Raw genomic sequence first — 288,358 nt, 5'->3', positions numbered from 1 at the left:
ACAGAGCTGTGCATATGTTACAACAGAAGAGCATTCAGCTGCACAATTAGTGACAGAATACGTGTCCATATTTGAGATAAACTGACCTGGATTTTGTAGCTGATTTCTGATCTCTGTTTATTAAAAGTTTTGAATTGCCAATAATGACTTTAGCAGAATAACATATTTCTTTGAGAACTGAAGTATAAGCAGATAAGAAAGAAGCATTCAAATTATTTTAGTAGTTTCCAGCTGAGAGTAATAATTAAACTTTTTTTTTTGGAGCAGAGATAATGTCCCAGTGTTTTGCTAACTCAAAAGAGAGATAAGATTACAGACAGCTAAAATTATTAACTGAATGGGTGTGTGTGTGTGTGTGTGTGTATTCCTTAGAGAATTTAAATCCTCGGCTTTACTCAACATTTTCAAATCCAGCATGTTATCCTCTTGGTTGCAAATTCAAAAGGATACAAAGTAACATTAGTTTATTTAAACCTTCCCCTTAAGTCTTTGTCTTTCTCACTGTCTCAGCCTAACCGAACCACAGACATGTAGAAACTGTTGTTTCCTTTCATACGTTTTGTGGTTCCTCTGACTTAATTCTTGAACACTTTCCTCATACTTAAATTGGCCAACTTTGAGCCTTCCTCCTTCAGTAACAACATCCACTCAGAGGGCCGTTGCTCCTACTGATCACCATTTGTTTCAGCTTCACCATCAAGAGAAGCATCCGTCATGGCTTGGAGTTTTTGATCAAATGTGTGCTCAAACATCAAGGTCAATTAAACTGCATTAGAGGAAAGGGGGTAGGGGGTGATAAAACTAATCGGTTTGGACTAGTTTTGCGAGGTTTTACAAAACAAGATTCTGAAAATTGTCAGCAAAATTCTGATCAGAGTATTTCTAGCTTAAAGATTTGATTTCTAGCAGAAGAATAAATGAAAATGATTATTTAAAGTTTTTAAGCAACAGATCTAACCATGTAGATTCACATGGCTAGATTCAAAACAACTTAATGATTTTGAGAATTTAAACCCACCAAGATGTTAACGTGCTTTTTAGATTCTGAAACATGAATCTGAAAATTATAATCATTTTGTATATCTTTTAGAGTAATTTTTGATGAATTTTTTTACTCATTACTAATAATAGTAATGAGTTACACAAACTGGTAAACTGGTTAGTTTGCTGACTCAATGGGTCCTTGACCAGAAAGACCACCGAGGCAGTTCATACAGGAAGTGAACAGGTCCTGGCATCATTTCCTTTATTACTGCCTGTCCAGGAAGCAGGAACAAAGTTTTTAGCTTCTGTTAAATCCCACTTTACTCTTTCTCAAACACCCAAATCTCCTTGTAAGAACAACGTGTGCATCCATTAATTTACAAAGAGGCAGTAGTCATCTTTATTATGTCTAGCTTTGCTCCATTAATTGTCAAACTTTAAAGTGCCAGCCCATATATTTCTAAAAGTTTCTTTTTAGTGTAGCAAAAAACAACTCCTAAAATCTCCTCTAAAACACTTCTGAGGAGCCGATCTATGCCAAACATAACTGAAATGTCCGAGTACAAATATAGTTGAAATAAAATCAGTTATTTTTTGTTAGTAAAATAAACTGCAGCGCAGTAGCTGCTGGTGAGATGGAAAGGTCAAGAGAGCAAGCTAAAACCATTTCGTAGCCCACAGTTATTGATTTCTCCCACAGAAAAGCACACTGTAGTGTAAAACATCTGGGAACGCGTCTGTGTGTTTAACTGCATTTGTTTTGCACAATATCTGGCCTCTGTGCCCCTCGCACGACACAGAATGCATTTTAAAAGGTTCTTCTTTAGCTCACTGGTGTACTGATCAGATAGAGGAAAAACTCACACACTGTGCTGAAACACACTCCAAAAACACATCTAAAAAAATCAACATGTTAGCTTAGAAACAACTGATGAATGAGAGAACGAAGGAGTGTGTCTCAATCCCTAATACCGATGAGATCATTCTCCCTCCTCATATATAGTTCATCAAGGGCTGTGGACTTTCTATGTGTGTTTGAACTGTAGCTAACATCAGCGTGGGCCCATCTATGCACTATCAATGTTGGCAAAGACAGCCACGCTCCCTTCCCCTACATGTTGTTGCTCACGGCTAATCAGCTGCGCATCAGAGAAAAAAGGAAGCAAATTGCTCCAGCCATTTCCCTTCCTTCAGAAGGTGAAGTAGCCATAGAGAAAAACTGTTGTTTATTCTCTTATTGCACCACGTTCGATAAAGTTCAATCAACCGACCAACATTGACATTAGTATCTAAAGCAATCCACACCAAAATAATGCAAAAAAGACCAACATGCATTTTTTTTTTTCACTTGGCCATAAGTGACATGACCAGAGTGCTTTGGGGGTAGTAAAGTAATGGCAAGCCTTATAGTCATAAAGCAATGTTTCTATGGCGATGTGTGAAATTGGGCTTTTGAGTATGTGGCTTGGCTAAACTTGCAATTCATGAGAATTTGAACGCTGCTATGTTAGCAAGCATTGCCATCTTTTCAGGCAGTGTTTACTATTTTTAAACTCAGAAATTATCTAGTTCTGCTCTACCTCTCATCTTTCATAAATTTAAGGCTAAACTAGTTAAGCTAATAATGGACACTGATTTTTATTCTGAAGAAAATGTACTAGAGCCACCAGTAAATATGGTTAGTTTTTCTGTCATTACTAACAATAAAAAGACAATTGTGTGTGTGTTTTTTTTTGTCATTTATTCTTACTCTGTGATACAAAAACCAAAGTTCTAACAAAACTTTGATTCAGGTGACATTATTTAAATTCCTAGCAACTTTTTTTGCACGTTAAGCCTCAATAATAAATACGTGTGATAATATTTTAGCACCTTTTTACTTTCTTTGCGATGATTATTGACTGCTTTTCATCCCTAAACAGAAATCATAATATAACGTAGTGTAAAATCTAGCAGCAATATACACTCTGGTTTTTGAAAGTCATAGTTAGATAAGAATGTATGATCATTTTCATAAAGGTGACTTTAATTAGACCTATAATTTTCACCATGTCTTACTGACTTTTCTTTTGAGCCTGATTTGACCCATATGACCTCATTTCGCTTGCTCTCCACTTTATAACTTAGTCGTTTACTTTGCTTGGAGACAACTGGCTGCTTCACTGTAACATGATCCTTAGGAGCCTAAACAGTATAGACTCCAACAGCATGGTGGCCATCATGATCCCTTGAGGCTGACGTATCCATCTGACTGTGTTCTCACAAAGCTGAGCTAAATTAACTGTGATGCTAATTATGAGACAGGCCTGGCTCTGTCTTTCTTTCATTACTGGTAATGATTTTCTCAGTGGGCAAACAATAACAGGAATATATATGAATAAACAGTCATGTGGAAAAATTAGGACACCTCATTAAGTACTCTGTCTAATCTATGTATCTTTGGTAAAGAAAGTGATTTTCTTTTTGTGAAAATAATTTTTGAAAAATGCTAGACATCAAAAATGTCCAGACATTTTGCTAGACATCAAAAATGAACAATTATTTACTCATTAAACAAATGTTATGCAACATAATAGGTATTCTAAATGAGGTAAAAAGTTAGGACGCCCTAACCCTTAATAGCTAGTCTCACTCATTTGACTATTCGCTGACTTTAGTGACCCACTTTTCATAGCCATTTATCTGTTTCTGGACTTTCTTTCATGGCTTTTAGCCCAGGACTTTCCATTTGTTTACTTTCAGCCGTTTCTTGGTTGATTTACTAAGTTTTGGGTCACTGCAACAAACCGTCACCAAACCTTGACACTTCCATCTCCGTGCTTCACAGTTGTTATAGGGTTCTTTTGCCAGAATGCTGTACATCAGTGTTCGCAGATTCTTTGTGGAACATAATTCCAAATTATATGCAGAAAATTTGCCAGTTCATGGACTGCTTTTTAATAGCGCATGTCTAAACTATTAAAAAATGTTTCTTGTCAAATGGGCACACTATTTGACATGCTATTAAAATGAGTATTTACAAGCGTTTCAGAGGGAATGTCAAGTATTTGTGGATTTTAGCGATTCGCTGGGCAACTGTGGCCCCTAACCTCTGCAAATACTGGGTATCCACTGTATTTATGTTAAGGGTGTCAAAATGTTACAAGTTTGAACTGATTAAGTTCTTTGGAAAGGAATCTTTGCTTCCTGTTTTTCTTGAGCAGTGGTTTCACCCTAACAAACCTCATGGAGTGCATGTCTACACAGGTATGCAGTTTCACATTATTAGCATAAGCCTGCTGTAGGTCCCATGGTGACATTTTAGCTGATTTAGAGACTTCGTTTAGCATCTAGCAGTCTGCATTTAGGGCGAACTCACTAAGACAGCCAGTCTGGGTACGTTTGGCATAAATGTTCTTCAGTCATAGAATATTTTCCAGACAATGGAATTTCAGCTTCTTTTGTGATGTTTTTAAATCTCTTTAAAAAAAGATATCTTAAAAAACAACAACAACAATATAATAGTCTTTCTGAAGACCTCTGACAGCTCTTTAGATCCCATCATGGTGCTGACTCTCAATTCAATAAAGTGAAGCACACCTAACTAAATTTTTTATACAACCGTATGCAGTGACTTGCTAAAAGTATTAATGCCCTTTCATATATCTCCTTATGTTAAAACGACTATTTTATTAAGATTCCATGTAACATAAACACAAAAAGTACATAATTCAGTGGAAGGATAATGGCACTTAACAAATCTGAAGTGTCACTTGCATTAGTATTTAGGGCTCTGTACTCAGTGGACTTGGAGGGGGTAATTAAACGCATGCATTTTTTCTTCTACTTCACATCACTTTGTGCTAGTTAAAAAAACAAAACAGAAATGTATTATTGTAGCATAAGAAAACATGAAAACGATGAATATTTTGAGCAATCTTCATAAGTCACTTTCTACATTCATGCCCTCGTCTGTCTGATGTCTTAAAACTGAACCGTCTCTGGTACTTTATTCATGGTGTCAGCAATCTGGACCGACAAAACCGTTGCTGTGTCTACAACTCATTTATGGCAGCAAAAGACAAATTAAAGCTTCTTATGAAAACAGCTCGAGGTGTTTTAATTTGAATATCCTGGCATATAGGATGATGTTGATTGGTACAAACGAGTACAGAACAACACCCCGAAGGTTTGAGGGTTAGGGGGCCTCAGTGGGGAGACAGTCTGATATTAAGGGCTCCCATTGGGAGGTCCAGTCAGAGAGCCTCAGGCAAGTGTTGAGACTTATCATTGGCCAAGGACGCTGCATACATCAGCATCCACAGCGTTGTTATTATTCGGAAGTGTGGCCCGCTTAATGTGTGACCATGTAAAAAAAGTAGGCATGTAAATGAGATGTTTTAGTCTGCGAGTTTGAATGATCGGCCTGCTGACCAACTGCGGTGCCTCGATTAGTTATGGGGGTCTCTCTGGTAACAGCAGCTGCCACCACGTGCCCACGATTGTGCTTCTTTTGTGATGTCTTTTTGTAACCACGCCAACAGTGCAGGAGACAATGAAAGAAAACGCAACACAGCTTTTCTCCATCACGTCTTTGCAGCCCTCTCCACTTGGTTTATTTTTCAGTTGCTGAGAAAAACAATAAGACCCACAGAGAACCTCACTTGCAGCTAACCGAAAGCTTGTCTGCACTCCAGCTGCTGCCTTTTGCTCCTTCGCTATTCATGTGAATATGCAAATGATGGTGCATCTCATTCAGTTGTCATCTGAGTCATGTGACCCAAACAGCGGGGTCTTAGGGCACGAGGGTGGGGAGGCTCCAGTGGTGCAAAGGGAGGAGGGGAGTGATCTCCACCTGCACCAGTCTGCTGCGAGACGGAGCCGCTCTTTGCATAATGGACGCTGATTGATGGGATTTTCTTCTTTTCACAAAGAAAAACACAGTAATACCACACTTACACACCTGCCAAGGAGCGAGGTATCACCGTTTAATGTCTTTAAAACCCATCGTCATTCATATATAAATGGCGTGATTAAATTTAAATAGAGTAACAAAAAAATCTATTTAACAAATCCTCTCTGAAGCCAACATATACTGTTGAAACCAAATATTTACATACAATGTATAAACACTACAAACTGTTTTATTTTCCTTAATAAAATAAAGGAGCCAATGGAAAATCTTAATTATTTCCATTGGCTAAACCTCAGGGTAATATGCCTTTTTTAGCCAATGTACATATTTGGTTTCAACTGTATAAACATGACTTAGACGCTCCTTTAAAATCACACAACTCATCTTTCTCATCATCCGGGGTGTGCTTCTACCACACAGGATCTCAATTCTTGATGCAAGACAAAATAATAATAATAATAATAATAATAATAATAATAATGAAGAAAAAAAAAAAAACAACTGCCCACAAATTTAGTGGGAAACTTTAATCTACTGTTGCCATCAGAAATATTCAACCCCTTTAGAGATTTTCAGGATGCATCACAGAGCCAGATTCTGCTTTGAATGATTCTCTATGTAGTGAATGCCACACAGTCAACACAGAAAATGCACAATTTAGCATTTGTGTGCAGCATATTTAGTTGGTATAACTATGTCACAATAATAAGGTTTAAACTGTCTGACGGAGTTACCATAATTAACTCTTTGGGATCTCTATCATGGTTCTTCATTTGCTTCAGCTGTGATGCATCCATCTGGGTATTCAAGGTGACTTTGCACGCATGAAAAAGGCAAAGGAGCTTACGTAAAAGCTGAGCGAAAGCGTATTTCATCCCGTCTAAAGGGCCTTGGATAGAAGGTTTAAAAAAAAGAAGTGAAAAACATGATGAGACACAATTGGGAGCAAACAACTTTCTGGCTGTGAAAGCGAGCCCAACATTTTATCAAAGGTCCTTGGCAACTTGGTTAGAACAACTGGTGCAAACCCTGTGTGACTGTAAGATGAAGAGTTTCAGTCACAATTAGAGGATGAGCACTGAAAAAACAAAAACTTCAAGGCCAGAATCCAAGACAGACTCAACGCTCGAACACACGGATGATCAAATATATACGGTCAGGAGGAATCTGGATATGACTACTGGTAGACAGTTCTTTGGTCTGATTATTCCAGTGGTACTGTCATCAGCCTTCAAGCAAATCATCACTCTGGCATTAGGTGTTGAAAGGGGGTTGTATATTTCTGACTTCAACTGAATGCACGTGTATATGTGCATATTTGCAAAGGACAACTCCCAAGCAGAGTTAGTGTAGAGGGTAATACTTTGCCATCTTTTTCAGTGTAACAGCTCCACTCCAGTATTTTCCTCTATTTCATTATAGTTAAATACCTAACATCCTGTATGCAGATTATACATAAAGCCCGTTTCAACATGATACATGTTTGGCTTGATACAACAATCTTATACTACAAACATTAGCTTGGAACAAAGGTCACAAAGGACAAGATCATTCAAACAATAATATCTTCTCTTATCATCATGGTGACTTTTAAATACACAGGTTAACAGTTACTTGAAAAACCTAAGCAAGGTCCAACAGAGTTCATATGAAACACTGGCAAAATGTCCATTGGAAAGAATGGCTGGAGCCATGCTTTTGTCATTTTCCTCACTTTTTTTTTTCCTTCTGCAAAGAAATGCTTTAGATCAAGTCCAACTAGTCAGCATGCAGTCTGCCACAAACCCAGAAAACAAGAGCGATCCTATTTAAGAAAGGCCACTAGGCAATTAGAATAATCTAAACTCCCTCACTCTGCTCAACCCACCTCTTTAACTACCAAAGTTTAATATTAATCCACAAGAACTGCTTCAAATTGTCCTTTTTTTTCTTCCTTATGCTTCTTTAAAAATTTAAAGCAAATCACATTGAAACAGTGCAAAACAAATCAAAGCTGTGCAATAAAGCCTACTGCTATAAGATCCCATACGCACATCTTAGCATAAAAACCAGACATCAGTGATAAAAACAATACATGATTAAAAATGTATAACAAAAAATCAATGATGCGGTAAATAAAGCATGGACACGAACTGTATAACAGAGCAGAGACATTCCCCTGCAAGACGGAAAAAAAAACAAAGGAATGATCAGACAGCACCGTCTGCTTTAATTTTCTGATTTGCCCCCCACCCTGCCCCCACCACTGCAGAGTCTCCACTGCCTTAATGGTGGAGCGGCGGGTCGGGGTGCCAGTGGGGTGTGTTCGGAGTGCGTCGCCTTGCGGGGGCTCGAGCAGCCATCTGCCACCCTACTTCAGCCAGCCTAAGCATTATCCCCAGCCCAGGAGGCCTGCTGTCTCGTCCCCCTCCAAAAGGGGGCTCCTGCTGTGGGGAGATGTAGCAGAGGGCTGGGGAGCTCCCCCGCGAGACCCTTTGACCCGGTCCCCCGCCCCGGCAGGGCAGACGGCCCAGACAGACAGCACTGTGTCTGCTCCCTGCCGCCTTCCACGTCTCTCTTTTATCAGCCACTGAGACCCCAGGGGCTGATGGAGAGACAGAGGGGATGGAGGAGAAAGAGGCTTGGCGAACGAACACAATGAAGAGACTGACACAGACCACCCTGACCTCCCCACCCCACCCCGATCCATTCATCTTTGGGTGCAGATCTCTCCATTCCCCATGGACAAGCTGCTGCCCTCTCCTCCCCCTTCTCCTTTTAATCTCTGCACCACTCAAAGCCCAGTGAGCTCCCCAGCTCTGTGTGGCCAAGCACGCCCCTACTGGCCACACGACACTTTGTCTGGATGTTAGGAAGCTTTATCGTGGTTTGTCTTCATCTACCTGTGTCATCGAATGTCAAGATCAGCAGCAGCAAATAGCAGTTAATCGTCCAGGCAGGGAGTGATACACAGTAATATTTTAATTAGACTTTGGGCGTCAGCGGGGCTCGTGTCCTCCAACCGGAAAGAAGCTGCCGCTAGGCTGTCGTGGTGAGCTTCTGGATGGTGCGATTGTAGTATTGGGTGGTGATAGCTTCCAGGGGGCTCCAGCGATGTGCGTGCAGCTCGATGACCTCCATGAGCAAGGAGCGGGTCAGCTGAGACTCGGTCGGACACAGCATCTTGTCCCTGACGGCTGCTAGGAGCTCCGTCATCATCTCAGGGAGCTGCTCCTCCAGCAGACGCCCGGTACTCTGCAGCTAGAGGACAAACAGAGGAGGACGGGTTAAAGTCAAGACAAGGAAAAAAAATAAATAAATATATATATATATATATAGAGAGAGAGAGAGAGAGAGGCAAAGAAGATATGGGTCCCGTTATTGGGAGCAAGACAGTGTCTGGCACCTTGTTACTGTGAGCACACAGAGGCAAGAGATTCACACAGCCTGCAGCTATGGATCTGTGTTTCTCAGCATCTGGGAGCTGTTGGTTATTCCCAGCTCACCTACCTTCGCTCTTTCTGCTCTCACACCCCAAGGCCGTTCCTCGACTATTGAAGGATTAATTCAGGAACTTTCAGCTTGAAGGGTTTCAAATCAATGAACCGATTGTGGTTCTGAGGGTGATGGTAACTCCTGCTCCTTATTAAGTTGAGATGTTCATTCATTCTACATTTATTTATGTGAAAACTAAAAAGAAAGGATTCATGAATGTAAGCATGATCAAAATCATGAATAAAACATAAAATCTTTACTGAATGCAAAGTCAGACACAGAAGTATTTCATTTTGAAGCAATCTTTTTTTTTCTGAAATTACATATTGAACTTAAACTGTCTTTTCATAAGAGAATGACAGATTGGGGGAAAAAACAGCTGAATGTTGGATGGTAAAAAAAGTATTCACACATCTTTAACTTTTTCAGGTTTTGCATTGTTAAAATAAACTTCAATGTAGTTACATGGGATATGTGTAACAGACTAGCACAAAGAAAGTCATAAAATGAGACAAAATTATCCAAATGGTTTCAAATAAAAATCTAGCTTCTAGCTTTGAATAACAAGTATTTTAAGGTGAATCTCATACATTATCAATTGTCTACAAACTAAAGTTTCGGCCCATTCCTTTTTTCAAAATAGCTTAAGCTCTATCTGATTGGAGTGTGACTGTGAATTAGCTTTTTTTTTTCCTCAAGTGAAATCATCAACTAGGACTTTGGCCCAGTCCTAAGTCAGGACTGGACAACTTGGTAGATTTTTTTTGTGCTACATGCTGATGAATTAAGCAGTCCTAAATATAAAAAAAATATTTTGTAATGTGACAAAATTATAAAATTCATGGGGTATGAATACATGACACTTTCATTGATAATATTAAAATACAAACAGCTTAATGGTTAAATATTTTCTTATTTTAATTACTTGGAAAATACACTGCTTTATCTAAAAACTTACAAGCTCAGAAATAAGTCAGGTCCTGTTTTTTATTTTTTTAAAAACAACACTGTTTTGTTTAGTTTTCTGTTGTGTGTTATTATGTACATTTTTTTGAGACCAACTGTGAGGACATTCCTCAGATTGTTTTTTGTAAATGTGAGCATGCTTGTGTGTGGTCCATACCTCCAAGGAGCAACAAAGGACGGCATCTTCTTTAACATCTGTTGACTCAAGCAGCTACAAAAAAAAACCAACAACACACATGAGGACTATACTTAGTAGAGCAAAAGTCCACAGAGTAAAATGCAGTGATATGAAGCTGAAAGCCACAAAAAGACACTTAGTCTAAAGCAGAATGATAAAATTTACATTAAATAAAAATGCTAGAGGTTCAACTGTCTGCAAACATCATTCATCTGACAGAAGAGAATGAACAGCTAATGCCACTTGTGAGTATTTTGTGCCGCCACAGACCCTTGAGTCAGACAAAACGGCAAACATCATTCATAAAGGCTTACTTTATCAAAGCTCTACATATGCATACATAAATGAACAGACAGTCTGCAAACACTTTGTGCAGCCAAAGACAAACAGGCGGCTGGCACACACACTAGTTGTGTACAAACTAAGGGAGCTCACCCATTACCCATATTAAGGTGACACCGTTTACAGCTATAAGCGGTGTGTCTGTTAAACAACTAACTGCATGCTGGCTCCCGGAGGCGGAAGGAAGCATATCAAGCTAATCTCAACTTGTTGTGATTGTGTTACTATATAAAGAGCTGAAAGCCAATAAAAAGGATAAACATTCTGCATATTAGCCAGGGTTACTCTAAAACTACTTCTCAATTTAGTGGCTGTTTATTATATTTTTGTCTGAGTCCATGTCTCAGAAAAACTATAAATAATAACATTATTATTATTATAAGTGCAGTAGCAGTAGAAATGATTGCTTCTTTTCTGATTTAAGTAAAAGCAATTGGCTCGTTTTACACACTTCAACACCAAATTATTTGTAGCTCTGGTAGGTTTAGGTTTAAGGTCATCTTTTAACTTTACCAACAGGTTTGTTCTGTCAAAAAGTAAAAAGAACAAAAAAGTTTGCAACGGTATTTTTCCCAGATAATAGTCGGAATAGCTGGGGTATAACCATATTCACTGCACATCCATTTTTTCCTAAATGATGCCACATAAAAACAGTGACATAAAGGTCAGAACCATCATAAGTCTGAAAGAAAACTCTGCTGCTAACTGATGTGTTGATCTACATTTAGTCAAAGCCGGGCTCTTATTTCCACTCTGCAACTTTCCTGGTATTTCACCTATCATTCAGGCCCAGCAGTGGAACAGACGTCAGCTCCTCAGTATGCTAAGACAGGCGTGGTGACAGAGTGGCTGTTTGTAGTGGGAGCTCCAGTCCTGGCGTTTCCACAGTAGGAAAAGTATGTGACAAGCTGGAGGAGCTCATAATGAGTTCTCGGGGGAGAAGAGGTTGAAGTTTTTTTCAATACTGTTAAAATGATCTAATCTATAGTCATTAGTCCTCAGCTCTCCAGCTCTGCTCTGTTCACACAAGCTTTTAACTTTCTGTCATAACAGAGAATATACATCGATGGCCACACAAGAACTTCATCTTCAGCAGAAGATCATCTGTTTCTTTTCAGTCAGTAAAGAAACGGGTAGCACAAAGTCAGAGAACCACAAGCAACTTTTGATCCTCTGATAACACCGATTTAAAATACATACAACCAGAAATATATTCTTAATATGAGAACTTCTGTCTTCATACTGCAGAAAAAAAAAACTGTTGCTTTTCTCTTGACAGAGTAACTTTAAATTCAGCTAAAACCATCTTTCCAGTTGTTGCATAGCAACTGCAAGTCTGTTTTCAGGATTAGCACCACTTGTAGTTACATTTAATTTCATTACTGTATTACTGCTGAATTAATACCATCTCACTATCTGCTAACCAAATAAGCCTACATATAAAACAGAGTCTGTAATGATTTGTCTGTGTGGGCATTTGTAGATATTTTTTTAAAGCTCCCAGGGCAACAGAAAAAGCAAGCTTGTGCCTCATGCAGTGAAACAAATGAAAACCCAAATCTTGCAATGTGATTTAGCAGGGGGGGAATAGGATCTTTAAATAAAACGAGCTGGCTGCCAGGACTGTCCAACCGTTCAAGACTTTTAGACAGGGAAGACCTTATGTTATATTGTAGCATCTCAGACTGATGTTTTATTTTAGACAAGTCTGCAGAAGCAGTAGCAAAAGCAGTAAACAGGCAGATGGTTTCAAGTAAGCTTTAATATTTAAAACTAAATTTAAATTCTTCTACCAAGAAGAATTTAAACTTGCAAAAATTATGCAAGGTTTAGCACTTGCAAAAACTAGCAAATACAACTAGACTTGCTCAGAAATCTGTTGAACTACTCCAATGTAATCAGTGATGTGCAGATCGTTACAATCGATCATTTATGAAACCTTTCATGAGACAAACGTCCATGCAGCTTTTTTTTTATGTCAGTTATTCAATTTGATCTTGCTCTGGTAGGAAAGCAGTGGCTGGGTGCTGGAAAGCTCTTATTCCTAGATTAAAAAAAGCACTCCCACTCACATGAGTGGCGACTTCAAAGCTTGCAACTCTGCAGCTCACATGGTGATAAAAAAAAAAGAACTTTAATAGCCATGTTCTGGTAGATCTGCTTGTAAAAACTGGCCTTTTTTCACTTTGTTTTGATCATTTCTGCGTAATTTGTTAAGTGCAAACAGACATGGGTGAACAGTGTCTCAGTTTATTTAATAGGAAGATTTCACTGTTTATGCCATTAGGGCTGGCTGACTAAAAAGGAGTGACAGTGACTAAGCGGAAAGGTGTTTAATTTGAAGTTTTAACGGCAGCCGCAGACAACGATTCTTCATTTTATTTAGTTCGGAAAGAGTATGTGGAAACTCAACCCAGAACTCCCCAACTCTTACCTAATCCTATTTTCCAGGTATAAACACAAGAAGCAGCGTCTACAGACACACACACGCACACACATTTTGCAAAGTATTCATAACTTTGCAAAATTTGCGTTTAAAAGGAAGTTTGTGTTCAATATTCAAAAGTGTCCATATTATATTTTCAGTTTGTGACGCAACAACAAAAACATTTAAAGGTATTTTTTGCAATTGTGAAAACCCAGAGTAGTGAATATTTGTGATGTGAAAGACAATACATGATTTTAAAAATGTTTAACAAGAAAAAACAAAGGCTGACTAAAAGGTTTGCCCATTCTTTTTTCACATAAGTTAAAGATAATTCAAATTTGATGGTAAAGGATCTAATCAGAAAGTTTAGTTCTGGACTTTGTGCGTTTCTAACAGTGTGTTCAGGGTGATGACGGTGTTGCATATCGTTGCGTTTAGGCCAAAAAGTTTGCTTTTTTTTTTTGTCTCATCTGACCAAAGGAGCTTCGTTCATATCTGCCGTCTCCAAATGCATGAAGGACTTTTTAAACTTTCCTTTACCTTTATTCTTCTTAACATATGAAGCATCATTTCCCTGCTACTTCCTGTAGTTCTATGACATAAAATCACAATATAGAGCAGATTGAAGTTTGTGGTTGCGACATGACGAAATCTGGAAGAGTTTGGGTGGTGCTTTTGCAAGGCTCTGTACGTGTAGGAAGATGTGTGTAAGAAAAACTGGCACTGTGGTTGTAACTGAATTCAAAGATAATAGTTATTGGGAAAAAAAACCTGATATTTAAAAGACAGACACATTAACACCTACAATGGGATGCAGTACACAGGTATTTTCTTACCTGAGTTGTTGAGATGTACCATGTTGTAAACTGTATGCATGTGGGATTCTGACTAGTTACGCCACGCCTACGGTTTAGCTGGAGAGTCTTTTAACAAGCTGAGATAATGCCCTGGGCATACCCACAGACAGGGTGTGGACGGATGGATCGCTGTGTGTCATTGTTGTTCGTTAATGGCACACCGGGTGTGTGTGAAGCGCCAGACTGGTAGAGGTGTGAATGCGAGTGCTAAAACTCACTTATACATGTCTCGGCATTATTCTCTTGTACTTGGATGACGCAATCAAAGCCTATTTTCACCCGGGGATTCTTTGATCTCGTCTCGAACGTCCTTTGTCTTCTACCTGAGAGAGTCTGAGCCAACTTCCTCTCCACCAACTGTCAATCGGACCACAGTCTCCTACGTTTCCTCCTTCCCACCCACTCGCTTCCTCTTTCAATTTCCAATCGGCCGTTGAGCACTTCTGTATCGTAGTGAGTCTGCTGCGGCTTACCCTGCAGGGTTTCTATGGCGACCAACGAAAAAGCATGACCAGCTAATGGGGACGTAACCCGGGGTCACGCATTCTTTTTTTTACTGGAACCGAGTATGTCTTCACCGTTTGTACCTCGAGCCAAACCTCAATGTGGTGTCTGCAGTCTAGACTGCGTCTGGTTGAAAAACAGGAAACCAGATTGCGAAGACGAGACGCGCAAGCGGCTCGACGTTTCCAGCGCATCTGAATACGGACCTCTCGTAAACAGGTGTAGATGGGGCACACCAGCGCCCTGAACGGCTGGCCGGAGCTGCTCCTCATGGTGCAGAACACCTCGCACAGGAAGGTGTTGAACCCCAACCACCGCTCCACGTCGGTCTGCTGCAGCTCCTCACGGCGGGAGAAGTCTCTCTGAAGACGGACAGAAAAATACGAAGCATGCTTTTACCTTCAAACACTGCACAGAAACAGCATAGCAACTCCTGTACTGGCATTACACAACGATTCAGTTAACAGGTGGATATACGTAGTAGAGCATTTATGAAACTGGCACACACATTAACCTTGTGTCACCAGTACTTCAAACCCCCCCAAAAAGGAAAAGAGAAGCATTGAAAATACCTTTTTTCTGCTTGAAGTATTCGTTCAGTTTGAAAGTGAGAACAGTGAAGTGTGTCAGCTCTGTGAAAGTGTTGGAGTTAATACGGGTTAATGCTTAATGTGCTCACATAAAGCTGTTGCCGTGCAGGTTAAACTGAACCTTTATTAACAGGCAGTGCAAAGGCTTCCATCCCCCCTCCTCTCGCTCACAATATTATCTGTCAGGAGCTCGAGAAACACGGGCAGCTTACAGAGCTGGCTGCATTTATTGGCACGCCTGGAAACGATGAGTAAGAGCTTTAAAATAAAGTCATCTTTTATTGCAGCAGAATAATGAGGAGGAAACCTGGAAAACTGGCTTCTTTAATTTGAGTCCATTTATTCTGTGGGGGAAAAAAAACTAACTACAAAGCCATAAAAAATTCGGTTTCAATTTAGAGCCTGCTGAAAAAAAAAAAGGAGTTCATTATGCTAACAAGGTTTCCAGTTGCTTTGGTGAAGAAAAATGCCCTCAGCACCACAGATACTCCACCTTACTTCACTGTGAACATGGGATTGTTGTCACACATATTCAACCTTTGTTTTGCACTAAACCCAGTTGGGGAGTTTGATGAGACCAAGCTCAAAATTGTTCTCAGCTGATTAAAGGACTCAGTTTAGTGGCATTTATTGGAAAAAGGCTTTTTCCAGACGTCCCTTCAAGACAACTGGTGGATACATGGGACACCAAGACGCCTCTCTTTGTTTCAGTTGCCTGACAACGAGATATTTTTTTTTACCCAACTCAAAATAAACTTATTGCAGTTTGAATTTTGTTTTAAATAATTGCATTGATTTTAACTTTTGGTACGTTTAAACAGGCAGGCATTTTCTTGCTGCAATTATGAGGATCAACATAAAGTACCTTACTAAAATGCCATGTTTTCTTGTCCTTCCCAATTTGAAAAGTACAAATTCACTAATTTTTTGTAGTTTAAATGAAAACAAATGGTCCAGTTTTATATATTCTATTATTTCAAGCCTGAATTTATGTACTCAAACTAAATGTTGATGTTTTTCTTACTTCTTCAGAGTGAAATTATGCCACTGTGACTTTCACCGCCAGCACATGAAAATGGCACATAAAGAGTCCATAACATGAGTGAAAAACAAGCCGAGCTTTCTTCAGCTGTGTTTAATAAGAGAGGTCTTTAACAGGTGGAACAGTGGCAGTGTTAAGGCCAACAAAACCTCTCTCTGAATAAACAGAGCAGTCACACTAATTGGCCCCATATTGAGATCCAGGGGTCTAATGGCAACAGCATTAATGAATGCCTTCATGAGCCCACTTATGACATTTAAAATGTTTTATAGCAAAAAAAGCCAAAATGTCAAAGGCAAGCAGGGGGTCTATGCTGGCTGGGAAACTGAGATTAAAGAGAGAGATAAAAGAGGAGAAAAGACCACACAAATGTGAAGGAGGAAGAGTAAATTAGTTGGAAAGGAGGCTGAAGGATGAAGGTAGAAATAAACACATAATTAATTTGGGGTAAATATCAAAACTTTTAAATAGAAAAATCTCAAGGCAGATATATACATGGCATGACAGCTTTCAGATGACAACACGTCTCCTGATTGCTTCTGATTGTGAGATTGGGCATGCAAACAGAGAGGCGCTGGGGCGAAAGGAGGTGAGAAGACGTGGGAACATGGGAATAGAGAGCTCATGAGGGACAAGAAGGAGGAAATGAAAGGAGGGAGCGGCGGCAAAGTATGTAACGCCTCAGAGGATGTTTTCATTCAGGGTACAGGACTGGAACTGTGCAGTAAAGAGAAGGAATGGAAGGTGAAGAGGAAGTAGACTTCCGCTCCCCCTGGGAGTTTAGATTAGCTACTTTGTGCATCGACATGTACAGGTCTGAAACACAATGAGCTGGCCATCAGAAGGAGGGGATTCCTAAAGCTAAGGTGAATAAAGCCACTGAGATCATGGTGAACTTTTTTTTAAAAACACTATGCTAAAAAAAAAAAAAAAAGCAATATTCACTTTATAATTAAGTGCAACAATGTAAAATTCAAAACGGAATCAGCACAAATGATAGAAATGGCATATTAATTGAAGCAATCAATGTGCCACATTCTCATGCTTCATAATGCATTTTGTCTATATTGTTATAGACAAAATGCATTATGAAGCATGAGAATGTGGCACAGATTCAATTATCCAAGAGCTTGATTTTTTTAAAAGGAGCACTGTTTTCTAAATTGAAACCATGACTAACAAGATCCTCCGAGATTCTGAGTACGGAGGCTGCAGAAACAGAAGAAGAGATTTAATTTTGCAATGAGAAGTAGATTCACTGTGAGCTAATCGAACCCGCAGCTCCCTGCAGTGGTAATTACAAAATGAAGCCAAAGGCATTACGGAGAAACAGGGTCTGAAGGCAGACGATTCCAAAAGCTGTTCTTACCTGCAGCGTGTTGAGCAGGAGCGATCTAAACTTAGTTCCCTCCACCATGAACAGCGCCATCTTGTCGCAGAGCTTGGCGGCTGTTGCGGCGAAGCTTCGATCGGACACGGCCTTGGAGTAGATGGCTCCGACCACCTGAGCCAGCGACTCCTCGGACTGTGCCGAGCACTGCGCCTCCTCCATGAAAGAGGCCAGCTGCTTCTCCACGCCACTGCTGTTGCTCCTCATGCTGTTGAGGAGGTCCACCAGTCTGTCCATGTTCTGAGGTCCCAACTGAGACTCCTCCACATTAACCTCGTCCTGCAGATAGGGCAGTGTAAAGGTTTTACCTCATCCAGGGATGCTGGTTATTTTTCATGTCACAATTCCAGACGTCAATAACACAAATTTCCAATGTAGTAACTCCTTTTTGATGTTCTTTGTTCTCAAATCAATCACCTGGCTGTATTGAGAGGAAGCTGAAGTACACAATGGAGTTAGCCAATTCAGTTTAGAACACAGAGTAAAACATAAAAAAAACAGCCTGTTAAATGTTTGTTAGTTTTTTTTCTCCTCCTTAGGGAGAACACAGACACGTTTGCTGAGTGACTGCAGAATAAAAACCTGGACAATTAAATAAAGCCAGGCAAGGAGAGACAAGTGTGTCTGCGTCTCTGTGCGGTAATGAACCATGCTTGTCTTTTTGAAGTTAATTGGGAAACCAAATGTTAGCGTGCGCACACATACAGATCAGGCCTGGCTGCCCTAATAGAGACTGACGAACACTAAGCAGATTGTCAGTACCTTGTCTTTTAGTCTCCTCCTCAGCCTCTCCTTAGACGACTGCAGAAGACTGACTCTTGGCTGCTCTGCGTGGCCATCGCTCACTTTTCTACTTGGCAGCATGCTGAGGGATTCCTTATTAACTGTTGGGTCTGGGTGGGCCGTCGCACTAGGAGTGGGGGCTGAGTTGGGTGATTCATTGGGATTCCTATGGTTGCAGGATTGCGGTGGTCGGATGTGCTCATCACTCACTCTTACAATCTCAGTCTGTTTGTCTTTGGTAGTTTTTGGGGATGCTTCTTTATCACCTGAAGCGTGCGTCTGTTCATGGCCCTGACCCCTCTGATTGTGGTGCCAGCGGCGGTTGTGGCTGTAGCCGTGATGTGGAGGTCCTCCTTGGCGAGGCCCAACATGTCCTCCTTGGTGCTGGCGAGGTGGTCGACCAGCATTGTGGTTTCTGTTATCTCCCTGATCTGTTAAATTCAACTCTTGCTGGTTTGGGGGCTGCTGTTGTGTTTGATCCCAGTGTTGCTGTGGAGACTGTTGCTGTATCTGCTGAGGCTGGTTCTTCCCCCCTCCTCCTCCTCCACTCTGGGGTCGCTGCTGCCTCCTGAAAATAAACCAGGTTCGAGTTAGCACCTTCATGATGTTACAAGGGTCAGTTTGCTCAGGTCTGCCCTTTACATGGTCCAACAAATTACCAAGACATTTACAAACATTCACCTATCGGTACCACTCAACAGAAGTAGTATCTACTGAACTAAAAGCTATAAAATCAAAAGCCCACTTCCTGCTTACATGAGGATGAACAGTCTGAGTGCGTTTTCCTGTCCTGCATTGATATGTTGTTTTTGCTGTACTGGCTCTGGTCAACAAACCACTGACATATGGTCCAGGGGATTAGTCACCTCCACACTGAGGACACCGCCTATTATCTACTTCTGCTTGTGAATCTGCACAAATCTAACCACCAACAGAAGCATTCTCAACCTTTTCAATTGCATAAAACTGAAACATTTTTTGACAAATAAAATATTGCAGATTTAGTATCCAAGGAAATAATTCCAGTTTTAAATCAAAGTTGTTAGGACACTTTTACCAAAAGATGCAATGCATTAGTCCGCATATTCCAACTGAAATATGGGCTTCATTTCAGTTCAAGGACTCCAGATGGAGACATGTCTCGCCTAAAAAGATAATGATCCATAGGCTAAAGAAAGTTAAAGTCCATAGTTTTTAAAGACATAAAGAAACAATTAGAGAAAAGATAAGCAACAAGCTTCAAAATGAATTGATCGTTCACTGCTTAATCTCAAACTGAAAATCTTACACAAGGATTTTAGCAAACAATATTTTCAATCTAAATATTAACACACAAAAAAACCCTGCAAAATGAAGGGGGTTATAATAAGTAATACATGATTTTCCCACTCTTCAAATGGCAAAGATGTAAGAACATCTCATTTAAGTAATGAAGATGTTTGCCAGTCTTATTAAGTCAGCAAAAGGCCACAAGAAAATACCTGTGCACCTAAATTTGAAATATCTACAGTGATAATATAATTAAAAATTAAAAACTATTTGAGCTTGAGGTCACCAAGTCTCCATTACAACCATTATATGCTGTCGATCATGTCAGCCAGTTGTTTAGGATAAACGTCTTTTCTCATTCCTTAAGATCTACAAGTACTAAGTGGATCCATGTGATTTGGTTTCACATGAGATTAAGGTTTTCTGCAACACTCTTGGTGGATCTGACATGAAACAAAAAATAAATATGTTAAAAAGCACCTCTTTTCCACTATTAAGTATGCTGCAAGATGTGTAAATGTCTGAGTATTTCTCTTCCAAGGTGGTGGGAATCTTGTTAAGAGTGCCGACTTGAAATAACCTCAGATTTTAAATACATATCTTGTGGCCTTTGCCAGAATACTGAAATGGGTCATCACTGGGTCTTTCAGAAGAATAATGAGCCCAAACATATGATCAAATGAACACTGAAATGCTTTGCCTTCGCCAATTTCAACTTTCTTCCATGAGCATCTCAGATCGTGTAAACCCTACAAAAAACCTGCGTGGTCAAATGAAGAAAGACGAGCAAATGAAAACGACAGAACTAGAGAAAGCTCTTTTTTAGATGTCAAATTTGCATTGGTGGTTGCAGCTTGTTAACATTCACTGGATAAAAAAGAAAAGGTGATAACATTTTCGAAATGTCTATACATATGCCCGGTCTTTTGTCTCACTAATTAGCTGCCATGATTCAGGTTAGCAATGCAATTATTTTTTATAAGAAGAAACAAAAATGTGATTTTTTTTTTCCAAAATAAATTTTATCCTGTTTATGTTATAATTTGATAAACTTTATAGAAATTACTTATTGTAAAAAAAAAAAAAAAGCAAACAAAAAACAAACATGTCATTCCATACATTCTTAAATCATAGAAGATTACACCCTTAAAACATGTTGCGCTACTTCTAAAACATTGACCAATATGTCACGGTAAACATGCATAAAATTTGCATCACACATTTTGTTAACATATATATAAATAGTCAATAAAATAAAAGTTTTTTGGATCTACACGAACAATGATTTTAACTATTAGTACAGGCATGCAGTTAAACTACAGTGATTTTTAACATGATTTAGAATTACACCAGCGGCGGTAGATTTCTCAACATTCAGATGCAAGCCTGTTTTTTAAATACCAAACAAATTTTTTTTCTATTAATAAAAAGGTGCAAAAGACTAGAAGAGAAAAGTATGCAGAGAAAAGTTGAGCCTGTAACCCTGAGCTGTGTAAGCCTTGTGGGAGGCTGGACGAAGCAAACACAGACGCAATCTTCCAAAATTTTTTAACAGGTCCTCAGTGGGCAGACAGCCGCACTGGTTCTTCACTCTTTACAAAAATCCCTCTTTTACAAAGTTTGAGCTGCCTAAATTTTAGCAATAGCATAAAAAAATGAAAGCACGACCCTGACATTTTGGAGGCTGTAGAACAAAAATCAAAATAAATTGTGAAAGAGACCCTTTGGCACTTACATACTCAAAATCTTAAGAATCAGTGCTCTTTTGTAAGAGTGTTCTTTTCAAATCTGATCAGAGGACGGAAAATCAACCTTGGAGATAGCCTCAAAAGAAGTTAACATCCTTTATGTTCTTACGCACAAGCCAGATTTTGTACAAATGCAATAAGTCGAAGAAGAGAGGTACATGGTGGCGACAGAGGGCTTTGGTAAAACACGTCCATTTTCAAATGTTGAAGATAAACTGGGTTTTAGAGGCATTAAAATGTTTTTAAAAAAGTAATAAACCAGGCAGATGGAGAGACTTAAAGCCTAACTATTTGCGTATCATCTGCATATATTACACAGTGTTTGAACACAATAACAAACAGTGTTATTGGTGCTCCATCTTCTCAAACCTCCCATCTGTTGCTGTAGATAATATGCAGGATCCTGCTGGAAGTTTCCTCCCGTTATAAGAATGTGTTTCTTTCCACTGTCACCAAATGTTTGTCCAGTATGAGGGATTGCTGCCAAGTCAATGACTTGATATAACTGACCAGGCTCCTTTAGATAGAAAATATTTTTTTAGCAACAGGCACTGTAAACTGAATTTTACTGTATGACATTGTAATTTGGAAGAAACTGAAACATGTCAAACTGAATCTGTTTATGATTGGATTGACTTGATTATACATTTCTGTATATAATTTGAATCTGTCTTATATGAAAAGGGTCTTGAAACTAAATTTTTTGACCAACTGGTGTTATATCAATAAAGTGAAATAAATTAAGCCGAATGCTACTCTTTTACCTGAAAAAGACTGAGGTTCTAGTATAATGTGGTATAAGGAAACTAATGTACCGAGTTACCTAATGCTATTCATTATCACCTCCAAATATGCAACATGATGAACTAAAATATTAAAAAACCTAAGATCTAAAGATCTGAATGAGGCTATCAGGGGTAACAATATTTTAATGCTCATATTTAATATTTAATATGTGTTTGATTAATTAATAAATATTGTATTTTATGAATATCAGTTCTGCGTTAGCCATTCACTGACCTGGTTAGAGTTTCCACAGTGAATGAGGGTATTTCACCAACTTGGTGAAAGGTTTAAACTGCAATGTTCAAAAAGAAACATCTGAGCATCTCAGTCAAGTATAATCGCAGTGGGGTGCACACCTGCTGGCTCTTACTTACTGCTTCAGATATTTTGTTAGTGTAATGTGAAAATATGTTTGCTTATATGTAAATCTTATTATCAACAAAAAATGTAAGTGGTTATTCTTATTTTGTTGACCAACAACAATTTCATCTTTCATCTGCCATTTTCCACACATTTTCACATAAAGTTGAAGTAGTGTAATTTGTCACTAGAAGAGAGGTTTTACATAATTTGAAAGACCAATAAAGTCTGACTGTATTAAAGGAGGACATGGCAGAAAAAACTGTCACTTACTTACAAGTCTCAGTTCTTAAAGGCACAATTCTAAGTCCAGTCCAAATTCTCAAACCAATAACCTGCCATTATTGGTTTGATGCAACAAACAGACTTGTTATTCAATTCAAATTTGAATACTTAGAATGCTTTTGTTGTTTTCACAAAAAGATTGAAAATAGTCCTCATTGATAAATGCAGAACTCCTGGATAGAAATTGTGAAATCATTTGATCATCTTATCCTATAATTGGTAAAACTTCTTAATTTTGCCAAGGAGCCATCCAGAACTGCTGAATATGACAACTCTGATGGATTCATAGGCTCGTGCTAGTTGCTGTTAATTTAGGCTCAAATGTAATAAACCACTCTTCTTATCTACTGATAATCTGAGAGGGGTTAGAGAAGGAGTATAATAAAATGTTAATCATGTTTAATGACTGTGACCTCGACAGTGGTTTGAGTGCTCATCATCTATCAGCCATTACTGTCAGAGATTGCTGCCTTTAGGACAAATGATGGAACCACTGATGAAATGTCATTCAACAATAAGTTACTCTTTCATGATTAAACATCTAATAAAATGGAACATGACTTATTATTTTTGGTTTGATCATTTAAATGGTATTACTCAAGTCCATTGCAGTGTTGGATGTTGCCAGACTGAGACATATTGAAGTACATATTCTTCAAATTGATTAAGAAATAAGTCAAATGTCATTTTCAGAGATCTGCCAAAAATGTATCTGGACCTCATTAATAGAAATTAGCAAAACTATTCACACTTCCTAAACTCTTGAAATTTTGGCCCATTACTTCAATGTACTTTATTAGAATGTTAAATAGTTGATCGATGCAAAGTAGAGCATAATTAGGAAGTAGGAAAAAAATTAAGCTAGTTTTCATGGTTTTTGCAAATTTTCAGACTTGTAAGTCAATTGTTTATACAGCCATTTCTCTCTGTAATTTCAGTTGTAAATGCAGTCGCTCATTCTTCTTACCAAGATCACACAAGCCCAGTCAAAAATCCATGAATATCACAGTGAAAGTCTTTGATATAAACCACACATAACAATTGTCATATTTAGCTTTCAATATAAGGTTGTTGTTCTGTTGGATTTATGTAGCCTTTGACAGGTTTTCCCCACCATCACCATGCGTTACACATGGGTATATTGAGTGTGTTCAAAACACTTTCAAGTTTCAGCTGATTCACTATTTAAACGTTAAATAGTGACGTAGTTTGTTTTCTAAGATTCTAAACCTTTGAGGTCTTCACAAAACTGCTGCACAAATTCCAGAGGTTTGGATACTTTCAAAAGTTACTTTACCTTTTGAGATCCTACTTAAGTTGCCACTAACCTGGCTGAGACTCGTCGTTTCTCCCCGGGGCCAGTGGGCAGAAGTATGGTTAACTGCTCTCGGGTGAAGTGATCAAATGTTCTACAAGCAGGAGAGGAGGGTGTGCCAAAATGCAGATGATTGGAAGGATGGAAAGATTAAATCGGGTGAAGAGTGGAGTAAAGTCAAAGTAAATTTTGTAGGAAATCGGAGAATTTTCATGGAATTTTCATGGAAAACAGGAGAAAAACAACAGGTTGAAAGGGGCGAAAAAGCGAAGCAAATAAGGGAAAAAAAACAACAAAAAACTACAGGTTGGTAAGGTCACACAAAACAGGGAGTCTAAAAGAATTCTACATAAAAGATGAAATTAACTTGCAGACATGGTCAGGGGAGGGTGAGCATGATAAAAATGATCAATCATGACTTTTACTGTGTACAGGAGGAGAATTCATAGAACCACTGGTTGACCCAGACAAGAGAATCGATTGACCTGGGGGAAGAGATGTCTGCAGGCCAGACAGTCAATAACTTGGTCGAGGCTCTTCACAGGCCACAAAACACTAACTTAATGCACTGTGGGAAGGATTTCAGCTGCCTGGCTGAGCATTTGCATCATTACATTTTAAGATTAAAATTTTGAAGGGAAAATAAATTTGGGTGCATTCATGCAAGAAGAATTTCAACATAATATCTTTAAAGAATCCCTGTCAGAAATAAAGCACATAAATGCTGTTTTTTGTTTTTTTTTACTGGAAGAGCCTAGAAAACAAAGAAGGAAGTGGATTTTTTTTAATGAACTGAAATGAGAAATATGCCAGTAGATTCAGCTTACACTGTAGAATGATACAGTGTTGAGCAGAACATGTCTTTAAACAAAGCTACAAATGAGTCAATCCCCTTTAAAATACAAAGGAAAAGAAATTTGCGTTTTAAGACAACCACAAACGCAACTTGACAAATGAGATCAGTCGACCCACGGGAGGAGTTGTTTTCTGCCCAAAAGCAGTCTTGATGAAGTTGACATAGAATCATAATTACTTAAAGCATTTGAACGTTAATACAAGACAACCACAGATTTCAGGGCATTTTTTTAGTATTTTATGTGTTAGGCCAACACCAGGTTGTAGAGATCCACAGCTCAGGTGGGAGAATTTTTTGACAGGAGAAATACGAGTTGTGCAGAGGATGCAAAAAAAAATAAAACCTGACACTGGAGCAGTGAACCTCCTTCCGGCCAGACACACAACAGGAAAGCATATTTATGTGTTAGAATCACACAAAGTACTGACCTAAATCTAGTTGAAAATCAAGGACATTATTTGCAAGCTGATGATCGCAGACTCTCCATACAAATGAAAAAGGTGAAAATTTTAAACCCTAAATGTGTGAAACTGGAGGAAACACCCCAAAAATGCCTTGCAGCTGTAAATGCAGCAAAAGTGCAAACCACAGAATATTGATTCAGTGGTCCAGATGCAATGCTAGTTGAAACATATCACATACAAGCTTAGTGCTTGTAACAAAATATGAAAAAGATCAACTGATGCAAAAACCATTTCACAGCATTGTAAGGTTTAAGCTAATTAGACCTTACTTAATTTTTGAAAAAAACAACAGAAGGCAAATGCAGATTTCAACAAACAAATATAGTTGGGCATTGTATACAAATATCCTGCATATTGTCTTAAAATTATTTTTTTTATTTGAGTGTGTAACTTTTGGCAGGCATGCATCATCTGGAAAAAGCAGCAGACGAGGCAGTGTTGCAGGGACTGTGACTGGTGCAGGCAGTTGTGTAAGTACTGTTGCTAAAGTTGGACTCAATCAGTTTCGAGAACACTACAAAAATGTTGTAGACAAAGTGCTCCTCTTGAAACAATGTCCAAAAAAACACCTTAGAAAAGCTACCAACAATTACAAAAGAATGAAAAGAGTGAGGAAGGCTGCTCATTTTCCAAAGCTTTGCTTCTCTTCTGTTCTGAAGCAAAAAAAAAAACAAAAAAAAAACAGTAACCAGCACATTCCTGTAAATCACAACTAATTTCAGCCCTGCCTGACGTGCCTACTAAAGTAGAAACACATGCACTGCCTCCTCTTTCTTTTCCATCCTGCCACAGCCAGCCCACACTTTTTCCTTTACTCAGTCTCCCAGTCTGCTCCCTTTGCTGGTCATTTGTTCGATACACCCCTCATGTTTCAAACATGTAGTCGACGAATCAATACTTTGCTTCCATATTTCATCATGTCTTTCCACCAAGTTTAGCTGAGACCATTTCTCCTCTTTTCCCTGTTGTGTTGATGTATAGCAAGCAACAGAACACAAAATCCAACCCAAGCGCAACATTTTTTTGTGGTTTTTCTTTACTGCCTTCAAGCTACTGTTGTTAAACTTTAAATTATGTCTGCAGCTTCTAGAATAGAAAAGTTAGGCTAGTTGGGCTATTTGGCGAATGAATGTTGAGATGAATACTTTAACCAGGAATTTCAATTTTATGATGCATTTCATAGCAAAATGCACAGTTTGTGCATATTAGAGCTTTATTTCCCTGCAGCTAATGAGAACAACTGAACCAAAATCATGCATTACTCGCACCCAAATGCGCTTTGATTATATCCCCCAATCCTGTTTTTGATTCCAAAGGGCTTTAAAAATATTGACTTTGTTTAGGAATAATGATTTACTGTAAGGCCAAATATTTTATGACTTTTTCCAAGTCCTATTTGTGCACACCTCTGCCTCACCCTTCCTTTCATAACCTCGGACCCTATAATTATCCATTTGTTTTTTGTTTCCCCAACAATTGATTTGCAAAGTCTTATAGGGCCTCTTTTCAGTATGAGAAAACCAATAGTTGTTTCTTTAGACTGGCTACTGTAGTACAGCGTGTTGGCACATCTGAATAAAGAAACATGAGTTTAAGGTTTAGAGAAAGAAAGTGAAAAGACTATCCGGTGATCTAAGGCCATAATCCTCAAAATGTGGTACGAGAACCATCAGTGGTACTTCTTCTACTGTTTCTCAGAGAAAGAATTTGGTAAGTACTATTAAACAATAAGCTGAGCTGTTGAAGCAAATTGATATGTAAATGTGAAGAGAAACTACCTAAATCTACCAATACCCTGATCTTCTAAACAGGTAAAGAAGTCATCTGCGTAAGAGATTATAAAATATAAGTTGGGATGGTGACAACTTGCATCTATTTGCATAAAAAAAGCAAAAAAGACATGAAGCAACAACTTGGTTCTTGACTTGCTTCTTCGTTTCACAGTTGAGGCCTAACTTTTATTGTCTCGCTTTCGTGCAAAACCTTCCTGAGGTATCTGGTGTTGCCTGCCCTAATACCGCCTGGGTCTGTCTTCATGTGATGATGGACTGCCCTCTTTATGCTGATGGCTCTGCCGCTGTCTGAGCCAAACCCTAGTCTTGACCAGGCTATCCTCCCAACATGCCTCTGTGCCGCCATCCCAAAGTGCATTATTGACGTGGCCCGATCTGACTGGCAAATTATAAAACCATAATATCTAGTATGTTGATGAAGTAATGATAAATATTAGGGTAACTGATATCCTGATGTCTTCTTGCTGCTCAGTGAATATTGTGAATATAGGTCACAATATTCACAATGTTATGATACTGAAGTTGTTTCTCATTGGGGCGGATGGATGGAACAGAAACATAATGGTTATATTCATCATAGCCATGTCTGTTTTCTTCTTACACCTGTATGGTGTCTACACATTAGGCATAACATTTATATAACCATTATCATGACATTAACACAGAAAGGTGCAACATAATCTAAATGCTTTTATTTAAAAAAAAATAAGCAAAAAACTGAATAAATTGCTGCTGTGAAAATAATATATTATTTCAGCTCTAATGATGCTTAAACATTTTTTAATTTGTTTTTTATTGTGATGCATAAACACATGGAGAGTGAGAGGACACATTTATGTTGAAATGAGAATAATCTCATATATACATTTACAATTCTTACAATGACATAAGAATAAATTATTCCAGATTAAGATAATATATTCAGTCTTAAGTGACTGAATATCACCACTTAATTTTATATTAAGTGGTGATATAAAATTAAATTCAGTTTCAGCTTAAACATTAGGTAGATTTAGACAATATTTAGAGATGTACACATCGGTACAACACTAAAGCAACATCTGGAAGAACCAACAGCTGAACTTAGGAAAAGCTTTTATGTAAATAAGTCTGTTGTGTCCAATATTAGCACTTCTTGATGCTCTGCTTTGTTTTAGTAAAACTAGAGTCTGATAAGATGATAGGACAAGAGCTGCTAAATTACCCGACCCGTTAGCTTGATCTGCTAGCCTGCATTCTGCAGTTCTTCAGACATAACGCTCTAGTCTCTTATAAAATCAACTATTCCTTTTTTTTTTATGCATTAGCTTAAGAATAGCAATAAACTTTCTGAAAACTGGTAATAACAAGGCAGCACCAAACAACTGCTCTTTACTGGAGGAAACTATTCTGGGTAAGAAGACTATGACAGATCTACTTGTTTTGAATCTGTAACTTTTGTAAATGCTATATAAATTAGGTGGGGAAGCACTGCTTTTCACATCACAGTCCTAAATAATAATCTGATTTTGCAGAATTATGCAAAGAAACACTCTGCGTACTATAGTTTACAGGAATCCTTTTTTAAATGCAATTCTTTATTTCTATGCATCTTTTATTTTTAATGTATTTATTTAATCCACCAACCATATACCATTTTTTGTCATAGTTTTGTATAATATTGATTAAAAAAAGAACACAGCAAGTGATGGTCACTAGCTAGCATAAAGGAAGTAAATAAGGAAGTAAATAATCCCCATAAAACTTCCATTAGCCCTTTTAGTGTTTAACTAGAATTCACTTTAAAATGTTTTGGCAGCAACAGCTAAACTTAAAAACATGAATACAGCAAACAAAGATGCACAATATTATGTAAAACTTGAATGAAGTGTGTTAAGTACAATGAAGTGTGCACAAAGCAGTGAGCAGAAGAAAACAGGATGGTCTCCTGTTACAGCTTCCACTACACAAAACAAATAGAGTGAAACCTAAGCAAGCGGCTATTGGTCTATGTTGATATTTTTGTTCTTTTCCTTCCACCAGGCCGGCGCTGTGCTCATTGTACAGCAAACACAACAGCTTACAGGAGACACGCAATTATTCTCTGGACTTAAAAACAGGAATTAAAGTGTTTTTGTCCATTTGGTTTAGATATAATTTCCTCTTTTAAAGCCACAAATACAACCAAAATATTTTCTCTTTAGCCTGTATCTTAGCAACTAAAGAACGGTTTTCCAGTGACATCAGAGCAGGGAGTGAAAGGGATATTTTTTTCCCCCCTTTCACTAGTTTCAGTGAAGTCAGACTTGACCTGGGAAAATTAGATTTTACAGAAAATACAACCAGTATAAAAAAATCCACTTTGAATCAGGTAAAAGGTTGCAAAGCAGGACTATTAAATCAGACAGAGAAACCGAGCTGGAGTGTGCTTTCTTTTCCAGACATTATTGTGGCTGTGGAGACACACATGCTTAAGCTGTGATTCCAGCATTTCTCTGTCTGAGAAAGGTTTTGGTGCATGTGTATGTGTGTGTGCAGGCATATGCATGGTGGGTAAACATTACCGTCGGTCGTTCCTCCTGCGTCGGAAGAGCTTTTTGGTGTGTGCTATCTCGGCCTCATTAGGAAGGGGTGGAAAGACCTGTGAGAAATAAATCATGGTGTAAGAGAAAGTTGCTGTAAAAACTAGCAATGTTGATGACTGGAAATACATTTAAATGTTAATTGGAACATTCTTGTTTGCTTTTCCTCGGTTTTCCATTGAATATGCTGGCAATAATGCAAGTAAATTATTGCATTTTTTAAATCCAAACCAGAAGATGTCCTTAAAAGAGAGTTTAGATTTGTGGACAGATTTTCATGTCTACAACTTATTACACCTAGTGTTTCTTTTTTTTTTTACATATGAATACGGCATTAGGAGTATGAAGTCTTTCCTGACAACAGGTGAGCTGAACATTGACAGAATTGCCAATTCTTATCACCAGACAGATGTGGATCTGAGATCTAATGTTTGTTGAGAGAACATTATCTGAACAAGTAAGATGCAAGGTCAAATACAATCACACAAGCAAAAACTGGATGCAAAAAGGCACCATTATAACTCATATTGCTCTTTTTCTGTTTCACAGAATGATATTCAGAGACCACAAGAAAGTCCCTCCCCTGCACATTTTTTCATTATTTAAAAAAAAAAGGGGAAAAACGGAAAAATGTTGTAAAATATACTCCTAACAGCTTGATGCTTTGGCACTAGGTGAGAGGAGTTCTCAGGTCTAAGTCACATCAAAATGAGTCATTTTTCATTTGACTAAATTTAATATTTTTTTCCGGCAAGAGGCAGAGCAATTCGTACCACTGATGGAATACAGTGTGATGGATATTTCCTCTCGCTTTTACAGTTCACCTCTTCTGAAAAGGAAATATGAAATCCATCATCCATAAAACATTGGCTCTGTCAGTCAAACAACCCAGTTTTCCTTTGCTCATCACCACTATGTGCTGTTACCATGGTTATGAGTGGCCTAGGACTAGCCCTGTTGAGTAAACATGCAGTGTGAGATGACGAACAGTGTTGTGAAAAGGATGAGTGCATAAATGAACCGGACCATGAACAGCTGTGCACACAATGTAATGTTCAAGACATGCTACATGAGAGGTGAGCACTGAGAGAAAGGTGTCGTCTGGCCCCAGTAACAGATTAAAACTAGACAGATGGTGATTGAGCAAGAAAAAAAAAAAGTATGCAAAGTCCCAAATGTAAGAGGCTGGCCTTGATTTACTTTAACATGCTGGAAACCTTGACAAATAATTTTTCAAAGCTGTTAAGAAAGGATTACAATTTATACTTCTGATTTCAAGTTATAGCTTTCAGCAAAGATAGTCCTACAAGGTGTACTAGCTTATAGGACTGTGTATGCAGTTGCAGGATGGAAATATAGTTGTTTAATTTTAAATGATAAATACATTTTTCCCCCAAAACTGCATTTTTTTTATTCAAAGTGCAATTTGCAAAGTTTATGGACCTATTAGTGCATTTTAAAATATAAACATAAAAGTTCATAGTGAATTGATTGCAAAGATATTTGAAGTGATTAGACTTCCCAGGCTGATTCAACCTGAAAAGATGTATGGTGGCGAACCATAAGTCTAAGCTCAAGACATTTTACAAAAAAAGGTATTTCTAAACAGAAATATCCAAATTGTAAGTAAAAAATTAAATATGATCCTTGTTATAAAACAATTAAGAAAAGTTCAGTTTATTATTGCAATTGTTAAAAAGTTTCTTGTCTAAGGTAACCCAGCCGGTTTCATAGAGCCATCGACTTTGCTGCAATCTCTCCTAAGGCATGTAGCAACAGAGGACAGTCTATTGCATCGATTTCAAGATGGATAAGAGAGAGGAATGAATATCAGATGAATGGACTGAGAAGCAAATATAGCATGGGACAGAAAATATTTTTATTTTCTGAGATCCCCTCAGGTGTTGAAATACTTAACTCAAACCCCTTACTTTCCAAAACTGCATGAAGACTTTCTATAGATAAAGTTTATCTGCTTATAATGTTTTCCAAAATTAATTGAATTTTGTATTTTCACAAAAAACATTATGTGACCAGCGATATCATTTATCACTTAGAGCAAATTGAAAACTTGCAATTTCTTTTAGATTTGATCAAATACACGTGTAAAACAACACAGCAATACAAAATACTAATAATCTATAAACCTGTAAATCTTATATTTTGTATTCTTGTTTTGCAAAAATCAGTGAAGATATAATTATTTTTATTGTCCCTCTTAAATGTCCAGATGAAATAAATTTTACTATCACGCAAAAACCCTTAACTACAAAAAGCAGTTTGCAAATTATGGTGTATTTATTAAAAAACCTTGCCCAATGAGATAAAGTAAGTGCTCCCTAAACATCACAACTCACTGTTCAACACTTGGCAGCACGGCCAAAGAGTGTCTACAACATTTGGCCGCAAATCATTTCATTTATATGAAGGTATTTTGGTTCATTCTTCTCTGCTTGTTTTTGTGGTTTGATGACATGTTCAGAAAAATGTCATCAAATAAAATCTCACCAGTTGAAAATGGCATTTTGTATTTGAGCTGGAGGATTAAAATGTGACCCAAAAAAAAACATAGAAAAGGGAGCGAATACTTTTTCACTCCAGCGTCGGCAAGAAAATTATGTAAAACTGGCTCAAAGAGAACACACTGTGGGTGAGAATAGGTTATCTGCAGGTAGCAGCGAATGCTGTGTAGATCAAAGGAGCCATGAGCTGCCCTGGTCCCCTGCCAGGGAACCTCTACACTCCAAGGAGACAGGATGACCACTGTGGACATGACAAGGACAGGGGTGGGTGGGAGTACAAATTGTGAGTGGGAGAGTGATGGTAGAAAATCGACAAAAGAAAATTTTCTGGCTTTACAAACACCTGTGTTACTTTTTGTTTTTTTTATACAAACAACTTAATAAAAAAAATTCAGAAAGAAATATTTCTGACTGTTTTTTTTTTTAATCATTGAGTGGAAGTTGGCACTCAATGACATACAATTAAGTCAATGGCATACAATTAAGTCAACGGCCAAAAAGAGTTTTCCCAACTTCACAACCCAGGCCATTGTGTGTCTTTGTGTCAAATAGTGTAGCTGGGGTGCGCCTGGAGATGAAGTTGAAATATTGAGTAACATTGCAGGGGAGAGGATTTCAGATAAAAGGTAGAAGGTAACTATAGATATTGTCATCTTGCATCATCTCATTTGGCCAAACATGAACCAATGTGACAGCCCAATGAGATTCAAAGTAAACCCAGATTTAGCTGTTAAAAGGATAATCAGGTGAGATAATCTGAAAATAGTCGAGAGAGGTATGAATTTTTCAAAGAGTTTTTTGTCATGGTTCTGGAAATGACTCAGGTTGCACTATTGAGTCAATCAGTAGTGTGGCAGGGGTATAAGTGGCCAGGAAGGAAAGTTAGGAAATGAGAAAAGCTCCTGGAGATGGAAATGTGAAAAATACAAACAGAAAATAATGATTAGTGAACTTTCACTGCAGTAGCAGTGGAAAGTGGATTGAATGCTTTCCTGTCGCTTCTCATGCGTAACAATTCTGGTATGATCCTCAGTCAGTTAGTCCATTGTTTCTCCAGGCTTATTTATGTTGCCAAGGACATCGGCCAAAAGCAATAAATTTAAAACTACCCCGGGGGTGGCACTGCAGGACAGACCTTTGAGAACTGAGGGGAGAGAAACAGCAAGAATGACTATGAGGGAGGCTGTACATACAAGATAGCAAACACGTAGCGAAGCACATGAAGGGAGTTGTAACGCATACTCTGATACAAGGTCAGAATAATTTCTCCTTCCATTTGTCACAATCGAGTGATCTTTTTTTCTTTATTTAATTGTAGTAAATATAAAACATAAAAAGTGTTTAATCTATTAGAAATGGATTTTAATGAGTTACATTCAAAAGCTGTATCTTCTTTATTCAGCCTCTTTGAAACCTAAAGCAAACCAGATCACACACGCGCACACACCCCATCAGACGAGCAGAGGATGTATGATCGATGTCTTTGTTCATCACTCTGAGGGATGCCAACTGAGCTCTGTGTATTTGAAAGCTGCTGCTTCAGCAGAGATTGCTTTTCTATAGGGCACCACTGGTCTTTTCTTCCTTTTTCACTCTCTGACACTCTGATCCCACGATGGCCTGTCTCCTGTCGCCACCTACTTCTTTCTTTGAAGTACCTGTATATTCCTTTGTGGCTAAGGCCTCAGATTGCATAATAAATAAGACATAGATGTCAGGATCTCACATGCTTCTCTTTCATCACTGATCACCTGCTGAATGTGACTGTAGATCAGGCTGTAAATCTCATCTGTTGAAGAAGTTGCACAAGTTTAAGTAAAGTTTTGAAAAAAGAAAGAAACAGAAAAGTGTGGACTAGAGAGACCTCAAAGCAGGGGTGCTCAGTAAGTCGATCGCGGAAGGTTTTCAGTCGATCTCGGCAGTAGGTGACAAACTGAAAGCCGCCAAGAGGCTGAAACCAGCGCGTCCTCTTCTGACGTGCTTATCAAAATATTCAAAGGTCCAAAAGGTTTGGAACTTTATTAAACAATTTTTAAAAATCTAATTAATGGTCTCAGTAATTATTGTTTCAACAAGGTGTTGCACAATTCTGTGCATTTCGGTTCCATTTACAGTGTTTTTACAGTGTTGAAAAAAAAAACTGTATTGGTCTTTTTTGGCCAGGTAGTGTCATCCGCTTTGCAAACTGATCTGTTGCTACAGTACTGTTTTTCAAATAGTTATCTTAAACTATACTGAAATATTTTTTCCAGATTAATTATATAAAAACAGAGTGTAAGAATGATAATATTTGCCAATCGCTGCAGCAGTTTTTTTCAAGACAGCAGCAACTGTATGTGTCGGCTCAGATAAGCCTTACATACAAGTGGCGAAGCTATGTTTTACTCCGTGTGAGGGTATTCTAGCAATGTTTTATTAGGAAGCTGATGTACTGGTGATAAAAAAAAGATCAATTGCATGCCAATACTATTTCTTAATAACTTTACCAAAGTATCCTAAAGTCATCCTAAAACACCTTTCTTATTTGTGAAACTGACTTAACCAAATCCATACAAAATTATATATTTTAGTTTCGAAAATGTAATCTAACTTTTAATTAGCAACAGCTTTGCCTTTAGTTTGTGTTTCTGTACCCTTATCTTTTCCTTATAAAATCTCAGAAAGCATCAATATTTGTGTGAACCCTTCCATTTTTCCAGTCATGTTTTTCCAGTTACGGAATAGCACCGAGTAAAAATACAGTGGACAATGTTTTCCACACGAATGTTAAATGTTTTCAAGCTGCGGCTAACAGCAAATGTTTATTAGTGTAATTTATTCCAATCGCAGATGCACTTTGCGGATGCCCCGCAGTTCAAAGAAATTTGTAGACATCTTCAAAGGTGCTGAAAATCTTTTACGCAAAGAATCGAAAAAGGGATCCACATCCTCAATCATCTAGAAGACAACGGTTTCGTTGCTGATTACATGTCAGTTGGCCTCACGCATAAAATACATAGTGCGTGCCATTTTAGGTAAAATAATTTATACTGAATTTTTATACAACCCTTACCAAATTATTACTAGCATGGTAAAGGTAACAAAAGCCAACAAACCACAATTTAGTCCTCCATCTGTTACAAGGACATAATAAGAGAGAGCATTGTACTGAACTCACAGCAATCCATCTATTCTTGTTTCTATTTTTAAGTAAAAAGCAAGTCACCAATCAGGAGTTACTGAATATTTCCATGTAACTGGTCACACATGCATTGTTAGGTATCCAGCTTACATGCAGGTACTCAGGTCTGCAGAATTTCCTCATGCTGAGATCCTGGAGACAAACGTGAACGGTGGTGATTAAGTCAGTGTGTGAGCGGTTAATGAAGTGGAGGAGCCAATAAGTAGCAGAAGTAGGAACAATGGTGGGAAGTTACCAAAGGGAGGGGGACACCGGTCACCATGACCCCCTGGACATTGTTCTGCTGCCCACCAACATATGAAGGATGGAGGGGAGAAGTGAAGGACGCCATAAAGGAGAACAGGGAAGAGGGCAGATCTCAAAGCAAATGATGACGGTCAGAAGTGAAGGAAACAATGAATAGGGAGAAACAAAGCCAGGTGAGGTGTTTGATGATAAAAAATAACAATACATAAAGAAATTAAGGAGGAAGATTTAGATAAGCTGAAATCCATTGGGAGCGTAAAATCCATCTATTGGGAGGGTAATAAAGGTGCTAGCCAAACTGGCAGCTGACAGACAGACCCACAGCAAGTCTCCCTGCCCCCAGCATCCCTTCAGAATTGAAGTCCTGCCCTGCAGCACGTACACTTCCAGACTGAGGGGCCGACCAGTCTGCAACATCTCAGCTCCAGACTCCGGCTTTGTTCCCCAGTCACTGCTTTGTTCACACACCGGATGCGTCCTCAGTGGCCAGCCACTTTCCCCTCCTCTCGTCCGACTCCCTCCAGTCCTTGGCTAATTCTGTGGCTCACTCCACATTTAATGACGAGTTGGGTTGCCTTACTGGCCTCAAGTTCAAATAAATGAAGAAGCAATTCTAAATTTGGCTCTTTTTTTTTCTTTCTTTTTTTAAGAGAACGGTTTAGATGTTATTGTGCATGAATGTTCTCGTAACAAAGTGAGTCATCATTCAAGAAGTCAAAGAGTTCAGAACATCAAAAGACAGGTTGTTATTGGACACAACTATAATAAAACTCATATCTTTCAAATTGGTCTTAATTAAAAACTTTTTTTTCTCAAAATGTTTTCTTCCTTTGGAGTAAAGAAATAAGTACTGTGTGTCTGAAAAACCATGTAAATATATTTTGAAGTTTTTGTGAGCAAATCTATGCAGTTAAGTAAGCTTTACTAACTGTGGAAAAATTTCAATTGTTATATAATTTTTATTATTATGACTATATTGTGCTCTCTGTGAAGACTGTATCTCACTGTAGGTATCCGATGGAAACGATCCGGAAATATGTCACTGAATACAGTTTTCACTTCCCTCAAGATGCCTTAAGAACAATATAAATTTTTCTTCAGCAAAGACTCTGTGCCTGTGCATAGGAGGTGCACACACAGCAGACAATCTGTTTTGCTTATTATCCGAGTTCATGTTGACAGGGCTAGAAGACAACTCATCCTGTCACACACTGAAGGAACACTTACTGAGCTGAAGTGACTCCCCTCCACCGGCACAGTTGCCTGAATGACTTTCGATCAAAAAAATAATAATCAAAAAATCAGTAAACAGTGCTGCAAAACTAGCATTGCTGTCAGCTCAAGTTGAGCTTAAGAGCTATCTGTTCCTGACAAAATATTGGCATATCTTTTAGGCAAAGTCATAACACATCAGCGCTCTTAAAGCATAATATATCATAATTTCGTATTCTATGAACAGTAAGAAAAAGTAGTATTTTGAATAAATAGAGCACTTAATTGCATGCTCGCTGGTTTCATGTCTAAATTTTTTAAACCATCATTGTTATACGTGACATGAATGCGCAGATCAACTACTTGCTCCCTGACCTCTGGATGCTTCTGTCATTACGAACTGAGATTGGACATGAAGGCAGGGTTATTGTGCGTGCAGGCTGACATTCCAGAGAGGCCAAACGAGGTCTGGCAGAATCGGAGAGCAAAGGGAGGAAGCGCTTTTTCACAGAGTTGCATGCACACCCACCCACCCACACACAAATGGGATGTTTTCTACTTCCCTGGGCTATTTGTGTGTCCATTCTGTCTCCTGGAAAAGGGAAGTAGATGTTAGCATGAAGTGTGGAATGCAGACACGGATTTTGGATGATGAAGCCCCTCCATTCAGGGACTGGAAGTGATGACTGAAAACATGTTACTGCATTTGGTTGTCTTACATTGTGACTGAGCAAATGCTGGAGGATATTTTAGACATATTTTCATGCCACTTGTACCTACGTTTGTATAATGTCACAAACTGTGCAGAAGATCTGAATGTGCTTCTACTGGGAAACAGAGGAATGTCAACAGTGAATGTTTTTAGAAGGCCCAGTCTAAGTCCGCGATTTGATCCTTACATAAGCTCTCAAAGGTTTATAACTTAGAAACAAACAGGTTTTGTGCTTTAAAGAAAAAATGTCAAAAAAATAAATCAATACTAAAATACTGTTGATTTAATATTGATCAATACTATTTATTATTGACATTGAATTACATAATTTAATGTAATTTGAACCGTAACACAGTGTATTTTATTTAAAATTTAAGGCTTAAATTAAACTTAGAACTTATGATCCATGATTCATGACACTTTCAGACCTTTCAGAGATCCTACTGTAATCTTTAAAAAGAACAGATTAACACAAGACTAAACAATTTCAGGTGATAACTGTGTGGTAAAACAAAGCCACAAGAGTACTAAACAGGGAAACATTTTTTGTTGCTTTTCTTTCAATATTTATTATTTTCTTTATATTTAAATATATTTTTCTCCTTTTGTATGAGTTCAGGTTGCAATGATGGAGAAAACTACATGATATTTTCAAACAGTAAGTAAGAATATTTTAAAAAGAGTTTCTAATATATATATTTTTAACTAACTCTGAAACTGTACTTATAATATAGGGAAATGCTTCAATAGCTCTGTATATTTTTATGTGTTAAATGTACAGTATTGTTATCATTCAAGGTAGATATTTCAAGATTTCTATTTCTAACATTTGGACCACCAGGTGGCACCACAGGACCAAAACTCTAAATAAAACTAGGATACAGAGCACCCATAAAACAAATAAGTACAGCTTTAAAGTAAATTATTTATTAAAGAAAGTTCAAAATGTAAGCTTTGTGAGTTCTGACCAAATGCAGTGAAAGCAACACAAATGCCAATAATAATGATGTCCTGTCCTAATTCTCTCAAAATTGGGCAGCACTTTGATTCTGTTCCAGAAATGATAGGCAGACAATGCAAGGCATAGCATACATAGTGTTGTCCAGATAAATAAAATCTCAAGTTTAAATCTGAAGTCCTATTATACGTAATTCCTACATATTTTCAATTACATTTTATACAAGTCTGGATAAGGCATCGCAATGCTGAATTCTGACTTCTGATTCAGCAGTAAAGATTGTTTGTTATTTGTTTAAAAGATTGAATTGAGTCTAAACTCTTTCACGTCTTCATTCTGTGTGTGATTTGTTTTATGATAGCAAAAAGGCCACAAAATCAGTCTCACTTGACTATATGTGTACTTATCAGAGTAGGTTCCCTTTATTTACATTGCTGTGCCCATATCTGAAGGCTGAAGTGCCCTTTTTTAAAAACATAAAAAAGGATTTAAAGTGTTCCACATGTCTACTTTTTTTTTTTATCTAGGCTGATATAAAAGGCCAAAATGTGAAATATGTGATACCAAAAATGAAACAGTGAGTGAATGAGGAGGATGTAGTTTGGGAACAGATCAGAATGTCCGGGAAAGTACCTCACAGTGTCCCCAAATCAACATAAATCTGATCTCTAGCACAACAGACAAAAGCAGCTTACCCCATCTTACTTCTGGTTCTACTGAATGAACGGAAACCGCAACTTAGATTCAGGAACTACACAGTGAGCAATGCCAACTTGGTAGCTCAACAAGAAAGATCTCTGCTGAAACAGTATGAAAGGCAAAACACAATCTCAACCCAGAGGGCAAAAGGGGAAGGGAAGATGAAGACCCTGGAGCTTGACCACTACGAGAGAGGGAAAACATTTTGACTCAGAAAGCAGGGCAGGAAAGGAGAACGGTGATCGAGGTGACATAAGGTGAACCCTGCCACCTCATTAGATCAAAATTCACTGTGGAAAAACACAGAGCTTCATACCTTGTACTCGGCTAGGGCTTTAACAGCTGCAAAATCAATTTCACTCAGTTCAAGCCAGACACATCATACTCAGAGGTACTGAGTAATGACATCAGGAAGCTGTTATTGTGCGCACCTCTCACACTGCAGGACATACAGTAGGAACTGAAACAACTCATATCCTTATTTGGTCAGCTTTCAATGACCCCAAATATTTCTGACAGCTACAATATAATTTTCCTATGTGTATCAAGCAATATTCTTGATATACATACTGCACACAAACAAATTCCACCCTGTTGACTGTCTTAGAATTCAAATACATAAAATCATAAATATGAGACTAAATGCAGGCATTGGATATTCAGACCAAAATCATATCATAGAATCATAGAAGGTGATTCCATGACCTAAAATACAGTTTACATAATAAACAACAACATATTTGTAATCTCTATAAAAACAGGCATAAGCATGAACAGAAGTAAATTATGATTGTATGCATAAAGTAAAGCTGAGAATATTCCATATTAACATCTCACCACCAGGTGTCACCAAAACTTTATTTATGAACAAAGCGTTAATTCTGAAGATGTCACCTACCACTTTGAACCACAGTTTGTTGGAATTTTGTTTTCATGAAGCTGGAGCTTTTAATAATCTGTTAAGAGCTCTTCATAAACATGTCCTCTGAATGTGTTTTTTAGTTTGTATTGAGCTGCTTCTCACTCATTTTCAGACCACAGCCTGATCATTTTCAGATGGTTCTTTTGTTTAACTATTTAACTCTGCCCAGCCATTCATTCACCAGTAAAAGAGCTAGTAAACTAAAAACATACTATAGCAAACAAATACTTTTGCCCATTCCAGTGCCAGATCTGTTCAGCAAATGCTCAATATTTCCTTAATAGGCCACCAGAGGGCAGCCTATAACAACTAGTAGATTACAAAGGTGCTTCTTGGAGTGGAGCTGCAGCAATAAAACTTGTTTAATTAAATTATTAAACATTATTCTGATAATAGCAAGATTTATTAAGTGTTGGCGCAAAAACAAAAAGTGCACTCAGTTTTACAAAGGAAAAAATGTCTACAACTTACAGAGCGCAGATGAGGTAAGAACCTCTCCAAGTCATTCATATCTATCCCGTCATCCTCTGCAAACTTGTTTTTGTTCATGCTGAAAGGAAAAGACATAAGACATATTATTAGCTTATGAATTATTATTAATTAGCATTTCATATTTCTAATGCCACAAAGTAACCAAAACCACACACTGAGTAGTTGGTCCATTTACCACAGATGCATAAAGACAGAATCTTACCCCTCTCTGTCAATATGAGGCAGTTGCTTTGGCATTCCTCTGAAGGGTTTCCTGTGGAAATGACTAAAATCCAATTTTTCTGGCTGTACGTCCCAGCCCGCACCTCTACAACAGAGAGACACATTTTACACATGAACAAGAGAAATCAGAAAATTGTGATAAGTAAGTTAAAGGCACTAGAAGAAACTGGGCTTAAATTAACTGCCCCATGGAAAAAGTATAAAACACGTTTAACTACATCATGTGGCACCTACCCATGCGAGTCCATTGTGTTTGCAGCCCATATGTCTGTCCCCAAGATGTCAAAGGAGACGTCCCTGTTCCCATTCTAGAAGAACAAAAAACAACTTCTGTCAAATTGCTTTTATGCATTTCATCTTCTTCCTACTGCAGCTCCAGAAATAAGAAGTAGAGCAACCAGTTAAAACAAACAGACCTCCAGATTAAGCACAAAACCTGTTAAGTCATACAGCCTGGTAATTTTATTTAAAGACTTGTCAGTAATTCTGTTTGAAAAATCTACTATAAGACCATTAGCAATAAGTACTGTTTGATCTGTAAGGATTTTTATTGTTTTTGCTGAACATGCGCTTACTAAAGAAACAAACAGGACAAGAAAAATAATGAATATTTCCATACATTGGGAGATCCTTTAAGTTGGTTGTTTCGGCCTCTGCTGCCAGAGCGGGAGCCGGATCCTGGTCGGGAGCCTGAACTGGGTCTGGAGCCGGTACTGCCATTACTGCTGTGTTCCCACTCATCCTGCAGTGCCCAAGGAGTTCACAACAAATGTTGTTAAAACACACTTTACAAAACAAACTGATCCAATTTATACAGAAATAAATAATCAAATCATATCACTCATGCAGTATAGACGGCTTCACATCTAAATAATTAATTACATTCTAGTTGTACGGCGTAGCAACAGTGTATGATTGACTGAATCAATCATACATGCTTTGACTACATGCTCAGCAAGCATGTAGTCAAAGAGGGTTAGAGCTTGATGATATCAAGAGAACAGGAAGCTGTGATGCCATCATTGAAAAGTGCAAAGATATAAATAACTAACCAACATTTTTCTGACTCTGTTTCTTTACCATAACATAATGCCCACAACACTCTCTGAGCTTTAACATCTGACTCACTAAAAATATATACATCAGAATTAGTCCTGAGGCAGATGGAGTCCATAAACCTGGGCAAATAAATTACTGATACGCATAGTCTGAATTTGTTGTACTCAAAATACACACCATCCCATTACATGGCCTCAAAGCCCAAACGACTCCTATTATTTTGTAAAAAAAAAAAAACCACTGTAAAGCTTCACTAATATTTCACAGAAAATTTAGTCACTTGCTGTACCACAATCATATCCCATGATAGTCATTCAGGACATACACTGACTGCTCCTTCCACACAGACTACTGAGCTGTAAATTACTCAAAGCTTGTGCTACCAGTGTCTACATGCAGACACTGGTATCTGCATCTGTCTGCTTTTGCAACAAGCAGACAGAATTGTTGTAAAAAGACTTGAAAACATTCAGACGCTCATAAGTACAGCCTTATCAAAAATAATGTGGATATTTTTGCACGAGCAACTACTAATCAAGATATTGTAGTAAACAAAACCTCTTTATACATGAATACACAATTCAGAGGTTAAATGCATTTAGTCAATAACTGATATCTATATAATATGTAAAATAAATGATTCTGCAGTTTTTGTAGTTATTTCAAACACCTAGGTATTTGTTTCTTAAGGCAGAAATATTGACAGTATAATAAAAACTGTCAATGTAAATATAAAGCTTGCATTGAAGAATGCAAGCTTCTTACATTTTATAGAATGTTATAAAATGCAACATTCTATAAAGTTACATTTTATAGAACTTTCTATAAAAGTTACTGTTGTGACAGTATAACACAGATAATGTAGGGAAAAAAAATCTAGCTCCTCTGCCTCCCCCTGTGTTCTTGCCGTCATCTGAACAAATTCACTGCTCTGTCAGAAACAACCAATCAGAGCCAGGAGGAGGGTCTTAGGGCTGTCAATCACCCTCGGGCGCACTCTGCTCACATCCTCCTGCTACACTACAGCTGAGAGCAAGCGGCTGTAGTGTAGTTAATCCATTGTCACGAATGCTAATGCTAGTTGGCATGGCATGGTAAGTTATTAGTAGTATTACTATTATTAGTACATGTATCAGCACATGCTGACTGGGCTAAGACCAACCTCCAGCTCTGATTGCTTGTTTTTGACAGGGAGCAGTTTGTTTTAGAAGGCAAAAGCAGCACTGGGAGTTGGTAAAAGAACTTGCTCTTATCACAGATCATCTGTCTCATACCATACTGTCACGACATGGTGACACGTTTAACAAATATGTAAGAAACATATTTTTTGTAAAAGTTACATACTGCAGCCTTAAACGTGAGTTGAGTTTAATACTTTTTCAACTGAGACCCTTGACAGGACAAAGACATAAGTAAAGAGAAACTGAAAAGTTTGATTAGTATGTTTAGTTTAAAAAACAAGAGTGAGAGATGAGCAGAATGCTGGTACATGGAGGTAAAACGTACACGTTTAGAGGAGCCTCTCCCTTGAGATGACGTCCAACTACCATCTCTCTGGTTGATGCAGTCATCTGTCCACTGTTGGAGAAAAAGAAAAGGAGATATAGTTACACTGTTTTACTTTTGTTTCTAATTTAGTTTTCTTACCAATTTAAAACATAAGACTATATATAGCAAAAACTTCTACTAAATATATTGCACTGTCTGAACAACTATAATTCCCCTTCCACACGCAGTCAATCGGTGTTATTCTTCACATTCTACATGTCACTATTGCCTTTGGATTTTCCATTTAACTACAATTTCAACTGATGGCACATTCACTGCCACAACAACATGACCAGCTGGTTTAAAGACTTTAGAAAGCTTCTATTAAGTTGGGATATGTACAACTGAGAGAAACAAGCTGGTTATGTATCATGTGTAACAAACAAACATTTCAGAAATCATCATCCAACCTGCGGCTCTTTGCCATCATTGTCCAAGTCCACGTCTCCATCTGGCTTGTCTCCCAGAATGCCCTGCACCTGGTACTCCAGGACGTAGCTGTCGATGAAACGCTCCAGCTCCTCTATTTCCTGCGAGCGGGTGCTTCCTGCCTCAGACGATGCAGACGCCACCGAAGAGTTCTCCATGGCAACCGCCGCAGAGATGGCAGGAGGGAGGAAGGGGGAAGGAAGAAGGAGGGAGAAAGGTGACCTGTACATAACAAAGATAAGGATAAAGATGGATGGAAGTTAGTTAGAAATTCAGTAACAGAAGATGCTTTTGTTATAGATTTCGTGTTTACTTCAGATATTAACAATCCAAATCAATGACTGACCAAAGTCCTGGTAGAGTGGATAAATTAGACAGTTTTTCCTTAACTTCACAGTTAGATAAAATAAATATTAATAAACAATCAAATATATTTATACAGTTAGAAGTCTAAGCTGTCCAAAAAATGTCCAAAAATACAGCAAAACTGAAAATCCCTCTCTCTCTCTTACCTTTGATCCTCCTACTTTCACAACATTCAAAGACGAGTTATAGTTCAAACTGTTAGCAAGCATCCATATTTGTATTGTTTATGTGTCCAACTGCAATACCACCCTGCTGGGTAGTTGCAATATTTTACTCAGGTGTTCAAAAAGAAACATTTTCTCTGCAAATTCCTTTCCCCAGTTAATTTCTGGTGCAACTCTGCATCCATTTTATCCGACTGTGTTGCTACTTCTATGTTGGTGTCCCTCTGTCTCTCTCTTTCTCCACTGTCAGAGTTGTGTGTGTTCACCTGACCCCTGACCAACAGGGAAGCAGCTTCCCGCCTGACTGTCCATTGCTGCTAAGCTCCTTTACATCAAGGTTTGATCACCAGCTCTGCAAAGAGGATTTATGGTTGGAGCACGCAGAATACTACGTGCTGAGGCTGGCGACTTACAGGGGAGCCCCGTGAACTTCCTGCCAACAAGTCAACAGTATGAGCCACAAAAAGCCTGGTGAACGCAACACTAAGACGTTTACATATCAACAAACACTGAAATGTGCCTATCATTGATAGAGTAAAGTAGTAATGCAAACACTTAATGGATCAGACAAGAAGTTGAGCTACTGACTAAACAGAAGAGTGAGTAACAAAACTTCTGCTCACGGGGGTCAGAGTCTTCCCACACATATTGCAATTGCAAATAGTCTCAACATGTATGTAATCTGACCTTCAGTCAGAACTGTAATCCTCCCATGTTGATAGTAGAGTATAATCCATTCATATATTGATTATCCCGCTTCTTTGCATCAACAATAAAAAGTATTTTACTTGAAAGAAAAAGAGTTTCTCTTAAGTGTAGTAACCTGAAGAAGAACTGAGGTTAATGATTTCTTCAGTTTTTGATGTTCATATTTATGAGGCGTTTATGATCTTGTATATTATATCAACATGTTGATATGACGGAGCACAGTGTGTGTGCGCTCCGCTCTTGAACTGCTGCTGTACCAAGCTGCTGCCTGTATTTGACAGGGGACTTGGTTTGAAACCAGTTCCTTTTAAATATGTAGCAAGTCATCATAAAAAGAAAGGACTGATAAAGAAAACTAATTCATTTAAGAATAAAAAAAGGGTTTGGATCACCTGTAATTTCTGTAAAATCAAAGTGAATACAAAGAAACAATGCAAACATCTTCAGATAAGTCATGTTTTATGGCATCGGGCTATCCCAGTTTTAAATAATGACATACTGTGGATGTTTTGACAGCTGTCAAGCTTCAGTCATCTCGTTTCTGATCGTCTCTCAGCCAGTAAAATATTTAGACAATTCAGGAAGATGGAAATATAGAGCACTTTTTACCATTAAAGATTTTTTTACAGTCATCAGTAAAATATTGTGTTTTCTTTCCGCATTCTCTTCCTACTGTTACTTTACAGTCTTTAGACTCAAATACAATAGTTTGTCTCACACTCAAAAAATTGAAACATTTAATTTTACTTTCAAATTTATATTATTCTTCCTCAGGTGTACTCATACTCAAGATTGCAGATTAGAAACTATCTACTACCTATTAATTAACTACTGACGAACATGCACTCAGGCATAATCCTCAGAACATCACTTTACATGAGTTGTGTTTTTTATCTGTGGGAAGAAGACTAAAAGTATGTATTTTTCAGTATCTGAACTGTTTAGAAATGTAGTAAGAGGAAGCAAAGAAATGTAAGAAGTTGTTTGAGGTGTTGAGATATGCAGTTTATTTGAGCTGTCAGAGAGCACAAATCTCAGGAGATAACAGGAAGGCTAAACAGGACGCATTTCTGAACTTTTGACCAAGGGCACTCTGTGTTTCTTAATACAGTATGTGCAGGCTTTTAGCAACGTGAAAGTTAAAGAAAGGATCTAAATGCTGTAGGAAATACACTGGCAAGACTGCTGTTTAGTTATGCTAGCTAGTAATTGCTAATATAATATTCTACAACAGTTAAAATCATTAACTACAAAATCCTTTTCTGTTTGGTTTAAATTTAAATTAAAAAGCAGTTTTATAGAATGATTTACATGTAATACACAGTAGGATTGTGCCTCTGCTACAAAGTTAAACTACTACTAGCATATTATTGCAGGAAAGCTAGAAATAAATATGTAGATTGCTCACATCTTCATATGTTATATTTCTTATAAAGAAAATGAAATCTACTTAAACTGTTATTACTTTTTTTTGTACAGCTTTGTTTAAAGTTGTACATCTTTTTCATTTTAAAGATGTAGAATAAAAAAACACATTCTGAAAATAGGCCACAGAATCATGGTGGATATCTATAAATTTGCTGAATTAAATCAATCACTCAACAGTGATGTTGTTAAGCCCAAGATTTCTGCACTGTGGGAAGATCATATCAGTTAAATGTAACACTGCTAGATGCAAACTGGCCATGGCTGCATACTAATGAAGATGTCCTACCTTTCTCCTTGACACAATGAGTATAAAGTCATTGCCTGTAGTAAACAGCTGCCAATAGTTATTGATCCTTTTTACTGATTGGTGTTATTAATCTTTATATTTCTGTGTGGATATACGTTTCACTAGATGTTGAAATTATGGTGTAATGGTACATCTATCTATCTAACTATGGTAAAGAAGTAAACTAAGTTTAAACTATTTTACCTCAGCTAACAGGGGCTCTGCAATATCAGAAAGCTAGACTCCTGGTGTGAAGCGAGGCTGTTGGCTAAACCCTGCAAGGTTTTCTCATGCATAATTCAAAACCTGAAGTAATCTTGTAATATCTCAAAGTATTTAAAGCTCCTAATTGTGGTTCTGAGATGTCTGGGACCAGCTCAGGTTGCTACTATTGTTAGAATATGAGTATTTCTAATGAAGGCAACATTTTTTTTTTTTGCTTTAAAGAAACAGCAGCTTGCTCTTTGCTCATGAGAAAGCCAAGGTCCCAACACCCCAGCAGGATGCAGGACGATTAAACCGAGGATTTGTCTGACCCAAACATAGAAACGTCTTCATTAAGCATACATGACACAAGTAAACATTAAAACAGGACTAAAGGCTGCGAACACCTTCAATCTCCTGCCAAGCACAGGAATTGACCCTTCAGATTCAGTAGCACAAATAGGACCACAAAATATCTCTGATTTACCAAACGCACACTTTTCCAATTCACTTAGTTAAGGTGACTCATCAATATTGGTCTCAGAAGGAATTAAGTTAGTGAAAATTTATTCCACTCAATCGGAAATGCCATTGCAACTGGTTTGTAGGCATGAAAAGAGCTACATTTAAACCACTGGTTTTGTTCTACCATCCAGAATCCAAAGGGGGCTGGGGATACTTATTCTATTCAAGTATCATCAAGTCCTGCAAATGAAAATAGAATTGTAAAATATTTACAACCGCAAAGCTGGCTTTGATTAGCTGAAAGAGATACTTTTAGATATTTGAGCTCAAAATATTTCAGTTAAAAGGCTAAACAGTTAAAAGGTGCAGCTAGCTGCAGGTTTGCTCCTACTAAAGTAAAGAAATGGAAGAGGGAACAGAGTAAATAATCACATGTTCTTATGAGGGCTGATAGTGTTTACTTTGCTTGTTGACGACTACATAGGTCATAACAGTGACACGGTAGCCCGCTCCCCCTTTCTTCCTGTCTCCACCCGTCCACCCTCATTCCCTCAACTCAACCAGCTGTCCTAACAAAGAGCAGCCTGCCATCCTCCACCAATCACACTTTTAGCCCAACTCCAGTGGTGGCATTATCTGGCACTATATGGCATATTCAAAAACCAAATAACATCAAGTGGCAGTTTGAACTATATTACGGTATATAGATTTTACAGTATCTTTGAAATACTATACACAGACCACACAGCAGCCAAAGCCCTAATAACTGATACAACATTTAGTGAATAATGAAAACTACTTTACAGCCTGGTAGGACTGTATAGACCAGAGAGGCAGATCAGGCCTGCAGAATGCAGAGCCATCTGTGGTTCAATCGAACTCTGCACCCGAGGCTCAGAGCCATTGAGACAGAACAAGTCAGACAGCCACAGCATGGCACCAGACAGCACACTGCCTGCTTCAACCAACGCCATGTATATCCCAGAAGCACGCACAGAACAGAAAACATAAATGCAATAAGTAAAAAGTACATTTACTATCGTATTACTTTTTCTCTAATGAACACATGATTGTGTATAAAACAAAAAACAAGTACAACTCTTTGTAAAAACTGTCTGTACTGTACATATAAAAAATGTAACTCTAAACATTATATATAATAAGTGCAAAATGTAGTCTAAGAAAGATATGATGTTGGGGATGGGAGGGTTTCAGTTTACTCACATGTAGCAACTGCAACAACTGAAGTAAAAATGTTCTGAATCTGAGAGTAAAGTGGGTTCCCAAAGGTGTAATATTCTTGTTTACATGTAAGGGTATGGAAAGACAAAATGAAGAAAATCAAGGAAATATAGTGTTGTTGCACCACATTTATTCATCAAGTGCTGCAAAGCTAAGCATTGTCTATCCATTAGAGGATCTGCATTCTTGTTTGGAAAATATCCGCGCCTTTAACAGGAAAGTTGCCTAAATCATTCAATTTTTAAATCTTTCCAAAACAATTTTACTTGTTGCGGAAACCATCACATGGAATGCAGCCTTTTGCATCAATAGAAATCACAAAAATCTTTAGCTTTCCAAACGACTCCAATACGTTCACAAACTTTACTTTCAAACACAGAAAACAGGTAATTATCCATCTGCACAGTGTATGTTTGAGGTCGGACACTTATTAAGTTTGTCTCACAGTCTTTGCTTTGATTGATCCCGACATACACCAGAAAACCTTGTGAACAGTTGCGAGTTTCTTGCTCCAACTGTTCCCATGAAGAAAGTGTTCAAAATATCAATAATATTTCCTGTCACAACATTAATTAGAATTGCTGCCATCATGTGTGCGTTTAGTTCATTTTCATTATGACTTGCATTTACGACAAAAGACTGACATGTGGTCAGTCAGGACATATTGGGCCAACAAACCATTAACTCCACTAAAATTGTGTTTTGTCAATACAATACACAGCAACATCGTGTATGATAGGGCTTTAGAAGCCTGATCGAACAAGCTGCAGCGTTTGATACGGTTACTAAAAACCAAACAGTAAGAACTATAATCCTTTCAATCCAAATAGAAAAGAACACGAGATCCGGTCTCCTCAGTGGGAGTCCGAGTCAATGTTCTCAGGCTATGCTGGCAGAGCTGATAATTCACCTAATCTGATCTAATTCGTCTAGGAAAACTGCACATGGTTTTCATAGAGTGGCCCATAGGACCTCAAATCTAAGGTTGCCGTATCAATGAACACTTTTTAATGCCACTTTAAATACATTTAAAAAATAAAAGTGAATAAGTGATATTTGAGTCTGTATTCTCCAGTCAACCATTGCTGAATTAGTTGATGATTGCTTCAATAATTGTTTCATCACGATTAATCAGATTAACTGTTTCAGCCCTATTTGTAACACACTTATTTAGGATACCAGTCACATAAAGAAATGTTATTTGTTTCAATAAACTGCAAATATTTTCAAATTTATTGATTGATACTCTCATTGAATAAACAGTGGCAAAAAAATGAAAAAAATGGTAATCTTAACAATAAGGACAGTTTTGTTTTTTTAAAAACATTATTAATTGGAATTTGCTGTGACAATGATAAATTGAAATCTTATTATGATAAGGGATTTATCACAATAAATGATAAACAACATAATAAACACTCCTTCCTACCCTCAGCCTTTCTTTCTGCTATGCTACAGCTGGTTCCCCACGCCGGAGTCTGACTTGCATTCTCAGGCTAGCCAGCATGGACACCGATGATGGCGAATATATAGTTTTCCTGTAACAGAAAGTTGCTTCTCCATCAACAGCACATTGAGCTGTGTGTACATGAGCATGATTGATCGTGCTAAGACCCTCCTCTTGGCTCTAATTGGTTATTTCAGGCGTGGTGCATTTCTGCAGATGGTTGTCGGACCACAGGGAGGAGGCAGAGGAGCTTGATTTCTCGCTGATTATCTGTCTCATGTTATAATGTCACAACATCATGGCAGTTTTTACAAGTATGTAAAAAAAAACATATTGTTTATAAAAGTTACATACGGTAGCTATAAGCATTTAGAAAATACATCTGTAACAAGGGAAATTAATACTTTCACGTCAGAGAAACAGGTCGCAAAACTCTGCATATAATATCTGGCTTACACACTTTTAGTAGTACTGAACTGAACCTCGTTCTTTGTAATTAGATATTGTGAGGAAACACAAGAGAACAAACCAGTAGCAAATAGTCTGCAAATGCCACATGGGGGGTCAGGGGGATGTGTTAGCTTGTGTGTATCATTAAGACAATAACTCCATTGTCTCCCCATGTCCCTGTTGTGACCGACCAGCAGAGGATTGGGCATGTGCAGAACTGTGGAACCGTTCAGACCTCAGCCCCCCAATGCCATTTTGTCCATATCTACGTAAAGAGTTGTGGAATATAAAAGTGAGGGGAGTGTCCATACTGGTTTTCCAACGTCTATAAAGGTGACATATGAAAGCTCAACAGGAACAAAAGGGGAAAGACAGGCAATAAAAGGTTAGCCTCCTATGAGGCAATCAAGATGATGGCAAAACACACAACAGCATGCTAGCAAATACTTAGCCACAGAAAGTGCATCAATAAATGAGTAATTACATCTTTTAATTTTGATATAGCGCAAACACGCTCTCTTCTCTTTAAACAACCACTTCATTTCTCACCTCTATGAGCTGCTTTATGTTTTCCTGAATAATCAGTCATGTAATGACTCCTCATTTCTCTCACTCATCTGTGCAACAGCAGCAACCTAATGAGCAGCAGCTCCCACTGAAATGAGAATGGATCACTGCAACACAGTGTGACTCAGGATGCTTGAGCTTTCTACAGATTACTCCCACTCTCACCACAGCACACAGCTTAGTTCACTCGCCCTCCACATCCCTACAAACATGGCCTCCATACGATCGGAGGTGTTTCTCTGGCCAGTATGCAGCCAATTCGCTGCTCCTTGGAGCGGTGTACCAGAAGCAGCATCAACAGCATTCACACATGTGCAAAGACTGCAGATCAGAGGGGTGATGACGGTGCACTGACTCATGGTGAACAGTTCAGGCTGAGTTTACACATCAGCAATACTGAGCAGTTTAGAAGTCCTTTCCATATGCAACATTTCTGCAGAGGATAGATGCAAATGTTGACTGGACAATATATATATATGGAGACAGATATGTTTCATGGCTGCAGTGAGAAGGGTAGTAGTGTATGTGGCACTAAGGTTTGTTTATACATGGCATAGTTACACGAAGGTTCACGTATGAGCAAAATCTGATTAAACTGGTTATCAACTAAAAACAATTAGTGAGTAAGGCTAAAGTGTTAATTTAGGGTTCTGATTGCATGAAATTCATTGACCATCAACTTGCTGTATCAACTGTCCACAGATTCTACAATTATCAGAATGAGACATTCATAGCAGGTTATAAAAAAAATGATAATTTGGTATCAATAAAAGGTCTCTTTTCAACAAATTCAGGGTAAAGAATGGATGACTTTGATTTGACGTCTATTTTAATTTATTGGTATTTATTGAGCTTAGCTTTTTGTAGAGTTTTGATCTGTTAATATTGATTGTACCTAACTCATCATTAAGAGCTTTCAGCTCTTTCATTTATTTATTTTTTGGCCTTTGAGTCTTGACCAGTTGTCAGCTGTTTATGCAAGTAGCAGAGGCAGTGTTGTGGCACTGTGTTCAGAGAGCAGCTGTTGTAATACAGGCAAAGAGAACCCAAAGTTCATGTTTTCTAAACTTTCTTTAGCGTATTATTCTGTTGATTAGCGCTGTTAGCATGGCTACAAATAAAACACCAGCCCCTTTGTGTACTCCCTAAAGAAAGTAGACATTTATCTAAGCTAATGTTCCACAAGGCTGCTAACATTTTCATGTTCTCTGATAACTAAAAGCTGAAAGAGAATAAAACAGATAAACTTGTGATATACATTCAGTCTTGAACTGATAAAAGTCTTGTTGTTTCTTAGTTCTCAATTAACTGGAGACAAGTTTCAAGATGCCATAGAAAACACAGTTTCCTTTCAACAGCTCCTTCCAATTGTTTCCTCTGATTTCATTTTAAAACAACTCACTGATTATAACAGTTGATACTGAATCTTCACTCAATAACAGCAGCAAATTTCAGAGTTTTGTCATTTGTCAGTGTGACGAGTGATGCGTTAAAAAAAACAGAGGATTTTATAGTGTTCAGGCAGCACAAAGCCAGCTGAAAATCGTTCATTTCGGCCGCCAGTTGATTAATCTAAGTACCTTTTGACAAAATTATCAGATGGGAAAAGATGAAGAAGGTTTATTAACAGATAGGCACAATAGGTTTAAGAGCAAGTCAGAAATATTTATTGAAAGAGACATGTTTCTAGTGAGGTTTTTAATACCTTAAAAATATACTTATCTACACATGAATATTCTACATGGGAACATGCTGTCTTATTTATAATAGAAAGCTCTCTATCTTGTGACAGAAGACCACCATTCCCAAAACCCACTAGAGTGACTCTGATACAATCAATCCCTGAAAAACAGGAATGCCAGGAATGTTAGGAGAAAGATAAAGAGGAAAATCAGCTTACAAGTTACGGTCAGGACCTGTGTTCACACGCTAGTTATTATATAATGACAGAATATTTACTGTAGCACAATTTTCTCATGTGCAAATCTTAGTTAAATGCCAGAGAGCATCGTATGGCATTAAATGGAACATTTTTGAGCAACTTAACTAACTAATCAGGGTTCTTCTCTTTATTTGTTTTGCAAATTTATGTGACAACTCTTATTGATCCACTTGTGCTCTTTGAACAGTTGCAGTTGAGCTGTGGCTCTCTCTTTGTTGTGAGGGTCAACAGCTGAGACAGCGAGCTTATGTGGAGCTAGTTCAGCTGATTTTCAGGGCAGCCTGGCATCTAAAAAAAAAAAGAGCCCTTCTCTCATTCCTGTTGTGAAGCTTTCGTAACACTGCGGGAATGTAACACTTCAACATGAATCCATGTTTACATCGATTCCACGTTTACATGTTTTCAGCACGTAACCACACCCATGTGCCATGCATAGCTGTAATGCACGCAAGCTGAGTGGGGCATGCCGCAAGGACATTAGGCATCAAAAGCCCTGCAACACAAAGGCCATGGCAAAGTAATAGAGCCGCATCTGAAGCCGCCTCCACGCCCCGGTGTGTCTGTCTGCGTTTCACCGGTAACAATGGTGACGCAAGCTTTGCGGCTAACCAGCTGGCTAACATTAGCGATTAAGCCCAACAATAACAACGAGCTGCAACCGCCAGGACACTGGATTCAAACTGCTCCCTGTAAACATGAACACCTCAACAGGTGCGTCGGTGGCTGTAAACGCATAACACAAGACACAACACAGACTATGCGGCTCCCATTGCAAAATTGTTGTCTGGTTTCAACGGTTCCCAAAGCCCAACTGAAAATACGCCTTCGGCTGGTGATAAATCCTTACCCAAAGTGAGATTCTGACCGCCGTAGAACCCCGGATCACACTGTGAGATCAAAACCGCCGTGTCATGAGTGTGTTTGTCCAAAGGAAAAGGAGGGAGGATGAAGATTAGTTGTCCTGTGGCAACTCCGCCGTCTCAGACTAAAGGAAAAGGGAATGCAGGAATGTGACGTTCGGTCCGGTCCGCTGGCAACGTTGACACGTGCACCCAACAGCAAAGCACGCTGGGAAACAGAGTTTTGTTCAACACTCCACTCTAACCGTGTTTTTAACTTCACGTTTAACAGGCAAGGGAAAAACAAATAGAAATCTGTTGCCACGTTTATTCAAATGACAATAATAACAATATATTATTATTATTATTATTATTATTATTATTATTATTATTATTATTATTATTATTATTATTATCTGGGTTCACACCAAACGCGTTACGCGCGTCAAAAACGCGCCCAACGCGTGTGCACTTTGAATGCAGACGCTTGACATTTTGCTCTACACCTAGCATTTCGCGTGTCTGGTTTACATTCCATGCGCCTCCACGTAGACTTGGAATGTAAACCAGACGCGCCTGACGCTCAAAACGCGTTTGGTGTGAACCATAATGGTGCGTTCGCATCAAACGCGTTACGCGCGTCCAAAACGCGTCTGACGCTTCAACTTCGACGCCTGTGCACTTTTGGTGTGTCCACACCAAACGCGTTTTGAGCTGTAATATGCTATAATATGGTGGTGGGGATATAATGTGTAATTTGATACAAAAATAACAGTAATATACATCTTTATCAGTTTTAGTGTAATATTATATTATATTATATTATATGATGTATAACACCACTATCCTATCATAGTATAACATTACCTCATTTAAAAATATTTTTAACAGAAGTAAATTAATATGTATGCATATTTATACAGTTACAAGGCATTTCTGGTGAAATGAGCCTTGAACCTTCTTCTGAGAATCATTCAAGTATTATCCCTCATCTGCCTCCAAATGCAATTTGTGAAACCAATCTTAACAAGATGGAGAGGGAAACAAATCTTGACCCTACCATTTTCTTTGATACAAAATAGCAGGCTACATTTAACTGGAAAAAGGACAAAGAAAATAATGTTTTGTATATGGAAAAAAAAATCACACCTTAAAGCATCTCCTTCAATCTGACTCGCTTTCAAATCAGCTCAACACCCATTGCTGTAAAATCCTGCCCCTATGTGGAGCACCAGGGAAGGGCAGCCTAAGGACCAACTTTCTTGTCCAGGTAATGCACCACGTAGAGTATGAATGAATAATATATTAAGATTAGTAAACTACATAATTGGAAGTGTTAATATAGTGGGCAGGCAGAGTCCAAAAGTACTGTCTGAAAACTGAAACTGCAGATGAACGTACACATGTCTAACACAAGTATGTTAGACTAATGCAGTGACAAAAACAACAGAAAATAGATCTGCTTTGAGCCGCAGTAAAAATTAGATGTAGAAATCGGAAACTGGATAAACATCCATGTGAAAAACATGTTCTTCCAAATTCCATTCAAATATGTAACAACTGCTGGACCTGAAATTTTCCTTCCTCACCCCTTTCTTTTCACCAGCTTGTGTATCTCTTTAGTTCTTCTATAACTCAACTCTCCAACTCCTATGCATCCTATCCTTATGCATACCATAATTACTTTGTTGCCTTGATCACATCACCCACCTCACCACAAGCTATTTTGCGCTCTGTTCTCCTCCCTTGTTGTTGTGCCTTTGCACGTGCAGAGGTCTTTAAAATAGCCTTTCTAACTACACCGCTCTGCAGTTTTTCTTTTCTAATAAGTAGTTTATTTCAGCTAAGAGCAATAGCACGCACTCACTCCTTTTTAAGGAGAAGATGATGTCAGAAAAAATTTAAACCACAATGTTAAGTCATTACAAACCTGCTACATAGATTTGTAGATCAAAGTCTATTTAATATGGGTGTAAGGCTTTTGAAAAGTTAGATTAGAAATGTATTGTTGCTATGGGAACAGCGACATTAACCGTGTCACTGTACTAAAAATGTCCGTAGATATAAGAGATGGTAAGCAAAATCCGTAGAACTGTCTTTTTATTTTTTTATTGCAGACCAGTACTGACACATAGTTACTAAAATTGCCAAAATTATCTATTAGAAAGGTTTTTAAACTAACAGCAACACTGAATTATTTTGATGAAAGATATGTATACATTTATGAGAATACATGACACAATACTATGACTGATACCTTTGGTTTGAAATCCCCGTAAAAACTAATTATTTTTTAAAAATTGAACAAGCAAAATAGTTCTCAAACTTTTTCAAGTATCCTTATCATAACATTGACAGAGACAAAAACAAAACATTTCTTATCTATTGGCAACCCATATTTGGTTGGCAGGTGCAATTTCATTAAATACTCAGAGTGTACAACTTTCACGTTTCAAGTAGTAAACATGTACTCTTAAAATTGTTCCCTTAAGTTGGAACCTCAAGTAGGAAAGTCCGATGTTTATCCCAATATCCTTTAAAACCAATTAGGTAAGACAAGCGATTATGTCATTGAAGCAAGGGGGATGTGTGTTGATCTTCGTAAGTCTAGAAATGGCAACAAGATAATAACAATATAGTCATAGCAATAATTAAAAAGCCTCAATAATTAAAGAGAAGGCTGGATGAAGAGGCAAGTATATCTTTCCTTTGAGCAGGATGGTAAATTAAAGTACAAATTACTCTACAGAAAACTGTAGTTAATAGTTGCATCTTGAAGAGACGAAGTTTCCATAACAACAGTTTATTCAAAGACTTTTGTGTGCGTCCTTATGAGGGAGAATCAGATTTTGAAGGCTCTGTTAAACATACAGCAAATAAAAGTAAAGAGTGTATATTTACTATAGTAACTGATGCAATAATGTCATCGCACCAGTGTCAACACATTAGTGCATGTAAGTTTGTTTTGTCAATTATCCCCACAACATAAATGCTGCCTGTAAAAACTTCGAAGTTGGTTTGATGGAAACATCTGTTTAGCGAGAGAGAGAGACAGAGGCTGCAGCTGGCATCGGGGCGCAGGTCGCACTGCTGAATCCTCCCTGGGAGGGAAGGTACCAACGCTCCAATTAGCAGCGGAGAGGGCCCATGATGATATTTCCATGCGTTTGTGGTCTGGACGCCTCAGTCTGCGTGTGTTATAAAAGGCAAAGCCATAAACATGGAATTAGACAGGACAGGCCCAACATCTCTTATGGTCACAGACTCTCCTTTCCTGTGGCTTCCGAGAGCAACGGTGTAACATAAACAACACCAGCCAACAAACTGTTATTACTGTACACACTGGCTTCATAAAGGGCGACTGATTATTTGCGCTTGTCAGCATGTGGAGTTCATCAGGGTAGCAGCCCTGGCACCACAGCTCTCTGCTGTCCAGCTCTTTTATTCTCGGGCTGAATGGCTGCAGAAGATAGGTGTGGGAGAAACAGGGCCAGTAGCACAGAGAGGGAGAGAGAAACTAAGTGGGAGGAAGTGATTGAACATTGCTTTGTGTAAAATACACATACACACACACGCCCACCCCCACACCAACACACACACACACACACACACACACACACATGCACCGACACACACACAAACTCTCACTGAGATTGGCTGGGATTCAATTTGTTGAGTAATAAAAAAAACAAAACATGATAGCTTTCTAACCAGCAGGTGGGAGCAGTACACAGTTCCTCAGAATGTTACTTTCTGAATGAGGCTGTTAGAAACCTGCAGTAAAATATAGATCTGTGAGAACCAAGCGACAGGGAAGGTGGTAGAAAATTATGGCACTGAAACTAATTTTTGTACATTTATTTATAAAAATGTACAAAAAAAAAAAAATTAGTAGGTGGATGAAAAGGTTTGCAGGGATTTGTAAAACACTAAAATAACCAAAACTTTGGTGCCTAGTCTCAACCAATAATAATAATAATAATAATAATAATAATAATAATAATAATAATAATAATAATAATAATAATAATAATACATTTTTAAGTATCACATTTTTTATAATATATAAAATATATAATGGTTTTGTAGATAAATTTGCATGTTTGTCAGTTGTTATTTTTCACAAGGCTGGAGCTTTAATTTAAGGCTGATAATTCTAATTAAATGCTTTAATATCAAGGTGTAGTCAAATAAATTTAAGGACTCTAATAAATATTATTACAGATTATTACAGATGATTTTTTTTGTCTTTTCCCCCCTTGTTCTGGCCAATGAAAATGGTAAGTAAAACATTTATATTATATTATATTATATTATATTATATTATATTATATTATATTATATTATATTATATTATAACAAAATTAATTCTAATGTTTTTCTTTCTGAGCATTGCTAAGTGTGAACCATTTAACTCACATTAAAATTTATACTATACACATAGTATAGTATAAATGTGTTCGTTACAGTATAATAGAACAATAGAAAAAAACTCAATGTATTAGTAGCCATGATAGAACAAAGCCCAAAAAGGACAAATTTAAAATAAAAACAAATATTATTCAAACAAATTGAGCAATACATAGAAAAATATGTCCTAAATTAAATAAGTGATATAACTTGATCAGGTTGTCATTTAAACTGAACTTTTATATTTGGGCAACAATGCTATGCGGAAGAAAATATGTGCCAGATGTGTTGCATTTAAAATAACCACAAAATCCAAAAACTACTGCAAACATTACAGCATGTAAAATGTTGCACATATAAACGTGATTTCTTTTACAGAATCCTATTCATTAATTTATTTTAGAATTAAGACGAAAACGCTCAAACATCAGCTTATTTTTTTCTAATGAAATATTTTTAAAAATATATGAATTTCTTCCCTTTTTTTGGCCTTCAACCTCCCTTTCAAGAAGCAGAGGCTCCAGGGGGGGACCTCCTCAGCATCCTAACACTCCCTCTGCTGCTGAGCTGTGGTACAGAGTGGATGGGTCCGAGGAGCACGTTGACAGCTCTGGCCCGTGTGTATGAGCCCGCCTGCATACATGGTGAGCACCCGTTGAGTAGGTGGGTCTGCTGGAAGGGAGTGGGAGAGGTGGGAAAGGGGCAGATGGAACACAGAAGGAAGTTCACCAGAGACACTTCAGAGTGTCAGAAAAGTAGAGAAGGACAGAGAGGGAGGGGATCAGAGTGAGCCGCAGGGGCCGTGAAAGGTAGAGGAGTCAAAACAACACAGGGCGAGGGGGACAGACATGCAGAAAGGATGGACAGGGTTTATAGCGGGTGGTGGGAGAAAAGTGGCAGAGCTGGGAGATGGAGAGGCGAGAGATGTGTCAGGTAACAGAGGGAGAGGTGAGAGGGATGTGACAAGCAGCGGGTGCTGGAGGAAGGGTGACAGGTAGGGATGGAGGGTGGAGAAGTCAGGACTTGGGGAGAGATAATGATAGCAGGTGGAAGACAGGAGGAGGGAGGAGGCATATTTTTGACCTTCAAAATAGTTTGATGCTAGGCTCTGGCACAGAGTCACATGTTCATCCAAAAATCCCTGCAAAAATCATCAAATGCAACCTGAGAAAATCAGACCTTATAATACTAAATATATCAATAAGTGGTTTCATGACCCATTTGTAAACTCATTTTTTTTCAGTGAGGAAGAAAACCCATATTGGAGCAAGAAGTCTTCAGTTTCTTTCCCTTGACAGGATAATTTAAAACATATCTTTGTGTATTTTCAGTAAATTTGTTAATATTATTTAAAATGAATTTTTAATTAAAGTTTCACTCTCACTTTATCCCCCATTTTGTGTCCCTATTCTTTATTTTAGTGGTCCACTTATTTGTTTGAATCTGATACATTCATGCCTGCAGCAATTATGCATTTCGCTCTCCCTTGGTAGAGTAAATCTGACCTAACACTGCAGGACAACCAGACCCATCACACTCCATACAGGACACACACACACACCCCCACACACACAAACACGCACACACACACCCCCACACACAAACTATATTTAAAACTACATCTGTGAAGATGGTTCAATTTTAAGATGAAAAACAATCCATAAAGAAATACCAGACATGTACCCTCATTTAACCGCTTCTCTAAAACAGACAACAGTCAACGTGATGTCATGTGTTGGTTAAATCCCCATTAAACAAACTTTTGTGTTTGAACATCTGCGACATAGCGAATGTCATGTTTACTGCATTACTGAATTTAAACCATCACCCCCACGTCAGAGCACTGGCGCTATTCTGGTCTCTCAATTAAGGAAGGAAAAAATTGCATTTCATATTGCTACTGCAAAATAGAGTCGAAATGAAGACGCTGGAACTTCTGAGTTAATATGTGGACAAAGGCAAATAAAATCACTCAAAGCTGTGCTTATAAAGCAGTATGAAAGCAACATTCACAATGTTTTAAAATGGTTAAACTAGAAATAACCTGATGATGAATTCTGTCTCAACAGGATAAAGGGATCTCCCAGGTTCTGTTGATGTGGAAGTTCTGCTACGCTGCATTCTCTCCCAATCAACCAGCACAGTGTTGATTGTTGAGCATCGTCTTGCTTTCCCACGTGTGTTTCCAAGTGTAATAAAGCTACACTGTATTAAACATCCGCCTCTCTACTCATTTGTACAAACGTGTGTTGAATCAGAAATCTCAGCCCACTTAGTGACCTTGTCTGAACCTTACAGTGCATGCAGTGACATCATGAGGTGCCTTCTGGCCAGAGATGGGTTGTAAAAAAAATAAATAAATAAAAAATCTTGCACTTTTGGTGTCTTGTCTGGAAAGAGGGGGGAAAATGAGGGAGGGGTGTCTGGTTATTCCAAATTCATGCCTATTAAAACTTCATCCCACACAAGGCTGAGACACTGTGGTCGTCTTTGAACCTTTTCGTTTTGCTTCCTAATTAAAACATTGCACACTGCTGAATTTGCTCATATGTGTATGAAAATCATTGTTTACTCTCAGTCCTTCGGTTTTCCAAGTCACTGGCATTTTTAATGGTTGTAACAGAGAAACTTAATTTGTTTAAATAACATTTGTAAAGTGAAAGTTACATGCAGTCATCTGAAAAACATGGGGGCACCCTACAGAAGACTGCGAGTTTTTCTAACACATTTAAACAAGTTAACATTTGATAAATGTAAGTAATATGAATAAACACATTAAAGATTGTATAAAATGTTGTTTAAATTGTAATGAACAATGTAGTTTCTGGTAAGAAATACATTTGTTAAAATTGTTAATATTACACAAAGGCATAAAAGATATCTTACACATGATTAAAACATAATTACTTGGCATTTTGAAACAGGTTTTCCCTGCTTAAAACCGAAACATTTAGTCTGGTGTTCTCCTTGCTGTAAAGATGAGAACGAAAGATGAGATTTAAAAAGCAGTCTGAAGTCTTCAGAAAGATGCTTGTAGTAGCTTTTTAGGCTAGTAAGGAAATTGAACATTTCCAAAATGCCTATCCAGAAAATTGTAAAAAAGTGAACAAGATTCAAAACAGCTAACATGCCTATACGGCCTGCGTCCAAACAAGTTCACCTCAAAATGCAGGAACTACGGCAGACTCTTGCAATCATTAAGATGAAAGCGAATCCCACTGCAATTAGAAAAAACTCCACAGTTTTAACATTGGTAGATGGTATTCAAGGAGAAAAAAAAGAAGGGCATACTAAAGATATTTAGTGAAATTTTTGTGAAATAATGTTCTTTGGTGTTTGTGATTTGAACACCTGAGCAAAGTTTAATATAAACTAAATAACATTCCCAGAAAAAGAACCTCATAACAATTGTGAAGCACAGAGGTGGACAGGTTATGGTTTGTGGATGTTTTGTTGGAGTTGGGGTGTCCTAACATTTGCCTCTGTTAGAATACCTATATTGCTTCTTTTTCTGTAATCAGTATCTCGAATTAATTCATCGTTTTACAGGCTACCTCATAAACACACGCATACACACTTATGAGGCCTGGGCTTTGGGCCCCATAAGGAGCAGTCAGTCCCCACAAAAGAGTTGATGTTAGGAAAATGGTCCTTACAATGTTTAACATTTAACATGACAATAGAAGACCATACATAAACACACAAACAGGTGTGTGCCGTTATTTTTGAGTAAATATTTGATGTTCAGTAAAGTTTGACCCTAAACTTTAAAGAAAGTGGTAAACCAGATGGTTTTAGCCACATACTGATGTTGCTTAGGTGAGCTTTTAAAACAGTGTTGCTATGGTATTCATTTGCAGATCTTAAGTTAGTTTGCATGTTAGATGTTATATTTAGAACTACCTCTGAATCATTGTAATCATGCATGCTTACATATCTGTTAAACAAGCTATTAAAACCAAGTATAGTTCAATGAGTTTAAATGGAATAGATTGCTATTTTAGAGACTTAATGACTTCAGTTATCCTTGTATTTCTTTATTGGCTTTGCAGTGTTTCACATTACTGCTGCTGTAATTCACTACAAACTTTGGTTTACAGCAAATTACAGTTTTTTGATTTTTAAAGATTAACATCCCTGTGGTTTTCTGCACCAACTATCCACTGGTTGTAAATTGCCACCATTAAATAAGGTCAAACTCCTAAGGTTCAATATGAAACATTTATGCATGACAACTGTAATTTTCAGCTTTTAAAAATTTGTTGAATTGAGAAGTGCCAGCTCAGGCCTTCACAAACACACCCCAAGAGAAAAGTGAAATCTAAAATGAAGCCTTTCAAATACTTCATAAATCTGTCAGTCCTGTACGAAAGGGGCGGGGGGCAATTTGAATTCAAATTGTATCCCTCTCTTTGTCGGAGTCTTTTGAACTCAAGAATGTGGTTTATTCAATGGGGGACATGTGGGAACATGCTCACCCTGATGGTTGTACTGGTTTACATTAAAAAGAAACAACAAGTTACAACGTTCTGCAACATCGTCATTACACCACTTTGTATTTAAAGACGTGTTGTGCTACTAAATCACTGCTCAGTAGAGAAAATTCTACTTTTATTTTTGGTTTATGGATAAAAATTTTATTTCCTGCTTTACCTGGAAAAGAGAAGAAAAATGCATTTGCACGCCATCAAGTGCAGCTTTTTAGAATACTTCTGCAGTGCAGCAATACATTTTCTTAACCTTTGTGTGCACTGACATTTTTTTTTCCTACTCTGAGTTGTTTCAGCAGATCCAGGCCAACGGCTCTGTTAATGTAAATTTAGCTGGGTGAGAAAAATTTAGGTTTTTGCGCCAGAATCTGACTGAAAAGCTTCCAACGGAGACCGATAGATTTGCACTTACGCCATTCTCAAAACTCAGCTGTCACGGCAAAGCTGCTGTCACTGTTTTTTTGTTTTATTTCATCAGAAAAAAGAACACAAAAATACAATGTCCAAATGAAGTTATTTGGAGATATTTTATTCTTTAAGTGACATCTTCATTGTTCTAGAGGCATCAAAACAGAAAGAACTAGATTCCACTCTATTACTTCAAAATCCAGAATTAATTCAAAATTCATTTGTTAAAATTGATTTAAATACATTGTTTGTTTGGAGGGGGGGGGGAGTTATGATTGATGTAAGATATTCACGATTGGGAAAGCCAGGAGAAATATATGTGAATGTGTTTGCGTACGTGTGGTTGACCTGTGGTAGTAATTGAGAGGGGCGTTTGGGGGGTTTCATTGTAGTGGTGGCTGCAGCTCTGATATGATCAGGAGTGGAGAGACTTAGTGTGTGTCTGTGGGTAGAGATGGCTTCGGTGAACCACCCAAATCACTGAGGTGTGGTGCTCTGAGCCCTGAGCGTGCTGCAGAAGCGGGGTGTGGGTTTCTCGTTATCACAGGCAAAAGGTAAAACAGGACACACGACGTGGAATGAAAACCACAATGCGTGCATCCAAATTTAACATTCATGCTTTGCACGGGGAAGGACCCTCGTATCAACCAACACAACATACAGGCAAGCTGATGGCTGTTTATTGCCAATAATTGCTGAATCCAAATATCCGGACAATCTGTTGATGGGTGTGTGTGGGGGTGGGGGTGTGTGTGTATGTGTATGATGGTGACTCATGCCAGAACATGCCTGTGTTTCATATTTCTAACTTTTCTAGTCAGTCACGTTCTTTGTGCTGGCAGAAGTGACAGTTTCAACATTGTCACGAGCGCACACACACACGCAAATATGCAAACACAGCCTTCAGGTTTAAAGAAGGCAGGATGCAAACCTGCTGCTGTGTTCAATAGACAATAACTACATTAATTAAGTTAAATACATTTCATCAGGCAAGCATCATATGTGATAATAATTTTATCTTGGTATAAATCCAGTTGTTAGGTGAAGGCCTCGGAGGTTTGTTAGAGGATGCCGAGCAAACATCACCAAGAGGACCAAGGAACATAAAAGGAAGGAACATCTTCACAATAAAGTTGTGAAGATGTTCAATCTAAATCAGCAGCAATCCTGAACAAAAACCTGTTAGCGGCTGCTGAAGACTTGAGTCTGGGACGGAGATACATCTTCTGGTGGAAAAATGACCCTGGACGTACAGCCAGAGCTATACTGAAATGATTCAGATCAAAGAATACTATTGAGTCAGAATGGCCCAGTTAAAGTCCAGATCACAATTCAACTGAGGATATATGATAAGACTTAAAAATGTATATTCAAAGAACATAATCTCTATTTGATCCAAATGAACTTAAGATATTTTGCAGAGAAAATAGGGGCATGGTTCAATCCCTAGATGGTTCTACAAAAAACCTGACTCCGAGGGTTGAATATAAATGCAAGACAAAACTTATTAGATTTTTATTTATTGAAAAATTCTGAAAAACATTTATCCTTTTCTTTCCACTTAACAATAATGTGCTACTTAATGTTTGTCTACCACATATAATCCCATAAAACTAAATCAATATGTGTTGTTTAATGGCTTTATGAGTACAAATGCTTTTTGCAGGGCACTATTTTTTTTTTTATAATGTCTGTCAGTTTTCTTCTCTTGAAAGTCTCTTGAGTCTAAACTCAAGGCTCTCCATTAACTAATGAATGAGTTTTCATGAACAGAACCAGCATCAAGCTTGATAGTTGGGGTGGACTGCTTTGGGTCAAGAGTTGTTTATTCGCAAATCTTAAAGTTCACCTGAGCAAATTTTGAACTGTAGATTGTTGGAAAAGTGCAGTCTGGATTTTTTTTAATTTCTATTATTATTTTGAGACCTATTTATTTGAAGGTTGTGGTAGTTTTCTGATCATTGATAAGGAGCAAGGACTGCCTGCATCCTTAAGAGCACTCTTGATTAGAAGAGATAAAATGGGTTTTCATCATGAAGTAAACAAGTTTATTTTTTCCTCAATGTTCAAGAGTTATTTGCTTTTATGAACCTCATTAGTATCTACACTTGCAAGGTCATTTCATATAATATAGGTCTTCTTTCTTCGTTCTGTGCTTGAGTAACATTGAAATCAAACAAAGCTGCCCGAGATGCATTCACTGCTTGCACTTGAACCTTGTTTTACACTCAATGAAATCTGAGTTTCATACACAGTTCATTCATTAGTGACACAATCCCCTAATGGAATAAAGAAAAGTGGACAAAAAATATTTGTGCATAAAATTTATGAAAGTGCTTGTCAGAAACTATAAAATGTCTCGGCATATAATCCACAAATGCAGGCTTTTTGCCACTTACTTTTTAAGTGGCAAAAAGTAATGGAAGTGGATTACTTTATGAAAACATAATTAAGATAAAGCCATGTTGAGTTGTATAAAAGTCCATCAAAGCTACAGGAAAAGGGAGCTGGAGGAAAAACAGATTCTTTCAGAGATCATATTTGTCTTTAATATTTTGTACTGCCCATCACCTAATATTGTCTGCTAGGTGATGTTGAGGAAAATGGGGTTTTTTTTCTATCAGCTGATAATGTATATGATAAGTATCATAAAATCTGAATTGGAAATCACATATTTACTTGCACTGTATGAAGGGACATAACCTTTTTTACAAACCTTCCTGTCTTGGGTTAGTTAGGAATGATTAAAATATTTATTTTTCCTAAATGTCAGAATGAGACATACGTTTCTCTCATAGTTTCCTGGATCTTTGACCCATTCTATCTGACAGAACTGGTGTAACCGAGTCAGTTTGTTGAATCAGATCTGAACACACTTTTTTATGGTAGTGAAATCAAGAATTTGTGATGCTCACTTCAAAACACTGACTTTGTTGACTTGAAGTCAATTTTAAACATTTTGCTTAGTGCCATTAGTCCTTAGAACGTCCCATTTGCACCAAGTTTCAACTTTCTGACTGATGTGTTTAGATTTTGCTTGATGCCATCTATTTTATTTTCACACATATCTGCGGCAAAGGGGGGGGCACGCAAACACCCCCCCCCCCCCCCCCCCCACACACACACACACCCAGACACAACATGCCAATGCAACCCCAATGCTTTGCAGCTAGAAGGGTGTTCTCTGGCATGCAAGCTTCTACTTTTTCTTTCACATGTAATCATGGTTATTATAGCAAGGTACTTTCCTTTTTGATTCATCACCCCCCTCCTCCCCAAGGCCATGTGTTGCCCTCGCTGGCTGGCATTTTAGCCCATGTTAGTACATGGCTCATATCTCATCATCTAGCATCTTTACAAATTCTGATGTTGAAACACACAATTCACACTAAAACATGTTTGTCTCTGGAACACAAAACCCATCTCTGTCCTGAACAGTATGATGCCAGGAACTTCCTACTTGCATATAATCATTTGGAAATAGGATAAGAATTAGGCACCGTCATCTATGTAGAAACTTCACCCAAGGATGAACTCTGGTCTTCCACAACTTGTAAGCAATCTTTCTGATAGCACACCGTATGTAAATGTGATATGTTTCACTAGAATTGTACAGTTGTTGAAAGGTGTGCCATCTCAACATAATAACAATCCTAAACAGTTTTAAAAAATGTTAATTACTTTTAATTATTCAGATTTGTTATAGCATTAAGAAAATCTTAAGAATTATTTTGAGATTTTGAGGGACCAGTTTGTTGTTTTCTCTCTGGCTTTGTGGAAAGTGTTTTTAGTAGCAGCGTCCGGGCGGCTGCAGGCCGAGTGGCTGCTGTGGCCAAAGAGGCAGCCGTCAGGAGTCCTTTTTTCATGACCTGTTTGGATGAGTGACTCTGCTGACAAGGAGCCAACTTTTGTGTGCATGCAAATACACTTCTGCACAGATACGCCCATGTAGCGTGTGTGTCCCCAAACTACATGGAGCGGATACAGACTTGCTGCTGCGTAACATGTGTCCGCATGAGAAAAGGCACATACAGACAATCCAGTGATTAGGCAGATGTATGTGGACATGCAGATGTGGTCGTGCTCGAACGCACACACCCATACACGCGCCCGCACACCCACGCACTCATACAGTATTTATATCTAGGATCATGTCCCTCCCTGATTGTGAGGAGTGCTGTCAGCAGAGCTGACCAATCCAACTCATTCTACTGTTGATTTACTGTCCCACCACCAGTTTACCACTGTGTAATTACCCAGCACACACGTACACACGCACCCCTACACGCCCACACACACACACACGCACCCCCGCGCACCCTCACACACAAATAGGGAGAGTAAAATAGAGAGATGGTCAGACTGTAAAATTGCATCGAGGTTTCTATTTCCATTACAATTGAAAAATAATCACAGATATTGGACAGTCACAGGATCATGATGATCATCAACACTTTATTTTCGCTTCAGTTGTATAAGGTGACATATATTTAAAACTCTCTTTTTTGCTTTTTTGACTCAAGAGCAAAAATAACAGAAAACAAACTGTATTTCATAACATATAAAGTTATAAAAATTTAATTACTTATTGGCGAAATTAAGTTTTATCACTATAACAGCTGTATTCACATAATGTAGCACTTGGCAATTCTGAAATTGATATATATTTAAGCCATATAACATCCATCGTTGCTTAGAAATTTTTATCTACAAACACGGAGCTCTTTTTGAAAGAGGAGAAAATTAAAAACATGATTAAAAAATCTGGAAAAAAAAATCAATCTGTGTATTTCAGATGTGGAAATATTATGCACTGACATATCTTGCTTACAAATATGTTCCAATCTTTTTTATGTGGAGAGGTACAGCTATTAATTAAACATGTGCTCCTTGTTCATATTCATCTTCAGAAAAGTGTTTACCAAGGCTGGTCAGATTCATTTTAAGTTATTTGAAAAACCAAATTCGACTTTAATATTATGATCTAGTGACAAGCTCAGAAAATCACAAGTGTTTCCATGCAAAATTAATCAAAAATATACAAACTTTCTTTAATAAAATAATAAATTAAATATTAAGAATATTTAGTTTGTAACATATTCAAAGGATGAACGTGGAGTCAACGGTAAATGGACTGGACTAATGTTGTGCTTTTCCATTTTGTCATAATAACAATTCAAAGCCCTTTACACAATTTGTGTTTTTTTTCTGCAACAGCAGAACCGTCTGGTGAAGATGAGAACATCCCTCTAAACTGTCGTGCTAAACCACTCGTCCATTTTCTAAACCCTCCCTAAAAGTTAGTAAAAGGCTTGTTTTTGGACTGTGGGAGGAAGCTGCCATGCCTTGTAAACACCCACGAAGAACGACTGCTTTTTTTTTAGAAAGTGTGGTGTTGGCAATAATAATTTTAAATAGCAATGGCGTTATCAGTTGACGTAAATCCACATTTTTCTTGCCATTCTCTTTCTCACAAGGAAGTGGTTTTATCTTTGAAAAGTTATCATAAACGGGTGTAGTTTCACTTTCAAGTCAAGATTGCCAGTAACTTTCTTCGTGCGAACTATCTGAATATTTTTGCAGAGAAACTTAAAGATACATTTGATGAAAGTGGTAATCAACAAGTTCATGATGTTCAGCATCATTTTAGCTCTTTAAATATCAAGAGATGCCGCTTTACACAAAAAATGCATGTAAAACAGTCGATTTTACAACATCTCCGAACTAATCAAAGTGTAAATTAATAACGAGATATTAATGGGTGGTGCATCACATCATCAACCCCAAAAAGGTTATTTGGGTTTACATTATTTATTAATATTTTTTGTTGTTGTTCTTGATTTAGTTTTCTGGCATCTACAAGATTAATTGCAGTGGAAAACATTTGATGAATCCCCAACAACATTCATGTCAACAACAGTTTCATTTACACCTGCTGTGCTTGTACAGTATTATATGAGTGGGATTTAGCCCAGATTTAGTTCAGTTATGGAAACATAATCAGAAAAAGGTCTCTGTATGATGTGCTGCACATCATCTCCACTAGACCTTCTCTGCTGCAGCATTTTCCTCTGGTGCTCATATAACTTTGCCCTCGTTCTCGCCTGAGCCTGCCTTCCCCAGTCCGATTTGTCACTCTCAAACCTGCAATTGTATTCAAGGCCAAATATAGGGGTGGGAATGTTAGGGTGGGCTGTCTATGTGTCACACAACAAAGCTTCACATAAGGGTGTTGCCCTCTGCCTTACATCCTCCCACCTAACCGCCTGGCCTGGCCAAGTTGTTTGTATGGAAACGCATCTGTCTGCGTGTGTATGCGTGCGTGTGCATGTGTGTGTATGTGTGTGTACAGTTGAGTCCAAGCCCTCCCCACCCTCCTCACAACTGGTGAAGCAGACGGATTCCTCCCTCCTCCCTTTTTTTATGCGTTATTTGTGGAGTTTCCCAAAGATTCGTCTCCTGTCACTCCTTCTATATAAACGAGCTGACAGGACAACAGCAGCGACCTGCGGTATGGTTTCTGTCGGTTCCTCTCATCCATTCAGGAGTCACTCTTCCGTCTCACTTGTACCTTCTCATCTTCTTAAAATCAACTAAAGCTCTCATTTTCATAAAAAACAAAAAAATGAAAGGAATTTTGTTTTCAGATTTTATTTTTTTGGATCTATTTGAAACACCAGTTGGGAAACACCATCTTTTTGACGGCCATGTGATTTGTACAAAGTCACAAGCTGTTGTGAGGCAAGAATTGCCATTCCTCTATTATTACACGCTAGAGAAAAAGGGGAGTCTTTAATGTTGAGGCATGGAAAGGAAGATGATTATGGTGTATGTCCGAGGGCATCCCCATTATACGGCCACAGAAACCCCTGCTGAGTCACGTAGGTCAATATAGGATGTGAACGAAAAACACTCACAGAAACACACAGCCAGAGAGTTTATTCATCTCATAAACACCAAACATGAAGCGTCTCACATCATTTATCTAATTTAACTTTCATCCTTCTTTTTTTCACTGCTCGTTCTGTACTGCAAGGTCTTGCTGTAATGTCCCAATTACTTTGGCCCAATTTAGCATGGTGTGATAATACATTTCCCTGATGTTATTGACTGAATGGTTTTGGTTGTGTTTATCAGGTGTATTCAGATTTAACTGAATTCCATGTTTGTAAAATTGTGTTGGTTTAGATCAGGATGAAACGCCTGGAAAATGAATCGTTTAAACCTTACAGAGCTGTTGGTGTTATTTAAATAAAATCCTGCAGTCTGTGTGGCATTTGTAAGCCATATTACTGTCACTTGTCAAGTAATATGGCAATAGTAAATGGCAATATGGTAATAATTTGTCACCGCAGAGCCTCCTAACTGTTAAATTGGACTAGATTCCTGGAATGCAATGCTTTTCACAGTATATAACAGTATTAGAAGAGACAGAGTAAATATTGCCCAGAATGCATGGTATTAAACAATGCGGTACTATTTCAATAAAAAACACTGTTTGATTTTCCCCAGTTTTCTTTTGTACAGCATTTGTTTCAGCGTATTATTTTTCATCTCCATCTGCCGTCTGAGCGTGACAACCACTCATTTCTTTTTTGTGCTCGGCTTCTAACTCATCCAACAGGTCTCTCCTCTTCCAGTCCACACACTCCCATTTCTTCACAATGAGACATCAGTGTAACCTTTCTGTTGAGCAGGAAGCCACATGGCGCACCCCGTGCTCAGGTGCCCCTCCACCCTTGTGATGGTACTCCTCAAATATGCAGCGTGTATGACGGCGGCTACACCTGTGACTCACTTGCAAATTTCCATACCCCTGAGACCCCCTCCGTACCCCCCGCCCCTCAAAAAAAGCATTCTGCACTCACACATATTATACATTTTCAGGTCTGCGACACCGATGAGGGCCAGGGAGGGGGGACTCAGCCAAGGCTGAGGTGCAAGACGCCGCCCGCGTGCTTTAATTTTCACCTCCCCCACCATGATCCTCTGCCACTGGTGACACGAGCGGCCTCCCGCTGTACGTCTGTTTTCTCTTCTCCGGTCTGCCCCTGATGAATCCTGTCTCCTCACTCAGCTCATTCCCATCTCTGACGTGCATGCCTTACTTTTCTTGGATTTATTGGGGTTTCAAACAAAAACCAGTTTTTTTCTTCTGGCCGGTGTGCACACACACGACGAGACATGATAGGTTTGCATTCAAACGTCAAAGAGTGTAACAAATGAACAGTAAACATTTAAAACACAAAGGAGGGATCTCCTTGTCTAACCCACCTCCATGTTGAACTCTGCCCAGCTCATCTGCTGGTAAGTTAATATTGCAAACATACATTTATTTACTTTTTTTTTGTTTAAATCAAATATGTGAAATGATTCAATCACCTTAATAAGCATTTAGAGTGTTTATGATCATTTGAAAGTATTTATATTTATCTTTATGCAGGATTGTGCTCAAGTCCACCCTTTGTTATTGGAGTGTGTGTTTTTATGCATTTTACAAGGATTTTTAACACTGTAGGCGTGTGTGCGCGTGTGTGTGCATGTGTCTCATCAGCTGATGAGGTGTTTACTAGGCTCTGTCTTTAGCCTGGAGGGAGCCCAAGCACACGCCTGGTCCCAGCCACCACACACTGGAGTAATTGGTCTTTTCACACTGCAAAAGCTTCATTACCTGCACCCCTATTTGCATCGCAGAATGTAATATAGTGCAGAGTTTATGCTCTGAATGCATAAATAGTTACGGTTCAATAGACTTTTAATGCATGCGTAAGGTGTGTAGTGCACAATAACCAAAGCTACCATGGGATTTTCTCGCTGGATTTGTCAATAGGTTTAGTTTTGAAGGTTTGGTTTCAAATATACATTTTATGAAAAGAAAGTTACTAAAGCATTTAACAGACAATGTAAAGAGATAATAATAATAATCAGTTATAATACCGACCTTTAAAACTAACTAAAAACAATAACGTCCCAATATTATTTACATATAGCATTATTTTTAATTGCTAATCTGATTATTGTAATAGTGTGAGTTTGGGTACCTTTGGAGCTCTTTTATTTTATTTTTATTTTTGTACTTAAATTAATATTTGTTAGTCTAGCATACGCCACTTTAAGTCTGATTCCACATTTAATTAAATATGTTTTATTGGATATTTTTAAAACTTAACTCTCAAACCAAATTTAAATGTCATATTGCAGAAGTATTCACATTATTCACTAGGTGTTATGTGTTGAATGAAGACTGAGCAATGTATCATTATGAATTGAAACATGTTTTGATTGTTTATTGCTTTAAGGAGATACTCTTTATCTTAATCACATCTAGAAATATTCTAGGCTGTATCATCTGACTTCTGGAGAGTCAAAGTTCCTCCTCACAAAATAGGTGAAACTGAGTCAGATTTGACAAAGGGGATCATTTTCTGTTATCGTCACACACTTTGGGTTGTATTTATGTCTGGACTTTGACTGGGCCATTCTAGCACATTAAAATGCTTTGATCTAAACCATAAAATTTTTGCTCCACTTACCCTGAACACAGATAATCTCCCACCCCAGTTTCAAGTCTATTGCAACTTATCACTGGTTTACTTTCAGAATTGCCCTGTATTTATATTTAACCATCATTGTGTGATGGTCCAAATAACATGCACTGCAGTTTCTGGTTGAAACTTGATAAAGTTCAAGGGATATGAATAGTTCTTTTACTTATGGTTTCTCTAAACATGACTTATGAGATTTTGTCTGCGAATATATGGAGAAATGCAAAAAAAAAAAAAAAATTAAATAAATGGTCAAGGAATAAAATTGAGTAAAACAAGCACACAAAAAAGCAAATTGAGGTGAAATAGCCAGATAAATTATTTTTATTATTATTATTATCACTCTTGAATGAACTTTGGATAATTTATTGGGTTTTGTGTAGAAATGTTAGTGGCATATATTCCATTAACATTAACATTCCAGGGTCAGAATATCTCTGAGAAGAATTTTCTTACTATTTAGAACAAAATTAAAGACACTTTCTATGATCAGAAAACACAGAAATGTATATAAAGAGTCAGTATTTACAGTATTAATAAAGGCTAGCAAATGAGCCGTTGTTTTCTTAATTATTCTAATAATTTTATTGGTTTCCATTTATCTGTCTCTTTTTTAATCTGCTCTCTATTCATGTCTGCATTCTTGGGTAGAATAGCGTTAGAATCCCCAATTTTCCTTGCAGTGCAAACCCTGACCAGAATACAGAAGTTTAAGATCCATTATTCTTTGCAGAACATTTTTACATGTTAAACCATGTTGCATCAGAGTCATAATGGCTGCTATTTTCTTGTTATTTTCTTGCTGTAGCATCTTCATTGCTACAGCAAGAAGACAATGTCTTTTGCTCAAATTAAACTTTTATTGAGTCATTTCAGCTGGACTGACAATATTGCCCTATCCCTTAATGTTAAATTAAGGTAATGCTCAAATGTAGATAGTTGATTGTTTTTCAGTTAAATTATTACTAGTGAATCTGTTCATATTGAATAATCGTGCATCTTCTTAATCAGCTCAGCAATCTATAAAGAATATGATTTGTCACCAAAAAATAAAATCTACAGAGTGTGTCAGTGTGACAACAACACAGCGTTTCGGTTGCTGACAAGCCTTTGAGTTTTTAGTTATGCAAACTTGGTTATAACAAAGGCAATAGTAAGTGAAATCAGAGGGTCTCATTATCCTTCATCATCCTGTCATTTAAAGGAAAGAACAACGTGTTTCTTTTTCAGGACTTCAATTTTGTCACTGATTAGTGATTGAATTTTTATTTCTGCCATTAAAATAAAAATTCTTAATTTTGCAAAGATTGTTATTATTATATTGTTTGCCTATACTGCAATATTATTTGCGTGTCACTTATTAACATTTTTATGTGCCAGTCCCTCCTTGTTCATTTCCCACGTTATTTTCTAACATCCTCCTCCCCTGCACTGACATCAAAACTTACCACAGCAGCAGATCAGTTGACGTCAGAGGTGAGGTAATTGATCTTAAACTGTGTGACACTTCGCACGCACTTCATAATCTGCATAAAATCTGATTTCATTTCAATTTATTGAATATTAAAACGTACTTGCAAGTGTTCAAACTCCCCCGTCTATAAACTAAAGTTCTTACCTGAAGGAAATGTATTAGAAATAAAAAAAACATACAAATAAAATGGAAGCACAGCGAGTATAACTAATGAAACCTGATTAAATTCACTGCAGCTACGTCTTTCCTCTTCCTGTCGGCTTTTAGCGAACACCTATTGTAAATGCCTGGGCCATACCATTAACAACCTACAACAGAGCCTCCTATAAGACAATGGCAGGGACAGCAGTAAGGGCATATGTGAGCGCTAATAGGCAGAGGATGTGAGGGTGAGTGGCCGATGCTATTTCAGTCTGAGGAGGGCTAACAGGCTGGACAGTAAGACAGCTGGAAACAGTAATGGACACGTTCTCCTGGGGTCTGAGGGTGAGGTCAGCGCTCCAAGGCCGAGCCTGTTTCTCAGGCGGGCAGGAAAGGCATTGGGAAGGGAGGGTGGGAGGATGGATGGGTAGAGGGATGAGGACATGGAAATATAAAAAAGTGAAGTTGATGAGCACGTGTGAGAGAACCAGCTGCAGCATGAAGATACACATCCTCATCCTGCAGGACACAAAGGAGGAAGGTTCATCTGCCACGCAGGCGCTAATCTCTTTTGATTGTTAATTAAGGTAAAATCCACAGCTATTGTGTGTGGTCCACTTTTAATTTAGTACATGTGTATAAACTTAATAATTAACAGATATATACAGTAAGTATAATGTACATTATTTAAAGTATGCTATATATACATACATACACATTTTTACTTAATTTTACCTACATCAGTAGGAAATTGAAAAATAAAGGACTGCACTCACGTCTTCGGAGACACAAAATGCACGTCAAGCACTTTCTTTTTTTTATCTAAACAGGTCATCATATGCATATAGTTCTCATCTTCCCATCAGTGTGTGACTGAGACACAAAAAACATGTAAAGGCCCACCTCAGAATGGTGTGATATGGTCTACCCACAACACTGACCCAGAAATTTCCGCCTTTTCACTTCCATCTGCAAAAATGCAAAAGATAGCAAAAGGTGCACTGGCTGTTCTATCAATTTTCTCAGAAAAAAAAAAAACTAAACAGGTTATCTGGTGTGTATCAACGTTCAGTGCACTGTGTTGTAAATTCTCTGTGGAGATTGAAAATATAATGGCTACGAGGCATTTTTTCTATGTATGCTGTGGTTTCATATTACCTTGTTCAGTTTTAAGTGACATAATTTCATCACAGTTGGGAAAAAAAATGACTTGAAGTATTTTTTTTTTTAGAAAAATGTGCCTTCTGTAATGTTTGTGAGGTATTTAACTTGAATTATCAAATGAAATGAAACGAAATGAAATTAGAGTTTTGCAGAGAAGTATGTTTGTCATGCTTTTGCTGCCTACCAGGATAATAAGAAAACCATTTGTCAAAGCCGGCAGCACAACATTGATGCTCAGTTTGCCCCAAGTTCATCTCAGAGGAGTTGAAATGTCAGATGATGAAATAAGGTTTTAAGATATTCAGTCATCAAATTTAATTTAACTTAATTTTATTTTTTTTAAATATTATAAATCTGATCTTTTCAATCAAAATTACATTTTTGGTTAAAGCACAAAATAAAACCATAGAAATAAAATGAAAGACACAAAAAGTGACTATATTCGGAATGTCATGTGAAAGTTGTGTATGTGTATGTTTTTATTGTGTCAAAAAAATATTTGTATGTGTGAGTTTTTGGTGTTTAATGGGGTAGTGAGAGTCCCAGGAAAGAGCCTGGTGGTCCCAGCGAGGCCTTTTGTGCCGTTGGCCACAGACTGATGCCCAAGGTAGTAAGCTGATTAGGGTTTTTTTTCTCCCTCACTAAATAATACAGCACAGAAAACCAGGGGACAGCACTCGGGAGGTGTGTGTGTGTGTGTCTGCAAAGTGTACAGAAAAACCTAAAAGAATACTTACAATACAAATAGATGTTTAGTGCAAATTAATATTCAATCAACATTTTTTTTGCCTTTGGAGGCTGCACAACCAGAACAATACAGTCAAATGTTTATAGCCCCACAGCACATGGCGTCTTATTGTCGTGTTATTTGACTTAAGCTGGATTTATGTTCAGCTGATGAAAACTTTCGCATCTGTCACATGGATACTATCTCCGAAGGCATGAAAAAGCTGTTTAAGAAAAATGGAAGAGTAGAAGCACTGATTTCATGGAATACATAAGTTTTTTTTTTCTTTAGACCACTAGATATTGATCATTTCTGTTGTTTCACATTGAGAATAATTTTAAGAAACTGTGAAATTCTACTAATATTACTACAACTAATCACAACAATAATAATACAAAAAAAATAATAACAATGAATCTAATTATGCTTTCCCTTTTAACTAATTGGTCCATTTTACCCTTGTGCCATTTTGTTCTTTTGCAGTTTTGGTTCCTTCATATTCAAAAATTTTTTTAAGTATGAAAATTTGGTGTTCGAAACCAGATGTTTCATAATGACTAATTTATAATTGCTTTGACAAATGATGACTTAACATGTTTATCCATAATTTAAATGTACACTTGAAATCAGTTACACAAATATGTGTGACTAATTGCAGTAGTTGTCTAGATAATATGACAAAAAATACTGAACACACAAGAAAAATAATACATAGGCACTGGTAGGTCACTTTGACAGAAACACCTTACCCTCTGAATGCTGTTTTTGAGAAAAAAGCAGCTTGTATGTTCATGTGTGACTTGAACATACACACAATTTGACAATCAGTGTGTATTGTCTTTAGTAAAAGTCTGTTTTACAGTAACCTCCTCTCACACACTACAACTTGAAGTTAGAAATAATAAATGCTCACTGTTAGCAGGAAGGCTAACTATTGTTCTTATACTGTATCTCTTCATACTATAGTGGTAAAAAGAAATTACATTCGACTAAAATGGATATCAGCAGACCAAAGCTTTGCAAAAGCTCAAGATTAGAAATTGTCCACAACAATCTAACATACACATTGTTTCTCACATGCCTACATTATGGTTTGTTTTCAGTAGAGGAGTGAAAATAGGCTGGAACATATGGACTCCAAGTGGAGGTACAAATTGGATAAGAGCCTCAGGTAACCATACATGAAATCTTTTCAAATGGTGCTTTTTGCAATTTTTGTACTTTTCGTTAAATGCTAGATAAATTTTAAAGACTTTTACCTAATATTAAAATCCATTCATTGAGCTAATGAGATGAAAAGCAGTTCTGTTAAATCTAGGCTCATTAGAAAACAAAACCTGCTGCATTTTCTGCAGCTTTGTTGACCCACCCGTCTGACTTGGTTCTTTTTATCTTTCTGATAATTCTCACTGCCTTTGAACAATCTGCACAATTTGTCTGCGAATGATCTCATTCTCAGAATATACATTTACACCTGTGAAAATAAAATAACCCTCATATACTGACATCACTGACAACACTATGTGTACAAGTAAAAAAAAAAAAGAAAAAAAAAACACGCCTCTATCCTGTCGTCCAGCTCCCACTCTGGTTAGAGGAAACCATCTATGAAGCCAATCAAAGAACAGAGATCTGTCTCCGTCGCTTCAACTCATGCATTTACGGTATAGCTGACTGCCATGGGGATATTATCAGAGTTGTCCGAAGCCACAGTGAGAACACCCACGGTTCTTTGCTTTTTTTCTCAGGTTGTTACTCAAGATTTTGACCCATGATATGAATGACTTTTAACCTCGGTTTCTGCAGGGGAAGTAACGATTTTATTCTGACAGTGATTCTACGAAGTGGGAAGAGATTTAATCAATGTCCAGTTTGGACTTTTTTTCAATAGTGAACATAGTTTTTGCTCTTTAACTTGCAGCTGTTTATTTTTGCAATTAGAGCTGTGTCTCTAATAAGCATAGTAGATTTAGTCATATTGTTGCTCCTGGCTATTATCTTTAAATCCTTCAAATAGCCAGGACTTATTTTTATCAGTGAACGTACATAACATTCTTGTCAGTTGATAGATTTTTTTCTTTTATTTTTTATATTCGTTTACACACTGAGGTTTTATTCATTGTAGACTGTAAATTTTAAAAAATGTGAATTTCAGGTAGAGCAGATTCAGTATTGGAAGTTTATACAACCCAACGCAAAATAGAAAATTATTGAGAAGTGAGAAGAAAATTGGTTTTCAAAACTTTCAGAGATGTGAAAAATGAAAAAACTTAGATAGTGTTAATCAGCCTCCTTTAGTCTGATTCCCTTAAATAAAATCTTTTGCATCCTACAGTCAGATGAATTAACCTAATCAAGTAATGAAAGCATGCACCAAACCTTTGAAGTTGTTAAAAGGGGGAAAAAATCAGTCAAAAAAAAAAGGATGACACGGAAAAATTTGTTTTTTAAAGTAAAATTGGAAATGAAATCTAACCCTCATAACTTTAATGTGTAACTTAAGGAAAGATCAGGAACTCCAAAAGTGAGGTCATCTGAAAAAACCTGATATATGAGAAATCAACATCTCTAGTGGAGAAAATAAAAATGTTCAAGAATAATCAATGGATTTAATGAGGACATAACATTCTGTCCAAATGTTATGTTTTTGAGAAAATTAATTATAAAAGTGGGTCTAGAATTTTACAGAACAGATGAGCCAGAGTCAGAGAGTCAGAGTTCAATAAATTTGCTGGACTCCAATATGCCTTTCTGGGTGGGGAACAAGAATTCACTTCAAAATAGTGCACTATTGATTGATTGGATAAAATCCTCATAAAATACATTGAAGCTTAAATTGTAATATTTAGGAAGAAACTTCAGTAAGGTTCTAAACATATGACCAATATTGCATCAAACAAAATATCTTTGATCATATCCACCTCAATGTAGATTTCTCTATTTCACTGTATTGTTCAAACTTCATAGAAACCAAGCAACACATTGGTTTACTTTGGAATTAGGGGCAGACTTTCTCTAATACTGTGCTCTCGTTCTCCAGATAGATTGAAAGGTCAAGTCTTACTAACAAATCAACACCAATGAGGCTCCTTGAACACTGTTGCTTTGGCCAAAGGATTTGCTCTGTAAACACTGAGCCACCCTGCTGGGTGTGAGTTTTGTGATTAGCAAGAGTGAACCACCACCACCATCTGTCCAACGGCTGAGCTACCTGACCATCTGAGTGGATGTCTTCGGGCGTCTGAAGTCAACATGTTTGATGGCGGAACGTCTTGTCTGGAAAATTATGGAATCTGATTAAAACACTTTCCAGGTCTGGATAAACTTGAAACAAGAAACCAAGTTTGGAAAATCCATCCTTTCCGTCCGTCCGTCCGTCCGTTCATCCGTTCACCCGTTCATCCGCTGATCGAAATGGATGGATTTCTTTGTATAGGTTTCGTCTTTGATTTGGTTTCCTAGAGCAGAGACTTTACCTTTACCACATGTTTGTGTTACATCAGCATGCTAAGCCAAAGAAATTAAAATGCAAATGTCAAAGACAATTACGTTACAGGATACTCTGACAGGATGGGGCCATGTGAAAGAACATTTAATGTTTCTGTGAAGAGGCGTTGCGATTGTCCAATAAACACACAGGAATTAAACAAGCTCTGATTCCTCTGCGAGGTAGAAAAGGGAGAGTGTGACAATTTAAATGCAGAAATCTGCTCGCAGACAGTGTCAGTCATGTCAACCACAAGGTTAAATATAATATAGTCTAACAAGCCGTAAAAAAATACCACTTAAAGCTGATAACAAGCCCAGGAGGTGAGTAAACTGTTGAGCGCTCAAGAAACACAGCAGCCATCTGCGATGCAGCTTCCTCTCCACCTCCCCCAGTTCGCAGACGTCTTGCAACACAACTGTAAAACAGTCGGTTTTCCTTCTGTACATGTGAAAATGAGGCCGATCGATTGAGCTGTAGCTGTGCGCAGGGAGATGTTGACGTTGTGCGGCTGAGCCCTAAGCGAGCTGCTGGTAGGTCGTCGGGTCACACACCCACCCACTCCTCATTTCCCATACTGCACTGCTGACATGGCAGAGCTCAGAAGTGTGCTGTGTGCTGCTTTTTAAAAAGGGGATCTTTGGGTTTCAGCCGCGCCTTCGTTATCTGCAGCTTTATTTATGCAATATAAATGTATTTATCTGGTACACAGGATGGGCAAAAGATGAATAGAGTGCAGATTTTTCCTGTTGCAGGGTACAAGATGATGTTTAGGGGCAAAGCTTATCTGGTTATGAGTGTGGGCCTAGTAAGTGGGTTACCCTTCAGTATTTTGTCATGCACTTGCACAGTTTTTTGTTTGTTTGTTTTAGTTACCATAAGACTTGTGGTGTGTGGTACACACCAGTTCTGCAATACACTAATTTATGCCGTGTGATACCAGCCACTAAATGTACCAGTATATGTTTGTTGGTATAGATTTTTTTATACAATTCCCTTGTCTTATAAAGGAGACAAATTATGAAGGAAATTATTTCTTTCAGCAAATTCTTGTTTTTGTTCTCCAATAAGCAGAGATACTATCTGTATTCATACCCAAAATAGAAAACAGATTAGAGCTATATCAAAGATGGATAACATACCATCACCTTTAGGACTTGGTTTTAATTTTGGGCTTTTTAAAACTGCACATTTTGAATGCAGCAGCTAACCTGGGATTAAAAATAGACATGAGGTAAAAGATGAATCCGCTGCAACCCAAACTAAAAAACCTACAAACCCATTCCAGGAAGCAATCTATGCACCGTTCTGGAGCAATCCCAGTCCTGTCCCAGTACCATGCTGGAATCCATTTCTTGGACTCAGTGATTTTTTTGTAGGTGAGGGAATACTTTTGGCCACATTTAAACCTAAGCAGAAACTAATTCTTTATTTTGGTTTTATTTTAAGAGAATAACCCTTTATTATTGCTCATGCTCTACATCATGTTCTTCTTTAATATCCTCTCCAAATCTGACATTAACAGGAAGTGTCTGCTATATTGTAAACTAGATTATTTATCTAAACCTTTATCGCAGCAGTATAATTTTACATTGAACAAAAGCAACTGATGAATCTTTTTTAACTTTTATTTTCAGCAACATTTACTAAAAAAGGGTGTGATGGTCAAGAGGTGTTCATTGCACAATGTAAAGATAGTCAAGATTGAACTATTTGAAAGAGAAATGATTTGTGAATTAATGGCTGATGGGCTTAATTTGAATCGGAGCCTCGAATTTTACTTTGTGCTCCCTTCACCGTTGGAAGTAGATGAAGATGCTGATTTTTTTTTCCCGGTACATTTGAAATTAAAAAATAAATATTGTATTAAACACACATTTATTAGAATATACATGTATCTTCCCTGTTTTGTAATTCCAAAATGCCTAAAAGAGTAAAAAAAAAATTGTTCACCTCCATTAATACATTATTTGAGAGATTGAATTGCACATTAAACTGGCGTTTCTGTCTTTTCTGTAGATCACCATTGAACTTGTTCAGTGCTTTCGAAGCTAAAGTTTTCAGCATTCTGTCTCCAACATCACTTCTTCGGTCTGAATGTTTGTATACTTCAGATCTGGCCTTCAGTTTTTCTGTGCACAGTCCATATCTCAATCAATGTTTCACAATGGGAAAAAAGCCAGAGGTGAACTTTTTCTGCAGAGGTTATTAAACCCAAAGCCTTTGTGACTTTGATTTGGCTTTATTTTTAGCTCTTTATGCAGTTACATTTGCAGAATGTTACACAAAAGTTTTATAACAGTACTTCCAAACTCCAATTTTCTTATCAGTTACAAATTGTGTGTGAGGGCAGGCAGGTCGAACAGGAGAAAGACACTTATTTTTAAATAATGAATAATCGCTTTAAGAGCGAACAGCCAAATTGGTGCGAAAAACTGCTCCTGCCATGTCCCAAAAAAAGGTTACCAATTTTGTCAATTTTCTCTAGCTGTTTCCAGAGGACAGCTGCAGCGCTAAATAGACATTTATCAGGAATCTGAGAAAAAAAAAAATGAAAAAAAGAAATCAAAAACGCAGAAGCTAGGATGTCAGATCAAGGTCGCTAAGTTGCAGAAAAGTGGAGGCAATTTAGTAAAGTTGTTTTTGTCAATGAAAGAGCTATCCCTGTTCACCAGCTCCTTGTGAACAGAAGACACTAGACTCATTTTCAGTGTTGTTGTGTGAGTCAGCTCCTCTGTTCTTGTGGATGACTTTTTCTTTTTTGTGGCTGAGTCATCTTTTTATACAAACGACTGATGGATTATTTATATAGTAATTGAATGAACGGGGTGGTGTTGAAACAAGAGTGAACGCTGGACGTGATTTTATTGGGAGTCCTTGTCTTCACTGCTGTATCGCTTCATTTGAATCTGTATGTGAATCTATTTTTGCCGTGATTAAAACAATAAAACCTCCAGGAGCTATTTTGTTTTTCTATAATGAGACCTAAAAAAATGTGCATAAATTATGTAGAAGTCTGAAAGTTTGAAATTGTTTGCGGAAACAATCGCCTTTGGCAGGGAAAAACATGGCGAATGAGGTGGGTAAAAGGTGAAAACTGGGAGTACAAGGAGAATTAGAAATAGAAAATGGAGTATATAAGTAAAGATGGATGGATAGATGGATAAGGGAGGGTGGGAGTGATGGAGAGAAGCTCAGAAAGAAAAAGAGAAGTGTGAGTTTGGCTCAGTGAGAGCAGCTGTATAGAGGACACTGTGGGTGGAAGTGGTAGAGTCGTGGGTGAGCTCAGAGTTTAACTGCCAACCCTCCCTGGTCTCTCAAACTGCCCGTCACACGCTTTTGCACACACACACGCACACGCGCAGTTAACTTACATGCTCCTCTTGCACATGCACACACACACTTTTGTGTGCACAGTTCCAAGTTGACAACCTGGGAAAACTTTCTGTCGTTTAATGCATGTCAGACACGAGAGGAATCTACCCCCCGTAATGAGACGTGTGCTTTCCGTCACCCTGGGTGTTCATATTGTTGGAGACAAGTGCGTTGTGATAACAGTTAAGCCCTGTGCCGGTGCATACAAATGGAGGGGCCAAACGCAGTTGTGTACATGAACCGTTTGACATTTTGGACACCATGCCTCAAATGGAGGAATATGAGGCGTGGGTGAGGCGGGGGTTGTGTGTAGTCAATTGCAGGTTTCCTCTGCTTGCAGAAACTTCTGCTGTGATAAATAATGAGAGCAGCAGCAGATGCAGAAATAGTAGTACCCCCCCCATTCCCTGCCTCCACCTCCTTCCTTCCCTTGTCCCTGTGGTCCGCTCCTACGGAGCTCCAGTCCAGCCGTGACTTTTCCAAATGATCCCCTCCCTTCTGCCTCCTCAGTTATGGTTAGCATGCCGGCTAAATCTGTAGCCGTGCGTCTGTAATTAGGCTTCGTCTGTGCTGGACTGAGTGCTACACACTGGCAGCTGGCAAGCCAGAGGAGTGTAAACACACACACACACACCCACCCCCGCACACACCCCCACACGTGCACATGTGTACACGGTGAGAAGCACAAGCGATTGCACGCGCTTTATCTCATGTAAAATAAGTGCATAGAGGGTAAGCTAGGACAACACTTTCATACCGTCCCTGAAAGAAACTGTGGCCTTCACCAAATTGCTTCTTCATGAATTCTGCAGTGCATCAATTGTGTCCTCTTCTGACATTTTCCTTTTATTTCAACCTTTTACATTGGTCCTCTTCCCCTCAACCTCTCTCAGCTGCTTGCTGCAGATAGCCTCTCCCTCTACTAAGCCCATCTCATCCCAGTGCCGTCGAGTATAGAATGGGCACGTTGACCTGACAACAATAAAAACCAAAGTAGGCATGAGAGCTTTTTACTACCTATACATGTTAGAGCAGAAAAAAAAAAAGAAACAATGGATGTTGCTTCAGCGGTGAGGGGGCTCCAGCTGCAGGCAAAATTCACATGTAAAAGCAGAGGGGCAAACACCTGCGGGTGTGCAAAAAATGTCGAATAAGTAAGATAATACAACATGTTGGTGACAGCTGCACTGCCCTTGAACTTTGTCATTTTGTATATTAATTTTTAAGGGAATTTATATGAAAGATTAACACATAAGGCAAATGTGTGTTGTTGAGGTCAATGTCTGGGTCAAATGAATTATTCAAAAAACGTCTTACTGTCCTAAAGGCCTACACGTACAATAAACAGAAGCACACAGCAATATATTTAGGTAAACACGGTTTGAGTAAAATGAGCTTGAACAAAAACAAGGAATAAAAAGTAAACCTATGAACAATTAATTATGATTAATGTCCTGTACTTTTTCTAAAGTGCAAATTAAGAGCAGCAACAAAAGAAGCTAGATCATCTTTGTTTGTTTTGGGGTTGTTGTTTTTTTTCAATTTTTGAACTGGGCCTTCAGCATCTCAGATGTTTAACTTGGTCTTCTGCTTGCAGCACAAAGGAAAGCAAATGGTAAAGAATTTTCAAATGTTGTTACAAATGCAAACCTGAAAAGTGTGGCATGCATTTTAATTTTGGCAACATTTTGAAGAACAACTATTTACAGAAACACAGCCTAAGGCTTTTTTGGGGCTTGTATTTACCGTCTTGGTACATGTAGAGGAGTCTTTGACTACTCTACTTTACAAAACAGTTAAAAAAAAGGATGGGCACTGTTTACAGGCTCAAATAAATTGGAATATTACTGAAAAGCCCATTTATTTCCAAAAGAATCACATATAGATTAATTACACACTGATGTTTAATGGTCTTTATCTCTGACAATTATAATGATTTTATACTTACAGGTGCTGAAAACATAGCATTTGAAATTAAAATATATCAGACCAATAAAGCATGCTTAATACCTAAAAATGTATGTTTAATACCTTCTTAAAGGCTGTTATTTTTCAAAAGGTACATTTAATCAGACAAACGAGCCTATTTTGAATGCATAATCTAATTTACTGAATATGACTGTATAACCAGCAAGTTTCAAGTCTTGCCACAGATTCCCAATTATATTTGGATCTGGGCTTTGATTGGTCCATTCTACTTTTACTTTGTTGGAAGGTGGACTGATGTTGCACCATGTTTTATAGCAGGGGGGGTGTTTTCTTTTTTTCTTTTTTTTGAGGTGATCTTTAGTGTTTGTTTTTCTATACAAAAAGTATTTTGCATGTAAGCCAGATTTTATTAAATAATTCTATTTCTCCTCCGATCAGAACACATTCTCCCACATGTTTGCTGCACCTCTCACTTGACTTGTGGGAAACAATCAACATAAGGTCAGATTTATGGCGTGAACCGTTAATAATAATTGTAGCAACATATTCCCCCACCTGCATCTCCAGCTCTAGCTCCTGTAAAAGTTACTATGGGCCTCTTGCCTGGCTCGCTGATTAACTCCCCTTGCTCAGCCTGTCAGTTTTGGTGGCCAGGTAGGTTTATAGATATGCCATACTTTGTCTATCTTAAAACGACGGACTGAGAAATACTCCATGATATGATTAAAAACTTGTGATACTGTTTTGTAACAATTTGAATGTGTTCTATTGCTTTTACTTCTCAATTATGTGCTGGTGTGTCTCTTATAAAACCTCTAAAATAAAGTACAATAATGTGCAATGTTATACAGTGAGGTAAATGGTAGACTAAAGCTCTCAGCTTAATGACAGCCTTTAGCCCTCGGAAAGTCAAGTGTCTTCCACAGTCATGTCTAAAAAGTTGTTTAAATAAAATGTTTCCTGTCCTTTCACTGATGCATGTTTCTCTCCTTTTCATTGACACCCGTCACTTGCGCTTTTTGTGGTTTTTAACTGCATGCTTGTTTCTGACAAGAGCCTCCAATTCCCTGATGAGATGAAAGGCATCCAGGCCACTCATTTGTGTCAGCGTGTGGTTTCGTCCGCTGCGCCAGGACACTCTCGAGCTCCGCTCACATCCCCAACCAGCCCGCATATCTTATTTTGGCTGCTCTGAACTGCAAAACCCACAATCCTCCGCTGACCAGAGCCCTCTCCTCTCTGCTGGCCATAATGATAATGTGGATATTGATAGACCAGGGGGATTATTATCATTCACTGAATATAAGTTTTTATTGTCGAGCATTTGACTGACTCTGTCTGGAAAACAGTAAACAAGTTAGTACGAAGGAGCTGAAGCCGATTCCTCCGTAAACTGAGGTTTCCCCCAGAATATTTTACGTGAAAGAAAAAAAAATGGGTTTATTGATATGACTAAAATACAAGCTCTAAAAATATTCAAAGCAAATAAAAAGAAAACATCATAAGGCGCTCTATGAAAATGTTGTAAAAAGCTGAATATGGGGGCAGAAGGAGAAAAACGGAGAATCGCCAGTGAGCACTTTTCCTTTCAGTGATATGTTCATTTCTCAGTATTTTATCTGAACTGATCAGCACTCAATACTATTCTCATTTGTTATCAGAGAAGAAAGAAACGGAGAAAAAAACACTACACTTCTTGTAAAGCACATAAATAAAACATTTTTAATAAAGGCACTTTTGGCTTTATTTCAGGAGCAGTGGCTAATTAGACAGCTGTGAGCTGGAATCTGACCTCTGATGAACCAGATACATAATATAAACAATATAAGAGACTTTAGTTGGTTATTCTTCCATTAGACTTTAATGTAGGAACATCACTGTGTTGCAGAGTTCCAAAAACCTTTATTCTAATATTGCACATAATATATATAGAAATTGTGTAAAGGATTGCCTGTATAAACAGCAAGACAATATATTTTCTGACATTTATTAATTTTCTGAGAGGCACTGGCTGTAAAATAAGATGTACACAGGGGCGCAACTACATGCTTTCTGAGGTGTATGCGAACATGTCATCGGCGCCCCCTCAACCCCATGACATAAACTTATACAACTCATCTTTAATTAAAGTATCAATAAATGTACATATATGTGAATACATTGCTGCCTACAGGGCAATAAAAAAAGAATGAAACAAAAAACACGGCAGGGGAGAGCGGCTGGCAGGAGGGGGAGGGTGCCTAATCAGTGCTGTTCCTATGTCATTGATAATTTCATACACAAACAGCTGTTAAGTACATAAAATGCTGACTAGAAAAAAAATTCCCACAATGTTTTTGCGACCCCTCTAGTGCAGCGGCCCTATGCGTTGCATACAGTGCATACCCACTGTTTGAGCCACTAGATGTATGAGCTGCTCACTCTAAAAAAACAAAGGTATAAAATTGTCAAATGGAAAAAAAACATGTTTTTAATAAATTCCTCGTCGGATTTTATTCTTTTAATCAATGGTTCACCGTTTTCAATTTGAGTTCTTCTAAAAATGATATAGTATTATGAAAAGGTATTTTACACCCTGACAGATTTCTTCTCGTTTTGCTTTTTTGTCACATAAAATGTTTCGGGTCATTAAATGCATTTTATTATCGCTCAGTAACAACCTAAAAAGTAAATCCAAAGAGCAAATTTTAAATGATGAAACAACCTGACTCTAATTACCAGCCCTGTTAACTGGTTGCTGCCATTCTGGGTGGCAACAACTGTAATCAAGCATTTGCAATTTCCAGCAATCACTGGTTCACTGATGTAATATAAAATGAATTAATGTGGGGGAAAAAAATTCATCATGCTTGCATTGCGGGGTTATTTACATGGAAGTAATTATTTGAATGGAAAAAGTAGGTAGGACGGTATGTGCCACCGGTGATCTTCCTGTGTGAAAAACACACTGAGAATGGAACATGCAAAGAGTTTCTGATCAGAGGTACTGTGGAAAACAAAGTGGTGTAAAACTCTAAAACATTATGCTGATTTAACTAAACAATAGCTCTACCAAGTTTTACACTGCCTTACTTACTTGAAAAAAAAAAAATATATATATATACTGTATATTAAGGAATATGGGGGGGCTTGGCAAATGAATCAAGAAGTGGTAGTAAACTGCATTTCCTCTGTGACTTCTTTACCAATTTAAAACTTTTCTTTTTGAAACAACCAGCTGGTAATTAGCACATTAAGCAAGATATCCACAGTCTGAAGACTTATCACTGATTATTAATGATTAGTCCCAGTTATTTGCTCTTATTATTTATTATTCCCCCCCCGTTTCGACTGAAGTCTCTCTGAATCTTTAATTGCTAAAAGCTCCATATGTTGACAGGCAGTCACACATTGACATATTTGGCGCTGAACAGGTACTCTGTTGGTTTCTACAGCTTTTCCTCTTTAACAGATGGACTCCTATGAACCAAAGGTTTCATACACCTCACTTCATCTATATATCAGTTTGCGGGAAGAGAACCGAAAGTTCTTGCTTGGCCTCTCATTCTCAAGCGTCTCTGTCACATCTCCACCAGAGGTAAAGTCTCTGCTGTGACCCGTAGATGGATAGTGTTGCTGTTTAAGGGCCCTGCTGAGAAAACCACAACAGACTTAAGGGAGGTATCGAGACCTGCTGATAACAGACACCCTAACCTTTAAAGACGTCTCTCTCTCTATTTCTCTCTTTCTTTCTGCAGAGGGGAATAAATCCTACACCACATCCTGTCAAACCCCACATCATCACGGCCTCGACGCGACTTCTGCAAAAATCAGCATGAAAGCTGCACCACGAAACATGTGGGCCACCAAAACGATTGAAACCAAAAGAAAACTTTTGCTTTTTGGCCTCATTTGTTATTAGCAGAAGACAAAGAGTTAAAGCTTTTTAGTGGTACAGTCACAATGCCTGTCCCTCAGCGATTGCGTTGTTGCCTAACCAGAGCTCTCCCACCTCCTCTCTCAGTGGGTCAGCTGTGCCCAGGGTGTGTGGGATGGCGTTGTATGTTGAGGGAGAGGGAATCTGTGTGAAAACTGTGTAGGAGAGGCTTAGAAAAACATTACGGCCTGGCAGATGAGGTGTGGGGAGCGCGGGACGAGGAGGAGATCAGAGGGGCGGGCAGTGGAAGGGGGAGTGGAAGGGCTGGGGGTGGTGTGGTGCATAGGTATGACAGAAGGGGAGGTGGGAGGTTTTTTTTTTTTTGTTTGCATGTGTGTGTAAGGGGTGGAGGTGGCTGCTGAGGTAATATCTCTGGGAGAGTGGTTAGATCATGTTCCTCTCCCTGTCTTCTCATGCTGTGGGTGGGGCCTTGTGGCGGGGCTGGCTGGAAAGGAGGGAGGAAACGGAGAGGCAGAGAATGAACAAAATAAAAGAAAGAGGGAGAAGTGGGAAGGGACATGGTGAGAGATGGCAGAGCCGACGGTTCTCACTGACGCAGCACCGTCGGTAGACTACTCATGTGGCAAGGCTGGTGTACATGAATCTTTATCTCTTTTTTTGTGCTCTTCCATTTTTCTCGTGAGATACCTTTTTCATTTAAACATTTAGATTTGCAGAAAACAGAAATTTGTCATCAAAATCATTTGAACATACAAAGAATTACTCCAATGTCTGGCTTACGTCTTCAAAACCAATAATCCAAGCTGGAAATATGACCCATAGGAACATTTTTAGTAAACTATCCTGTTCATAATTATAATTGAAAGATGATTATTTGAACTAGATAGAGTTTCACATTGCTATTTACATGGTTTGACACTTCAGCCATAACATTATGACCATCGGTTTACTATTGAGTAGCCCGCCCCTCCTTTTCCAGGAATCCAGATTTTATTGTTTCTTTTTTCACAGTATTATGATCAGGTAACACATCGAGTCTTATTTACTTTTTTTCTTTGCGTTAATTAACCATCTTTACCTGACCAATGCCTCTGCATTTAGTTTGAAATGATGATTAAAATGATGTGTGAAATTAGTGAGAATTGGCAGGACAGTGTCATATAAATAAAGAGATTTTGTTTAAAACAAGTAGTGATCTGGATATAACACTTTAGTTCTAACACTTTAGAAAATAAAACAATTTGATCTTTTTTGTCTTTTGTTTTCACACTTTTTATTTGATTATATTTACTAGTTTATTAGTCTTGATGAGCAGGTCTTGTTGATATTTGTCAAACTATTCACATGAGCAGGCAACAATATCAATAAAAGTGTTTGTAATTGTAATAATAAGGGATGTTCTTGTCCAATCCCATTTTTTTTTTGTCTCTTTCACTTGATTCATACAATGATTAAAATGAATTACACTGTATTTAGTGTGATTTTATGTCAACCTCACCTCTCGTGAGCAGTGCAGTCACTTTTTGCACAACCACCTTTGTAAAATCATGGCTTACTTTCATGTCCAAGATTTTCGAATCTGCACATTATGTGTTGATGCAATGAATCTGGGTTTTCCCAAACAGTCTTAGCATATTGTTTTTTTGCCATTTACAATGAGATTGAGAGTGAACAACACAGGCTTGGGTGTCGCAGCTTCCCGTCTTTCTGTGTTTCGTCACATGCACTGTGCACTCTGCTCAGACAGCTGTCGGGGCGAAGAAGAGCTGAGCAGAGGGCAGCTCAAAAACAAGTTACCGAACATTTTCTGCAAGTTTTGTCTGCACACAAACAACTAGAAAAAACACTGAATTATGTTGTGAGCCAACATATTATTGAGTCAGATTTAACCTTATTATACATGCCAACATTCTCTTCAGCAAATTGAAGAGCGTAGCAAGGTGTGGGTTTATTGATGGCTGTAGCTGTTTGGGTCTTCAGATATAAGATTGCTTCTGTCCTACAGAAACTTGTCTCTAGAACAATAACCTCTCTGTGTACAAAACAGATTTGTGGGTGAACCAGATAAAAGAGATTTTCACACGTCCACACTCAAAAACTCAGTCGCTCGAAAGCATCCGAGCGACTGAGTTTTTGAGTGTAGACGTGTGAACCTTAGTAAGTTAGAAAAGATATTTCATTAAAGTGGTTGAGTTTAGAAGGTGAAGTTCACGTACACATTCAGTGAACACAAGAGCAACACGTTTCAAGTTTATATTTCTTCAAAATTTGATGTTTAACTTAATGATTACGAAATACCAAAATTAAAATTTTGCACATGAACACTTTTTAAACGAGTTGCTGAGAGAGCGATGTTATCTAATGGTGTTGCTTCACTGTGTTTTATCAAGGTAAAGTCAGCAGAGCCGTCTTCCAGGAAGTTTACAGCACCGACTACTTCCTTCTGCTGAGAAGTTTTATGGAGATGCTTATTTTGTTGTACTTGTCACATACTAACAATGCAGCAGTACCAATATCTATTTAATTGACCGTGGTATAACTTGAGATGTTTTTTTTATTATTATTCATCTTAATGTATGGGGGAAAATGGGTTTTCCTTTAATATAAGTCAAGATAATCAAAGCTAGCCAAAATCTTTAGCATATAAGCTAAATATTTTTAAAATACTGTACCACTGTATGTGTAATAAATGAAATGTTGCTGTTTGACCTGCACTATTGATGTAAAGCAACTTTTCAATTAAATTCTGACTTATTGAGTTACACCTATATTTTAACAAAGTACTGGCTTTTAGAAATATCCTTTATTGTCTGATCTCTCCCTGTTAGTAGTCAAACCTCAAAAGGTGTCCAATACAGTTTCAAGGACTGTATTTTGGTGCGTCATGTCTGTAAAATGAATTCACTAGTGGGATAGCTCTTTTACGCAAACTATCCCACAACGTTGTAGTTCTGTCCGTCCCATCACAATGACACACAAAGAGAACGATTACCAACAGCCCGAAGGGAGTGGTGAATGTGCAGTAGGGGGTGTTTTTTGGACTCAAACCAATGCATAAAACCTGATACAGTGTGAAAACATTGGGTCCATGGCGACAGCCTTCATGTGGATTCCTTCTGACACCACTGCTGTGAACTCTCTGGTAGGTAGTCAATGCTTGCTTCAAGCAGCGTACACCTTCAGCTGAGTGCCACATTGTGACTGAGGGCTGATTCACACATGTTTGCATATCTGGTTGTATTTTTCCGTCATGTAGCACAAATGCTCTGGTGAAGATTTTGTATAATTCTCCACAGTGCCTAACGTTTTAGAGTAAAGTTAGATTGTGAATGTCGTGTAAACAGTTAAGCTCTTAAGCCGTAGCACGTTTACCCTTTCTTAGTTTTCAGCCCTTTTTAGCTCCCTCCCTATTCCTGGTATGGTGAAGCGCGTTAAACTGGTTTTATGGTGGCACATCTGTGAAATTTCTCTTGTCCTGAATGATGGATAGCATGTTAGCTTCTAAACCAGCAGATCCCACCTTGTCATGAACAGCCTCACCTCTGGGCGTATCAGTTTATTGTATCTTTATTGGAGCACTTAAACTAAAATACGGCAGGGTTATAATTAAGACAAACTGAGGTAAATGCTGTAAAATGAAAGTTACCAGAGCTGAAGAGGGTAGTTAGGGTCACATGCTTGACACTGAGTGAGATTATCTACACGTTTCTTTCAGACAACTTAAAATTATTGCATTGAAAATTTTCCTTCTTCAATTATATGATTTTTCATGAGCAGTTTGTTCCTTAATAAATATTTATCAAGCCTTTTAGTGTTAGTATCTTCATATCACTCACATCAAGTTTGACAAGAAGAAAAATAACATGCTTCCAAACATTGGTCCAAATCAAATATAATAACTCGTTTTAAAACTAAATGTTTTAATTAATGTAAATGCTTGACTCAAAATATGCAGCAGAGCTTTAAGCAAAAAAGTTGTTCAAATCTCTGCATAAACATATTTTGTTCCTTTCTTATCAGTTTAAAACTACCAGATGTATAAAGGTTGTCTTTACTGACACTTTACACAGATATAACTAGGTGAGGGAATTGTTTCACTCAAAAGAACGTTACTGAAGGTGTGCATAACACAGTTTTGCCTACAAACAGTGTGGAAGTTTAAAAAAAAAGGTTACAGTTTCAAAACCACACCCCGAGAACGATTCAGGCATCATGTGAATCATCCTGAGACGTCTTAGTTAATGTTTACGCCGTCACCCCAGGGACAGAGATAACCTTGGACAGGTTGCCAGTCCATCATTGCATCACATAAAAACAAAAAAGGACGTACAGTAACGCACACATACATGTATTCTCACTGATAGTTTAGAGCGATCAATTAACAGTAGCATAACACGAAGGCCCTGGCATGGATTTGAACCTAAAACCTTCTTGCTGCAAAGCGGCAAAACTATGAACTGCACAGCCCACAACTGAGTCATGTTTTATGTCTGTGTATGTTTGTGTGTCTGTAAATGTTGTGAAATCATGGTATTTTTAATCGAGGTTATTGCACTGAGCAAATACTGCACCTGTAAATTGTTCTTGAACAGAGCTGTTTCCTAAGCATAATTAAATACAATGTTAAACACAGAGCTGATATTACACTCATCTGCAACTCATAATGTAAGAGTGAGCACAGTTTTGCACAATAATGTTCGGATACTATTTTTTGAAACCGCCTGATACAACTACTCAAGAGACTCAATAGATTACATTTGAAAAATTTTTTAGCAAAACTCACAATGACTCAACATCTTCCTATTCCATTGCCTTAATAAAGCCACTGACTTAGCACTCAAATGACTCATTTTGGATGGTCTAAAACAGGAATTTAAACTTTACTGCAGCACAACCAGATATTTGAGCTTATTTGTCTTCATTCCACTATCTTGTTTAAAACATAACCACTGACAGCTCAGCTTAACATTCAGCTGTTTTATGTTGGTAGCACTGAACTCCTGTAGCCTCTGGGCATACCTGAGAAGCAGACTACTGAGGTGTGGGGTCTAACTCCACTTTCTCAGCTTCGCTTAGTTCTACACTTCAAAATGAAGTGATGTTGATTCAAAGAGAGGTCGACTAAGAGTGAGTTCCATCCAAGGAAGCATTTTTAAAATAAATTAATTAAAAGTTTATTTTAATATTAAGATTTTTATCTTCATTTAAACAGAAACTTTAAAAAGCACATTTTGTCAATTAGTTTGACAAAACCGTTCAAATACAAAATACAGGTGCTCCCTTGCTTCCTGTGCTAATCTTAAACTTAGTGAAAGAGTCAAAAAGCCACACGTTAAACACATGTGAAATTGAGAAGTGTTTGATTTTTTTATATATATAAAATCTTTCCCTATTTCTTTAGCATCATGATTCAAACTTATTTGCAACAGAAGCACAACCAAAATGCGTGCTTGCCCTTCTAACTAGTCTTTACGTTACCACTCAGATACTCTGTAAATCCGTTTTTGCTTTTTTGCTTCAACTCCCAAACCTCGAGCGCTGCGTTTTTCAAAGCCTACAGCTCATACTGATACAGCTGTGGTCTGCCATAGTGCTAATGCCCACTTAGGGGACTCTGAGGGGAAAAGATTCTTAACTTCAAAGGACTCTCAGTCGCAGACGTCTTCCTACTCTCCCTCATTTTATCTCTGGCCCGGACACTTATCAACCACAAGTATTCCTGGATCCTTCCCAACATTTTATTTACTACAAGCAAATTCAGAAAATGTTCAACAAATGAAACAGGCTCAGAGATGTATATAACATTAAACTCGAAATCTGTCCATAACTCAATATACCAATAATAAAGTGACAGGCAAGTACATTGAATGCCTGGTGAAATATTTAATGTATAAAGTGCAATTGGAGGAATTCAAAATAAATCTGAAACCAGGATGTGAACACTGGCAACAGAAGGCAATGGGTGAGTTAGAGGATCTTAAAAACAGCTAATGCCAGTACATAAAGTGAGAAGGGTGATTTTTAGAATAGGAACCAAGTGAGTAATTACACATTACGAAACAGGAGGCAAAAAATAATAATAATATGAGAGAATGTAAGATCAAAGGAAGCACAGAAATGAGTAAGCTGAAAATATGTAACCTACAGTACCACATGAATCCAGTTAAAAAACAAAAATATGCACAAAATCCTCAATATTTCCTTAATTCTGGTCTACCAACAAAAATATACTGAACTGGGTCTCAATCAAGGATTTGTAAAAATGATTTCTATCAGAGTCCCAGGCAGAGTTCTTGGCTCGTGTCACCTTTTGTTGTGTGTCAAATGTAAAGTATACCACACCACCAGCCATTTGTGCACACACAACTTGAGTAACTGTATTTTAGGCACATAATCTTATGATTTGTCATTCAGGAAATGTGTTTTCGTGACTGTGTTAAGTTCCTTGCTTTTCTCTTTTCTCAAACATCTTTCGATCTAAATGAGATCTGTGTAGATGAGAAAGGAGCTGAAGCACAACTCAACATTTTATGACATTCAGAGCAAAGCACAAAGTTTATACAGCAACAGAAAAACTTTATGTTCTCAGACAAATTACTGATGAGTCATATCAAAATAGAGCATACTTCAGAAAACTGCTCCACATAAGACATAAGTGTGACTAAGGCCTGATTTCACTGAAGCCTGTTTTGAGTCAAGTATACCTTGAGACACAATGGATGCCTCATCTTGGACAAAATGAACAGTCACCATAAAGGAAGACATACAAAAACAACAGATAGTGGAGTGTGTTAAACATAATGTATTAGTCAATAATGTGGGATACAGCCATAGTTACAAAGTGTTCAAGCATTAACATGTCACTTACATTAAAAAAGTATCTTGGAATTGGTAGTTTGTGACATCCCTAGCATAAAATCTAATAAACAAAGAACTGTGAAGCAACTTTAAATGCTTCACAGACACTAAAGCGGATTTTATTCTATGCCAGGTGGTTATGTATTTCATTTTCAATTACAATAAATCAAAAGATTGTTAAAGTCAAATGGAGTGTTCAAACTTCGGCCAGGGTAGACTTATGATTATGCAACAAAGTGAAGGCAATCACATTCGTGATTGCTGAAAGTTGAGTACAGGATGATTAAATCACATGTAATGTCTCTGAAGTCAATATTCCAACTTTGGAAGTTGGAAGATTTCCCACCAGCCTTGACCTTTAATTCCAATATTGCTGTACATGTAAAACATGATACCTGATGTATTAAACTGCTTCTTTGGACTTCTGATTAAATTCTTTATGCACATAGTTCAGTGCCACCTCCATGAAGACGTTGAATGTACAAAATCCAGAGGAATACATTGCTATTGACTTGAATTACAAATAGCAGTTAACCTTACCATAAATCCAACATGGCTGCCACGGTTGTAAAACTTTGCTAGCTAGCTGTAGCTATAAAGTCCTTATTTGTACTTCTAATGGTTTGTATCTCGACAGATCAGTCTGTCACATAGTGCAGTGCAACCTTCGAGATGGTGAATGTAAAGATTTAATTGCTGATAATTAGCCTGGTCACTGAGAATGACACTAAGCAACACAATTAAGCTGGGTGTGTTGTTATGACTACATCTGATTAAAGAGGGAAAGTAATCACCCTGCATGGCAGGAGTACATAGTTTCTGTTTGAAATACCCTGCCATGCTGTAGCTGACTCTACCACGAGAACAAGCTTAACACTTGACAGTAACCTCACATTTGAACCCAAACAGAAGAGGAAGAGGCGGCGGAGGTGTAGGAAGAGGAGGTGGAGGAGGAGAAAGAGGATGTAGATGCCTGGATCTTGGTTGTTAGGTCATTTATATATATGTACATTTAAACTTCTGGAAGCAAAGAGCTGCCGAAAAAAGGTTGCTGCAAACTGACATCTCCTACACACGCCCACACACCTCTAACCCAAGTTAGCCTGGTGGACCAAAATTTACTCTTCAGAAGATAAAATGGTATAAAATAGTGACTAAATATATGGCATTCATTTGGGAAACAACACAACATGCACAGTTAAAAATATTTTATACATTATTATAACATTATTTAAGTGGCCTCTGTAGCTTTGATAAGATGTCCTGCAACTATATTTAAACAGCTGAGTTGCCCAAGAAGAATTACTCCTGTTTTTAATGCATACTGAAAACTATTTTTTACTGTTTATTTTAGATATAAGTTATGCCTAACTGGCAACATATTTCTTAAGAAAAAAAAGGAGTTTACAGCTGGATGAAATAACAGACAACTCACAGCTCAACAATGTCAAAAAACAGATTCCACCAGAGAAACCATGAAGCAGAAACAGGTCTATCTGACAGATTTGCTGGATAAGATGGTGACACCCACTCCGCAGGTGGCTGCATGAAAGCAACAGGAGCATGTGGGTGTAACTTTGACTTGTTTTTTTATGTGCTGTAAGCATTTCTCTTTGTTGTATTCAAAGGGAGAAGCTTTGCTCTCTGGACCCCAATCTCATGCTCTCAAATCACAGCAGCTCGACAGAAGCAAGATCCGACCACTTGCGTGACAGATTACATCAATTCAAGCGAGTTTAAAAAAAAAATTCTTCTGTTTCCTGCACAGGTGGTTAAGACCGTCAAGCTCCACTTTGGTTTTGTTCCTCTTTGCTGTTCTTGTTGAGATTTTGGTGTTTGAAAAGGGAAAAGTTTTGGGGACAGACATATTTATTCAGACAGATCCCCAATCTGTAGGTTTTGATTGTTGACCTCTTATCCGTAGCCATAGAAAAGCTTTGTCACCTGTAAAATAGAAAATTAAAAATAAAAGGTTTTTGGATCTATTTAGATAAGGTAGTTCAAAGTCATAAATATCAAGTAACTTGGTTTTAGAATGACATCTCCACACACACAAAAAATATTTTCAATTAAATATCTTTCCTTTTACTCGGTAATAGAATCTAAATTCTCAGCCATGCTGCTCTGCCCTTGATTTGCCACCTCCTTTTTAAGTTAATCAGAAGCGCCAGTAATTATCAGGGTGGTGACCTTGCCAATGGATTTATGCTAAATATTGTGAATCATCCCATCAGGTTTGGTTAGTGCAGCCTTGAGAAGAAGTTTAAAGGACTTCTTTTCTTTTTAAGTATCTTTTTGCACTTCTAAGTATATGTTTAGGAACTAACATTAGCCACATTAGGTGACTGATGTTTAGTAAAAACATTAGCCAACAAATCTCAGACTAAAATCTTTAGTTAAGGTCAATGATGTTTCTCCTTTCTCCCCACAGATTTCTTGTTTTCTCTTATCTATTCATACGTATATACTTCAAATAATCAAACATTTTCTGTATCAGACATAAATAGAATTTGTGTTCAAATGATGTAGGATTTTCTTTTTGTTAAGGGAAAAAAGCTATCTAAGCAAATGATGGCTTTACGAATACAAATATTTGCTCCCTAAAAGTAATATCTGATTGTGCCACAACTGACAGCAAAAACTGCCAATAAGCACTGTTGTAACTGGGTCCTTTACATCCCTGTGGTGGGATTTTGGCCCACTTTGCAAGTCAATCACACAATAAAAAAAATAAATATCCAAGTGGCCAAATACTTTTTTGACAGCACTGTATAAAATTGGAAAACCTGCAGGTTTAAATGCGGTGTCGGTGTTATGTGGATCTGTGACCACCGCCACGAGGACTAAGGCCTCAATACGTGGGTCGTGCTTTGCCCCTGCGCCACTGCAGCACCCAAATTGTAACATTTTTTATTGGTTCTAGTTAATTGTGTGCAGGCAATACTTGAAGAAAACCTAGCACTTTACTATAGCTGTACAACTTAATAGTTAATGTTTCAGCTGCTTTCTGCACAGCTCTCCCCAACACCTACAACATGTCACATGTAACAGATAGGCTCAGCATTTTTTTTCAATCAACACAATAGTGCACACAGTCTGTTGTACAGTTTTTAACTTGTGACATGAAAATAGACAACACTTTTAAAACATTGACCATTCAAATTGTGACCATTTTGCTCATTGAGAGCTTAAGTTGAGAAGGAACAGGGACTCAAACAAAGATTATTTGAAAATGCCAAAAACAGGGATGAGGTCTGGATTTTCCAGGTATTAAATGGTACATAACATTTTTGTGAAAGTCAAACTACAAAGTGAAAAAGTCATGTGGTTTTGCTTGAACATAACCTAGAAACATTGGCTGGTTTCAGACTTGCATATCATGTGTATAAGTGCAGCAGGTAACGACGCTATTTGCTATGAGTTGACTTCGATTGAAATAGACATGTAGCGCCATAGCATTTAACTGAGAACTGTATCGAAACAGAAAACTTCTCCTTTAAAAAATGTCTTAATGTGCCAGCTGGCAAGCAAATAAATCTTAAGCTTTGCAGATTGAAAAGCTTAAGTCTGCTAATGCTAGCAAAACCTCTTTATCATATTCCTTGTGTGTCTGCCCATGCAATATTAATGATAATAAAAATGATAATTTGTCAAAGTCACAAAAGAAGACAAATAAAATACCCTTCCATGGGATACTACACAGGTATGAGTACAAAATGATCAAACCTCCACAGGGTGTGTGCATCTAAGAACAACTGTATTTTGTTGAAAAGCCAAACCCATCCAGCATGGCAGAGGTGTAATCATCTAAAGTATTGTTGCAAAGTGTTAGGAGGTAAATTTAACTGTTTCATTCAAATATACCTTGTTTGTCATTGGCAAAACAAAAAAAGGAAACATTTTCATTTCAACCATAATAAATTTCAAAGGAATCTTAGCCTCGTGAAATCCCCCAAAATGCATCACATTTTAAAAGTATAAGAAAAATGGGATTATTGCAACTGTTTGCATACTGGTGAAAACCTACGTATTATCATTTCAAACAGCGACCTCCTTCCGGGATACCCCAAGCCATTCCCAGGAAATGTGTGATACAGTAAATCCCTCCAGCAAATTCTGTTTTCTAACCCGGGGCCACATGTCAACAGGGTCTCAATCTAAAGCAACAAAGAAACAAAACGCATCAGTAATAAAATGCCTTAGCAAGTTTATCTGGGTGATAAACAAGCATAGCTGACATTTCTTTGCTGTTTGGAATGTACCATGCTTAGCACAGATGATAATTGTATTTTGACCTGGAAAGTCGTGACATGATAGTAGGAATAATGAGGCAGGAATTGGCAAATAGTGATTGATAATAGCAAATCACAAAGGACAGTTCAGTTTCTGACAGATGAAATTTGTTCTTATTAGAAACCTTTAAATACTTTAATAGTTGGAATGCTGACTACAAAGTGGGGGGCTGCTTTGGTAAACTGACAAAGAAATATTTTTGCCAATTTGGCAAATTTGGACTTGTTTAACAACTAATTATCTAATAATATATGTGATGCATAGACTTGCCAGCTGCTTGTGCATTGATTAGTCATGAGGTGTGAACAGCTTTTAAACAGTATTTTTTATTTCCTCTATCACTCACTAAACACATGCTGAATACAGGGAAGAAATTATGCAGATTTGCATTACTCTTTCTGGATCTGTATGGCATAAGTCACTTCATAGGATTTTTAAGCACATTGAACTGAAGGACGCTCATTTTTTACATGAAGAATGTAAAATACCACACTATTAAAAACTTCTAACTCTGAAATAAGTTCTCAGCTCTTAGTTTTGGGATGGATGAAATATTCACACATATTTACTTTTCAGAGGCAAACTTTATATATTTTATACAGAAAGAGCTACAACCTTTTTCTTCCAGGTGAGTGCCGAGTGACTGTTGACTGTCAGAGAAAACTATAAATTTGATCATTTACCAACATCATATAATGTAACAAGCAGCTGTAATATAACATTAAGCCTTAGGCTCAACTAAATATGACAAATAAGAACTGAAGAACAAACCATTCATTTTATTTACAATAATTGATGGAAGAAAAGAAGAATCAATGCAGACTTAGACTTGAGGCTCTTCTAAGTTGTAAAACAAAAACTTGAGACTCGATTTGGACTTGAGATTTGGGGCTCAAGTTTCGAGAACAATCTGTATCTTATAAAATCTAGTGTGGAAGTAAGTTATAAACTGCAGGTTGAACAGCAATGTGCTTGTGAAAGAGTGCATTTGATGTATATGCCAAGGATATTCAAAAACAGTGGGCTAACAATTGCATTGGTTCCCTGGAGAGAAATGTTAATATTCTTTCTTTGCTTCTTCTTTTCTGATAAGTAGTCAAGTGTGTAAACCGGCCCATTATCACGCCCTAATGGGCATAAAGTTGTCTCTGACTAAAATATTAACATTTTATTAAAAATACACCATTTGAAAAAATATTTATAACCTTCCCAATTCCAATGGAAAATTATTAGCATTTTATCAGTCAAGCCTGTATTATCATTGCTTTGTAGTTTTTTCCTTATAGATTCAATGTTGTGACTATTTTGGAAGGAAGGTCTCTTTGCCATCGACCTAATTCTTAGTTCCTTCCACTGATTTCAGATTCAAGTCAGGACTTTAACAATGGTTAGTTACTAATGTTAAATAAAAATATTACTTTAAAAGTAAATCTCCCAGGGTCGTGAACTATTTTTAGGTTTGTAGTAAATATTAATGTATTTAATTAGGACAATAAAAAGTGTTTGTATTTATAACAGCATACTTGTGTACTGATGACTTTAACGACTGGACAAAAAGTAAAGTGGTTTTGAAACAGTAAAAAAAAAACAGTTATTTACGTTTTCACAGTTACTTAAGTTTTCGAAGGATTTGCCTGGACTTGGAAAAAATACAGGAAGAGAACACATGGCAAATTGTTGTTTGCACTGTTGAATATTTTTATTTATTTTGTAAAGCAAGAGTTCAACCAAATCATGCCTTGCAACTATACTGTATGTTTCATTATTAATTTAACAGTTTGAAATCTGGTCGTTTTCATCATTACATCCTCATTATGCAGCATTGTTCTCCCTTTCACCAGAACAATACTTCCTGTAACTCGCCAGGTATACAAGCTGGAACGAAAATGAACACACCCAAAGAATCTTACACACTGTCACTGACTTTTACGACTCTAATTTTCTTTCTCTCCCCTCATTTATCTCTGATATGTCTTTTATTTGAGGCTCAACGTAAACCTTCTGTTAAAATCCATTCAACTGATTTTGTTCTGCTGCCACCTCTTCCGTGTTTTTTTCTGTTTATAAATTGATAAATGTGTGTGCCCTGTTCCTATCTGTGCTGATGTCTTGGGCTTTAGCTTTATTTCTAGCTTCAGATCAGCAGCCCATCCCCCTCTCCTCCCCTGCCCGTTCTCTGGGCATAACCTTAAAATTCAGTCCAAGTTCACAAGCAGGTTTGCAGGTTTTTAGGCTTGGCCCAGGAGTGGTAGAGTGTGTCACTCCCCTCCCCTAAGCACAGGTGGACTTGAAGGGAGCGCTGCCAAATACTTTTGGTTTAGAAGGAGGGAGGGGTGTTGGCTCAGGCTGGGTGGGTGTAGCAGTTTTGTTTTGTTGCGTTTCTTAGATAACTGTGAAAACGGTACCTTTTCACTCCCCTCAAATCACCGACACACCTTCAGAGCAAATTTTTAAGTGTCTACCTCGGCCGCTCTCACTTTCACAAGTCTGCCAGAGTTGAGTTTCCTGACAGGGAGAGAGCGCACCAAAAGAGGAACTGAAATCAAAACTTTCCTTCCTTAAAGGTCAGTGACTTCTTTCTGATTCACTCTTTTCTTTTCTGCATTTGTTTTCACTGTAACACAGCTATTTCCTACATTCTTTAAAAAACATATAATGAGAGGCTTATATTTTCTTTCTGTTTCAAAAAAGAAATCCTCAAGCATGCATCAGAATGAGGGCTGACTTTATCCTGGTTTGTGTTGCTATTTTGTGTTGCAAGTGGCTTCAAGTCTCTCGTTAAGAAAACAAAAAGAAGATATAAAAAAAATGTGTGTCCAGCAGTGTAATCCAGATGTTTTCCAGCAGATATTTTGCAACAGATGTGCGAGAGGTGAAAACCTCTCTGAGAGGAAGCAAGTGAAAGCATGACAAGGCTGGAACCATAACAATTTTTTTTTTTTTTAGTTCTTGCTTCAACTTATCAATTCAGCAGCTTGTAAAACAGCAGAAAGATTTATGATGCTTCGTATTCTTGTCAGCCTTGATTCTGACTTGTGTGTAGATGCGCCACAGCACAAGAGTGTCTCACTGATAAGGTTGTAACAGCCGACAAGACGCACTGAGGGGAACATCTGTCCTTTGCGGACTCTATTTATGCTGTTAGATGAAATGCGCCTACAGTTTACATTAATCTTTGCTTCAGATCAGGCACTCTGTGCAGCAGATGAGGGGGCAGAGGTGTGAAAGTCAAAATTATTTCACTCTTCCTGTGATTCCCCATGAAACAACATGAATAACTGTTAACCTTTAAGGGTGATAGCACTATATGTCACGTCTGCTCGACTGCGGGTTGCAGAGAGGCACCTCCAAGTTTGATTTATTGCAAAATGATCGGAAAGTTTGAACGGAGTTTGATCATTCTGTTGAGAATAAATTAGACTCAAGTGGTTAATTTAACTTTTCAGTCATTTGAAACACACTTCAATCAATGCTTAGAACCTTTTGCAATCAAACTGCAGTTGTTCACAAGCTTAATCAGCTCCCAACACTGATCTAAAAACAGTCAACTGTGGTTTAATGCAGTTTCGCACCATGCAAACCACATTAACATTTGCATCACTTTTTTTTATTTATTTTGAAAACAGACAAAGAGAAAAGGAATAAAGATCTGAGAATAAACTTGATTTTGAATGGGTTGCAATGCAGAACAGAATGACAACATGCAATTCTGATAATTAAAAGCACTTTTATGTAAGTACATTTATACTAAAAAGACACGTATGCTGTCAGCCTTATCAGTGTTCATCATTAATACATTGAAGAAACAAAAAACACGCAGAAATTATAGAACCCTCTTCCTGTTGCAGTGAGGGTGAGATGGAGAAAAAAAAAACAAACAGACTCCACCACACCTCTTCTCTTCACATGCACACACCCTTGACTACAGCCTTCTGTCTGCCTCTTTCTCCCTCCAGGATTATCTGAATTGAACCTGATCCTCTGGAGTCTTTTGTTGCGGGGCCTCTCTTACGTCGGTGTGTTTAGCAAACATCACCAGAGGCAGATTTCATTCGTGTTTGTACAGTCCCGCCTGTGGAACGCGGTGCAGTTTAATGCTGCGCTCTTAATTTACTGACTCTTTGAAGGAAGCGACCGCATGAGTCTGTAAACCTGAGAACCAAAAAAACTCTTAACCGAGAGGTTTAACCCTATAACGCCAAATGTAAAAAAAGAATAACAGAAAATAAACTTCTTAGTTATGCTTTTAAAGCCGTGAATTAACTTTTGCTACTCCTAAAGTTTTGGAAAGCTTAGTTAAACTGCGCTAGCTAATTACCACCAGATGTGTAAAAGCAAGAAGTCCCTTAAATAGAACCTGTCCAACAACATGAAGTAGGTTACAAGAGAGAGAAAAGTAAGACAACATGAACCCCATCTAAAAATGAAATAAAATTTTTAAAAAAAACAAAACAGATGAGAAACAGTTACTGACCTCTCTAAGCAAAGGGCCACAAACTTTTTTCTAATGCTTTAGGACTCTACCCACAGTGTGAGCCATTATCTACAATCAGAGAAAACATGGAATGGTACACTGAGAGTGACCAGCCAACCAAAATCACTCCAGACACGTTGACAACTCATCTACAAGGTCACAAAATAACCTAGAACTACATCTAAAGCCCTGCAGGCCTCATTCACCTCAGTGAAAGTCATTCTTTGTTATTCAACATTAAGAATGAGACGACGGCCGAGCAAAAAGAGCACTAAGGCCCGAATTATGTTTGCCAGAAAACATATAGAAAATCACCAAGAGTTTTGGGATAATATTTTGAGAAATGATGATGCAATAGAAGACCTTTTTGGAACTTATGCATCCTGATACATCTTTATTCAGGACCTGGATGGGCACAACAAAATTGATGGAACCATAAATTCTGCTCACTGACTGATAATCCTAAGGGAGAATGTCTGCTCATTGGTTCGTTACCTTAAACTTAAGCGAACTTGTCTCATGCAGAAGTTCCATAGCACACCAACAACTTTGCCTCTGAATGCTTTAAAATCAAAGAAAGTGAAGGTTTTGATGTTAATCAAATCTCTGACTTAAGTCTGACTGAGATGTAGTAGCTAGACAGGCCTTTTATGTTTGAAAACCCTTGAATGTGGCTAAATTAAAAACAATCCTGCAACTTTGAGATTAAAGGGACAATTAGCTTTTTCTGTTTAAATATCCCTTAATAGATAAATCATCATTTGAAGCTACTCGCGTTATTCTTCTCTGATATTTAAATTTGTTTAATGCATGATATGAAAGAAAAAAAATATATAATAATAATAATAATAATAATGAGACAACAATAGAGAATTGTAAGGGAACAAATGCCTTTTTAAAACCCTTAATTTTGCACACACACAAAAATGGCAATGTTTACGTTTTTGTATGTTTTGCAAACAATAACCAGTTCTTTAAAGGGTTGTGCATGTTTAATGAATGAGGATGTGGCTTCATGACTGCAAAATTTTTCCCAACGCGTTCATTGTGATGCTAAGAGCGTGAATGAGTCCACACGCCTTCTTCCCACCTGACAGCGTGTGGGCACGTCCATGTAACAGCGTTTACACTGGCATGCTCAATCTAATCCTGACCTCCGATGACAGATCTGATCACGGCAGCTGTCAAAAACCAGATACACTTAATACAAATTGAAAGACAAAAAAAAAAAAAAGAAAAAGCTCTTGCATGTTCAGTTTGAAACAAGTGTCTGTGTGTTTGCATGTCTACAATAAAATGGCAGCCATGTCTGTGAGCGTGTGCGCTCGTCCGCCCCCCTCCGTAGGATCGAGGTCCAGGTTTTGTTGTGTGGAGTTGGGCTGGGTGAGTAAGCCGCCCCTCACAGATGAATAGGGGATGGGAGGAGGCTTGAAGAGGCTGCCGTGGGTGTGAGGCCAGAGCCTTGCCAAAAAAGCTCCTTCTGTGGGATTTGTGTACTTTTTTGCGTTCCTCACGAAACACAGCGCTTGGCTCTAACGACAAAGCAGCCACGGGAGGCAGCCGCTCGCAGAGGTCAACACTCCCGCTTTTTCTCCGCCTCTTTTAAATCCTCCACCTTTCTTCCATTTACAGCTTGCATCATTCTTTACACCCGCAGCTCTTTTTTTTCTCCAGTGCCTTGAAAAAGTATTCACACCCCCTGAGACTTCTTATCTCTCTATGTTACACATGCAAATTTCGACATATAAGACCAAGCAAAGTGAAATGAAAATGATGCCAAAATCAGAAATGGACGTCCTCTGATCTTTTAAACTTTGAGCTACAGCTGTGAAAGTATGTTCACGGCTGAGAGTAGTAAATTCACATTCAGTTGAGAGTATGTGGCAAAATCCTGAAAACTTAAAAACTCTCCACAGAGGCTTTGCTTCATACTAAGCCTGAGCTAGTGTACAAAGATGCATGGGTGAACTTTTCTTCTCAAAATTCAAAACTTGCAAAAACATTCAGGAAAAGACATGCAACTGTTTGCAGAAGGGCACCAAAACGTGGCTCTACAAGAATTTTTATTTCACTTTGTAACCCTTCCTGTTGATCCAATACATCCATTAAAATTAGTCATTGTGAAGTAGAAAAATGTAAAGAAGTTTAAGGATATGTTTGCAATGTACCATAAATAAGTATGTTTGTGTTTAGATCTCCTTTCAGCAATTACTAAACCCCATCAAACTTTATGACTTAATGAACCCCATCAAACAAACTCTATTTAATATTTGTTGAATTTCAGTAAACAAAGTTCACAAAAAACAAATCAGGTATACCTCATTAACAACTGACAAGTTTTTCCATTTTCTTTGAATCTATATTATAACATCAGAGTCATAATGCGTCTTACGGTGGTTTTTGTGATCATTAAAGAGGTCAAAGTGATCTCAGAAACGCGCAAGTCTTTGGTTTCTACTTCAGAAATGTCAGTGACAGCCACAATTCATAATGTGGTTGAGAAATGAAGCATTTGTACATACAAATTGTGGGTGTTTCCTGAATGTTACCTAGATAATACAAAATAGGGCCCTGTCACCAGTGGCAACCCACCTAGCTTCAACCTAGAGACAAGTACAAAGAGACATAATTCTCAGCTTGGCAGTCAGATGAAATAATCATCTGGTAAATTAGAAAATTAAAGCTCTGCTGTAGAACGCACAAAGACATGCAGGAAACACGGAGTCGAATGTCATTCAGCATGAGAGAGTTAAGGAGAAACAAACAAGAAAGAAAGAGAGAGAGGGGAAAAAAGACACGATTTCATAATGTGTAAAAGCAAGATCTGGGTTGAATAAGTGGGTCCACCCACCTGCATGTGAGAGGCAGTGAGAGAGAAAACAGGGCTGGATGGCAGTTTTAGAGACATGAGTGTGTGGGTTAGGCTAGCTGGCCTGCTTATGCTATCTAATCACTGGGAGAGAAAAAGGGAGAGCAGCGTGCCTTGATCCACCCACCCACCCCAGACAAACAGCAGTTAGCCTGCTAAGAACTATACGTGGCCGCCTGCAGCTCCGACTCGTACATGTGGGAACGGAGATAAAATGTGACAGAGTATGCAGGTAACAGACATGCAGCACAATTATGTCTCATTCGCTGCTGTGGGAGAGAGACACGGGTGTCAACATGGAAGCCACCACGGGTCATGATGATGGCATACGAGGGATTGTATGAGTGAAAATCCTGCTTGATGCATTGTCATTGGTGAACATGCCTAAAATAATCCAACAGGGTTCAGATGGAAATCAAATAAATGAGAGAATATTGGTATAATTTGTTGATTTAACCTCAAGATGACTGTTGAAATGATTGACCATAAAACATTTCCACACATTATGATTTTCTTTGTCTCAGATGATCAGCAGATTTGTTAATTCGACCACTTCTCTTTTTTTTGCGTCTTTGTCAGAAACAATTTAGTTACCTGTTTTAATACCTGAGTGGGTGGGATGCAAGTGACTTTGCATCCAAAAATAACTGACCTACACATCACAGTTGTGTGTTTGTAAGCCTGCATGTGGTTCAACGAGGTCCGCCACCTCGTGAAAGTGTATGTGTGTGTGAGTGTGTTTTCATGACAGGCATCTGTCTCCCCTGCCCTGCAGCCTGACTGGTTTTAATTAGGAGGTGTCAGAGTGCCCGAGGGCTCTCCTGCTGACACACACACACGTACACAAGCATACACAGACGCACGCACACACACTACCCGAGGGCAGACAGAGGCTGTCCCACCAAGGCTGGCCTCCTTCTCGTTATCACCATAAGGAGTTGTCCTCATTCACCTGACGACCCTCACAGCACACACTTACCCGCGCACACACACAAATGTTGACACCAGGCCAATCAGCTGAACACAACAACTGAAATGCATTGCAAAGTTTAATCTTCCAAGTGGTAGAAAGAAGTTTGACTCCTCTAACATTTTGTTTGCAGTTCGGAGATTTGGATAAATAGTTCAGAATAAATTTCCATATTTGTTAGGATATGGAAATATCCTAACAAATACGGAAAAAAAATCTCTTCAAACTTTATTAATAGTCGTTTTTTTTTTTTGTTTTTTTTTTTTTTACTGTAAGAAAGTTATTCGGCTTCACAACAATGGATTTACAAGAACTCACTCGGCCCCAGCTGTGTAACACTGTAACTTTGCCTGTCTTGGTACTCACAGTTCCCAATGTGCAGGATGCGTAGTTTACCTCCCTTTTGGCAAAGCTTCCAAAGCTGATTAGGGTGTTTGAAAAATGAGACACAACAGGAGAAAGTTAAGCACAAACAGACAGGTCAACAGAAAGGAAACACCCTAACCTCACTCATCCGAATGGCATGCTCCGAGGTTAGTTTTAATGACTTCACTGAGACGACAGTATGTTTACACAAATCCCTTTTTGTTCAAGTTACAATTCACCTGAGAATCAGTCTCTGTCCTTGGACTTCTGAAGGCTGAGTGGGGAGTTGGGGGTTTATATGATGCTATATCTCTCTGCTGACTGCCTCCTTTTCCTGCCTCTCTCCCACACTCGACCACACCTGGCCTCAGAAACACAAGGGTAAAGGTCACAAGTTGGTTTGGTGGTGTTAATCTGCCACTGCTTCTGAAATAACCCATAAAGAACGCATAGATGGTTGGATTTTTTTTTTTTTTTTTTTTTTGCTGTCATGAAAATGCTGTGTAGGGTGTAAAATTAACCATGAATATCACTGAATGCACCATTCTCACCATGAAACAAGGTAGCAGCAGCAACATGCATGCTTGCTTTGACAAGGGAAAGGAAAGCTGATCAGAATCTCTATGTGTGAAGCTATTGGAGACATTTTCTAAAAGATTTGCAGCTGTAGCTGCAGTAAAATTTAGCTCACCAATAATTCAAATAGTACCTAAGAGAAATGAAATGATTTGCAGGGATTAAGTACGTTAGAACATTATTATTTGTTTAGAATTTGGATGTGTGAAGTGGCAAAAGGAAACTTGCCCTGGAGCTTGTTGATACAAGTAGGTTACTCATTAGCAACAGAGAAAAATATTGTTCATTTATGTCTTAAGAAAGGGTAGCATATCCTGCTTTGATGACCCACTTGACTTCCTTTGTAAACCCACTGAATTGTGATGAAAAGAGAAACAGTCTACCAGGTGTGTAGGTGCTCGATTCCATTTAAAGACCAATCAACATCCTGTCTAGGGGGGTTTTAGTAATTGATATCCTCGTTTTAAATAGGTTAGGGTAGAATGCACTCACATTAAGAGTGTGTTTCATAAAGGGCCATGAGAAAACTGAGTGTTCATCAGCGGGAAAAAAAAGTATTTGTCATTGATCTCTTCGTTGACTTCACGTCAACATTTTACTCCCACCACCATGATTTTACCCATCAGCTTCTCTACATGGACTAGTTCAACTAAACCCTTTGCAAAATGTACAGTAATATGTCAGAAATATCTGAGTGTCTGATCTATTCTAAGAAAAAGTAGAATACCTTGTTGGTGAGGATAAGCAAATCCTCCTGCACAAAATTCCAAAAAGACAAAAAAAAAGTAGTTGTGGGTGAAGACTAAATCTTAGTGGGGTTTAAGGTCGAAATGACTAAAGAAATGTCAGGTTAAATTCAAATGACTTTAGTTGAAGTCAGAAGAATAATTATTAATCATCATTCCAGTTACAAAATTAATTGGTTAGAAATCAAGAGTACCAAATGTGTTGTTTTGGTCAGATTGGTGTCTGTGCAGATATCTAAGCATGTAGGTCTACAGAGTACAGACTTCATTATTCACACACATTATGCATACACATACACACATTATAAACTTTGCCATCTCCAGGGCAGAATTCAATTCTTAGCAGCTCGTTAGTCCACTAAAGTAGGGAATCCAAAAATTTAACTTCAAGTGATGCATTAACTGGTTACAACATTAGACAAAAAATCAGCAGTAAAACCATCTCCAGCTGAAGCAACAAACAAAACTGATTTAGAGTTGACATTTTGAACCGTCTTTAACATTTTATTTACACCTAGAACATTAAAAGTTACTGTAGCACAATTTTCCATGTCCATTTTCAGGAGAATTTGGACCTTTATTTTTACCATAAGGTTGTCGCCCGTTTTATATCTTATGCATAAATCTACAGGATTCTGATATAAGAGACCTGTAGACATTGACAATCTACAAGCCTCACAATATTGAGAAATTGTGAATTGTTTTTCAAAATACTCAGCCACATTTTCAGTCGCATTTAGGATACCTTTCTGTTCTAGACGGTTTAATCTTGACGTTTTATAGTAGAGTACAGTAAAGCAAAGAATGGCACCAGAGCCTCCCTGACTTTATGTTAAGCTGCTTCTTTCACACCCCATCCCTTCTCCAAAGCGGCAATCTGGTGGCATGGTACGTGTGTCCTGCTGGGAGCAGCAGGTGGCGGTAAACAGGTACGCTGAGAGGCCACTCAATCAGTCAGACACACAGACAAAACAGATGACTCTTACTCAGCCCTTTGAGTCCTCATGTCTTGTGACTCTAATCACATGAAGACTTATGTATTTATGAGTATTAAGTCGACGCCAGACGAGAACACAAGGAGAAAATCATTCTTTTCAATAACTGTTTCAGATTTCACTCACATTTTAAAAGAAATAATAAAGAAATTAGGAGTCTTGCCTTCTCTGATATTTTTTACTGTAGCTGTGCTCCATTTAGAGCAGATAGTTGCCCTTATAGGATGGCTAACTCTTATTTTTCTGGCTGTCTGGCTGGGCTACGAGCAGTTTGTGGCTAACCCTGTTTATATATACTGGATGCCAATGTGAGCTGCCCTCAACTCTCACCCTGTACAAAACAGTGTAAACCACCATCGGCCCAGGCTGTGGTTTGCTTTGGTCCATGTTTTCCTCGGTAGGGGGAAGTGGGCATGGCAGCCTGATGTACACTCATTCTGATTTCTGCTTGGCTAGTCAAGGTTTATGGCAGAAACTGACAGCTTTTACAGAATGATTGTTGGTTATACTGTATGGATGGTTTGAAGTATTTTAGAAGATTTGTAAATGCAGCAGCCACAAAGAAAACAATGGCTTAGAGTGTGTTCTGCCTCTCTGAGTGGAAATCCTGAGCCAATACTTTGAAATGTTTGTTTTGGGTTTGTTTTTTTTAGCTTATGCTGATGGTTACATTAGCTTGATGTGTTACATATATCTCTAAAATGTAAAAAGAAAAAAAGAGGAGTACTACACAGGGTGCGGTTTAATGATGTCACACAGGAAAGCCCAATGACTGCTTCAGATTGTGTGAATGTGCTTTGTCATAAGATTTGGCTTGGCTATGAAACATTTGCCCTATTTCTTTCTCTGCAGTTCCTCACCATAAGAAACAAACTTTGACACAATGGAAACTCAAACTACAGCAGAACTATGATTTTTTTCTAGTCAAAAAATATATATATTTATGGGGTTAAAACACAAAATAGTGCGTAATTGTGAAGCAAAAGGACAATAAAATATGGTGGTGTATTTAGGCCCTTTTAGTCTGATATTCCTAAATCAAATCTGGTAGAATCAACTGCCTTTAGTAGCCACTGAGGTCCACCTATGTGTAATTTAATCTCAGTATAAACAATTATTCTCTGAAGGTCTCAGAGGTTAGTTGGAGATTACAAAAAACAATATAATGAGGGACAATGAACTAAAATATAAATAGCATTGAACAACTGAGAGACTGTGCAAGGAGAGCAAGTTCGTGGTAACTTTGGAGGAGCTGCAGAGATCCACAGCTAGTTATCAACTTGACAACTCTGGCCTTTAGTGAAATGCTTCAGTTTACGGAAAAGAACTATAGGAGACAGATACAGTTACAGTTTGTAACTTTTATAAAAAAGTTACAAACTTTTTTTTTTATATATATATTTGTTGAAACTGCCACTACGTTGTGACAGTATATGAGACATTATGAGAATGAATGTGGAAAAAAATCTAATTGAGCTACTCTGCTTTCTCCCAAGCTTACTAAAAATCAACAATCAGAGCCTGGAGGCGGGTCTTAGAGCTGTCAATCATGCAAGTACCTTATCACCCAGCTTTCTTTTTGATCAAGCTTTTCCCCATCAGCAAAGCCTGTCGTGAATGCTAAGGTTAGTTAGCATGGCCACCAATGACAACTGATAAATGGCTTTGCTGTAACAGTGACTTGATTCTCCACCATTTGCGCATTTCACAAGGTGGAGCGATATCGTCAAGATGCTTCTCCTGGATTTGATTGGTTGTTTTTGGTCGAGAACGGTGCACTATTTCAGACGGCAATAGCAGCACAGGGAGGAGTAGGAGGACTTGATCTTTTTACAGATTATCAGTCTCATGTTATACTGTCACGCCATGGTGGTAGTTTTAACAAATGCATAGAAAACTAATTTTTTGTAAAAGTTACATACTCCAGCTTTGAGATCAAAATATAAATTCTTGTCATGGTAGCTGTGTGTAGCAGAAAATTAACACTGCATATCACCCGGATCACACCAACCCCATAGTGAAACATGGTGGTGAAAGAATAATGCTCTGGGCATTGTTCTTTTCAACAGGGATGGGAAAGCTGGTCAAAAGCCTGATGAGAAGGATGGAACTAAATGCTGGGGAATCTTGGAAGAAAAACTAGAAGAGACTGGAGGGAATTTACCCACAAGCAGAACAACAATCCAAAAAACCGGCAAGACTTTAAAGGGATGGTTTAGATTAAAGCATATTTATTGATTAGAATGACTCAAAGTTCAATTCCCACTCCAACAGAGAATCAGCGGCAAGAATTGAGAATTTATGTTTACAGATTTTCTCCAGTCAGTCTGACTGAGCTTGATCCATTTTCTAAAAGTTGAATATGTAAAAGTTTCAGTCTTGTAATGTGGAAAGATGCAACTATGTAAAAGTCTTCTTTCCCCTAGCAGTGGTCTATCACATGAAAACCAACTAAAATACATTGAAAAGGTGGAAAAATTCAGGGATTGTTGATACTTCGTCTACAGTATAAGGCATTGTGTAGCTTTGATGTTTAACTAAACCCCACTAAGCTCAATTACTTTCTTTTTCACCTTTATCGCTGTAACTTCCTCCTCTCCTCCTCAAACTGAAGTGATGGCATGATCAGCAACTGCCTGCCTGTTTCTGTGCTTTCTGACTCAAAACAGGAATCCAGCGCTCAGTCGTCTGCGAGCTGGGTTTTGAAACTTTGGGTTTTATTTGACGGTTTAACAATGCACGTCTGCACTCTTGCCTGTGGTATGTTTTTGTGTTTGTGGTCGGATTTAGTCTCAGCTTTTTAAGTAATATTTCCTTTCAAATTAACACAACTCCCTGAACCAGCCAGTTTTATAGAAGTCTCGCTCTCCGTGTGTGTAGGTTGCAGCATGCCAGAGTGGGCTGATTTATTGTGATGTTTTTCAGTAATTAGTCTGTTCCAAGTATTTATGGAGTCTGGTGACCACCTCGCCACCTGTTTTTGAACTAACGCTTGCCCAGAGGGGTTAAATGTTAAATGCTGGATTTATAACAAAAAGCAAAAACTTCCACTTTAAGAGTTTGCAGCAGCTGGAGAGTAAATAAAACAGGTGTTAAAAATGAAAGCAAGCAGCTTCGAGATGCAGTAGTTCCTTCACTCTAGCCAACAGAGGTGCACCGAGACGCTGTCCAACTTTTCTCTCTCATTCTCCGCTGCTTTTTTTAACCCTCCCTCGGTCTCCCCAAACAACCCCTTCGAGTTTCTTTGCCCCGGTCCCTTTACAGCAGAATCCACTCTAACACAACTAAAAATTCATTTTGTCTGACCTAAATCAGAGGGTGTCTGCGCCACGGGCTTATTACACACTGCGCTTAAACTTGTGTTGTGGAGGAGGATGGGGTATTATTATCTTCCAGCTACCCACCCTGCTATAAAAACTAGTGGTGCGACATCTCCACAGCGCAGTGCTGCTGCCCTCCCTCCCTTCCTCTCACTCCCTCGCTCTCGTCCTACATGAGCTGCGCGCACACTGAGCCTGACTCTAAACTCCACACGTTTTCAGACCCCGACGCTCACACTCTGTTCATGCACTGCTCTGTTCCCCTCCACTGGATATTTTTTTTCTTGAGGTGTTTTTTTTTTTCCCCTTCTTCTCTTTCCTCTTCTTATTTTTATTTTTCTGAATGGGCATCAGTGCCCAGAGCGAGGAGCTTTTGAATGGACTGACCTGCTTGACAGCTGGGCAAAAAAAAAAAGAAAGAAAGCGCGGCAGCTGCAATTCAGTTTAAGAGAGGGATGCTGAGAGGTCAAGTGAGGAGCAGCGGAGCCTCTTAGTAGTCTGGAAATACAAAGACACGTGAGGGGAATCGTGAAAGCTGAAAGAAGGTGGGTGATGCTTGCTGATAGCTGTGGAATGTCAGAGAGCGTATCAAGACATGTGTAAATTTATGTGTAAGCAAGACTTGTGCGCCATGCACAGGGGTGTGCGTTTGTGTGCGTGTGTGGAAAAGTCTATACTAATTTGTCAAGGAGTTACAACATGAGCATGATGGTGGACAAGCTTACACTTGTGCATTGTGTTACAGCGTGCACATGTGCCTTACTCACTGTTTATGAGTGCTGGAGCTCTGCTTTACTCTAGAAAGGCATGAAACTGGACAATAAAAATGACCCAATGATTCACAGTTTTTTCACGCTACAGCTTAAATACATGAGCTGTAAAAAGAAACAAAACAAAAAAAAAAAAGAGGGAGTGAAAATAACCAGAGCAGATTTAGCATCATAACACATCTGCAAAGTGGCAAACAGAACAGTTTTCAGTGAAGTTTTAAGTGTGTGTTTGGGTCATTTGGTGTAATTACGTATTTCAGTTTCCATATTCAGGCGATGTTCTCTCGGCGAAATCCAAAATAAATACTCAGGTGATTCGTAAAGTTAAAGGAGGTGTTTGGGAGTGCGGACAAAATAAAAACATGTTATGGATTTAAACTTAAGCTGCAAATTACTGTTTACACGCCCCTTCTCATCGTCTTCTTACGTCATGTCACAAAATGCAGCAATGACAAAAAAAAAGTGTCATGATTAAAGCTTTTTACCCGCTGGCTTTTGCTTCATTCAAGTTTGTTTTTATCATAGCTGAGCAGATAACACTACTGTTAATGACATAAATTGAAAGTATATAAAAAAGAGACACTTACTCAACAGGCTTATTAAGTGTGATAAAAAAATATACAGTAGCAGATCTGTGTCAGAAAAATGCTGTGCTTGCGCAACTACTGTAACTGTACATAAATATATTTTTCATTTTTTCAATAAAACGTTTGCAACTTTGAGGTAGAAATTAATGCTCATGTTTGCTTTACAACTCATATATGCTGTATATAAATATATGGGTTGTAAATGTGCTTATATATGTACACACACACATTGCAGTCTAAGGTTAGAATCCAATGTACGTAATTAAAATACACGAAAAAATAGACTGAAATAAGCTTGAACACAAAATGTATCAAATTCAGTGACATGTTCAGCAAAAATGTGAATACATAGTTGTAAATCAATCAGATTTTATACATATATATATTAAATTAACAAATGGCATAATGACAATTGGCAACATAAGCATTCAAAATATAGACATACATTTATTCTATTAAAATTAATTTTAAGAAAGCAATACAAAGTACTTTCTGTAACTTATATTTTTGTTCAAATTGATCCACTAGTGAACTTTTACACCAGTTTACTACGTCTCGTCTCTGACATGTCTTCATTACAGTGCAGATCCCATTATAAACCTTCCTCTGCTGCTGTAATTGACAGCACTTAAGCATGAAAATTGTCCCCATGTATTTGAAAAAGTTTCAAAAACTGTCCCATTAAAAAATAAAGAAAAAATGCATGGAGCGTGAATTGTGTCCTGCAGCAACAGGTGCACTGTTTATTGGTGATAATGGACTGGGCTTACACAATGGCTTAAATGAGTGTCCTTTCTTTAATGAGGGGGTGAATTGTTTCTGTCAAATTATTGGCTGGCCAATTGTCCGTCTGTGACAGCTGTTTAGCAGGCGTTTGCTATGGCCAGTTGGTGACGGGTGGATTCTGGCTGATGGTGATTTAGCATGTGGGTCAGGTGTACGCGCTGGCCTGACAGGGCTAAAGTGGGCTTTGGCTGTTGTAGCTAACAGGCCAAATGAGTGTCTGCTTGTGACAAGGAGGGTTCGAGATGGACATTAGCTGCTGATTTGTGGCCTGAGTGGTCAGGGCTGGGGACAAGTTAGCAACTCCACTCCGGGCATAATGATGATACAGCTGTAGCATGGACAGAAAGAGGAAGAGGAGGAGGAGGAGGAAGATTAGGAGAAGAAGGTGGTGGTCAGCGCCCGGAAAGCAGATGAAGTTCTTGGAGAAAGACAACAGCGAATAGAGGTGACACATAATTTGAGGTGGGAGTGCTGAGTTGAAAGTGTTGGTGACTAAGTGAGGCATGAGAGGAGACGTGGCCGCTGCAGAGAAAGACACAGAAAAGCCTTTATTAGAAGCAGTTACTTTGAAAAATCTGTTGCTACAAAGCTTTAAAAAGAATTACTGCGAACTAGGCATGCGCATAAAGTTATAACACAAAATTTAGGTTTCAAAACCAACATTTTGCCATACACCACTGCTATGGCTTAAAGTTCTGTTAGAGAGAAGCCAGAGAACGTGCTTGAATGATCTGAGGGTTTTCCGGTCGCATGAAGCATAAAGTACCGACATGTTGACGCTCCCCCATCTATTCCTTTGCATTGCTGGTTTCCTGGCTCAAAAAAACAGCTACTACACCTTTTTCTCCCCAAAACAGTCGACAAATTCAACTAATTTGCAAAATAAAGAAAAAACTATTAACAATCGCAGTGTTCAAGCTAAGGAGTGCCACCCATAAATGTTAGAAAACAACAAAGTTTTACAAGTACAAATAAGAGATGAGTCAGTTAAGCAGCAGACTGCAGGCTAGCTACTCGGGCAGATACCCCAACTAATTACCAGATAATAAAATCTTATTGTACCTGTTATACTTTACAATGAGCAACAGGAAATTGAAAAATACGAATACATTTAGATGTTTAGGTACATATCAAACTCAAAATAAATAAATGTAATTCAAATTTTTTTTAAGTACGATAATACAAATCTTACTGTATTTAGCAGCAGTAGAATTTTGTTGAACTTGTCTGTTTTAATTGACATGTTATGTATTTTGCCTAAAACATCTGTGCAAATACAGTGAAATCATGGTGTTTTTTTATTCGATTTTATCATTCTGGGAAAAGCTCATCCCGACAGAAGTGTTAAAGATGTGACTTCTGTTTTTTTTATTGATTAATTTAAAGTCTCATCTTTAATGACCACTTGTTACAAGCTTACGAGAACCCACTGAGACTTTTTTGTTGACGACCTTAACTTTGCTTTAAGAAATAATGGACTCTGAGTCATAGTAATTACCAGTGCCCTTTCTCAAGGCGTCCCCACCCTGGCTGCTCGGATGGGTGGGTGGGGTGTGTAAGTGCGTGTGTGTAAAGGGTTAAGACTGTTTGGCTTGATGAAATGTCGCTCCAGGACCTTGCGGTGGGAACGCTGTGCCCTCCTCCCCTCCCTGCCTATGTGGCACATCCTCCTCAGATCCTCTCCACACTGTAATTAGGGGGCCGGCCACCGAGAGCCAAACGCTGCATCTAGTGGCAGGCAAACAGTGGGAACGAAGGGGAGTGGCGCTCGCCAGGGCATGGAGAGAGCAAACGGCAACAGCAGCACGTGGCCCCACGGTTCCAGGAGCGAGGTGGGATGGTTCGAGAAAAGAAATGGATGACGGCAAGTCCGCCCGAGCCCTCCCCAGTCCCAGACTCTTTTTCTCTCTCCCTCTTATCCACTCCCGTGTTGTTCTAAGCTTTGCACTATTGTTTGCCTTGGCAGGCTGCTCCAGGGAGGGGCCCCTCGGCTTGTGTTTGTGCAACCTGTTGGGGAACTTTTAGGGCCATCTGATCTCTAACTGGAGATTCTCCCACCTTTTAGCCAAGCTGTTTCGCCTGTGAATGATGTACAGAGGTTGCGAAATCCTCAGATGTTTATAAGCTAAGCCCCCAATCCAAGATCTTATTGGAAAGACATTTCCAACAATTCTGGATGAACAACAAAAATCTAGTGAAAAAGTGAAAGATATCAACATGGGATGTACAGTGATGTATAAATCCAGTTTTAAGGCGGTTAGGGTTGATCACACAGGCTAAAGCCTTCAATATTTTTTTTGCAGACTAAATTCAGATGAATTAAATCAGCTAAAAACGTTAAACTTTTAACTTATCCTTTGGATCCAAATAGTGACAAAGACCACCGTATTTTAAAAATTTCATAGATAATGAGAATGAATACAGAATGTGAACAAGATCAAAATAATATTTAATGTACTATTTTAATTTTACTTGCTTGCCTCCTCTATGTGTCTGGTCACTTTTGTTCTCCCTTGCACTGCAAGGCAGGAGATCTGGTCTGCAGCCCTATACGCTGCACCACCGCCCCCTCCACAGACATTTTAATTATGTCCACACTGTATCAATGGCATGAACTCGGCTTCAGTTACCAAGCAACAAGATCGACAAGAATAAACTACATGTAAGATTGGTATCCAAGTTGCGTACCTGCAGGTGAACTTAGGGATTCTCTGTGTTTTTGTTCCCTTTTATTTTTTTTCTTGTATTTTTCTGTATTGTGATTCTGAGCTGCACCGAGAAGAAAGTGAAGGTACTTTTTTTGGTACATGTGTGTATTTATGTGGCTTCAGCACTAGCCCGTTTAGAGCCAGTCAACAATGCAGCTGTGGTGTTCGGGGCTGCTTCAAAGTGTTTATCTACACATGCCTCTGGTGACCACCAAAGTGTGGATGGCTAAGTTTGAGCTCTATTCATAGATGTGAATGAGCGAGCGCTCTGCCAGAGGAAGTTTTATCACTCTGAGCATAAACAACAGCACAGTGAATCAACAGGTAGGAACTCAGGAACGCCAGGAAAACAAACCGAGGGAGGAGAGGTTTTACGGCTCACAGAGAAAGCTCTATTAGGCGTCCGCCAAAGGAGTGTAGAACTGATTGCAAGTAAGCATTTTTGACAGGATACAGTATCTAGAGAACAATCTGACCTCTTTTGTTGCTCTCCCCCTCTTCTTACCACATCCCAGTCACAAACTGCATTGTTCACATGAAGGTATCGGTTTGCTCCATGCTCAAATCTTCCAGGCACAAGACGAGAAGAATGGACATTATCACAGAAACCTCGCATGCACTTATCACGCCTCTCAGAGCCAAAGTAAAAAAAAAAAAGATTTTGAAAAGTGTGCTTTATGCTTCATGAAGAAGATGGGCTTCCCTAACTCACGGTTGCCACACGAGGATTTGTAATAACACATTTCAAAAATAAATATTACCCAAGAATGTGATGTTTGCTCAAAGTGAGGCGTGCTGTATTTACCACTTGTTGCCTGCACTGCACAGATGGCACACAAACAAGCACTGCAAGAAGGAATAAAGCTTGATTGTGGCTCAGTGCGTGAACATTAGTTTTAATTAGCATTCCTTATTAGGTCCTTTGCAAAAACCCAACACATCAGGTGTTGGTCGAGCATATCCGACCCACAGCACTCTTTAAAAAAATGTTTGACCTTTTTAAAATTTAAAGTACTACTAAAATTTAAACTACAAAATCGTTGAAGCATCTCGCTGAAAATTAAGTTTCACGATGCAGCTCTTTCAGAAGAGAGAAACAGGAAACGAGACTTATCATTAAATGCCAACAGGAAATCAAATGAAGCGTGTTCAAATTAATCACTGTTTAATATGTGACAGTTTGCTACGCAGATGACGTTTAAATTATTCAGTTCAGTTCAGATTATTTATATACCCCCACTTCAAAATGGTTGACTCACTGATTTTGTTTGCAATGCAAATTATTTATAGTGACTGAAAAATAACTTCAGCATTAAATATATTTTTTCTACAGCCATATCAATTTCTTTTGTGATGCCGTTATGTAGCTGAAGTCTGGTTTACAGTGAAGTTGAAAAGAGGCGAGAAAATAAAAAATGATAAATCAAAAATCAAAGCAAATTATTTAAAATGATTTTTACTGAAACAATGGTGGTTCTTGACAAGGGTTATTTGGCTTTTTTTCCCAGCATAGCACCAGCATGGGTGGGCGCAACTTAGCAAAAATAAAAAATAAAAACATGTTTTCATGTCCAGGTAATGGGAATGGGCTCTCCACTGTAGTACGTACAATGTAAGAATATTTTTCTGTACACGCTGTTTTACACATGATTTAGAGCTTATGACATGGCCCCAAAATAAAGGGCTATTCCTGCAGTGTGTTTGGCCTGCAATTGAACATCTGTGGTTCAAAATCCTAAATATTCAGATTGGTCAGCTGCATAGTTCTAGGTTCTTGACACAAAAACAGGCATTTCAATACCGACTTTGGCTCTAGGATCACAATAACATGAGAAAAGAATGAAAATAACTATACATAAACAGGTCAATCCTGGACTGACTTATTCTGCAGTGATGACAGATGCTTTAAAAGGCAGATTTCAACACAGATTTGTAAAATTTTTAAACTTGCAAATTCTCTTTATGGTGTAATGGAAAGGTTTTATCAAAAATATTGTAAATAAAATCTAGTATTCCTCTGTATCAGTTTTATCAACTCAATATGAATACTTCTGATAACTCAGAGTAAATAGTTTTTTTTAGCAGAAAAAGCTTGCTCAGTGGAGTGAGAGTGTATGTAGTCTGTAGGGGCTCACCATTTATGTGAAAACCACCACTGTTTAGTTTTAAATTAGAACAGTTTTGTTTTTTTATAAGGTGCATAAATCATTCAGATGCAATATAATTTAAGCAAAGATGTCTTCTCAGATGTTTCAGTTTGTCTGACTTTGTTGTTTTTTTGGGGTTTTTTTTCAACAGACACAGAGGGAGGAGGATGGTTCATCACAGAGAGGAGGACCTGATTGGGATCCCTTTCCCAAACCACAGCAGCGATGTTCTCTGCAGCCTCAATGAGCAGCGGCGAGACGGGCTGCTCTGTGACGTCGTCCTCATTGTCCGTGACCAGGAGTACCGCACCCACCGCTCCGTTCTAGCTGCCTGTAGCCAGTATTTTAAGAAGCTCTTTACCGTTGCGACCACAGATGGTGGAGACCCCCATCATGCCGCTGCTGTGTATGAAATCGACTTTGTGGCTCCAGAGTCCCTCACAGCCATTCTCGAGTTTGCCTACACGTCTACCCTGACAGTGACCGCCTCCAACGTCAAGGAGATCCTGACCGCGGCACAGATGCTCGAGATCCCCTGCATCATTAACGTATGCCTAGAGATCATGGACAGCGGAGATGGAGGTGGAGGAGGTGGCAGAGATGGAAAGGAGGACGAAGAAGAGGAGGATGAAGAGGACGAGGAGGAAGATGAGGAAGAGGAGGATGAGGAGGAAGACATGGGCTCCAGGAAGGATGAGCAGGAGGAGGAGGAGGACAATGTCAGTGAGAGATCTATGCAGTCGTTGGAGAGCAGAGGCGAGCAGACGCCTCTGGGGACAGAGGACTCTTCTCCTCCCAGCACCTCCACTTATCAAGGACAGTTGGACCAACTGTCCCAGTCACAATCTCCAGACAACAGGGGTAAACAGGTATGTCTATTTTCCAGTAGGGGTGCAATCCTGAATCCCACTCAAAATATGAGACATGTATACAGACAAAACTGTAAAATAATCCCTTTAGTTTAACCCTGATAAGAAGATTCAAAGCACACTTGTTAGCAGCTAATGGTTTGTTAGCTGCAGTATTTATGCCATAATCCCAAACTTTTATGTCATTCTCTTATCAAATCCCAAAATACTGATTTTGTATTGGTAGTAAAAGAAAGAGGAAAGCATTTTGTAACTAGCCTAAAAAGAAGTCCTTATTTGGCAGAACCATCAACACAAGAACTACTTCCTTTCTTATTTCTACATCTGAAAAATAGAAAGCAAAGCATTTATGTTTCTTTTTTATTTTGTGGCCTTAATAATGTGCTACAGTTATATTAATAGACATAGACACCCGCTAAAAGACTCAGTAGGCTTCCTAATGAAGACCTCATCTCTTCGAGACATATTGTGAAGTTTTAATATCCCAAGATCTTGTTACACTCCTGTTTGCTATTTATGTGTTCAAGTTTGTCACGTTACAGAAAAATTTACTGTTGACACTTTTTGTTAAAGGAGAGTATGGAGAGTCGGGCCCTCAAGGATTTCTCCATCGAGTCTCTTCTCCAGGAAGGGCTCTATCCCCGGATGTCGGCACTTGACCGGAGGGCCAACTTCTCTCCTCTCATGCCTGGCTTCTACCCCTCTATGTGGGCTGCAGAGTTCCCATCTTTCCCTCAGCAGCTCCTGAATCCTGCGCATCCCCACACTGCATCCTCGCCACAAACACGGTTGCCTCACACCTTCCCAACCTCCTCGCTTCTCGAGCCCTCGAGGCCCCTCAATCTAGCTGTGAAAAGAGAAATCATCAAGGAGGAAATAAAGGAAGAAGTCCCTCCCAGTCTGCTCCAAGGCGACTTCCTGAAAGAATTCGTCAGCTCGGGTTTGGGAGGCACCATCAATGCCGGCTCAGGGTCGTCAGAGAGTCACATCAAGGACGAGGCAGACATCAGGTCTTACCTGAGCTTCCTGAGCTCAGCATCCCACCTGGGGGCGCTGTTCCCACCCTGGCAGCTGGAGGAGGAGAGAAAGATGAAACCCAAAGCCTCGCAACAGTGTCCCATCTGTAACAAAGTCATCCAAGGAGCCGGGAAACTGCCACGACACATGAGGACGCATACGGGGGAGAAACCTTACATGTGCACAATCTGTGAAGTGCGATTCACAAGGTATGTGAACAACAAACCACATGTTGACAGAGTCATGTTCTGCTTTAAATGCTTTTGTGAAACAGCTGGGTTAACGGAAAAGTACGCCATGTTTTTCTGATTGAGGTTACTCTACATTCATCTCATCTAAATATCAAAGAGTTCAAAGTGGAAAACCCCTCCACTCATTTTTCTTTCTATCAGCGTTATCTCTGTTAACTATGTCCTCCTACTTTTTGTATTTTCCGCTTCTATTCTAGGACACGGGTGTAATTTTGTCACAGTAGAAATTAAGCACTAGAAATGACAAAGGACAACAGCCTCTAATTTTTGTCACTATCTTTCAACCCTCGTTATGAGTGCATCTTGTCTTTTGCAGGCAGGACAAACTGAAGATTCACATGCGGAAGCACACAGGTGAGCGTCCCTACATCTGCCTTCACTGTAACTCCAAGTTTGTCCACAACTACGACCTGAAGAACCACCTGCGCATCCACACTGGTGTCCGTCCCTACCAGTGCGAGCACTGCTACAAGAGCTTCACGCGCTCCGACCACCTCCACCGACACATCAAGAGGCAGAGCTGTCGCATCTCACGTCCCCGACGAGGAAGGAAGCCGTCGGCCTGGAGGTCCGCGCCCACGGCTGGCTTCCTGTGCCCTCCCACAGTGTCGGCCGCTCAGGTGGAGGAGAATGGGCTGAGTCCCGCGTACCAAGGGGTTAAGAACCACGGACTGGGGGAGCTCCTCGGCCTCAGTGGTAGAGGTTTAGGGTTTAAGAGTGTGGACAGCTCGGTCAGGGAGAGCAGGGAGGAACGGCAAGCAGAAGGAAGGCAAGTCGCGGGGGAGCAGAAGGCTGGAGCTTTGAGGCAGAGAGGAGTGTTTGCCTTTGCCCTAGCTGGAGAAGAAATGCTTACCCACTCTCCATTTTACGCTGCAACCGCTGACCCATGGACCATGAGACTGGAGCGTGCTCCACCCATCCCCGAGTCGGCAAAATGAACTCTAATCTGTAGAGTAAAAATAAGCACAAGAAAATCTCTTTAATTTCTGTGTCTATTCTGCTCCAGGAAGCTAAAGCACCTTTTATAAAAAGGAAAAAGTGAACTTTGTGAAGCCTGCTGATGTGGCAGTGGTAAAGCTGTTTGTTTTTTTTTTCTTCATACGGTCCAATTAAGTTATGAAATAGTTGTTCAAACCCATGAATGTTTACATATATCTCCAAAGCATTTGATAATCCTGTAAAATGGTGTTTCCTTATATGCAAAACAGTACACGACACAGATCTGCCACAAAACGAGGAAAAACAAGATTTGACAGATTTGAAGCATTTTTGCTAAAAAAAAAAGGATGTACAGCAGGAAATTTAAGTTTGAATCAATAAAAGTCTTTTTTCATAATAATTGTGTTTACATGGTTGAAATAACCAGAGCTTACATAATTAATTTGTCCATTTTCTTTTCTTATATATATAAAAAAAGGAAAATCACAAATAAAACCACTTGAAGCCTAAATCAGGACACTTAAGGATATTTATGGGTTGTTATCTTCCGCTGCCTTGTTCTGATTTAAGCTCCTCATCTGCACTATTGTACATAAAACCTCTGGCCGTGGTGGTGTTAATTACGGTGATGTGGCTGATGATGTAAAATAATCGTTATTAAAAACACAGAATATATATGTATATTGCTCTTTACAGACTGAGAAATTCATCCAAAGATGAGTACTTTGATATCTGACTTGAATACAACTCTGTTTTAATATTTAGAAATATGTATATCTTTGGATGCCATACAAATCTGCCTAATCTACAGCCGCTTTAGCTACAAGAGTATGCTTGTGTTTTTTTGCTCTGGTACAACTATTCAGCGGGAACTTTGGCCCAAATTTTTTTCATGCAATGTTCATCTCTGATTTGCGCACTGATGAGTGCAAGAATTATTTGAACTGAAATGGGGAAAGTATTTTCTTGCTATTTATGTGTATTTAAATGAATGAGCCTTGGCTATATTTTGCAAATCTGTTTTATAAAGACACTAAATGTTGACCTTCACCGTTGTCTGCTTGTATTATTTTGGATGAATTACTTTAATAGCTGTGGACAAACTTATTCGGTTGCATTAGGATTTGAATAAAGATCGAGGGCAAGAGAATTGATTTCAACTTAAAAAAAAGCAAATACACACGTTTATGTGTGATAGGTTGTATCATCAGTACATAACAATGAAGGCTTCCAAGAACTTTCAAATAATTTGCATACTTTCATTAGCATAGCAAGGCAGTAAAGTTAGTTTATTCTTCGAAGATCAGTGTTTTGTTATCTGCTTTCTGTCTTTTTGAATAACGAAACTACTGTATTCAGTATTTAACGCCCACAGAGAAAGTTCCTTCGTAGGTTGATCGGCAGTGTCATCAGTACTATATACAGTATCAAGATTTAGACTTGATTCAACTCAAAACAAACAGATGTAGAAAATAAACAAATACATGATTAGACGGCGTGTTTGATGGATTCGCTGAAATGTCCAACCGTTTTGCTGATTCAAACATGCATCAGATAATAGTTAGTACCGATGGACACACCGTGGAAAAAATAAAATAAAATCTCTAATTTACGGTAAAATACCGGCAGCTGTGGTTGTCAGAATGTTACCGCAACCACAGATGCCTGTATTTTACTGTAAATTGTTTGCTGGTGTTAACAAGTTCTGCTCAAGCGATGGCAAAATAACGGGTTTATAGCATCAAATGCAGTCCTACCCACCTGTTGCTGCTCAGCTGGTTAAAAGAATCCTGCACTTTTCGCATATCTACAGAAACTCCAACTTGATGCTTGGTAGTATTTCCAGATTAAAAAATAAAACAAATCAGTCATTTAAATGTCATTTTAATTTACTGCTAAACAAGTGACTACTAGAAGGTATGCGTTGGGCTAAATGCTCCAGTATATAAACATTCCCGTATCCAGAGAGATAATTATAGCTTAAAAAAACTGGAACTGTAACAAAAAAGGCTGGACAAGGACCAGAACTTATCTTGCTACAACAGTCAGTGAGGAAGATGGTAAGGGAGATACAACAATTTCTCACTGGGAGAGAACTGAGAATATCAGTTACATTAAGTTAGGTTTTGTTGCAGGGGCACCAGTAATGTGGACAGTATCCTACCGCTAACTACACATTCATTTATTATGATCATTTTTGGTCCATAAAAATGTGCAAAGAATGATTTTTTACATGAGGAAAGTAGTTGAGTTAAGCCAGGAACATAATGAGAAATAAACATTCATAAATCAATACAGATATTTAACAACAGTTTATGCTGAAGTACCCAAATGCTGACTGATCATGTTATCCTTGTGCATAAAACCTCCAAATCAATCACAAGCAACACGCACTGATTTCTTGTAAACCGAGAGCAACTATAGTCCATATATGTTTAGAACATTTCAAATTTACGTTCCCCCAAAAGCTAAGAGCCTGCTTCACACTCACCACACTCTTCTGCTTCTCTGTGCTGACCTCTAGTGGAAAACAAGAGATACTATAAATTGAATTTGCCATGACAAGACAAAAAAAAAAAGAATTTTAAAAAGCAAAATTTTATAAAAGGTTTGTATGAAAATTCCTGATGTGTACAAGGATAAAAATGTGCTCAATCTAAGATAACGATTCTCAGGTCCCTTAAATATAAAGTAAAAGGAGTAATATTTTTGCCACCAGAGGATGCTGAGGGCTCACATTTGATCTGGTAGTACTAAACAGTGACTTCAATATTACTTTGCAGTGATGTCACAGGTACTGTAGCAACACTTCCGTCACACTGACATGAGAAAAATTTGCTTAATGGTGATGCATCGCTGTTGCAGGTTTTATGTTTCATGTTAAGTCTGGGTTTTAGATGTGCCAGCAATTGGGACATTTTTTCATTTTTCTTTTCAGATTTGTCCAACTACTCGAGGTTGAAAGAGATATTTGTTCTTATTATGTAATTCTGAGAGTCAATTGAAATAATGTATGTCTATTTCCCTTACATTATTCATTAGAATTGTACTGTCTGTCATTTCAATTACAACAGACTCTAACTTAAATCTTAACTTCCCTCTTGCTCTACCCTGCCCATATTAAAAAAGCTGCTGAAGAGCGTTTTTAAAATGATTATAGTTCAGTAACTGAGGTGTGAGTAAAGCATAGACAGTGGTGGACATTTTAGGATCCACAAGACAATGTGTAAAATATGCAAGTATGGGTGTGTGCATGTGTGTTCTTGACTTCCTGAGCCCAGCCCTCCTGAGGTGTGATTTCCTGACCCCATCAGCCACAGTCCCACTAGGTTCCTCTCTAGTTGCTAGAATCCACAGTGGCTCTTGGTGTGTCTGCGCATACAAAGCATTCCTAATGGGAAATCCTCTGAGGAAGCGATGTGACAATGCAGCTTCAAGTGAGAACACAGGCACTGCTAAAGGTAATACAGTCTGATGTCCTCTGTGGGGATTCTGAGAGATCAGTGCGGAAACACCTTCATACCAAAGAACCTTGAAAAAGGAACTCTCGGATACATGGAACAGTATGTACGACACGATAAGAAACGAGTTTAGAGACATTCGATTCAAAGACAGGTAGTTAAAAATAAAGTCTGATACTGACTGACTGAATATCCAGTGACACACAACAATGAAGGGGTGAGAATGAACAGCACATTCAGTTTGGTTATTATCTCTCCTCAGTATATGAGAAAATATTACATATGTTGCATATTCTACCATGAGGTTAGTGGTTAAATAAAAATTAGAACACCAGAACCTTTGTGCAATATAACCTTGTAACTGAGCAACAGTGCAAAGTACGTGTGAACAAATAATTTCTCTCAGTCAGGTCATTTGGTGGCATTCAAATGTAGGAGACTGCCTCTATTTTTTAAATAGCAAACATCTGAAAAGACTAAGCAGAAGTGCACAAGCTAACTGTTTCATCCATGGTAAATAATACATAGATTTACAGGCTGCAGGTTGTTGTTCTGCACAACTATATTTGCACTTCTCTGCAAGCATTTGTCAAAACTCCTCTTGTAGAAGAACACTAGTGTAGATTTGTGGCATAGTTTATAAATAAACTTAACTGATTATGCTCCTCTATGCAAGACACTCCATTCCATTCAAATGTCCCTCACTTCATACATCTAATTTACTGCAAGTGAGGCATCTTTCCAAGCCAAAGACAGTTTGTGAGCTGTCCCTGCAGATGGCTTCTTCAGAACAAAGATGTACAATAAGAAAGACGGGCACCAGTAAATTATTTTTTTAGGAATACTATAAAAAGGGTGACTATAGAAACCAAGCTCCCATTTCATGTAACATACAGCACACAATATATTGTATTACGATTAAATGGAGGGCTCAATGGCGGCTGACTGAATTTTTTGTTGATTTCTATCTTTTGAAGTCATACAGCTACCTTCAGTGAAATCATGTTTGATGTGTTATTTGCTAGGGAACTACACCCATGTCTGTAAATTTATTTCAAATGAAGCACAGTTTGGTCCTCATGACCTTTCCTCACACTAGCAAACCACTCAGCTGCAGCTGAAGACCACATAATGACCTCATTGTCAAAAAAAAAAAGACACTTGACAGAGTGCAGCAACCTCAGTAAACACGTATATGGTGCACTGACTTTCCGTAATCAAATCCACTGTCGCGGTTGAATTTTCACAGAACTCTATATTGAGCTTGACAATATAAAGTTGCTAAGCAGATATAAATTAATTTCCCTTCCCTTGAAGCCAAGCTTCAACATTTTTATGAATCCTTGGGCAAAAATTATACAAACAAACTCACATGTTTTTCCAGTATAGACAATCTTTTGCAAGTAAGAGTGTTCACTTTAGTTGTTTTTGCTCTGCCAATAAACAGCCACACATTCAATTGACATATACAGTATGTGTTCGAAAGTGATTTTGTCACAAAAGCATTTCCCTTTCTGTTTAAACACTAGGCCACCGCTCCCTACTACTGTGAATGATATATCACATATGGTAATCTTTTAGTCATTTCTAAAAAAAAAATAATAAATAAAAAATACCAGAAGCATCACTTGTCATTTATTTATATTTCAACTTTCAAGATTTTCAGTGGTTTTTCTCAAATTATAATACAATTTTCAAAGTAGCTAAAACCTGCAAAACTGAACATTTTATAAACGGTTACTTTCCCCTAATGAAGCCAAACTGTGGCCAAAAATTGCCTCAGTTTAGTTCAGTATGCCTGAGTATTAATCTTAATCCATATTTCACCTGACAAACAAAGAAATGATTTAGTTTTATAGCTTTGCAAGTTTTTGGGAGGGCAGACAAGCTACTTTAAGCTGTACTGTCACCTTTGAGTAAAACTTTATCTCTTTCTACTTGATGCCTCCAGCTTTTATAAAGTCTGTCAAGAGAAGTGGAGTTTTGATGACTACACTGAGCCCTCTGTGACAACTGAGGATGAAGAATCTGCATCTTCACATCCCGGACGAACATCTTCTCTTTCCAGGGGATGAGGACAGCGAACTGCAGGAGGGTGATGGACCCCCAGCATGTGAAAGGTCTGACCTCGTGGAGGGGGTGTCAAGAAAATCCGAGCTCATCCCACTTCCCCATGCTGGAGATTTAAGTTTAACAGTAATAATAAATAAAGTTATCTTTAAAATGAATCACTCAAGTGACATCTAGGCCCATCAGTAGACTTAGGTGTCAATAAAATAAATCTGGTTGTGTGTGTTGTTTTTGTCTAAAGCAAACTTTGCTTTAATTCTACTTTTTTCTATCTAATCATAAGAAATCATAGTCAGTCAGAAAGAGTCATTAAACAGGAAAAGCAGGTTTCCTGGAAAAAGAGGAAGTTTCCAGCCTGTAGATTTATAAAAATAGCTGAGACTATTCCTTAGTTTAAAACATGAAAGTTTTACAGAATGAAATCTAAACATTATTAGTAATTGGATAAGATTCAAGGTAAAACACTTATATTAATATTGGTTTACTTGTAATCATACTTACACTTACATTTGTGGGAACACTTATAAGAAAAACAAGTAACTGTAAACGTGGGTATCAAATAATTAGAATCATGGATTATTCTTGGTTTCTTTTCAGAAAACATCTGTAATAACTCACATTAGGATTATAATAAGGATAATTAATAAGTTATGGTTATAAAATCATAAATGAATGATAAATCAGAGAAGCTGAAGAAAATAAATGTGATATAAGTTATGGTTATAAAATTATAAATGAATGCTAGATCAGAGAAGCTAAAGAAAATAAATGTGATATAAATGTGATTTTGACATTGAACTTGAAATGGTGTAAAAGGTGTAACTGCAATTAAACATCACTGATATGTTGGAGGTAGATGGTAGGTGAAAGGTGAAAGGAAGGGAAAAAGGGGAACTAACAGGAGAGCAGAGATGATCAACGCCTTATTTAGGTAAAAGGTTGTGCAGGCAATGGACATAGGAGGTTGAGCAACCCTGAGACATTAGCACAGACATCAGGACATAATGTCTGTAAGACAGTGATGGATATGAGATCATCTGTCTAAGCAGACAGCCAATGAAACAAGCCCAGCAACAGTGCTAGCCAAAGAAACCCTATAAAAGGTGAGTGCAAAAGAGGAACCTTTTGTTGGATCCTCCGGGCAGCTTCGAGCCAAGATCGAGATGGACAAAGAACTCTGCAGCTGAAGAAGAGCCGGGGCCACGGAGCCGAAGACTGTCCTGCCATGAGGACCAACCCGTCTGGCCCACAACTTGTGGCTTCAAATCGCACTTCTCTCATCGGCTGGGTTCAGACCCCAAAGACAAAGATGAAGACAAAGATAAAGGCAAAGACAAAGAAGAAGAACTGGTGCCTTTTTTCCTGCCAGCACCAAGTCCTGTGTGACCTCACCATCCATGCGGAGAAGAAGCTCATCAGACCTGCGGAGATTCCTGCCTTCGCCGATCAACATCTTCCTCCTGCTGCAGCACCTTCTTCATCTTCAATCATCACAGAGATTCCTGCCTTCGCCGATCAACATCTTCCTCCTGCTGCAGCACCTTCTTCATCATCAAGCCAGGTCTGGGGTTCGAAACGCCAAACTCCGTCCGTCTCTCTCAAAGGTTCCCTTTTTTAGTTCTCAGTCAGCAGTAGGGAAAGATAGACTAGATGATTGATTTTACTTATTTGATTATTTCTGCTACTGAATTAAGCTGTACTGACCCTTGCAAAAATGCCTTACTAATAAAATATTTAGCATAAAGAAAATCTAAAAGATGTTATGGACATTCAGTTAATGAGTCACCTTAAAGTTCTTTGATGGTTGTAAAATAGCTGTGATGTTTGATTCTGGAGAGGAAAAAGTTTAAAATGTTTTTAGGTTGCTGGTAGCCCAAATTTAAAACGTCATCCTTGGGACTCGCCCGAGTCACTAAAACCTACCTGGTTCAATAACAAATGCAAGTTGTAAAATAGAGAACGAGCGACCGTTAACAGGTGTGCTCTGTGAAACTAGTTGGCTGTAGGCTGCTCAGTCTGGCTAATTCACAGGGGGAAGAAGGGTGGGACACCTGGATGTAGGCCGTCAGAAAACCAGGCGAATCGTTTCTCGAAACCAGCTTAAACAGAGTTTACTTCAGTCCTGGACAGGGTAAATCCCGGCAGATTTAGGAAACTCAATTAACCCGTTAGGAGAGCTGGTAGCACATCTCCCCTCTCAGAAGAGGAAGCAGAGAGTGAGACAGTAGAGACAGAAAGGAGGGGGGGGGTGTTGCGCAACAACAAGTCAAATAAATCTCTGTGAATACCTAAGATACATGCACCCATCACCTGCTTATAGAACAGCTTTTTGTTGTACACTTCAGGCCTACACAGACATTTAATCATGTTTTAATGGTTTCCTGTGCATTGACAATGCATCTCAGGAAGTTTTATAGCTTACCATGGAGCCTTTTTATTGATTTCATCAACAGGAAGCACACTATTTGAAAATCATCTTAAAAAGAAAAAAATATATACATGTTAATGTTGCACTGAATAGTGTTTTATTTGGAGTCTTTGCTTCACAAATTAGAGACTTAGACAGGTGATAATGTCAATAAAAATATTGCATGATATGGCAAAGAAGTCCTGCTTGGCTTTGCAAATTTAGTTGGCTGGAGGATCCAAGTGGAGATGCAGATTACTGACCCAACAGAGCACTTTTCCTGGATAATCTGATTATGGAAACTTAATCCTGTCTGCCTTGTACAGAAAGCAACATGAAGATGCTGCCTGAGGCTTTTAGTGGAACATTTCAGATTGAAATGATTTTAAATTTGCTATTTGGGTTATAGCACTTGAGTTAGAAGGAATTAATAAGGGAATAAACAGTTCAGATGGTAGAAACATTGACTCAAAAAGCATTTGAGATGCACATACAATTGAAATGTGCTCCTCTGTGCTTTCTTACTTGCAGTGAAAGGATACAAACACTTAATTGTTGGCTAAGAGGTATGGTTACATTTTTAAAAGCTGGGCTAAGTGAAATGAAGAACCATTTCTGTTTTTTTTAAGGTGAATGTATTCTAAGCTAAATTTGGCTAAATTTGGATCAGATTTTAAGATAATTTGGAAGAAGAAGTTCAAGTTCAATTCAGCGGTGGGACAAATGCAATCTCAAGTTCAGACCAAAACATAAGAAACAAGATTGAAACTTTACACATACAGTGGTGTGAAAAAGTGTTTCCCCCCTTCCTCATTTCCTGTTTTTCTGCATGTTTGTCACACTTAAGTGTTTCGGAACATCAAACCAATTTAAAAAATAGTCAAGGACAACACAAGTAAACACAAAATGCAATTTGTAAATGAAGGTGTTTAGTATTAAAGGAGAAAAAAATCCAAACCATCATGGCCCTGTGTGAAAAAGTGATTGCCCCCTACACCTAATAACTGGTTGGGCCACCTTTAGCAGCAACAACTGCAACCAAGCGTTTGCGATAACTTGCAATGAGTCTTTTACAGCGTTCTGGAGGAATTTTGGCCCACTCATCTGTGCAGAATTGTTCTAATTCAGTTACATTACAGGGTTTTCGAGCATGAACAGCCTTTTTAAGGTCATACCACAACATCTCAATAGGATTCAGGTCAGAACTTTGGCTAGGCCACTCCAAAGTCTTCATTTTGTTTTTCTTCAGCCATTCAGTGGTGGACTTGCTGGTGTGTTTAGGATCATTGTCCTGCTGCAGAACCCAAGTTCGTTTCAGCTTGAGTTCACGAACAGATGGTCGGACATTCTCCTTCAGGATCCTTTGGTAGACAGCAGAATTCATAGTTCCATTTATCACAGCAAGTCTTCCAGGTCCTGACGCAGCAAAACAGCCCCAGACCATCACACTACCACCACCATATTTTACTGTTGGTATAATGTTCTTTTTCTGAAATGCAGTGTTCCTTTTACGCCAGACATAATGGGACACACACCTTCCAAAGAGTTCCACTTTTGTCTCATCGGTCCACAGAATATTTTCCCAAAAGACTTGGGGATCATCAAGATGTGTTTTGGAAAAATTGAGACGAGCTCTAATGTTTTTTTTTGCTCAGCAGTGGTTTTCTTCTTGGAACTCTGCCATGCAGGCCATTTTTGCCCAGTCTTTTTCTGATGGTGGAGGCATGGACGCTGACCTTAACTGAGGCAAGTGAGGCCTGCAGTTCTTTGGACGTTGTTGTGGGGTCTTTTGTGACCTCTTGGATGAGTCGTCCCTGCGCTCTTGGGGTGATTTTGGGCGGCCGGCCACTCCTGGGAAGGTTCACCACTGTTCCATGTCTTCGCCATTTGTGGATAATGGCTCTCACTGTGGTTCGCTGGATTCCCAAAGCTTTGGAAATGGCTTTATAACCCTTTCCAGACTGATAGATCTTAATTACTGTCTTTCTCAATTGTTCCTGAATTTCTTTGAATCTCGGCATGATGTGTAGCTTTTAAGGATCTTTTGGTGGACTTTACGGTGTCAGGCAGCTCTTATTTAAGTAATGTCTTGATTGAAAACAGGGGTGGCAACAATCAGGCCTGGGTGTGGCTAGAGAAATTGAACTCGGGTGTTAAAAACCACAGTTATAATCTATTTTAACGAGGGGGCAATCACTTTTTCACACAGGGTCATGATGGTTTGGATTTTTTTTCTCCTTTAATACTAAACACCTTCATTTACAAATTGCATTTTGTGTTTACTTGTGTTGTCCTTGACTATTTTTTAAATTGGTTTGATGTTCCGAAACACTTAAGTGTGACAAACATGCAAAAAAACAGGAAATGAGGAAGGGGGCAAACACTTTTTCACACCACTGTATTACAACATCATTAAATTTTGTTTTGCTAACAACATACCAGCCAGCTATTTGATGGAAAGCCAGCAGCTAAACAATTACTATAGAACATTGACGCAACATGCTTCAAGTACCGCTGACTTAATGGATTGGAGAGAGATGCTCTGTTCAGTTTGTGAAGAATGGTGCCTTGCTGTACCCTCGCATTAACTGTCTGAAAGGCCAGTGCACTCAACACAAAGGACAGGAAGCAGATTCGTTCACTACCTAATGTAGATGAAGCGTTGCAATCACAAAGACAACTTATTAGAAGCAAAACAATTCCTTACGTATACAACAAAGGTTAAGGTAAAATAAATACCATGGGCCACATCAAAACATGGTCTCAGCATATGTGTGACACTGACGCAAGGTGAACAAGCAAGTTCCTGTTGTGAGATATAAATTATCATTGCAATAACTACTGCAAAAGATAAAAAGCAAGAAGCAAAGATGTCTATCTTTATTTAAAGGCAGCATATTGGTATATTTGGGAGCCACAAGAGTAAAAGCTTGATATCCTCTAAGTTTTGGCCTAGCGTTTGCAGCAACTACAAGCAGCTAATCTTAGGGCCCGTGAAGGAAGATAAGGCTGTAGTAACTCAGAGAGTGAAAGAGGAACGACGACGATTTAGATATCAGTAAAAAATAGAACTTTAAAATTAATTCTGCTAGATGGGTTGTTAGCATAAAGATGTTTTTTCATAAGCGGGTGGTTCCTATATATATTCTCATTCATCTGCTAAGGTTTGAAAGGCAACTTCTGGACATAACGTATACCACGTATATCACATTTATATCACTCATGAGAGGAAAGATGATTTGCAGCTTCACACTAAACAGTGCACTTATCAAATAAATCTTAAGAGCTAAAAAATAAGAAACCAATCAGTGATGGACAGACTGAGACACACAGTGTAAAAGTTCCATTTTGACCAGACTGAACAAGTACATTTTGTTTAGAGGTTGCCTGGAGAATGAAACTTCTCGCTTTACATAAGCATTACGCTTAAGATTTACTTAACCACCATGCAGGCACCATATACACTTCCCTCCATTAAATATACCTGATCCATGCTGCAAAACTTCCACTATGACTATATTTTGGGTGGCATTGCATTGGGTCATATTACATTACACAGTGTTTCTGTTATTTTTTTTCCTCTTCATGTATTTCCATGGAAGTTGGCAAAATATTACAAGGACTCAACCAGATGAGCATGCAGAGACCTTGGCTCGGAAACATATAATTTTTATAGCAGCTTTCACAATGAGTGTGCTCCAGAAAATAGTGGCTTCAGTTTTCTCCATGTTCAGCATCATCAAACCTCAGTCCATTAAATATATTATTGTAAGATAATACTGGCTAGTTTGACACTGGCTTTTCTGTTGAAAAGTATCCAGCAAAGGAGTATTACCACAGTCAGAGAGACAGTTAGAGAAAGTAACCTTGGGTTAATCTCTCAGATAGAAAAAAAAAAGTAAAAAAATTCACTGCAACGTAGTTTATAGGGCTAAAGGTAAAAACAGTCACGGATTTGAAAGGAGACAGCAAGCCTATTTCTGTTTGTGTGGCCCTCTGTAGTTGGCCAGTCTCAGACTAAACTGTGCCACAGCTGAATTTATACCCCATGCAGAAACATCTCTGAGGCTTTGTTCTGCTCAGCTGCATGCAAGAGACCAAAGGCTGTGCCTGGAAATACTGCCGCCACAAAGCCGCAGGCTAGGAGGGGGACGGTCCGCTTTGGGTTCGAAGCCCAGACTCACAAGGGTGTGTTTTAGCCCCAAAATGGCAAGCATGAAATTAGAGGCAGCATTTACATGTAATTGCACATGGATGTGCCCACTGCCCACGGACCTGACCCAAGCTCTTGTGCACTAATGGAGGGTTGAAAGCACATCCTGGGAAAAAAAGAGGTAACTACAAATACACCTTTAGTACTCCAGCTCTGCACTCTTAACATTTATTCTAACATTCATGTTCTCATTTAGCCATTGGATTTGCAGTTTAAATCAAAGAGTACAGTGCCAGCTGTCACACTGACTTCCTTATAATCAATTATGAATGCTAGTAAAATACTTAAAGGTGCTTTGCCTTCATGAAGCATTAAGATTAATAATGCATATCTTGATCTCAAAGTCATGAGTCAACAGTAGTTGGTTAAATGCTTAACATTTACTGTACATCTAAGCAGCATATTCATGCATGCTAATACTAATGCTAAAGTGACTTGACTGCTGTAGATGTATTTTTGATTGATTATTATAATGCATGATTATATGGTAATATCATAGAAAAAACTTGTAAAGAATCAGAGCATCATAGCTTCCTTTACTCTGACACACATTTTATACATCTCATGAAGCACTGTTATTGTCAAGAACACAATGACTGAGATAGACGAAGGAGGAGTTCGAACTGGCAACCCACTGCGAAGAGAACCTGGTCAGAGTAGAAGAATAGCTAGTTGGAGCTTAATATAGGGCAATAATGGAAGAAAGCTGGGAAATGCTGAAATAATCTAGACTGAGGGTGGATGTTCACCTTCCAGAAAGAGCATAATCCCAGCATATAGCCACAGGGACAATGGAATGGTTTAGATCAAAGCATATTCGTGTAGTAGCATTGCCCAGTCAACACTCACACCTAAATCCATTTGAAAATGTGTCAATACTTGAAATATGATGTACAGAGACACTCTCCACCTAATCTGACTGAGCCTTAGCACTTTTGCGGAGAAGAAGAGTGTACCATTTCTGTGTTTAGGCCTACAACTGCAATTGCCGGCTTAATCTGCGAAGTAATGCATTTGGGGCAGGTGAATACAAATTCATGATACACTTTTCTGATATTTATTTCTCAAAATTGACTATGCATCCTTTTTATTCTATTTCAAATTTATATTGTGTTGTTCTATAAAACAAAATCCCAATAAAATACATTGTAGAGCAATGTACATGAAAATATTGAATAGCTGAGGAGATGCAACATTTAACTCGTTTAAAGTCCATGTACAACCATGAACATGGAGTGTCTCCTGGTGGTTCATGCCAATAAAATATGCAAATATTTTGAGGAATATGTCCAAACAGAATCACATAAAACTATCAAATTTCAAAGACTGGTTGTGTCGTAGCCAGGAACACTTTCTCTCTGTGGTAGGTTTGCCATCCATGAGGCACAGTCACTCAAAGGTAGGGAAGGTTATATACCAGCGTATGTGAAAATGAGGGGCTTCAGCTTGTAGGCCATGCTTTAATAATATAGCAACGTGATGGCAGGAAGTCACACATATGGTGCACTCATCATTTGAGGATGTTTTAGAAAAACTCATTCTAAAAAATGGCAGCAACAAGAATTACACTAGTCTCCTGAAGACAAAGACCAAGAAAAGACAGAATTATACTGGAAAAGAAAGGTTTTAGCAAGGGTGGTCCTGCCAAAGTGAAAACCCTCCACCCCATTCTCTTCTCCAGCACTCTATGAATACACATAAGACTCACTCTGACCACATATTATGGGTTAGTACTTGCTGATGGTTTCAGATTTGGCTGAAAGTTTATGTAAATGCAGATGTGAGCCCCACATCACTGCAGTTTGCTGGGGAAAAAAAACAAAAAAAAACATAAAAACCAAGGATTTTCCAACCATGTTCCCAGTCTGTTAATCCAGCAGCCTTTACGTGGACCCACTCCGTGATTGGTCCCAGATTCGCTGTGGGTCCGGAAATGCTGTTTGGCTTTTTTCACTGAAATTTTCCCATTGATTCTGGCACAGTGTGACCAGCAGGAAATGACTGAGAATTGTGACTATAACAATGCAAAATGGACTGTTGCCAGACTGCAGCTGTTTGTTCAACCACACTAAACATTCCTGTGGGTTAATAACCACAGACACTGGAAGGTATCCACTATTTAGAGATTTGGTCTGTGAGACAGTACAGCATGTGCTTAGTATGGAGAAAATTATCTCACAGTGCAGCCCTATACAAGGAAAAAGCAGGGGTTTTTTCTTTCCTTTTTATTTTTACTTTGGATGTAAATTGTTTTAGCTTGACTCGGACTGTTTAATGCTGACTAGTTAGAAAAGCCTTAATACTTCTACAGATTGTAGATTCCACTCTATCACATTTGGTTTAAAGGATCATCATCTTGTTACTGCCAGCCCTGCCCATCCTTCCTGGAGATGAGGTCACAAAAGAAGAGTCAGAACAAAGGACTGTTTCAGCCATCTTGACCTACAATAACCTGCATGCAATCTTTTGCATTGTTGCCTCAGCAAATACAAACACAGGTATGAAAATGTGAAAATCATGATAAAAAAAAAATCAGAGTGCTTCTGCTAGCAAGTCGTGCAGATGAAATCTATACACTCAAAATATGGGACCCCCACTTTGGGAAAAACAGAGATCAGAAACTTGAATAAAGTTTTTAGAATGAATTCACTTTTCTATAGGTACATTTGTTATCCATTTTACAGTACTAATAATAAAATGTTAGCACTATATGCTATATAGCACTCCAAGCTATAATGAGATCTTAAAAACATAGTCTGCATCAATAGGATTTAAGTTTTTTCATGCATCTTTGCATGATGGACCTTAGTCAAAGGCAGTTTTTTTATATTTCTAATCTAAATTTGAAACAAGAAAGAACTCCAGATTGTGACTTCTTGCCACCACCCCCCAAAAACAATTTAATCAACATTAAATTATTTTGGTTACACTAGTTTAGTCTGATTTGTAATTTTCTTATTTTTTTATTACCCTTCCCTGACCAGCAATCCTACATCACTGATGGGTGTCAACATGTACATCTCCTTCAACACCTTTTATAAAAGTTTCTTAATTTCACTCTGAAAACTTCATATACATCTATTCTTTAATTTATGCAAATTTATCAAGTTAGGTTAAAAAAAACAAAACATCTCAATTAATCTAAACTACCTCATTCAATGATTATCCAGGGACTGAGGCAACAATGGAAGGCCACTAATTTTGTGTCTGATAAATGATTCCTGTGTCAATTCGATCAAATGTTTTGAATAATTTTCGACCATTAAGAACCAGTGACACATTACCAGAACCAGTTATTTTTTAAATATGGTAAATAACCTGTAGCCTACAGAATTGGAAACAAATGTACTCATCAGTGTATAATGTACTTATCTAGTTCTTGAGGGTCTAGAACTGCTCATCTCTGCCCAACGTCTGCAGAGACTGATCGTTTAGTTTGAACTTTTACTAATCTAAATATAAATATAATTTTCAAGGAAAACTGATTCCAGGAATCATCCATTTATTTTCAATACACATTTATTCATGCAGAGTCACGGAGGTGTTGGGAGGGTGACTCTGCATGGATAAGTGTGTATTGAAGCCTATACACCCAGGATAAGTTGCCACTCAGTCACAGGCTATGACGAACACAATTCATACACACACACGCACAGACCCTTTTTGGACAATAGAAGGAAGTGGGAGTACCCAGAGAGAGCCTATGAATGGAGAGAACCTGCAAATTCCATGCAAAAAGACCCCATGACAGAATTCAAACTCCTGACCCTTATGCTGCATGGCAATTGTCCAACAATAACATTTTTCTATGCATCTATCTAAAATTATATATGAGTATGCACACATAACTGATCCCTCCTTAGTAATATCTTGTAGCAGCCATGTTTGCTGGTTTCTGCATGTGGTTATCATTGCCAATCAAAAAGGTGACGCACGTACAATATTTTTTCATATTTTAAACTATATATTGTTTCAAGTATAGGCAAATATTGTTAGTATCTGCGGTAGTAGAAAGGCAGAATGATTAATTGATTTGTTAGACATGACTCCTCTTTCATCTTAATTTGCTTAAACTGCAAAAATATGTTGAAGATAAAAACAATGATGAAGGAGTTATAACAACAGCCTCACAATATCAAAGTCTCTTTGACATACTGAGCTTAATTAAAACAAGTTTATAAAGAAACGTATATTATTAAGTCGGAAGAAACAGAGCCTCCATGCAGTTATAACATGAAGCTGAATGATTGTTATAGTAATAATCATAAAAGTCACAATAAAATTGATAAAATAATATTTATGCACTGTTTATAATTAAACGAAGATAATTAGCATTTTGAAGCAAACTTACCACCAGCTAGCAACACGGCCTTCGGGCTCCTTTCGTGACCCACATTTCATTTCCATCCAGTTCTTGTCCAGTTGTGTCGTCTAACTCGGACTAGGACGTCACCAGCTTGAATTTACCAAGACTACTTACTATTATCAAGGCCCTCTCTACTTTCAATTCAATATTATGGCAGTAAAAATTGCGAATCTGAAGAGCGTCCGTTAGCTTCACCGTTTTGGCTGTTTTTCATTTTATGGCGCTTTTCTGTGTAAAGTGTGCAATACCGCCACCATCTGGTCTGGAGTGTGAACTGGAGCTAATGCCGGTCACCAACAGATCTTCAATCATCTGAAAATGGATTGGGTAAAGACAGCTTCCGTGTTTTAGTTAAAAAACTGAAAACAACAGATCATATTCGGGGAGATGTAAAACTGAAGACTAAAGTGTCCGTGTTTAATATTTTGAGGCATGAACACATTATTTACTTTGTTAAACAACATTACATCAAGTTCCACTATAAGGATTTTTTTTTTAATTCTTTGCAATTTTAATAAAAATAGTAAAAGATTATTAAGGCACCTAAAAAGGCAGACTTTATTAGCCTAAAATATACACAGAGATGTAATTTAAAACATACTGAAATTGAAAAATTTAAAGTAAGCGTTAAGTGAATTTTAAGTGAATTTAAAAAAATTCTATTTTGAGCATATATTTTAAAGTATACACAAATTATCTTTTAAATATTGAGCAAGTGTATATTTACACTTGGGCAAATAAATATTTTGTTCACTATACTTTTATTTAACATATTTCTTAAAAATGTACTTTGGTGCAATTATATTTAAGTGTGTTTAAAGTCATAATGTCAAGCATATTTTTAGCATACTTCGTATATATTTAGAGGTAGTACACTTAATACTTATACTTAAAATTTACTTACACATATCTGAAATATACTAAAGTATTTTATTTTTTTCACTAGGGTGGGGATTTTCTCAAGCTGTTAAACGTTCACCTGTTGGTGTTTGGGCGCTTTGCACGAGAGGTAAAAGTTGGAGCAGGAAAACGCTGCGAATTACAACACGTTAAAGTTAACGTACCTCCTGGTGCTCATAAGCCTGGAGAAGTGTGCAGCTACTCCACAGAAAGGCTTTCTGTGTCTGAGTTGATGGAGAGAGGCAGGGAGGGAGGGCTGAAAGGGACTTCCAGCCCACCGCCGACTTCTCGGGAGTTTTCAGAGCTCGGTGGGAGAGATGAGGAGCTGCTCTCTCCTTCATGACGGAGTGAAGACGAGAAAAAAAATCAACGGAGAATGGAGGAAAGACGCAGCCTCTCCGTTTTCACAGCCATGAAATGTTCGTCCTTCGATGCTCGTTTTACTTTCAACTAATTACGAGGTCCGGGCGTCCAACGGTGAGTTGCCTCCAGGCTGCCATGAACGAGAAGTGCGACTGAAAAGATTTAAAAGTGCGTTGCATGGGAAGTCAGGTATGTCAGATTTAAAGAATTTTGGAGCTTTATCTCAAGTTTATGTTGAAGGATTGAAAAAGTAGCTGAATTCCTATTAACTTTCTTTTACTATTGTTGTTGTTGTAAACTCCCTCATTACCAGGACAACTGTTTGTCCTGGTAATGAGTCACAGAGCAAAATCCAGCTCAACTTTATTACTGTGAAAACGAACGTTTATGGCTGATGTGATTTCTGAAATAACATTATTTTTTCTGCTGCAGCTGAAGACACCAGACTCTTCTCTGCAATGACCTTCAGTGACAGCAACCGTGGTGATTTGAAGATGAATGTCATACTCCTTCACTACAACCACACTGGAAAGCTGGACCACCGGCTGCTGAGCTCTGACACAAACTCTGGAACTTTGGATATCAAAATCATTGTCTTCCTCATCATTTGCAGCTTCATCGTTGTGGAGAACCTCACCGTCCTGGTGGCCATATGGAGGAACCACAGGTTCCACAACCGGATGTACTTCTTCATTGGGAACCTGGCACTGTGTGACCTGCTGGCTGGAGTCTCCTACATGGTCAACTTGCTCCTCTCTGGGGATAAGACGTTTGATCTCTCACCGACTCTGTGGTTTATTAGAGAGGGCAGCACATTTGTAGCACTCAGTGCCTCCATCTTCAGTCTTTTGGCCATCGCCATAGAGAGACACCTGACTATGATCAAAATGAGACCTTATGATGCCAACAAGAACTACAGAGTGTTTCTGCTTATAGGGACCTGCTGGCTGATTGCTGTGATCCTGGGAGCTTTACCCATCTTGGGTTGGAACTGCATTGGCAAACTCCAAGACTGTTCCATAGTCCTGTCTCTTTACAGCAAGAAATATGTAGCTTTCTGCATCACAGTTTTCATAACCCTGCTTTTAGCCATGTCAGTCCTTTATGCTCGCATCTACATCCTGGTAAAATCCAGCAGCCGAAAGGTGAGTAAGCACAGCAACTCTGAGCACGCTATGTCCCTTCTGCGCACCGTCATTATTGTAGTCGGAGTCTTCATCGCCTGCTGGACACCCCTCTTCATCCTGCTCCTGGTGGATGTGGCGTCTGAGCAGCACTTTCCAATCCTCTACGAGGCTGACTGGTTTATAGCACTGGCTGTGCTCAACTCGGCCATGAACCCAGTCATCTACACTCTGGCCAGTCGCGAGATGAGACGGGCCTTCCTGGCTCTGGTTTGTGGCGTTTGCTACAAGATGAAGGTGTCGGTGAGTGGCAGTGGGAACAGACAGTCCCTTGAGCCCAGCCGGAGCAGGAGCAAATCATGGAGCAGTCAGAACAACCAGAACCAGCAGATGGGCCAGGAGACGGACACTGGAACGAATAGAGAGGATGCTCAGGAGGGTGTTTAGAGTGGTGGGGAAAACTGAGAGAAGAGTTCCAGAAATCAATCAAAATGTGGAAAGATGCTTGAGAAATGAAGTCAGTTTAACATGAAGCAAATCCAATATGAAGATTGGACTATACAGTTGCTCCTGCACAGAAGTTTCAGTTTGGTGACTAATGTTTACATATCTTAAGCATCTGTAATTGAGACCAGCACAGTTACTGAATGGAATAACATTCAGTAACTGTGCTGGTCTCAATAATTGAATGCTGTTACATTCACTAACTGTGCTGGCAAGTTTTACCTCCTTGTCAAGTCCTGAAAGAAACCGAATGTGTTCAAATGGGATCATTAAAATTACAGGCAACTGTTTAAAATATAAAGAAAGACCAATATTATTAACAGTGCATTTCCAGAGAACAGGGCAGCTCATTACTAGATAAGATTTTAGTGATCAGTATTGTAACATCTGAATAAATTGTGCCTCCATTTTGCAACATATCTTAGAAAGTGCAATTAGAGTTCCACAACAAACTGAAGCATGATTGTAGGAATAAAACAGCTAACTGTATTTATGGATGTATGTGTTATGCATTTATATATATATACATATATATATATATATATATTTACCAGTACCTTGATTGTAGATTCCTGATTGATAAAGAACACAAGAAACTGCATCTGTTTCACCTATTCTGCATAATGACGAATGAGGACGCTATTATAATGATACCAGGGCTCCCTCTGCTGATCAGGTGTAGTACTGCTGCAAATGCAGTTCTTGATTGTTCTCATGGTGGAAGTTAGAGCTTGTGTAAAAATGTAAAGCTGGCAAATCAAGTATTTAAGAAAAATGTGGATGCTGCATGCAAAAAAAAGGAGTATGCAAAAATATTTTAGCCTATTTATGTGGTTCAATATATCATCTTCCAAACTCAAAATAAAATCTAAAAAAAAAATTAAATCTGGAGTCACTGATGGCAGACCAGTGACAAGTGCATATATTTTCTGAGAGCGTTAATTTTCCCTGTTCTCTGTTTTCTCTGTGCAGTTCTCAGATCAAAGTTGAAGTGATTGTGTGGAAATGAAACGTTATCAATTCTCCATTTCAAAGAATTGAAAAATAAGGAGTTTTGACATTTGCACTTGAAATTATTAGATTTCCACAACAAATTAGTTGTTGGTAAACAAAGCAAACAAAATCAATTAAAATAGCTCAACAGAACACATTTTATAAATGTTACCTCCAAATAACACCTTAAATGGCAGCAAGTCTCTAAGTCTTTTCTTTCCGTCAGGTCTCTTTAATAAATAGTAGGGACTTGACTGAATCCATCTTTACTTCCTTTCCGGTGCCAAAGGAAGCAAAGGACGTCTAAAGCCTCAACAGAGCCACCAGCATGCTTCTTTCCGGCAGGCGTGGAGTTTTTTTAGTCAATACTTCATTTTTCCTTCCTCTTATAAACCACTGTTCCATAGTCTAGGTTTGATTCATTGCTCCTTAGAACTAGATGACAAAACCTCTTTGGCCTAGTTACACAGTTGTGAGCAAGTTGGATCGAACTTTTCTTGTACTTTTGTGTCAGTAATGGGATATGTCTTGAAGTTGAGACATGAAGCCCTTACTGTGGAAACTAGTAAGGGCTAGTAACCTCAGCTGCTGCTGCCAACATGTTTTGCTGGAGGTCTTGTACAGTCAGTTGAGGGCTTTTGTGGGCCAACTGCCTCAAGAATCTCAGCCATTGTTCATTTAACATTGAAATCACAAAATAGCCTTCTAATCTTATCACTTTGAACATTCAGAACATTTGCTATGTGTTGTGTCACTTTCTTGCTTGGACAAGACAATGATTGCTTCATTGAACTTTGGTGACAATTGTTTTAAATGATCCACATCTTTAACATAAAATCAAACATTCCTGTCCACAGTCCAGGTATCTGAGGTACTCCATGCCAAGCACACCTGATGCTACTAATGCAGCCATTGGGTTCCATGCCGGAGACCATACCTGATTTGTAAATATATGCCCTACTGAAAACCTCTACCTAAAGGTTTGAGAAGTTTTGAGGCAGCAATAGTTCTTAAAAGTAGCACTAAGTGTTTAATCAGAATTGGTTGTCATCGAGCGTGACACAAACAAATTGAGTCTTCCATCCATCCAACCATTTTCTTACACGCTTGTCCCTAGTGGGGTCAGGAAGAGTGCTGGTGCCTATCTCCAGCGAACGTTTGGGCGAGAGGCGTGGTACACCCTGGACAGGTCGCCAGTCTGTCGCAAAATGAAGTCTTTTTAATATTAATTTTATTTAGCTGCCTTAACTGTTTTTGAGTCATTTGTTTATTGCAAACATGTGAAAAATGTACACCTAACTGTGGGTTGAATAATTTTCAGTGCAAATACATCAGTGCAACTCTTTCTGTATCTAATGTCAAACGTTTTTATTCTGATCTGTCAACAATCTTAAATGCAAAAGCTCAAACTATAAAAATCATTCCTGTCTTTTTTTTTTTTTCAATGAATGTTTTACCTCAACTTGTAACTTGTCAAGAGACGAGAAAATGTGCATTGCTGTTTATTTTCACTACTCATGTTCAAGACGTTACACCGGAAATGAAGTTTATTATGTTGAAATAGCGCTCAGTGTTTAGAGTGAGTGGAGAAATCTACCAAAGTGACTGTTTCGTATGCATGTTACACTTAGAAGAAATGACCAGGTTCTTTTCGCAATACCAAATCCTGCCAGTCATCTATTAATCTACTTAATCAAAAAGAATAAAAGTTATTTTGGGGTAACTGTGGATCAGTGAGTAGAATAGTCATTTTGCCGTTTGAAAGTTGTGGGTTTGATTCCAGTGTCTTTCTGCTGCATGCTGATGTGCTTTTAGGCAAGGTACTTCATTCTGCTGGATGCCTCACAATCTACTTATCGGTGTTTGAACGTGTGCGCCTAGTGAGTACTACTAGTTGAATTTGGCTCTAGTGTAATATCTTTTGAGCAGTCATTATGCTTAGAAAAGGGCTAAATAAATTCAGTTTAGTGAAAGTAACCAATTTTTCAAATATCTACAGGGGTCAGCATTGATAATTTTGAACATGTAAACAGGTAAAATGTGAACGCAAAACGTAGACCAACCAATGTAGGTAATCTGACACCTTTCCGTCTTGCAAACCTTTCAACCTAAACGGCAGCACTGTTCTACCGAAACAGAAACAAATAATATTGTGACTAGGTATTAATTTTCAAATATTATTTTTACATTTTTTTGACACCTGAATTTTGTACATTGTTTTCAAATTCACTGTCACCTTGAAGAAATAATTGAAAAAAGGACAGACTTAAACAAGACATTAGTGTACAGACATGACTTTTTTGCTATAGAGCTGAAAAAGGATAATTGTGAAGATTTAGCTCTTTGGTTTTTCTTACAGCATGTTTATTTGTATTTACTGTATTGTTTACTCAAATTAAAAAATATATTTATTACACTGTGTTATTCACCTGTGCCGATTGTGCTTCTGTTCATTTTTATAGGTCTTTGAGAGAACAAGATATGTTAAGTTTTAAATTTAACAGGGATGAGAAAGCTGCAATCAGAGGAGGCAGCACTGAATAAAAAATTACACACATTCACTGTTTTACTGCCAAAAGCCATTTCGAATAACGATGACAGAACCATACAAACCGATATATTTAAAATGTGCAAACATTATTGAAAATGTCTATATATTCTGCAAATCCAAATTAAAGCAAACTAAAAAAATTCAAAAACATTTTTATCATCACCTTATGTGCAAAGTTCCACTTACTTTGACTAAACTGAAGCTCACACATATTTTAAATTATGTTCTTTTTTGTTGTTTCTATGTACAAAAGGATAAAAAGAGGCACTGAGAGTTGTGGTCATTGTGTTCCTTTTATAAGAAAATCATGATGTGTAAGAAACCACACTAAGTGAGCCAACCACACTTGATACAGCCTGAAGTATGCAGCACATCAAGTTCGGGTGAAATTACTTTAGATTTTTATCAAAGATGTATTCTCATATTTACAAAAATTGCATATCATCTGTCTTTAGGGTTTTTAAAACATATTTGTAAAAAAAAAAAGTCTTTCTTTAGACATTTTTGCTGATTGATTTCGAGTGGAAACCAGGGTACACAGAAGGGGGGCCCACAGATGGATGGAGAGAAGATCCAAACTCCATGCAGAAAAAACCCAGGTCAGGTTTCAATCCCAGGACTTTCTTGCTGCAAGGCAACAGTGGTACCAACTAGTCTATCGTGCAGTTTGCATCAGAGCATGATATACTGTATGTTCAGCATACTGTTAGTCAAGCAAAAGATGGGGTTTTAAAGTTATTCCCCTACATTAACATTATTCCATTTCACTTGGCAGACATTTACAATTATAAAGGCTTGTGAATTTAAAGAAGCTAAAATTGGAAAACCGCTGTAATTAGGAACTCAGATTTAAAGTGTTGAAGTGAAGCACAAAATAGATACTGTAGTTTTCCTTCGACTGCTTTAGACTAGGTTTCATGTTTTCTTCCTGGCTTCTAACAAAAAGTCGAACACGTTGAATAAACAGCATCTTCCACATTTGCTGGGACCTTTGTTGAGGAAAAAAAAAGTTTTAAAAAGGCAAAAGATAAAGGCATCTTTTATTGCACTAGCGTCATTTCACACAGACATTTTTTTGAGAAATCTAATCTTTCATTCATTTTCATTTCATTCATTTATTGATTTGTAAATGGCTTTAAAACTTTACTTGTGTTATATAACTACAATTTTAGAACTTTACTGCTACAAATTTGCATTGAATATTCATATGTCCAATTATGTTAGAAAACACACATGGTGTTGTATACAAATGTTATAATGTTGAAAAAGCAAGACATTTCCTGAAATACATTAAAGGACTTTTATACCGTTATTAAAAATCCCCTGCTCATTCATAAGACTCTTCAAATTTATTTACACAATCTGTGAAATAAGTATGCAGTAGCGTATCATGCGGTAGCGCATACTGCACAATAATGACTTTAATCAATTCTTAAAAGAAAGTAGAAATAGAAATGTTTTTAAAATAAGATTTTACATTTTTCTGTGCAAGATCTACTACAAAATTTTTTCAAAACTTTTTACATTTTATTAACTGGAGTGGCATTAACATTTGATAGCAATGTGCTGCATGTTACCTGATGACTGAAAGCTGAATCTAAATCTTTTTGACTAATCAATTGTGATACCTAAACACTTGAGGTGTGTTTGTTTTACCATCTGCTTGAAATGCATGGAAAGCTGTCTTCTTTCTAAAGTGCTGCTAAATAATTTTGGCTTATTGTTCAGCAAAAACTTCACACACATTTAAAATATACGAGGAATGACATCTTGTCACTTGATCAGAAAGAAGAGACAGTTCATTTCGAATAAACCATGTGATATTTTGAGGTAACATTTTTTTTGCTGTTGTTTTTATGCATTGGTTTTCATGGAACAAAAATAAACTGTGGTTTGTTTTTTTCATTCCGGTAAAGATGACTTCTCAAGACTTTAAGGGGAAATTACAACAGATTGATTGCACTACATCTTAAAAAAGACCAGCCCACCAGCATACAGAGGAAGTTGGTTTGTTGCATGTGTGTTACTACAGGTTGCAGTGGTTTAAAACAGTTTTGTGCAAATGAGAATTAGGTCCATGTAACATTGTTACCAAAAATACATAATGACAGTTGAAAAATGAGTTTAGGAAACTTCTCTGTTCCTCTCTAAACTTGCATTTCCTATATCTGTAAACCTGCACTTCCTCCCATTTTATGAAAACGTTGTTTTTCATAAAATGTTCTGTCAAATACAATTTTACATTAAGTTATCATGCCTGATTTGAAGTAACCTAACAGTTTGTAGACCTTTTCGTACACAGAGTTGCTGGAGACTTGGCTCTGTGTTTGAACTACAGGCTTTTGTTTTCATCAGATTCTAGCCATGATAATACAGAGGTAGGCAGCAACTCTTGAGATAGAGGGAGGGAAGATGTGGGTGACTTTAGTGGTTATAAATAATTTATAAATGATTTCCTTTATGAGTGTGTAAGCAAACGATTAAGAAGATTACTTCATGGAGCATACAAGACACGAGAAACACATTTCCGTAAGTACCTCCTCATTAGTTAAGACTAAAAAATCCACTAGTCATTCAAATCTATGTTTAATATCTTTTTTTAAAGAAAATGCCTATATTTTTCTAGTGTACTGTAATTTAAGGAGAAAATTTATTTATTGCATAATTTAGTTGAGGATTGTATTTATTTAGTTTTGTCCCTCTTTAAAAGGAGAACAACTTTTTATTAACTTTTGACTTTTGACTGTGCTGCATGTGAGCTGAAGCCTGAAAGTTGAATCTGAATCTTTTTGACTGATCAGTTATAATACCTAAAAGCTTGAGTATCGGTGTGTTTGTTTTATTGTTTCATCATGAAGTGAGTGTTGTGAGTGAGCAGTGCAATGTTAGAGATGGCTTATTTTATCCGGTAAAAATTACTTCTCAAGAATTTAATGGGAAATTGCAACACTATGATCAGTCTTGTCTCAGGTTGACTGGCTCGCCAGCATTTAGAAGAAGTTTGAATTACTGGCTTTCATTTTCATCAGATTCCAACCATCACTTTGAGGAAGACATCAACTCTTGACACAGAGGGAGGGAACAATGGTAAGCTGTATAGTCAGCATACAGGCACCATCTTCAAGAACTCTGAAGAATCTGAATTAATGAGCTACAACAACATTTCAATTTAATTTGGGATTGATAAGGTATTTTTGAATTTGAATTGAATTAAAACAATATCATTTTCAATTTGTAAATATGCAAAATTTGAAAATTGGTTACATGTCTATTCTGATATGTCAGTTGTAGAAGGCATTAGTTGGCTTAAATGTATTTTTCTCCATGACCTAGCTCAGAGGTAAGATTATTTACTGAGTTTATCAGTCAAATTCAATGCAGTCGGCTCATTGCAGTCTTCCGCTTCACTTGATTACTATCAAAGCACTTCTAATAGCAACCTCAGTATGAGACTGACATTTTTAACAATTAAACTTTTATTTGGCTGTATTCTTAGTAAAAGAGGTTATGAAGCTAATTAGCTTCACTAAGGGGCTATTATTTTCAAAAGATATGCTTCCTCTGACAAACTAGCCTCGTTAGAGTTCCCACTATGATTTATTGAATATGACTGCCTACTTATAAATTCTCGTAGTAATATTTTCCTCTGTTGCAGGTGTTGGTGGACTTTTGGAATACTGCTGAACTCTGACCTCTACAGTCAGCAACCGGTAGTCTGAAGATGAATGTCGTACTCCTTCACTACAATTACACTGGGAAGCTGGGAAACCAGCAGATGACTCCCACTAATAATGTGGACTTTCAAAGAATCGTCTCCCTCATCGTTTCCCTCATCGTTGTGGAGAACCTCACCGTCCTGGTGGCCATATGGAGGAACCACAGGTTCCACAACCGGATGTACTTCTTCATTGGGAACCTGGCACTGTGTGATCTGCTGGCTGGAGTCTTCTACATGGTCAACTTGCTCCTCTCTGGGGATAAGACGTTTGATCTCTCACCGACTCTGTGGTTTATTAGAGAGGGCAGCACATTTGTAGCACTCAGTGCCTCCATCTTCAGTCTTTTGGCCATTGCCATAGAGAGACACCTGACTATGATCAAAATGAGACCTTATGATGCCAACAAGAACTACAGAGTGTTTCTGCTTATAGGGACCTCCTGGCTGATTGCTGTGATCCTGGGAGCTTTACCCATCTTGGGTTGGAACTGCATTGACAACCTCCCAGACTGTTCCACAGTCCTGTCTCTTTACAGCAAGAAATATGTAGCTTTCTACATCACAGTTTTCATAATCCTGCTTTTAGCCATGTCAGTCCTTTATGCTCGCATCTACATCCTGGTAAAATCCAGCAGCCGAAAGGTGAGTAAGCACAGCAACTCTGAGCACGCTATGTCCCTTCTGCGCACCGTCATTATTGTAGTTGGAGTCTTCATCGCCTGCTGGACACCCCTCTTCATCCTGCTCCTGGTGGATGTGGCGTCTGAGCAGCACTTTCCAGTCCTCTACCAGGCTGACTGGTTTATAGCACTGGCTGTGCTCAACTCGGCCATGAACCCAGTCATCTACACTCTGGTCAGTCGCGAGATGAGACGGGCCTTCCTGGCTCTGGTTTGTGGCGTTTGCTACAAGATGAAGACTTTTTGTGGACGGCGGTGGGAACAGGCAGTTCCGGGAGCCCAGGCAAATCTGGAAGAAATCATGGAGTAGCCAAAACAACCAAAACCAGAATGAACAGAGGGGTTTGGAGACAGACACACATCCCAGTGAGGTCTCACAGATGTCTGGAATTAGAGTACCCTCAGAAGGGGAATCGGGACCATGGAAAAGACTGAAAAAAAGGTGCAAGTTATCTAGAATTAGGAACAAGCTTTTTTTCCTTCTCTTGGTGGATGTGTCAGCACTGCCTAGACCTCTCCAAGCCCGACTGGTTTGCTGGACTTGCTGTGGTCAACCCTACACTTTGGTCAGGAAATTCAGATGGGAATTTTCTGGCACTTTTTTGTGGCATTTGCTGCAATTCTTTGGTTACTAACAAATGCTTCAACAGCATGAGCTTATCTAAAGTAGCCATATATGGTTTTTATATGAAAGCACATCTGCTACTTAGGGAAAATGTGTTTAAAAAATGCCAAAAGCTGCATCTGACACCAAAGGAAAAGAATCCTAGTCGTAGTAAACACAAGAGAGATTATACACATTCACAATTTTATTGCCAAACAGTCATACAGAATAATGACAAACCCATACAACTAAAAGATTAAACATCTGTAAACATCATTTGGACTCGTTTTTATTTCATACTTTTAAATATAGCTGTCCCGAAATAGTGTTTTTCTGTGACACCCTCTGTCATTAATGTATAACCCAGAAATAATGACACTTATAATACATATTAATAGTGAGGGAAAGAGACCAAGATAAAGTGAGAACACTAGTCTCAAGCAGCAACACGCAGCAGGGCAAAAACAACCTCCAGTGAACAGGCATGCCCCATTGAAGATCAGCTATTGCACACTGAAGGGAGAGAATGGGAGAGAAAAACACACCATTTGTACAAATTAAAGGCACATTTCAGTCAAGAGAAATCTGGAAAGACGCCATCAGTGTCCAAGCATTTTTAGTCGAGTAGTTTCTTTACATTGCAGAGCTAATAAGGTCTGTTACATTCAAGTATGAAGCTGTTTTCACCTTCAAAATTTTGTCCAATTTGCTTGTTTCTTTGTTGTTGTTTATTTTTATAGAAAATTTTGTACTGTTCCCTTTTGCAAGTCCTCAGGTTTGCTCAAATTTAGTCACAAACATTGCAGAAGTAAAAGATGTAAAGAAGTAAAAGTGTTTTATAGTATGCCAAAGGTCCATGACCAAACAGGTTGCTGTGTAGTTCCTGTACTATACACACCTTCTTGCAGCAAAACACAGGCACATTATATTACATTGCATCTGTCTTGTCAAACTCATTGAACACGTACTTGTTTTGGTACAACTCAAGTGGTCGAGTGCATTTCAAATACAATGCCCCATTCATTTGGTATCCATCAGAGTCCTGACAACAGTAAGAATGAAGCCATTTGAAAAAAAAGAGAGAGAAGAAATGAAAAACAGGCAGTTTCCAGAGCAGCTGCAGATCATTTCTACTAACCCTATCAAAATTTGGGTTTCTTTCTTCATGAAATAGTAAGATCTAACACTGAACTGTTTATAGGAGCAATTCTTTACAGATGGCATTAACTTTGATCTAAAATGAACAAATACTCAAACAAAAGCTACTCTTATGGCACCTAGTGGCTGAAGTATATATATGATTAGGCATAGGCTGGCTAGCATTACCAGAGAAAGTGAAGGCATAACTTCAGTTTCTGAAGCAGTTTTCAGAAACAACAATTGGGAAGCAACAAGCAACATATCTGACTGAAAGCTGGCTACCTTTACAACGTATGATTAATTGAATCCATTGTTATGGCAAAATAAAACATGGCAAAATTATTCTAGGCAATAATCACCTGAACAACTACTACTGAAGTTAGTGATGTTTTCTCTACTTTTTAAATCATACATATGGAAAAATGTTGTAGATGACATTATTAAAGCTTATTTTAGCAACTGACTGAATAATTCTTGCTTTCAGTTTAAAATAAAATAAATTGAAACATAGTATTTTCCTATATGTTGACAACACACCTTACCATTTTTCCCTATATATTTTTATGTTTACTAGAAGTCTGAATATAGTCCTGTTTTACTAAGACTAAAAATAGCAGTGGAATGAACTTATTAGATTTGGGGAATCTAGATTACTAACTATATCTTTACTAAATGAGCTATGAGTCAACAAGATTTTTCTGGTTTACCAGCTGTGGTTTTCATTTCTAAGTAATTACTGATTTTCTTTCCTCAAAACAAAACAAATTGAATTCATCAAATGCCTCAGATATTCTGCCAACACAGCATAATCTCTGTTTAATCAGCCTCTGTGGGAGAGTGAAGCAGTTCTGGTTGGAAATTAGGATCCTAGCTCTTCTTTCTTCATTAGAAGGGAGCCTAACTTTATTTCCGGTGATATAAACAATAAAAGGTTTTGTTGTGAATGTACTCCCTCTACTGCTTGAAAGTAAAAACACATCGCAATTTAAGTACAAGTATGTACATGGTTTTTACCACTCCTCTTTATCTAAAAAACAGAATATTTGGGAAGACATTTTTACCATAATATTTCATTTGATAAAAAAGATAAAATTCATTCATACTAAAACAAAACCAAGCTGTCTTTAAATTTGCTTCTGTCATTTTAGCACAATCTACAGACTTTTTGTGGAGTTTTTAAAACAATTGTAAGCTTAAATCACTTTTAGACCTAGCTGGCAGTTTTGAGTGAGCTAAACCTAAATATATAGGTCCAAATGAGGGCTATTTATAGATTTAACACTGACCAGCCCATGCCTAGTCATGATTAAAGATAAACACATTGAATCTATGCAACTGTATTTTCAAGTGCAAGTGAATAATCTGTTCTAACCTTAGTGGATGTAAAAACAACATTTCCATTAATGACACCTTGAAACAGTGATCACTCCTCTAGTACGACTGAAACAGAGCTCTGATTGTGCTATTCATTTGTGATCATTCAAGAAACAGAAACCCTTTTTAAAAAGTTCACCCAAAGAGCAAAGCGTGTTCATTTAAAATGGGAGGATATTAAACTGTATGAATCAAGCACCAAAAACTAATCACCGACGAAACACCTAAAAGAAGTCAGAGAAAACCAATTCAAAACAAACCACTGGTTGAAACAGCAGAAATATATATATATATATTTTTTAGTGTCAGCATACACAAGCACCTCCTTTCAAATAAAGGGGAATCAAGGTCTACGAACACGGCCACGAGAACAATTGATTTGAAGTCATGCGGCTGCAGTGACACAAGGAAATGCTTTATAATTATAAAAAAGGCTGATCTCTAAAGCCATTGACAGCAGTATGAAAAGATGTCCGTTGGCTCCCCGACACTGTGACAACACATTCGGCTTCAATCTCCAACAAAAGTAGCTTTCATATGGAGACTAATAAATCAAGCTGTCACACTAATGGTCAGTTTCAGGGCATTTTTTTTCCTATTAGAATTTATTTAAAAGAGCCTTTTCTGATTCTTCAACCACTGAGTCAACACTTTCAGTAGAAATATGGTTGTGCTTGACAGACAAAACTTAGTTTAGAGTTTTATTTTAAAATATTCTTCTCGCCTCTTTGAGGTTTTATTTGCACTTCATCTAAACTACAAGAACAATTTGTCGCTTTATTGTTTCTTTAAACACCAAATCAAAGTATTAAGTCCAAATGCACCAATTTTTCTTCTCAAAAATATAGCATTTCAGTCATCACAACAAAATAATAGCAATTCTATAAATAGTTTTCCTTAATCCTTAACAAATGTTGAGTACTCCAGTGACTCCAGTAAAGCAGGTCAGTGTTGAGCACATTGAGCCTTTTGTAGGTATCTTCCAGTTCCAGGAGAGGGCATTTAAAGGCCCTCTGCTTCCCATCAGGCATTTCAAGCATCACAATTTCCTTTCAACAGGTTGATGGAGACAGAGTTCACTCCCAGCTGAGACAATTGGCAAATTGTTGTCACGGTGATGGCCAATGAGGTGGCTAATGCTGTCAAATATATGATCTTTTGTCCGTACCTGTGAAACAAGAGAAAACAGATGTTAAGAATCAGTTTTGGTTTCACACTCTAAAACCAGCTTTTTATCCTGTTCTTACCGTCCCTTCAGGGTCCACAAGCAGTAAATGCTTGGCAAGTCCATTGTGCATACCAGTCAGAACGTAGGACCCTGGGTTGGTAGTGCTTGTGCGGACAAGAAAGTCCCCATCGCTCTTAAGCAGTTTCTCAGCATCACGGCGGCTCATTTTGCCATGGTACCACGTCTGACCTTCCAGCTCCTCTTGCGCGCGGGAAGCCAAAGATCGCACAAGGAGAGGGCTCGAGTTGTCAACAGAAGCTGCCTTCTGAAGGTTGGACACTTGAGTCTGGGACTGCCCTGGGGCCAGTGGCTGGGACTGGGACTGAATGGCTTCCTCAAAGGGCTCTAGTGCATGAGAGGAAAGGAAGAGTCACGACAGAGAAATGTAGTTCATAAGATTGTAAAAATATTTCCGTATTTGATTGGGTTGCATCATTTACGGGAAGTAGGCTGGCCAATCTGGGAAGGTTCACCACTGTTCCATGTATATCCATTAGTAGATAATAGCTCTCAGTGCAGTTTACTGGAGTCCCAAAGTCTGAGAAATGGCTTGGTAACCATTTGTCGTCAGAGAGAAGTTTGCGGTTTCCAGTGTGTTGACTGAGATTTAACTTAACTTCCCAAAAATTGTGTTGAAACAAAGTTCATTCATAATTTTACAAGGAGGGCGATTATATTTTTCACATAAGGTCACAGTGGTTAGGAGAGGGTTTTAATTAGTTTTTACAATTTGCTCAGACTATCTTGGCTTTTTGTTGAAATCTGATTAATGATGAAAGAGCAGAAACAGAAGAAATCAGGATGGGAACAAATACTTTCTCATATGACGATATGAAATCAGTAGTCAAGTCAAATTGGGGGTTAAAAGAAGGAAAGAATAAAGCCATACACCAACATCAATACTGTTATCTTCTTATCTTTTTGCTGACATGATGTAATTAAATAAGACATGCATAAAGAGGAAAAGCTGTGAACCGCTGTAATTATTTTAATTACAGCAACCTCTGCATTTAATTGCACCTCTGGTAAAGATGTTTAAAGAGCCTTAAAATAAATGTACCTTTTATTAGAGATACATAACAATTAATAATGACCCATCTTTTTATTCAAGTATATTCACTGAGGTAGTCAAGTCTCACATTAAGAAACAAAAATTTTTTTAATCTAACTTTTTTACAAAATCCTGCTGAAAAGGCTGAATTTTCATTTTACTAGTAGATTAAAACAAGATTTTATTTAAATGCTCTGATGTCTCGGACTGTCCATGTACTATATGAAAGTTTCCAGGGCCTTTATAAGAGAAACAGGCCTACAGAAACAGTAGTACCAATACCTGTGTAATAGCACAGTTTTATAAAGCAAAAAACTTTATACATAATTAGATGATTTTGGCTTTAATTAGGTTTGAAAGTTACTGATAACAGTTCTCATATCATACATAGATCTAAATCCATCAGCAAAACTGTAGAAGCAATATAAAACACTGTTAAGTATTTGTTGTGGTCTCCAAACCACAACAAATTCAGTAACTTGGACCTATAAGTTACTAAATTATATGTAGGGCTCAGTTTTTGACTGCATTCACACAACTGCAAGGAAAATAGCTCAAACTACAGAACTTTGATGAGAGCTTTTAAGTTGTAAGGTCTTTGTATTTTTAATCAACAATTAAACTAATCTCTTCCAAAAATATTTGGTCTAAAAGTTTTGTCTTTTCACAGTATTCCAAGTTAAAATCTTCTAATTCTATTATGCAAAGCAACTATCTACAGTAACTAAACATTAAATAGAAATTAATCAAGTCTTACTCATGTCAAACAGGTCCTTCTGGGGGCTCTCTTTGCCTGCCTCTACTATGCCCTTTGTGGCATTTTCTGCTTCTGCCTGGAGAGCTGCAAGCACCTGGGCATCAATCTGCTGGGTGTTCACATACATGGGCATCTCCGCTGCTTTTGGCATCTGACCTTTATTCTCTGGCAGACTGCCGATATCAAAAGATCCTGAATATTGAAAGAAACAAAGCCAAAGTCAGCCTGCTGAATTGACAACATGGTCCAGGAGTAAATATGTGCCTACTGTACTGGAGTGTTTGGTGGTTCCTACCCTGCTGCAGGAAGATGGCTTTCCTTTCATCAGCCCAGTTTTCACAATGCCGTCCCTGGTAGTACGTCTGATCCACCGAGCCCGGACCAGTCTGATCAAACGCACAAGCAGTGAATTTATTTCTCAACAAATTATGCTGAATCTAGGATTGAACAGCTTTAGAAGCATGCGGTTTTAACTATCATTCGGCTAACATCCAGATAAAGGATAAAGTTATCGCAAGTAATCAAATCATTTAGAGTATACAGTTGTTTGGAGAGTAAACATCGTCACACCTAAATGTTTCAGATCATAGAATACATTTTAATATCAATCAATAATAACCTGAATAAATACAGAAAAACTCATTTAAAATGATGATATCTTTAATAAGAGGAAGTATGTATATTTGCCCTTGTTAAATTATGCATTAAATGTGAATAGCCCTTTATTATTGAAAGCTGAGAACTGACTAGGACAAAATGTCACACATGGAAACGTTCCAAGACAAAATGTTGAAATGTTTTAGAAAGTGTGTGTCCCCTTATGTCACATAGAACACAACAATGTTTTTGGGGGAAAGATTGTACTGACAGTCAAACATTTTGACTGAGACGTTTTTCAGCATCAAGAACTGTCATTGTAACTGTAATTTGTGCTTTCCAACAAAATGCTAAAGAAGAATATCCTGCCATCAGTTTGTGACCTTAAGCTTGAGGACAGTTGGGTTAAGCAGTACTTTAATGATATAATATCGACACATCTGCATTTCTACCTCTGAATGAAACATTATCAAATGGCCTAGTCAAAGTCTTTACTTGAGTGCGATTGAGATGCACTGGTGTGAACATAAACATTCCGTTTAGTCTTGAAAACCTTCAAACATGACTAATTTAAAACAAAAATTCCAAATAAATTTTTATAGCAATGTGAAAGACATTGCTGGCAGCTGTTGCCCCCAACAACAACACAATAATCAGATACTAGGTTTAGAGGGCAAATACAATAAACCTTAGTTTCACATAAAATAAGGTTGGTTTGGATAGCTTTTTCTCCCAGATAAATTAAATCTTAATATGACAACTGCATTTTGTGTTGATTAAAGTTATCCTTGTCTGATATGACATTCTGTAACAGTCTGAAACATTTAAGTCAACTAAAAACACACAGACAGAATATTTTTAATGGCATTGTAGTCTCAAGTCAATGACATATAAAGACAAAAAGGATGCTATAATCTTAGCAATTTTTTTAAATGAGGTGCTGATTTATTTTTTTAAGACACATGATTGTTTAATGGTGCTTTTGAATATACCAGGTTATTAAACTTCTACCTGGCCTCCTTCAGATGCAGCATTCTGATTCGTCAGTCGAGTATCAATAAAGCCTCCTTGGGGTGGCATTTTGCCGGGGATGTTGTTATAATAAGGATGTTCTGTTGACTCCTCTTCTTCCTCTGTCCATGCCAACTCCTCCATGTTTAATACTCTGAAAAAAAGCAATAAACATGGAAAACCATTAAATATATATGTAAAGCATAACCTTTAAAAACTCTTCAACAGCTGAAATTGAACAATCAACAGAGCTGTTTCTTCTTAAAAATTATGGTTTCTCCTCTGTATGTTCTTAAGAAATTCTTAAGAAAAGTTTATTCACCATAATGTTAACATTGAATTCATATGAAGCTTACAATTTCTAATTCAATCTTATTTAAATATTTTCAGTGTTTTGTTATTTTTGAAGACACCAATTTCACCTTTCAAATCACAAAACAATGCTTGTTTGGCTCACCTACAGAAGCTCTTGTTCAAAATTTGTACTTATGCTGAATCTAGGATTGAACAGCTTGCATTTACCAAACAACTGAAGAATCCTACAATAAATGTGGGCTTTTCAGAACATCTTTTTGCTTTAAAGACTATGTTTATTTTATTTATAAAAATGCTAAAAAATAAAAGTATGTTTAGTAAGTTGCTTGCCTTTTTAACTTTTATTATTATAGGATCAGCGTAAGTTTTATTTGAAACAGTCTAACATCTAGAAAGTAGTGAAATAGCTCTGTCCATTTATTCCATCTATTTGACAATGGAAATTTTAAAATCAAAACAAAGACAAAGCAGGTCAATTAAATCTAAATCAGTGTACAAGCATTTATAAAATAATGGAAGATTAAAAAAGGCTAGGAAAAAAAAACATCTTTCAAATATCCATTTACTTTATTCTAAATATATCCATATTTTTTTCAGACTTTTTGAGACCTGTATAAGAACAATTCAAATATTGATATTGGACTTCTTACCTGTCATGGACTGAGGACATCTTGCTTGAGGGACACTGCAGGTACTGCTGGAAGCGAAGGTCAAACGCCTGGCCGATGGTGCTGATAACATCCTGAGCGAGCCCGTCAGAGCATTCAAGGATGTGACATGCTGAGAAGGGTCAGATTACAGCAGTAAAGAACATGCTGCACATTAGACCATTTTATGAATGTCAGAGAAATGCATCCTCACCTCTTCTGTTGACCGGGTCCTTTGCTACATAGGCAACATAATCCGTTGTATCCTACAAGAATAAAATATAACTTGGTAAATTTAACTGATATTATACTGCTAATACATTGAAATAGGTAAATCTCATGTAGTAAGTTGTATTTGACAGAGTGAGGTAATTTGCATTAAATCACAGATATTGACTCTCTTTAAAACATCTATGTTGGTAAACTGAAAATTAATGCTGGCAGTACTTACAGGGTCTCCACCTGATGCAAAAGAGATAGACTGCATGTGATGGTTGGCAATGATCTGACAAAAAAAAATACATTCGTAAACTGAATATTTTGTACACACACAAATCGTCGTGAAATAAAGTTTAAAAGTCCAAAATTAACTCACCCATAATGAGTTAATTTTGGACATAATTGGGGAATGTTGGAGACTGACCTGTTTGCAGTCGGGGGTCATTAGGTTGAGGCTACTAGTGGAGATATTCAGGTTGATGGACATGCCAGCAAACTGGAGATTACTCTTGCCCAAAATGTTGGACAGAGCTTTGGATGGTGGCTAAAAGGAGCAGGGGAAGAAATAGAGTAACAAGAAAAAAAAAATAGTTTCATGCAAACTAGAAAAAAAAAATCCAAACTTAAATCAACTTACAGATTTCTGACCCCAATCTTAAACTTTTAAGAAACTAAAAACAACACCAGGGAAAATCTCCAGTCTGAATCTGATACCAAATATAACTTTCATCCTGTTTAAAAGAAGGTTTTTAAAGGGGAGTGGGCAGATAAAAAAGGCCAAAGTTATTTAAGATTCTCTGTATTAAGCCGATGTCACCATCATCTGTTTGTCACACATCCACAGGAACATCATCTAATATCAGAACCTCCATTCAGAGAAATTAGATGGTACTCATTCTGTTTTTGTTATATCCTCTTTTCTGACATTTGAGGAAGCTTTAGAGAGCAGAATAATGCTTCACATTAAGGCCCACAAACAGAATCCACTCACACACACTGCAGCTCAGCCTCCTGATCACAGATATTGTGAACTACATGAGTCACTAAGCACTGTGCAGTGTGCAATACATCGTGGGCTGAAGCTACGCCCACGCAGACATAGCGCCATTCGTCTTCATCTCCCTTCTCTGCCTCATTTCACATACAGGAAGGTAAAAGGGAGTGGGGGGGCAAAACATACAGAGGGGTTCTATAAATAGACCACAGAAGGGTAAATGAATATCTAATGTCCTTTACTCTTCAAACTACTGAGCAGTTCGCATATATTCTTCTGGGATCTGGACGGTGTTTGCGGTTGTCGGCATACCTTTCTTTTCCGCAGCGCTCCTTTGGTCCCAGGAACTGCTTCACACACCAGGCTGATAGCTTCCCTACAGGGAGGGTAAGAGGACAACCATGTTCAGAGTCATCAGCAATAACATGGATTGTATTCCCATTGTTACTTCAGTTTAATACTTACTGAAAATCAGTTACTATAATTGTGCTTGTCATCTAAAACAGATGGTTTTTCTTTTTGGTTTTTTAGATTATTAGTCTAAATCTGCTTTAAAAACATTCAATATTTCTAACATTAATATACAGCTACAATAGTGAATGAATAAATCATTAAGTAATAGAGTAGCTTTTTTAGTTTGTGAAGACAGATATTCCAACACTGTATAAAAAAATAATTTAAAAAACAAAAGTCATTATGAAAGAGGTGATGCAACAATACATTTCCTGTAAGTTTTTAGCAAAGATATTTTTTCCTCCAATGTAGTGCTGCCTACATTAAAAGGACCATGTTTTAATGTGTCATTTGAATGGATAGTTATTTTTCCCATTAAGTTTGAAGATAGTTAACTTTTTGCATATGACTGTTTTATTATGCAGATTAAAATGTGTTTGCGTTAATACTTGTTCATCTTCTAAATACCTATGCTTCAGACAAGTATTACATTGTGCTTCTCCACTAGGAAAAAAAAATTGTTCACTTTGCTAGAAATGATAAAGAAATGGAATTATGTTTCAGACTTTCGCACACTTTTGAGCGAGTAAGGATTCATGCACAGAAGACAAGCACACAAATTAAAAAGTGATTAACAAAAGGACTAATTTAATTTAAAATGTGCACAATTCAAAAATAAGAGACTTATCTTTCTGATAAATCTAATAATAGATATGTACTTTATTCTTCTGTAACTTATGTTTTTGTTTTTTTTTGCCTGACATTCTGAACAAAAGAAAGGTTAATCATGTGACACAGTGGGGCTACAGCGACATAGCTTTCCAAGCTTATAATGCCAAGCTCAGGAAGTCATGCAGAAAAGTGGACAAGACATAAATTAATTCCCATCAGGCTTTGTTTCACTGCACATCGGTTACAAACTTCAAACATACTCATGGAGTCACAGAAACCTCCAAGTGAACAAATAATTAAAAGAGTTTACATCAATAAAAATTATTGCTTTACCTGTTTAATGGACAATGATTTGAATGTTTTCTTGCTTAGATACACTAGAAAGAAGCCATCTTCATCAAAAACATGGCATCACGCAGGAATTTTGCAGCGTTTTATTACACACACCTTTGATGAATCAATAATTTTTAATGTTTTACAATGACACATATAATTAGATTTTCTAACTTGTGCAACTCTTATTAAAATGGGTTTAATTGTCTCTGTATTGTATTTTGCTTGCTACTTTTTTTGGAGGGAGGAGCGCTCATTTGGACTCTGACACAATAGAGCCACTGAGTCATTGTCAGGGTCTGAGTCACTTTAATCAGTGTGTCATTGCTGCAATATACACACACAGACTGAAAAATGGGCTTACAGAAGAAGAGGAGCTTCCGTCATTTGTTAATCAACTAACCAAGTAATTGATCTTTTCTTTTTTAAGGTTAAACAGTGAAATATTCCATGATTTTATCTTTTGTATACAGCAATATTTAAATCTAACTTTATGCACATTTGCATTTTCCATTCACTCACAACAGAATCAACCCCTACATCATTATACTTTAGTTCATTTTAGCTTTGTAGCAAAATGTTAAACATGTCTGTCTATTGCCAATTTGTTATGTTAATGTTTTGTATGAAGACATAGATGAACATTTGAATTGTAAACATTTTGTTTGTGTTTTTTTTTTCCACAATACAAGTTTTATATTCCAACTTTGCATTAAGGGATCTCTACTCAGTGTAGGAACTTTTACTGTTCCTACAATGAGGAGAGCATGCTAGATTGTGAGAACGTTATCATTAAATGTAATTGAAATGCTTTAAAAACAACTTTAAAGATTGTGGAATCAGAAGCTGTGAATCAGCATATTCAGCAAGCTCTGGCACATGGTTCAATTTTTTATTTTTTTTTAACAAACTGGACATGCAGAGACGTAATTCAGCAAAAAATGTTTGTGAAACAAAAATTCTGTTTTGTCTTTAAACTGTTGAGCTGTGACTGTGACCTGGGCAGTGAGCCATATTGTCTATATCAAAAACAATCAGTAGTCCCAAATATATTTACATTTATTTTATTTATTTGAGATACTGACACCAGGAAATATTACGAGACAGCCATATGTTTTAATAATAATTAAAGAAAGCAACCTTATATCCAAATGAAAAAAACTGTGTAATATTAAAAGCAACAAGCAATAAAATCCAAGAATTTGAATGAAGAAAACCACACCATGTTTGAACATACCTTGTTATTTGTGACCTTGTAGTGAAATCCAAGGATCTCATCGATCGTAGGACTTCTATGCAGCCCAGATACTGCAAAGAATCAAGAATGAAATCTTTGAGACAAACTATACATGACATGTGTTATATATAACACATGTATATTGTACATGTGTTTTATGTACAATATACAACATATTTGGTCAGGGAACAAAGATCAAAGTCACCACAGTCCTGTTGTGGATTCATAATTATTGTATTAAAAATTTTAGTATTAGGTATTATGGGGCTTGAAAAGTAGACAAAACTGGACAGGTGTTAAATGTGAAGTAGTTGCATCCTTCTGAGCTTGTGTATCAGTGTTGTATGAGATGCATGCAGGCAGCTCAAAGTTAAATGTATCAGTTTTATTCCTTGCTGGTGTCTTAGGGTGTATAGCTGTGTTTTCATAAACATGTTCATGCCATACTTTCCAGCTCTTCGGGTTACTTTAAGATAAAAAATCCAGAATTCTCCAAACTCAGTTTTCCAGAGTCCTACGTCCCTTACTTTTGATTTAAATATGAAAACATGAAAGTTCATTAAGAAGCTATTGCAGATATTTCTACAAGCAGATTTTAAATATGGAAGCTTAAAAAGCAAAAAGAAAGAACACGGGGAGTGAAAAAACACATGCAGGACATGTGGAGGGAAGGAAGGAGTAAAGAAAGGAAGGACAGAAGGAACGAAGGAAGGAAAGATAACAAAAAGTAATGTCAGTGCTTTATCTCTTCATAAATATCAGTGTGTCTTGCAATGAAGTCAAGTCACAGTACACGAGAGCTACTCGTATTACAGACATCTCACGCTTGAATAATACTGCACCAACCAGGACCATTTTGTGCTGACAAATTCTTATCATTTAGCAGAATCATATTCTTAATTTGGCATCCAAGAACCTTAATGTTGCCCCTACTGTTTCATAACTATAAACATATTAAAACCATAAATTGCAGACGACTTCTCCATTCTCCAGGGTGCATTTAGCAACTTTTGGCAACCAAACACGTTCTATGTCACAGTGACATTTGCAGACTGACAGCGTTATCTATTTTCAGTACAACGGATATGAAGAGCTCACTTCCACAAGCCCAAAAATATATCAAACTGTTCTAAAATTGGAAGAGAAGACTTATTCTGAGCACAGCATTGAAACATTTCTTCTCTGCTGTTTCCCGTAGGGTATAAATGTTTCATAAAAACGATTCCTCTTCACCACAAAATGGGAAAGACTGGTGAACATGCTGTTCAGATGAGGCAGATGTGTATTAATCTTCATACATCTAGAATTGGAAACAAAAACTTGGTTCTTCCCAAATTGTGCCCATATTTATAGAGCAATAACTAAAAAGCTTAAAACAATTAGAACTGCAACATGCAGAAATACACAAGGACTTGCAATCTCCAAGTCTCCATAAAAACTATTAGAAATTATCAATAAACAAACTGGTTGCTTTACTATGAGTCATCCCTCTGGTTTTGAATGCTGTGCAGCTGGAAAGACAATTCTTATGATGCGCAACTGTGGCAACCAGTTTTTACAACCAGGAGCTGCTGATTAGCATCTCAAAAGCTCAGATTATACTTGAACTGTATGAGTTTAAAAAGAGGCTTCAAGGATGCAGAGCAGGACCAAAGAACAGAGAAAGAAGGAGGAAGTTCAAATCTTTTCTTCAATCAATCATAAAAGTCAAGAATAATATCCAAGACTCCACCGTCCCCAAGATCGGCCTTCAAAACATACGATCAGAGAGAGACTTAAAAAGTGGCAGCAAAAAGAAAATGAGGTGGATTAGCAGTTCTTGCCAACAAGTGATGGTGTCATCTAGGACATGTTACTGTGGAATATTGTCTCTCCTGCCAGGATATTGAGCTTGTTAGTACGTCCTGCAGGACTCATTACTACTAGAGACCCTCCCTGTCCACTTCATCGCCATCTGCAATAACTCTTTAATTTCCCTTTGGGATACATAAAGTATTTTTGAACTAAAAAAAAAAATGTATCTCATCCCACTGCCATCTCAGTCCCCTTACCCAAACCCAAAATAAATCCAGTGGAATGAGCTAAAGAGAAGAATGTAACAGAGAGGATCAAGGATTGTGGATGATCTATAAAAAATGTGCAACATTACAAAATGTTTTATGAGAAGACTACTGCTGTCCTGTTGGCAAAGAGCGATTGTAAATATTAAAACCAAGGGTGCCAATAATTGTGGAGAAAACAAATCTAATCTAATGGATTCCAGATGCATCAGCAGACAATCCACCACCAGGACCCAAAGAAGAAGTAAATGTGGAACCTTTTTACATCTTCTTCATGACATTCACGACTTAAATGTGGAACCTATGCATGTGGTAGTATGTTTACTTTGGGGAATATGTGTTGGTCTCTGAACGCTGTCCAGAGACCGGAGGGACTTCTCTATGATCGGGCCAAGATTTTGTCATGATTCGGTTGTGCTGACTAGGCTGCAGTTTGTCATAAAATCTTCACTGTTCAACCGAAGTCCGGCCTGCAGAACTTTATTCCCAAAGCATTACCACACCACCATCTTGAAGACAGTGACAGAATATACCACCCAGGGATTAACAGGATTAATAGACATGCCAAGCATCAAAACACCGAGCATGACAATGTGTGAAAATGAGCAGTATGAGATTAGCTGCTTAATATTTTTAAAAATATGATTCCACAAGGTTGAATAATAGGGCTTCTTAGTCAGTCTAATAAATTCAACCGGAAGTTAACTTAGGACACGTCTAGAGCTTATCCAGCCCATCGCCAAATGACCGCAAACCTTCAAGGTTGGGTGGAAGGTAGGGGTTGACATTTATTGCAGTGCTTACCGTTTTCATAATTTGTTTTATTCTCATAATAAGAATTTGGACATATTATGACAATGATTAATTCCAAAAGTTGATGTATGAAAACTGCCAAAAATTGACTGTATTGTCAGAGTTGTCTTTAGTATTTTTTCCACTGTGTGTCCCATGAGAGCATCAATGAACAGTAAACCAAAAAACATGATTAAATGCATTTTCTGCATGCATGTTGGTGATAAAAATTATACTTCTTTATAGTGTTCAGAACTGGTGTTCTCTGTAGGTCTATTTCAAATGGTATGGTGTTAAAGAGAAGTATTTGTGTTTGTGGGGCTGTGATTGCTATGTCATGCTGTCAAAAATAAACAGTTATCTAAAAAGACATAGTTTTATCATCACATATATCATTATCACAATAGTACCACAAATGATAACAGAATTTTACTTCCAATAAGAAAAAAAAAAACTAGTACCATTTCATGTTGACTTTCTCTTTTATTATTATTATTATTATTATTATTATTATTATTATTATTTATTTTTATTAACAAACAGCAACAAAAGGAGAAGGAAAGTGAGGGTAAACAATGTCACAGTGAGTCAATGCCCTCTCTAGTGTAATGGTGCATGATGTATGAGGGTTGACCACATGACGCTAATTAAAAGTGCTGTGAGCAGAAACACCACGCTGAACTCGATAGATGCAGGACATAAACTGACAGGAAGAGCTGGGGGTTGGGGGAGTCAGACCCATTTCCCCTGTCACAGCAGCATTGACTGGACCAAAATAAGTGCTGTCTGCCTTGAAGCAGTTAATGGAAAGCCAAGCTGGTCAAACAGACTGCAGGCTTTATTCAGAAAAGTTGTAGTAGGTGTCATATGATGTTAGTCATCTTGTATAACTTGATTTGGTATATAGCATGTCTCACTGGGTGTGTTTATCCCTTCCTAAGAGCTAAAGAAGTGCTTTGTTAAATCTACTGCATGAATAAAAGATCATTTTATTCAATTAAACTATAAAACTTAATGGTTTCAGTGAAAATGGTTTCTATCCCATTACCCCATATCTGTCTTTCCTTGAAGAGTCGGGTCTCGGCATCATCACTGTGTGTTAGTGACTCATTGCTAGTATGATGACATTTGCAGCTCTTCTACTTGTGCACCAACTTAAATGATGCATGATGGCTGAATAACATTAGGGAGAGATAACAGCTGCAATGAGACAAACACACCATGAGTCTCTTCCCGTTCAGCCGTTTTCAGGGAGCTAACACAGCCATGGAGCTCGGAGAGGTGCACGATGTACAGAAATAACACATCACCATGGTTACAAAAGCATAACGCTGTAGCTTCACATACATCAGACAGGAGAATACCAGATAAACCATGGTTTAAAGCCTGTTTTTTCATGTTGCCATCGTGAGCTTTGTCTCTACTTTTCCACCAGTGTTGACCTTCTGCATTTCCTGAATTATTCAATGTCTGTTTTCTGATTGCTCAACCTTCAGCAGTAGCCAGCTCACACACACCCACTCAAGGGCATGTTGTGATGCACAACTGCATTCTCACTCTCTAATCCCCATCGGAGGTAGCTAATCTCTTCCCATTGAAAAAAAAAGAGAAAGAAAGAGAATGAGAGGGAAAGTCCACCAACCTTCACAACGTATGTGACTCCTGGGCCAGATATCTTCTCATTCGAGTGCAGCCATCCTCTGGAGGGCTTGCTCACCAGTCCACCACCCCCACCTGGATTCCAATCGTCTCCTCTAGGCTGGAGATCGTCCAGTTTGCTCTTCTTGCTCATGTTGACAGCTGTCTCCAACTGTGTGCAGGGGGTTGAATGGGAGCTGCACTGAGACCCTCCCACACCAGAGACGGCTGTTGCTGCTGCTGCCGCCGCCACGCTGCTGGGGCTGGAGCCCGCACCCCCACCCCCTTGCAGCTTGGACACGGCCAGGTCCTTGACGGCCGAGGGTAGACCCTTGATGCCAAGCAGGCTGCCCGAGTTGCTGAATTTCAGGCCGGAGACCTTGTTGATGAGGGTGCAGAGGGTGGTGCCTCCATCCTCCAGATGCTCTGAGCCGTGGCTGGTTGTGTTGCTGGAAGGGATGGCAGCGGTGGATGAGGGCTGGACCTCACTTGGGGGTGCGAAGGATGTCTCGGCAGCAGACTGGGAGGAGGCCGAGACCTTGGGGTTCATGGACAGGCCGTGGAGAAGCTCATCGACAGATGTTACTGACTCATTCCTGAAGCGGTTATACTTGGTACGGTGAAGCATACCCTTCCCTCTATAGCTCGCTCCTCTTCTCTCCACCAACCAACCAACACACACAGCCTGCCTCCTTCACAGGCGTGCAGGCAGACGTGGCCGAACCGCGCTGATAACCCTCTCCTGTAACATAGCAGCAGTAGCACAGGCAGCGAACGCCTCTCAGCAATCACAGGCCACCTGACTGTAATTTTTTTTTTCCTCTCTGTTGAGTTTACAGTGGCGGTTCAATGTGCAGAGCTGTTGCTGTCACCAAAGTCCAATCGTTTCTCAATAAAATCCAGAGCAGAAATACAATCCGTTAGAGACCAAATCTGTGGACACACAACACTGTAGCACAAGAAGTCGAGGATAAAAAAAAAAAACAACCCTGCCAGTTTTTGGGGTGCAGTTTTTCAAGCTGCGACGCTTCTGCTTTTTCTTCTTAGAGCTGCTTCTCAAAAAGAAAAAAAAAATAAATCCCCAAAACTGGAACAGAAAAGAGATGAATGTCGCTGATGATCACGGACACTGCAAGGAAAGAGCAAATACTCTCTGCTGGCTGCTGCCTGCCGGCTCAGAGCTGAAGCATGACTCACTGATCTGAGAAAACCTTCTCAACAAAAGGCTTGCTGAACACCGCAAATCACTTCCTGTTGGAGGGAGAGGAAAAAAACTCCCACTAACAGCACACTAGAACCAATCAGTTTTTAAATTCCCTAGACTCATATTTATTCCCTGCAACACCTTGCGTTCTCATTTGCTTCTCAGAGGACAGTAAATGAAGATTGGAGGGGAACGGGGGGTGTAATGATCATACTTGGCAAAAAATGAATAAAAAAAAAATCTGCATTAAATCAGATCTTGAAACAGCAGGAAATTCATAGAGAAAAAATATGCAAGGATATTACCTCACAAATTAATCAGAAATATGAGCAACTTTTAATAAAAATTCCAAAATAAAAACTTATTTTAAATAAAAAAAAATAAGTAACTAAAAAGAAAAATGCAGTAATAAGCTGGCATGGCTGGAAATATATTTAAATATATTGCCCATGTTATTTTATAAGAGCAGCGAAACATAAAGCAGACACCAAGCCCGGAGAGAAGCTTCGCACAAACTAAAATCTATCAAATAATCTGTATTAACCGTCTCTCAAACATATTTAAATTTAAACTGAGTAAAGAGAAAAAAAATGATTTAGCTTAAATTTTCCAAAATAAAATATTTATAATTTTAACTTAAATGTGGCCAAAAAATCCACAAAGAAAACCAAACATGAATTACAAAATAATTTGTTTTGACTTCTAGAAAGATGGCAAAAAATCAGGAAAATGCCCAGCAACTGGTTCTGTCTGAATGAAATTAATGAAATGATTAAAAGAAGCAAATAAAATAAATAAATAAAGCAGAGACTGACATTTTTCTCAGGTGAATACGACAAAACGATCAAACAAAAAGCTCAAGAAAGCCAGTAAGAAACGCAGCAGTACAGCATCATTGTCTCCCCCAGTCAGCAGAAAGCACACATCTGTATAAAATGTCCTCAGCAGCATTTAGCAAAGCTGAAATACTGACACTCATTCATAAGCAGCTTCCGCTCTCACTGTACTGCAGATTTCGCACTGCAGTCCTTCCCAATATCTCTGTTTCCTGCCTGGCAAGAGAGAAGAAAAAAAAAAAGAGCACGTCTGCCTTTTCTCCTTAGAAACAAAGGCAAACATAAAGGCAGGGATGATGAGGCAGGTCCTCGTATATCGCAAGAAGAGGAAAGAGAGAAAGAGAAAAAGGAAGCCACGGGCTAAAAAACCCCACATGCAATATTTAGTCTTTTATGTGAATGAAATAACGGGCAGGCATACCAGTGTTTCTGTGAATGGAAGCAAGGCCTTTCTGCCTCTGCAAGGCAATCCCTTGGGATGGCATGGTCTTATCCAATGAGGAGCCAGCTGGATGACTCATTCAGGGGAGGCTTGCAGAATAGTGGAAGAAACCATTCCAGACAGCCGTTTGTGTTCTGCCTCTTCTCAGCAACCTCTTAGAAATGTGGTAAACAATAATGAGGGTGAAATGTTTGCAAAGCATTATTCCTCTGCGGTCTCATAAAAGAACAAAGTACAAGAAATGAGTTCAAAATATTAAACAGAAGAAACACTGCCACCCCTATGTGTTGAACTGCCTTCATTATCACCTTTTTTCCTTCACATTCATGTCAACAGTTACCACCTACACATTTAATTACTAATTTACTGTTTATATGCTAAAGGAGATACATACACTATACTGCAAATGTATTTTGAGCTGAAAAACAACTGTAGACTGAATTTATTTAAACTGAAGTAGACACTATGTAATTGGATATGAATTATATATATGTCCTGTCTTTATTGTGAATGGGTGCTATGTAATTCATAAATGGAACATTGTATTCCAACTGTAAGGTATGCTTAGAAATTTTTGACAGCAAACATATAAAAATATCCCAGTGGAAAATAAATATAAAAAAAAACAAAGTGGCACCAAAAAGTGCCAAAATGAATATGATGAATAAAGCAAAAAAAAAAAATGTAGTGAATATCCCTTCATTTTGCATCGCTATTTCAGGAAAATCAATTTGGAATAATGCAAGGACATTTTCAGTGGTGGTTCACATGTATGTATTCTGTGTGGACCTAATCTGAATGGCTCAAAAAAAGAAAAGTAGCAAAGTAATAATTTTGTAGTGGCTTATTTAAAGTCACTAGGCCACCAAACAAGCCATTTGTGATTTTTAAAAACCACAATTCTGACAAGAAGGAGGCCAAATTCTTCTACATATATAAAGAAATTCAGCAAATCAATTATTATTTTTTCACACAGAACCACATAATTCTGTGGTTCTTTCTTTTTCCATACAAAGAAATTTAAAATCATTTGATCCTTTTTGTATTTACTCTGGTTATCTCTGTATGATATCAAAACTTTTTTGATGATCTGAAAACTTTAAGTGTTGCACAAAAGCAAAAACTGCAAAAATCTATTATGAGGGGAAAAACTAATCACAGCAATGAAAGAACAACAATCCCCATCTTGGGAAGATACAGTTCTGTAAGTTTGATCATGCCCGATTATAATGTTCTGCTTTTGACTTCAGGTTTAGCATTTGTTCTCCTATTTGTCATGCTTAAAGTTTCAGACCAAACAAAATATGAAAAAAGTGATTCAGAGCCCAACTTAACTCTTTAGCACAGCCCAATTCTCCTCTTTCTTTGTCTTGTTTTTAGTGTCAAAAAGAAGTGTGTTTCAAAACATTTGCCACTAGATGTCGCCTTTTCCTGCTCAGCAGATCTTCAAAGTGAAGACCTTTTTCATAGAATAGTTTCACATTCTGTGAAAAGTGCCTTTAAGACAGCAGCTTTCTGTCATACTTTTGTCAATCCATAGATTAGATAAAACTTGTAATAGTAAAACACTTAAGTTAAAGAAATAAATCTATTAAAGGTCTTAGATTCAATCAATGCCTTTCCTACGTCCTGAATCCCAGCAGCAGTGCTTAGTGCAGCACAGCAACATGGACCACAATTAAAGACACTGTGTTTAAAGCATTACAATTGTGAACAATGCTATAGATAGCAGGAAAAAGGGGAGAATTATGTTTCTCTAATGTTTTTTTTTCTTTTAAAACAAACATTTGTCTATTTGCAGGTTCCAGAAGACAATATTATGCACATTTATTATTTGGTGCAACTAGGGTTTCTCAAGTTACTTCTGAAATGTTGAATTTTTTTTGGAAAGTGCCTTGAAATGACAGTGATTGTTGTGAAATGGAGTTATATAAATAAACTGAATGGAGTTGTTAAGAGGTGGGGTAGGAAAAAAGGAAAGACAAAGCAAGGAATCCGACAAATATTTCACTTGACTGCTGTTGCCTAGTTACCAAAGCCATGTTAAAAAAAATGTTCCAGGCAAGCTAGAGGGAAAACGGTTAATAATATAAAAAAACAGAAGCATTTAATTGGTAAAATCGGATATTTTTAGTGAGCTCTTAACAATAAAGCAAGAACACATCGATAGTGTGACAACAGGATTCTGGTAAATAAAGGGTGAACTACTTTATTGTTAATGAAGATACAAGTCTGCACTACTAGGAAAATATACATATTGAAGAATTGCTGCCACAAAAGCCAACTTTAGCACCACTTTCAGAGATTACACCACCGCTACCACAACATTGTGTAACACTTCAGGTCAAATATTTGGTAAATTTATTTTGACATCGTCTTTCTCATAAACCAGCATGGGTTTTAAGGATTTTCAGATGCATTTAGTGCTTGACCCAATATTGTCTTCATCTGCAGACAACACTTTGCTCAATCTATCTTTAGGTCTATATTAATGCTATCAGAACTTTTCTGAATAAACTAAAAAGAACGGTCACAATTTTAGTGCAAAAATAAATAAATAAAAAAGAAAAAGAAAATAAATCACATACACGACATGCTGTTGGGTGTATTGTACTGAAAATTCTTTAAGTTGCGCAGGACTCACTATGGAGTGTCTGTGAGCATAAATGTTCAAGTCTCGTCACGATTTAGTGTGGACTTTGATTGGGTCATTTTTGTCGCATGTAATGTAATATGTTAAACAAATACGTTAAAACTGCTGAAGTTTCATTGACAACAGCTTATATGTCTAGTCACGATACTCAAAGCACACTTACACAACGCATCTCTTTCACCCAGCCAAACTCACTGCACTTATATATTCATGCATTATTTTCACAGAGTCACAGCCAAGTGGTTTAATTGCCCAATGGCACATCAACATGTGGTGCTAGACTTGTGCTCACAACACTCATTCCTCCAGATGTGTTTTAGATGTTTTCTACTAGGACTTAACTATAAGAATCACCATTAATTTTTCCCTCTGCTCTGACCAGTTTGCCTGTCCCTGCTAAAAGATAACATTACCACAGCATGATGCTGCCATCATCATCATCATCTTGTATCAGTAGATGGTGTCTTCTTTTCTTCTACTGTATTTTTGACCTCTCTGGTGTGGTTCCGGATTTATACTGGGATGAAATTAACACACAGGTGGACTAAGCTACCTAATGGATAACTAGCTACCCATTAGGTAGCAGCCTAACTGTCAATGATGGCACCAGAATATGGGTATCAGACTCAGTAGTATTTGCAAGTTACTGTATCCGCTTTAAACATAAGAGTCTCACTACAGGACAAAATCCATCCTCTTACACCAGCGCCGCAGAAAAGCTGTTTTTGTCTCTGCTTGTGAAGCCAAAATGTCTGCGATATATTGCAACACAGTGAAGATAAAATGTTAAACAGCAAAGGAAAAAACTCGTATTTAAGACTAAGCACACCAAACAGTATTTGATATTATAATACAACCCCCCCAACTGTCATTATCAGCATAAAATTCCACATTTGTAAAAACACCCTCACCTGCGCCCGGTTGATTGATGGAAACAAAGTTCTTGGTCACGTGACATGCACCGTCCAAACACCGCGTCGATGCAATTTACGCGAGAGACCAAAACCTCAACTGAAGTGTTGTTCTGTAACGAGCGTTTGATTACAAACTTTTCTTGTTTATCCTCACTGGAAATATGTCTCGAAGCCAGATTTATTACTCGAACAGGTACAGTGACGACCAGTACGAATACAGGTGAGCAGCCATCTCTCTCAGCCTGTTTACTGTCAGTAAAGAAAACAACCAAGTGATATTCTATTAAGAAACACGTTTAACTGTTCAAAATGTCTATTTTTTTTTTAACTCACCTGTACCGCTTCTAAAACGGTGACCGGTGTGCCACATTAATGGGGCAATTGTGTGTTTTGGGGCGTTTACAACTTGACTTAATGTACACCTTATATAATTTTCATACAATGAAAATTAGATTTCAGGAGTCCTTGGGGTTCCTGAAATCATCGTCGTGCACAGCTGCATCTCATTAATCTTTTAGTCGTACTCATTGGAGACCTGTGGAAAAGCTGCAGAGTTTTTTCAGGTCTTATCTATTCTGGATATATGGGCACAAGTTTCTCTGTAGTCTTTACAGGACAGTCCTAAAGATACCTACGTATTTATGTTTCTGAGGTAGCAGTAATGACTATTTCATCTTGATACAGCTGGTTTGTAGTCTGGAAAATTCCAGAAAAGTCTGGAGTTTAAATATTTTCCAGGGGTTGTGTTGACTGGAAAGAATGTGCAACTTTGCCAAATAGACATGGAGGAGAATGTGCATATATATAAATGCACATTCTGCTCAATGTATACATTGTATACACACACACATATATATATATGTCTGTGTATATGTATTTCTTTTCTAATTCAACCCCAAGTCTTATTGGGGTTGAAAAAATTGTCTTAAAATATAATATATCCAAGTTCTCAGACTGGAGAGATTTGTATAAAATAATTTTTTGTTACTTGTCATGACATTAAGGAAATTAGTTGTTTTATTAAAAGTAATAGTCTTTTTTTTTCTCTTGCTGAGGCATGTCGTTCTACCTCGGGAAATGGCTAAGTATGTCCCAAAATCCCACTTGATGTCTGAAGATGAGTGGAGACAGCTGGGAGTGCAGCAGTCCAAAAGTTGGATCCACTACATGATACACGAACCAGGTACGTGAACAAAACAGTTTAAGGTTGGCCTACCTTGGAACTGGAAAAAGCTTTTTTTTGTAAAATAACGGTAGAAATTAATTGTACTGTTACCTAGTTATGTGAAGTTTTCATCAAATTCTCTTTCAGAGCCTCATATCCTACTATTTAGAAGACCTCTACCAAAACACTGACCCAATCCTACCACTTCTCATTGGGAAGTCGTACTGTGAGTGATAGTTACCATGTCGCTGCTTAAACAGTTAAAGATAAATATTCTTTGTAATTTTCCTCGTGTTTCAGGGACTTGCAATTAGCAACAATTGCCTCATTCAGCCAGAAGGAAAAAAGCTGACTTAGAATGTTTATCAAGAAGCAATTTGGACGTAAATAAATATTGGAATGGAACACGTGACAGCCCACATGACCAGTGGAAAGGTTGCTGTGTAGCTAAATACTTGTATGTGAACTCTCTAGATGACTGCTTAAAGAATTGTGCTGCTGTCATACAGTTTCAGTTTTTCCATGTTTTCTTTGCTTACAGCATTTTCCCCCTTTTTTGGGCACAAGAGGGTGCTATTATCTTGTTTAAAATTCAAATGGAAACATCTTAAACAGCAACTTGTGCAGAAGTATTGTCCAGGTCAACTGCATTTCTTTTGCCCAGATGCACTTTAGCTCAATGCAAAGTTTCTAATGTGAAAAACAACAATAAAGCCTCACCACAAAGTATTTTCCCCTTACGGAATAGTCATCATTCTTTAAATCTATAATCCATTTCTTTAATAATCAGCATCTGTTTTGACAATTAGATTCTGGGAAACAGTTGTCCTGTTCCAATGCTGTAATAGATCTACAAGAAGAAGTCCTTGGGTAATAAATTATTCAGGTGGAAGAAAATGCTTTTTGTGGAAAATGCTGATGTGGTACGCTGTGATTCAGCAGAGTTGGAACTTGCCGAGCTGCAGGATTCATTCAAATAAGTGCCACTGTTGCAATATTTCAGTGCATAATTACAAGTAAAAGTTTCTCTTTTTAAAAAAAACCCTACTTTGATAGATTATATTATAAAATCATGACTACTAAAGAAGCATTAGTGTTAATTACATAACATAAATCTGCTCAGTGAGGTAAAAAAAAAATCCAGACCCCCTCAGGACTTATCCAAAACATGCCTAAGAAAACTATTAAAGTACTGTATAATAAAGTTTAGATAGCCTTGTGCCTAAGGTGCCTTGCAATAGTATGTATACCCCATTCAGTGTTTTGTTCTAAGGTAAAAACTAACTTCGTTGGGTTTTTACAGAAATACTGGTTTTCAGTATTTCTGAAAACCAGAAACATGATCTATTCAATACAAATCAGACAGGAATAAAACAATTTATTTCAAGACTAAAACCATACGTTTCTTTTAAAAATCAATAAGTGGTAAACTTTTCAGTGTGTGCCAAAATACACTGAACTTTGGCAGTTGAATGTTTACCTTTGTGTTGGTATTGTGAATATTATAATAAAGTATTGTTTGATTCAAGTAAATAATTAAGCTAGCTTAAGCATAAGACATACTGGCAATAAAAGTATGACCATAGATAGCAAATTTCTTATCTCAGTTTGATCCTAGTTGAGGCTTGAATAACTTAGTATATTTTAAGTAAAAATTCTGTAAGATAGCCTTAAGGAGTGAAACTGGTTCTTTAAGGAAGTTAAGAGGCAAAACTTTGAATATCATCACACTATAACTGGGTTTAACAGAGACACTGACCCACAGAATCTGATAAACTTCACAAAGACATTTGCCGTTTCCCCACAAGCACTACTTCAAAATGGCAGTCTTATACTGTGAATACAGCAACAAATCCAGTACAAGCTTTCTTAGACTGAAGGAGTCAGTGGGCTGACTCCAATCCTTCCAGTTTGGAGGGAGTCCAAAAACCATCACAGCAGCCATGTGAGAGCTGTGAATTCTTCATGTCATGGTCCATCAAACTCTCATGTAAGTGGTGACACTGAAACATTTTACTTGTGTTTGTGAAATGTTCAGTGTCAGAGGAGTGGTCCAGCTGGACTGAGAGGCCAGTCCACAACCAGAATGAACACGTGCTCACCCAGTTGTGTGGCCATCACAACTTTCCTGTAGAGGAAAGAGCAGAGATTATAAAGAAGCAAAGAAGTGAAAAAATAAATAACTAAAAAATGCAAGGCAAGGATTTCTGTGGATTCTGTGCTTAATGGCCATAAAAGGATACAATCTATAAAAAAAAAAGTAGATGGTTCTCCTCTAAAATCTAAGCTATGAATTGGTCATCACATTTTATTTTTAAAAACCTCAAAAGACAATCATGGTAGACTTGCATTTAATCCAATTAGAAGTATTGATGTGGTTAAAACAATTTGAAATAAAATTGATAAGGATATTTTGTAATGTGGTTCTTCATAGTCTGATTTATTGAGACTGTTGCTTTCTTACATTTGTACTTATTTTATTTATTTTTTTACCATTAGAGACAAACAACTATCATATTTTTCATCAAAGTATTGCCCTATCAGTGACAATACTCATAACGTTGTTTGAATCTCCACCATAAGTAAAAGACAACAGCTATTATTGAGACTTGGTCACACTGAGATGTCAACTTAAAAAAACTTATCGGTTAAATTTACTTTAAAGATGTATTTTTCAATTGTACCAGCAATTGTGCCAATGGTGAGAAGTGAAAGCCAAATATTTTTCTTGGGTTTATTTTTTCCACCAGAAGAAAAATCCTCAAATCATGATACTGGAATAAAAAAGATTTTCATCTCGATATACTGGTTCTAATGAAGTGAAACATTTAGACAAAGAGGCTTTTGAAGAATATGAGATGAAAACGACCCCACTGTGTGACCTACCCAGGCTTTTTCCCATCTTTTCAGCAGCTGCTCATGCTCTGTAAGCGCACCTCTCCATTGGTTCAGATCCCTGGATGGAATGTTTTCATCTGTCAAACAACAACATCCTTCATAGATTTAAACATCACCCGTCGCCCCATCAGTGGCAATACTCACAACCAACCAGGGCAAATCCCTTATACACGACCACTTCACAGCAGTTTAACGTTTTTACTCAAATCTACACAACCATAATACCTCCGGTAGTGAGATGGAGGTCAATGTCAGATGTGTCACTTCCTGTGCTGGCTTCAGCAACACAGCGATAACGGGCTTCCTTGATCAGCGGCCCCCCTCTAAGCCAGCTGCTCACCAGCACCTCCCTCTGGCCCAGTGGCCTTCGGTACTCCATTACTGGGGTGTCCACACTGTACCCATTTATTAGCCAATGAATATGGATGTCGCTTGGACCTGCGGAACAGAACGGGACTTCTTGTTGACTCCTGATTGTTGAGACCCTGGCGTGCAGAACATGGTGCTTTCCTTTGGTACATTCACACGAGGAAATCGGTTTGCAGAGGTGCAAGCAGTCATGCAGCAGTAACAGATTCCATCACATCTGATTTTGTTTTGTATCAACAGTGATCATGGAAACAGTTCAGCATGCCAGAAAAAGTTTCATTTACGACATTAAGAAAAAGCTTTCCTTAAACCTTATCTGTTCATTGCCATCTTGTAAAGTTGTACATTGAGAGTCTGAAAGAAAACATTGGACATTCAGAAAATAGTTTTTGATGCCTGATAAACTATCACCAACCAGGATGACTGTTTAAAACATTTTCTCGATTGTAGAATGATGTGTCCGTATCAGATCTACGTGTAACCCAGCCTCTGAGGATTACACGCAAGTAAAAAATTACAATATAATTTTGAAGTTTGGCATACATTTGATTTAACCCCCTCTTAGCACCTCAGTGCTGCCATAGATCTGACTTAAGAGCTGGAATACAAAAACTAGCTGAATTGAAGTTGCTCAGTTTGTTTAGTTTAGCACCAGCTATGTAGAAGATACAAACATAAGAAGGAAGGAGCTCTGATCAAATAAGACCAAATTTGAGCCTTTTGACCAACATGCAAAATGCCAAGTTGGGCAGAAAGCTAACATCACACCAAACCCACCATTCCACCTGTAAAACATGGTAATGGCAACACCATGCTGTGGGGTTAACCTTCAGTAGCAGGGACAAGGAAGCTGGACAGAGTTAATGGCAAGATGGATCAAGCTAAATACAAGATGAATCTGGAAACCTTTTAGAGTTGAGACTGGGATGGAGACCAATTTATAGCAGGATGAGCATAAAAATACAAATAAAGGGAGTTTAGATCAAAAGCACACATTTGAGTGGTCCAGTCAAAGTCCTGGGTTGAAAACAAAATTGATGTTCAGGTTTTCTTTGTTATTAAATTGACAAGTTCAGTAAAAATTAACAAAAAATGAAACAAAAATATCAATTATTGATATGCAAAGTTCATAGATACCCCAAAAGATACAACTAAGTGCAGCAGGAGGTGATTCCACAATAAATCAACTCGGGATCGCTTTAGTTTGTATCCTCATTATGCCTACTGTTGTCCCTATCACTGTAATTATTGTAATGTATATATCTATGGATGTTGATGAATATAAGTGTCTCTTAAAGGGTCCAATGTCTATCTAAAGGAAATGTATCTCTGTTGGACTGTTTCCTCCATCAACATTCCCTGGAAGACTTTTGGCAGAGCTGGAATTGTACGACCAGTTTGCTTGGTGTAGGTTAAATGTCTGGAATGGTCTGCGTAAATAAGATGTGAATTGTGAGTTGTGACAGGGGTGGACATGTGTATGTGTCGATATAAAACAGTTATTGAAAATAAAACGTTAAAAAAAAAATCAACTCGGGATCAAATATAATCGCATGCCACAGCCTTCAGATCATTATTCATAAATATTTGCCTTCCACTTGACATTAATGCCGTCTTTTGTTTTTGGTCAACCATAAAAATCTCAAAATACATTGAAGTTTGTGGCTCAAACATGACAAAATGTGAAAAAGTGTAGTGGGACTGGATTACCTTTCAACAATAATGTACCATGATATTTTGTGTAATTTCTTTATTCTGATTCAGTTTTAAAAAAAAGTTTTGAAATCATCTGACAAGGTTTATTTCACCCCTCTACAGGGAGCCCAACATCCCATGGATTTATGTACATAATCAACAACCATTTCCAATATATACAAATATTGACAAATGTTTACAGGCACAAAAAAAAATCAACAGTTTTACCAACAATTCTTTTGCAAACTTCTGCATGTTCCATGGAGACATCGTTAACAGTGCTCATCTTTAAATTTTACAAATTAAGACTGCCATTACACAGCAACTTATTAAAATATATATATTTGTGCAAGTCGGTTGTAAAGAAGCTGACATTTTTGCAATGAATCCCTATTTTGTATTTTCAGAAATTGATCCATCTTTGTGGTAATCCAGCAAATAAATCCAGAAACCCAAGCACACAGCTCTGTTAGTTCAGGTTCGAGTATTGCCAACACACAGTAGAACGGGGAGAAAAAGAATGTAAAACAAATGGTTAAATACACAAAGCATGGGTTTCAAAACCAAGCATGTGTCCCTGAGGGAGGAGAAGGGTTTTGGAGGGGTATGAGATAGGTCGGAGTCACAGGCAGCACTCACCCAGAGCGAGGCAGAAGAGCAGGAAGGCCTCCTGGGCGTGAACTCCCCAGGCCTGGTCCTTCAGCAGAGGAGGCAACAGTTTTACCTCTGCCTCCCGAGCCTCCACGCAGTGGGGCTTGGCGGGAGAAGAGGAGGAAGGGAGGGAAGAGCAAGAGCTACTTCCAGAGGATGACAGAGAAGATGAGGAGTCGATAGAGGAGGCTGTGAGAGGGAGTGGCGGAAAAGAAGAGAGCTTTGAGGAAAGTCTGAACACGGGATGGCATGCAGAGAATAAAAAAGGGAGAGTGGGAGGTATAAAACTAGAAGTTTTGCAATAAATAAAATAAAAATGAAGGATTGAATTGCTGTGTTATTACCACAGATGTGTCATTTTAAATAATCTAAAATAGAATGTTTAATAAAATCATAATAAATATTAAACTTCAGATTGTTTCCAGGGCTCTAATGTCCTCTGCTCACACTGTACATTTTTTTTCAGTAACACACCACATAAGGGAGACGGACTGATGAGGGTTAATACACAGGACAATCAGGAATGTCGACTTCACAGGTAAAGAGAAAAAGAAAATGTTTTTTTTTTTTTTTATCTCAGCAGTGCCACTCATCAATAGTCCATGGTTCGATACATTCCAGCATTTCTCCACCAACCAAGATGTCCGACTGTTTTTCTATCTTCTGACGAATCGACTCTGTGATACGTCACAAACCAGGTGGGCATGGCTGACAACACAGAGCAACACACAAAGGCAAATCACACAGAACCTCCCTGAGAAATTACTATGACGATGAAGCATCAGTTATACAAATGGATGCAAATGCTCCAAGGGATATTTTTATCCACTCAGGCTGAATAGAAATAGGATTCCAACTTGGAAAACATCACAATAACTTACCAATTTGGTAAATAATGTTTCCAATTTGGAATATAAGAAATAGCTTTTCTTGCTGGACTCAGCTGAAAGGATAGAAGCTCTAAATATGACCACAAAAGGGCAGAATATCTGGTTTAAGGCTTCAGATATTTGCTACATGCTGGACTTACGCTCACTTTCATGACATTTAGCTGCTTAGCATGGGCCAGTGACCGGCAGCCATTATGAAGGCATGGAAAGAGTTCACAAAGTTAGCCTTTTAAAATGAATCAAATTGTCAACATGACCAGATTTTTTTCCAGATGCATAGAGCATTAAGTAATGGCAACAATCCTCCTCCTCCAAGGAAAGGAGGAGGAGCATTTCCCTCTCTTAGAATACAAATTCAGCTGTTTGGAAACATTTCTAGTTGTGAAAAACACCACCCATTCCTCCATAACGGGGTTAAAGACACTAGTTTAAAGCAACTTTGGGTTAGTGCCTTCATATCATACTGTTAAAACTGTGCTACTCTCCAGGAGCATAACGACCAAAAGGTTCAATATTCTCCACAATAAATTTAGCATTTATTCTATATTTTTGCTTAAGTCTCATGATAGATGTTGTTTTAAATAAAATTAACTGGATCATGTCAGACATTTGGGGGGAGGAGGGGTTATGTTAAATACGTCAATCTGTTTATTTTACTCAAGGTCATCATACTGGCCCAAGCCTACTGCAGAAATAAGGAACATAGCCCTGGCGCACTTTCTACTCTAAACACACCACTGATATTCATCAGTAAGCGTCATCTGCATCCGCAAACTGGATGGACTGGGAGTCGCAGTCCACATCGAAAGGTTTTTCCTGGGAGGAGCTGTCGCCTCCAAAGTTGTGAGAAGGGAGGCGTCCGTTGCCACACTCGGGTTCCGTCTCGTAGCCAGTGTCGCGCAGTGCCTGAAGGTTTTTGGTGGTTTGGCTGCCGTTCTGCGCGGGTTGTTCCGTCATGTTAATTTTGTCGGCAGCAGACGCTTCCATTAAACCAGCTTCACAGGCCCTGTACTCTGGCTGATGGGTACACTTGTTGCTCCCTAGCAGAGTGGCTCGCAGCCTGAGGCATGGGGCGGGGAGATACTGCATGTAGCAATTGTACACCATCGCGGCTAAAAACAGGAGGAAGAACAGGAGAAAAAGAAAGAGGAGGGCCACGCTGTTGTTGTGTTGCAAATACTCCGCAGCAGGGTCCTGGCTGTCTGGACGAGGAATGACGGCGTTTGGGGGATGGTTCCTGCTTGGCTGTAACCTGACTGTGCCACTGGATGGCGGGGTTAGTGATGGGTCAGTTTGGGGCGGGGTGGTGAGGAGGACTGTGGATGTGAAGCTGGCCGAAGTTAGTGGCTGTCTCTCTGTTTTACCATTACCTTCAGCTGGAAGCACGCTACTCGTCTCCTGGTTGTGGACTGTGGTGGCCACACGGTTTGTCCGGGCAGCGGGTCCGGGAGGAAGATCCAGCTTCAATGTGTATCCAGCAAGAAGGCGGCTAAAGTTCTTCCCAGCAGCAGGAGCCCATTCCACAGACCAGCACTGGTATTCACCCTGATCCTCGGGGGCCACGCTGTAAATGAGGAGCCCGTTTTCACCGATGAAGTGGAAACGAGAGGCCTCGTCGAGAAGAGTGTCGTTTGATTTCCACATCACATGAGCCAGGTTGGACTTCACCACACAGGGAAGCTCAGCAGAGCTGCCCGGTTTCACTAATACTTTCTGATAGTCCTTGAAAGACACCGAAGACACTGAAAAGCAGAAAAAAAAAGAAGTCACATTTGAATCTTCTGTTCTAGTGATCCTTCAAGTGGAAAATAGTTTTCTCATATTTATGGCCTCTAAACAATATACTGTGTAGTAACCCTCTGTGTGCAGTCTGACTCTTTGGGTGGAATGTGTGCACATCTTACCTGGAGGACACTTGTTTGCATCACCGCTCAGACTCTGGACAAGTCTCCTGCAACACAAACAACCTACGAGTTCAAACCATCACCAAACACTGAGAAGCAGGTAAAACAGGTCTGTCTCTTGGAAGACAAACCTGACAGATCTGGAAGTTTCCTTTTCACTGATGAGTGCAGTACAGCTATGCAGAAAGATAGCAGTGATAAAGAGTGAATGTAGCCCATCAAGTTACCTGAGCTGCTCCTTTGGAGCATCAAGGATGCAGACACAGGCGGCTGTGTTGGGGTCCCAGGCGCAGTAGGGGTCTCGAGCCAGGACACAGTCGTCACACGTAGAATACTTTCCACAGAAAGCTGTGGGGGACTGAATGACGCCAGAGTCCGACCCAGCATACACTGACTGTGTCTGGAAGCGAATATGTTTGTTCGTATGATATGCAAAGAAATGTATTCATAAACAAGGTCTTATAATTCCCATTTTTCTGTGGGATTTAAAACTACAGAACTTGTAAACTTTCAAAGAACTTGTAAACTTTTTTATGTGTCTGTACAAATAATGGTTTTATGACTTTCACAGTCACCAAATGTTTCCAGCAAACATTTTTTCCCTCAGACAAGACATAGGATCTTATCTGAAAATCACCTGAAATGTTTAACTTATATTTTTGGAGAACTGAAGAAGAAACTGACCTCTGAAGACAGCAGCAAGTTTTTTATGGGTTCAGAGTTCTTCAGGAGCTGGATCTCCTCCACAATATGGACATCTTCCTCGAACACCACAGACTTGTGTAGGACACCTTTATCTAACAATCACAGCAGAAGAAAAAAAACATTTAATTATCCAACAAGGCACACATGGAGAAAGTATTCTTCATTAGTTTAACATTTTAGCATAACAGAATTCAAACATGTTATTGCAAACTGCATGCAAAGATCAAGCCATTTGCATGCAGTATTACAGCAGATAAGTTCTCACCTGTTCCGGTGAAGATTACATCATAAATGTTCCCATCAAGAGCATGGACCCTCTCTACTACAATCTGAGTGTAGTTGACGTCCTTGGTGATGAGTCGAGGTCCGTTGCCGATGGGCAGGACAGGGTCCTCCAGCAGCGGGTGGTCCCGGACAAACTGAAGGGTTTTGTCCGGAAGGTGGAGTGAGCTGCTGATGTTTTTTTGACGCAGTTGGTTGCTAATACACTGGTGGTGTTGTGGGGAGGAAAGGAGAAATTAAAGTCAGACAGATACAGAATCTGTATCAAATATTTGATACAGAATCTTGAAGTATTCATAGCACTTATTCATTGCGCTCTCTCACATTTCAGACCACAAACTTTAATGGGATTTTTACACTCTAGACCAACATAAACTAGAGCTTAATTATTCTGCTCTGGAGTTTTATTTAGGGGAATTAAAAGCCCGCTACACTTTTCCGATTTCTTTTGTAAATACTTGACGTTTATCATTTTCTGTCCCCTTCACAATTCTGTGATGCGTTGTGTTGGCATGTCACATAAAACACACTGAGCTTTGTGGTTGTAATGAGCTATGAGTTGCGCAAAACATGTGAGTTGATAGTTGACAGGCACTCACTGCACCAGGACGGGGAGAAGGAGGGATGCCGTTATACCGCACCCACTTTGTGTGGGACTGCTCCACTGTGGCCTTCTGCATATACTTCCCCTTAGAGAAGACTTCCTCCACAGCTGCCATGTTGTAGGCACACACCGCTGACAAACCCACATTTCCCCTACGGCAGTAAAACACACAGGTGTGATAAATCGGTTAGACAACAAGGAGAAGAAAGAAACAGAAGGATAAAATTTAAATAAAACAGACATATTTATGGATTGTTAACATAGCTGAAGGTTAGAGAAATCACTGACCACTGAGAAGTGAAGACACCATAGAAGACTGTGTCTCTCCAGTCTCTCCCCTTCAGGATGAAAACATCATGGACCACATTGAAAACAAAGTTGAGCTCTGGCATGGAGCACACCAGCTTGGCTTTCAGAAAGGAGGTCCATTTCTTCTGCAGAGTACGCTCTCCTCCAAGGTCACCCTGGAAACGGATATTAAAGAGGCCATATGTAAAAACAAAGAGGGAGAAGTCATATTGAAAATCTTAAGGTAGGTTCATGTGCAAAAGTGACATCAAAATCCACTCATTTTCCTTTTATTAGCTTATGATATGGATTAGTCTTCTGACCTTTCTAATAAACTAATTATCAAAAGACTATATAGCACCACCATAGTGTAGCTTATAAATACTGTTAACATGTTTGAATTAGAAACCACACATTTGGCAGAAACTAAGAAAAAATCTAAGACTGACTACTTTATCTTTAAAAAGTTCTTCAGTTATGTTCCACAAAAATACTAGATATTTTTCTATAAAACTCCACTGAAGAACTCATTTCCATCTTTGCCATGGAATCCATCTTTGTCACCTTAAAAAATGACAAAGGCGGTAAACCAAAACCTCTCTCATATTCTGCGAGAAACAAACTGCTAGTTATAATCTTCAAACAATACATCTTCATCATTTTAGAGCTTTGTGGGAAGAGTAAGAATTTTACTCGAATTGACAGATTTTGGTGGATTGTGTTCGAGTCTTTAAAAAAGTTATATTCGAATTCTTACACATAAGTCATAATAAGCTAATGTCTGCTGGTAGTTTGTTGTCTAACAAATGTTGCACAACTATAATAATCACTCTTATTCACTAAAAGTCAATACAAAAGAAATTACTTAAGATTTGAATAAAATATCAGAAAACATACAGAAGATTGGAGTCTGAGAACGATCCATAAACAACAACAACATGGAAACGGGGATAAAAGGAGCATGCTGCAGGTAGGAGCAGATGGTGCACAGCGTCTGCTGACCTTACAGACGCGAGCCACCCTGGGAATGAGCAGCTTGCCAAAGAACTCGTACTCCACTGACACTTCGGTGAAGAAGTAGTAGACTTTGTCGTCCTCGCCGTCTCCTCTGTGCTTCTCGGCCCTGATCACATCTGCAAAGACGAAGCTGGGCTCTGAAATGAGCACACATGGAGAGGATAGATAAATACGCTGGTGATACAAGAGGTTCAGACCAATATAAAAATCGTTTTTACAGCCCATTTATCTACAGAACAATTCTACACATCAATCCTGAATAGATGTGTAGAATTGAGCTGTTTAATTCATAGTATGCACAGTTTATTTTAGATTACAGTTCAGAGATAATGAGACCAAGATAGATTCTCCATTGCTAACCCCCACCTAAATATTGAGCACATATGCTATACAGTTACTGTATTAAAATACTTTTATTCGTTGTATGTTATATTCAAATTCTCAGAAGTCAATTCTAAGTCATAACACCAAAATTAACAGGAATAAAGGCATGAAACTATCACTGTGCGTACACGCATGGTTCACTTTTTGAAGCGAGTTCCTGAAAATTTAATGATATTTTAATTTACTGAGATGTAGGTGTGTACATGTCCGCCATACATTTGGTCTTAGAAGTAAGCTGCAACACAGAAACCAGACTTTGCCAGAAATGTGTAATTTGGGGAAACTAAACTTGAGCTTTCAGATCAAAATTCCAAAAGGTGCAAAAATGGTCATCAAAGAAAAACATATTTACAACAAAACATGGTGAAGGCAGCATCATCCTCAGGAATTAATTTTTTTTTTCTGCATCATTAGTGGCCCATCATAAATTCTAATCTACAAGAGGATGACTTTCCCAGAACACATTTAAGTTCTAGATAGGCCCAGTCACACAGTGACATTTTAACAGACTAGTGTCTGAGTAAAAACGAGAAGTTGCGGGTTGCATGTTCTGTACACAGAAAAACTAAAATCAGTCACAATCTGAATGTGTGGGATGTTGTAACAGTCAAGATGGCAAAAAATGCCAAACTTATATTTGTCTCTGTCAGGCAGCATGTTGAAGTATCTTTCAGCTGGATAAACCACCTGTGAAATATGGTCCAAACTCACCATTGAGCCATGATGTAGAGTACTCTGTCCTCAGCAGGGAATGGGATGGGGAATATCTGGAAATAATCGGTTCACTGCCTAAGAAGTTATAAGCTGTCCCAGAATAGAGGTCTCCATCTGATGGGAGAATGAAGCCAAGTCAGTTTTCCCTCGCCATGAGAAGAGATTACTACAGATTATTATCCATTTTAATGCAGGGCCTTCAACCAAAAGAGCTCTTTGTGAAATGAGCCGAAGCTGGCCTCAACTTACCGACCATGACGGTGGTAAAGCTCTGCGAAGGGTCAAACGAACACTTTCCTCTGCCATCTTCAGGTCGACCCTCTAAAGAAAAGTCTGCAAGATTCTGAAACAAACAAGCTCATATAAGTCAGTCATGCTAATGATAAGTGGGTGCATGTAGTGTGTCATTTCCAGTTAAAAGTGTAATGGACCATTAGCCTACCAAGTAATCACACTGAGGCTGGAAAGCATGTGTGCCACAGATGTAAAGCCGCTTGTCATCCACTATCTGGAGCACTCGAATGTAGTTGGGGCAGTCCCTCTGAATTGGAACAGGACAGTTTTATTTACAATCTTGAATTGTACATCATAGATTCAGACAGAAAAAGCTTGTGTGAAACAAGCGGAAAATGTATTTATCTAGCAAACCTCTCTTGATTTTCCTTTACGTGTGCACATCTCCATGGGATGTTCTGCAACTTTCCACTGAACCTATAAATCAAACATGACAACTTAGATTTTTAAAAATATTCTCTATTCTGTGATAGCACCATTATTCCCACTCTTTCACCTTTTGGTTCCTGACCGTCACATTCCTCTTGTTGAGCTCAAAAATGGCGTCCCTTGCTCCCACATACAGAGCACCTCTTTCCTCACTCAGCAGTAGCGTCGAATAGTTAAAGATGCCAGGCTCTGAAAACTCCATGAGGTCCAAATCTGAGGAGAATAATGTTTGGTGATGAGACCACATTTACAGCTAAGGAAACCACCAATCGATCTACATTAAACCGTATAGAGTTTAAATTAAGCTGCTCATTATACATTTAGATCAGCATTTTTGAAGCTGTCAGTACAATACAGGAAATTCAATTCATGATGTTTGATTTGAGGACTGATTTTAAATTGAATGAAATAACATGCTGGTCTTAATTCTCATCTAAGCAGCTCATGCAGGTTAGATGAATAGAAAGTTCCTGTTAAAAGTATTCAAACTCTTTGTGGTTGTAACGTGACAAACGTTGTATTGAGATTTTATGTGATGGACCAAGACAAAGTATTGTTTGTTAGATTTTGTTAATGGGAAGGAAAAGAATGCAACATTTTTTTAAAAAAAACCTCTAATTAAAATCTGAAAACTGTAACATGCATTACAAAATCAACCCCTTTTAATAAGATGCCTCTAAATAAAATCATCTAAACTGGTCGATACATAAACAAGAATCCTTGAAGCTTTAAGTGTAGCAAAATGTGTTTTTAAAAGTATTGACTAGAAAGGGCTGAATAAATATGCACAATGAACTTTTCAGGGGTTTTTTTAAATTGTGAAATATTGTGAAAGCCTTTTGAAAAGTTCAAGGGTCATGAATACTTTTTTCTTTTGAAAGGCAATGTAACTGGAACTCATGTCTTCTCACTCCTAAGACATTTCATCTCTTCTATTGAAGTCTTTTTAAAACGCAATGCAATGAATCAGGAGTGTCTTCTCACTCCTAAGACACATCATCTCTTCTACTGAAGTCTTTTTAAAACAGTAATGGAAATTATACTTCCTGCTGCGTGTGGAACTGGTTTGAAGCAACATGACAGCAAATGTAATCACCTTTTCTTCTATTCCAAAGACTGCAACCTGAAGTCTCTTACTACTGGAGGTTTTAATTTCAAATGCAGGTCACAAACAAAATAAATAGCCTCAACAGGCGACTAAATGCGGCTGGGTGACAGAAGAGTTTAAAGAGGAATCACTCTTGCTGTTCTCACTCGGAGACCGAGTTACCTCAACTATTTCTGTAGCCAGCAATGAGAACTTTTTCTTCATAGAACCATTCACCTAATTTGAGACTGGAGCTACTTTCTCCTGATAGAATTAGGCAACAGGTGAAACTAAATGTACTATTGTGAACATGAGACGCTGAGTTGAAAGAGTTTGACATATAAAGACCGTGTGAACGCTCTGTTCCTCCTGCTCTGCCAGCAGAGCCAGTGAACTTTATATCCGTTACTCGTGTTTCTTGTTTTGAGATTGAGTAAAGATATCGACTCATAGTGAGAAACACTACTTCTCACTGAGATGGCTTTTATAGAGAAGTGAGATTTAATTTTTTTGCCAAAAATTAAGAAATCAGATGCTTGACATATTTCTAAATCTAGAAGTAAAAGATGAAAATGTGTACACAACTTTTAGTTCAGCATCCCTTCCGTATCAGTATTATCTTTTCTACTCCTTTAGGTTATCTGCAGCTTTCTCTCTTAATGCAGCAGGTAGATTTACTGCTTTTAATCAAGTCAGAATATTTACTGCGAGCAGCTTTACCTTGGCGTTTCCAGGAAGTTCGAGGAACACTGTGTGGTCCGTGGGTTGAAACCTCCAGGAGGAGCCCCAGAAAAACTCCTAGCACTCCAAATCCCATATTGGACTCTGAAAGCTTTGGAACTGTGAAGTTTCCCCTGCAAGAGCACAAAAAGAACAACTCAAAGTCAATGAACTGAAACCTTCATCTGCTTTCCCCGTCACAGAAATCTAAAGTTTGTTAAATGGAGTGACATCATGCAGTGGAAACTAACAAATGGGGGAACCAACTTTAAGTTCTCGAAAGCAGACTCATCCTGTTTCAGTAAAAGGTTTGTGTACTGAATGTTACGTACATTAGAATAAAATCTGCAATGAATCAAAAACAAAGACATGAAGCCCAGCAGAAGCACTGCAGCAGCCAATCAATAAGTTCCTTCTAAAACACAGATGGCAATCATCTACTTCTCTAGTTTCTGTATTCAGTTTATGGGCTCATGAGTCATACAGATCTAAGGACAATTCAGACAGGCATAAAATTATAAAGTAACAGAAATGCTCCAGCCATGGTTTAAGAGGATCTGCTGCTTTTCTAAATACCAATATAAACAAAATATGTATTTTTGGGCTGTTTGTCAGAGAAAATGAGCTAATTTATGAGGTCCTGGAAATTTTGGCTTTCCTACATTTTGAACCTTAGTCATTTAGATAATTTACCATCTGTCGAGCAAGACATGTCATCATCACTTTACAAACCAATAATTTAAAGAAATGTTCTGCTAATTGTTTAGCACTCATTCTGCTCTACAGAAATGTGGTTATGGGACTCTGCCAGCAAGGGGTAATTTCAAATCAATGTGTGTTATGTATGATGTGCATTTATCCCCATAACTCAAAAAAAAGAAAAATACAAACAAGCTGTTAAAGCATAAAACTATTGTTTATAAATAGAAACTATTACAGTACGGTTTAAATACAATGTTATAAAATTGGTTGTTTACAAGTGCAAAACAGATGGATGAAACAAAATGGCAATATTTAGGTATGAAATGGAGGAGCTACAAATTAGTAAAGGGGCAAAATTACTTGGAGCCAGACATTTGGATAAAGATTTTGTGCCATTTCTGAATAATTAAACTTAATCTTGGAGGAAGCGCAGATATAAAGGCAGGGGTCCTGAAACCTTTAGGGACGCCGTTCCAACTTGGATATGGGTTGCTGGAGAGACGAAGAAACATATATGGCAGATTAACATTTTCAAACCTTTTGTAATATTAAATTACACAGCTTCAGGTGCAGAAAACACCAGAAATTCGTTTTGTTTTATGTCTGGTTCCCTCCACCTTTTTCCTTCTTTTCATCCACCAGACCGAAAATGATCACACCCGATCAGCAATAAACTTATAATATAAATTTGTTGTGTATGTTTCATTTCTGTCTACAACATGGATATTAACCTTTCACCTCACAGAAAGGAAATTACACCTGTTACCGCTCTGAGGATGGAAAAAAAAAGGAAAAAAAACTTGATCTGCTTGCCTCTGGTGATGACGACAATAACCAAAGCCTTCATGACAAAGCTGCTGGTATCTATCCATTATCAGACACTGGTGTCTTTTTCCATTTGTCAATATGATGAATCACTATGACTTTTTTTTGTCCTCTGTCTTTCCTAGAGAAGTGCATGATAAAGACTTGATGAAGCTGATTTGTCCCATTTATGCAGGTATCCTTTTTATCTAGACTGTCCTCACGTGGCTGATGTTCTGATAGTTTATAAAACCAGTTCTAATGCTTATAACAGCTTACAAAATTTGACAAAAGTGCTCTTATTGATTAAATGGCTAAATACAGCAGAATAAATAATTAACAATATTACATTGGCTTGGTCTTTATCTTGATTGTTTTATTTTTGGAAACTCAGAAAAATCACAATGTTCCTAGTAGGGGTGTCACTCACACATTGCGGATGACAAAAGCTAAAAATGGGATAAGTTACACTGCTTACTTTAATGGTGGTCTAACAACAACAAACAAAAAAAGCAGTAAAAGCTGAATTAAAATAATATGTTGGGTTTATTTCGGGATCGCGCCTTTAACAAATGTTACTTAGTGGGATAGGATCTGGGCCAGGCTAGGTTGGACTTTGTAGGCCTGATCTAAACTCAATTTTCCCCCCTCCTCTCGACAACTCGGCTGAGCACAGAGAGCAGTCTGCTTGTTTAGTATCCTCTGTGTTTACCTTGAAATTTCTCCAGACTTTTTTTTTTTTTAGGAGGATCAACAAATAACGTATTGGTGTGTTACCACCACCTCCTAGTATGAAGTGTGGTTTATCTTCGAGTTGCACCGCAACCCAGCCCTCAAGAAAAATCCAGCAGAAAAGTGGTATCGGTTTGTAGTATCGGCTTGCTTTTACAAGTACAAGTACTTGACACTGGTATCGGGACACCACTAGTTTCTAAGTTTCAAATAAAATCTTTGGAGAAAAAAAAGCAGCTTTAAAACATTAGTAAAATATTGCAATAAATCTCTAAATCTGCTCTAAGTCCTGTCTCTAAATCTGGCCAGATTTATCGCAGCTTGAGAAAAGCAAGACAGAGAACCCAAAATTATCTCAAAGGTCAGTTTTCAGTACACTCAGCTCAATTCATTGTGACTCACGCAGAAGACCAATTACCTCCTTTTACTCAATTATTGTTGACACTGAAAAGGCTTCAGCTTCGGAGGGTGATTAAATGACATAATTCAATTGTAAAGCTTATGTGCTTCCTTTCTGCTGATCCAGTCATGTGAGAGCTGCTGTGTTAAAGCCTCGTACCCTGGTTTGTGTCTCATTTAAACACAGGATGTTGGCCTTTAGGGAGCCATGTGCATCCGGTGTCTTATGAAAGAAGGTTTTAGTGGCAGCAATGAGCAAAAGGCAAGTTCCAAGATCTGTGCACACTTCACCACTGAGTAAGCAATGCGATCCTGCACTAAGCAGGTTATTCTGGTTTTATATCACTACACAATTGAAAGTATGTAAAGTACCAGCAAGAAAACTGCAAAATGGTTGGACCAATCGCAAAACAAATGTGCTTAACCAAGAAGCACAAATGAACCCATAAAAAAAATAAACTAGAGATGTAGCAAGAAACTGACTGATTACCCATGACTACTGGCTGCCCAATAGTTAGACTCTCTAGGTACTCCAGTTTCCTTCCACATTAAAAAAACGTGACATTGACTGGCAACATGCCCAGAGTGTACCCATCTCATACCAGAGGACCACTTCAGATAGGCACCCAACAAAACTGCAAGAATAACGGACAAAGGCTGAATGTTCAGATGCGTCTCCAATTCTTTCAGGCTGTGAGAGTGTAAGGCTTTCAGCGGATGACAGGAAGGAGAACTACAAAGTTGCTTCCTTGAAGTCGTTCATGGATCATGCTGGATTTAGAGAAGTTTAACATTTAGGAAACGGGATATGTATTTTTTCATCAAGCCGTATGTTCTTGTAATACTAGCTACATTAATCAGACATAAGATAGTAATCAATTTTGTTCCCAATATAGTATTAAATATCAGTGCAGAAAAAACCCCCGTCACCACCAGTTTGCACCTTTGTTCCTATTTCTGTTTTAAAAGCTACTTTCAATCGATAGTGCCCAAATAAAGCCTTATTGCTGCTTTTAAAAGCTCATTTTAAAATAAACATTCAAATTATGTTCTTATATTTTATTTTATTATAGTTCTAAAAGAAAAATTAAATCAGCTATAATTGGTACTGGCAGGTGAAGGGTTAGAAAATAACCAGGGATTAGAATATTATCAACTAAATTCTAACGTCTACAAATACCACAAACACTGTATGGCATTAAGCTGACGTACAGTTATTTGTACTAAAATATTTTCTCATTCAGATTTACTGAATAAATTAAAGAACACAACAAATAAATCATTGTTGATTGCTTTTTAATGACCTGGTGCCCATATTGTGGCTCATTAAGCTCAAATTTAGGTTAGTAGTCCGTCCCACAGCAGTTTGGGGGGAGAGATGTATGGCATGGCAGTACGTAAAATCAGTCAGGCTCAATCCAATATGAGACAAAGAAGGGAAATTATAATTGATTATTGATCCATTTCTAAATGAGAACAACAAGGTCTTTAGGCCATGACCTTTACCAACACTGAACCTTCCACCCTTCAGAAATTTCACAAACAAAATCTGCTAGAGCTGGAATGCCATCCCAGCTTCAGGCTCAACCATGGACTCCATTCTGCTAAACGGGGGGAGCCAAACACACAAGCATCCATTGTTTGCAGAAGATGAGGGGAGCCTCCACTCGACTCCATTCCACCCTGTCTCACATCCGCGTAATCACTGAGGAGTAGTCGACAATGAATAGAGAGAAAGGTTTTACCTCCCCCTCGAACCCCTTTCAGTTCTTTTGCTGCCTTGCCAGCCTAAATGCCAGGACAGCTTAGCCATAAGCAAGGGCCCCCCAAGGCAAGCTGGACATTTTAAATATCACACAAGTCCATGAGATCTGAGTACAGGGTGAAAATCTCAGATGATCACAGCACTGAAGACATGTCAGAGAGCTCAGGCGGACAATATTTTCTGTGTTTATGCTTGGAGATAAAAAAATAAAAAATAAAAATCCCCTTTGGGCAAATTCCATAAGGAACAGTTTCCCACTAGACTCAACCATCTATTTGTACTCATGATGGCCTCCATCATTCCTGCTACTCTCACCCCCATTTAGGCAAAACCCCGGGCTTCAGAACCGTTTGAGACTCAGTGTTACAGTAGCAGAAAGAGCCCACACTCATGAGTCAATGCTGCTGAGAAATGTAGGAGTGTCCATAGTGGCCTGGGGATATTTAAGACTGTAACCATGCTGGCTGGTCTCTTTGAGCCCTTTGTGTTCCCAGCTCAGCTCTGCTGACTGGGCAGAGAGCGGACACCTGTTTGGGGCCTTGACGTTCTCAGCACTGTGCTGTTAACTGGTTGCAGACACTGGCAGGTCGTCCAACAAGTTCAAGTTCAGGAAAGAAGAAACAAGAAGTGAGAGCTTATCTGAGCGCTTGAGTCTTGGCCATTTTTTCTTACATTGGTGCCATTGCTCCATGACTAAAGTAGCTGGCTCCTCCAAGTTATTCTGCTCTCTTTTTCCATTTGTTTTAAGACTAAAATGTACCAAGTGCTGATTTTTGGCTTGGATCTAAATCTACCTGGACTGTAAATAAGTCTTTTAAGAAGTAGCCAAAATAATTTCAGAGGTTGGATACTTTAAGGTAAGCAGTTTCTTAAGAAAAAAAAACTTCAGCAAAATATTATAGAGCATTCAGTGCCTCCTGAAAGTATTCATACTCCTTGAACCTTTCCACTTTGTTTCACATTTTACCAGCAAACTACTTATATTTTATTGGTATTGTAAATGATAGACCAACACAAAGCAGATCAGAATATTTCTAAATAAAATTCAGGTCAAACGTCTTCAGGTTGAGAGAGAGAAAATTTGGGTTAGAAAAAGAGAACATGAGCAAAACGCCAACCCTGCATGTCACCCTGAAATCTTCACCCCCTGTCAGTGAAACATGGTGGCAGCAACAAGATGTGGGGCTCATTTATTTAGCAGAGATGTGGAACAAGACCAGAATGGATGAAAAGATAAGCAAAGCTGAAATAGCAGTGAAAGCGGTGGTATAGCGGTGAAAGGACAATGATTGTACACATGCAGCCAGTGTGACTGAGGGTAAGTGGTTCTCCACAGAACAATGGTGAAATATTCCAGTTGCTAGATGTGCAAAGCTGGCAACCTTTCCCAATGTACTATAGACATGAATTGAAGATGATGAGCGAAATGGTAAATAGTCTGCATGGTAAAGGCAGGTAAAGTGGTTAAGTGGTCAAGAACACAATGACTTAGAAGGATGGAGCAAGGGTTCAAACCAGCAAATCACCTGTCAACCTGCTTCCAAACATGAAATTAACACAATGTTAAATGTTTTAAATGCCAGTGAAGAAGGATGACTGCTAGCTTTACAAATTAAAATTCTGTCATATATGAACTATACATTTCTATGCAAAAATACCATAGTTGTCTCATCATCCAATCTTTTCTGTAAAGTAGAAAATGATTGAAATGAGGCACCAGATTCCACTGTGAAAATGTTTTTTGCCAAGAATGTAACAAATCATCTGAGGGGAAAACCCTGAAAAAAAGGCTCAGACGAAGATAACCTCAATCCAGACTTCTGCAGGGGAGTGAAAACTGTAGCAAACAGTAAAGAAAAAAAAAGTTGAGTAAAAAAAGTTATAGTTTCCTGTTCTATTTAATAGTTGTGAAGCAAATTTCATCTACACCCTATCTTGTAATCAACTTAGATCAACTGACTCCCATCTAGTTCCCTCGCAAAACACCAGACCCACTTGTCATTAAGTGGGTTCACCACTTTCCACCTCATTTTAATGCAGAGTGCAACAAGAAGCTCAGCATCCTGTCAGCAGAGAGAGAGTTGAGGATCCAAAGCAGAATGGAGGCTGGACTTAAGGAAGTCAGACATTCAGCGCCTGCCAACATCTCCGACCTCGCGGGAGCTCCTCTTTTCCAGCTCTTCCCCCTGTCATCAGCATCAATACAGAGATGCTCTTCTCCCTTTAGCTGATGTAAGCCAAGAATCTTTTTTGGCTTCCTCTCTTGATATAATACCACACACAGACAATGGAACAGGAAATCTGCTAGAAGTAGTTTGTATTTACTGGAAAGAATGTCTCACTTGGCACAAGTGTTTATATGCTAGACTGCTTTTTTTAATTTTTCCTTTAAGCTCTTCATACCTGGTGTATTAAGTTGAAGTATTACCGAAAATCCCTCAACAGCAAGATACCAGACTTTGTTTTTAATAATGACTGGCCGGCGTAGGCAGACATCTGTACAGTTCTCACCCAGCTGTGGAAATGATGCAGGCCGACAATCCGAAGTGCTTAAGTACAAGGCAACTGAACTACTCTTGTTACCTCTCAGCCAAAGTGCTTCTTTAATTCTGAACATGGTTGGAAGTTTTTATGGGGGAAGAACTCCAAATTAAAACAAATCCCTGGTGCTGCTGACTTTCCATTTCTTCAATATTGGAAAGGTTGTGTGGTGTTTGCTTTTACATCACGCTGTGATTACTATATCAATTGTGATAAACACAATTCCCTTACTTTTCTTTCTTTACATTAAGTATTGGGATGAAAGAGACTGGATGTTCATATAACTCCGATATATTATAATGCTGCATTTTTACATGTGTTCTTTGAAGTTTTTTCCAAACTAGAGTAATGTTGGAGGCAAGCCTTGTACTACAGAATGAGTGAGTAAGGGATCCTTCACTTGAAATGAAATACAGGGATCAAAAAGGATGAAATCTGATGGGGACAGATGTCTGTTCCAGTGCCATTTACAGATTAATGGAGTTTGGCTACAGATGTGGCAGAGAGCCGAGCTTGCTTATATGTGCATGTGATGATGCCAACTGTGGGCATCAGATTCCTCTTATGAGATTTGACTGGGGCAGAGATCCCGTTCTAAAATACTGCCAGGTGCTAAGGAGGTTTTGGGTTCCATTTCTCATCAAGCTGAATCCTTTTGGCATACACAGCCAGGAATGTACAACTTGTCACAGTTTCAAAACTGCAGCTAACAAACCTTCAGCTCACTTTTACACCTCCATTTGGTAGTTGTGACTATAATCTGACTCGGATCTCTGTTTCATTCTACTTGGTAGAACTCTCTTTCTGCAGCAGTTATAGTTTCACCAGTTTGCTACAAATAGAAACTATGTTTTTTTTCTATTCAACTTATGCAAAATTGCTCAAGTAACTGGAAACAAAGTCTCTATGAACAATTTATATATCTTGCCCTAAATCTTCAGCTAGCTTTAGGTCTGGACTTTGACTGGGCCATTTTAACAAGTTAACATGCATTGATCTAAACCATCCATTGTAGCGGCGGCTAAATATTTAACATCCTACCAACTCATCAGTTCTTTGAAACTTCTCAGTGGGTTTTGTCCAGAATAGTCTTGTATTTAGCTCCACCTATCTTCCCATTAACTTCAAAACACATCCTCACCACATGGTGCTTTAACCACCAACACCAGTGGATTACTGAGTTCACCCCGATGTGCAGTGTTAATTTCTGCCACTCACTGGCCAGTGGAACAAAATGTTCAATTGTGGTCTCATCTTACCAAAGCACCTTCCTCCATAAGTTTGTTGTGTCATCTAAATGTGTTTAGTAAACCTTAAAAAGGAAACCTGTATGATCTGGTATAGTGTTTTCAAAACTAAACTTGCTTTTAACTTCTCCCCAAAATTATCCTTGACCTGCTTGCTGTGTTCTTTGATCTTCATGATGCCATTCGCTTGTCAACAAACCTCTGATGTCTTCATAAAGCAACTCTCTTTGACTGCATATAGGGATTAAGTTATGAACAGATGACAGTAATTTTTACTAATCCCAGAACAACATTCATTAGTAAACATGCCATTTGTTAAAGGATTTTTAAAAAAAATACACTGGAGCTTTTAGTTGTGATGCATTAAATAAAAAGAAAAAGAAAAACTTTTTTTTTTCAGCATTTGACTTGCCAATCACTAGGCAAGTCAAAAGGAGAAAGTAAAGATTTTAGAGTGATTAATCAGTTAATTAGTACCATCTTCATCAGTAATGGTGCTTTCAGTGACTTGCAATTAAATTCTGGTACACAATACATTTTATTAAATTACACAAATTATTCAACTATGGTTTGTAATCCTGCAGACAAATATGTGCTTTCAGGTGAGATATGCAGATAAAGCCGCACCAAGTTCACTCAGCTGTGCAAAGTGCACAAAACAGCTGGGCAGTGGTCAGAATAACCACAGCATATGATCCAGAAAATCATTGCACTTTATCCATGGTCATTTTGCAGGATGACAGATGAGATGAAAAGTTCAACTCTAACATTTACTAATGCAATGAATCGTACTTATAGGATTCATATACAATGCAAAACAGTTTGGAAACAACGTTTTGCGTTTAGAAGGAGAAACAGTAGGTAAAACCTAAACTCTAGGTAACGCATCAATGACAGTCCAGATGGCTAAACTGAGGAAAAAGGATGTGTACAGGGTATAGAAAATGGAAACCCTCCTATATAATTACTAGTCATAAGGCCCCTGCTGAGCAAGCATGTCGACCCTAAGTGGCCACAGCAAAGGCAAATAAAGGGTCAGCTCCAGTAAAGGGTATATTTAGTCTGCCGATGGTGAGCTTTTTAAAAACAACACACCCTTGCACTGAGTCACATGGCTCTGGAGGATCTGAAAAACTTCCCTATAAACATGAAGGCAAGTGAAGTTAGCTAACTAGAAGATTACTGTGTGGTGTTCCCCGTCAAAGCACTGAATGCGGCTCTGTAGTCCAGTATAAAAACATAATCACCAGGCTCCCTCTCTTTTAATTAAAGGAGGAAAAAAGTGGGGAAATTTTACTACAAACATCTGCAGAGACAGGTTTAGGAAATACCCTAGAAGAAGAAACTTCTGAAATATGAAAATTGTTTTTCTGTAATTTGATACCACACACAAAGACATGAGGGTAAGCATTCCCTGAAGACATCTGGCTGTATTTTTTTTTGTTTTGGCATTATGCATGTATTAATATGCATATTGGTGTATAAAGGTTGTAGATTTTAGTTACAAAGTTGCAGAAAAATGCATTTTTGATATAGTGAAGCTCAAATGCAACACATTTGGGTTTTTGCAACCCAAAATTAAAATCAGGGGATGCATGGTAGTCACCACTCTAAAAAAATAATGGCCCTTTTAATTTACGCCTTTTCTTTAAGGCTACTGCAATGCTGGACTGGAAGCATGTAATGTCAGACTATTTTCAGAAGCTGTGAGAGTCCAGCTGAAGGTCTTGTGGTCCCAAACCAGGAAACAGTAGACACAATAAATAGCAGCGGCCATCTGCAGGTGACTTCATCTTCCACAAAGCAGCATACAGCACCTTGCATCTCTCTTGTACTTTTTCCACATTTGCTAACACAGACGTTATCTATGAGAATCAAAATCTAGATTGATATTCCTGCCCAGTCTTCATTGCAAAATTACTCAAATTGATGTACAGATGCTTTTTTTGTTTTTTTAGGTCTTGCAACAAATTTTGATCTTTACGCTATTCTAACAAATATTCTATTCTGATAGTAGCTCTGGATGTATTTAATGGGTTTATGTGCTGCAGGACGGTGAACCACTGACCCGGTCTCAGGACAATCCTAGAAGAAAAGCTGTTAAACTGTGAAACCCTTGGCCAGTGTTCCTTTGAGCTTCTGAAGAAGCTACAGCATGACACTGCTGTTCAGAAGCTGTGAATACTTTTTGAAACTGCTTTATATCTGGATTTGAAATTGAATATCACATGTTGGACATCTTTGTTAATTTTTTAAGCAATCCTTTTGTTTTTGCTTTTGGCTTAGTGGTAAATAAATACAATTGGTCTTCGTATGACAGTCACAAGGTTTTCCCACCAGTCTAGGAGCCTTTAATGAATCCGTAGCAATTCCTTCAAGCCTGCTATATTTTTCCAGACCCTTTCTGCTTTTCAACAGGACTCCTTTCTCTCCTCTAGGCGCTGATTTCATGGTGGTAATTTTGGCCGGCAGAGACACAAACCTCCTTTAGTTGGCTGTGTGAAAACTCACCCATCACCCACAGGCTGCTTCAACTCTAACAGCGTGTCCTCCTGAACTTGGCAATCAAGCACACAACACACTAATTTCCCCGTTCCTTTTCTTCACACCACAAAGGGATAAACAATACAAAGCCTAAAACTTTGAACACCTATCATGGTGGTTTCTCGTGATCTGGCCAACAGATTTGGGTCAAGCATTCTTTTTCTGCACAACACAGTGAGTACAGTTTACTGTTACAAAGAGAGATTAACAATTCATTCCTTAAAAGCTGGGTCATTCACTTCCTAGGGAAGTAGGTGAAGTCTCAACTTTTAGCTAGCTAATGTAGCCATACCTATTTTCATAGATCAAGCAATATTAAGCAAAAAAAAAAAATGATAAGGGGCAATTTGTGAACATTTCACCTGTACTAACCAGTCTTTTGTTAACTTCAGGAAATAGACAAGAAAAAACATTCCTTATCAGGGTAATTTGTAAAAGGTCATTAATAACCTGTTCTGGATGGATAAGAAATAGGCACAGTGAAGTTTTCACAAATAATTTTCTTCTATGCCCTTAAGGAAGGGGAATACATGTCAGATTTTCTTTCAAGAGTTCTTTTGTTGCGTTTCCATTTTTTAGGGGTAAAATCTCCAATTTGTTCTCCTGCTTCATAAACTTAACTCTGTTCTGATTGGAATACTTTAATTGCTACTGTGGTGTGCTGTCTTCTCTGCTTTTGACACGTCTCTCCAACATAGATAGCTATTTGCTGCCAAGAGCAAAACCAGAACTGTGGCTAAGCACAGATGCAGGCAGGGCAGAGGCCAGCCGCCCACAGGAACGCACCTTCACAGCTCTTTTACTTTGATCATTTTAAGACTTGGCAAACAAGCTGAGGACAAATCTCCGGCTCATTTAATCCACCAAATAATATGTGCAACCTAAAATACAATTTTTAAAGGTGTGCAGTCAAAAATAGGCAGCAATTTTTGATAATTAGTCAAGCAAAATTAGCTGGTTGGTCAACATTAAGCATCAATTCTTTTGCAGGTTATGCGAAAAGCGCAGTAGATTTATAAACATGCTGGATGCGAGTCACATGAAGTCTCCAACATCAGATCTACACTTGCCTAATGAGAGAAGCCACTGCTTCAATCAACCTCATTTTAAGTCCCAAGTACACAGTTGTTAGAAAAAAATGAAATTCTTCATGTCAAGTTTAAGAAACCCTGAAAAATAAAAAACTATAAAGAATTTCCAGTGAGCTGCCACATTTAAGAAAAAGCTGTATTTGCAATAAAAAAACCTGAAGTCTATGCAACTTTGTTTCATTTACCAGAAAACTGGGTTAAGCTTAAACGTATGCAGGGAAAAGTGGGTTGCACAAGGAAAAAAAAAAGCACCTTAAGCAGACACCACAAGGAAATGCCGAGGGAAACACCAGAGAAAAAAAAGTTGTGGAGGAAAAAAAATTCATTCTCAGAATATTTCCACAGTTATATAACTGCATGTATTCTCGGAGAGTTAGTCAAGCTTCACTTTGTAACTTTTATAGACAGGTTTATTTTTTGTCATCAAAATATTTTTTCTCAAGGCTATACATTATTTATTTAGTAGTAGCAGCATTATTTATAAACTGTATTTTTATGAAATGAATCAAAGTTTTATGTTTTTAAAAAAACAAGATTGTCTGGGGTTTTTTTTTTGCATTTTATGCTCTCCAGAAGCTCCGTTGCATCATAAAAAGGTTTCTCGTCTTCACAAAAACCTTTTAAGGCTCTTAAATGATTGATTGTTTTACATTTCAGTGTGCAGTTTAAAAGCCAACAGAAGTGCAGACTGATGCCTTTGGATGAAACGTGCATCCTGTTACACCTTCAATTGTTCCACAACAGAAAAACATCCAACATGTGTTTAAAGTCTCCTCTCATGATCAAATGGAGCTGAGCAACATCCTGTATTGATTGTTTAACACAATGAAATGACAACTGTCTTTAACCTCCTGCTGACTTGTTTCTTTGAAAGCGTAAAACCACACCCATGGCATGTTGTTTTTCATGTTTTCAATTTATATCTATATTGTGTCCAATAATCGGGTTACTTAATGTAAAGTTACCTTAAGGGTGAAGAAAGTACATGCAGTAATTTTATAAATATGCTCTTAAGCCTATATAATAAAATATATTAACTATTTTTTCTTACTGCAGCCATATCCTTAGCACTTTGGCATTTAGAGAAAAGCTTTAGAGCTCTAGAGTTACAGTTGCTAAACTATGAGTAATTGCTGTGTAGAGCAGTCACTCAGGAAAATAAAAGCAGAGCCAAAGAACAATGTTTGCAGTCCAAAACACCAGTGCAAGGCAGCCAAGAAAGCCTTTCATTAAAAACACCATCAGGTACACAGAAAGAAAAAAATATTTGAGCAAATAAAGGAATCATCAAGTTAAAGTGGAGAAAATATCAAAAGCAAGAACGAGTAGCTTCAGGAATTATTGGTGGAAAAGCACAAAGGTTACAAAAAAAATAAAAAAAATAAAATCCCAGCTAAGTTGCCCAGGTGTGGTCATGCAGAAAAAAGTTAAGAATAAAAGAAAACAAGCAAAACGTCAAGACAGGTACAAGTGGGGGTTGGCTGAGCAGGCAACACTCGTTTTAAAGCTTGCGGGCTTCAAAGCAAATCAGTATCGGTCTGCACAGCAAACATGGAGTGAGCGAGGAAGAGAGGAGGTAGAGGAGTAGAGTTTCTGACCTGTGGCTCCTAAAAGATGCGTCGCTCTTCCTCTGGGGTAATTATAATATCCTCAGGCTAGGGAGGGCGAGAAGACACACAGATCAGACAAGACAGATATGTGATGTGTCACTGTGCGCATGCCTAAAAGGGGAAGAAGGTTAGAGGTGTGAGGTTAGTCTGTCAGGACATAGTTAACAGTTAGTTAACCCAACACCATGTGATGCTTCATTAAGATGTTGACATATTTACCCCTTAAAAACTAGTCAGGTTTACTTAAGTTCACACAAGTGCTTTAGATAATGGAAAAGGGACATTTCCTGTTGATGAAAGTTTACATTTTCACACTATAAAATTTTCTTAAAAAACAAACATACAAGGAAATTTGATCTAATTCATTATTGGCTTTAGATTCAAAACATTTTTTCAAAAATAAGTTGTGCTGGAGATTTTAGTTTAACAGTAACAATAAATAAAGTTACCTTTAAAATTAATCACAGTGACATCTAGACCCAACAGTAGACTTAAACTTCAATAAAATCAATCTGGTTGTGTGTGCTGTTTTTGTCTCCTGCAAACTTTGCTTTAATTCTACTTCTTTTTTCTATCTAATCATAAGAAATCATAGTGAGACAGAGAACATCATGAAACAGGAAGAGCAGGTTTCCTGGAAAAAAAAGAGGAAGTAAGTTTCCAGCTTGCAGATTTATAAAAATAGTTGAAACTATTCCTTATTTCAAAGCATGAACGTTTTAAAGAATGAAATCTAAACATTTTGAGTAATTGGATAAGACCCAAAGTAAAATACTTATATTAATATTGGTGTACTTATAATAATACTTACACTTGTGGGAACACTTACAAGTAAAACAAGTAACTGTAACTTTGGTATCAAATAATTAGAATCATGGATTATTCTTGGTTTCTTTTCAGAAAACATCTGCAATAACTCACATTAAGATTATAATAAGAGTAACTAATAAGTTATGATTATCATAAAATTATAAATGAATGCTAAATCAGAGAAGCTAAAGAAGTTATAAATGTGATTTTGACATTGAACTTGTTGTGTTGGAGGTAGATGGTAGGTGAAAGGTTAGGGGAAAAAGGGGAACCAACAGGAGAGCAGAGATGACCAATGCCTTACTTGGAAACAGATTGTTGAACAACTTAGACTTTTCAAACAAAAGGTTGTGCAGGCAACGGACGTAGGAGGACCATTGAGCAACCCTGAGACATTAGCACAGACATCAAGACATAATGTCTCTAAGACAAAGATGGATATAAGATCATCTATCCAAGAACTCAACCAATGAAACAAGCACAGCAACAGTGCTAGCCAATGCAAACTCACCAAAAGGGTGAATAAACCCGCCGCAAGACAAGAAACTGAGGAACGCTGCACACATGAGGAAGTCACCCCAAGACCCGAGACCTGCCGCTCTCACCTCAAAGTTCTTTGATGGTTGTAAAATAGCTATGATGTTTGATTCTGGGGAGGAAAAGGTGGAAAATATTTTATAGGTCGCTTTTAGCCCAAAACTATATGTAAAACAACATCCTTGGGACTCGCCCGAGTCATTAAAACCAACCTGGTTCAGTAACAAGTGCAAGTTGTAATATAGAGAAAGAGCGACCGTTAACAGGTGTGCTCTGTGAAACTAGTTGGCTGCAGGCTGCTCAGTCTGGCTAATTCACAGGAGGAAGAAGGGTGGGGCATCTGGATGGAGGCCGTCAGAAACCAGGCGAGTCTTTCTCGACACCAGCTTAAACAGAGTTTACTTCAGTTCTGGACAGGGTAAATCCCAGCAGATTTAGGAAACTCAATTCACCCATTAGACGGAGAGCTGGTAGCACATCTCCCCTCTCAGAAGAGGAAGTAGAGAATGAGAAGTAGCGAGAGAAGGGGGGGAGGTGCAGCAACAACAAAGTGAAAAGCGGCTGCAATGTCCTCTCAAAGGGACATCTCACCTCAATTTTGAGGCTGTTATTCCAGTCAAATTTGTATTTATTTCACTTTTTGATTTGGACAATACTTTTAAGTAATATCAAATAATTATTTCCAAAAAATCTTGCAGATCCAGTCATAAAAGTTCTCAGAAGATGCTGATCTAACATGGAAACAAGTGACCAATCTGAAGCCAATGAAGCAATAACTGATTGCAAGGGTTTTTCAAAGTGTTGTGCATCACTAGTGACATTTAAAGGACTGAATGCTTCCAGAGAAATTTGCAGTCAGCTAGACGGTACTAACACTTGTGTGCATGGAAACAAGATTTTTTTTGCCCTCAGAAATCCTCTTGCTATTGTGACAGATGGCTGGGTCTCTATTCAGAACAGTTTCCAGTCTGTTCATTTAGACTGCTTCCCTGAGCAAAATGAAAACCGCTACACCAAAGCCGAAAACATTCTTCCAGCAGGTCAGCTTTTATTCCCCACAGTCCTCCATGAAAAAATAATGCCTGGACTTTTTCCACCAAAACTATGTACAGAATCAATTCATTATCAACCTGCAGTGAGACCTTGTATTATGATTACCAAGACAATTCAAACCCAACCAAAACGTGTCACAAGAGCCGACAGGCTCACAACTGAAATCAGGTCAGCTAAATCAACCCAAATATGCAGAATCATCTGTATTAGCCAGTTTCCCTACTTTGGTGCATAAAAGAATAATCAGATTATGTTAAGCAGGGATAAATCACAAAAAACAGCTACCAACACTGGCATTTTTACTGACCCCATCTATAAATACTTGGATGTGCTCCCAGGTTTACAGTTCAAAACTGTTTACTAAGAGTAATTTCCTATGTTTAATGAAGCAGGAAACATTGGTTAGAACTGATTGCAGTTCAATATAGAGTTCAAACAAAAATGATAACATATTTTGCACTGCATTTCCAGTGGATGGTTGAACTTAAAGCTGGGAATGACACCGGTTTGTATGGAAGATAAACAATGAACAGACAATGAGAATAACCTGTGCCAGTGGGTCATTTAGAAGTATGTCAATCTATAAAATTAATAAAAACACTGCAGAACATAGTATTTGAAAGAAAGAAAGACACACTCAAATAAAAATGTATTATTGCAGCTGCTAAAACTTTCAGCAATGCTGCCAAATCTGATTTCAGACTCGGAGTTGGTGAGTTTTCAGTCAACTTTTAAAAAGTCAGATTTGACAATCCAGTTGGAAACTTCAATTGGACACATGGAACGGGAAAAAATAAAACTTTCTCCTTTTAGAATAATTTTATTTCCAATCATTTTTATAAGAATCTTATCAATATAGGAACTTCAACACTATCTCAGTGGAGTCCAGTATCAATATGACTTTACCAGTTATCTATGTCAACTCACCCTACATTCACATAATCATGGAAGAACCAATAGAAACATGTTTATGACAAGCACAAATATACAATATACGCAATCATCACACAACATCTCCGAACAGCATCTACAGAGCAGTAGGAGAAGCTGACAGATGCATAAGATTGATGTGCCTCAGGTCAAAGAGTGCATCCCCCTCGACATCTTCAGGAAGCACTTTGAACTAGATTTCCCTGGCTCCCACAAAACTGTGTGACAGCTGATGTAAAGTTTTTACAATGCAGCCACGAATCCTAATGACACCACGCCTTCATATGTCTCAATTCAGGATGTCCTATGGAGGGGAAGTGCGGGTGCGAGACGAGTAGCGCCCTGCAAACACCGCCCTTAGTGACACGGCGGTCCACAGGGGTGAGACAGAGGAAATGGAGATGTCACAAGTCTATAGTTTTTAATTGATGAGTGGAGATGAATGACAGCCGGGAAAAGAAGGTCTTTTGAAAACTTCTCAAACCAGAACAACGACGGCTACAGTTGCACTTCAGGACCCTAACAGATTGGAAGTGCAAACTAAACACTTCAATGCAATAGATTTAAAACTATGTGTTCCCAAGAAAAACAGAGCTTTTTAGAGGTTTGCGCTTCTAAAAAGCTCTAAATGGGTTACGTTGTTCTGAGACCGATGTGAACTCACACACAGAGAACCTTGGCTGATACAAAAAAGGCAAAGCAGACATTAAAACAGAGTAGGCAGCTGGGAAGTGCTCCCATATCTCTATGACAGTTTGTTATTTTAGCCCTCTCAGAGAAATACACACCCTGAGCAGCCTTCCTTGCTGTGGAACTATAAACATCCCAAGTCTCTGACAAGGCCGTCAGTAAACACCAGCACAGGTGGACGAGGGAAGTGAGACTCAAAGAGCAGAAGACACAAAACAAACAAGCTTTGATACAAAAGTCTCTCAGCACACAAAGAAAAGAAATATATAAACAGACAAGCAAACAAAGAATTCTCCTTTGTGAAAAAGTTTTAAAGATATATAACAACAAACATGATAGCATAGTTTTTAGATTTACGTAGCACTGAATTTTATTCATTATAATTTTAATTCTATGATTGCTCTCTTGAGATAAATTGGAAATAACATTAACAATGCAGTTTTACGCTTTATTATAAAGAGCCTGGTTTAGTAATTAATCTTGTAAAATTAAATACTTCTATAATCCTACGTGTAAATCTTGTTTAAAACCAACAACAACAAAAGGACAAATAAGTTAATTACAGTTAATAAAAATTTAGGATGAGTGGACACACAAGGCTGTGTCTTTAACAAGATTATCTAGGGCTTGAGATTAAACATCAGGAATGCTCATCTGCAGGCTCTGTGGAGTACATCTGGCTTTAGAAACCTGCCTCCTCATCGCATCCAGGAACAGCAGGAGCCCAGACTTTAATGTGGATTTCCAGTTTAATCACAATGTAAAATAGCAAATCTGTCATGCTTATAAAGGTACTCAGTTTTAAACTACACTCCATTACAGTAATTGTGTTCTTTTAGCAGAACTTCACAATTCTATAAACTTTGGAAAGTTTCAAAAGGAATTTCTGGGATAAACAAAATGTGGAATATAATAATAATAACCAGAAATAATGCAAAGAAATGACTGAAAATAGATCTGTGTTGTTCCTTAAACGTCTCATAATTAAAGAAAATTAAGACCACGGCCCCTACATGCACTATACATTTTTTCAAAAGTTTTGGGCATCTATATTTGACTTATTCTATTGTAGTTTAATTGCAAATGTGTGATGGATACTGTCATATGGCAAAACAAAATATTTGTTTGGATTGGATACAGCTAATTTAAATTAACCCCAGTTTCGATGTAATTGCATATTTTCTACATTTTCCCGCTTTTTCCTCCCATGGAAAGTCTTTAGGAGTCAAATGAGATAAAAAATCATTAGAGACGCACTATTCCACTTGTTAGACATGTCCACATGTTAGCTTGTATCTGGGAATACCAAGTGGAATTTACATTTCTCATGGAACGTCCACTGATATCCCACAAAGTGTAAATGTTTGCTAATGACTGAGGCAGAGGGAGAAAGAAAGGCTGAGGGTCATGCGAGTCTGTGTGTTGAAGAGAAAATAAGTAGCAATCTTCTTCTGCCTTTGTACAAATCCTGAGTAGTCCCACGTTGAGGGGGGCTTTGTTCTCGGTCGCTGTTGGGGGGCAGCGTCCTCCAACTTTTCCCCTGGCTTCCTTTTAGCACAACATTTATCATTCTACTCACTCAAACAATCCTTCTAGCACACAATAACAACACCCCCTCCACAAGAGGCACCATCTTTTGGTTGCTTGGATACTTTTGATCCAGCAAAGAAAGTTGTCAACATTGTCATCTCTTACTTAAAAAGCATCACAGATCCCATAATTGCATCAGTTTTATGCATCTGGTTTTAAAATTACACTCTCTGCAAAGATCATTTTCTTTGTTGTGCTGCGTTTTTTTTTTTTTTTTCAGGATTAATCCCCTTCTGGGGAGATGTTGCATTCTTCTGCTCAAAGAGATGTGGTGTATCTTATGCTGACATAATTGGATGCAGAGAAGGCACCCTGAGGCTTGTTTCATAGAAAAGCCGACTAACCAACCCACCGCCCTTTTTATCCTTCCCCTCTCAAAGGGGTGAACAGGTGCATTAGCAATAAGTGGGTAGATGATGGACGGTGTGTAAGTGCACTCAAATACTGTCTTCTTACCTATTTTCACATGAAACAATATGTACTAATGACATAAACCTTCTGCGAACACTAAAACTGTTATTTCGCTTAACTGGGAAAAGCAAAGTCTTTGTTTTGCTTGGATTCACCCCTTTCAGCTGACCGGCCTGCACCACTTATTCCGCTTATTATGAATGCTGACGTCAGATTATTTTGCTTACTGCACTCCAATTCTTCTTGGTCTACAGGCCAAAGTCAGGAACACTGGTCTGAGATACAAAGAGGCAGAGCTTACAAAAGAAACAAAAAAAAAAGGAGACAGAGAGCAGAAAGAGATTTGATCCAAAAGAACATAGATAAAGAGGTGAGCCACAAAAAGAGAGAATGCAGAGAAGTTTTAGGAGGAAGAGTTGGGATGAAAAAGCCTCAAAACCCAGTAGCTGTGTTATTTTGTCAGGAAAATAAAGAGCAGCTAAACGCAGCAGCAACATACCAACACAGTGAACAGGAATGCAAATCAGCCCTGATGCAAATGTCATATGTCTTCAGGGGCAACACAAGACTGTCTTTATACCAGCCCCCCGACCACAACAACACACTTCTCTCTGTGCAAAGTGCACCCTGCTTCACATTCAACATGGGGAAACAATGAGAAGAGCAACCACAGACTGCATCCTCCTCGTCCTTTATATTCAAACAAGCATTCAGTTAAAAAAAAAAAAGGTATGAAACTCAAAAACTTCACAGAAGAGACAAACTTACTTGTCGGTCATAGCGTCGGCTAGCGAATACTGATTCATTAAATCTTCTTTGCACTTTTCTTCACACAGTTGGAAACAGGTGAGTGAGGCTCAGCTCCAACGCAGCAACCTAGATCTGTAAAACAGACAAACGTTTAGATTACACTATGAAATATTACATACAAATAAGATTAAATTGTTATAAATGTCTATAGCATCAAAAACCCAATAACTGTTAAATATGCCTCATAATTCATAATTCACAAAATTTGATCCTGGGTTATGAGTAAGGATGCTCTAATCAAGATTTTTCCTCCTTCAGTTTTCTTTTTTAGCTATCTAAAAGAAAAATAATTCACAAAATTTGATTTTTCAAAAGAAAACATTTTTCCTGTTCCAGAAATGTATTTAAAACAAGAAAATACAGATGCAGATTGATTGCCTTTGAGCTTATAGACAATAACTGTTACAGCTTAAAAAATATTTATTATAGCATTCAATTACTAGATTAGTAATCTACATGTTTGCCCTCTGCAGTAAGATTAATAACTGGTGATGCAACAAGACAAAATGGCTAATGATCAGAATTCACACATTTTTCATTTATTTTTTTAGCCTGATTGGTTAGTTGGCACCTAAACATGCAGATTTCTTTTCTTAAAAGCATAATAGCTGAGTGATTAGTTTGTACTTTTAAAACACTCTTTACTGTGGAAGTCTGTACTGAGTGATAAAGACTTGGCTCCTTTTAGAGGCATTTAAAAAACTGAATTTTGAAGAAGATCAAAGTAGTTAAAAAAAATATATATATATATATATAAAAATAAATATATATATATATATAAAATTTTCTGCATAATTTTTGCAGAAAATTTTGCAGACATTTTCTGCAAAATAAAGTGGGATTTTATCCTTCTGAACTTTCAACCCATCTGACACAGAACTTGCTGGATACAGAAATGTTTATTTTAGCTGTGCTAATCAGAAAACAAGATGAAGACGAATCAAAACATTGCCTTTGGAATCCTTATGCCTTTGCTTCAATGCAGAACTGTGTCACTCTCTCCAATTGTATGGCATCATATCTTGTATTTAATTGTTCACATGTGGGAATCTCCTCAAAGCTATAGTAAATTACTGACTTGTTTAACAACATAACAATAGGAGATTATTTTTATCTCTGCTCAATAATAAGAAGGATTTCGCAGTTGTTAGGGCTGCAACATACTGAATCACAGTTGCAATCGCAGTATTAATGATGCGATATTTGGTAGGGTATCATACTTCAAGTTCAATATTGTGCATCACAATAATATATAGCCAGCTGGATGGTCTCCAATTGCCCTTAGTTCCCATACTACGCTTATATTTTTGTCATATGATGGAAAAGAATGAAAAGGATCTGGAAAATGGTTAATTTAATCACAGTATTCAGTGACAGATTCACTGAATGTTCTTAAAGGAATCTGCTAATACACTGACTCCCCTCCCAAACTTAGGTTATTTTACTTTCAGTAGCTGGAGGGTTGTTTAACTATGTGTGTATTTGTGCGTGGGTGTGCATGTGAGGGGGGCGGAGTGTGGAGACGACAGTATGAGAAAGAAAACAGAAGGAAAAGGTCACTGTCCGAGTCTCTACTTTGCAGACATGCATCACTTCTTTCACAAATCAGACGTGCAAAGCTGGGGGTTGCTCCGAGGCTTACTGGGGACACCGTCACCATAGTTACTGGAGCAGCCCACCAGCCAGCTAGCTTCCACAAATAGAGCACACCAAGAAATCCACCAGCTAGCAAGAAGACTTTGTATAGCCTATAGTTACAGATGTGGACTGCTTTACAGGATTCTGAGAGTTTAATCATGGTCTGGCATCAATTACCACTAGTCAATAACCTCTATTTTACTGAATGGAAATTCCCTTATATGAAGGAATTTATATTGCTTTGTATTATATTTAACTGACTGATCTTACCCTGCTTAACTGGAATATGTACAAACTCCAAACCTGCTATTAGCTCCTTATTTTATCTGCCTTTAAAAGCTTACAGCAGTAGCATATAGATTTAATAGATTAGACAATACAATGTGTTGACAGACTGACCAACCAGTGCAGGATTTAGGGACTTAAGCTGATAAATTTTAAATAGCAATTCACAACAAGCCCAGATAAGACGAGGTGACCAGACAAGTGAAAGCAGGGTCTCGACCCCACCCAAAGCCAGACGGGTCAAGCAGCAGCAGCAGCCAGTATTTGTCTTCAGGGTATGCATTTCACTCTCACAATTCCTACCCACTTGACTAAAACGCACAGATTAAAAGCATTTGTCAACGATTCTTCTCTTTTTTTGCTCATTAGCACATCCGTCTTCCGGACTGTCAAGCATTAGCTGTGCATTTCCAAGTAATTACAGCAATCAATTTAGAGGTAATTTCCTCTGGCAATTCAGCACCAACGGAAATGTAATTAATAAGGAAAGATGCAGGAATCAGAAGTCTCTCAAAGCACAAAAGAATAAACTAATACAACAAATCTAGATTAACAAGATGTAGATTTTTTTAACTGACAATTGCCACAGCAATTTTATTATTGCTGTAGCAATAATAAAAGCATGTCTCGTTTTTATGCTGGAAAAATTAAATGCTGCATGCAAGAAAAACTTTGAATACTGAATGCAGCACATGTGAAGCTGCAAAAAACTTAATGTGGTTAAAAGAATAAACTAGCTCTTGTGAACACTGTAGAAAAAGTGGTTTCCCCTATGCGTGAGCTGAAACAGTGAGATGCTTACAGCTTGCTCTTTGAGGTAAAGAAATGGGACACTTGCACCCAGCGCTCACAAACAAGTCTCTCAGTATTCAGGTTGACCTCGGCAACTTGTGGAACGGAAGATGATGGTTGGACTTCACCCTCTAGAATAAGGCATGTTAAAAAAAATTAGGTATACAAAGAGAAAAATTACCAGGGCTTTGACTTTCTGTACCTTTCCTCTGAAAAACACCACGGTGCACTTCCCATCGCCACCTTCCAAAAACCTGCAACCTAACACTAAATTATTCACTTGTCATATGAAATTTGGATAAAAATAGCATGCACCATGCTGCGCAGATCCCACACTGCACAAAGCAAATCTAAAAGCCACGGCATCCATCCATATTCTGCAGAGAAAAATAAGGTGTCAACACTGCCGTCAGTCATAACGTTCAACCGTGTCGACAAGGAATGTGCTTGGGCTGAATCTTACCATTTGGTCAATGAAAACATCTTGCAAAATGAGGAAAACCAGCTCTTGGCTTGCACAAAAAAATAACATAATCAAAACATATGAGCACCTTCTCCCTTTAGTCGCCAGTAAATCTTCTCTCAGGTTCTCCCTCTAACACTTCCTCATCTCAATCTGCCTTCAGCGTCATAAATCCACGATGCTACACATGGCTGAGAGATAGAATATGCCTTCCAGATGCATTTTATTTAAGCGCGTGCCATCTGAGAGTGTGACCAAAGCAAGGAAAGCTTTCCGATCCCCATGTCACGGCTCGGCATCGGAGAGCGACGGCACACGGATCACGCCTCTGGAAAGGCGCACAATTGACGAGGAGGAGGGGGAGGGGGAAATTGGGGTACCGGGGCAAGAAGGAGGAGGGGGAGGGGGCTGAGGTTAGGGTCTCGTGTCTGTGGGAGTGTGGCCATTGTTGAGGGGACATATTGGTCTCTCCTACGACAGAGTGAAAAGGGACAGCAGGTTGAGGCTGTGCTTTCGCTTGATAAACCTTTGCAACCCTTTACTACACATGAAAATGGTAACTGCAAAGACTCTTCGCATCCCCAGTTTTGTGATGCGCACACCATCTTCCTTATGTGCAAATTCAACTAGCAGCATCAACAGGAAAATAAAGAAGAGAACTGGAAATGTGTTTCCCCAACATTCCCCTTATGCAAATTATCTTCAAACATTTAACAGAAAAGTCCAACAGAAAAACACCTCCACTGGTTAGCTGTGATAACGACGTGCTCCAATAACAACAGAATGTACTGTATGTAGACTGTGCTCCCCACCTCCCCATCCATTCCCTTCCAGCTCTCTGCTCTCAGCAACACAACACTGGGAACCTTTTCAAAACATCCAAGTATGCTGTCAGCGGCCCTGCAGCAACAGATCGGGGAGCTTACTGCACTCTCAGCAGTATCACTCTAAAGCTGTGCAGTCTAACATCTTGGGAATGTTCACAGGTTTCCTGGAGTTTTTAGTAATCTGATTACTGCATGCATCTTCTAGCAATTTGCACACTGGTTTGGGTCTATGAAAGATAAGGAATGCTCTTCACTTTTACTGGGGCATGACGCACATCTTGGATGATAAATAGAGATGAAACCAATGTTGTTTTAAGACCATTGTCAAGTATTACTATGCCAATTGCATACAGTACAGACCAAACGTTTGGACACACCTTTCTAATTCAATGGGTTTTCTTTATTTTCATGACTATTTATAAGGCAAGAAATCCCACTTATTAACCTGACAGGGCACACCTATGAAGTGAAAACCATTTCAGGTGACTACCTCTTGCTCGTCAAGAAAATGCAGAGTGTGTGCAAAGCAGTAATCACAGCAAAAGGTTGCTACTTTGAAGAAACTAGAATATAAAGGGTATTTTCAGTTGTTTTACACTTTTTTGTTCAGTGCATATTTCCACATGTATTATTCATAGTTTTGATGCCTTCAGTGTGAATCTACAATGTCAATAGTCACGAAAATAAAGGAAACTCATTTAATTAAAAGGTGTGTCCAAACCTTTGGTCTGTACTGTATATATATATATATATATAAATAACAGAAACAGCAAATAAAAGGAATTGTAGTGTCTCTGTAAACCAAATTATCCTTCAAAACAAAAAAAAGAGGAGGTGCGAGGGGCTAGATGAGACCAATGCACCAGTAAGATTAATAACTGGACATTAATAAATGCACCTAGACGCACATTTTACTGTACACGCCCTTTCCAAGGCAAAATATAGTAGTAACAGCTTCAGCAGGGACAAGAAAGTTGATCAGGACAAGAAGTTTTAAAATCCATGAATCATTTAACTTCCTCTTAATAATCACAAGCAAGTAATGTTCTTTCATTTAGTACCAAACGACCAAAAAAGCTAAACATCCAGCATTTACCTTCTTTTTAAAACCCACACTAAATTGTGAAGCAGTTTTGCTGAGATATCTTTGGAATGCGCTATGTATTGCCAGTTAACTCAAAGTGCCTTCACATGCCACATGTCTGCAGCTGATATGCAGCCAGATGTTGCTGTCTTTGCCAGTGTGAGATTACTCCAGCCTGAGGGTGCTGGGGTACAGTGAATGGGTGTGGCAGGGGAGGTCTGTGGCTTTGAAATGGAGGTGGGGGTTTGCCCAAAAAGTCTCAAATCTAGCACACTTTTCACATCAAAGCAGCACTGGCTGACATTGTCTTGATCCTGGATGCCTCCAGGATCAAGATAATCAAACTCTCCCCATTTGTTCCTTAACCTGACATCTAAAAGAAAAACATCACTGTGTATATGAGCTCTTTCATCCTATATGAAACCTATATGAGAAGAAAGAAAATCTGCTATTAACTATTCTATGCATCTCCGTCACAGATGGCACCTTCTAAACTGATGGCTACAATAGCAGATCAAGATCAGGTGAATTACAGGCAATTCACCCAGTCCTGCGACTGGAAAACAACTAAAAGGAATGCTTGTGGCATGCATGAATAGCGTTCACCATCAAACCCATTAGGGGTCCAAAAATCTCTCAGAGCTGGCATGCAAAGAGCCGTGACATCTCTACACCAAAGGCCTTTTTAGATTGGCAAATTGCATTTGGAACCTGAACGTGGTATGTGCTCTCAACTTGAGCTGGATCTTCTCCAGTCAGGGCAGATTTTAATGCACCCAGTTTGTAAAGAGTGAAAATCTGACAAACAGCCAGAGCTTGGCCTGAGACTTAAAGCAGGCATCCAAGCAAATAAATGCTCACATAAAAAAAACGAAAAAACAAAGAAGTCATTTGTGCACAAAGTTCAGATCTAAAAGAAGGCTTTCAGTGAGACAGCCTGCAATCTGTATTCATTTCAAATTGATTACTGATTAAATGAGAGCTATGGAGATACAGTAGGTCACTCTGTGTGTGATTTCATGCAGACTGTTCTGAGTTAATTCCATACACTTGAATTTTATGGGTTTAATATACTTCTATGTATACGAAGTTTTTCTCCAACAGTACTCAAACAAATCTAGAAGAAATGCATTAAAATTAAACTTTTCATATGTAACGAATCCACCCATTGAAAAAAACAGGTCAAGTGACAGTTCAGCTAAAACCATGCCAAATTCAGTTACACTGAGCACTTTCTGTACATGTGAAAGCAACGGTCTGAGAAAAAAAAAGAGCTGTTTACAATTCTAAATGATTAAAATCTGCTTAACCAACAAAATCCATACACAACTGGCTATCATCAGAACAGAAAATCTGAAACCTGCCAAAACAGCAAGAAGCTTACAACATAAACTCTAGCCTGAGGGGGAAGTTTAAGTGACAGATAGAAACGCCTGAACCGCTCATCGGCATGCAGCCCAGGGTTTAATGATTTGTCTGCTGCTGGTGAATGATCACACAGCAATATCCTGTTCTGGCTGGCTCTTCGAACCCCCCCGCCCGCCGCTCCCCGCCTTAGGGTCCGCCTGACACAACTCTGGCTCGCTCAACTGCCAGCCAGCCCGTCAGATTGACAAGATCCAGGTTTCTGCCCCTACGTCTGACGTGACCCAGCTGAGGACCTGTGGAATCAGGGCCAATGAGGCAGAAGAATTAGTTATTGAGCTCAAAAGGGAGGGGCATGTCAGCGCCGATGGATTCTGGTGAAACCATGAGTGAAGATGACAGCGAGGCGGGGCAGTAAATGGCACCAACAACAAACATGGGGGAACAAAGATTTAGAAGAAACAACCGCTGTATTTAAGGGAGAAATCATCATATCTGTCATGTTCAAATGTTCATAATCAGTCATGAGATGTAAAATAAACCAGTATTGTACTATACAGGAGGTGCTTTAAAGCTCTAGAGAGGAGCTTTTAACCGTTTGAGACATTTTACTAGCTTTTGAGAGAGTATGAAAGCAAAAGTAATGTAAAATCTGCAAATTACAAAATCATAAAATAGTCCAAGTGCCTGGTAAAAGTTTTTGACACTCCAGATTGCATTTTTGTCACACACAATGTTTCTGACAAAGATCATTTGACTGGTATAAAACTGTTTTCCAAATATTCCACTTATTACGGGCAAATAAATTATTCATACCAAGGTAGCCCAATGTGAGAAAGTTATTGTCCTCATCATGAAATCATGACTTGTGACAAACTCATTTCCTAAAATTAAATTTTAAAAGCTGTACCCATGTCTGATGAAGATTGGTAAGGTTGGCATTTTGCAGAAAAATACAAAGGCATAAAAAAGTTAAACTAAATTAAAGACTAGCATTATAATAAAAACAATACTTGAATCTAAATAAATGAATCATTGCATTTAAATGCATCTAGCCCTAATGACGTTCACCATTTTGGCATATAAAACAAAGAAAACAAATATCGAGTGCACATTTTCTGAGGATAATCAGAATTTCTACTGGATTTACACCTACTGCCTTTAACCACGATAATATGTAGAAAATTCTCTCTTACTGGTTATCATCCTGATGAAGGAATAAAACTGAATCAGACATAATTTGAATCAGGACATCAGATGGCAAAGAAAGCCAGAAATTTGGCAAAAAATCCTGGTCAAGACAAATCAATCAACATAGTTTCTGTAATAATATGCTTCATTTTACAATCAAAACAGAACTATTATGACAGCTTGTGTTTCACTGTAAAAATGCCAAAAGGAAGCAGAAGAATAAGTACAATGTTACACACCAACCAAAACAAAGAGCAAGTGATGAGACTGAAAGCAGCTCAATAAACTATTACTACTCAGACTAGATAAGCGTCCAGGTGAGACGTTTACAGTTATACCCACAAATATGCTCCAGTCTTACTGAGATACAATTTAAAAGTTGGAAATAAACAGACTGAGACACAACAGTGTGCTTTTCATGCATTTCTTTACGTGATGGTATCTGAGACGCCATCCTAGCCCTTCAAATAAACTATGGTTATGTTGCTGGGCTTCAGCGCTGTCAGTAAATGGGCTTTTGTTATTGCAATGAAAGAGCACCCTTGATTTATGCATGCCAAGGGTACGAACCCCTGAATGACCTCTGGGTGGCAGAGTGGCATTTTAAAGGTGGAGGAGAAGTTTAATCTTTAAATGGGTGTTTTATTCTGACGTTATTTGCGTTTCAAGGGGAGTGACCACAAAAAGCGCTCTTTTAACATATTATTTTCGTTACAAATTATTGTATTGTTGTTGTTGTTTTAACCACGGGAAATTAGTGGTAAAAGTTTACGCAAAACAAGAAACATAATATAAATAAAGTGCTATTTTTTTTCTCTCTCTTTGAGCCTCTGTTGGAAGTTTGGGCGAGACCGCAACAAGTGCAGCTGAGAACTCCGCGGCAGCACGATGCAGTGCGATAAATGGGCAATTTCTGAAAGAAAACTGCGCTACTTTCCCAAACTACACCTTCATAGACGTAAGCGTCTTCGGTACGGCACAAGAAACTGGCACTTACTGTGTGGAAGGCGTCCCTTTTTTTTATTGGTGAAGACAAAATGCGGCAGCAGCTTGGCAAAAATAAAACTTTGGTTCGTCGCTGTCTCTCAACTCAGCAGCATGGCGGCGGCAGCGTCTGGGGCCACAGACTGAATTCAAAACTCTCCGGGCTGTGATATGAACAGGCCGGCGGGGGGGGAGGGCGCAGGAGGAGACGGTGTGACGCTGCTGCTGGGAAACAAACAAAAATGTACTTCACTTAAACATTACCCTGGATTGTGCATACAAAATACCGACATTGTTTAACTTGAACTGAAAACGCTGCATTTAACTGCGAAAACTATCTCTAAAAACAAACCAAAACAACTCCCGAGTGACCTGCTGCTGATAAATGTCATTTACTGGAATAAAAATCTTACCTTAAATGAATCAACAATTCACTTAATATGAGCAATTAGTACCTGGTGAGTACAAATTGACCTGCACCCAAGAGAAGCAGGTCACACCAGAACATCCTGTCAATCAAGCAGCAGCTGCCAAACCTCAAAAGGACTGTCAATAGGACACAAGTCCCTAGACCAGCTCTATGGTGAAGTTTCCAGTCTTCCAGGACATCATTGTTTTAAATGTTTGAAAGAATAAACAAAAAGAAAATGGTTTGATAGATGCCATTTTTGTAAAACTAAACAAAAAAAAAAAGAAAAGAAAACAAACAAATATGTGTCCTCTGGTTATTTGAATTATCTTGACTGCAACTTCTATTCTTCTCCTCAGGTGGTTTCACAACCATTCACACCTTGAAATATGAAACTGAAACACGTAAGTCTCATTAGCAAACATCTCACAAGTAATGACGCAAACACCTAAAAGGATGGAGAGAGGTGAACAGGGGTCAAATTGTGTGATTACCCAATGATTGCTCAATGATATATGAGGCCAGGATTCCTTACACAAGATCTGAAGTGAAGAAACTTTTTGAATGTCACTAGAAACATCTCAGACGAAAAAGAAGTCCAGCTGCCTCTTGCTTAAACACTTAAAATCGCTGGATTAGAAGTAAATCTTCAGTCAACTGAACTGTACAAGCTGCAAGTTCTAACCAGCATTATTGCCCATACTGCAGAATTTATCTCACACTTCACTAGCTACATTAAATGTAGAGCAGATCTGAGAATGGGATGGAACTACCTGAAATTTCTACGCCATCGGCTCTCTGGTACTACAGAGTAAGTACAAAGTAAGAGGCATGCTACCTCTGCCTGCTCAGTTCAGCTGAGTAGCATGTAGTTAGTTTAAAAATGCCAAATAAATAAATAAATGAACTCACCAGTTACAGACCAAGCTACCTTAATTATCAACATTATTGGCAATATTGACATCAGCGTTGACTTTAGAATAAAAACATGATGGCAGTCTTCTTTCATTCAGATAAAATGCAGTACTGTAATAAGAGCAATATGTGCTAAATGTGTCTATGTGTAGAGCAGTTTACTCATGAGAGCAGATAAAGGAGAGTAAACATTAGCAACATTATTGTGGAATTTTTGTATTCCCCTAAAAATGTTTCTTTTTTGCATACAAGCCTAAAATGTTTGATATCTTCTCACTTGAGTGAAGCTGATCTCTGCGGCTCCTCCAGGTAGCACTCTGGTTGATTTATTATGGCTCTCATGGTCCAGCCTGTCACTACAGGTGGACAGCTGTGCCTTGGTAGGTTTGCGATTGTGTCATACTCTCACTACAGGATGATTGGCTGAGCATGTCTGGTGTTGCCCTTGGTTTAAACATTGTTGACTGGTTTTATTAGATTTTATTTAAGGGTGACAGCGTAAAGGGGGATGAATGCAAATGCATATTACACTTTTTATTATTTCCCTTGTGAAAGCATCTTCGACAACATGCAACATTTTCCTTCTGCTTCACCAACACGATCACATGAAGTAGAATAAATAAAGTTTGTGGCTTTAACGTAAACGAGTGAAAAAGATCAAGGAGTACAAATACATTTTTATTAGAGAAGCGGGAAATTTAGATCTGTGGGGCTTTCTAAAGTTGTCTATTCACTTCCTCATAATTTGCATTTTATCTGCTATTCTACATGGGCGCCACAGCTGCAGACCTGATGTATAATTACTTACTGTCTACAACTGTCTACAACTGTCTACAAAGCACTCTGTAGGTAGCGCGATTGAGTTTAAAAGGTCACGGTGCAGGGTCAAAGGTTACAAAACGTTTTCCTAAAGGACAAGTGAGGCAAAACATAGAGGAAAAAAAAAAAAAAACAGACGGACTCTTGTTTCGTTCTGGAGGCCAAAAGAGGAGGGGGGAGAGAGGTTATCCACAGCACTGAGTGCAATACAATACCATCTTTGAGTAAAAGTCAGATTACTGCTGGTAGAGGACACAACAGTATCATAGTCTACCTCTGGGGCTGCTTTGTGGGTTCGCGGGACAACCTGTCCAGTCTTAGCTGAGTTAACTTTTTTCTGGTCTTAGACAGAGCAAATAAATAGGCCGTACTCTTAAATGTGCTAATGTTGCCAGACATCAACAGCTGCAGTTTTTAAACTGTTTAGTTTCAGAAAAGCCCTTGATGATTTGAGAACTGAGACTTAAAGGCCAGCTGCGGTTAAAAAGGGGATGGCAAGTGCTGCCTGAAATGAATACGAAAAGCAGCTGGGTTTTACCTTCACTCACCCTGTGACATGTGCTGGGAAGAGAAAACAGGAAACTTGGGAATTTATTCTGAAACCTTAGCGAAACACTGGTAATCCAATGATTTGTTGCTTAAACAGCTTTTAAAAGATATCAACATGACAGTTTGTTGCCCTTTGCAATTCTTTGTTGTCACTTTTCACTTCAGTTTCTGTTGCTCTTTCTCTAAATTGTTACAGGTTGCAAACAGCAGAAGACACAATGACTTAAACGATAACACAGTGTTAAACCTCATTTAAATGCTGGTTTAGATAAGAACGTTGTATGAGTTCACCTTTGGAAGAGCATTTAGGGAGTGTCAGCAACATTCAAGCGCACAATGGATTTGGAAAGTAATGCAGTAAGGTGTGGATTTCTAGTGAAGGTATATCATCTACATGCCTGAGCTCTTCAGAGACATCTAGTTGGATATATTTAGATTCCCCAGTGGGTGTATCCATGCTGCAAGGCAGACCACAATTATTCACAACACTGAAAGAGAACCAGTGCTGGTCTGGGATCGTGCATGTTTGTCAACTAGTATGGACCAGGATTAACACAACAAGGGTCAAAGGTATACTGTTATGGACTACTTACAGAAATTTGTAAACTAGAACTGGAGTTTTAAGTAAAAAAAAAAAATCCTTGATATTGAACTTAAAATAGCAACAACAGGCTTAAATTATCTAAATTTTTATATGTAATACAAACTACCAGCAATGTTCAGAATGTACAACTTTAAACAGATGAAAAACATGTTTGTCACAGAACTGAATGGGCAGCGATTTTGGTTTGAGAGAAATTAAACTCATAATTTAAAGTTTTAGATGTAAAATTTTGAAATATTATAATATTTAATACTATATTTTAGTGACTTACTTTTACATAACTTTACATAGCTTCAATTCAACACTTGAATATGGGATTTTCTGGATAGATAGATGTTTTTCTTTTTCACTTAGCCTCATAAACTGAATTTGACTGCACTGTAGTAACTAGGACTGAATTGGGATGACTGGGTTTTTAATTTGCTTACATTTGGATTCTATGTTGACTTATGTTGACTTATGAATTTAACATGTTTGTCTTGTCTAATAAACTATGCATTATAAATTGGTAATATCTGAAAATGAAATTAAATGGTACCATCCCAGAATCTTCTCTTCTAATAACACTTACTATTATCAACATGTAACAAACAAAATTAAAATAATAACAGATAAAATTATACCTCCCAATAAAATAATTATTTTTGCCCATTTAAAATCTAATAATCCCTTGCCAATTTTAGCACTTTTTAATAGGTGATCTAAATACCAAATACAATTTACAATAATTCATCAAACATTTGTTCATACATGGAATAAAAAACACACATAAATATCCCCAAAAACGTCTAAATACAATTCTTGAACAGATAATTCTCATAATGATACTTACAAGCATAATTCATAGAGATAGATGCACAGTACATATCCTTGAAGAAGGCATGTGAGGATTGCGTCATCTATAACACCTATTTTTATGACAAAATTAACAAAACCTGTAAAAAAAAAGATTTCTAGGAAATAGTTTCCTAACAAAGAGTGACAAAACACCACCATCCAGCGGTAAGAAAGAGTAAATGCAATTCATTGAAGACCAAACGGCGTGCAGAAATTATGCTAATTTGTACAGTTACTTATATATATATATAGATATATATATAGATATATATATATATATATATATATATATATATATATATATATATATATATATATATATATATATATATATATATATATATATATATATATATATCTATATATATATCTATATATATATACTGAGTCTACAGCGTAGCAGGAGTATTTTAACAAGAACCCAAAAAGAAAAAATAAAACAATAACAGAGACAATTGCACTTCTTTTCGACATAGTCACAGTGAACAACATTTGAAGCCAGTGGACATCTTTAAATTTTTTTATCCAACAATAGAAGGGAATTCAATGCTTGAAGAAGAAAAAACGAACAGAATATGTTGGATTCCTGGACATGGAAGGAAATAATTTGTTTTTTTAGATTATCCAGTTTCTCTGTAGAATTGTGGGGGACAAAAGCACAACAGTATAATAAACTAAATAGCAAACAAACGTCTTCATTAAACCTTATACCTAAAAATAGACAATGCAAGTGCAATTGCACAGTAATCTATATTTAATTACAATAAGGAATTTGATGATATGAGGTATTGTCAGTGGGTTGGGTAAATATCCTTTGCTTTCAAAATACATTCATTGTAGTATGTACTAAAAATTCAATTTCATCAAAATCCTAGTTCTTCATTATTCTGTTTTGTCACTCTAGACAAATATTATGTTGCACCAAGATTGTTGTTGTATGTTATTATGGAAATATAAGGAGAAAGAGTCCATAATGCACGATGCATTTCAGAGGCAGGCTCATAGTTTACGCTCCAATCACTAAAACTGGCAACGTCACGTGGTTTAAACTGACCAATAGAGAGCCAGGGATTAGTGCATGCCGCACCCTAGTGGCATGAAGGTTCATGGGCGGGGGAGGACGGACGGGAGCGGAGATAAACCCACTCTGAAAGCACTAGGGGAGGGGAGAAAAACAAGGAGAACCCTCGGTCAGTCTTTGCTCGGCTTTTGTTTTAATTTCGCCAGCGTATTAAATAGAGGGTAAGTAAATATGGGGCATGCTTGGCTTGTTACGTGCAATTTTTTCCGTGTTTTTTTTTTTTTTTGTCTCTGCAGAAATCTGGCAGTATGTATTTGCAGTGGTGATCTATGTTTGGCTAATGTGTTGCGGGGGAGTCTAAACAGAGCCATTTCTGCAAATTATCCGATACCAAACGACGACCTTTGCGTTTTTTTTCTTTCGATTTAAATGATTCACCTTCTCTGAGTCGCCTTAGTGTCTGGAAAGCAGCCAGGGAGGACACTTTGGGCCCGAGGTCTTTCGCTTTAAGCGTCGTTAGCTCTTGCTACCAGAGCAGGCCTTCAGTGTAGTTGCATTATTTTTGCATTTCTCGTGGTCTCGCTGCTGTAGGTGTGTTTTTGTATAAATGTTCCTCTGGGGAGTATTTCCCTCCTCCCCAACGATGGGTGTGCAAATCCCGTTTTGTTCAGCTGTGTTGCGAGTAATATTAGAGGAACGTCCATATGGGGAGCTGATAGTTGTACTTTTTATTTTTTTTTTAAATAAATGCATACAAGGTAAAAAAAAGAACAACAGCTTAATCAAATCCAATTAGACTGATTAAATTTGGACAACACTAGATTTGTAAAGAACGGGTTGTGCAAAAATGACCAATGTCAGTACATTGATTTTCATGGCAAAAGGTATAAACACAAATGTAGCATGTTTAACAGGCACTTTAATAAGAAGTTATTTGTATTATTAAATTATGATTATTTTTGTTGGAACATTAAGGCTGTTATTACTCCACTGGTAAAATAATAAGTTTATGAAGTTTTCTGAACAAATGCAGCTTGTGTAATCCAATGAATTTGACAATTTTAGTGTGTTTTGTAGCCTGACCATGAGGCTTACATATTGACATTATGAATGAGACTGAATGATCACTGGATCCATCAGTGATCATGAACATAGATTTATTACATTTTGTGGATTTCACTGAGAGGTGGAATTGCCCAATTTATTCAGCATACCAGCACATAGAAATCACAATTGGAAATGACTTACTTGGGTCCAATATCTGTTGGATTGTTTAATTGTAATTTAGTGCCACATATTCAGACTTTTTTCCTTTCTTTCATTGATATATTTGTCTATTTGGGTTGCCTTTTCTCAGCCATGCACTCTCAGACTGGATATATTTTAGTGATCAAGAAGGCACATTTTGTAATATTTTATGGGGAAGAAACCAGAACATGGTGAAATATGGCAAATCACATTATTTAACAACGATATTGCAGCTTTACGGTTTCCCAATATTGTGTAGCCCTTTTTAGAAGTATGTTCGCCATTCTGCTGTGAGAGATGTTGCAAAGCCAAACTGTACAGACCGAAGTAAATACTTTCTGGTTCTGGTAATTCTGTTAGAACAACCAAACCTCCCAAAGGACAGGGCTCGGTTCTGTGACTCTGGTTCTGTGCTACCACCCTCAACACAAACTCAATTAGTACATGTACACACTGGTTGTAGTTGCAGGCGCTATGTTTGTTTAACTCGCACTTTCCACACCCTCAACTGCAGTGCAGCTGAAAATGTGTTCCTCATTTTTCTGCCCTGTTTTTACTATATTACTCTCTCCTTCCTTCCTGTCCAAATACTCATTTAACTGTGTCTGCCTGAAGCAGTTCTTATGGTAAGGAAGCTGTCATGCCACAGCACCCACTCACTGAAGCTTCTTTTAACAATCAATATACTATTCTATTTTTGTTAAAAGCTACAAAACAGAATGACACAGTAATAGCAGTCTGAAACTGCTAGTGGATTTAGGGAGACTGTACCAGGGATGATGTGTTTTATTAGAGAACCATGTGTCCGAGATGGCTCCAGTCGCTGTCATAGAATCATATGAGTATTTACTGTTTCTCTGTCTGTGGCTGGACTGAAGAACAGATGATGCATTTCCCATGCAGTTTTTTTTTCCTTTAGCGTATAGGAAACATTTTTATTCTCTCTTAATTTCAACAACGGAATGAGATGTGTCGTCACAAAAACTTGAGCAAAAAAGGTGTTTTAAGTTTGAAAAAAAAATGGAGATTGTGTTTTATGAAAATATAATTGTTACTTGGTGCATAAAAAAAAAAATCCATTCCGTATTTCATTTTTCATTTGTCAGATGAGCCGTTGATGCTCATAACTACTGCAAAACTCTTCTGATACATAATTTATAAATTGCTTTTTTGCGAGATGTAATTCCCATCATCCACTACCCCTCCCTCACCAGGCATGTCTTGTTAATTCATTCATTTTTTCATTATTATTACATTGAAGCAGGTGGTTTGTTTTGCCTCAAATCATGAATGAAAATAATTTCAGTGGCTTTTTATAGGGATATTCTGTCTTATTTGCTAAATGTAGCAAGGATGACTTCTGATTTTTTTTTTTTTTATTATTAATTTGATGGCAACTAGGAATGAGTATCATTTGGTCTTTAAGGGGATTCTTGTACGTTGCAGTTTCATTATTTCTCTTTGCAGTTGAAATGTTCTCAGTCATGCAACCTTTGTCTTTTTACTTCAGTTTTAGTTTCATCAGACACCAGGACATTTCGTCAAAAATCAAAATCTTTACTCCCTGAGTGCAATGGAATCTTCTTCACTGAGTGGCCTTTGACCCTGTCTTGATATAGAACTAATTTACCAGTAGATAATCACATTTACCAGCTTTAGCTAGAGTCTTCACAAAGTATTTGCTTTTGGTTGTGGGGTTGATGTGCATCATGTTTAGCAGCAAACACATTCATATATGGCATACTGAATTTCTCAGTTATTTGCAAATAAAAAAACATCATTCAGTCTTTAATTATAGAGCAGTTTTCATACATGAAGGCCACATTCTATTTTACTCAACCCGAGGAAAAGAAATTGCTACTTACCAGTGTTTGGATCAGTGATGGCAGTAATAAGCACATGTTGTTGCCTCACTCTCTTAAATCTAGTTCAAGTTTGCCTGTTGTCTCGGCATGTCAACAATAGACTTATCTGTGTACACTAATTACAGTTTAGAGCACGTAATGAGACCCTGCTTGACATGGTGTTAAATTCACACCAATTTTTGTTTGTGGTGGTTATAGCACATGGAGAATCTGTTGTCATAGAATCACATGAGTGTCTGCTGTTCTTCTGTTCCTCTAATGAAAGGCATCCAGCACAGAGATCTTTAGATGCGTCTTGTTTGTGGCCTTTAGTTGGATATTAAAAACAGCTTATAAGACCAGTATGCATTGAAACTCTAACAACACTTTTAGCTCGGTTCTTAAACGTGTGTTATGATGATCTCTTCACTTAGTCACTCCAATGGCATGTTTTTGGAGAGGATTTGATGGATCTTTTGGACATTCAGTGGAGAATTTGTTTTCACTGCAGACGTCTGTTTGTCAAAGTTGTGGGAAAACAGACTTCTCTGCAAATGTTCTCTGCATAATTAATTGGAACTGCATGAACAGAGTCCTGTTACTTCTGCAGCTTGTACAATAAAATATAATTCACTAACAAGAAATATCACCAAGTTTTGAAGTTGATATCCAGTCTGTGATTTAAACTTTCACGCTGACGTTTACAGTGAAATTAAGCCTATTGACTTCTGATGTGATGTGCCCAGTTGACTGGGCAGAGACCTGAACTCAACTCAGCAAGCTGCTAAAACATTAGACTTTAGTATTTAGGCAAATAAAGCAACACCTTTTGAAGTTATGAAGTAGATAAAATTTTCTGTAACTTTTGCCCATGTGATTAACTGGAACCACCAGAAAAGCCAGCTTATGAGCCAAATTATCAGCGAGTCCTATCACTGCTTCACTATGTAAAGCTGTTCAGGAGAAGTGAGTCCATGCAGAAGAGAGCTATGTGGACAAAATACCGGTCACTACCAAAAGACTTCCTGAACATACTTTTTTTTTATCAGTGTCTGAACTAGAACATGACCACAACACTGTAATAAATGAGTTAATAAGACTAACAAAAGCTAGTGTGAATCTTTATTAATTGGAATCAAGGCAAAACTTTGGGTATATTCAATTAGGATTTTTATCTGATCCGTTGAAGAAACGTGTACATAATATGCATAGTTGTCTGGGACAAAGAAATTAGTTCCCTCTTCTATTGCTATAAAAATAAATAGTCATTCTGTCTTGTAGCCCTGTTTAGGGAGTTCTTCCTCACTGATGAGTGGTTGGGTAAATTAAAGTTTTGACAGTCTGCACTATCCATTCATCCTCAGATGCTTTCAGTTTTCTCTCAATGAGTCCGTGACATGATTTTAATATGAAATGACTAACAGACTTGTTGAAAGGTTGTCATCCTGGGGAATCTGGTTTGCTTGCCGTGTGATGTTAGCCTGCTGCTTTTCTTGCGTAACAGTAATCTTTAAAAGGGATGTCTTGTGTTTCTATGGTAATAATTTTGGTTTCCATGGCGACTGCACTCTCAACAGGAGCAGAGGCTCATCGAGTACAAAGGGCCTACATTTCTGTGGAGAAAAGGGGGATTCTGTTGAAACGACAGCCTTTGACATAGTTGGAGAACACTTCCTGTCTCTGTGGCTCTTTTACTGCTAAGCTGTCGACAAAAAATAATCAACCTTGAAATCGTGTTTGTGTCAGCCATTGTTAACATTGGCTGGAAACATTCATGTTGTCTCTTGCATCAGAGCCAGATGTAATCAGTTGGTGTCAGTGAGTGCAGCAGGAATTTAATGTGAACAGATTGATTGGAAGATGCTTATGGAATGACCTAATTATGTTTCAGTGTGTGTGTTTGGCTTATAAATTGATCCCTCAAAGTTGTTTCTTCGAGGACCACACGATTCCTGTTGTTCTTTTTACCAGTTTAACTGGTGGTAATGTATTTCTGTGTTCTAGTTTCTTATTGAGTGCTTTTGGTGCATTGCTAAACTGTAAAAAATGCATGATGTTGATGTTTAACTTTTTGTTTACATACTTCGAGGAAACATAATGAACAAACTGACTGAAGTAAAGCACTTCTAAGCAACATCTATCATTGATTATGAAAGTTCCTATTCTTTGGCATTAGCCTTGAGTGGATTCTGTTAGCATCTAAAATCTGACTATCATTAGTTATTAATAAAGGAAGTTGGTGTATTTTTTTTTTCTTGGCACAAAGTAATTGACAAAGTAATTTTTATTATACTCTATGAAATGTAAACAAAGGTTTCTTTAGCTTTGTTTGGTTGATTTTTTTTTTTTAAGAGTGTAGATCATTGAATCTGTTCAAATTTTATCTTTTCCAACTGTCTAAATAAATCCACTGTAGTTTACACACACAAAGCGTTTAATAGAATATCTTGATTATTGTATCTGTTTGGGTTGTGTTGCTTCTTTAGTTTGGATTTTTCTCTGGACTCAGATGTTTCGTCTTTCTGCTGCTATAGAAACACAAACATGAACGACCAACAGCAAGCTCAGCATGTGGTTTTAAGGCAATCTACAACAAAGTGAATTAGATCTGACAGAGAGTCCGGAAGCATTAGGACCCTACAGTAGGAATCAGGCTGACACGAACTGCAGACACCGCAGGGTTGTTGAGTCGCTTTGGCTGTTGGATTCAACTTCAAGGCTGTCAGACATTGTTAAATCTGATTTTTAAACTACATTTGAGTGTTTATGTGAAAGCATTGGTACTTGTGGATTTACGTATATAATTGGATTATAACTAGAACCACTAGTAAAATAGTATCACAGGGATACATCACCTCAAGTGTCTCTACTAATATTAATTTTGCTGTATTCTGAACCAAGATGCAAAGAGACAGTTGATTTTTATTGGTTTTGTTGAACATTGATGGAAACGGACAGAAACACTGAGCGGTTCTGTCGGCTCCCACAGTGATGCTGCATGCTTCGAGTCGGGCCAGCAGTTGCACTGGGAGTTGTGGCTGAACATTTGTATTGATGCAGACTAATGGGCTGCCTCGGCCTCTGTGAATACTCGCTTGCGTTTTTTCTCTTGCAAAGTCTGCCTGTGTCCAGCTGGAGTCGAAACTTGAGTTGGCTGTACTGTGATAGACGGGTGGAGACCACTGATCTACTCCAACACTCGGCAGTTATCAGGAAATGGACCAGATCTCCACCTTTAATTTGTCTTTTATCTGCCCTTCGCTTGCTCGCTGTTTTCTTTGGGGGATCGTTTTTCAGCAGTGAACAAATGGAGTAGATAATGTTTATAAATTATTCATTCCTTTGCTTACAGTAGATTAGTAAAGTCAACGCCATGACATAAAAAAACAGCCAACTGGTAAAGAACTACTGCGCTGCAGTGATTAAATCTTGCTTTGTGATTTTTGTGCAGTTTCTTTGCCAATCATTGACCAGCTATGCTAAACTAGCTTGTCTAGTTCATAGAGGAATCAATCAGAACCTCTGTGAACTAGAAAAAGCAAATGCATGAGTATGGCAGGAAGTAGGAGAGGGAGTGGGTTCATTGACTTTGTGAAAGACTGGCATCCTGTCAGTGGTATACCCCGCCTCTCTACCAATGACAGCTGGAGATGTGCACCAGCTCCCCTGGGACACTGCAAGGATAAGCAGATGTCTCAAATATAATTTTTTTTGTTTCAATTTACTAGGAAAATCTTACCTATCAGTGTAAGATTTGCTATGAAATGAGAAATTTGCTATGAAATTGGTGAAAATAGTGAAGGAACTGATCGACTGCTGCCAGGATGGATTTTCTTTTATTGCACAATCCTTTTTTATGCAGTGTTTAGAACCAAAGAATCTAGTCCAACCCTACGTTGTTAATTCCTTTTATGTGCACACAAACATAAGAAAATATACCCAGCGTGTGTGTAGAAATAAAAGCATTAATCTTTGAAAGGTTGCTAAGAATGGTTTAGTTTAGTGTTCAGCTGTGTGCTTACTCAAAAATCGGAAAAATATTGTCTCATCCCTAAAGAGACTCTGGTTAATCTCTCATGTTTTATTATGTGATGACACGCAACAATGTTTATGACGCAGCAATAGAAAATGTTAAGCCTTGTCTTCTCCGTTCTTGCTGCAGGAGGCCAACTCAGGATGAACGGCGAGTCAGGTGCCGGGGTGGTGACGGCCCCCCCTCCCACCACCGTCCCACACAAGGAGCGGTACTTCGACCGGGTGGATGAGAGCAGCCCCGAGTACCAGAGGGAGAGAAACATGGCGCCGGACCTGCGGCAGGACTTCAATATGATGGAGCAGAGAAAGAGGGTCTCCATGATCCTTCAGAGCCCCGTCAGTCTAGTTACACTCCCTGCCAATCAGATCAATCGGGGAATATTAAAATTTACTGTAATGCACAAGCTGGCAACTTTAAAACCATCTTCTTTGTACTCAACTGACAGGCTTTTTGTGAAGAGTTGGAGACGATGATCCAGGATCAGCTGAAGAAGGGGAAGACGCCCACCAGCCTGTTGGCCTTGCAGCAGATCGCAGACTTCATGACCACCAGCATGCCTTCCATGTACCCAGCTGCACCACAAGGAGGCATGGCAGCGCTCAACATGAGTAAGCAGGAACGAGTGATTGTAGAGGACTTTCTGACCTCAGCACTGCTATGTCTGCACTCACAATGAGTAATGCGGAGTATGCCATAGTTAACTGCAGGACAATGACACCAGCTGTGTTTCACTAAGCATAATAAGTTGTTTTCCTCGTTTCTTTTAGTGTTGTACATGGCAGAGCCTCCTAACATCAATTTGCATAAAAATGGAGCTTGACTGCAGAGTTTTTTATTACAGTGTGTATAATTGACTTATGTTATGTAAAGTACCTTGAGAGCTGAAACTGCACTGAATTAAATAAAGTAGTTTTGTAACTGATTGCAATCTTTGCATGTTGCCTATTTCTCTCCGTAGGTTTGGGAATGGTGACGCCAGTCAATGATCTGCGAGGCTCAGACTCCATTTCCTACGACAAGGGCGAGAAGCTTCTCCGCTGCAAACTGGCTGCTTTCTACCGGCTCGCTGACTTGTTCGGATGGTCTGAGCTCATCTATAACCACCTGACAGTAAGATTCCTCTCACATGGAATAAAACGGTGCTCCTTGAACAATTTTATTAACCCAGCAGTTTACTAAATAAATGTAGATTGGAATTAATTTGCATATATGTAAAGTTTTAGTCGTGGTAACTTTGATTTGCTTGGGCTTTAAGAAAAACAAATGGATTCCATCTCAAATTATCTTGATACTAGGATTACACAAAGTAGGAATTTCACATAAAAGCCTCATTAATTCCCATGTGTTGGTTTTCAAAATAGTAAAATATAGAGTTAAGTAGGTAAGTTGTAGGCAAGTAAATATTCTCTAGAAGTTTATTTAAATAATGACTTCCATATTATTTGAAGAGTAGTTTTTATCCATTTCAGAAAGCTACAAGTGATGTTTATATTTAAACACAAAATAAAACAGTAACTAAAATGTTACAGTTTTCATTAACCATTTTAGTCAAGACTTTGCAAAGAGCTATTGCAGCACCTTCCTGGGATTGTTGGGATTGGATCGAGAATAATAAATTATTATTAACTTGCACATATTTTGTTCTGTAGGTCAGAGTGAACTCAGACCAGGAACGCTTCCTCATTGTTCCCTTTGGGCTCCTTTACAGTGAAGTCACCGCCTCTAGTTTGGTAAGATTCACTGTAGACATTTATTAGAATTTCAATATTTTTAAACAACTTCACACATGTTGTTTTCCTCACATTTTGAGGTACTGAGTGAAAGAAGTCCACAAGATAACTTTGAGCAATCCTTCATGTTGAATCACTTTCAGGTAAAGATAGATCTTCAAGGTGAGATTGTAGACCGAGGAAGCACCAACCTGGGGGTCAATCAGGCTGGCTTCATGCTCCACTCCGCCATCTATGCTGCACGGCCTGATGTCAAGTGTATTGTACATATACACACAGCGGCAGGTGCAGCGGTAAGCGCACACGATGTCTTTAACGAGCAACGTACTGCCTATAGCTATCGAGATGTTTCATGACACTCTGTGCTTCTTCTGCAGGTGTCAGCCATGAAATGTGGGCTGTTGCCTATCTCACCTGAAGCTCTGTCCCTCGGGGAAGTGAGCTATCATGATTACCACGGCATATTGGTGGATGATGAAGAAAGAGGTCTCATACAGAAGTCTCTTGGGCCGAAGAGCAAGGTACCTCCAGGACGTGAAAGCGAAAATAAGTCGAGTAAAGCTTGGGCTATGTGACTTAGATGTTTTTGTCTTTCTTTCAGGTTCTCATCCTCAGGAATCATGGCTTGGTGTCAGTTGGAGAAACAGTGGAGGAGGCTTTCTATTACATCCACAACCTGGTGACCGCCTGTGAAATCCAGGTAGGTCTAACCTGAGGCCTGTAAAGTTACTTTATCTGATAGATTACACTTTAACAAATGAGACATCAAATTCATTTAGGTTTTTATTTGTCCTCATCTTCCATAACAACTACCATTATCTATTGTCTTCCCATAACCCCTCCTTTCTTCTTGTTGCTGTTTGCTGCACATCCTTGCTGTTTATGTCCTACTTTCCACCTTTTTTTTCGTTCATTTTTCTCTCTGCTCTGGATCTGTCTGTGGTTTGTCTCCTTGAATTCCTCAATGTTTTTCAGGTGCGAACACTGGCCAGCGCTGGAGGGCCCGACAATCTGGTAATGCTGGACCCTGCTAAGTATAAATCAAGGCCACGTGTCCCTGAGCCAGCAGGCGACGGGTCGTCAACACACCCCAAGTGGCAAATCGGGGAGCAGGAGTTTGAGGCTCTCATGAGAATGCTCGACAATTTGGTAAGAACAATGTGCGCATACTGCTACGAGGTTTACTGCTCAAAACTGGTGTTTATATTATTATATACCTGAATGGTACAAATTTGTTGTGCTAGCACAGGCAGCTCATGCTAATGGATACTGGAAAAAATGGTTGAGTTTTGTTGTGTAAAATATGGGGGGAAAAATCAACACTTCTAGATAATAAAGCACTTCATACTTTTTCTTTCTTTCTTTTTTTTTTTTTTACATCCTTTTATATTTGAAGTATCACATTTTACTCTGATTTCTCAAAAATTCTGCATTCATATTCAATAAATTGGAACATATGTCCCAATGAGCCTCTTTTGTCAGATTAAAAGTACCTTTTGAATATAACTTTTAAGCAAGTATTAAACACATGCATATACAGTATGTTTAATACTTGCTCATATGTTTTTGAAAACATATTTTTAGTTGGTGTGATGTAATATTAAAATTTTAATATTTTTTCATTAACTGCTAACTGTTAGCAGAACAAATACATTCGCTAAGACATCGGTCTCTCTAATCTATTTAAAGTGTTTTATGTGGTGATGGAGTTACTGAAATAAATGTACTTTTCTATAGTATTCTAACTTATTGAATGGGTCTGTGTATATATATATTTTTATAAATGTTCACAGGATCAACTTCTAACTCCTGCTGTTTTCTCCATGTCTCCAGGGCTACAGGACGGGCTATCCTTACCGCTGCCCGGCTCTGCGAGACAAAGGTAAAAAGTACAGTGACGCGGAGCTCGCTTCCTCCGCCCACGGCGGTTACTCCTATGGGGAGGACAGCGACTCAGGCGCTCGCTCCCCGCTGAAACACAGCTTCCAGCGCGGCCAGCGCGACAAGACCCGCTGGGTCAATGCCGGCAGCCGGCCCGACGAGCCCTACGAGGACGGGCCCGACGGCACCAGCCCCAAGTCGAAGCCTAAGGTGTGGACGAACATAACACACGATCACGTCAAACCCTTGCTGCAGTCTCTCTCGTCCGGTGTCTGCGTGCCAAGCTGTATAACCAACTGCTTGGTCTGTGCCTACCTTATTGTTCATAGTATAGAATTTACAGCTACCTTCTTGGTAGCATTGGGTAGCTGTTCGGCATCCTGAGGGAGTGGGGAGACTAAAATGGAAAAGTAAAGCTTGAATATCAATTGATGGTTAATTATGTCATAAACTTTCATTAAAAAACCTGGTGACCCACAATCTACCTCTGTAAAAACCAGTGTCTAATTACTGTTGGACTTTTGTGTTTCTTTTCTGCTGCAAGTGAAGTACACCTACCAAACCACCTTTCTAAGACTGCACTCTTGACTCTTTGTTTACTTCTGGTCTCCGAAAGCTTCACGATGCCGGGCCAGCTGCCCAGAGCATGCCCCACAGCATGTGTTGTTGTGAAATGCATTGTACATGTTGATGTTTTTCCCAGAGGAGCGAGCAGCAGGGGTGTGGCATGAGTCCTCAGGTAGGCAGGTGAATGCAGCAAGACAGGGATGTTGCTGCTCACCACACAATCGCTCATCCTGAGGGCAACAATTTTTTTTTTTCTTTGCATCTTGACGCTGACTTTTTTTGTTTCTTAAAAATGAATCCAACTATTATTTAAAATCAGGAGAATCTAGATTTGCTGAAGACGCACGTCGCTTTGCTGTAAAGATGAGTCTTTAATCTATTTTTCAAGGAACCAATGGAACGGGGCATGCCTCTGAGAATATTTATTTTTTTCTGGAATAGTGACAAAAATATGAATTGAAACTGAAAGTTGTAGCTTTATCACCTTACAAAGCTTTTGGCACCTCTGGTAAAGATGTATGAAGAGCCTTCAAATAAAATAATCTGTTCTCACACAGAAGTATTTATTTTTAATTTACCCATAAATGTTTATTTATTTTGGATACTAGAGAGACAGGGGGGGACAATCTTTTAGGAAATCTCTAGATTGCCCAAAGCTGCTGCTGTTCCTTTTTCGTGCACTACTTAGTTTAGTTCACAGGGTTTCTACAGGTTTATGGTCTCTAGACCTATATAGTCATAGAAAAAGATTGACTTGTGTGGCAGCCTATATCTGTGTTGCTTTGGCAAAATGTTCTGGAGCATTGTTCTGAGCCTATTTCAAATTTTTCCATGATCTCTATTCAAAATATTCAAGAATGTCAACAAGTTCATGATTGAATACACTATAAAACAGTCTTAGGGCCTTCACAAGATAAAAACTTCCCACAGCATCACAGATCTTCCACCATACTTGGCACTTAATACTTGCCATGAGTCATTTTCTCCCCCATTTGTCTTTTGTTTCAACCAAGACGTACCTGGAGTGTTTGTTGCAAAGAAACTCACAGTTCTAGTTTAATTCTCACTACTTTTAGTTGTTAAAAAATCTTAAGATTGGCATCAATTTTCCAGTTGATCAAGTTAGTCACAGGTTGGTTTTTCAGTGTAAATTGTACTTCTACAATAAGAGGAAGGTGTTTTTACACATCTATAGCGGGGGTTCCAGTGTTTGTTGGGGTGCTATATAAGAAAAAGCTTCCGTGCAACCTGCTTATTCATTTTTTCTTGCTACTCCTAGTTTATTTTGCCTCTAATTTTTTTTTTGTCTAATTTTTGGTTTTAGTTTTATTCTGAAAAGCAGCTTCTATAAAATCTTCAGTGCCTGCATGATTAAATTTGTTTTAAGAAAAAAAGAACAACAAAAAAAACATATTAAAATCTGACTTGACTTTTTGAATCAACTATCTCCTGTTGGGAAAGTAGGAAATGTTATGTTGTGAGACTCTTTCTCAGTGAGTATATCATCTTTACATGTTCATCTCATACTCAACCAACCCAACCCTGCTGTACCCATCCAGCACCTTTTCCTCATCTAGCTCCCCCCCTCCTCTTCTGGTTTGGCAACCATGCAACCAAACTTGGAGTAAACACAGGAATGAAGTCATGAGATTTTGCTCCCCACTGCAAGTTACATGCTTACGTTAAAATAGTTCACTAGGTGGCATGAAAGTTGGTGTTATATCTTCATTTGCTGCTCATTCCGTTTAATGCTAGAAATGGATGAATAATTTCCCTTTTAATCACTCTGAGCATTACCAAGTTTACACAAATTTGATAAACTCAGCACAGGGTTGTGAAAGATTTCATCCTGTGCAAAGAGGATGTTCTTTGTTTTTAGCTTTGTGATGGTAGCTCCCATTTGTCCCAAAATATCCGAGTGTTCTCGGGTGTGTTTCTTTCTTATCTCTGTTGTCCTTGTTGTGTATCAGCCTGGAAAATGACTTTGGTGATGCCAGCTCACCCCTCACTGCCACTCTCGCTTCGTAAGCCAGCCTCATCGTCTCAGTCAGCCACCCAGCCACCTCTCACCTCTCCACCACTCACAGCCACTCAGCCCTCACATCTCCCCACACTGCCCCAGCCCTTTTTTTTTTCTTCTTGTTGACCCATGCTGTTATTTGTCTTCAGTTGATTTTCAGTGTAATTCTGTTTGATTTTAGTTTAAATGGTAGATCAATGATGATGACAAATGACTTCCATTGTTACAAAACAACAGTGATAAATCGTATTATAATTTTTTCATAAAGTGGATTCAGGAGCAGAAATTTTCTTAGTCGAAAATTGTCTAAGAAAATATAAGCCGATAAATCTGGTGGCTTGAAACAAGCATCACTTGTATACCACGGCCCCATTATTATTATCATAAATTATTATTTTCAGAGGTTCTTACTTTCATAAATTAATGAACAAGACTTATTTGCTCAGATATGAGATTAAAACTCAGATTTCAGGATTTGTAGGTTCTGGTCTGATGCCTGTATTTAAACATCTTTACATATTTTTCAGTCTGGAGCATTTCAAAACATTTGGTGCTAATTTTCTTCCCGTTTTGTATAAGTTAATATGAATACACTACCACAAATATTATTGTGGCCATAAAAAGTACAAAAACAATTTTAGTACAATTTCAGAATTCAAAAAGTAGTAATATTGCTAGTTTTTGTGATTAGAATTAAGCCTACCCTTGAGTTAGAAAAACTTAAGAAATAACTAAGCATTTTAACTCCATGTGTATTGTCATTATCTGCATTCCATTATATGTGACCTCTACTATTTTCATTAGTAAATATTTCATAAAGTGTTGTGAAACCTATTTACCCAATGGGTGAAAAAAACAACACAAATTTGAATGAAAAGTTGCATGTCCTGCTGTCTCTCCTTAGAGTTTTCAGTAGCCAAGATACTTTTCAATTAATAATACGTGAAGATATTAAAATAAGGAAAGAAAAAGATAAGATATCCAAATACTCTCCTGAATCAAAAATCATGTATTTAATGCTTTGCCTCGTGCTGCCTAAAGAACAAAAATTCTTACAATGTCATTAAGATGATATTTCAGAACAGCTGATGTGATGGGTAGGTAACTGATTCCCACATGTGCCTAATTATTTACATGCAGTAATCCTCAAAAAATATCCTAGATTTTCTAGGATCATAAAAATAAAACATGCTAAAACCTACCTAAACCTTCATCATCATTGACTCACTTTAAAAAATAAGTCATCAAACTTTGTGGATTTTTTATTTTATTTTGCATGATTTGTAAAGCCTGCATTGAGTTATGTCTACATATATTTTTGTGCTAGTTTTATTTTATTTTTTCTTGCCATTCGGTGTCCCTGTTTTAACTGTTTAACACTTTACATCGTGTTTACAGTGGACTAAAGAAGAAAGCCTTCGCCAGGCTGGAGTAGCCAATCAGTTTATCCCACTGAACACCGACCCAAAGGAAGTCCTGGAAATGAGGAATAAGGTATTGTAGTGTTTTTGTGTAGTTAAATGTCGCCTCATTTGAATATTTGAAACTCTACAACAAGATATGTTTCACTCTAACCATATAAAAAATGTATTTTTGTTTGATTGTTAGATCCGGGAGCAGAACCTGCAGGACATAAAGACTGCAGGACCACAGTCTCAGGTTCTGTGTGCTGGCACTGTGGTGGAACGGACCTTTAACCAGGTCAGTGTATGATGTTAACGCCTCCATGCTTCGCTGCTGTAACTTTCCTGACCTGGACTTGATGCTAATGAATATGGTTTGAATCACTTGTCCTTTAAGACAACTTAAAAGCAAATTTTCCAATACTCTCAATCCAGGTCAGGAGGCATGTCTGAATCAAAACAATATCAGAACAATGCGCATGAAGTTGTTCTGGACACTGAGCTGCATTGAAAAAAACTTTAAAATCAGTTTAATTCCAATATTTTAATCTTAATTACTAAAATTATTTCCTAATTAGACAACAAAAAGTCCTCTGTGTTGTTGTTAGGATGTGGGGGACTTCATAATTATGACATTATTCTTTGATCACAGAGATTGTCGTTCTTGCAGGTGAGTAATGTGTTTGAAAGGTAAACATAATTTGGTTTCCATATTTCTGCCAGCTCAGAATTCGTCCATTTTCATACCCAATTTTATTTATTTAGCAACATTGTTCTGTCTTTTGAGCATCACAGCTACATTTACTACCTTTAGAGTTTCTAGTTTTGATATACTAAACAAAAGGTCCTGTTGTAACTAAGCAACAGTTCTCTTTATTTTTCTTATGCATGTGCAAGGTTTTCCCCTCATGGTTTGGAAAGAATTCATAACATGAAGACTTGACTCATTGGTTCTGTTTGCATGGCTCGGGTTCAAGATGCTGTGAATGTTTTTGCTATTTCCTTTTCATTTTCCTGGAGGGGAATTGGACTTTATCCTCTTTATGTCTTTAGATTTTTAGGCTCAAGTCAGTGCAATAGTAGTGACATCTTATGAGGCATGACCAATAGTCTCCTATACCCCAACCAGCATTGACCATCATCTTGTGTTGACAGTTTGAAAAGCATGATAATAATGGCTACCACTTTCTCTGCTGCCATGCTTTTCATAACTTGACTCCATTTTTCTACTATGGTTCCTGTGTGCATGTACTTCCCTCAAGTGGTTTTAGTATGCTTGGGTGTGCAGGTGCTTCGAAAAGGTATTCGTAGCTCTTCAAATTTGCACATTTTTTAATGTTACAGCCACAAGTCTTGGTGTATTTTATTGGGAATTTATCTGACAGACAACAAAGTGAACAATGGTGAAGTGGAAGGGAAGTGATTCATAAAAGGTAGCATCTGAGTTTGATATTAATTCTTCTTTGTAAAATCGCTCAAATTCCATTAGATTGGATGGAGAGCATCTGCGGAGAAACCCCCCCCCCCAAAAAAACAGTCCTGCCTGCTGCAGTCTATTGTTTGTAGGTTTGGACTAGGCCATTGTAACGCCATACACTTTGACATAAGCCATGCAGTTTAGTGCTGCTGTCCTAACTTGAGATGACCCTCTGCCCCAGTCTCGAGTGTTTTCCAGCATCTAGCAGGTTTTCCACAACTTTATCCATGACCTTTTGTTGTGTTCTGTGGTCTTTGATAGTTTTGTTCACTAATGTTCTGTAGTGAACCTATAGGCCTTCACAAAACAAATTTATTTCTAAAGGGATTAACTTGCACTCCAGTGGACTCTCTTTATAATTTAGGATGCTTTCAAAGGCAACAGGTTGCATAAGATTTTATTTTTGTCTATTGGCCTAAGTGGGTTTAAAAGACTACCCACTACACAGTTCAGATTTTTACTTTGAGAAAAATGAAAACATTGTATCTATTTTTCCTTTCACTTCAGTTCAATTATCAGCTACTTTATGTTGGTTTATCCCACACACTCCCGATAAAATACATAAAAAATTGGGGCGTGCCGTGGTGGCGTAGCGGTTAGCGCGACCCATATTTGGAGGCCTTGAGTCCTCGACGCGGCCGTCGCGGGTTCGACTCCCGGACCCGACGACATTTGCCGCATGTCTTCCCCCCTCTCCTTCCCCATTTCCTGTCAGTCTACTGTCACATAAGGGACACTAGAGCCCACAAAAAGACCCCATGGAGGGGTAAAAAAAAAAAATACATAAAAAATTAACATAAGAACATGTGAAATGGCTCAAGCGGTTTGGATACTTCTGCAAGGCACTATATCTATAAACGCAACAGTGAAAAGTCAGTTTACATATTGTTAGCTAAAATGAGGACCCCCTAGAAATTGAGCAACGTTTTGACTTGCTAAAGAAAAATCCTGCAGAACTGCTTAATCTTCAAGATTAAAATGTTTTCTTTGTTCTGCTTAAGAATATGTTCTGTGGGATGTTGCTGTACTCTTTCCCCCTGTTGTGTGAGTGTGACTGCTTGACAGACTGCTTATTTGGATGTACTCGATTGTGCTCCCCCCCCTTTACATGGTTTGCTATTGCAGGATGCCCCTCTGTCTGACTGTACAGACACTATTGATGGCCTTGATGTGTCCGAGGGGTCCTATAGTCCTGCTAAAACAATTAGAAAGGTACTTACTGCTCCAATCACAAATCTATTTGACCCTGTAGTGGGATACACAAGTCCGGGCAACTTTGGTCCAAATTTGGTACTGGAGTAAAGTTACACTGGGGGGCAAAAATTTGTTGGATGCCTTAAGAATTGCTTAAGTATTCTGGCTTAAAAATAACAACGAAAGACAATATTAAAATGTGTAAAGTTAAGTTTTTGCTTGCAAATCTTGTTAATGTTTGGGTTGAAAACACAGGAAGCGATTTTCTATAACGACTCTTCTGAGAAATAATTATCAAGAGAATTGACACTAAATTGGTGCATGGATCTGGAATCTGCCGAATCAGAGCAAAAAGCTATTTTATTTTTGTATTTTTTGCAGTTGTAAGTTATTCTCAAACTTTTCAATTTCATATACAAATTTCCTTGACTATCACCACTCCTTTTTCCCCCCTTTTGATTATGACAACTTACTTAGAGAAGCTCAAGGTATCTTGACTGAGTGAAGCTTAAATGTTTGGACTGTTTACTAATCCACTTTAAACTTTATGCAAAAAAAGGTTTTTAGTTTGATACTGATTTCAGCATAAATTTGGTCCAGGGGATGCCCACATCTAAAGCATTTTGATTAGTTGTTCAGTCTCAACGGGTGACTCCTTTCCTAACACCCTTCTTAAAAACATTCTTCTTATTGAAGCTGTCTCTGTGATTTTTCTTTCTTTTTTTTTTTCTGGTGAGAAATTGAATATCTGTATTGAAGTCTGAAATGTTTTGGACTCTGGACAAGTAATCAAAATGGTTGTATGGGAAATATGCTATCTCATTGTCTACATCTGTTGCTTAGTGCTTGTTGCTGCCACTAGGGACGCTTAGACTTGTAGTACTCAGAATCAAGTTCTTTTGTCCTAAAAATCCTCATCATTATAAACCAAAAGTTACATTTCAGTCGATGTAGCTCATGATTTTTGCACAAGAACCGATATGTACGATTGTCTCTTTATATTGGAAACTAGCTTTAGGCTAACTTTAGCCACAGAAGCTGCTGATTGTTACTGACTGCCACTTCTCAAACTCTGTTTCCAGCCTTCTGGTTCTGCAGACAGTTTTCTTCACATAGCTGTACTCAGAACGACCCCACCCTCTGATGCCGAATTCTTTTTCTCACTTGTGTGTCTTGAAGGGTGAGCTGGTGACCGCATCCAAGGCCATTATTGAGAAGGAGTACCAACCCAAGGTTATTGTGAGCAAGACTGGTCCGAACCCCTTCAATAAGCTAACCGACCAGGAGCTGGAAGAATACCGCCGGGAAGTGGAGCAGAAACAGAAAGGAGGTGAAGGTAAATGTGCCATGGGAGGCAGACCACACTAACATCTTTTGAATGGTAATCTCCAAGTGAAACAAAAAAAAAAAGAAAATTTGTAACCATAGTTAACATTTTTTTTTAACTGTGAAAAATTATTTTCTGATATAAATGAAAGCTTATCTACAACTTTTATGTTTTAGATAATGAGTTCCTTACAAATCAGTGACTTCTGCAATCACTCGTGATTTATGCTCTTTAATTAAATCCTTTAAAACTGCAGGCCATTCATCTTATCATTTACAGCTCATCATTTATTGCTAGTCCAGTCACAATAACAAATTTTGTTGGACTATAAGTTGTACCAGAAGTCATTGCGATAAACGGTAATATTGTTACTGTGTGACCATTTTCAAATAAAATAGTGGTAATAACATAATAATGCAAGAACATTTTCTCAAAACTCAATAAACTTTAAATTCTAATGACCATTTGACACTGGAACTGGAAGACATTTTAAACATTCAAAATAAATTAACATTGCAACAGAAACGACAAATAAAATGAATTATGAACTTTCTGTAGACAAAATTGTCCTTTGAAAATAAGGGCTCATTGAGACAAATGTACCAGACTGAAGACTTTTATCATCCAGTTTTTGGTAGAAAGAGAAACTATAAATTATGCAAATACAAATTTTAGCTTGTTTTAATCCATCATGTGATTGATTTATTGCTTATAGCGACAGGACTATTTATCCTGATAAATTTTGTATCATGAAAGAATTCAGATTTATCATTGTCACTATAAACTCCACTTAGTGATGTTTGACACCCCCCAAAACTGTATATGTTGTTGGGATTGTGAGTTTCACTATTTTCTCAAATGAGTGTTCAATGAGTGTGAATAAATTTGAAAATATAATTAAAGGAACTTACTGTGTGCCGTTTAGTGACACAAATTACACTTCTTTATGTGACTGGTGTCCTAAAGAAGCATATTACAAATGGGTACGTTTTTTTTTTTGTTCAACTAGAGTTTTAACCTTTGCTTAATAAAATATAATTACTTTGTTCAACCTCATTGTTCAGAATGGCCAAACTATGTCATCTCTCCACACCAACATGCAAAAACATGGATTTACAGTGCAACAACAGAAGAACAGTATTAAAGGATCAATCTCCAACGCACCCAGACCAGAGCCAGAAGCCGTAGCATCGGGTCAAACCACATTGTCCACTACTCTTCATCCAACTGATTCGTCCAGCTTGGAGGAAACCCAGCCTCCAGCTTCTTCTGATGGGTCTCCTGCCCCCCAGCCTGATTGCAGCGGCGCCGATTCTGCAGCGACGGTAGCAGATGATGAGCTTTCAGCAGGAGATGAGATGTTGTCGACTCCTGATTCCCCACACAAGGAGTTCCACAGCGCTGTGGTGCGAGCCCTCATCAAGAACCCGCCGGATGTGAAAGCGGCAGAGGGAGGTTGGGCCGCAGGTACACCAGATGAAACGGAGACATCCCAAAAAAGCTCTGGCCTTCCTCTCTCCCTTCCCTGCTCATCCCGGGCTTGTCTTACTACTTACCACCTCACTGGGAATCTGGGAATTCCTGCCTGCTGTTTCCTATCCTCTCTCTGAGGGATTGGAGCCTGCTGCTGCTATTGTTTCATCGTGTGCAAGCTCTCTCCTTTCCCGCATTTCATCTCCGAAGGCTCTGCTTGGTTGTTTTGGGTCCCTTTTACTCCCCTGAATGCCCATCTCTGATGTCTTGACAAAAGGCATCAAAGCTTTGGCACATTTGATCCTTCTTTGCAGTTTGATTGGACGAAGCCGAGGAGAGCGGATGCTTGGAGTTCCTCTCTCCTGGTGTAATAAAAGTCCTTCTGTAGTGAAATGTGAAGAAGCTGTTCCTGAGTTTGGTCATCCAATCAGATTATTAGACATCAGAGAAAACTTGTTAAACCCACCTACTCTGAAAATAAATGGACTCCTTTTCTTCCTGCCAACGTCTTTTTTTTTTATGTTGTCATATGTCCCTTCTTATTTCCATAACATAATCTTTTGAAACTGGTTTTGGAGTTTTAGTTCTGCTTTTGTAGGAAATGTTTGAAATATTTTGCTGTTATTTGTTTGTTTTTGGTTTTTGTCTTTCTCCTGGTTTTTGAGTCCTTATGTTGTCCTCCCTCTTTTGTATTGAAACAAGCTGATTGACAATGTTTTTTTGGCATTTATAAATTAAAAGAATTGAATTCTCTTTAAAGTTTTGTTCTTACAGTTCAAGCCACATTTAATGGCAGCAAGTGGTAAGGATGTGTGAAATGGCTTAAGATTGTGTTGTAGTAAAATAATGTCACAATGAAAGTTTAAGAAAAATGTAACGGTACATTTCTTCAGTGAGGTGAAAAAATAAGCCATCGTTTTTATTATTTTTACCCCAATGATACGATCTTGCTATTTTAAGTTCAACCGCATTTCTGTGAACTTAATTATTTTCAGATAAACTAGAGTATAACATTATGTTTGCTCAGAATATGAAAGACAATACAACATTCAATCCAAATGATAGATCGTCTTAAGTCAGGAAATGGATGCAAGACGATTAGACTTCTTAAAACAAATGGAGCTGTAGTATACTAAATACTTTAAAATCTCCAAAGCTCATTGTTGGGGAGCTGTAGCAAAAAAAAAATGATATCTAGGTGTTACAATTTCTCCATAACAACCATTTGACATAATCTACAGCTGCTTTGTTTTTGTTGTACCATTACAAATGTAAACATGGAAAGTTTGCTGAAGTCTTCTGGGACTTTAACTGTGGGTATAGGTGAGATGAGGCCTTGAAGAACCTTGTTGGAGTTCTCTGTAGTAGAAACCCAAAAATGGGCTGCTTGTATGATCTTTCAGTAAGCATATGATCAACAGAAAGACCCAAAGCCACTCTCTCTGTTGCAATAAAAGATGAGCTTATTTTACACACCTTTGTCAGGGCTGTCAACAAATGTGACTAGAACTGTAAATGCTCTGAGTGGCTTCTTATTGGGGATGTTTCTTTCAGATCCAGAGCAACAAGTAGAGGCTGAGGAGGATGACAAAGACCCAAAACCCACAACCACACCACCAAGTACTCCTGTCAGAGCAGAAGAAGGTATGTTAGCCTGACGGCGTTAACAAAGTTGCTTGGTTTGGCATGGGGTTTGTTTCTCTCAGCTCTGGTGTTCAGGACTTACAAATGGATTGTAGAGGCTCCTGTCTCTGCACCTGCCCCTTCTCTCTGTGGGTCTGTTGTGCTCTTTAATACTACTACTACTACAAGGTTTGTGTTTCTTTAATAAAAGCCCAAGAGGAGTTGATTTTTCTCAAAATTTTTATGCAAATGTGCATAAAAATTTGCACATTTGTAAATTATTCTCAGCAATATTCCCTGCTGAGAAAAGCAGCAGGGAATATTTCAAACAGGAATTTTACTGCTTGATTATTGTTATCCCTCTTGGTCTTTATTACTGTTGGATTACACCTTTATCAGCATCATCAGTGATGATACTGGAACTGGCTGTAGAAATAAAACTTAATTTGTCTCTTTATTATACAGCTTCTGATTACTGGTGTAATCTGATACAGAAATGTTTTAACGTCTCTGTACAGTCTCTCCTCTCACTGCCATTCTCCATCTGTTTTGGGGTCTTCCAAAAATGGTCCCCCCTTTTCTTTTGTTCTTTTCGATCTTCAGTTATTTTCTCCAATTTTTTTCGTTTTTTTTTTTCAATTTTATTTACCATGTTGCTTGTGGTTTGATCTGCATAGACATTTGTTTCTACTTGTGCTTTTTCTTCTTTGTGGCTGCGTTTACAATCAGGAGATGGAAATACAAAAGAGTACCTGTTGCCATAGTAAGTATGTACTGTTCCACCTCCTCGCCACCCTCCTAGTTATTGTTCACCTCTCCACGTTTATGTTTGCTCATTTACCCTGTTTCTCTTTGCATGGCTTCAGTAGCAGACTTGGTTCTTTGTCCAAACTAACCTGTTTGTTGGGGTTTGTGACTATTCTTTCTCCTCTGAATTTCTAATTTGGGCTTGGTGGGGGTTATTTCAGAGCTCCTCTCTCTTCCTATGTCTCCCTGTTTATTTTTTATTATTATTATTTAGAAAAAGTATGTCACCACGGCAAAAAAAAAAAAAAAAAGTATTTTTTCCTTACATCTTTTAAATTGGTATTGTGGAGCGACACTCATGAAGTAAACCTCACAGCCAGCTCACTCTTTTGTGTTAGATAACCTCTTTTCCTCCTGACAACTACTCACTGTGAAATTAACCAACCTTTCTTGCACATAAGCACATTCTTTAAATGTATATTTCTGTCTCATTAAAAACAATCTTTCAGTGGTTTAAAATGTGTTGAAATGTTGTCTGTCCTGCAGGCGTGTCCTTTACCAGGTACAGCAGTGCTTTGAGTGAAGCTTTCCAACCAAACTGGCTGCTGTCGGTTTAGCTTGAAACCTGGTTGTTGAAGGCTGGCTGTTTGCTCATTGGTCTCCAGTGTCTGTCTGTCTGTGGTGTTTGATCTTATCGCTGTTCTGACTGACTCGAGTTGTTGAATGAAGACGCTGCTAAAAGCTCTCTATGGTCCTGTTTCATACTGGTCTCTCTCTTTCGCATGGGCTATACTAAAAAAGAATAATGTCGTTGTTGTCTGGCAGCTTTTGGGACTGTTGTGGATGCTGTTTGTTGTTTTCAAGCTGACCATCTGTATGCAACAGATGTCTGTCTTTGAAGTATTTTTTGAATGGGGTTATGGATGGATTGACAGAAAAATTGCTTTACATGGTTTAGACTCCACTTCTTCAAAAATAGAGCTTTATAGACCTTTTATTTATATACAAGTTCTTGCATACAGACAATCTCATCTACAAATTGGGCTGCTCAGTATGGAAAAAAATATTTTAGTCAGTAGTGACATCAGCTATTTAAAATTAGGTCTCATTGAATTTGATTTTTTTTAAAAAGTATATTGCACTTGAACAGTGAAATGCCTTAAAATATGACGTTTCCCTGATTCCCTCTTGTCAAATCTCCTCTTAAATGTTTATTCAAATATAGAAAATTGTTTAAAAAAATGTAATTCAAATTGTACTTCATCAAACTCGGCATAACATTACGCATTAAGTTCAGACAAAATGGAACTAATTACACAAACAAACTAAATTACGAAATAAAGAAATGTTTATGCAGTGTAGAAAATAAAGTCTGTTAGTCAGGCCAGATCAAAACTAAGTTCATGTTAATTATAATGCTTGTAATATAATTACAAATATTACATTGCTTTTTTGGCATGAGAGCCAACTTGGATTAAAGCAATCATAAAAACTACCAATATTCTACGCTACTTAAAGTTTGTGATTCATGAAGCTTTCATTGGAGACAAAAGACAGATATTCTTTATTCCTCCCCACCCTCAGGAAAACGGTGCTAAAATCTCATGTCATCGTATTTTTGTCAGACTGTTGCACAAACTAGATACTTGTAAAGTTTTACACCTATCGGCTGCAGAAGTACATCTTTAAATATATATAAAAAATATCACTTGGTGCTAGTTTATCATGTATATTTTCCTGAGAACTTCTGCACTCCAACAGATTGGTTGAGTTTCAAAAACAGACGACAAAAAAAAAAAATGGTGAACTCAAATTCTTAACTCCTGGCGCTTTTAATGCGTAACCTACATGCAGTCTTTTGTGATTTTATAATTCATGACTACTTGAATGACTAATGAGCCATTAATGAGAATGGCTCCAGAGTTGACATGTGCGTGTTGTTGTTTTTATTTTATTTTTTAAATATTGAAACATTGTTGAATCTTTGGACTTTCACCAGTGCTTGTTTTGTTCTTTTTCCACTTTATTCTGTTTGTACACAGGGTACAAATGAACAAGAGAACTGCAGTCATTAAGATTTCCCTGTTTAAGTGAAGGTAAAACAAACAAGAAATATGTGCGCAAGCTTTAACGTCAGAAAGAAGAAATACTGGCGATTGTTTAGTCTGTTATGTTGCTTATTGGCACTTCTGAAGGAGAGCTTTGTAATATATTTATGATTTTAATGGAGCGTTCTTGACTTTGTTTTGAGGTAGACTGACTGTGAAGTGAGTTATTATAGTGTGTGTTTATCCTACACTCTTATGGTTTTCGATAGAATGTCACCTGTGGGAGTGAGCGACTTTTATTTAGACTCAAACCGCTAGTTTCTTTATGGAGTTGGTCCTTTTCATGTAGCAAATTGTATGGATTTCACCGTTTAACCAGGAAGTGACTTGCTGATACTTTACTGTCGCATAACCATCAGTTTGTCTTTAGCGTTCTGTAACTCTCTCCCTTTCCCCCCCATCAGAGTCATTGCCTGAACAAACCTTTAAGGATGAGAGTGATGCAGCCACCCTGAGACAGACCCTTCCAGATTTAACCCCTGACGACCCCTCCGAGGCTCCGGCTCTGCCCGTCGAAGACTCCACCCCAGCAGCTGCCACCACAGAGGCAGCTGACGGGGAGGAGGCCGCTGACGCTGGGGACCAGGAAGGAGAGGAGTCTCCCAGCAAATCCCCCTCCAAAAAGAAAAAGAAGTTCCGCACACCTTCCTTCCTAAAGAAAAACAAAAAATAGACAGTCCTGAATCGGAGAACGTTGGATAAGTCTGGCCTCGGCTTCATTTTGGTTCTTGTTTTTTTTTTTTTTCTGTCAATATACTCTTCAAGTGAGCCACACTTCCACAATTATACTTTGGTTCTTTTTGTATCTTTTGTAACAAGCTTATTAACCTGCTTTTGCTTATTAGTGTGTGCCAATTTTGTATACAATGTAAAAAATAATCGCATTAAGGTTTTTAATTATTAAAGGCTTTTAGTTGTGAGTGCAATCTGTCTCATACACTCCACCTGGTGTTTATGCATGTCTATAACTACAGGTTCACATGCTTAGTGACGTTGGAGAGTTTTATTGTTGTTTTTTTTTAATTAACCAATGTAACCACTAGAATGTATAGGGATTGTATCTGAATATGTCTGTCGCTGTAAGGCGAGGAGGTTCTAGCCTCTCACTGAGCTGATGGAGATTTATGACAAGTGCTGACTACAAATTTCATACATGCATCCCTGAAGCTCTGCACTCATTTAATTACGTCAGCAGACGGGAGAGCTACAGCCGAGCTACTTTGGAATAGTTATATGCTCTTGTCCAAAATGCAATAATTCCAATGAAATTGTTCAATCTTAGCAAACATGTAATGCTTATTCTTCTCTCTCTCTCTTTTTTTTAAACATTGCATTGCTTACTGACATGGTTCTTTATTTAATGCTGGTCAAATACCTTACAGGCCATATTAAGTAAGAACACTGCTCTGTTATGCAAGGTTAGTCCTGCCTTGTTTGTAACTAACATTGTGCTTGCTGATCAGTCTGAGGCGTCATGCAATGTATCTGCCACTGGCTGCAAGCCTTTTATTGTGAAGGAATGTGTACATTTGTATTTTTTCTTTTATTCTAATGGTTTCATCATGACTTTTGTATTTGCTCTCTTGTTTCACTTTACAAGCTCTATACAAGCAGCTATATTACATCTAGGTTTTAGTTTTGTCTCAGATTAGATTAATCCATTATTGCTCTTTGTGAGAGGGAACTGTGGCCCCTTTTCTGTCCTAAATCCACAGCTTTTGCCAGATACTGCTTTTATCCAGTTCCATTTATTCATGGAGAACGTCTTACAAAGCTGCATTTTCAATCATGTCTTATAACCATAGATCTGGACATTTACTTGGTAAAATAAATTGCGAAACCTGGGCTGTGAATACCTGTTGACCGTAAAGACAATGTACACTGGAGAAAAAAAAACAACTTTTGTTGTGATTGCGATCGATAGATGGGGAAAGGAAACAGTTTGATGTTCACATTCAGGCCACTTTTCTTAGGTTTTTTAGGCTTAGGTTGTTTTTATTCATCCTGCTTTAACAAAGAGTCCTGAAGTGCTTTAAGAAATTGGCTACTGATGGCAAATATGATTGACTTGCATTGCAATGAAGGGCTTCAATCTGAATTTGGGTTATATTTCAACTTTTTTGTGCTGATACCACTACTAATATCCCCATATTCATTTAAATCAGCCTTATTTTATTTTATTTTGTTTAATCTTACATTATGCTGATTTTTGTTTGTCTGAATTATTCCCAATTTAAATATTTGGTTACTACTCAATTTACAAAGTTATTAAACCACTTTTTTTTTCTGTCGTCATGGATCCACCTCTATTCTACAATGACAAATAAAAAGAAACACTACCATGAAAAGCAGAATTGTGTGATTGGTTCTTACAATTCTGTATAATTCTCTACAATGAGCATCTCCGAATATCAATTAACAGGTCGTTCCTCAGATTTTAATTGGTTTTAGGTCTAGTGTTTGACTAGATCATTTTGACATGTCTATGATTGGATTTAACTCATCCCATTTCAGCTCTCAGAATGGCAGTGCTTTTAACTACACTATAAGCTTCAGTCCCTGCATCACATAAACTTGAAGCTACAACCAACAAGATTGACATGGGAAAGGTATTTGGGGGAATCAGAGAAAATGGTTATGAATGTAGTACATGCCACACTTTTTACAATTTTGTGTATAAACAACCCCACTGAAATGTATAGTTTCCTTTCTGCTGTAAAGGTAAAGTACTACTACTACTACTAGGTCTATCACATAAAATCCCAAGGAAATATATACAGGTTGGTGATTGCATTCTGACAAAATGTGAGCAAAAACAGAGGCATGTGAGCACTTTGCCAAGCTACTGTAGTAGAGTGATAACACCCAATCAAAGCCCATATCATCCAACCAAAACATGCTAGGTTTATTAAATTTGAAGTCCTTACAAGGTTGACTGAGAGTTTGTTTACATTATTATGCCTGTAAGTATCTGCTGTGTGTTAGCACATATTTATTCATTTAATTAAAAGCAAAACAATTATATACAATAGCAAAAATATACAAGTCAATAAAATGAAAGGCAGCAGAAAGAAGAAAAAAATCTTATATCTGCCCCTTTCATCCCAAAAATATATTTAAACAATATCTATTTACAAAAAATAAAACTACCCAAAAACAACATCAAGCACTGTTGCAACTTTCAGCAAAGTATTTGCTTAATTTAGTTTTTTTTTTAGTCCCAAAAGAAAATACAACATAGTAAAGATTAGTATGTATATTTAAACAACTAAAAATGTAAACAATACAAATTTAGTTGCCTTACTAGTACAGCAATATACTTGGCAAGTGCTCTAAATAAACCTAAAAAGTGAATTATAAGAAAAAAAGGAAGCCTCCAAATGTTTACCAGAGTGTGAAAATGTCGATGTTCATTACAAAGTTTTACTGTTGTAAAAAGTAAGACAGACGCAGAGACATGTTTTTGACGCTAGGGGCGCTGTTGGAAACATGCCACAGGAAGTACTTTCGGCATTGTGACCCCTCTGCACGCTGGAAAATGGAAACCTGGTGAAAAAACGTGGATACAAACAATTATATATGAAATTGTCCGCACTCATTGTTTGATTTCTTTATCCACTTGAGTTTAATAACTCGACTCCTTGCTGTGACCTTAAGGTAAACATGTCTGTCTGTCTGAGATTTTGTTTGTTTACAAGTTGTTGAAGTCCGTAGCTGAAAATAACACTTGTTTTCTCTCTTGTTTATTAACTTCTTTATACACATCATTAGTTTCCCCTAAGGGGTATTTTAGTTTAGCAAATCAAGTCATTTAATGTTTAATCTCGTCAATAACCTGCCACATTGACATTATGGACTGAAGTTGATAATTGTGTTGTTAACTTTATATAAAGGGAATGAAGAAAAGAAAGGTAAAGTTCTTTTCACTTAAGGTTTATTTAAAAACTAACACATTAACTGTGAAAGGAAGCACAAATACAGAGTTCATTTTTGCTGGTCAAGTCAGAAAAGGCTTATATGATGTAAGTTTCCCAGATCCGGATAAGTATGTCAAAATATGTAAAAAATATTAGTTTTTCCTGTATATCTGTCGCATTCTGTTAAAGTTTTATCCGTCCATCCTTTTTATTTCCTTCATACTTTGTGTTCTTTTCTGCAGAATCCAGGATTAGTCTGACTGTTGTAAGAATATCTGCCTTTAACTGGTGTACTTATATTTGAAAACCGGGCAAAAAAGAAAAGACATGGAACTTAGAAAATATAGGGAATTGCAGAGTTTACTGATGAAAAAGTTTATGAACTCTGTTATATGAAAAGTCAATGATTGATGCGTGATTATCTGTTTGTTCACCACGACAGATGGGGAAGGCTCCTAAAAAGAAGAACCTTGCCGACAAGGTCCGTAAAGCCAAAGCAGCCAGTGAGATAAAAAACAACCCTTTTGAGGTGAAAATTAACAGAAAGAAGTTTGATGTTCTGGGGAGGAAAAGCAAACATGATGTGGGTCTGCCAGGAGTATCCCGCTCCAAAGCTATCAATAAGGTGAGAAACAGCTCAACTATCTGACTTGTTTAATTTTTACAGCCTGTTTAATATTTATATTTCATTTATGATTTGCTCTTTTATGTTGTGTAGTAATTTAAATAAAATTATTTCTTTATTTTGATAAGAGGAATTTTGTTAACATGCTTTTATATAAAAGATATAGTTGTTTATTTTGCTAGAAACATATTTGAAAAGAAAAAATTGATGCCACAAACCTTTTATTTACAACATTTACCATCATCTGTTTGTTGCTGCTTAGTCTTTCACTTGTCTTAACAAACTTGACAGATTATCCATTAATTCTGGAAAGTACAAGTTTTTTTAAAAAAAAAAAATCAGTTTTATACATGATGCAACATTTAGAGAAAACCAAAAAATATTTTTAGAATGCTAATGGTTTTATAATTTTCTGTTTTTTTAAAGAAATAAAAAATTTACAAAGAGGGATGTGGATTTACATACACACCATCAATTTAACACTGTGCCATGTTGAGAGAGGATTGTTGAAGCAAATTGAATAACAAACCAATTTTAAGTAGATAGTAGATTGAAATTTTCAACAATAAGGATATTATTTCGTTTTTTTTAACATTTTTTTAAAAATCTACAGCGAAAAGAAACGCTCCTGAAGGAATACAAACAGAAAAACAAGTCTAGCAAATTCATTGATCGACGCCTTGGAGAATATGATGCCAAGATGACTCCAGAAGACAAAATCCTTCAACGGTTTGCCATTGAAAGACAGGTTGGTGACTTCTTGGTGACAGGTTGGATTTGATTCCTTTTTATTGACTTAGCACAGAAAGTAAGAACATTTGTGTTTGGAAAATTATCTCTTTCCTGCATAAATGCTTATTGTATATTGGCACTAAATCTTTTCATTTTGTCTGGTCTTTGTTGTCTGGATGATTGAAGATTTAAGAAATAAGACATATTTAACAATGTTTTCATTGAATAAGTAGTAGTGCTTGATAGAACCGTATACAGCCACAACAACCTGACACTTTCTCCAATGCTACTGTCACCTACTCTTGACATATTTCTTTACTTTGGTGTTTGGGTTTTAGCGTTCCCATGGAAAGAGAGACGTCTACAACCTGAATGAGGAGGAAGAACTGACTCATTACGGCCAGTCATTGGCTGAAATTGAGAAATTTAATGACACTGTTGGTAGTGATGATGAATCAGAGGAGAAAGGCCTTTTATCAGGTGAGTCCGAACCACAAACACATTTAGAAAAATGTTATGTAGCTCATGGATTATTCAGGAAAGGAAAGTTTATTTGGATGCCACATGTTCAGCAACAAATCAATTCAAACTGCTTTGCATAATGGAAACATTATACTTTATAAGCATGCAGGTCTTTTTTTTCTCTTGTTTGTTTTCTATTTACTGATGTAAATTCGCCTCATTTGAAAATTCCCATCATCTAATTATTGCGTGTGAGTTATGTCGATTTGTTACTAAAGGTGTTTTATTTTGACAACCAGCTGAGCTGACCGCCTCCCATTTTGGAGGCGGAGGGGGTCTGCTGAGGAAGAAAACATCTGGGGGGGAGCAGGAGGATGAGCAGGGGGGTCAGAAGGCCAAATCCAGACAGGAACTGATTGAGGAGCTCATCCAGAAGTCCAAACAGGAGAAGGTGAGCCAACTCCACAGTCATGCTGATAGAACGGCACATGATTAATTGTTAGGCAAAATAACAATTATGTTTTTTCCAACTAATGATTGCAGTGATTTCTTTTCCCTGGTGTTTATGTTCTACACAGCATTCCTTCACAGAGGTTAAAAGTTATTTGACCATGCCTTCCTTTCTTTCATTTACTTACCTTGTATCCCTTTTAAATGTATGTTTTAAACATTGCTGAAATGTGAGATTGGAGAGGCCTGGAAAATGATGCAGACATCTGTTCACAGAGGGAGCGTCAGGTGCAGAAGGAGGAGGCCCAGGAGCTGACGGAGAAGCTGGATCAGGACTGGAAAAGCATTCAGGCTCTGATGGTGAAGAAAACTCCCAAAGCCGAACACGTCGACAAACCGGAGGAGAAAGCAAAGGTATGGTTAAAAAAAATAAACCCTGAAAGTTTTCTGTCTCACACCTAGTCCTCCTCTGATTTCTGCTTCTTGTTCGGGTTTACCAGCCGGAGGAGTACGACATGATGGTCCGAGAGCTCGGCTTCGAGATGAAGGCCCAACCCTCAGAGAAGATGAAGACCCCAGAGGAGCTGGCCAAGGAGGAGAAGGAGAAACTGCAGAAACTGGAGGTGAATGCAGCAATAGCTCTAGCTGTCATTACTGCTTTTATTTTTGCACCTTTTTATGCGACGGGTTCGATCTGCTTTATGTTTCTTCAGGCTGACCGTCTGAGGAGGATGATGGGAGATGAAGACGGGGCCAGTGTGCAGAGTCAAGTCCACATGTCTGCCGACGACCTGAACGACGGCTTTGTCTTGGACAAGAACGACAAGAAAACTCTCGCTTATCAGGTATCTCAGTTCAAAACAAAGGGGTGGGCTTTAAAAGATTTTTTTTTAATTATTTGTAAATAAATGTTATTTTCTGTCTGAAAAGGATGGAAAATGGAACATTGAGGAAGAGACTGAAGATGACAAGGAAGTGGAGGGAGAGACTGGAGAGGAAGAGGGTTCAGAGGCAGAGGGCGAAAATGAAGAGGATGATGATGATGTGGAAGAAGAGGAAGAAGAGGGCAGCGGAGAGGATGAAGACGGTCACTCTGACCTTGAGTCTGAACAGGAAAGTGAGAACGAGGAGAACGATGAGGAAGAGGAAGCGAGCATTTCCAGGCAGCAGCAGACTCTGAGCAGAGAGGAGCTGAAGGCCCAGCAGGAGGCAGCCAAAGCAGAGCTCCCGTACACATTCACCGGTGACTGCTCTCACTCTACTAGAGATTATTTTCAATTACAAATGTACATGGGCAAGTCGAGGCCTTCATCAAGATTTCTTCTTCTCCAAAAGAGTTTAAAAATTTCTTACTTCTTTTAGCTCCTGAAAGCTACGAAGACTTGAAAGATTTGCTTCACGGTCACACACCCGACAACCAGCGCCTCATCATGGCCAGGACTCAGAAGTGCAACCATCCTAGTTTGGCTGCAGGCAATAAGCTCAAGCTGCAGGTATGCAATCGAAACGTACAATTTCTCTTAGTGAAGTTTGCGTGAACTTAAGTTGTTTGTTTCGTTTTTCTCAGAAACTTGTGGGCTTTCTAATGGAGTACATGGGAGAGTTGGCTACAAGGAGTCCACCAGAGCTCTGCATCATAGATAAACTCATTCCGTGAGTTCAGAAAGTGACTTTCTTTCCTTACTTTACATCTTAGGCTTAAAATGTAGAAAAAATTGATTTGTTCACATTTTCTTCTTTATTTTCTGAAGGGAGCTGTACGCTTTGTGTCAGATGTTTCCTGAAGCAGCCGGCAAGTCCATGCAGAGCATCCTCGGAGATGCTGCTCACAGCATGGAGGAGGCAGTTGAGGTCAAAGGTCATGCTGCTTTTCCCACATTAGACATGGTATGAATTATTAACTAGAAAACTGACTTCCTCCCTTATGCTTTTTCTTCAGTTTCTGACAGGTTTTTACAAGATTTTGGTCTTTGGGTCATAACTTTTCTCCATACTTATCAGGTCAAACCACATAGTGCAATACGATATCACTGGTCAATCGATCCGCCAAATTCTTAAATTTTTTTTGTGTTGTATTTATATTTACTTATATTCTATATTCTTATTCCTTGTTTCTTGAATAATTTAAGGTTTTTCTTGCATAATTTAAGGTTTTGGTTAGTCACATTTGGTGTGTACCTTAGTATTTAATTTGTATTTTGTATTCTTTTGCACTTTTGCTTACTGTGTGTTATCTTTGTTTTTTGCCTGGGAGCTGCTGGTAACTTCAATTTCCTGAGGGAGTCTTCCCAAAGGATCAATAAAGTACAAGTCTAAGTCTAACATCCACAAAAGCTGCTTTACTTGGCAACATGTTTTAGATCGTAATCGTCTTGAAAAACCCAATGCTAACTTCTTTTCAATGGACTGTATTGCAGTGTTTATGGTGCCATAAGTTTCCATGCTATGGGGAAACAAAGGCCCATAGCATCACAGATCCTCCACTATACTGGAGTTAAAACATGAGCTGCTTTTCTACATATTTATACTTTGTATTTCATAGAAACCAGGTGAATTGTTTGTTGATGAAAAGCTCCTTTTCAGCAGACAGAAGCAAACAACTTTTGAAATCTTATTAGAGACTATCAAACTCCATGTGTTTATGTCTGTGATGGTTGGAAAAAAGATGCCTTTTTCGTAAGATCACTTCCATACAGGTGGTTTAAATGTAAACTGTGACTAATGAGATTTTGCTGGCTGTTAAACATGTTTGTAGTATTTTAAAGGTTTAAATATAATGGTTTTAGTTTTCTAAAAGCCACATTTAATGGGTGAAAATAAAAACTTGAGTATCAGAATGAATGTTTCAGAAACTAAAAAGATGAAACAGAATTTATTTCTTTGGTTCAGAGTCTCCTGGTGGTGTGTATGTTCTTACGGCTTCAAGAAAAGTTATTTTTTTAACAAAACTTTGAATCCAAACCTTCTTTAAAAGTTATGCAAAACCAGAGTTACAAAGCAGTAATAATAAACTGATCTCCAGTGCTTCTACCAGACTATGTCAAAGCTCGTTTGTGTTTTGTATTTTTAGCTTGTTTACCTCAAAGTGACAGCATTGCTGTTCCCAACCTCAGACTTCAGGCATCCTGTCACAACTCCTGCCCTGCTTTTTATCAGCCAGACCCTTACTAAGGTAAGACAATTGCATCTTGATTATTGGCTGGATTTTTTTCATTTTTTGTTTGTTTGTTATCATATGTAAAATTGTAAGTAAAACTTCAGCTTCATATTTTTTAGACCAGAAGAAATTCTCCATGTATAGAGCTGAAACATATTTTACATTTTCTAAACTAATAGTTCTACTGGATCTATTCAAACTCCCACCAAAATGCTTATTGTCTGCAACAAATATCTGTGTGTATTTTGTGCTTTTAAGTGTCCGGTGAGATCATTACAAGACCTAACATCAGGTTTAGTGCTGTGCTGTCTGGCTGTGGAGTACGTCTCATTTTCTAAGCGCTTCCTGCCGGAGCTCATCAACTTCCTGAGTGGAACTTTACATCTGGCTGTGCAGGACAAGGCCTCTACAGGTATGTTCACATTATTAAAGCTTCTATTGGTTCACCTTGCAAGTTTTGTTTTGAGGTGAAGCAGATCTGACCTATTTTGCCTATTTGTTTCAGGTTGCATGGTGGTGCCCCCCTTCAGGCTGTCAGGGAAGTACAGTGATCTGCTTGTGTTATCTAACTCAGAGTCCTGCAGCAGCTGGAGCAAGAAAAACCTCCCGCTGTCCGCTACCCAGCAGCTGGAACTCAAAAGTGATCTGAACAAAGATCACTACAGGTAAGACTTAAAGCACCTTGTGTGTCAAGTTGTTTTAAGGTTGACAGCTTATATCTAATAATTTGACATCTCCTTTAATAAATCAGTCAAATGAAATTCTAAAGAAAGATGGTAGCTGACGTTAACGAAAGGTCGCATTTCCTTGGTATTTATGCTTAGCTACTGCCACCTATTTGACTTTTTTCCCCGATGCAATCCCTTTGAACATTTTATGACTTCTGTTAGCAATAAGACAACCAGAAAAATGTTGGTAAGAATTTAAATATTCAGATAAGGATAAGTATGTAAAAAAAAAAAGAGTTGATGTTCAGATATAGGTTGTATCGAGGACAGAGTTGCCTTTAAGAAAACATTCATTCAGAACAAACAAATTCAACAAATACGCATTTATAGATAAAATGCATACAATAAAATTAGGTTTAGCACATTTGGTGAATGTAAAGATTGGGAATAAGCCAATCAAAAAGGTGAGTTTCTAATGAAGGGAAAGAAACTATGGTTCAAATAGAAAGAGGGATTGAATTACAGAGCCAGGGAGCAAAGTGTTTGAAAGATTTTACATGGTGTGATCAAGAGGAAAAATAAAAGGAAAGTTCAGAATGGAGTGCTATGTTTGAGGACTTCAGATAAATGTGAAGGAGCAAGCTTATAAAAGATTTCAGCTAAAAATGATCATTCAAATGATTGCTGTTTTTCTCCCCATCTTTGGAAAAAAATGTACAGGGGCTGTAACAGCTATGTCAAGACACTAGGTGGCAGTAACAACCACAATAATGACATCATATTTAAAAGTCGATCCAGAGCATGGCTAAAGCAGTGCTAGCTAGATTGCAGCTAGCACTGCTATTTTGACACTGCTTTCCCTTTTTTCTAATTCATTAGACTATTTAGTTTACATTTTAGTTTAATAGCAACAAAGTCAGTCAGGACATGCATGATGTGTCCTGATAGATGGTGGGCATTTTGAGAAATCTGTTTTTATCACCAAATATTCTGTTTGTATTTTGATCAAAGAAGGTTCAGGCAGGTTTTGGTGCCTCTGCAGGCTACAGACCTAATGTTAATCTTAGTGAATGGAGCTGCAAGAACCAAAATGAGAAATCTAAGAGCTTTTAGAGTTGTTGCTCTGTTTGGAGGGAGATATTGATGAAGACAGATGATGGGGCTTAAATATAGACAAGCAGAATGAGTCAGAATATTGCAAAAGAAAATGTGTTAATACTTACATGTACATTACTGTTATGATGTGATGAATGAGCCAATGATCTATTAACTGCAATCAAGATTTGGGGTAATTTTAAAAAAAATAGTCTGTTTTCTCTGAACAATCAAATAAAGCAGAGAGAGGCAAGGTCAAATCAGAACCACGGGGACGAGATTACATATGGGGAAAAAAGGAAGCCGAGGACAGGCCTGTGTGGAACACCACTGGTAACAGGTCAGGGTTACTGTTAGAGATTTTTTGGTATTATCATTTTATTCTTACTTTAGTTCACATTAAGTCTATAGATCTTTGTGATTTTCTTTTTAAAGTGTTCTCTTCTTTAAATGACCTGGAGGTCACTACTGTCTGTTCAACTTTACGAGAAATAGATAACACTAAGTTTCTCAGACCTTAAACCCTTTTGCAAGAACACCTCCTAATTTAGTAACTACCTGTGAACAGTCGTATTTTGTTTTCTTGACAGTATTGACCGAGATTTGAACCGGGCTCAGACCTTTGATCAGATATCACATCTGGACCTGGGTTGTTAGATGTTTGGGTTAGAAGCTTTACGACCTCTGTTGTTTTTCCTGACTGCCCCCTTGCCTGTCCTTCTTGACAATAAAAACAGAAGCTGTTGTGAGGGCAGACCAGAACGCTCTGTAGAACTGATCGGAGGAGAGGTTTTGATAGAGCGTTCTCCTTTTGCAAAAGCTCTACATAAAATTCATATACGTTGTCTGTGGTTCTTTCTTTTATTTAGGTTCGAAAGGAAAATACCTATCAGTTACCATTGGTCATTTTGTAATCTGTGCAAGTTATTGATTAAAGTATGCAAATAATGAAAAAGTCTAAACAGAGCAGTCAGACATATCTGTGTCAGAGTTTCACACCATCAGGAGAACAAAAATGAAATGATGTAATGGAAGATAAAAACTGAGACTGAAACAAGACTGTAATTATAGTCCAAAATACATATTTGTTCCTTTTCTGTCAGGACAAACATTCACCCACCTTCCTTCAACCAGCTGTTGATTGAGTCTGCGCGTTTCTCTGTATTGATCCAGTTAGCGACTTTCATTGACACAGTGTGGATGTGAAAGCCTAAGATACACCACCATGCTGTGTTTACCAGCACACACTTTGTGGCTCAGAGCGTCCCCTCGTGCAAGTCTGAGTCACAGGCGTGCTTTCACACAGCAGCTGGTGTGTGGGCACAAAGCAAAGCTTGCAAACAGGCTTCAGTGGAGTACGTTCAAGCACCCTTTGAGAGAGTGGGCATTTTTATTTGTACCCAACAATAAATATTAGTCAGAAACATTAAATTATAAAAATGCTCAAAATGATTCAGGCATTGAAATAATAGAAAAAAAACATATTTCTGTAACTGTTTATTTGTTTACATCGAATGAGGATGAAAACTGTGAGCTAGATAAAAAGAAATCTTTTAATCATTTAAAATAAGACCGTTCTGTCTTTAAGCATTTCTGTGCATGTCAAAATATGTAAATTTAATCAAAAAACATGTTTCCAGTATTTTCTTGTAAAAATGATTCACACGTTCTGTCGAAGACAGAGAAAGCATCGATCTCCTTCACACCGTGTGAATACATTTCTGCACGTCCTCACACCTCAGCGCCCAGTTATTTTCTAATTTCTGCATTCCTTTTGGCTATTCAGACACATGCTCACCAGCTGCTGCGTTTGCAAAGGACAGCGACTGTAGTCGTTTTTGCAGGAGTGATTAAATAACGAGTCAGTGAGTGTACTCTGCATGAAGGTTAAATTGTCTCTAAACGAATAATGATGAAGATGCACGCACGCACACCCCGACGCACTTACGCACATACAGTATTGAAATTATACAGAAATATTTATACAGTTAATGCATGAATATGCTTGTCCTGTTCATTATGGAAAACTACATACATGCATACCTTTAATATATTCTGACCAGAACCAGATCCCATAGGGACTGCAAAAGACTCCACTCTTGGAACACAATAAGACTTATTTTTTTTATTTGTGGCACTATGCCATTTTAAATCATGATGTTTTTTTACTATACCACTAAGTAGTGACACTTGATTAACCAAAGTCTCCTAATCATTGATGATGTCATGTTCGACAGATTCTACACATTTTCAAATGAATGAGTAATATGAGTTCAGGAACACATTTTATTAAACGTACATGTACTGTGCTCTTCTGCCACACAATTACAGCTATTTTGAAATAATTTTCTTCTGAACCTCTAAAAACCTGTCAAATGTTGTGAAAAGCAATTTACATTTTAACAACCTGCCCAAACTGGTTGTTTTCCAGTCTAAAGTGTTGAAACTACGGTAATTGAAATAGTGCCCAATTGAACAGAAACCTGGCAACACAGCTGTTCTGGTTTTTTTTTGTGTGTGTTTTTGCAGTTCTATGGCAATGTTATAGCATCACCTATTGGCCCGGCATACCTAGTGCACAATTTTCTGTTGTCCTGCAGCTTGCTGTTGTGGACACAAACACTGTTTTACTTGTTTACAAGAATATACTGCGCTCATCTCCATGTGTACAGAACCTAATAGGCTGCCGTCAATGTCTTTGTTTAAACCTTGGTAGTTGCAATTCCCAAAATTATCTAAGTTTTAAGTTTTTTTTTTTAAATGTTAAATTGATCCAAAAGATTGAGTAACTTCTAAATTTGCCATACATAGTTATTTTGTACTGGGTTTGACTTGTCAGAAGGATGTAAGAGTGGTGGATAAAACATTTTCATGTCAGATGAAAACACACATGCACTTCCTATTAATAGACATATAAAAACAGGAAGTGTATGCAATTATTATTTTTTTGCCCTTGGCAAAAAGGAAGAAACACTTGGTAATCGTCCTGTGGAGATGTTGAATATGTAAAGAGAGGATGTAGGTGGATAGGTCATACTTGTCTGATACCTAACTGCATAGCTTTTTTTTTTTGTTAGGTTGAATTGCTTGTCTACTTGCCTGGACCTGGTGAAGAGATGTTGCCTGCTCTACAAAGATCTCACCTCCTTCACGCACATCTTCCAGCCAATCAGAACACTTCTTTCCAAGCATCTTTGCTCACAAATGTTACCCAGTCCTTTACAGGTTAGAAGCACGTTGGTTCAATGAAGCAAAGTTTCCCTTCAGTTTTTTCTCTCTGTGTCCTTATCTTTTGTGTACATGTATTTTCAGTTAATTATAGTGTTTGTTGTTTTGCTGCAGGAGCATCACAGCGAGATCTTGGACGCTATCAGCAGCGCCTCTGTGACTCACACTCGGCTAGTTTTCGAGAAGAAGAAGCCGATTCCCCTGAAATTGTTTACACCAAAGATTGTGGAAGTGTAAGCGTCAAGAGAGACTTCTTCCTTCCAGATCCTGTTGTTTAACAATAAAAAAAATGGTAAATACATATTCATCTGCTTTTCTTTTGATTTAATGTATATTTTTTAACAGCTTGGACTATGGAAAGAAGCGTGGCAGCACCAGAGAGGAGAGAGAGAAGGAGCGACTAAAGCACAAGTATAAAAAGGAGTTCAAGGGAGCTCTGAGGGAGATCAGGAAGGACTCTCGCTTCCTGGCCAGAGAAAAGCTCAACGAGGTCATGAACAGGTACGGATGAAACTCGTCGTTCGTGTGCATGAATGTGAGCCAAAGCACTGCAACACCTTTAACACGTTCAAATATGTTGTGTTTCAGGGATGCAGAAAGAAAGAGGAAGGTCAAGGAGCTCCTTGGCAGTTTAGCCACTCAGGAGGGAGAATGGAAAGCTCTGAAAAGGAAGAAGAGAACGTGAAATCCAGAATTATAGTATTAATCTTGTGCTTTTCATATTTGTGGAATAAACATTTTGTTGAATTTTAAGGAATTTTTAAATTTTCCTTCTTCATGAAAACATTTTGTGCTGATTGAAAGTCATGATTTCGCATTAGAGTTACCAGACTTTTTCATGCGGGTCATTTGGTAAGAAGTATTGTTGGTGCTTTTCTGTCAACAAACATAATACATTAGAATAAGCTCAAATTCATAAAATAATTGACACCGCTGTTTTACTGCATTTCTATTCAAATGTTCTGGATGAACAGGGGCAGTATAAATTGATAAAACTCCATAATTTGTCATGAATGTGTGTCGACCATCATGTTTCAGAAAGGTAATGATTGTGAATCTATGATATTCAATTTCCCACTGCAGAGAAATTCAAGTAATCTTGTAAATAATAATCTAAATAATGTAATCAAATAATCTAATTAGGTTTACTCAAAACTAAATCCGTCTCACAGAAGCCCAAAATTTTTAAATATGAGTTGTGTACGACCCTGCAAGTAATTTTGCACTTTTGGGTCACATACCTAATTTATACTAGGTATATGACCTAATGTACCTAATATATTAGGTATATCTGGTGTCTTTCTACAGCTGAAGAATTTTATTAAATATCAATGAAAGTTCAAAATTTCCTCCAACTTTGAAGTAATTGTTATTCAGTGTAAAGGCTGTAAAATGATCACAAGATAATTTTACCAGAACTGTTTTCTCCCTACAGCAGTTTTAGATCTGGGAGTGCAGGAAAGTCTGCATCAGTTAAATTCCTTTAAAAAATTCGCCACAGTTGCATCTTTTCATTGGCTTTCTAGTTTCCAGCAGAAGCTTAATTTGGGTTGATTTCTTCTAGGTGGTCCATCTCCGGAGATGCCAAGCAATTGACAGATTGAGAAGAGCAAATGCATAGTGATTTGATAGTTCTGCGTGTTCTTTGACTGCTGGTTCAATATGTTGTTAGCAAAGCCGTGACTCAACTGGTGAACAACAACAATCACAGAGAGTCATCCTTTGGATGGCATGAACGTACCAGCACACAGCAGATGACATGTATGTAAATAACATGGAACAAGGTTTAGCATGTTATGGTGGCTATTTTCTCTGTGAAAATGTACAAGTGGGACAGTCATGCTCAAGGCCAGACTGATTGACTGGTTTGGCACAAAACAGAGGTCTGTTGGTATCATTAATTAAACAGCTTTTTAGTTTTGCATTACACTTTAACGCATGTTGCTGCTGTCAAGGGGATAGTCTGACTCACTGGTTTTGTGCTGCTTTCTCACAAGATGATGAGTGTGAAGCTGCACTAACATCTATTTGACCTTGTTAAAATTTTATTTGTTTAATTTTCTGGTTACAATAGCTTATTTAGTAAAGCACAACCCGTGTGTTCTCAGTGCAGCCGTCACAGGTTCAAGTCACATGTTTACCCTTGCCACATGTTTACACCCCTTTCTCACAACTTTATTTTCTGTCTGATAACTGTCAAATAAAAAGCCAGTTGATCCAGTTGGATGATTTAAGTTCAGACTGATACAAGCTGAAAAGCTTCCTTGTCCAGGTGGTACATCCTTGTTTCTAGTTTGCATTGAGTGGTTCATCAATGTGAATATAAAATTAGTTTTATATACAACTGTTTATTTTATTTCTGTCTCTTTAGAGACATGCTTCTCTTGGCATGATGCTGTATGTGTTCTCCATTTTTTAACCTTAACTGAAGAAAACCCAAAAGCTACTTTACTGTGATGAATACCAATCTGGATCCTGCATCTGCCTCTTTTGCTTTTACTCTGTCCCCCAAACACAGACCAGCATGCAGGTGTTTACCTGTCAGCTGGAGAGACAGCAGTGTCCTCCTCAACGACACTGCAGCATGTGGAGAAGTGGAGGTCAGAGGTCACCACCTTTAGCTGCACAGGAAATTCTGCTCAGAGAAACACCCTTTCTTGTCTCCTTGATGTCATGTGCATTGTTTTTATTTAAGTCATATTTGCTGTGAGTCCTAATTTGTTTTTTTATTGCAAAAATATCAGGATTTGACCAGAGTCTAGATCAAAGATAGATTTAGTGTATGAATAATTAAATATTTTTTCTCTGACATACAAAATAATAGAAAGGATTTATGTTCCTAGATGTCTATAACAGATGTAAACAAAGATTGCTAATAAGCCAGTTTGACAAAAAACACAAAGCAACAACTATTTTCATAGTTTTTACTTCACAAGTTTTTGACAGTAATTTTCATCTTCTGCAGAGATTGTAGTGGAATTATTCTATTCTAAATTATTGTTAAATTGAATGATATTTCTGATAAACATCCTCCACTTAGTTTCTGATCGCCCAATCTGGGGCATCTCCAGCTTATTCAAACATATTGTACAGTTTGATTAGTTTTGAAACAGTTCTGATTGCAATTTGACAAAATAAGTTATGAATGTTAAAAACAAATCATACACAAAGTGACACAAAGTCATTGGGATTACACATAGCCATCTGTTGTTGTTATAGTGTCTTAAACCATTACCCTTAATATGTGTAAACTCTCTCAAAATGAGTTCATTTTTTGTTGAAGTAGAATAGACTCAAAATTAGAAATGGTGAGCTTGGAGGGTTTGTTCCTCTTAACCTCCTTATCCTCACTGTGCTTGTTTACGAGATAATTTTACTTCCCTGTTCAGTCTTATTTGTTTCCGTTCAAGTTTATTTACCCTTTAAAATATTACTCTGGAGATTTAGGTGAATTTAAACACATATAATGTGAATATATTACACATATATTAATCTACATTAAATAAAATTTTTACCTCAAACTTAATGTAAAAAAAACAAAAAAAACTAATGAGTTTTATGTAAGAACCTGTTGTTGTTTGACAACAAATTGAAATCAAATTGTGACTAAGTCTGTTTTCATTTAGGAAATCAGGAGTTGAAACAGAAATGTGATTCACAAACACACATTTGTTTTGTAAATACTTAATTCGCCACACTGACTTGCTCACACGGGACTTCCAAGAGCATAATCCCACACTTTACATATTTTATTCAACGTTTGAATCCAAATAAATTCATGATACAGCAGTGAAGCTGAATATTACTTTTACATGCTATAAAATACAACATGAATGCACAAACAGCCCAGTACTTTATAGTACTCATTGCAAAAAAACAATGACAAAATACACAACAAAATAGAGAATATCATTATGCATCCATCTCAAACAGATCTGTGTGAATTGTTCCTTTATATAGAGACACTTAGGTGTTTGTAGATTGTGGTATACTTCCATGTTTGTGTTACGGACGCAGCCAACCAGCTGACAGTGGACAGACACACACGCGCGCACACCCACACTCTGGGATCAGGTGGCCTTCTCAGTGGGAGGGAGTCACTGTAAACGACAGCTGGTCACAGAACACACACACCTGAGCCGCCGCCCGGGACGCAGGACGCGCCAGCACACTCGCACAACATCACTCTGTCTCCCTACAAGACATTCACTGCAAAGACATACAGAACGGCACGCACAGAAACGCACAGACGCCAAGCACAGACTCCAAGACGGACCAGAGACGAGGCACGACGGGACTTGGCAGAGCGACATGGAATGTTTGGGTCATTTTGCTTCGACTGTGGAGCCGTCGAGCCGCTCAGTCGTCGGAGTCCTCCTGGGGCGAGAGAAAAGAACAGGTTTTGCTGTGGCTCTGCTGCGGCACAGGCAAATGTGATATGATCCCCCTACTCCATTATGATGTTGCATCTCAGACACTGGAGCTGGTCTATAAACACCCCACCCAGTCATATGATTTATTAATGACCTCTGACTGCTGTCACACAGGGCTGAAAGTCAGTCTGTGGCCTTGATAGGAAAACGTCTCAGACATATTTGTTTTCTTTATCTGTCTGATCTTAAACACCTTTCTGAGACAGTCCTGATTAGCAGTATGAAATATAATTAGCTTCCACCAGTAGCTGTAAGGTAAAACCTTTGATTAATTAAAATAATTGTCATCACCTTTATATTCTTGCAAGCTCTCAACCAAAAGTGAGATGAACCCTCATACAGGTATTCACCAGTTTCTTTGTATTGTGCAAAGCAGTTTAAAAATGTTACCTCTGTAGGTTCAGTGGAGTCAGTATCGATCGGTGATTCCACTGCATCTGGTACTGCTGAGACATCCTCACCCTGCAGAAAAAAATAGAAATATATTTCACTTCCAAATTTTATACCTCGTCTCTGCATCTTTCAGACATCTCGTGAAGATAACGTTGTACGGGACATTAATAGTGTTACTGTACGCGGGTAGCCCACATGTTTAGCCTCAAGCCCTTCTTTAGCTTAACTAACTCATGTATCGTGTTGTGTAGTTGGAGAGTAGTCTATTATTTTTAAGTCAATTCGAGACACTTGACTATACAGTTCCTTGCAAGTGTATTTAATTGTGGTAAACCAGTCTGAAGTCACACATAACTGTGAATTACAAGGAAAACAATGCAATTTTTTGTATAGCAAACAATCTGACTGGAAATGTTAATTTGCAGTCAGATCTTCTGAATCAGTACCAGAACAACCTTTCTTCATGGAATTTGCACATCACAGACATTTTGCACATTCTTCTTTGCAAAACAGTTCAAGCTCAGTTAAATTGAATAAGGAGCATCTGTGAACATTAATTTTGAACTGTAGACATACATTTGATTAGATGTATGTCTTTGACTGGGATGTTCTAGCAAAAATAATTTGCTTTGATCTAAATCAGGGGTGTCAAACTCCAGTCCTCAAGGGCCGGTGTCCTGCAACTTTTAGATGAGCCTCTGCTGCACCACACCTGAACAGAATAATTAGGTCATTAGCAAGGCTCTGGAGAACTGATCTACACAAGGAGGAATTAATTAAGCCATTTCATTCCAGTGTTTTGTACCTGTGGCACATCTAAAAACTGCAGGACACCGGCTCTTGAGGACTGGAGTTTGACAACCCTGATCTAAACCATATGATTGTTGCTCTCTATCTTTCAGGTCATTTTGCTGTTAGGAGGAGAAACTTTTTCTCAGTCCGAAGTCTTTTTCAGCCTTTATTCCCAGCTCTTCCTATCAACTCAGACCAGCTTCCTATTCCTAGAGCAGGAAACGTATCCCCACAGCATCATGCTGCTACTGCTATGTTTAAAGGTGAGGACTGCGTGCGTAGGTTGTAGAGTCAGTTTACAATCAGGTGCGGTTAGGTGGGTGGCAGCTATGTCTCGGCATTAGTTTTGTTGAATCTACTGTAGTTGTGCCATACACCTTCATTTTTATTTTCAAATGATAAATTGAGATCTGTGAGATGTTCAAACTATGGGGAATTGTTTCATAAAGACTAAACCCGCTTTACACTCCTTGACCAATCTGCTGTGTTCCTTGGTTTTCATGATGCTGTTTGTTCACAGCATGTTCTCTACCAAACGTCTGAGGTTTTCAAGTAGAAGAGCTGTATTCATGCTAATATTAACTTGTACACAAACTGAATCTTTTCCACTGAATGTCATTCTACATTCTGCTATCACGTCGCTCTCAAAATACCGGTTTACTTTGGAAATGCTCCAAAAGTCGACATCTAAATCTAGAGAAGAAAAACTCTGTTTAATCTTAAGTACAAGAAATAAATTCCACTGAGCTCTTTGTTTGTTTCAGGATAAATGTACATCACAGCAGTCATTATGGCTGGAGGCTGCTAAAAAATAACGAGGTTTAAAACGCTGAAGAAAAATGGAGGTCTCTCCCGTCTTGATTACACCGTGTGACTGAGCTGACCTTGATTAGGGGTGATCACTGTGTGTTGATGAGTGCTTGTGGACGTGTGAGGCTACCAGATGGGGAATATAACCTTTAGGACGTCTTTGCACTTTCTACTCCTCCTGTTGCATTTCAAACAAGCCATCAAGCCTGTGTTTTTCAGGAATAGCACCCTCCTATTGACTAAAGTAAACATTCAGGCAAATGTAGCCTTAATTATCTCTGCAACGCTAATTTACCAAAGCAAACAACTGAGAATGATATATGTTAAGACATCTAAATCAAAGTGAAACCATTTTCTGATTTCTACTTTTTCTGTTGTTTCACACCCACTTTTGTCCTATATAAATGCATTTCTGGGTCCTTCTACCTTTCCAGTCACGCTGTATCAGGGTGAGTCACCAACAGATGATGAATTGGTGAAACAATCGGATGAGAAGATTAATCTGGACAAAGCATCACGGTGTCGACTGTTTGCTCTTCTGAGGGCGAGTCTTTATCTGTCTGAGTGTCTCAGGAGAGTGGTGGAGGGACTTTTTCCACCTGGCATTAATTTTTAAATAGAATCAATATTAATGATGTTTAATGACTCCGCGTCGCTCAGGGAGCTCTTGTTAAATGAGGACAATCTGCTGCCATCTGCATGCCAGTCTTTTGTTTAAAAGAATGTAGATTTTAACTTTTCCAATCTGCAGGTTTCTTCTTGTCAGATCGTTCAGTCAGTTGCGTTTACATCCCTCTGTTGGTCTGTCCTCTCTTCTTAAGATTCCACTTAATTATGTTACACTTTCTTTTCATTTTGTTTAAACTAATACAACTAATTTCTTGTAAAATGGATGCAAAAGGAGATATTGAATTAGTTAAAGATGAGTTGAAAAAAACACTATTGTTTTTCCAAATCTTCATGGGGCACAGGTTTGCTTACTGCAACCTGTGAAGGCACAATTAAGGAAATGTAAGTGCATGGCGTTCAGAAGTGACACGATTTGCTTTCATGAATTCCCCCGTGCCTCGGTGCTCATTAAGGAACGGAAGATATAGCATCACAACAAACACTGAAAAATGTGTTTGTGTTCCCTGGGAAGCTTAGTGTTCCCTGCTACTCAAAAGCAGGTGGCTAATTACAGCTGAATTCAGTTTGTATATTCATTTTAACATCTCATTAATAGGAGTGGGATATAGAAATGCAATAGCTATAAATTAAATATTACAAACTCCTCTCTTTGCTGTCAGTATCTGCATTTTGGAATGTAGCACCTGATTTTGTTGTTTGTGTTTCATTCAAACTAAATAAAACACAATGTTTTGCAAGGTCTGACGAAGCTTCAAGCTCATTTATCCGCAACTACAAAAGGGTAAAGACATCGTCACTTTGTGCAAAAAGACACAAACAATAGTTGCACAGATCAGCAGTACTGTAAATAAACTAGATGGCTTTAAGGATGCTGTCATCGATGACATCATATTATTAAAATATGAAATCTTAAATAATCTTTGTAACAGCAAAACAAATACCCGAAAACAACACTCTTTGGTGGGATACAAAGAAAGAAAAGAGTCATGATTTTATATTGGAAATATTTTGCTGCACCCTTCAGTTAGCCTTACTGAAAATGAAACATTAATGGATAAGCTACAGAAGCATTGCTTCTCTGAGCCTGAGCTAATTAAGACTGGACTGGACTGAAGTTGAAAGCTATTCTGTGGTTGCATGAATTCACAAGAAAGACCACAGGAGTCGGTCTGTGCAAGGCCAGTTTCCACATTTGATATGTGAGAAGATGGTAACATGAGTAACAAACAGCTGAAACACACAAAATTTCTACATAAAAATTAACATTTTGTTAAGGAATTATATATAAAATTGCTACATAAATATAAATTGAGCTCAAGAGATCAGATACAAAAAATTTATAAAATAAAAATATATAAATTTTTAAAAAATGTAACAACAATCTCAAAACGAAAACATACCATTTTTTAAAATCTGGTTTATATTTCTTCCTGATAATTGGTAGAAAAACAACAAAACATATTTATTGCAATGAGTTTATTATTATAATCATTATTCATTTATTAACTTGGGTCTTTAGAAACTCATGGGGAAAAGATCTGGAGTTTTTCTCTACATCCAGCGGCGCGCTGCAGTGGATGTAGCTAGAATTTACCTAACTGGTTAGCTAAATTCTTAGTACATATAATTAAATAGCTATGAAGTCTTAACATTTTGATAATATATCTATTCTTTTTGTAATTTGTCAGAAAAGTTTAATTCTATAAAATACATAATGTTGTGTATTTAGTGGTCTTACGAAGAATTTCAAACAAACAATACAAATAAAAGGGCCTTTTGAAGACATGACAGGAGCATCATTTTTCATGTTTGACTTCTGTCTGAACAGCAAATTGTTTGCTCCGATAAACAGCTCTAGCCTCCTCCTCCCGCTTTGACAGACGAAGGCCAGACTGACTGATGGAGAATGCCAGGTTGCTACCAGCATGTAACAGCTTTCATTTCAGGTGAGAAAGACATGCAGCCGATATGAAAAATGATGAGAAATGACTCAAGGTCGGTACGCCATTTTTAACACAGTGAAGACTTAGTTTGGAGCTTCCACATGAAATGGAGGAATACACTGTGCTGCTGCCTCTGGGTGTGTGTAAATAAACAGCTTTATCTGCACACAGAGCTCAGTAATGGAAGCTTCTCATATTTTGGTATCTACAGATGACAAAACATCTTCACTTTTTTCAAAAAACAATTGGTCTCTCTCAGGGGCCTCTTTTAATTGCAACTACCAATATAGAATGCTTCTTGTGCAATCAGCTTTTTATGATAGTTCCTTGCTACTAAATATTCCACAGTGCCAAAACAGAAACTTGGCAAACTGGTAGGCCATGTAAAGTCATACAGCAGAGGTGAAGGTTCAATAACTTCATACCTCCAAACAACAATTAGCTCAAAATTAGTGCATAGAGAGCTTCATCAAATGGATTTCCATGGGCCAGCAGCTACATCCAAGGCTTTCATCACCAAGCCCAATGCAAAGTGTTGGATGCAGTCGTGTCAAGCATGTTGCCACTGAACTCCAGAGCCATGGAGATCAAATCATCCTTCTCTGTCTTGAAATCCCATATAAGCGTCTCCGTCTGGTAGTTGCCAGGAGAACTGCCCTTTCCTTACTGCATTGTGTCAAGTGTACTATTTGACACAGAGGGGCCTGTTTTTCAGGAGTTTGGAAGGGGCCCTTGGTTCTACTGAAAGGAACTCTTAATGCTTTTGCATACTAAGTAAGGCCCAGTGCTCTGTGAGAACATTTTAGAGAAGGCCCTTTTCGGGTTCAATGTGAGTGTGCTCACAGCAATGTGCAACATGGACATCAAGTATGACTCCTTAAAATATAACACTTCCTACACATACCCCAACAAAAACTAATCACAGCTTCCAACAACTTATCTGCTTTCAGCCTACCATGTATAAAGTTCCAGGTGGATAAAGTAATGAAGCGTCTGATGCAAAATGCTTGTCCACTTGCTGAGCACCTGTGTCCATCATAGATATTTGTACATGCAGAAATTTGGAATCCAAATAGACATGCAAAGCCTTTACTTGACTACCAGCTCTGGGAAGTTAATGCAGATATACAGTATATATCAGATATATATATATATTATTTTTGAAAGACAGACATGACAATTGGACAGAGATAAGCTAAGATCTTAGCTCTTATTTATCACCATCACATTACTAAATGATCTACTTATGGACCAGATTTAATAAGTAAGCACTTTAGTTTTGTCTATTGAATTATGAGCTGTATTTCAAAGTAAAAGATCCTTACTGTCCTGTTACTTTATTTTTTAAACCTTGACAATTAAAAAACAAAATTCTGCATTAAGTGTAGGTTTAAGTAATAAAAACACACCTTGACTAATTGCCACAACAAAATATGCAACAGATGATGAGAACAGAAGAGCTTAAGATGTTCATATCTTGGAAGAGATTTGCTTCTGCAAACCTCTGACATTTTCACAGATCAGCCAGTCAGCCAGCTAAATTAACATGTAACCAAAAACAGCCATCACTTCAATCTCGCTTACTACGTAATTGATATGTTGCTTTCCATAAATGTAATTTGTCCCAATGATGTTTACTTTTTAAGGTATTTTTCATCTAAAATACTTTAAGACAGTAAGAATAAATTTGCTGAATGAAAATTTTGGTTATAAAAAAGCCTTTTAATTTAATTTCCCCAGTGTTCATCTGTCCTACGTTTGTGTACAAAGACATACTTTTAGTAAATAAACCTACAGACCTGGTACTGTACCATAATGTAATGTTCAGGTAAGCAAGCTGCGTAAGAATTTTTTGACACATCGGAAACAGCTGACATATTGTTCCTATTGCACATATGCATACCAATGGCATTTAACCTCATGCTAAGCTATACCAGCACTCTGTCTGTATTCATGAAGATTCACTCACCTCTGAATGCCAAATGCTTGAAGTGATTCCAACTGTAGACAGTCCAACTTTTCTGATTATTTTAGCTAATAATTATTTCAATACTTGGGAGAACTTATAGACTATGTGTTGAACATTGAACTATCAGCTCAAGATGGTCAGACAATCATATATATAATGGAAAAGTAAAAAAATTTTTTTAAAAAGATAAGTAGCGCTGTAGATTTTACAACCCAATCACAATAAACGTCCCTTCACACAACATACATCCTTTAGAAATGTGACGAGCTGATGGGTCCCAAAATTCCCATTAATTTCTTTTCAATTTGACTCAAGTAAAATGTGCCAATGCACAATGCAAGATTAAGAAACAGTGTAACAGCAGATGTAATTTCCCTCTGGGATCATAAATCTGGGAGGCATGTGGCACAAAATCTGTTATTATGTGACAAGAGTTAGAAAATGCAGGTAACGATCAAATTAGAGATGCAGCCCAAACCTCTGATAACTAAAAAAAAATCAGTCATGTACATTATCTGACTTTTAAGCAAGAACAAAGTCATGTCCATCTGTAAAAACTGTAATTTTGACAAGACTTTATTTTTTTATTATTTCTGTCTTCTTTTTTCCAGAAAAGGTTAAGAGATTAAAACCTCTTTATGAAAAGATAAATACATAGATGAATAGGTGTTACCATACATTGTGATTTTTTTTTTTGTATAGTTTTAACCAACAGAGTTTCATAATAAAAGCTGAAGGCAAAAATCTCATAAAATGGAACCAAACTCAGGGTCTGCTGTTTTGTAAAATATATAAAAAAAATGTTTCACCAAAAATTGTCACTTACTATTCGACACAAGATTAAAAGCCTCTTTCTTACTTGTTTGGCTGGATCCTTCTTGACCAATCCAGTGGCAGCGGCGATGTTGCCCGCTCCTTCCACAGTTTTCTGGGCCACAGCCGTAACCCCGGTAACCACAGCTCCGCCCACATGAGACACTCCAGACACAGTTTTTTCAGCGACTGCAGGGACAAAAGGAAGGAGAAAGGAAAAGAAGAACAGAGGGAAGGATGTATTATTCCAGTCTTAACACAGAATAGGATTAGGAACAGAAGTTTTTTAAGTAATCTGAGAAGCAGTTATACTAATAGAAAGAACTGTAATTATCACCGTTAGCTTGTCTTCTAAAAATTATGTTTCAAGCCAAGTAATTTATTAATGATTTTTGCTGTGTTGCAAACAGATAAAAAAAAAAAGTGTGTGTGTAATTCAATCAGCTAACTTAATTTGAGGAAGAGCCTCGGGTGAGTTCTGTTCAAAGAGACAGGGAAGGCAAACAAATTTATCCCCATGGTGGACTAATCATCTTTGATGGACGGTTGCAATCGAAGTGGAGGCAACAGGTGAACTCATAAGGCTTTCACTGATCAACCCGTACAGCATCATTAATCAAGACCAGAAGGCTCACAGGGCGTAAACACGGCCTGCACGAACCTCTCCAAAGCAGATTATCAGATCATCTAATGCAGATCGCTGACAAGACATTATGTCATAGTGGATTTACTTCACCTGCTTAGTGTAAGAACCAAAGAGACAAACCATCTGCCAGGGTTTCTACAGAACAATCAGTTAAGGTAGGCCTGGCTCTGCTTGTTCTTCACTTATTCTGAATGAGAAATAGCAAAGCAAGGCCTGCAGGGAGTCATTCAGGTGTAGGGTGAATAAAGCAGTGGAAATGTGACACTTATTCACCCACAGAGATGCTATATATCTGTCCTGTTAACCGCCTGAGGATTCGGTGAGGTAATCTCATTTTGCTTTTCAATCATGTAAAAGATTTGCTGAGTTAAAACTAGTCCTTTGTTTATGAAATTAGGTCTGGATTGATATGAAATTCTCAAACTGTGGTAATCTTGTGTAAAAAAACAAAAATCAGTACGGTGTCGTGGCATCACAGGAAATACTCGAAAACATAAAACAAAAAAGTGCTATATGGTGCTATAACTGGCATAATTTCAAACAGATAAAGCACAATTACTCCTTTTGCTATTAAAATTATATTACATATTAATTACTGTAGTCAGGACTTGAGTCAGCAGGATGTGGGGCCCAACTTTAAAACATAAGGTCCAAACACTCATCTTTAATAACTTTTAAAAATAAACAAAAAATAAACATTAGTTTTATCCTGTTGTTGAATTTATTTTAATAATTATGTAAAAAAAAACAACAACCTGTCAAAACTATCGTTTGCCTTTCATAGTTAAAAACTTATACAATGAGGTTTGCATGTCAGCTTAAAAGTACCTTCTCAAAATAAAAACCTTTAAACATCAAGCCCAAATTTCTGTATCGAATATGTTTTTTTTAATTTGTCTGATGTTTTATTCTGAACCCAGATGTCGTGTTTTCATTATGTATAAGCGAGAAACCATCATAACTAACGGAAATAACGGCTTCAAAACATCAGTCTTGTTGGTTCTTTGGATACCAGGTTTCACCAACTCTTTTCCAATAATTACATATTGTTAACTATGTAAAAAATCCAACAGCTTAAAACGTCTCACACAGATATGGAATTACATTTTTTCTCTGAATGGTTGTCAAATACAGTGTGCATTAAAATTCAACAACACAACACAAACAAACAAAAAGAAACAACTCCTAATAACCTCTAAATAACATCTAATAACATCTAAAACGTCCTTTGACTATAATACTATTTTTGGCATTAATTTGTTGAATTAGTTTGAATATTTTTATACAACCATTTTTTTTTCCTTTCCTGTGGGGGCAGGAAATACTTAAAAGCATTCTTTTTTAGTAAGCTGACTGGCAGTGTGCAGCAACAGGTGAGGAAAGGCCAAAACTGAATCACTTTATGTTTCAAAAAAGACAGAGAAAAATCTGGACACCTTGTCACCTTTCATGATGTCAATAAAGAACATTTTACTTATAATGAATGACTGGCAATAAGTTACAGCAATTTTTACGCCATAAACTTTTAAAATCTTTTTATACCTTCATACTTGTCAGGTCAGCAAGTGCTTACCATAGCAGAATGCTTGTGGCCTTGCAGTTTTAGGTGCCCAAAAAACACAAGTGTTTAAATTTGTTAGATTTCCCCACAGATAACCAATAGGCAACTGTTTTAAAACCATAGTGCTATAACCCTGCATCCTACCTAACACTTGACCCTTGTCAGACAAAATAGGAACAAGTTTAAACTCATGCTTTGCACATGCTTGTACGCTTTTGCTGTGTTTTGGTGGTAAGGTTACATTGCCACAAGCAGGCCTGGTATAGTTACTGTTAATGTTATGGATCATTTTTTGAGTTGATGATCAGATTTCTAGAAATAATGTTGTTTTTGTGAAAAACTTTTCAGAAAGAAAAGCACAAAGATCGTGTTATTCAATTTTAAGGCTGACAAGGCCTGAATATGTATAACTATTAATCTATTATATTTATGTGGGGGGAAAAAAAGGATAGAATCCAAGGATAGAATCATCCTTGGTCATAAACATAAATAGTAAAATTTAAACAAGAACATAGGGAAGAAGTCATTGGTATTAATAGAAAGTTGTTACCTGTGGAGACTCCATCCTTTGTTTTAGTACCTGAAAGAAATATGAGTGCCAAATATTTACAAGTATAACAATAAAAAGGATAATACAATGTGGATTTATTTTTCTTTTTTAAAACTGTGGTGACTACAGTCACTTCCTGAGCATAAATGAGATGAATTCCCGGAACCCACCAACATACATAACCCCATCCTTCGTCATCTCAGCCGCTCCAGTCACTCCCTGCTTGGTTTTCTCCGCCGCTGCCACGACCCCATCCTTGGCTTTGGAGAAACCCTTCATCAGCGCGTCCATGGCGGCTCGGTTCGGCTCCCAGATTACACGCACCCAGCTGCAAAGCAGGTCCAGTCAGACGGATGAATTGAATTAGTCGCTGTTAAAACACAGAAATGATGCCACCGCCCCGCGTTTTTGCTTTTCTGTTCTTTTCTTCTTCTTTTTTTTCCCCTTCTTTTTCTTCCTCTGACTGGTTTATTGTAGGCTGGAATATCTGTGCTGCCCAATGCGAGCAGCTTTGGAGCAAATCCCACCTGTAGGAATTGCAGCCTGTGAATGGCAGCAATGAAGGGCTTTACTATTAATACAACGGATAGTAAAGGAGAAAATGGGACTGATACGCGCACATACGATCATATTACTGCCACGACAAAGGTTCTTTTTTGTACGATAAAAAAATAAAATAAAATAAAAATAAGAGAAGTGCTTTACGCACCTGTTTGCTTCAACTTCCTTTCAGCACACAATGTGATGGGTCTTCCCGGATGGCAGCGGAGTATCCCCCCCGAAGAGCAACACCGACTTTACAGGCTCCAAACTTCAGCTGCTCTGAACTGGCGACGGTGTGTAGTGTCCTCCACTCGGACGGACAGAGAGGACTCTCCACGGGTCCGTTTGACAGACGCCTCCCACGCCGCAGAGACGGAGAAGGAGCGATTGATCACTCTGCCTCACGCACACACAACACGCTCCCTCACATGGATTACGTAGCCGTTTCTATACGTGGGTTGTCCACAGCGAGTAGGAGCAGCAGCAGCCTCTTTAATGTCATCTGTGGCCCAACTACCAATTAGGCTGGTGGCAGTGTAATTACTCAAAACAACCGGGCTCAGCTATTCTCTCTTCCCACATGTGACTAAGGATGTTAACAGCAGCTGCATGTAGCAGGTTGTTGGCGATTTCCATCAGTTTGTCAACAAATTTGCTTACAATGTAACCAGAAACTTCTGCAGGACATTAGAAAGGCAAATAACATCAATTTTACGAGTTTTGTGTGAATCATTTAACAACAAATGCAACAAAGTAGCTTATAATCGATGCAATGAGTTAAGACACACATCAGCAAACAACAAATCTATTTACATGTATTTTATTAGTGGAATTTAAAATAGCTCATCATTCCAATTTCACGTGTCACCTTTATGAGAACTTAATACCTCAAGAGAAAAATACTTTTGAATATTTACTCGCCTCTAAAATTGCTTGCAGGCAATTCAGAAACGAGTTTCAAAATATACACAAAAACCCTTTGCATGTCAGTTTTGGACAGACAGATGTCAATTGAACATTTAACCTCCTTCCAGTCCTAATCAAAACCTCCTCCCAACTCTCCTTCCAACCCTAATTCAAGTCCTCCTTCAAAGCCTTATTTGAACCCTCCTACCAACTCTCTTTCTAACCCTAATCTCAAACTAAATTCCAACCCTAAATAAATCCTCCCTCTAACTCTCCTTCCCAAAGTGACTAATTTCACTATGCTCTAAAGAACAGTTTACTGGATTTCTTATAGATCGTATGACCACCAGCTTGCATGTGTGAACTAATTTTCTTCATCATCCTCTCCTCACAAAGACCAGAAACTAGCACACTCTGGCAACCTACAGCACAGCCATTTTCTTTATAGTTGCCCCTAATTATAACTCAAATGAGCTGACTTGAAAGCTGTTTTGCAGTGTTTAGGAGAATTAAAAGATGGTGATAAAGGCAGTACAAAGAGGCTTGCTCTTTGTTTTATTCTTTGTGAATGACCATCGTTAGTGAGCCACTGCAAATACCACGAGTCATAGTTCTAATATCTTCTTTTTTTTTCAAAAAAGCTCTTTTATTGAGAGCAGCTTCAAAAAAGGCACTGCCCTACTTTGTTCGTCTTTAATGTAGTTTGAAGTATTGACCTGAATGAGAAAATTTTCTGCTTCCTTTATAACAGGAGACCTGCACTCTGAGGAGAACAAAGACGCATGAAGACTTTCATGACTTCACCACTTTTCCTGAAGTATACTTGTGTTTCTAATCATACCTTGTTCCCTTTCTTTCTTTGTTGTATGCTCAGAGGGAGGGTGTGTGTGGGTGTGTGTGTGTGTGTGTGTGTGTGTTAACTTCATGATTGCCTCATTAAAGATACACTGGCTGAGATCTGAAGTTACAGAAAAACCAAGGTCTGAAAGTGAGAAAAAGGATTCAGAAACAGAGGTACTCATCCACCTACTTCTACTGCCACCTACTGACCTTAAACCCGATTACTCTAACCATCACAAGTTCAAACACAACACCAAGGGACAATAACGTGTGCACAAAAAAACCCCTGCTTGCATATGGCATAGAAAAAAAATCACGTTCTCGAGATTGGTTTATTTCACGTCAAACAGCGCCACCTGCTGCAGCATTTTTGCTACAGCGTTTTGAACCCCCTGACCTGAACAGAACAATCCAGGAATAATAAAAACCTTTGCTCGCTCAGATAAGACAGAGGTGTGACTTGAATGCATGTAAATACGGACTTCCAGGTACCTTCCAAAAGTATTCTCTCCTTTTGACTGTTTCCAAATTGTGTTATGTTCCAACTACAAACTTCAGCCTTTTTTATTGGGATGCATCTTTTATTTTTTCAAATGAAAATCTGCAATATAGAGTGTACATTTGAATTTGGACCCCCGAGTCAATAGCTACTTTGTAGAAGCATAATTTAATTGAGTTACAGGTGTACAGTGCCTAAAAAATATTCACACTCTGGGATGTTTTACCATTTTTATTCCGTTTATACATAAATCATAGTAAACAACCTTTTGCTTTTTTGACAAAAAAACCCAGAAAAAACTTTTAACATAAAAATGAGAAATATCTTTTACGAAATAATGAGAATTAAATAAAGATGCTAAACATAAAATAAGTTCACATAATTAGTCACTCTTCTTAAAGTGAATGATCTAATTCAAGAGAGGTCCAGCCTGAGAACTAGGGCTTCAGAGAACATTTTATTTTTCAACAAGAAAATGACAAAATCCACCCAGCTAAAGCCACACAAAAATGGTTTGAAGACAAAAGGGGAGATGTTCCGTTGTGGTCAAGTCAAAACCCTGACTTCAATCCCATAGAGAATTTGTGAATTTTTTTCCCCACACAGAGACTGAACAGGTCTGCAAGGAAGAATGACATAAAATTGCAGTGTCCAGATGTGTGAAGCCTGATAGAGACGCGTCCACACAGGCTCTGTGCTGCGATTGCAGCTAGAGGTGTACCTACTAGATACTGACTTGAAGGGGTGAATATTTCTTCTGTCACTCATTCTACGTTATATGTTTTTATTTAATCGTCATTAGTTTGAAGAAATCAAATTTCACCAGAATATTAAAGATTTTTTTTTTTGGGTGAAATTTTGTTCATCTTGGTTGATTTATAAACGCAACAGGGGTGAATACTTTTTATAGGCAATGTAAGTCTTTTGGAGTATGTCCCTTACAGCTTTACTAAACTAGAGGCTGAATGTTTTCACCCATTCCTCTTTTGTTTAACAGCTCAAGCTCAGTCAGATTGGATGGTGAGGGTGAACATAAATCTTCCAATCTTGACACAGATTCTCAACTGGATTTAGGTCTGGACTTTGACAGGGCCATTCTAGCACACAATGATCCTTTGATCTAGCCCTTTCAATTAGCTCTGGCTGTATGCTCATGTCCTGCTTGAAGATTAGCCTCAAGTCTTTTGTAGCTTCTAGTGGGTTTTCTTTCAGGATTTCCCTGCACTTATCTTCATTCACTTCCCCATATGTGGTCAGCTTCCCAGTCCTTGTTAAAGAAATGCATCCCTCCAGCTGATGATGCTGTTACTATGTTTCACCATGTTCAGTAAGATATGCAGTGTTAGCTCTCTGTCACACATACAATTTATGTCAGCTAAAAAGCATATTTCTGGTCTAACGTGACCAGACCAACTTATTTTTTTATGTTCACCATGTCCCCTAAATGACTTATGGAAAACTTTAAATGGAACTTTTTATGGTTTTGTTTCACTCTACCAACCATTTGTTCCCATCACGGCTAATTATTCTGTTGACGGAATAATTAGCCGTAATAATAATTATTATTCTGATTATTCTGTCTTATGAGTCTCCTCAGCTCTGTGGGTCTCTTGGCTGCTTCCCTGATTGATGTTCCCCTTACTCAGCCTATCACTTTAGGTGTTCATGTTAAGGTTTGCACCATATCCTTGCCACTGTCAGATTTTAAACTGAAAACCTGATATTTTCTTTTTCTAAATCTGATTTTGCTTTATATTTTTTCACCACTATTTTCTTGACTATTTCTGCTGTGCCCCTTCGTCTTCCATTTACCTTTATCTTACTATCTGGTAATTCCCAATGGAATCGGTAACATCAATCGAGTAATATAATAAAATATTTATTTTTCTCCAATGAAAACCCACTGGATTTGTTTTGATGACACATCCATCCCCATAACTGCTCCCTCTAACTGCTTTTACCAGAACCTTGTCCATGAATTGAATCATCAGAAACTTAGCCAACTGTGGAGGAGTGATGACTGATAGTGAGTTAGTCACTCGTTTGGGTGTTGGTGGATACTTAGTCTGATTGTTTGGTCCAGCCACAACAAGTAAAAGGGTGTCTAAGTCTTCACTTGTGTTGATATAGTCCGCAAATTTGCTAGGATGACTTAATTTCTTAACACAAATCCAGCTGTTAGACTGTGTAAACATTTAAAAATGCACTGCTTGCAATTTGACACTTTTTCACTGGTGGCATTTATTGTTATTATTACAATTCTTATTTTTACATTACGGTGAAGCTTGATTTAGTTCATCCCACTTATCATCCACTAGCTGCATTTTAAGGGAATATTGACGCAAAATTCACCATAACAGCTGGTTACTATAAGCTTGGATATATGCCATTTTGACCTTTGACTTTAAAAGGATTGCGTGAGTTATATTTCCCATGCCATTAGTGACTCACCTTAGATTTTGATTTGCTTGATCAATGTCACTCATTGCTAATTTACCTACTCTGTTTTCAGGGAGTAACCCCACTGTCACTATGACTAAGTTTATATTTCGGGTGGGGTGATACTGAGCAGATGAACTCTTACCTTGCGCAACACCTCTTTAAAGTAGGCCATCTTTATTTTTCCTTCACTACTTTCACCCCACAATCTTAGAATGGTTTCAGTCATTCCGGTTTTACTAGTAAAATTCACACATCACCATTTGTTTAGGTAATTTAAAGAAATTGCGATTGTGCAACGAGTAATATTTGGTTTCAATTTTGTCAGGCAGAACTTAATAGCTCTCACACCTGTAGGTTTCTACATATCCAAGCAACATTTATTAGATTTTTTGTAAATACTTTTCACATTTTGTGAGAAATTAATTATAAACCTGATCTTTTATTATGCAGCATTTGCCTGGGAGCAGGGTTTTTGTGCACAAAACCGCCACTAGATGGCACTGCATGTAAGTGCAATGTACCACACGGAAGCTCATTCATGTGCGAGCTTCTAACTTGTTCTTGTTGCCTCGTTGCATTCATCCAGGTAACAGCAGATCAGTTACAAATACAGATTTCTCAATCTTTAATAGTTGGTAAATATATATTGCAAAAAGGTAATAAACGGTAATCAGGAAAACACAAAAGTTTCTGAAGCATAATGGTCCGTATTAAACATGTACCTTTTATTCCAGAAATCCTATGAGAAATAAATGCATTCCATAGCTATACCCACAGTGACTGTTGTGAAAAATTACTAATATGTTTATCAGACGGTTGAGTATGCAACATCATTCTCTTCTATTCAGATTGACAAATGACTGAGTCCTGAAGCAGAACAATATAATTTAGATGGTGTTAGGTGTTGAGTGTAAAGAAAATGAAATAGAATGCAAAACATATCTAAAATTATGCACCACTGCTGTTGGTCTGATCAACCATCATATTTCTTCAAGTTATGATGATATAGTATGTAGAAAATGTACAGTGATGAGTCATTCATGAACGTATCCTAAGTGAAACCTTAAAAATATCATCACAGCAATCTTGGCTTTGGTTTAAACGCAGAGTTATGCCAAATCCTTTTAAACCCTTCGTTCTGCGTTCTTATCAGATCTGTAACACACATTGGCTTCTCTGTTGAAACTCCTGTGGAAATCTTCAAGAATCTCCAGAACCTCTTGGTGACTCATCCGAAAACCCACCTGTAAAAACAGGGAGTGCTTGCTGTCAGATTGTGTGATAAATCAACATAACATGGTTGAGTTTTAATCTGATTGTTCTGACACTCTAAACATCAAGTCTGTGGACTCACTGGCCTTGTTACAGCTTGAATGAGATGTTAACCTGTGAAAAAACAAAAACTGCTATTTATGTTAACAAAAGCTTTAATAAGATCATGTAACCAAGTCTTAAATGAAGCATGTTGACTAATGTATTAGAAGCTTTTATTTCTTTGACAAATATTAAAAAACGTAGTTTCACGTGTGTGTGCATGCGTTTTAAGATGGATAACCATGTTGAGGCACCATTTGCTGTAATGTAGACTGCAATAGGAGAGAAAGCGCATGACAAAAGTATTGTTATTAGTCTGATCAGGATCTCTCTTTGGTGTCTCCCTGTGAAGGTATTTTCGGCATGTCCCACTGGAATGAAACCCCAGGGCAGACCAAGAACTGACTGAATAGACTATATATATATTTTTTTTCTGGCCTGGAAAACTTTAGGATCCCTCAAAAAATCCTGGAATGTGTCTCTGGCTAGAGCTCCATGGCGCAGTCTTGGGTAAGGGCAAGACAATGAGTGAATATATGTAACAACCGCAGATCCTAGATGTAGAAAAAAGACAGATAAAAATATCAAGATTCCATTTACTTTGATATTTGCTGTCACTTTTTTCTTGTTTTGTGTTTATTGTTAGTCCTTAGTCATGTCCTGTTTTGCTATTTCTTTGTGTTCCCTGTAGCATTTTATAGCTAAAGTGTTATTAGTGATTTCCCCGGCTTTCCATTCATGCTTGTCCCGTTAAAATTCTGTTAATCTGACCCACTAGTTTCTCACTCCAGCAATCAATGTGCATTTGAGGTCTATGTTTTCAGTAGCTCCATGCTAGATTCCTCTTCTATGCAGCATCCTGGTGCTGTTCATCCTGCTTCTCCAGAGTCTCTTGTCTGTAATGTTTAGTTTTGGTATTAAGGCTTAGACTCTACATGATTTGCCTACCTGTGTTTTGCCATTTTGGACAAATAAGTATCAAAGTACATTTTTTAAAATTGGTATTTAGTTTTATTAATTCAGAAGTCCATAACAAACCAATGTAAAGAAAAATGAAGACATTCTTGTTCGCGATAGAATGTAGTCCTTTTCCCAGACTCTCCCTTTCAGACATGGCAAACATTGTTTGAACACACATGATAGAAACAGGAACTTTTTTGCCAAGATTAACAGGCTTCAGCAACATCACAAACCATCCTACAGACCATTGACTGTATGTCGACCATTTCCACTGCCAAACTCCTATTTTGTCCGCAAGTTGTCCTTGAGGACTTTCATAAATGTTTTGGCGCTTTTGCCGAGCAGGAAGGAATGACTGAATGACTCCGGCATGTCTGCAGCTGTGGGATGTTTCACCAACCTACCTTAGGAAAGGTCAAAGAGTTCTTTTTGCATTGGAAATAGTAGAGCGTTAAAATGTGGTGAGAAAAAAAATGCTTTGCATGTTTTCTGCACCAGAGTATACTTTTTCAATTCTATTTTATTTCCAAATGAAGTCGTTTTTCTCATTGAGAAACTCTTCAGAATTAGAGGTTTGTTTTACTGTATGCTTTTGCGTTAACTTCTACCACAATTAGATATGAAGAGATTTCTGTTTCAAATATGCCTTTTATAAACAATGTATGTCTTTTCATCAAGAGGACCCAGCATGATCTGGTCACACAGTGATTAATAATCCATATATATTTGCTCTTTGAATGGCTGATAAGAGAACACAGCAAAGTGACTTAAGAATTTACTCACTCATGGTGACTATTAAATATGTTTTTCTTTTTCAGTCGGAGATAATGATGAGTTCAAAGGGAAGCTGCAGAGTTTCAGGGGAACCGGGACCAGAATGATAGATAGTTAGCTGTACAGTATATACAGCTGGAAACCCACAGCTGTTCTTTGTTGCATCTCAGCAACACGGATCAGGAGGATAACCTCAAAGACTAAATTGGTTAGGGATGTCTTCTTCAAAAACATTGCCATTGGAGATGAGAAGGCAAAACTGAAGTCTGAGTTCATGTATAGCAGTGCATTCATCAAATGGCCATAAGGCACTTGTTTGTTGATTCTTCTCTGTAAAATCAACAGGACAAATGGTTGCAGTTATAATCAAAGTACAACTGAAACCAAATGAAACTATTTGTAGCAGTCCCACAGTGAATCGCAGACATTTCCCTGAGATGTGCAAGAGGAAAGGCCCATGTGGTTCTGTGCCACGGATCTGTGGTTTCCAATGCAAATCTCTGGAAGGGGAAAAGGCATTTTCACTTTGGCCTGCTGCTGCCTCACGGCATCAGTCTGTTTCATAACACATTTCGCTTGTTTTCTCCACATTACTTAACAAACGCGAGAGCTCCGATCTGAGACTTGTCTAAGTCGAAATATGTGTGATGCATTAGAAACATTGCAAGAAAGTTATTTGACTGATATCATAATGATCCAATTTACCATATTATGTGCTTTACTGTTTTAAGTGTTGAAAAAGAACTGTTGCACCAAAAACCCCGTTAGGTTGTCACACAACATCTGCCTCGGCTGTTATACCTCAAACATGAGGTGCACAACCATTGACACCCAGCTCATGATATCATGTAAAGTATGTGTGGGATACGCTCGAGCGTGTGTATGCTCCAGTGTTGCTGTTGGATGGGATCCAGGCTTGCAGATGGCCCTGGTTTGTGTTTGCACTGAACGGCTGCAAGACTCTCGCATCCCTAGTGACCATTACAAACCATGTGCGCACACAGAATCTCTTACAATAGCTTCTTTAAGAGATTTGATGAGAATTCTCATCTAAAGCATTTTTACTGAATCTGGGCAACTCTGCTTTGACGACAAAGAGATCCTCAAGATAATTT

The 288,358-nt window shown here is 38.1% G+C and overlaps 10 protein-coding genes across 40 annotated transcripts; 6 read left to right on the top strand and 4 right to left on the bottom strand.

Moving 5' to 3' along the window:
• Positions 1-5,540: 5,540 nt before the first annotated feature.
• Positions 5,541-54,372, bottom strand: ctif (CBP80/20-dependent translation initiation factor). 3 transcript variants are annotated; one of them, XM_032569988.1, is made up of 14 exons: positions 54,188-54,372; positions 44,053-44,293; positions 43,601-43,672; positions 41,655-41,777; positions 41,270-41,343; positions 41,016-41,120; positions 40,793-40,871; positions 29,852-29,928; positions 24,209-24,289; positions 18,412-19,000; positions 17,629-17,928; positions 14,834-14,989; positions 10,476-10,529; positions 5,541-9,118 (listed from the first exon to the last, which is right to left on the bottom strand). In XM_032569988.1, the coding sequence occupies exons 2-14, from the start codon at positions 44,227-44,229 to the stop codon at positions 8,897-8,899; spliced, it is 2,109 nt and encodes a 702-aa protein (XP_032425879.1). In that variant the 5' UTR covers positions 44,230-44,293; positions 54,188-54,372; the 3' UTR covers positions 5,541-8,896. The 3 variants fall into 3 exon arrangements, with proteins under 3 accessions (XP_032425879.1, XP_032425880.1, XP_032425882.1); XM_032569989.1 differs by lacking the exon at positions 24,209-24,289; XM_032569991.1 differs by lacking the exon at positions 24,209-24,289 and having other exon boundaries at positions 18,412-18,997.
• A 48,360-nt stretch (positions 54,373-102,732) lies between these two features.
• On the top strand, positions 102,733-125,797 carry zbtb7c (zinc finger and BTB domain containing 7C). 2 transcript variants are annotated; one of them, XM_032570029.1, is made up of 4 exons: positions 102,733-102,921; positions 121,823-122,540; positions 123,114-123,766; positions 124,125-125,797. In XM_032570029.1, the coding sequence occupies exons 2-4, from the start codon at positions 121,839-121,841 to the stop codon at positions 124,744-124,746; spliced, it is 1,977 nt and encodes a 658-aa protein (XP_032425920.1). In that variant the 5' UTR covers positions 102,733-102,921; positions 121,823-121,838; the 3' UTR covers positions 124,747-125,797. The 2 variants fall into 2 exon arrangements, with proteins under 2 accessions (XP_032425920.1, XP_032425921.1); XM_032570030.1 differs by lacking the exon at positions 102,733-102,921 and adding an exon at positions 114,789-115,218.
• A 16,576-nt stretch (positions 125,798-142,373) lies between these two features.
• On the top strand, positions 142,374-147,705 carry LOC116725083 (sphingosine 1-phosphate receptor 3-like). 2 transcript variants are annotated; one of them, XM_032570981.1, is made up of 2 exons: positions 142,374-142,641; positions 142,960-147,705. In XM_032570981.1, exons 1-2 carry the CDS (start codon positions 142,596-142,598, stop codon positions 144,096-144,098), a joined length of 1,185 nt encoding a protein of 394 aa, XP_032426872.1. In that variant the 5' UTR covers positions 142,374-142,595; the 3' UTR covers positions 144,099-147,705. The 2 variants fall into 2 exon arrangements, with proteins under 2 accessions (XP_032426872.1, XP_032426871.1); XM_032570980.1 differs by having other exon boundaries at positions 142,375-142,716.
• Positions 147,706-149,818: 2,113 nt separating this feature from the next.
• On the top strand, positions 149,819-152,977 carry s1pr3b (sphingosine-1-phosphate receptor 3b). The gene is made up of 3 exons (XM_032569282.1): positions 149,819-150,228; positions 150,729-150,786; positions 151,355-152,977. Exon 3 carries the CDS (start codon positions 151,421-151,423, stop codon positions 152,405-152,407), a length of 987 nt encoding a protein of 328 aa, XP_032425173.1. The 5' UTR covers positions 149,819-150,228; positions 150,729-150,786; positions 151,355-151,420; the 3' UTR covers positions 152,408-152,977.
• Positions 152,894-170,767, bottom strand: shc3 (SHC (Src homology 2 domain containing) transforming protein 3). Its single transcript, XM_032569281.1, has 12 exons — positions 169,224-170,767; positions 164,730-164,800; positions 162,347-162,410; positions 161,465-161,584; positions 161,273-161,326; positions 161,036-161,087; positions 160,825-160,954; positions 159,860-160,013; positions 158,547-158,637; positions 158,252-158,443; positions 156,463-156,788; positions 152,894-156,383 (listed from the first exon to the last, which is right to left on the bottom strand). The coding sequence occupies exons 1-12, from the start codon at positions 169,845-169,847 to the stop codon at positions 156,255-156,257; spliced, it is 2,007 nt and encodes a 668-aa protein (XP_032425172.1). The 5' UTR covers positions 169,848-170,767; the 3' UTR covers positions 152,894-156,254.
• A 3,117-nt stretch (positions 170,768-173,884) lies between these two features.
• sema4d (sema domain, immunoglobulin domain (Ig), transmembrane domain (TM) and short cytoplasmic domain, (semaphorin) 4D) lies at positions 173,885-220,423 on the bottom strand. 4 transcript variants are annotated; one of them, XM_032569280.1, is made up of 20 exons: positions 220,273-220,423; positions 211,589-211,702; positions 191,365-191,498; positions 189,625-189,770; positions 189,483-189,545; positions 189,277-189,375; positions 189,084-189,177; positions 188,832-188,948; positions 187,722-187,873; positions 186,720-186,895; positions 186,427-186,583; positions 185,811-186,033; positions 185,525-185,637; positions 185,068-185,240; positions 184,841-184,887; positions 184,307-184,678; positions 182,035-182,235; positions 179,557-179,769; positions 179,320-179,408; positions 173,885-178,561 (listed from the first exon to the last, which is right to left on the bottom strand). In XM_032569280.1, exons 2-20 carry the CDS (start codon positions 211,624-211,626, stop codon positions 178,532-178,534), a joined length of 2,637 nt encoding a protein of 878 aa, XP_032425171.1. In that variant the 5' UTR covers positions 211,627-211,702; positions 220,273-220,423; the 3' UTR covers positions 173,885-178,531. The 4 variants fall into 4 exon arrangements, with proteins under 4 accessions (XP_032425171.1, XP_032425170.1, XP_032425168.1 ...); XM_032569279.1 differs by lacking the exons at positions 173,885-178,561; positions 179,320-179,408; positions 179,557-179,769; positions 182,035-182,235 and adding an exon at positions 204,788-204,844 and having other exon boundaries at positions 182,570-184,678; positions 220,273-220,422; XM_032569277.1 differs by lacking the exons at positions 173,885-178,561; positions 179,320-179,408; positions 179,557-179,769; positions 182,035-182,235 and having other exon boundaries at positions 182,570-184,678; positions 220,273-220,422.
• On the top strand, positions 175,430-176,747 carry LOC116724918 (cyclin-dependent kinases regulatory subunit 2). Its single transcript, XM_032570711.1, has 3 exons — positions 175,430-175,488; positions 176,324-176,451; positions 176,734-176,747. Exons 1-3 carry the CDS (start codon positions 175,430-175,432, stop codon positions 176,745-176,747), a joined length of 201 nt encoding a protein of 66 aa, XP_032426602.1.
• Positions 220,424-225,495: 5,072 nt separating the features above from the next.
• Positions 225,496-252,442, top strand: add1 (adducin 1 (alpha)). 24 transcript variants are annotated; one of them, XR_004340132.1, is made up of 20 exons: positions 225,496-225,634; positions 232,668-232,876; positions 232,987-233,149; positions 233,500-233,651; positions 234,191-234,271; positions 234,415-234,564; positions 234,649-234,792; positions 234,873-234,971; positions 235,247-235,420; positions 236,105-236,455; positions 240,138-240,233; positions 240,348-240,440; positions 240,795-240,812; positions 242,745-242,831; positions 243,993-244,149; positions 245,260-245,607; positions 247,168-247,257; positions 247,966-247,999; positions 250,026-250,079; positions 250,496-250,595. XR_004340132.1 is itself a non-coding variant. In XM_032569887.1 (20 exons), exons 2-19 carry the CDS (start codon positions 232,682-232,684, stop codon positions 250,075-250,077), a joined length of 2,466 nt encoding a protein of 821 aa, XP_032425778.1. In that variant the 5' UTR covers positions 225,496-225,634; positions 232,668-232,681; the 3' UTR covers positions 250,078-250,079; positions 250,496-250,628. The 24 variants fall into 24 exon arrangements, 17 of the variants coding, with proteins under 17 accessions (XP_032425778.1, XP_032425780.1, XP_032425781.1 ...); XR_004340133.1 differs by having other exon boundaries at positions 247,966-248,003; positions 250,496-250,546; XM_032569887.1 differs by lacking the exon at positions 247,966-247,999 and adding an exon at positions 248,530-248,545 and having other exon boundaries at positions 250,496-250,628.
• Positions 252,443-253,593: 1,151 nt separating this feature from the next.
• nop14 (NOP14 nucleolar protein homolog (yeast)) lies at positions 253,594-265,178 on the top strand. Its single transcript, XM_032569898.1, has 19 exons — positions 253,594-253,748; positions 254,451-254,633; positions 255,247-255,381; positions 255,704-255,845; positions 256,127-256,278; positions 256,554-256,691; positions 256,778-256,900; positions 256,991-257,122; positions 257,208-257,520; positions 257,640-257,770; positions 257,845-257,930; positions 258,029-258,164; positions 259,348-259,449; positions 259,693-259,846; positions 259,940-260,099; positions 264,275-264,422; positions 264,540-264,658; positions 264,771-264,926; positions 265,014-265,178. Exons 2-19 carry the CDS (start codon positions 254,451-254,453, stop codon positions 265,108-265,110), a joined length of 2,607 nt encoding a protein of 868 aa, XP_032425789.1. The 5' UTR covers positions 253,594-253,748; the 3' UTR covers positions 265,111-265,178.
• Positions 265,179-267,335: 2,157 nt separating this feature from the next.
• LOC116724302 (alpha-synuclein-like) lies at positions 267,336-279,942 on the bottom strand. Its single transcript, XM_032569899.1, has 6 exons — positions 279,675-279,942; positions 279,136-279,293; positions 278,966-278,995; positions 276,255-276,397; positions 269,249-269,320; positions 267,336-268,802 (listed from the first exon to the last, which is right to left on the bottom strand). Exons 2-6 carry the CDS (start codon positions 279,254-279,256, stop codon positions 268,785-268,787), a joined length of 384 nt encoding a protein of 127 aa, XP_032425790.1. The 5' UTR covers positions 279,257-279,293; positions 279,675-279,942; the 3' UTR covers positions 267,336-268,784.
• Positions 279,943-288,358: the final 8,416 nt, after the last annotated feature.

This window comes from Xiphophorus hellerii, chromosome 8, assembly GCF_003331165.1.
Source record: "Xiphophorus hellerii strain 12219 chromosome 8, Xiphophorus_hellerii-4.1, whole genome shotgun sequence".
Classification (NCBI taxonomy): domain Eukaryota; kingdom Metazoa; phylum Chordata; class Actinopteri; order Cyprinodontiformes; family Poeciliidae; genus Xiphophorus; species Xiphophorus hellerii.
Note: the sequence above shows the minus strand (reverse complement) of the source record. Positions and strands in the feature narration are given on the sequence as shown.

Excerpts from the sequence above, each read along its gene's own strand:
- ctif (XM_032569988.1), bottom strand. The coding sequence starts at position 44,229 with ATGGAGAACTCTTCGGTGGCGTCTGCATCGTCTGAGGCAGGAAGCACC. Across the intron at positions 40,872-41,015 it reads CCTCATATTGACAGAGAGGG|CATGAACAAAAACAAGTTTG; the intron begins GTAAGATTCTGT and ends TTTTCCTTTCAG. Across the intron at positions 10,530-14,833 it reads TCTACACCTGTTTACGAGAG|CTGCTTGAGTCAACAGATGT; the intron begins GTCCGTATTCAG and ends TTTTTTTTGTAG.
- zbtb7c (XM_032570029.1), top strand. The coding sequence starts at position 121,839 with ATGGTTCATCACAGAGAGGAGGACCTGATTGGGATCCCTTTCCCAAAC. Across the intron at positions 122,541-123,113 it reads CAGACAACAGGGGTAAACAG|GAGAGTATGGAGAGTCGGGC; the intron begins GTATGTCTATTT and ends TTTTTGTTAAAG. Across the intron at positions 123,767-124,124 it reads TGTGAAGTGCGATTCACAAG|GCAGGACAAACTGAAGATTC; the intron begins GTATGTGAACAA and ends TGTCTTTTGCAG.
- LOC116725083 (XM_032570980.1), top strand. The coding sequence starts at position 142,596 with ATGCTCGTTTTACTTTCAACTAATTACGAGGTCCGGGCGTCCAACGGT. Across the intron at positions 142,717-142,959 it reads TGCGTTGCATGGGAAGTCAG|CTGAAGACACCAGACTCTTC; the intron begins GTATGTCAGATT and ends TTTCTGCTGCAG.
- s1pr3b (XM_032569282.1), top strand. The coding sequence starts at position 151,421 with ATGAATGTCGTACTCCTTCACTACAATTACACTGGGAAGCTGGGAAAC.
- shc3 (XM_032569281.1), bottom strand. The coding sequence starts at position 169,847 with ATGCTTCACCGTACCAAGTATAACCGCTTCAGGAATGAGTCAGTAACA. Across the intron at positions 164,801-169,223 it reads GAGTCACATACGTTGTGAAG|TATCTGGGCTGCATAGAAGT; the intron begins GTTGGTGGACTT and ends GATTCTTTGCAG. Across the intron at positions 161,088-161,272 it reads TTGCATCAGGTGGAGACCCT|GATACAACGGATTATGTTGC; the intron begins GTAAGTACTGCC and ends TTATTCTTGTAG.
- LOC116724918 (XM_032570711.1), top strand. The coding sequence starts at position 175,430 with ATGTCTCGAAGCCAGATTTATTACTCGAACAGGTACAGTGACGACCAG. Across the intron at positions 175,489-176,323 it reads GACGACCAGTACGAATACAG|GCATGTCGTTCTACCTCGGG; the intron begins GTGAGCAGCCAT and ends TCTCTTGCTGAG.
- sema4d (XM_032569277.1), bottom strand. The coding sequence starts at position 211,626 with ATGAATCAGTATTCGCTAGCCGACGCTATGACCGACAA. Across the intron at positions 189,178-189,276 it reads AGCCTCAGTGTGATTACTTG|AATCTTGCAGACTTTTCTTT; the intron begins GTAGGCTAATGG and ends TGTTTGTTTCAG. Across the intron at positions 185,638-185,810 it reads TGTAATCTTCACCGGAACAG|ATAAAGGTGTCCTACACAAG; the intron begins GTGAGAACTTAT and ends TGTGATTGTTAG.
- add1 (XM_032569879.1), top strand. The coding sequence starts at position 232,682 with ATGAACGGCGAGTCAGGTGCCGGGGTGGTGACGGCCCCCCCTCCCACC. Across the intron at positions 234,272-234,414 it reads AAGTCACCGCCTCTAGTTTG|GTAAAGATAGATCTTCAAGG; the intron begins GTAAGATTCACT and ends AATCACTTTCAG. Across the intron at positions 240,234-240,347 it reads TCCTGGAAATGAGGAATAAG|ATCCGGGAGCAGAACCTGCA; the intron begins GTATTGTAGTGT and ends TTTGATTGTTAG.
- nop14 (XM_032569898.1), top strand. The coding sequence starts at position 254,451 with ATGGGGAAGGCTCCTAAAAAGAAGAACCTTGCCGACAAGGTCCGTAAA. Across the intron at positions 255,846-256,126 it reads GGAGAAAGGCCTTTTATCAG|CTGAGCTGACCGCCTCCCAT; the intron begins GTGAGTCCGAAC and ends TTTGACAACCAG. Across the intron at positions 257,521-257,639 it reads GCTCCCGTACACATTCACCG|CTCCTGAAAGCTACGAAGAC; the intron begins GTGACTGCTCTC and ends TACTTCTTTTAG.
- LOC116724302 (XM_032569899.1), bottom strand. The coding sequence starts at position 279,256 with ATGGACGCGCTGATGAAGGGTTTCTCCAAAGCCAAGGATGGGGTCGTG. Across the intron at positions 278,996-279,135 it reads GGATGGGGTTATGTATGTTG|GTACTAAAACAAAGGATGGA; the intron begins GTGGGTTCCGGG and ends TATTTCTTTCAG. Across the intron at positions 269,321-276,254 it reads AGAAGGATCCAGCCAAACAA|GGTGAGGATGTCTCAGCAGT; the intron begins GTAAGAAAGAGG and ends TTTTTTCTGCAG.